General features: G+C 35.2%; 3 protein-coding genes across 9 annotated transcripts in view; 1 reads left to right on the plus strand and 2 right to left on the minus strand.

The window, feature by feature from the left end:
* The window catches only part of LOC150103996 (SRR1-like protein), a 17,879-nt gene extending 14,141 nt beyond the window's left edge, over window positions 1–3,738 (minus strand). The window contains exon 1 of one of the 3 annotated variants that reach the window (XM_090396663.1): window positions 3,520–3,738. The gene's annotated coding sequence lies outside the window, so the exon portion shown is untranslated. Of the gene's footprint in view, window positions 1–1,753; window positions 2,108–2,881; window positions 3,259–3,519 lie in introns of those variants that run through there. The other 2 variants (XM_090396664.1, XM_090396665.1) reach the window with 2 other exon arrangements.
* A 7,853-nt stretch (window positions 3,739–11,591) lies between these two features.
* On the plus strand, window positions 11,592–84,091 carry LOC150103997 (uncharacterized). Of its 4 annotated transcripts, none has more exons than XM_090396667.1 (5): window positions 11,592–12,157; window positions 12,319–12,421; window positions 26,769–26,877; window positions 38,189–38,338; window positions 83,732–84,091. In XM_090396667.1, exons 2-5 carry the CDS (start codon window positions 12,329–12,331, stop codon window positions 83,755–83,757), a joined length of 378 nt encoding a protein of 125 aa, XP_090252793.1. In that variant the 5' UTR covers window positions 11,592–12,157; window positions 12,319–12,328; the 3' UTR covers window positions 83,758–84,091. The 4 variants fall into 4 exon arrangements, with proteins under 4 accessions (XP_090252793.1, XP_090252794.1, XP_090252792.1 ...); XM_090396668.1 differs by having other exon boundaries at window positions 11,592–12,146; window positions 12,317–12,421; XM_090396666.1 differs by having other exon boundaries at window positions 11,593–12,147; window positions 12,322–12,421.
* A 30,109-nt stretch (window positions 84,092–114,200) lies between these two features.
* On the minus strand, window positions 114,201–234,470 carry Fbw5 (F-box and WD repeat domain containing 5). Of its 2 annotated transcripts, none has more exons than XM_090397235.1 (9): window positions 234,388–234,470; window positions 221,606–221,668; window positions 213,335–213,756; window positions 186,259–186,433; window positions 177,726–178,349; window positions 159,183–159,411; window positions 141,117–141,308; window positions 135,590–135,802; window positions 114,201–117,666 (listed from the first exon to the last, which is right to left on the minus strand). In XM_090397235.1, the coding sequence occupies exons 3-9, from the start codon at window positions 213,686–213,688 to the stop codon at window positions 117,432–117,434; spliced, it is 2,022 nt and encodes a 673-aa protein (XP_090253361.1). In that variant the 5' UTR covers window positions 213,689–213,756; window positions 221,606–221,668; window positions 234,388–234,470; the 3' UTR covers window positions 114,201–117,431. The 2 variants fall into 2 exon arrangements, with proteins under 2 accessions (XP_090253361.1, XP_090253360.1); XM_090397234.1 differs by having other exon boundaries at window positions 234,219–234,458.
* Window positions 234,471–243,793: the final 9,323 nt, after the last annotated feature.

The raw sequence follows: 243,793 nt of genomic DNA on the forward strand, positions 1-243,793 counted from the left end.
ACGGGCAACTCCAGGGAGTCATTAGACTACATGAGAAATGATTGAGAAGGATTGTGGACGAAAAACTTGGTGAAGAACAAGTTGGATTCAGGCCCAATAGAGGCTGTCAGGATCAGATTTTCACTTTACGACAAATAGTTGAGAAATCATGGGAATATAACAAAGATCTGTATTTAAGTTTTGTGGATCTGGAAAAGGCATAGGACAAGGCACAAAGAGAAAAGCTATTCAAAATGCTACAGTTGTATGGTGTCAATGGGGCATTATATCAAGCAATACTTAGTCTTTATTTGAGTTGTAAGTCAGCAGTTAGAATTGAAGGAAGTACAGGAAGATGGTTTAATGTTAAATCTGGTGTCAGACAGGGATGTACATTATCCCCTCTGTTATTCATTATCTATATGGATCACATTATGAAGGAAAGTGGCATTAAACTTGATATCAAAATTGGAAATGTTAATGTCAGTTCTTTGCTTTATGCAGAGGATGTTATACTTCTAAATAAATCTGTTACAAGTCTGCAAGATTTCCTGACTAAATTGAATAACTGTTGTAATAGATAAGGTATGAAGTTCAGCCACAAGAAGACAAAGGCAATGAAAATAGGCAGAAGCATTGATAATATCAACTGCATTGTGAATGGAGAACTTATAAAACAAGTGAAACATTTCAGCTACTTGGGCACGATTTTTAGTGAAGATGGTAAATTAAATATGGAAATAGAATCAACAAAGCTGGTATGGTAGGAAGTCAAGTGAATAAATTTTTATGGAATAAGAGAGAAATTAGTCAAAACACTAAATCAGCTGTATACAAGACAGTGTTCAAGCCAAATTTAACTTATGGATCTGAGAGTTAGAAATGAAACACTTGACCAAAGACTAGACTGCAGATATGAGAGTCCTGAGAAAGATTAGGAGGATTGAACAGATGGCATCAGAGGCAATATCATATTAAAAATGAGGATATTAAGAAAGAACTTGACAGGAAGTAGGAAAAGAAGAAAGCATATCAAAAGTTCCTAGCAAATAAGTCAGCTTGTGCTCTTAGAGAATACAGAGACAAATGCAAGAAAGCTAAACACTGTGTTTAGCTTTCTTACATAGCTAGGAATGTGTTAGCTGAGCTAATCTCAAGTGGTATGGTCACTTGAACAGAATGGGAGAGGAAAGATTAGCAAAACAAGTGTTCTCTATCAGGTTGGCAGGAAGAAAAAAAGAAAAAAAGACCCAGAGGAAGACCAAGATACAGGTAAATTGATATGGTAAAAATTGCCTTAGAAGATAGAAATATAAGATCTGGTAATGTTGGAGTCTACAGGTAACAGACTGACTTGGAGGAGAATTGTAGATAAAAAGTTAGTAATGATGTAAATTTTTCATGTAGTACTATCATATCCTGTATGCCTCTTGAGGGTACATGTCAGGAATTTGATGATGATTGGCTCTTATGTCTATATATATATATATAGACATAAGAACCAATTATAGTACTGAGTGCACCTGATTTGAAATGTTTAACTCAAGTATGATCCGCAAGATTTTCTTTATGACCTTGTTTAAAGATTTCTGGTAATCTACAAACTGTGTGTGTTTCTATGTTGAATTCACAATGTTTTTTACTGGAATTCTTAATGGAAAAGCTGGATGAATAAATGATTATACTTTTTGATTATTATTCTCACAGCTTGTCTTCTATATCCAATTTTAGTTTCAAAATTAATATTTGTGTGGATAACTTTTAACAAGCATACCTTATTCCACTACAGTTTTTACATGCTGGTCTGATAACAGCCTTATTCCAGCTTTCCAGTATTTTATAGAAAGTAATTAATACATTTCATGGATAGGGAGTAAAAATATCCCTCAAACTCTTTAAATATGCCATAATGGAACTGGAAGAGAAAAATTAATGGAAAGATTCTGACATTATTATTATGGGCAACTCCAAGGAGTCGACAGATGAATCGAGGGAGGCCCTAACATCATGTCAAGAACAACTATTCGACATTCACACAGTATCTATCATACCTCGCCTTTTACTCATTCACAGTCATGGCACCGACAACAGACTCGGGCAGCTTATTCCACTCATTCACCACTCTCCAAGTAAAAAACCTAGCTCTAACACCCTTGCTAACCACACTCTTGCCCAGCTTCCATGTATCTGTGTTTTACTGATGGTATAGTGTGATTGCAGAAGATATAGAAATAAAATTAAGGGAATTAGCTCAAGTCTCTCATCAGGTTGGGTTCAAGATAATTTTAAACAAAACAAAAGTAAGGGCTCATTTGCCTTTATAATTTAAAATAAAAAATAAATAAATAAATTATTACACTGTCAGATGGACAGATGGAGAAGTGAATTGAGTAGATTCATATCCTTATCTGGCAAATCATAAAAATTAATGATGAAGAAATAAAAAAAAAAAAAATATATATATATATATATATATATATGTTAAAGATACCAAGCTATTTTAAACCTGGTTTTACTCCATTTCCCAAGTAAGCAAACAGACAAACGAGTCAAGTATTCTACTTTTACCATGAGTTGCCTTGGTCTTGCACTTTGTGCAGGGTCAGCTAGACTTGCAGGCACAAACTTGACTTGTCTGTTTGCTTGCTTGGGAAATGGAGTAAAACCAGGTTTAAAATAGCTTGGTATCTTTAACATTTATTATACCCAAGGTAAAATACTTTCTACACACACACACACACACACACACACACATATATATATATATATATATATATATATATATAAAATATTAAAAAAATACAACTAAGTTGGATGACTTTTAAGGAAGATGAAAGATATCATGAAACGTAATGTTTCCACATTAGTTTGAAGATGAAAATTTTTGACCAGTGTGTCTCACCTGTAAATATATATGACAATGAATTCTGGTATTTAATTTTGGTATGATTCACAAATTGAAAGTTATCAAGCCAAAAATGAACAGAATATACTCAATGTGACACTGAGCCAAGTGTTTCCCATTTAGGGTTTGATGGCGTACAGGACATCAGTTACATTATGCATTCAAACTGGAGACTGGCTGGAAACCTGCAAACTATATCAACACAAAGTGACCTAAATTATTAAAAAGTGAAGATTATCGATGGCAGTAAGCAAAAGTCAAGACCAATAAGAGAATGCAAGATGAAATTGTTAGGACTACTGGAATAAGAAAAGCTGAATCAGCAGACCGGTCTCCTGCGTTAGGCTGATCTATTCTGCACCCAAATATTTCACTATAAAACTTTTGGAAGATAATTAATAATAATTAAAAAATAAATAAAGAGGGGAAGAGAGAACTTCCTGGTAATCAAGCAATCATATGTGAAAGCACAAAACCCGAAACGTATCTAATCTCGAATACAGCAAACCATTCACATTTGACTATCTGCTCATTTCCAATAAAACAAATATTTATTTTTATTTAATTTTTATGCGAATAACGAAAGGAAAAAAAAAAAAACTATAGTGACAAAACACATTTGCAACAATTCTTACATTTTAAGACAGTTATTAATCCTCGATGACTTATGTAGCGACATCTTGACTTCCAAATGCAATATTAACAATTGTACTTAATACGACAAGAGAAGAAAGAAAAAAAAGAAACGATTTTTTTAACATTTCTTTTCTTTTCATGTAGTTTTAAAATTTTAAACCAATTCAGTTTTTTTTTCTATATTAAAAAAAATATGAAATACAAATCACCACGAAAACTTGCTGAAATTGGCAGGTACTTCTAACTCATCAAAAGACGAATAAATAAATAAACACACATACAGGGTTGTGAATTCGATTCCAACCAAGTACAAAGATCATTCAAATGGTAGGTGAATTTCAGTGCCAGCAGTGAAACTATGAACCATTTCATGGTACTAAAGTATACAATAGGCTTACAGCCTTTCATAGTTGGAATTCACATTAAAAGAAAATAAAATAAAACCTTGTTTTCAGATATTATGGAGACAAACACAGGGGTTTGAACTTGACATGACACTATATACTTGCTTTAATCATTTTCCAAGTGTTTGCCTGTACAATATGTCAAGTTAAAAAGGAGCCAAAAAATTTTTTGTGTTGTATGGGGATTCTATAATTAAGGGTGTGAAGGATGGTAGAGTAATTAAAGCGTATTATCCAGGGTTAAAGATTAAGGATATAAATGAGGCTGTGAAATTGCAGAAAGATAGAGTGAGTGAGATTATTGCAGTTATAGGAACGAATGATCTAGGTAGCGAAAGATTTTCTGTGAGACAGGATTTTAAGGATTTAATGATAGCAATGAATGCAAAGAGCAAGAGTGGAAAGATCATCAGTGTGCTACTAAGATTTGATAGTGATGAATTAAACAGAAGAGCAATTATAGTAAATGGAATGATGTCAAGATTGTCTAAAAGCTTTTGCAGAGAAATGAAACTGAATATTCATTTTATGAATGTCTGGGATGAGTTTGATAAAAGGAAGGAGTATTTTAAGAGAGATGGGTTGCACTTAAATGGATTGGGCGTTTGGAATTTAGAACATTTATTGATAAAGGATAGAGTAGATGGTCAAAAACAGGGAAATGGGATTTGCTAGGGAGGCATGTGATAAAGTCAGCTGTAAATAGTACTAAGGTCATTAATCACTGTGAATTTGGGATTAATTGTTTGCAGAAAATTAACAGTATGCATGGTGAGCCAACTCACACACAGAGAAATTATGGGAGGAAGGGAGTATTGCAGCTTATGTATACCAATGCTCGAAGTATTCGGAATAAGTGCGAAGAATTTTTGTCATTACTTAGTACAACTTGGCCAAAAATTATAGGAATTAGTGAGACTTGGTTAACTGAGAATGATACAGTTATAAGGATTGAATATAAGGGGTACAGTACTTTCAGGCAGGACAGAGATGACAGAATGGGAGGAGGGGTTTTACTAATGACAGACGAAGCTTTAAAGCCAAAAAATGTAGAAGTGCCTCAAGGAGATGCTATGTGGAGGGCAGTTCATTCGAGGTTGTTTGGTGTGAGATTTAGATCAACAAGGCGAAATATGTAATCGGCTGTTCCTATAATCCAAGGGGTATAAAAGAGAATGGAGATAGTTTGTATTGGCAAATTAGCACGATGAGTGAAGGTCGAATAATTATTACGGGGGGGTTTAACTTTGGGGACATAGATTGGGAGAAGGAATGGTCACAAGGAACAAAGGAAATGGAGTTTATACAGTTGTTAAGAGATAACTACCTGAGACAGCAGGTAATGAAAGGGAAAATAGATTCTAGAGCGTTAGATAGGGTCACAACATCGGAGAACATATCAATAAGTAATTTAGTTACACTGTCTCCACTTGTGGGAAATGGTCATGTGATCTTGACCTGGAAGATTGTAAGATATGCTGAATATTCTGTTAAGAAGGGGTATATGTGGAATTACAAGGCTAGTGATTATGACAAGCTGAGAAGTCAGCTTTAAGCAGTGCTATGGCATAATAATTTGAAGGGGAGATATGTTAATGGTGCGTGGGAGATTGTCAAGGAGTATTTAAAGAAAGCTGTATCAGACTGTATTCCCAAAGTCAGAAGGACAAATCAAGTGGGAGTAAAATGGATGAATAATAGTATTAAGTAGGAGTTGCAGATAAAGAAAAGGTTGTGGAGGAAGTATAAAGAAAAATGTGATGAGCGTTCCCATGAGCAATACAAGGTACAGGCAAAGAGAGTAACCTGTAGGGTAAGAAACGTCAAAGCTAATTATGAGAGGAAGCTAGTTGATGAATCCAAAAGAAACCCTAAGGATTCGCTAAACGACAGTAAAAGGAAGAATGACCATGGAAAGATTACTTTAAAAAGTGTTGATGATAGGGAAATTACAGAAGCAAATGAAATAGTTGAGTTGCTTAGTGATCATTTTGTAAAAGTGTACCATCTAGGTTGTGATAGTGCAGTGTCAAATGCGTCATTAACTGATGATGAAGCCAAATGGTTGGAAGACCAGTGCAAAGACAGTGAACAGTACTATGGACAACACAAAATTAGAAAGGTCTACAAAGTTATAGGAAATGTCAATAAGAAGTGGCAAACAAGTTCAGTAGCAGTCAAAGATGAAGATGGTAAAGTATTGATGGACAAGACCGAAATCACACACATGGACAAGATATTGCAGCGAACTATATAAAAATCAACTAAATAATACTGCAACAGAAGTAATCAAAGAACTAAAAGCAATCTCTCCACCAGCAGAGATCTTTGAAAATGACATTTTGGAAGAGGAGGTGAATAAGGCTATAAAATATCTTAAGAACAACAAGAGTCCTGGAGATGACAACATAATAGGCGAGATGCTAAAATACGGGGAAGAATCAGTTGTAAACGAAATGCATAGGTAATGAAATATGGAGATCAGAGTATGCCCCCGAAGATTGGAAAAAATCGGTCTTGTTGTTTTTCATAAGAATGGCAGTGCTTTAGAATGCACCAATTACAGAACTACTGCATTAATGAGTCATCTTGGGAAAGTGCTGCTGAAAATACTAACAGAATGCCTGTAAAGTCATATGGAGGCACATCGTCCTGATGAACAAGTCGGATTTCGAAAAGATCGAAGTACAGTGCAACAAATATAAGACTAATAGCAGGGAAAGCTTGAAGAAAGGACAAAAAGATATACTGGCGTTTCGTGGACTTCCAAAAAGCGTTTGATAATATTGACTAAAATATAACATGGGCTGTCTTGGAATCCTATGATGTGGACAATAAATTCATCCGCCTGCTGAAAGATATAAACAGCCAAGCACAAGCAAAAATCAGGATACAAGGGGACCCAATATCACCAATCATCTTCATCACATGTCTGGGAAGAACACTAGATAAGATTAAAGAAGGTGGAGGCATTTCAATAAATGGCGTGAGAATAAACTACCTCTGCTTTGCAGATTACATCGTCCTGATTGAAGACGCAGCAAGACTGGAACGGACATTGCAAACACTATACACAAAGGGAAAAAGATATGGACTAAATGTCAACTTTGAAAAAACTAAAACAATGATATTTGTACAACAAAAATTACTCAACAGGGTTACCATAGACAGATTTCAACTGGAAAATGTGGAACACTTCGCATATCTTGAATGACACATGACGCATGACTTGGACCCTAAAAAGAGATAAAAATTAGAATAGCCAGAGCAACAACTATTTCAATAGCCATGGACAAAATATGGAAGATCCGAACTATAAATATGAACACTATACTGCTGTAGAATGAACAATGAGAAGAAATAAAAATGCTGCTGTTTGGGATGATTGAAGGAAAGAAAAAAAAAGGAAGACCAAACAGAGAATGGGGCAATAACATTGTCAAATGGTGCAGAAACTCTATACACAAATTGAGTCATTTTGCACAAAACAGAATGCAATGGAAGAATCATATCAAGATTGCATTAGACACCTATGGGCATTGGACCCATGGTTGTTGTTGATGATGATGAATTAAAGGGCACTTCATATTGTTCTAGAAATTTGGGTAGTAAACATCTAAGGACGAGAGTGAGGTAAACTGAGAGTGAAGTCCTTACTTTATCAAAAGGACAAGATTTTTGCATAGTTCTTAAAATGATACCTAACTACTTAGATTTCCTTTTTAACGTTAAATGGAACTGGTTCAGTCTATCTAGTGAGGATGCTAATAAACTTCAGCTCCAAGCTTTCACCTACAAACATCTGTTAAGCTGAAATGAAAGCTTTATAATCCTTAAAACGCAACATTCATTTCATTATTACTAAGTCTGACAAGGGAAATGCTATTGTTCTTATGGATTCCACCAAATGCTATTTTAATTTGGAATCGATCAACATACTAAGAATTGGATTAGAATCTCACTAACAGACAACTCAGGAAACTGAACTCTTTACTAAATGAAGTTGTAAGCCGCATGGAGACATCATAGAAAACTTAAAACTTACTTTGCTAGTTTACCTAAGACCTATGGTTTTCCGAAGATACCATAGGTCCTAGGTATCTTGGACCTATGGTAAATTCACCTACTTGCCAAAAAGCCCTATTTTTAGCACACTTAATGGAAGCTCAAACTGGCAGCTGCTGCTTATTTATAAAAAGATTATTCCAATTTTCTAGATAAAGTGAAAAATATTTCCTTATAACTCACTCATATAATGGTTAGCTTTGATATAGAATCTCTCTTCACAAATAATTTTACTATATCCTGTGAAAATACTTCTGAAAATAGATGTAGTGCATTCTCCACTTGAGGATACACATCTATTTTCAGAAGCATTTCCACAGGATATAGTGAAATTATTCTACATTTTTATGCACTTCAGATATTTTATTTGTCAGAATAAGTTTTAAAATCAAGATGAAGGAACCACAATGAGAAGTCCATTCTTTCTCAAACTTGCTAACTTTTATTTAGAACATTTAGAAGATATCCTTTCTTTTCTCATCCATACACCTTCAACCCTCATTTTGGGTTCGTTATATCCAAAATCCAATCAAATTAACTAATACCTTTTTATTCCCATATAGGGAGTAAGAGAGAAAAGGCTGTTTTAACCCCTCTCTAACTTTTAGAGACGGAGTGGCAGTTCAACCCCCACTGGTAGCCATTCATAGATAGCTGGCCCAAGCTATCACTAATATACACACAGCATCCGGTGAAGAGAAGCGGCTGACAAGTTCTGCCATCTCGTGGTCCCTAACCCTAACACTATCTTCACTGTCTGAAAAGTGTGGTGCTATTTTTCTTGAGTTTACGGTACGAAAAATCCGAGTTTTCGGGAGAAAAAACCACTTTCCTATGCCAGAGATCGATTAACTCGGGAACTGGTCAAAAATGTTTTTCTAGTCGGCGACTAGAATTAAACTTACGACGCTCTTTCTTCTATCGATCTAGTGCAGTGGACGGCACATTATCTAGTTTTTTATCTAATACAAACAATTTACATCCTCAAATTAAAGTTACTATGGAAATGGAAAAGACCACAAATTGTCCTTTTTTAGATATTCTGTTCCTTCGTTCACATCAGATGAATTAATTACTTCAGTTTATTGAAAGTCTTCTTTTACTGGACACTACATCAGCTCATCATCCACCACAGCAGACTGGAATTATTAAAACTTTATTGCAGTGTGCTCATACTATTTCTTCTACACCTCGACTATTACAGCAGGAACTCTTAAATATCAAACGATATTTTAAACACAATCGCTTCTCAGGAAGGACCATTCAAAAGCTGTTCAATCCCTATAATCCTACCTCAAAGAAAAGGTATGACGAGTTCCGATCCGATACATTTCTAGCATCTCAGAACCCATCTCCAGAATTCTTATGCAAACGCCACTTCTGCTGTGCAGCTCAGTAGAAGTGGTGTTTGCACTCTGGCGCGTGACCGCACGAAGACTGACTTTTAGTTGGAGTGTAGTTGCCGACTGAGTTACCATTTTCTAAGCCTTTTTTCGACTGGTTCCCGAGTTAGTCGATCTCTGACATGGGCAAGCGGGTTTTTTCTCCCGGACAGTCGGTTTTTCGTCCCATAAACTCAGGAAAATCGACCGTAGAACACCAACTATTTTCAGATATTAAAAATATTGTGTTAGGAACCACGAGATGACGGCGCTTCTTAGTCGCCTTCACTGCGTACCGATTATATGAAAGCTCTTATACCACTAAGGCTATTACTAATTGGGCCAGCTATCTCTAATTGGCTACCAGTGGAGATTGAACTGCCTACTCAGCCTCCAAGAGTTAGATAAGGCTAAAACGGCCTTGTCTGCTCCCTATACGGGAACAAAAAGGCATTACCTGATTTTTTTTATGAAATACAATTTAGTGGCTACTATTCTTCTTATCAACAAATTATTAGCATGTGTCCATATTCAAGTGATTGACAGTCTCCTCTAGCTCTTCCTGGTGTCTTCCAAGTTCCTCATGACTGTCATCGTTCATAATTTGGACAAACTGGATACTTTGTAATGAAGAGAATGCAAGAGCAAGAACACCAGTCTTTTATTAGCAACAGTACGTCTGAAAAATCTGGCTTGGCACAGTACAGAATAGATACAGATCACAACATCCGATGGTCTGAAATTCATCGTTGTCGGTATAAATTTGAACGCTTGTTTGAAGAAAGCACTGAGGCCTTACTTCATCGTCCGAATTTAAATTGGAACGACTGCATCTTTTTATCTAAGGCATGAGAAAGGCTTGTTTTAATAACATATCAATATATTTTTTAAATAGCTAACGAATACTTAATATTGCAATATTTTCTCATTTCTACCATTGCTTTTTATTTATGTATAAAATCAATCGGCTCTTACTTTTTCAAATCAATCCATTGTTCGCATTTTCCTTTGCAATTAACTATTGTTGCCACTGATGATGGCCTGCAATATTCAGACTGAAATACAGTACAGTATATGGCATTAAATAAATGCTATTATAGTTCGCCCTTTCTAGATCCCTTCTTGGCTTGGTGCCAAGAATAGTCGATTCATGCTGAAGGGGAGAAAGAAATGAAGGATGTACGAATTGGTCGCCAACATGCGAAATCACGTGCTTTCTTGTCTGTCGCTGTACTGGTACAAGCTTGATTTTTGTTGTTCTCTTTTTGCATTATTTTTTTATTTTTAATTTGTATGATGGATCCAGTACAGTCAACAAGTTCTATTGTTACACGTTTCAGTAGCTCTTGCAAAAGAATATTGAATAATGTGCTGACATTCTGCGAAAAAGAATCGTCAGAAGGCCGTCTTCTTGTTCCACTTAAGTCATAAAACGTGCAAGTGCAATTGCGGGCGTATCGGGGTCGACTGTTAAAAGAATTCGTAGGGAATCAAAAGGTGAAGGTAAGCCAAAATTTAAATCGCCTAAAAAAAAAGCGCCAGAGAAAGAAAACCATCGAAACCGTAGCTTTGAATGATTTTGATGTACACGTTATAAGAAGAACTATTCACGAATTTTACGTGGTCGAGAAAAGAGTGCCAACTATTCCGAAATTGATTCCTGTGCTTAAAGAAAAAATTAATTTTCTTTGGAAAAGAGAAACTTTAAGGAAAATACTTCATGAAATCGGATTTTGTTTTAAAAAAGTCCCAGAATAAAAGGAAACTTATCATGGAGCGAAGTGACATTGTTTTATGTAGAACGCAGTATTTGCACGTATTAACACTCTACGTACATTTTTCCAACTGTTATACAAGCAAAATAGTTACACTTTAAAAACAGCAATGTTCGTAAAAGAAAAGCTAAATTTTCCGACCTGTAATAATAAACAAACTCAGTTTGTTTATTATTACATCCCAGAAGACAGACTGATTATGCTATTATCGGAATGGATTCTCCTTTTTCTGACATGCGCAGAAGTGTCGAGGGACCTCAAATCGGTGGGCGAACTATACTTATTCCTTTTTTTTTTTTTTATGTTACTTTAACGAAACCTCTCAGGGCATAAGTATCTCTTAAACAACAGTTCCTATGAATTGTATTGCAGTTTTATATGATGTTTTAGATTAGCACTTCGTGGCAATAATAATAGGGTACTTGTAATTTATCCTTCTTATCACGCGCACCTTCTAGGTATCCAAGGAGTTATCGCACGAGGGTACACATTGCGACTAGTGACCCATGGTCTGCACTACTTAATCCCTCAACTGGATACTACGCCACTATTAACTCTTTACATACTACGCCACTATTAACTATTTACATACTACGCCATCTGCCGTCCATTAATTTCGTATATGTTAAACTTCTTTTTATTTGTTAGTTAGTCTACTAATGTTTGTTGCTTTTTTTTATATTATATCTTGTTTATTTATTTCAAAATAACGACGTTGCGCTCAGTTCGACTGCATTTGGTTTTACAGTTTGATTACTATTTTAGAGATTTATTTATTAGAGCTATTAACCCATTGAACTAACTGGTGCTACAAATGTACGGTATTTGATGCCGTCTACTCTATACTGTGTAGTTTACTTTCTTCTCAGCATTGCAGGATAGTTTTGCATTTATTTATTTTTAACCTCTGTTAAGTTGGTGCTAAAGAGAGGATTAAGTAGTTCTGTGTTATTTTCTGGAATGAAAAGAGAACAATTTTTTTAAAAAATTGAACAAAAAAGGTATAAAATTGTATGTTGAATGTACATTTCTTATTTCATCAAAATTAGAATTTTTGGATAACAAGCGTTAAACAAAACAGTACTATTATATTTCTTGTGAATTTTTTTTTATTTTTATGATTTGCTTTTTGTAATTTGGATAAAGCAGATCATATTCTACTCTTATTTCAGTAGCTAAGCGATGATGGCCGAAAGTCGGCTAGTAGTAGAAGATGGTGCAACTTCAACATCAACTATTACTTATCAAGAATCGGAGTCAGAAGGTGAAAACCAGGCGAGTACTGTAGTTCGAATCAAAGTTTTATAACTTTATTAGAAACGCTTTTGGTGTGAAATTTTATGCGAAGTAAGTATTTTGTATACACAAGGCAGTTTTATGCAGCCATACATGGAGTGATTAATGATGCGTCTTATTTTATAATGCATATAATCAAAGTTCTAATGATTAATTTCATTTTAAGTACTTATTACAAACCAGAATTCTCTGTCCACGTATCACACATTTTTGTCTTGTTTGTCACACAGAGCATGCCTGCATTTCATGTGGTAGTTGTCATCTGTCCCTTTTATGAAGAACTTATTATTCTTTTAGAAGGCAAATTGACATCTAAAGATGTACTTTGGGGATATTTTAAGAGATCTTCCAGGAAACCAGTCATCAATCAAACTCTGGAATCATTTTCTTCAGTGTTATTTTTAGATAATTATTGCCCCTCGCAGACAAGTATGATTGTTTTCCAAAAATGATGAGTGGAGAAGGCTGATTCACGATCTACTAACTTTCCCGAATGGTGATATGTTTCTAGGGGGCACTGATGTAGTTTGAGGATTCTGCCAATGTGATTTGCTAACCTTTTCTCATTCTCCTCTTCTCCAATTTGTGCCATGCCATAGTTTCAAAATGTTGCGATTGTATAGGCACATCTTTCTCTGTCTAGAGCCATAGCTTTCCACTCATTTATGTCAATGTTCATTTCTTCATATTTCACTTTTGGATTATCCTTGAAGCATTTCTCTTGTGTTTCTTCAATTTTGAGCAATGCTTCCAAAAGCTCTCTTTTGGAAGTTAAGTATCTAGCATGTGGATAACATAACCAGTTTAGCAAAGTTGGTGGTGGATAATTGTTACCTCAGTAATGCTCATGCAGTTAGTGTCAGTCACAACACTGTTAGTGGACCTGCCCTTCCACTCAGTCATTGAGTCATCCTGCAAAGCAAGCAAGTTGGCCAGAAAAGCACATATCATTACAGACATAATATACTGGTCCTATATTCTTTAAGCTGCCTGAGCCATATTTCTAAATAATAACTGAATCATTTGGATTCTCTGTGGTCCATGTTTTAAACCATACAGCAAAATTGTGATAAAAAGCTCCATAAATCAAGTTTGATTGTAGTAGATTTCCCAGTCATCAAAGACTTATTTTTTAAAACATCTAAAAGCTATACTAGGGTATCTCAGATGGCACTAAAATTTATCTTCATTGTTAACATTTGCTGAAAGATTACTACCAGGATAGAGGATTCATATTTTCTAGGGTTAACCCATCCACTCAAACAGGCATGTGTATTGAATTACCTAGAGCAGTTTTGTGAATCACTTGTGTGTTTTTGAAGTTTTCACTTAGGCCAGTTTGTTTATAGGCTTCTTTAAAAATGCTGTCTTCAAGTGGTTTTAGAGTGAAAGAAATTGTCATGGTTGTCAGTAGACACTGGGGTTCTGAAGTTACATTTTAGTTCTCTTGGTTTTTGATTGGAGTCTACCAAGTTTACAAAGTTTCCTCTATCCTACAAATTATTTCAACTACTAGAGAAAATATTCCATGATTGAGATGATGAATTATAAGAAGCATGGGTGCTAATATGCAACTTTGTTTCTCACCTGTTTTTTTACCATGAATGGATCTCCTGAATGGCTTTCTGTTCAGTCATCAGCATAGAGTTGAAGAATAGGTACTGATAATTGTAGTCTTCCGAATGGTCAGCTTGAGGTGTAAGGTTAGGAAATATTATGTAGGAATTTTACGTTGTGTTATCCAGTGATATGTAGGAATGTTGGAGGAAGGAGGGGGGGGGGAAGAGCTTAGTAGCTCAGAGAACTGATAAATATTGCTTCTGGAAATTTTCAATGTTATTCCTCTAAAATTGATATTAATATTTATAGCTATTTTGCCTATTTTCTTAAGGAGTATCCCTTGTATTATGTCTGATTTCTGTTATTTTCATTATTGTAATTGGTGTCATTAATGGTCACTGAAAAGTCTGGCAGCGAGTAAATTTGCTCTGTGAGGCTTTTCAGTGAGCATGTTGTTTTTAATCAGTCTGATTAGAATAGTGATGTAGATATTGATTTCTAAAATACTATTGAATGCTTATTTATAGATACTTTTATACACATAGAAAAAAAAAAAATTTTATTCAAAAATTTCTGATATATTCATCATCATCATTATGTGCATACTAGTTCGTGTCTCAGTCATATCATATTTGACAGAATTATGCTACTAAAGTTGAAAGGAACAAATGTAAAAGTTTGTGCACATTTAAAAAAAAAACGATAAAATAAATATATCAACAATTAATAGCAATTACTTCTTGTGGAGAATTGGCATACTGTCAAAGCAGTTAAGGTTCAGATGATTTTGTAGTGTTTCATGTTTCAGGGAAAAGATTATCAAATTAGAAACTGCTTGAATGAAGAATAAATGAAAACCTAGTGTCAACATCATGATAAGCAAAGCTGGTCTTATCAGATTCCAACAATGTATATAGTATATAGTCATGTTCATGGATTCTAATCAAAGTAGCAAATGATTATTATTTGACACCTCCAAGGAGTCCAGAGACTCATCGACGGAGTGTACCTGCTCTACAACCGTCTGCACCATTCATTCACTAATTATCCACCAACTGACCACAACTACCCCAACGCCATCTACCGGCACTAGTTTTCCCACAGACAATCACAAACATCCATGCCCACGGCAGGATTCGAACCTGCAGCCTTTTGGCTGGAGAGCGGATACGCTAACCACTCGGCCAGCCTGGCCGTCTTTCTGATAGAACAAGTGGTTGATAGATACATGAGCAATGAAGAGAGGAAGAGAGATGGTAATGTATCTGTTGTAGATGGTAAGAAATAAGTTTCTGAGCTGGTTTGATATCTTTGCAGTGTGGTCTCTCTCACTCAGAATTAAGTGGTACCTTGACATACGAACTTTTTGAGATATAAACTTTTTTCATATCCCATTTTGACCTCTAGATACGAACCGTGATGCTTTTCTTTTCAAATGAACTAAAGCCTGTTTTATATTATACTTTTTTTATGCATGTTTAGCTGAGTGCGTGCTGAACCGTCTGAAGTGTAACAATTGTTGTTAGTATGTCGTATTTATCTGAAGTACAACGAACGCTGCCCGTATTTGATTTTTTGTGTATCTGTTTTGGTATTTGTGTAAACAAACAATATGCTTCGTGAAGATTTTTTTTAGGTTTGTATTTATTATGTGTACTGTATGTATTTCTTTTTATAAGTGACGTATTTTATTGTAGCTTCACGTTTATTTTCTGAATAATCTACCAGATAAGCATAATTTCACTGATCAGCATATTATTTTCAACATAAGGCCAAAAAAACTAAGAAAGAAGAGAAGAAGAAAATCACAATAGAAATTAAGAAAGAGATTGTGTAAAAATACGAGGAAGGAGGCAGGCAAAGTGATCTGTGCAAGCAGTATGACTTGTCCAAATCCACCACTACAATTGTCAAGAAAGCATATTTTAATAAGGAACTGGATGTGGCCAAAGGAGTATCTGTCGTGTCATTTCGAAGAAATAAAGTTATGGAAGAAATGGAAACTTTATTACCCATCTGGATTAATGACATGCAACTGAAAGGAGATAGTGTATCTCAAAACATGATCTGTTTACAAGCTCAAACTATTTACAGAGATCTTTCGCAGAACTTGTCATCCACTAGCAGTAGCAAAGACATCGGCGAAGAGTTTAAAGCTAGCAAAGGATGGTTTGAGAAATTCAAGAATAGAACCGGTATCCATAGTGTTCTTAAACATGGAGAAGGTGCTAGTGCTGACAAAGAAGTTGCCAAAAGGTTTGTGAAGGAATTTCAGAAACTGGTTGAGTCAGAAGGTTACAGACCAGAACAAGTTTTCAACTGCGGTGAAACTGGGCTTTTCTGGAAGAAAATGCCTAAGAGAATGTTCATCACTAAGGAGGAAATAGCATTGCCAGGACGCATGCCAACGAAACAGACTAACTTTACTTTTTTGTACCAATGCCAGTGGTGACCTGAAGATGAAACCTCAGTTGGTTTACCATTCTGAAAATACTAGTCTTTAAAAAGCAGGAAGTTAACAACAAACTCAGTGTTATGTGGAGAGGTAACAGCAGAGCTTGGGTAACCAGACAATTCTTCTGTGAGTGGTTGACAGAGGTCTTTGCTCCCACAGTGAAACGGTATCTACAAGAAAAGGGTCTGCCTGAGAAAGTTCTTATAATAGACAATGCTCCAGCACATCCACCACAGTTGGAAGAAGATTTGGATGAAGAGTTTAATTTCATCAAAATTAAGTTCTTGCCTCCTAATACCACACCACTCCTACCACCAATGGATCAATATGTTATTTCCAACTTCAAAAAGCTTTATACCAATCTCTTTTTCAAAGGTGTTTCAAAGTTATCACCGACACAGAATTAACCCGCAGGGAATTCTGGAAGAATCACTTCAATATTCTTCATTGTTTGCATCTTATTAGTCAGGCATGGGAAGATGTTTCTGTGGGAATGCTAAAATCAGCCTGGAAAAAGTTATGGCCCGACTGTGTCCGAGGAACTGCATTGGAACCTGAAAGCGAAATTGACATTGTAGATACAGTTGTCTACTTGGGCAAAACCATGCATTTGGAAGTTGATGAAGCAGATGTAGAGGAGCACAATGTTGAGCTGACCACTGAAGAGCTACTGGAGTTAAGATGAGAGCAGGAAAAAGAAAGGGATGAGGAGGAAAAGCAAATGTCTTCAGAGGACGAAGAAGACAGCAACAAAAAGGAAGCAGTTCCAACAAGTGACTTAAAAAAAACCTTGCAGCACCGGGACGAATTGCAAGAATTTGTTAACAAGTGGCATTCAAATCAAGATGTTGTTTCTATAGCCACCAATATCTTCAATGACGATGTGATTAATTACTTTAGAAGGGTGTTAAGGAAATGACAGATTCAACCAATGTTGGATAGGTTTTTTAAACCTCCCTCATCTAACAGACAAAAAGAAGCAACTGATGACAACAAATCAAACTCCTGAACCCCAAAACCAGCCACAAGAAAATTGATTTTATTTTTACAGTTTAATGCAAAATGATTTTCATACTAATCATATAAAACCAAAGATTTCATAAATGAAAATTAATATATAATAATATACAAAATGCATATTTATAGTGTAAAAATAAAAATACTCCTCCATTTCTTTGCATTTTCTTCATTTAGTTGAGAATAGTTTTTTGAATCTGGGAACGGATTAATTGATTTCTCATAAGATATAACGGAAAATTGGGTTTAGAGATGCATACTTTTCGCGATACAAACCGCAGTCAGAACGAATTAAATTCGTAAGTCGAGTTACCACTGTATTTTATTTCCTGGAGAATAGAAACTCTTTGTACTCCAATATCAAGTTCACTATTGAATGTGAATCCCAGCTTCTATCTTTTTTGGATACCTTAATAATTTAAAATTCTAGAGGTCATGTTGAATATTTGGTTTATTGAAAACCAACCTTCACTGGCAGATACATTCACTCGTCCTCACACCGTCATTAATTGCAAAAGATAGGTATTATCAGAAGTCTTGCACATCATGTGATCAATCTGATGTCTAATGGATACAATGAAACTACCATTCAGAAAATTAATAGTTATCGACCAGACTACAATCTGATGTGAAGAGAGTTTCAGTACCCCTACCTTAAAGGAACCTTTGAACAAATAGCATGGATTCTTCACAAATTCAGTCTACACTTCCTTCAAGCCATCTTGGAAACTGTCTTCTTTCTTACCAGCTAGAAACAATACATTACAACTTCTCTCCTTACCAGATGTCTATAAAGTACTCATTTGTCATCTTTGCTACTTTGACTGCTCTGCTTTGATTAGAATCCAAGAACATCAAAACTATATTGCATTATTGGAATCTGTCCAGCCTTACTTCTCATACTGTTGACACTAGGCATAGACTTCTATGGATCCAAAGATTCTTCATTCCTGCAGATTCAAATTTGAATCTTTTCTTCAAAACATGCGAAATGCTATGAAATCATCTGAACCTTAACTGCTCTGACTGTATGCCAGTCTGCACAAACTTTTACATTTGTACCTTTTGAACTCTGTTAGTGTAATCTTCTCGGCTAGCTGTGACTGAGACATGAGCTAGTGAGCACAGGCTACATGCTCATTCTTGTGATGTTTTTGAATAGTTAATAGGTGTTTCTTCCTAATATCCATGTTATGTTGGATGAAATATATTGCTGTTTTTCTACATGTGTAAGTACCCATAAATATGAATAGCATATATGTTGTATTAAAACGATTGACTGATAAATGTTGAATTTCATTTCTGGTTTCTGAAGACGTTTTTCTACTTCAAGTATTGATATGTCCTATAAATTAAAGATACCAAACAAGTTTGCACCTGAACTATTTTCAGGACTGGGGCAACTCGTATACTAAGGATGTGAAGTCATTAGCTTCTTTATACAAGTTGCCCCAGTCCTGAAAATAGTTAAGGTGCAAACTTGTTTGCTTACACTTGGATAAAAGATTAAACCAAGTATATGAGTTCTTTGTTCATTCATTCATTCGTATGGTGATTCAATGGCAGCGAGCTGGGAGGTATGGCACCACTCAATCCCCCCCATTTTTATCTGGGCTGGGGACCAGCATAGATGACAATTCAGACCTATGGCTGGAGGGATTGTCTTAAGTATTCCTGACTGTATCTATGTGTGTTCACGGGGCCGGTTTGTCTGCTTGCGGGATGAAAAACCCCAGATAAACTGGGAGGAAAACCCTGCTGTCCACACCCAAGACTAGTTAACTTGGCCATGGCCGAGGAAGATCCTTAAGCTCCTCACGTCAACGGGAATCAAACCTAGGACGCTCCTTCCCCAAACATATGGTTGCAAAGCGCATAGCCACTAGACTAACCGTGCAGAGTAATTTCTTGGCATAGTATAACCAAGTGGAAAAACTTTTAACAATTGATATGTACTGCTGATTGCATTCCTCCTGAATAATTGCTACTAGTTTTCTCACTGCTTCTGTCAGTCTCATTTAAAATATTTTCAGACATCCAGAATATCCTCCTATGTCACTTTTGTCATCCATGATTCCTTTTCAAAACTCTTTGCTGTATATATAAGCTTTTTTTTGATAGCATCCAGAGCATTTTTTCCACTTTGATCCTATTATGTTCTACATATTGTAATATATGTCTTCCTGGAGCATTTTCATATCTTTTGTTTAGCTACTTTTTACAAAAATTTTTCTCTGTATTCTGAGGGTATCTACCAACTTACTTCCTAGGTACTGTTTTGATATGATTTCTTCTTTTACAGGACTGAGTTTTTAAACTTCTTGAGTTCACCATGAAGTTAGGATTTCTTTTTTTATTGTTATTGTTATTATTTTTTTTTATCCTTTTAACTTTTCACCACATGTCTTCAAGGTGTTAAATCAGTTGCTGTTTTCTTCATAGGCTAACTGGTAATTGAGACTAAGGTTTAGTTCTTTTAAACTTTATTTTTTTCTTGAATAATGTTATTTCATTCTATAGTTCACCTTGGAAAGCTGATTGGTTTTAGTTATTTTTAGAACTATTCTTCTTGTCATATTAATTTTTATCATCTGCATCCAATTCCTGATATGTGCCATCAAGGGGTGTACAGAATACAATAGTACTATGAAAAACTTATATCACCACTAACTTCCTGTCTACAATTTTCCTCGAAGTTAATCTATTACCTGTCAAGACATTATCAAATCTTATATTTCTATCTTCTAAGGCACTTTACTGTATGTATCGATCCACCTGTATCTTGGTTTTCTTCTGGGTCTTTTTCCTGCTAATCTTGTTTTTCTAATCTTTCCTCGCCCATTCTGTTTAAGTGACCATACCACGTGAGATTAGCTCTGCTAACAATGTCAAGTTCTTTCCTAATATTCTCAATTTTAATATGATATTGCCATTGATGCTATCTGTTTACACCCACAATCTTTCTGAGGACTCTCATATCTGTGGTCTCTAGTCTTTGGTCAAGTGTTTTATTTTTAATCCAGCTCCATAACTTAAAATTGGCTTGACCACAATGTTGTATATAGCTAATTTGGTGTTTTGACTAATTTCTCTCTTATTCTATATAAATTTATTTAATTGACTTCCTACCATACCAGCTTTGTTTATTCTGTTGTCTACTTCCATATTTAATTTACCATCTTCACTAAAAATCGTGCCTAAGTAGCTGAAACGTTTTTCTTGTTCTATAAGTTCTTCATTCAGAATGCAGTTGATATTTTCAATGCTTCTGCCTATTTTCATTGTCTTTGTCTTGTTATTGCTGACCTTCATACCAAATCTATTACAACAGTTATTCAATTTAGTCAGGGAATCTTGCTAATTTAATCAAGTATATATTCTCCATTTGAATCAGTAACAGTCTTCCAACATCGTGAAAGCTCAATGCCATTTCTATAGAATTCAGGAGATTTGGAGGCAAAGAAATCACAGAGGCTCAATTTCAGTGCCGCTAATGTATCATATTGTTTTTCATTAATGAAATGTTATAAACTTCAAATTAGTGGTAATCTAAAGGTGCAAGATCAGGAGAATACCGAGGATGTAGAAGCTTTTCCCATCTGAGTTCCTCAATCTTGGTACAGGTGATTCTTGCACTATGAGGGCATGCATTATCATGGTGAAAAACAACACCTTTTCGATTGACCAAAGAAAACTCCTCTTTTCTTTCAGTTTTTCATTCAATTAATCGAGTTGTTCACAGTATACCTCAGCTGTGATTGTTTGGTTTTGTGGCAAGAGTTCAAAGTGTATAATACCAGCCATATTATGTGATCGCTTATTTCTTAGCTTCTGTCTTCAGCAAGAGTGAGATATATTACTCATGTTCTGATTTCCCTTAAACTCCTTAAACTCATTCACTGTTAGGGTGCTCACAACTAATTCTGGCAATCTATTCCACTCATTCACCACTCTCCATGCAAAAAATCTGGTCTGCGCTCTTACACAACTTCCACAGATGACCCCCCCCCCAGTTCTCTTTGTCATATATTGAAAAATTTTTTTTGTATCAATTTTATAAAACTCATTTAATATCTTATAAATTTCCATCATGTCCCATCTTTTATGCTTATCTGCTGAACTTTGTAGCCCACATACCTTCAACCTATACTCATAGGAGCAGCATTTCAGACTTGTCACCAGCTTGGTCACTCATCTCTGAATTCTGACTATCACTTCCCACATCCTGATCACCAAGAAACCACACGCGCGCGCGCACACACACACGCACACACACATATATATGTATGTGTGTGTGTGTGTGTGTGTGTGTGTGTGTGTGTGTGTGTATATTCTGTTATGTTGGCATTTTACTAGTAAATGTCCAAGTGAATTCATAAATTTTCTTGGATGTATGCCATTACTAGCCTTGCTTGCCTGCTGGTATTCCATCTCATCATCTTTTTCATGGCAGGATTAATGATCTGAGTCATTTCAAGCATCTAGTAAGCAAGGTGTAGTTTCACATCAGGTTATGAAACATCAACCACTGAACAACTTGAATCTGGATCATATCAGCCAGCTAAAAACAATGTAGTACAGTTACCATTAGTTGTATATACCACAGAGGGTTTTTGTTCTGCTATCTATTTTCATATTTATTTTGCCATTTTCACGTAAATTTTCCAAAACTTCAGGTTCACTATTTAGAATATATTTCATTTCAAGTTTGTTATAGTAATTATTTAATTCGGTTAAAGGAGCTTGAAGAATTGAGATAGATTTATTTAAGCAGATAACATCATTTGCATCGAATGCCCAAGTTACACAGTATACATATTAAATGTAGCAAGTGCATGGTCAGAAAGTAAATTGTACTTCATGTTTTTATTTTTGTATTGGCAAACAAGTTTTCATGTGAGGTATTGCCTCATTACATCCCATAATGCACAGTACATCTTTCAGACATGTTTATTGCCATACATTATGGGAAGGTTCACATTTAACCACACTTGATAAGAAATTATCTGATTTTTATCCTTTTCCCAGGTATAAGCAAACTTCTATAAGTGTACAGGTGAGGTATTTTCACTGCTATGCTGCTCCATAATGTATCAACAGATATGAAGTCAGTTGTCTGCATACAAGTAACCTAGTCATGAAGATACTTCATGTGCACACTTTGTTTGCTTATGCTTGGGTAAAGGATTATTATTGTTATCAATGCTCCTAAAGGGAGTCCAAACTTTCAGTGAGAGAGGGTCCATTCAGACACCAAAGATGCACTTCCAGCATCTAACAATATCCTATTCCACACATTCATGAAATGAACCTGAACTGCACATACTTAACCACACCCCTAGCCAGCTTCCAGGAACGATCCCCCCCCCTTTCAAGTTTAATTCTACCATCTGTAATCTGCAAAATCTGACTTATATTTATATGCCTTAGATCCCCTCAGTGTTGTGTGTTTCTGTCATATCTCCTATCCTCCATCTGTTCCTCAGATATTGAAGACCACATTCCTTCAGTCTAACCTCATGAACAATTCAGTGGGCTAGTTTTCATGCAAGTTATTTGTTGTTGAATCTTTTCAGCTCTCTCTCTCCATTTTCTTAAAACCCAGGTGACCATGTTTGCACATAGTAATCAAGGAAGTTTATCTTCATGTGATCTTATCAAAGCCTTATGAAGTGGGAGAATAATTTCCTTATTCCTATAAGTTGTGTTTTCTTTAACAGTGCTGTTATCTGATGCAGTGAATTAACCACTTTAGCAGTGTGGCCCTAGACTTTAATTCACTGTCCACAAAGTCTAGCTTCATTGACTACTTCTAGCAAATTTTTATTAATATAATACTCTACCTGCAATGTCCTCTGTTCAAAATACATAACCTTGTGCTTAGCAAGATTGAATTGAGATTCATTATCATTTACCCATATAACCCCTGTTCAAATCAGCCTGCAGGAGTTCTTTATTGCCCATGTTCCTTATAATTTTCCCTAAGTTAGCATAATCTGCAAATAACTGAAAATCAACCAATCTTTCCAGTGCCTTGATGACCACACCAGAGATGCTGATCAGTCTGGAATTCACCGCATTCCCTGATATGACCCTCATATTTACTATACTTGCTTACTATAACACACTACTCAAAAGTCATTATCAAAACTCCACAGGTACAATTCTATACTTAAAAAATTTTACTGTGGCTAACTGTTCACTATAACAAACTTTTCATGTGATCCCTCAGAGTTTGCTGTAGTGAGTCAACAGTATAATGAAATTATTTTGCTCTCTTACATCTTTGGAATCTTGCATGTATTGAGACTCAAGTTTAACAACTAACTAGGTCAGGGGCATTGTCATCTCTTTTGCACATTCCTTCAGCATCTGTGCCAATATCTCATCCAATCCAACTGCTGTGTTCCAATTAAGCACTTGTAACTGTTTAAGATATCTAGTTCATCTGCCTTTTTGTTCTTTCATCCAGTTCCTTCTTGCCATATAGATGCTAATAGATTTGCCAGTTATATATATTTATATCTTACTAAAATGATAGCTATTTCTTGTATATATGACAATTTTATACTATCTATATTTACTAAGTTATTATTGCATGATCATTCTTCCATTTACCTGCTGCATAGCAATAAAATTTCTTCTGATTTAACTCTCATGCAATTAATTCTCTTAACTATGAGTATGCAGTCAGATATTGCTTCTTTTAGCCACCTAAAAGAAGCGATACCACCACTAACTTAGAGTTCGTGTACATGCAGACACATACCACCTCCCAAGTCAAGCTGCATGCCTCTCACCAGTTGGAGGCATGGTGATCATCGCATTTCTACATGAATTCACAGATACTATTACTGGATCCAGTGTTTATTGTATTCCAACTTCCTTCTGTTACATCTGGCTTTAGGTAGTTATCCCTGACTAACTATGAATTAATTTTCCTGGCAACAAGCATGCAAAATGAAGGAAAAATTAATAGTCGTACTTGTATCCATAAGATTTATCTTCATGTATTTCAGTTCTCTTCAGGTGATCCTGATCTGTATCAACACCCAGTTGGGTATTTTGTCCTGTTAACATTCTATCTCACACTAGACAGCCCCCATCCCATTTCCTGTTTTACTCACGACCATTGGAAATTTCTACTCTGAGTGGATTTAATTCCTCTGCAGTCAGTAGTACTCTCGAATGAACTGAATTCATTGCATTTTATTTCTGTAATAATGTCTTCCTCTTTTAGCCAGATCTCACTAATGGCTATAATTTTCAGCTTCACTGTACACTGAATGGAAAGAAGTCAACAGACATCATGGTATGAGGAACAAACAGCCATGGCTGCACCTTAATAAGATGTAGAAACTCCTTTTACTGTAGTGACTGCAGCAATCTTACAGGGCAAACTTTCCACAAGTGTATGATAGAAATCAATGGGAATTTTGGACAATTCTTCCTTAGGTAGGTGTGTAATTCGGTCCTGGACTGTTGTGGGGCAGATGTCCCTTGATCTAACCTACGATGTTGCAGCTCATCCCACAGATGTGCAATAGGGTGAGATGAGGGCTTTGTGAAGGCCAGTCAAGTGTGGTGACATTCATATCCACAAACCACACAGATAGTGCAGCAGCTTTATGTCACAGTACATTGTCTTGCTGAAAGAGATAATGGTCATTTCAGTAGAAACAGCATACAAGTAGCAAGCATTGCATTGTCCAGAATGCTCAGATACCTCTTGGAGTTCAGTGTGCATAGCACCACAAACAGAGGTCTGAAGCCAAACCAGGAAAAACAGGACCGTCACCTCTGAATTTCAGAGTTGGGGTTATTCACTCTGGTAAGAGACCTTCACTGGTCTCTTACCATCTGCCACACCCACACAGTCCATCTGCTTGGTAGACGGCATAGCATGATAATACAGTTTTCCAAGCCTTCACATCCCATTGTACATGCTCTTTGCACCACCAAATATGACTACATGCTGGTTTGGGTAATGTGAGGCTTGCATATTGTGGTCTTTCCATAGAAACCCATGTAATGAGTCTCTGCAATTCTAAGATTCTGCAAATTCCTGTTCCAGTCAATGTCCTGGAACTCTGCATTCAATGTGTTGGGCGACGAATGGTGGTTTTTACATATCATCCTTCGTAGTACCCTACGGTCATGTTTGGTGAGTGTGGTGGGTAGCACTTGCAGTTGACTCCCTGTGCTTCCATCTCAGTATCACTGATTGTTGACCTGGGATAGCCCAATAGGCCTGCAACATCATATCCTATCACAATGCCTCTTTCAAACTCCATCAGTTCCCTTCTTGCAGCCATTTCACCTGGACATAGCTGCAGTATTTTGGAAGCATCATATTCCTCTAATTTATACTAGATACAAACACGTGACTCGTTACATGGCACGATGTACCTTGCCCATGGGGTTGTCTGACTTCTTTTCAAGTAGTGTATCTGCTAAGAACTCTGAACATGATTAGTTCAGATAAGAAGCTAGAATTGAATCTCAAACCAAACTCTCTTCTTTGTTACCACAGTTTACACTTTCTTGACATACCAAGTCATCCATTTCCTGGATGTTTGCATTACTTTAATGCATGCATCTGTGTATAATACAACCACTCAGACATATCTTAGTAACTGACTATTCACATTCACTGAACAGTAATTTTTCCAAACACATTTCATGTTCAGTTCATTTTGCAGGTCCATACATCAGCATATTCCTTGTCATTTCTCCTACACAGTCTTCATTTGCAATTGCAGTTATCTTGCTTAGCTTGCTCCTGTCATACCATGGTAATAGATTTACAGTCTTGACTCTTGTGATTTCTTTCACCTCACTGAACTACTCTTTCACATCCTCTCCCATTCCATACCATATTTATCACCTTTCAGAATGAATTATCTGACCAATGCAATCATATTATTCACCTGTTCTTCTTCTTCCTGCAGCCGGCCTGGTTGGCCAAGTGGTTAGCGTATCTGCTCTCCAGCCAAAAGGTTGCAGGTTTGAATCCTGCTAAGGGCATAGATGTTTTATGATTGTCCTACTAAGGAATTACCATATGTACTGCTGTGACTTGTGTCTTGGCACAGTATGACCTTTGATGTCTTTGCACCATAAAAATCAAATTAAAAAAAAAAAAAATCCTCCCTGCATGTTATGAATCTTGGTTCTCAAAGGGGGGTATAAATGACAATTTTAATATTATATTTATGATGTCACTCCACTCCAAACTATATATCGAGTTTTCAAAGAATGAGAATTTTGTAAATTAGCATATTTGCATTACAGGTTGTGCCAACTATGCGATTGAAGCTGAAGAAACCCAAACCTAAAAAGAAAGTGGCATGGTCAGCAGATACTGTTGATAATGAACATATGAACAAAAAAAAGTCTAAATGTAAGTTATAGTAAGGAATTAATGTTTTATTTCATATCAATAGCAGAATATATTTGATTTGTGCTTGTTTTTTAGAGTTGTTTGTGTATTTTATATACAAGGTAAAATTTAATGGAATGAATACACAACAGAGAAATAGACATGTTTAATCATCCTAGTATTTTGTCTGTCACAGACATTATCCAAGATGCACCTGAAAATTGTAATAACCACGAAACAATAAGTGGAAGAAGCTTAAAGTCCTAAGAGAGATGTCTTCTATGAGTGTTTGTGGCTTTGGGTGGGAAGTCTTAGAATTAGTGTTTCTCAAATCTTGAGAAGTTTAACATGACCATGTTTATTTAGATAGGTTAGGTTTTTTTTTAATTCTGCTGCTGATTCTAAAAAATGTCTAAAAAAATTAGCTGTTGTGAAGGCATAGTAGTTTTGTTTCTATTGATTGTGTGCAAGATATCCAAAACATAGTCAGCTACACTTGACCTACTGGAGTTGTGGAAGTGGATGTATTTCTTATGTTTTCCAAGGTGGATGTTGGCAGATCTCCCAGTTTGTCCACAAGTTGCAAGAACAAAGAATCTTATGAACATCAGGAGCAGAGAGAGAGGGAAGGAATGGATCTCTAGAACAGTGGATGAGGCTTGAAAGCAGTGCAGAGATTAATTTCTTTAAAGTTTCTGGATATTTTTCTGGGGTGCCCTACATAATAGTGCTAGCATAAAGGAGAATAGTGCTAGTATAATCAGTATGTTGAGGATGTGAACAATGAAATATGTTCCTCCCATCATTTTGCAACCCTCTCAACATAACATACAGATTGCAATAATGCTATTCTTGGTATATTCAACACCTCAGAAAAATTAGCCAGAACTTTATTTAATCTCTGCACTGCTTTCAAACATCATATGAAGTGACTGTCCTTATCATCTTCCTTAAATTTCACTCCCTTGTCTCTGTTCTAGGTGTTTACAAAATTCCTTGTTCTTGGAAAACTTGTTATTTTATGGACACACCAGGAGACCTGCTGACATCCATTTACCTTGGAGAATGGAGACAGACATGCAGATGGAGTCAGCAGACATTCATCTGCATGGAAAGAAAGGTCACGGATGTCTGCTGACATCCATGACCTTTCTTCCCACCTACTCATCACATAAACAAACCATCTCAACCTTGCCTCCTGTACTTCGCTTCTATGTTTGTAATTTTCATTTCACCGTTCCTCTTACATAGTCATTTCTCAGACAATCCTTTCTGGTCACACTACACATCCACCTAAGCATTCTCATCTCTGCTACTTCTATCCTGCTGATGTTATTTTTCCTCAGGGCCACAGTTTCCATAGCATATGTCATAGCTGGTCTCACCACTGTCCTGTAGATTTTTCCACATAGCACTCCAGCCATCTCTCTCCAGTTCCTCCATCCAGCTTGTATCCTGCATCCCACTTCCTTCTCAGCCCCTCCATCCTCTTTCACTGTTGAACCTAAGTATCTGAAGTCATTAACCTTCCTGCTGACATTTCCTTCCAGCTCCAGATCTGTCTCTTGTCTGTCATCCCCTTTGCAACATATGTACTCTGTCTTACTTCTGCTCAACCTCATACCTCTCTCTTCCAATACTCTCTTCCATCTTTTCCATTTACCTGCTACTTCCTCTTGATTCTGCACAGTAATTAATAGTAAGCATTAATAATTTCATATTGAATCCAATTTTAATGGGCAAAGAGACTAAACATGAAGTACATAAAATTCAAGTTATGTAAAGTTTTCAGAATGCAATTCTTACATAAGTCAGGGACTGCCTGTATTTCATTTTTTTGAGCAAGTTTCCAAAAGACATTTTTAATTTAAATTTTTTGTTAAATTTTTTCCAGATTTATATATTTATATTAAATCAAAGTGCAGTTCACAGTTATGTTATCATACATATTTTCTTGAGAGAAAAAAAAGTTACAAAGCTTTTTTTTATATCATAACAGCAGCATACATCTACATTGTGTAATTTTTCTGGGGGTGGGGAAACTGTTTCCTACTTGCTGATCTTGAAACTTTCCTGTTGCGAAGTGTTTTGGTCCAAATTCATCATAGTAAGCAGACACTTGTACTCATCTACTTGTAGACAAACATATTCATCCTAATTCTCCCCCCCCTTCCAAAAAAAAAGGAGATAAAAGTCAGCCATAAGACTATCTTTCTGTTGTTCTTACGTTAATAATCTGACAAACAACATAGAAGGTAATCATCTAACTTTTTCACTTGGGAGTCAATTGATAAGTCATTGATGTGGATTCTACCATTTTTGTTTTGCAGCAGGTCTTCTAGCCATCTCCATGTTTGGACACAAGTCATGGTTTGGATAAACTTGTGTGGTTGCTTTTTACATTTTGATGACATTTAATCAGATCTGGCATAGAGGCCTATATACAAAGTTACCATCTTATGGTGTTCCTTTGCAGTAGATTGCCAGTTTCTTCTCAGGTCGAAAGTTTATTTTTTCACTTGGTTAGAGTATAATAAAATTAGTTTAATCCTTTATCCAAGTGTGAGCAAACAAAGTTTGCGCCTGAAGTATCTTCAGGACTAGGGTAAAGTGATACAACACCAGGGCAACTCGTTGCAAAGGTGGAGAAAGCTACCAACACTCCTAACTCAGTATCTCCTATAATGCAAAACACATCTCCTTGCGGATATGTCTAATGTTATGCATTAAAGGAAGGGCCACTACCCAGACTAGTTTCGACCTTTATTGAGGTCTCTTCAGTGGGAGCTAGGCCCTAGTGGAAATACCAGGCAGAAGCATTAGTAGGTCATCTCCACCTATAGGAGTTGCCAAATGGCAACTCCTATAGGTGTTTATCCAAGTGTGAGCAAACTTTGTTTGTTTATCCAAGTGTGAGCAAACTTTGTTTGCTCACACTTGGATAAAGGATTAAACTAATTTTATTATCTTCTCAGGTCATTCGCTACATATCATTTGGTTTGCTTCCTCTTTTGATTTCTTCATTGCCAGAATAAGTACTCCAGGGTTCTGTTTTTTCACTCATACTCTTCCTCCAGTAGTTGTCCTTGGTGGTTAGCATATAGCCACTCTCAAACTAACATGCTATGTGTTTGATGAAAACTACTGTAAGAATGGAGGTTTTGTGAATGTCTTGAACTGATGAATTTCATCATGAATTTCTTGAAGATGAATTTCATCACCCAGAGTGAGATTACCACTCTGTTTAATGGTAATCTGAAGTGGCTTGAAAACGTTCCTTGTTTGGTTCCTGGACAGTGTTTCGGATTATTATATAATGCTTAACTCACCCACAGTAATAAGCCTAATGTACTATAAGCTAACGGTCTTTTGTGGGTAGGATTCATATTAATATTGAAACTTATCCATAGTTTTACTCATGACAGTACACTATTCCCCTTCTTTTTGACCTTGCAGTGCTCAACTGTTTGTTGATCTTATGCATGACAGGTCAGAGAACCTATATCCCTGCCCTTACCTACTTGCTAGGAACTTTTGGTATTCTTTCTTCTTGTCCAGGACTGCTTCTTTAGCATCTTGTGTCTATCATGGGGTTCTTGGAAGTTTATTTTGCACTTGGTTAGACTATAATAAATTTAGTTTAATCCTTTATCCAAGTGTGAGCAAACAAAGTTTGCACCTGAAAATATCTTCAGACTGTAGCAAGGTGGTGCAACTTGGAGCAAAGGTGGACCATCACTCCTTGTCTCAGTATCTCCCACCATGCAAAGCACATGTCCTTGTGGTCATATAAAGCTATGCATTGAGAGAAGGGCCACTACCCAGACCGGTTTCAACCTTTATTGAGGTCTTGTCGGTGGGAGGCAGACCCAGAGGTAGTGACACTAAGGCAGAAGCAATAGAGAAGTTGCCAACCGGTGTACCACCTTATTATTAAATTACTCTGGATTTAGAGAAAGATGTTGGAAGTTTATTTTGCACTTGGTTAGATTATAATAAATTTAGTTTAATCCTTTATCCAAGTGTGAGCAAACAAAGTTTGCACCTGAAAATATCTTCAGGACTGTAGCAAGGTGGTGCAAATAGGTAAATATAGGTAAAATAGGTCTATATAGATAAATATGACCTCTCTATTGCTTCTGCCTTAGTGTCACCACCTCTGGGTCTGCCTCCCACTGACAAGACCTCAATAAAGGTCGAAACCGATCTGGGTAGTGGCCCTTCCCTCAATGCATAGCATTATACATATCCGCAAGGACATGTGCTTTGCATGGTGGGAGATACAGGATTGATGAGAGCTTGGTCCACCTTTGCTTCGAGTTGCCAACAGTTGCACCACCTTGCTATAGTCCTGAAGATATTTTCAGGCGCAAACTTTGTTTGCTCACACTTGGATAAAGGATTAAACTAAATTTATCATGGGGTTCTTATTTTTCTCTCCTTGCAGACAACTTCATCACATACCTCCCTAACTGAATCATTCAATGTTTTCTTCAGTTTGCCACTGAGACCCTAAGGTTTGGTTCTTGTTTTCGAACAGTTTCATTTTTTTCTTCAGTAATGTTTATATAGTTGAGTCTGCAGTTTACCTGTAAAAGCTGCTCAACTTTAATTATTTTTAAAACTCTCTTACATACTATTCTTTTCAGTGGGATATTCATTTTTATCCTAGTTAAAACTAAATGATGATCACTTCCAATTTCAAATCCTCTGTACACTCTTGTATCCTGGACCAGTATGTAGCTCTTGTAACCTGAACTTATAACTCTTGTAACTTGGAACCATCACAATGACACCATCTCCAGATAAAACCCTGGCACAGATATTTGTGAATGTTCTGCTAGCTGAAGAACAGGTATGCTATTCACATGGACAACTAGGCTTGCTGGCATACCTGTAAATAAGACACAGAGCTGAAACAGATAATCTGTGAGATAAAGCGAGATGATTTTTTTTGTGTACAAGCTGAAATATATGCACAGTATTCTAATAGTTGGAGGATTTGTATAGAGTTCATATCTGAATGGGTGAGAAGTACTATCCTAGAGGGGTAAAGAATGCCTAATTTGTTAGAAGCAGAGGAAGTTAATGATGTAATGTGCTTCTTTCCAGAAAGGCTAACGGTAATTGTTAATTTTTTTAATCCTGTCTGATTTGGCAGAATTTATTTTAGCCAAATCATTTTTTTTTTTTAATTTGGTTTTTAACAGAGAACAACTTTGTCTGGAATGCTGTTGTTAGTAAGAACAATCTTTGTTTACTTTTGTGCCAGTTAGGTGGACATACTTAGAGATGTGTAATTTCTGCTGTGAGAAGTTTTTGTTAAGATAATTGTTGTATTGGTGGGCAATTTAAGGAATGAAATTAATAGCTGTTAGGAAGTTGCCACATAACTGTTAAATGTGAAGAACAAAATGTGAATTCTGATCTAATTCCTTGCCTTCCTCTGGTGTCTTCCATATCTACTCGTGTGCTGAAAGAATGAGAATGGGCTGGAAATTAGCTGACCATTTGACAGGGTTAATATTATAAAATTCTTCTATTATTTATTTATTTATTTTTATTATTATTATTCTCTGTATGTATAAACATAGATACAAACACATATAATACAACATAATCAGATGTTATTGCATCAGTTGGGTAAAAAAAATTAACTGATGTTCAACTAGAGACAGCTTATTTGAGCCATTCAGATTTTAAGAGTTACTTAGTTACTTGAATATGCATCATCCTGAATTGTCAGTACATTCCATACACAATGATTTTGCCACTACAGTTGACTTAAAATTCCTTATGCTACATACATGCTGTACTTTACCCTTTAACAACATTCTGATTGATTGATCATATGATTACTTATGTTTACAAGCTATCAGTGGCACTACTCAAACTTGAAATAATTTCATGCTGATTTTTGAAAAGGAAAACATTGGGTCAGTACAATTAATGAACTTAGTAACTGAATGCCATTTCAGTCATTAAAGTTGATTTTTTTTCTCAGATATCCAGTATTTTAGTGTGTATATGAAATATGATTTTTGAATTAGAACTCATAAATAAAACTGACTGGTATATACTTCAGCTCAATAGTAGAATATAAGTATTTTTAACAAGTATACTTGATGATTTATATTCATCATCATCATCATACGTATCAAGGATTTAGGGCCTAGTATGGCCTGTTCTGGCCTTAGAAGTCATCGTTGAATCGTTTAAGAGGATGTCCTGGTTTTCTTTTTCCTAATGGCTTGTACTTTAAGGCTTGTTTTGGTAATCTTTCTGTTTTCATTCTTTGAACGTGTTCCATCCATCTATGTTTATATTTTTTAATTTTTTCAATTACTGGTTCTTGGTTTAATTCTTTCATAATATCTTCGTTTCTTTTGTGATCAAATAGGGTATACTTTGCAGTTTTTCTCATAAACTTCATTTCTGCTGTTGTTAATCTTTGTTTGTCTTTTTGTTTTATTGTCCAGATTTCGCTTCCATACATTAAGACCGGTAGGGCTAATGTATTGTATACTTCTAGCCTGGTTTGTTTTTGAACTAGGTTTGGTTTAAATATAGAGTTAATTACTCCTGTTATTTTTAAATATTTTGCAATTTTTATGTTTATATCTTTTTCATTTTCATAAGTGATCATACATCCTAGGTAGTTAAATGAATTCACCTGTTCTAAGATCTTGTTATCTAATACTATTTTAGTTCTTGCTGGATCTTGTCCTTTAAAAGCCATAGTTTTTGATTTTTCCATTGATATTATCATACCATAATCTTTGGATATCTCATTTAGATTTAAAATAGCTTTCTGTAAGTTATCTTCAGAATTTGTAATTATTATTTGGTCGTCTGCAAAGAGGAGAGTGTTTAAGTTAACTGTAGGTGAAAGTTTAATTCCTTGATGTAAATTTTTACTCCATTTTATTATTATTGCATTTAAGTAGATATTAAAAATAGTTAAGAGGGGACATCCCTGTCGGACCTCTTGGTTTATCTCTCTTGTATATGATAGCTCATGATTTAATCTTATTTGTATTTGATTATTTTCATATATACTTGTGACAGCTTTTAGGATATTATTTGGTATTTGTCTTTCTTTTAATATGTTAAATAATATGTTTCTTTTAACTTTGTCAAATGCTTTTTCAAAGTCAATAAATGCAATATGTGTTTCTAAATTATATTCTCTTCTTTTCTCTGTTATTAATTTTAGGCAGAAGGCTGGGTCTATACATGATCGTCCTTTTCTAAATCCATTTTGTACCTCTAGAATAAAGTTTTCGGAATATTTCATTAGTTTGTTATTTAAGATTCTGCTGTATATTTTGTAACATGAATTTAGTATACTGATACCTCTATAGTTTTTAGGGTTATCTCTATTACCTTTCTTAAAGATAGGAATCACAATTGCTTTTTTCCATTCTATTGGGGGGGATACCAGTTGAGTAAATTTTATTTAAAAATAATAAGAGTCTTCCTTTGAATCTTGTTCCTGCGTATTTATATAGTTCTGAACCCAGCTTATCTTCTCCAGGTGATTTTCCGTTTCTTGTTTCTTTCAGGCTGATTTCTAATTCTTCTTCAGTTATTTCCTTTTCATTTTCGTTAATTGTTTGCCAGTTGTCTTTTTTAAAATATTTGTCTGTCCACAGTTCTGTGTAGTAATTTAGAAATTCTTCTAATTTCAATTCAGTGTTTAATTTTATGTTTTCTTTGGTATCTGCATTTAGGTGTTTCAAAATCTTATATACATTGGGTCTTATTTTATATAAATCATGTTCTAAATTAGAAACAAATTTATTCCATGATTCTCTGTCTTTTTCTGACTTCTCTTTTAGCTATGGCTCTTATTCTTTGATATTCTATTTCATCTTCTAATCTTTTACTGCTTAACCATTTGTGATAGGCTTCTTTTTTCTTTTTGATTATTTCTTTGATTGTATCATCCCAGATCTTCAGTTTTTTTCTTTTATTGAATTTAACAAGGAAGTGGTCACTGCTTATTTCATATCCTCTGTGAACTCTAACATCTAGTGAAAATTTTGATGTCTTTTCATTTATGATGATTTATATTAATACATTAAATAGTACTTATTTAACTTATGTAATGAATTCAGTGAGCATTGTATTAATGGATGGTATTTAAATTTAAGCATATGATTTAAAAAAAAAAAGTAGCATGAGCACCATTTATATAGTCTAACAATATATAGAAAACAACTATTACCATTGGAAAAGATACATATTGTTTTGCAACATTTGAAAAATATTTATAATTTGAAGTGAACATCCAGTAAATATTTATATATATGTATATATTTCTATTATACATATATGTATTATATTTACACACACAAACAAAGGCATAACCTGGTCAAACACGTTGGTTCCAGACTGCCGTCATATAGTGAATCACTTCCTTTTTCTCCCCCACAAAAAAATTTAGTATTTTCAAGTTTGGTTTTTTCAGCATTTCAGCAATAAGATTGTGACATTTGCGGAAATTAGCTTGTGGCCTGTTATAGCACACAGACTAACTTTGCTAAATTTAATCAATTTAAGCTTATATAATGTTTATGCATCTTCTTTTCATCTGGAGCAACAACAACACTCTTCTTAGAATTTTATCTGCCATTATTAACAATAAAATAAAATAATAGTTATAAACCATTTTATAACTCGCAGCTAAACACCAAATCACAGAGAGAGATGCAGTGAGCAATGATGTCATAATCAAACTTTTAGTCCATGAAAATTGTGCATTGGTTGATTCACGGGAACATCATGTTGCTAAAAGCATCATACGAGCAAATGCAGTGTTGTATAAGTAAGCATAGATCATAATTGAAGAGCACGTATAAGTGGATCATTGTAAAGCAAGGTAGTACTGTATGTATGTATGTGTATTTTTTTTTTTTTATTGCTTTAATAAACTCTTCATATTAATTTCAGTCAATCCCTGCTGTCTCCATTTTAGTACACAAGTGACGTCATATAATACTATCAGGAATTAAGATAAGGTCGATAATTTTTGCATGTATGTGTACATGCTTGTTATATTTATTAATATTAATGCAGTATAAACTGACTGAAAAATACCTGTTGATAAAGTAGGATGGATTGCATAAATAAAAAAAGTAAATTGCTTTTACTTATACAGTCTGCTCAGATTAATTGGGACTGAAAAAATCACATTGACAAGTAATGGAGACCAGGTTTTTATGTTTTTTCTATAAATTTATGTAAATATTGCTATTATGATATTACATATGGTATTCTAATAAAGAATATATAAAGAAATGCTTTTGTGATTTTTCCTTTTTATAAGAAAATATGTATGTTAAGATAAATACAACTATAAATTATACTTTGCTTATAAAAAATGAAAAAAAATAAAAAAAATTTTAGATTCTTTTTTTGAAAACTGTTCAAAAAAAAAAAAAAAATATATATATATAAATTGATACATAAGCACATTCCACTACATAAAAAAAAAAAAACTTTGCAAAAGTTCAGTAGTGCTAAATGTCATGTTAAAATCCAAAAATATTTTTAGGTTCACTGATATTTTTTTTTTGGCTTTTATCTAAAAGAAAAGTTTTATGACTAAAATACATACAACAACTAAAAAAGGTCTGATCATCCATGATGTTGATTGGAATGTTTCAACCATGTCTTATTTAGAAGAAAATTTTTATTCCAGACTTCTAAAGGAATCAGTTGATCATCCATTTACATGGATTGCCGAAAAACCAAGAAATTAAATTAAGTGACATATGGAAATAGCTTGTTAATTCTTTTAACATTATAACCTTCAACGTGGCTAATAATCTTCATTTGTTAACAGTAGATATCTACTGCATACCATGTGACTTTATATTTATTTGTTAGCATGAATTTATTTTTCTTGTAATGGTTCTTCAGTATTTGGAAAACTTTGTATTTATTTATATATTTTTGATGTTTATCACTGTGATGAAGCCACCAGTTCTTTGTAGATGTGCAAAACTGGTAGGCGTAAGTTTCAAATCGTAATGACTAATTAAATTTCTTTGTCATTATTGTAATTTTGCTTTTGAAAACAGTAAATAGCACCATTTTTTGAGGGGAGACATCATAACTAGGTAAATAAACAGTTCACCACCTTAAAAAAATTGTTAAATTGTCGCTGTCATTTGCTTTTAAGAATAAAAATTGTTAAAATGTTCTGAAATCCCAAAACATGCATGTCTTGGGAACACTCAGTGAGTGCACTCTCTTTACTGAGAGTGTCATGGCAGTGATTTCTGTTCAAGAAATTTAGGTAAAGCTGGATATAACATTGCTTTACATTATGCTGGTTAGATAGATCTTGTATAGACACTACAGGATGGCTGTTATTTCTGTAGCAGAGCACGAGTTTTTAGTGCAATTGATGGGAAATATCTGGACTAGGAGAATTTTTTTTTCTATATCTAAATCCCACCCATGAAAGGCTCTTAGTCTGTAGTGTATATTAGCCTGTATTAGTACTATTTGTGGACTAAGAGTTAATAATCCAAACATTGTGCTTTAGAGACCAAGTAACTTCTTCAAACCAATTGAGGTCTCCAATAAGCAGAATGGTGGTGGTGTCACAACAGGCAAGATGTATTGACCATCTAAAGATATTTACAAAACATCCACAACCATGGTGGTATTAGAAACTAGCCTGAAGAGTGAATATGTTAACCACTTGGCTAATCAGGCTAGCATAAGATCAGAAATCTATAGTAAAACATCTAGACAAGAGTTGGAGGAGAAGACTAATGACAAGAGGTCAGCTTTAGGTGATAACATCTGTGTGTGTGAGAGAGAGGTGAAACATTGAAGGGTAGAAGTTCAATATTTCCTTTTCTGTTATCTCCCTTAGGCTTATATAGGGTTTTAAAATTGTTGCCGTCTATTAATCTTGTTAGATATTCTAGTTATGGTTATGGGAAGGGAAAAATCAATTTAATGGTCATTGAAGAAAAAAAAGCAAAAAAAAGCCGATAAGGTTTCATTTCAGCTTGCCATTGAAGAGTAGCAATTATAATAACCATTGTTAAGTTATAACTATATAGGCAAGTAATGTTTGTCTTTTGAAGATTAAAAGTTACTGAACTTAATGAGAGCTTTCGAGAAATGGCCTTTTGCATTAGTTGCCTTGGTTTGTATTGCTTAAGCTCTTGCACAGTAACCTCTATTTACCTTTTATTAATGCCTTTTGATTTGATCAATTTGATGGATTTCTCCATTTTTTAAATTTGACTTTTTTGATTCGACAATTTTTCTTTGTTTTAAGAAGTTAATACAATGAATTTTTTAGGTTGTTGTATATATGAAAAACCAAGAAATTTTGGAGAAAGTTCTTCAGACACAGATGATGAATGTGAAAACTGTAGGGGACATGTTGAAATAAAAAAACTTAAAAAACCAAAGGAAAGTTCTGATATACAGCATGAATCAAATTTTGAAAGTAAGTATAATTTTTTTAATTTATATAAATTTTTCAGTAACTGAAAGTAATAATGACAGTATTTTTTTTTTAACTGAAGAGATCTATCTTTACTGGAAAAATTCAACTTCTGTCATTACTTTCAGTTATTAAGACAATGAGAACATCAACCACATTTCAACAAATCCATATAAAATTAAAAATTTTTAAGTTTGTAAAATTTTTTGCTGGTGTATATACTTATAATTTCCTAATATTTAATAAATACCCTCAGTGGATATATATATATATATATATATATACACAGAGCAGTAATGTGATAGTGAACACAATTAAATGTTCATTATTACTGCTGCTTATCGACAGGTTTCTCTTTGAAATTGTGTTATTTGCCATTCCTTCCTTTCGTTCCAGTCTTAAGTGAATCCATCTGGATCTTAGTCTTCTGATCATTTTATGCTCCTGTTGATACAAATAGATGTTTTGCACATTTTGCTAATGCATTTCTTTTTGCTTATGTTAAGGAGATGTTTGTCTTATTGGCCAGATCATCTTAGCTTAACTCTGCTGACATGTTCTTGAATTCTAAATTGTTTTCTAATATTCCTTCAGAGAATTAAAAGAGACATCTAAGCATTTATATCTTCATTTTCAGTATACTCACTCTCCTTAATTTTTGCCATGACTCTTACTGTGATTTCTATGGTTAGTGTTGTTCCATTTTTAAATCCTTGTGTTAAAATTAGTTTGAGCATTGCCTTGTAATCTACTACTTTGATGCTTTAGTTTCTCTTGTTTCCTGTAGTGTTTTTCATCTGGTTTTCCCTGTCATACCAGCCATGATTATTTTTGTTATATATTTCCATATTTAATTTGCTATCATTAGCAATGTTTTACTTGTTCTCTAGGTTCACCATTGAGAATTCTGGGTTCAAATTCTCTAGGAGCAAAGACCCTTTATAATGGCTTTTCAACTGCAGATGATTTGCCGGCGTCATATGGAGATGGCAGTTTTTTTTTTTTTTTTTTTTTTTTTTTTTTTTTTTTTTTTCCTAGCTCCAGTTTTTCATTCTGCAAAACAGCATGCTGGTCTGAAAAACACATGCATTTAACATACACGGTACACTGGCCCAATTTGCCATTGAGAATACAGTTTCCTGCTATGTCTTGCCTGTAGTTTGTTTATTACTGATTTTTCATACTAAACTTATTACTGTTATCCAGGTTAATTAATTGGTGTATAGGAGATTTATTGCAGAGTATAACGTTGTACCCAAAATATTTAAAAAATGAGTTACATACAAAGGGGGAAGGCTGAAAAGTTCTGATGAACACCTAGAACAAAAATTATATTAAAGCACCTGGTATAACCCTTTAACCCCCGTGTTTCATCAAATTGTAATAATGAGTTCTTTTAGGATATATATAAGAAGATACGTCAATTTCTTCACGGTGATTATCACAATGAAGAAATTGACATATTTCTTCATTGTTTTCAGCACACCCTCATATATCTAATTTTATATTAGTTTAATGCCACTTCTTTCCATAATGTGATTCACATATATTAATAACAGGGGAGATTATGTATAACTTTGCCGCCTTACATGTGATTTTTCATTAAACTATCTTTTTGTACACCATTTAGTTCTAGTTGCTGCTTGTATCTTAAGACACACTATACACGTATGAGCCAAAATGTTATGACCACCTAGCCTGTTTCTGGCTAACCAGACTCACAGTTGGTGGGAAACAGGCAGTTACGGTGATATTCTGGTATAGAGATTGTTCTTGTAGACATCATTTACTTATCCCCATTGAACTCACCTTAACCACTAATTCTTACCTGGGATGTGTTTTGGCCTAGATATTGCTCTATATATCAACGATGTGGCACACTGGATCTGAACTCTTAGAGGAATGCATTCTGTGTTCTCTGGCCACTTAATTCTTCTCATTTGAATCCTATCGAACATTTGTGAGGTCATGTGGACTGCATCATCCATTGGTTGACACCACTGCCTTGTTCACTCACCCCCAGAATGTTATTCTGCCTATTTAAATAATTATAATACTGTAATTAATATATTAATTATTATTTATTAGTATAATTTTCACCTGAGTATCATAGGCATTTTCAGTACAAAACTTGATGGAACAGTCAGCTTTGTATTGAAGATGCCTGTGATACTCAGGTGAAAATGATACTGATAAATAATAATTTACACGAGTTAATTCTGGGTATTATAATTATTTAAATATGCCTACTTATTGAAACCTATCGAGACGTTATTCTGCCTAGTTGGTCCAGAATAACTCAGGACAACTTCTCTGGTCTAGTGAAGTGAATGCTAAGATGAGCAAGTAGTTATCTTGGCCAGAGGAAAGTCAACACTCAACTAGGTAGGTGGACGTGATGTTTTGGCTCATACATTACTCGGTATGATGTCCATTTCTCCTGTATGTGGTGTTTTGAATAATTTTTTTCTTGGCATCTTATAATATGACTTTTTGAGGTCTTCAAAACTTAGAGATCCATGTTATACACCTGTGAGTTTCGGCTGTTTATTTTAATGTTAAAATTTTGTCTGGATGTTTGCTCTGACCTCAGCTTGTTTATATTCAAGTTTCTTTGCAATAATCAAGAAGGGAGCTAGAGTCACTATTCTGATCCTCTTTCTAGTTTATTTACATACACTGCTTCAAAAGAAGTCAGTAGACACCATAGTATCATGAACCAACAGCCACGGTGCCCACCTTAATAAGATGTAGGGCCTCCTTTTGCTGCAGTGATTGCACCAATCCTACGGGACATACTTTCCACATGTATACGATAGCGATCAATGGAAATTTTGTCCAGGACCTCATTACATGCTGCCTGTGGGCATGTAATGAGGTCCTGGACTGTCATGGGGTGGACATCCCTTGACCTCACCTGACGTGTCAATTCATCCCATTCGGAGTCTCAGTTGGGTTGAGATCAGGACTCTGTGGAGGCCAGTGAACTGTGCTGACGTTCATGTCCACAATCCATGCAGTTAGAGCAGCAGCAGCCTTATGACACGGTTCATTGTCTTGCTGAAAGAGACAATGGTCAGGACTATAGAAATGCCACAAAGTAGGAAGCATTACATTGTCCAGAATATCCAAATAACTCTCGGAGTTCAATGTTCAAGCCAAAACAGGACTATACCATCACACCACCACCTCCGAATTTCATGGTTCATGTTAAACACTGGTAAGATATGTTCACCGGGCATCCACCACATCCACCATCTGCCTGGTATAGGGTGTAGCATGATAACACAGCTTTCCAAGCTTCCACATCCCACTGTACATGCTCTTTGCACTGCTGAAGATGATGCTGTATATTGCTTTGAATAATGTGGGGCTTGCATATTGGTAGCATGCCTACCATGGAAACCCATGTTGTGAGCCTTGGTTCTGAATGTTTTTGTGCAAATTCATGTTCCAGTCTATGCCTGGAATTCTGCATTCAATGTGTCAGCCAATGAATTGTAGTTTTTATGTATTATCCGTTTTAGTATCCTACGGTCAAGTTCAGTGAGTGTGGTGGGTTGTCCACTGCGAATAGCACTTGCATTTGACTTCCTGTGCTTTTGTCTCAGTATGGTATCACTGACTGTTGACCTGGGATGACCCAATTTGTCAATAGTTTGCAGAACAGATAAGCCTGCAACATGGCATCCTATCACAGCATCTCTTTCAAACCCCTTCTCATAGTCATTTCACCTGGACGCAGTTGCACTGGCTGACTTGGGAGCATCATATTCCTCCAATTTATACTGGCTACAAACACGTGACTCGTTACATGACACAATGCACCTTGTCCATGGGGGTGTCCATTGACCTCTTTCCAAGTAGTATAAATCTTATGCTAAAGAATTCTCATAAGGGAAATTCCTTTATAATTATCATATTATTGCCCTTTTATAGGTAGGTACCATGAGAGTACATAGGGGGCGTATATTCCAGGTGTGCTAGATGCATACTGCACTCCTGGAAAATTCATGAAATCATTTTTGAGTTACTTGAATTAAATTTATTTTTTGTTTACATCAGTTATTTACATGAAATGGTTATGAACTGTTATGAATATGAAGATATTCATAGTGTTACTGTAAATCGGGTAAGGCAAGCATTGTTGACAAAGCATCTGCCTGCATTTTTAATGGTTGAAGGTGAGTAGAGACTAAGCAGCACACTTTCTCACTCACTAGTGCATTTGCACTGACTAAAATTTGCATGGGAATTAAAGTATGTGGGCTCTCAACAGCACAGCTAGGTTAGTTCTAATCAGTAGATTACTTGCAGCTAAGAAGAGAAGTGTAGTAAATTATGACTTGTGGTTTCCTGTTAGATAACTGATATTTATATTTATTCTTCTCCCTCTCTCTCTCTCTAACTCAAAACACTGTTGAAGATATTTTGTGTACACTTTTTTAAATCATGGATTTGAGGTCAAGTTAAAAATTGTTAATGACAGTAAAAAAAAGTCTGTCTTTTCAAATTTACGTAATATTTATTTACATCTCGGAAGTAAAGGACTGAAGTAATGTATAAATATAATGTTTTTTCTATTAATAAAGTAAGTTTTTTAATATAAATTTAATGATTTTTTTAATAATGTTGCCTTACCATAGTACACTCACTGCAGTATCCATCATATGCCACTGAGTATATTCCAGTCATTTATTTAATTATACAAACTTACCACTAAAATTTTATACATCCATATTTGCACTGATAGAATTTTTTACAGACATTAAAAAGTGTGCTGCTCTCAACAATACAGGTAGCTTAGTTCTACTCAATAGATTACCTGCAGCCAAAAAGGGAAGTGCAGTTAATTATTCCTTGTGATTTATTCCTGTATAAATGTCTGTAAAAAAATTGTTGCAAATCTCCGAAAAATTTTCCAATATATTTATTCAAAAAAAAAAAAGTGTGCATAACAACTTTTTATACTTTCAGTTCTGAAGAATATCCAGGAGGAATATACTCAGGAGTATATTCCTCCTGGATATTTTTGTCACTGTTCTCATTTAATACTTTTTCAGAATAGTTAATCCAGACATTCTCCAGAATATCCCTGTCTTCATTTTTATATCACTTTTATTGTATCATTTTCATTGTATCTATTTTTTTTTTTTTTTTCAGTAATCTACAAAACATTTTGTCCTTGTTTTCCCATGATCTGTGCAAGTCAGATATATATACAGTTGACCCTTGAACTGCACGTGTCCAATTATACACAGTTTTTTTTTTGAATAAATATATTGGAAAATTTTTTGGAGATTTGCAACAATTTAAAAAAGCTTGCAGATTGCATAGCCTAGAAATAAAAAATTAACAAAAAGCTAGGCATGTCATGAATACATAAAATATATGTAGATACTGGTCTATTTTATCATTTACTACCATAAAATATGCACAAATTTGTTGTAGAAAGTTAAAATTTATCAAAACTTACACAAACACTTACAGACCATACATAGCACCATTCGTAGTTGAGAGAAATGTAAACAAAAATAAAGATGCAGTATTAAATCATAAGCGCATAAAATTAACTGATTAATTAACTAGCATAAAATAAAAATTTTATAATGATTCATTCATTAGTGTATAGGCTTGGCTACCACGAAGCAATCGTATTGATTGCTCTAGGCTGCCATAAAGCAATTGTGTAATGATTTCTTTATATCATTAAATAAATCGTTATACCTGTAAATAAATATGAATTTCTTTTTCACATTATCTTTTCATTTTTGTCTAGTGTTAGTAATGCATATAACATGTACAGTGTTTTGTATCATATAAGATTCATCTTGTAAACAAATATGTAAACTTACAATACAATTTATTGAAAAATACAGTACAATACTGTAAATGTATTTTCACTTCCTTATGATTTTCTTTAATAACATTTTCTTTTCTCTAGCTTACTTTATTGTAAGAACATAGTATATAATGCATATAACATACAAAATATGTGTTAATGTATTATTTTTGTTATTGGTAAGGCTTCTGGTCAATAATAGCTGTTAGTAAAGTTTTTGGGGAGTCAAAAGTTATACGTGGATTTTCGAACAATGTGTGTGTGTGGGGGAGGGTCTGTGCCCCTAACCCCCACATTATTTAAGGGTCAACTTTAAAATTGGCCATTTTAAAAGTTGTCTCATGAAATGTACAAAGCATAATAAAAAAGGATTTAAAATTAGCAAAACAACAAACCTAAAAATATTAATATACTGTGATAACAGAAAAGAAATTAAAGAGAACAAAAGTTTTACTATGTTATTTAGTGAAGTGGACCAACATGCTTTAATCGATAATAAATGGAAAAATAGAATACGAAAGTACAGTTTTGTAAATGATAAAACTATAACAGTTAAATTAAAAACAAATGGAAGCTACTTAAATATTATAGGAGTATGTAACCCTGAAGAAGAATAAATGTAATAAAAATGACTATATATTAATAGCAAGAGATCTTAATGCTAGATTTGGAGATAATCTAGTCCCAAATGTCTTAGGAAAATATGGAGACCTTTGAATGAAGAACAATGGTCAAGAACTATTGGATTCTGTATTTTCAATCATTTTAAAATAACATTCTTTTTTTTTTTTCAAAAAAATAATATAGATATACTTGAAATGGCAAGAGGAACAACATATTATTATTATAATACGGGCACTTCCATGGAGTCAGAAGACTCATTGTGGGAGACCCAATCTATGAAACATTTCACCTGAATTTATTCTTTAAAATTCTTTAAGCAACTAAAATGTTTCTAATCTGTCCAGCAGCCACCCTCTTATCCACTTCCGACCATTCACAAAGCCATGTTGATCCTCATACAGTGTCGTATTTTTATCTGCCCATTCTTGAATTCTCTTTTTTACCAATTTTAATCATTTGTACCAATCAAGACAATCATTTCCTTCAGCTTACCTTTTTGCATCCGGATGGCATGGATAATATCGTGAATTTTTGCACTGGGGAAACACGATTTTCTCATACTTCCGTTAAGTACTTCCCTGATCATTGAATCTCCATACATAATTTTCTCTTTAACTTGTTTCTTGTTTGTTTGGTCAGTCTTTATTATTCCTTTGGATCACCTGCTTTTTTTTTTTTTTTTTTTCAGCCCTGCTTAACTCTTGTCACTTCTGCAATTTTTCAGTTTCATGCTTTTTCCTATGAAGGATAACATTTAAGCACGCTATTTCTTTATTAGTATCCATTTTGTTCTCTATTTCCACAGCTGCACGTTCGACATTAATAACATCATTTTCCATCTTACTGTTGGTATTTGTTCTGTTTTCGTCACCTAACAGACACTTTTCAATACATACTCTCTCTCTCTCTCTCTTCCTTGTTTCAATTTCCTTCCACATATTCTTTAATTTTCTTGACGAATGAATTTCACACACACTGCACTGAATAAAATCTTAAATTCAAATTGAAAGATGTGGGTTTTGCTGCCATTGTTCATTGTGTGGGTGCCGTGCAGACAGTATCAATAAATATCACAATAAAAATGTTATAAAGATACTAAATACTCTAAAAACACAAAAATCTACACTAATACATTATAATACACAAATTTTCTAAAGAAAAAACACAATAAAACATTCTGGCCTGGATGGCTAAGTGGTTAGCGTATCTCCTCTCCAGCCAAAAGGTTTCGGGTTCGAATCCCGTCATTGGCTTGCATGTTTGTGATTGTCTGAAAATACTAGTGGTAGACAGAGTTGGTGTACTTGTGGTTCATTGTGGAGATAGAGAGTTGTAGAGTAGATGCCTCCCTCGATGAGTCTCTGGACTCCCTGGAGGTGTCAAGTAGTAATAAAAAAAAATCACTAATTTTACATGACCACTTACAATATAACCTCAAACCAAATCTATAATTCTATCTATCTATTGTTCCTTGCTAGAGATCTAAATAGCAGAGTAGGAAATGATTGTCAGGCATACAAAAATATTTTGGGAAAATTTGGAGAAAAGACCAAAGCTAATAATAATGGCAAGTCTATAATTCTAAATCTAAAAATCTACAAAAAACAAATATATAATTGATTATATCATTACTAAGCAGAAACTAGCTACATGCGTAAGGCATATTTTTACAGAGGAAATGAAATTTGTCATTACTTAGTAGTTACCAAAATAGAAATGCTAACAGAATGGAGAAAACAAAATGTTATATTCAGGCAGTGACAGTCAAGGAAAAGGAGGAGTAGCCATAGTATTCAATACTAAATATGAAGCTAATCTGCTTGAATGACACTCAAATCATGTAGAGTGATCCCACAGAAGATTCTTCTTAGAAGTGGAGGAATTTTTTTGAGGCTTTAGATAAAGCAATGAACACAATGAAAAAGGAAAAGTTGGTCCTTGGTGATTTAAATAGCAGAGTAGGAAATGATTGTCAGACCTACAAAAATATTTTGGGAAAATTTTGAGAAAAGAGGAAAGCTAATAATAATGTCAAATACCTGTTGGATTTCTGCTCAGGACATGGAATGGTTATTACCTTCCACATTGTGTTATTACTAACACAATGTTCCAACATAAAAATGTGCACAAATTCCTTTGGAGAGAAGAGGCAAGGAATAAGAAAAGTCTCATTGACTATGTTGTTGTTGATAGTGATGTTTTCTCCCTGGTGCAGGACACCAGAATGTGTAGAGGATTTGAAATTGAAAGTGATCACTATTTAGTCTTGAGCAGGATAAAATTGAATTTCATTATTGAAAAGAAGAACATATAAGAAAGTTTTAAAGCGAATAAAAGTTGATCAGCTCTCAGATATGAACTATAGACTAAAATACACAAACATTATTCAAGAAAAAATGAAAGAGTTTGAGAACAGGAACCAAACCTTGGAGATTCAGTGGCAAGCCCTGAAGAAGACACTGATTGATTCAACCAGAGAGGCATGTGGTGAGGTTGTCTGCAAGGATAGAAAAATCAGAACTCCATGATGGACACAGGAAGTTAAAGATTCAGTGAAGGAAAAGAAGAAAGCTTATTAAAAGTTCCTGGGAAAAAGTCAGCTTGTGGTCTTAGAGAATAAACTGACTAAACAAAAGTCATGGGAAGTCTTTGGTAAGAACATAGAAAATAAATATCGAAAAGGTTGCAAGATTTCTGGAGGGTTGTTGAAGAAGCTCAGAAATGGAGGAACGAGTGCTGTAAAACGAATTAGAAATGAAAGGTGACATGAAACTGGAGAAAAAGATATCCTTGATGTATGGAGTAATTACTTCGAAAAACTGCTGAATGAAACAATAAGTGACAGGACAGAAAAAGCTATCAAAAGCCTGAAATGTGGAAAGGCAGCTGTAGTAGATGATGTTCGACCAGAAATGCTCAAGAATGAAGGTATAAAAATCTTTCACTGGCTGCACTGCATAGTTCAGAGGGACGAATTCCAGATGATTGGAGTAGAGGTCTCATAGTAGCCATATATAAAAAAGGGAAATAAAACTGAATTATAGAGGTATTTCTCTACTGAGAAATACCTGTCAGGATTTATGCAAGTATATTTGAGAAATGGTGGAGAGGGATTGTGGAAAGGAAGCTTGGGGAAGAACAAGCTGGATTCAGACCAAATAGAGGCTGTTAGGATCAGATTTTCGATTTATGACAAATAGTTGAGAAATCATAGGAATATAACAAAGATCTGTATTTAAGTTTTGTAGATCTGGAAAAGGCATATGACAAGGTGCCAAGAGAGAGAAGCTACTCAAAAACCCTACTGTTGTATGGTGTCAATAGGGCATTATATCAAGCAATACTTAGTCTTTATTTGAGTTGTAAGTCAGCAGTTAGAATTGAAGGAAATACAGGAAGATGGTTTAATGTTTTAAATCTGGTGTCAGACAGGGATGTACATTATCCCCTCTGTTATTCATTATCTATATGGATCACATTATGAAGGAAAGTGGTATTAAACTTGATATTGAAATTGGAGATGTTAATGTCAGTTCTTTGCTTTATCCAGAGGATGTTATCCTTCTAAATAAATCTACTACAAGTCTGCAAGATTCCCTGACTAAATTGAATAACTGTTGTAATAGATATGGCATGAAAATAGGCAGAAGCATTAAAAATATCAATTGCATTGTGAATGGAGAACCTATAGAACAAATACAACATTTCAGCTACTTAGGCACGATTTTTAATGAAGATGCTAATTTAAATAGATAACAGAATTAACAAAACTGGTATGGTAGGAAGTCAACTGAATAAATTTATATGGAATAAGAGAGAAATTAGTCAAAACACTAAAGTAGCTGTATACAAAACAGTGTTCAAACCAGTTTTAACTTATGGATCTGAGAACTGGGTTGGAAATAAAACACTTGACCAAAGACTAGAGACCGCTGAGAAAGATTAGGGATTTGAGCAGATGGCATCAGGGACAATATCATTAAAAATGAGGATATTAGGAAAGAACTTGTCATTGTTAGCTAGGAATGTGTTAGCAGAGCTAATCTCAGGTGGTACACTTTAACAGAAGAATGGAAGAGGAAAGATTAGCAAAACAAGTGTTCTCTGCCAGTTTGGCAGGAGGAAGACCAAGATATAGATGGGGATTGATACAGTAAAAAGCACCTTAGAAGAGAAATATAAGATCTTATAATGTTAGAATCTTGACAGGTAATAGATTGATTTGGAGGCAAATTGTAGATAGGAAGTTAGTAATGATGTAAGTTTTTCATGTAGTACTATCATATCCTGTACACCTCTTGAGGGAACATGTCAGGAATTTGCTGATGATGATGATATTGATCAGATTATTAAAATATGGAAAACAGGAATAAAAGAATGTATCCAGTTAAACAGAAGAACTGTTATCAGTACAGTGCTGTATGCAGATGATCAGATTCTATTACAAGACAATGAAGATTATCTTTAAAAATCATTTTTTGAAATAAACAAAATAAGCCAATAATACAATTTAAAAAATTCACAAAAGTAAACAAAAGTCATGATATTTAATCATGTTAGATCAAAAATAGTCATTATCATCAATTTCCTGATATGCACTCTCAAGGGATGTTCAGATTATAATGACAGCACTACAGATTAAGTTTACATTATTATTAATCACCTATCAACAATTTTCCTCCAAATCAATTATTTGTGAGCACTCTAATATTGGCATATCTAACATTCTGTGTTTCTAAGCCTCTTCTGAATTAATCCACCTAGACCTTGGTCTTTCTCTGGATCTCTTTCTTGCCATCTTAGCATCAAACATCTGTTTTGCTTACCTTTCTTCACCTATTTTGTTTAAGTGGCCATAGAACCTTAGATTAGTTCTACTGCCACATTCTTGAAAGCTAACAATGTCAAGTTCCTTTCTAATATCTTCATTTTTAATATGATTCTCTCATTGATGCCATTGGTTCACTCCCATATTTTTTCTCAGAACCATCATATCTGTGGTCTTTGATCAAGTGCTTTATTTCTAACCCAACTCTCAGATCCATAACTTAAAACTGGTTTGAACACTGTCTTGTATACTGCTAGTTTGGTGTTTTGGCTAATTTCTGTCTTATTCCATATAAATTTATTCAGTTGGCTACCCACCATGCCAGCTTTGCTTATTCCAGATTTAACCTACCATCTTCACTTAAAACTGTGCTTAAATAGCTGAAATATTTTACTTGTTCTATAGGATCTCCATTCTGAATGCAGCTGAAGTCTTCTCTGCTCTTGCTTGTTTTCGTAATTCTGGTCTTTTTATACTTGATTTTCATACCAAATTTGTTACTCTATTATTCAGTTTAGTTAGTGAATCCTGGAGACTTGCACTAGATGCGTTTAAGAGTACAATGTCATTTGCATAAAGCAAAGAGCTAAGTTTGACATCTCCAATTCTAATATCAGGCCTGATGCCACTTTCTTTCATAGTGTGATTCATATAGATGATAAACATAAACACAAATAAGTTCCATTGTCCATGTCCCCATTTTGTGAAATAGTCATAGAAAATAAAATAACAGAACAGGTGACACAATTTAATTATTTAGGTTGCATAATAATATATCTTAAAGATATAGATGAAAAAATAGAGAAATTTCAGAAAATTTTTGGAACAATTAAAAGAACGTTGAACAAAAACAAGATGAGAAATTCAACTAAAATTTTATAAAGTAATGGCCACTCCCATTCTGTTATATTGTTCAGAAATGTGAACTGTAAAATACATGTGCAGAAATGAGATTTTTAAGAGCAATTAAAGGATGCACAAAATAGGACCATATAAAAAATGAAGACATCAGAAAAGAGCTAGATATTTATAATATAAATGAAAATATCAAAAATATAGGGAGAAATGAAAATTGCATCTATTAAGGTGGAAAGATATTGGATAATAAAGAGGTGGACCAAAGGGAAAGAGAGAGAAATAGAGGAAGACCAGTGAGGCTAGAAACATAAAAATGCCTAATTCTTGAAGAGAAGACAACGCACACATGTGCCTGCTCGCAGGACTGCCTATACTTACCTTTATTATATTATCCCGCTTTTTAACATTTTTCTAGATGAGTGGATTTGATTCATGTCTATAAAACCATCTAATGATTCAAAATTTTCTTCTAAGGCTTTACTAATGGTGCTTTCACAGTCTTAAGTCATCTGTCCACACTTTTCTGAATTTGAAATTGCTTGACATTCAAGAAGTTCATTGGTGTTGAATATTGTAACTGTTCTTCCTTTACTGTTGTTTTAATAAAACCATCTTGCATTCATTATCTAGAAGAATCTCACCTGTTTTAGTTTTTTGTCTTGGAAATACCAATTATGTCATCATCAAATTCCTGCCATGTATCCTCAAGGGGTGTACAGGATATGATAGTACTACATGAAAAATTTACATCATTACTAACTTCCTATCTATGATTTTCTTCCAAATCAGTCTATTACATGTCAAGACTCCAAAATTATCAGATCTTATATTTCTATCGTCTAAGACACTTTGCACTGTATCAATCCGTCTATAACTGGGTCTTCCTTTGGGGCGTTTTCCTGCCAACCTGGGAGAACATTTGTTTTTCTAATCTTTCCTCGCCCATTCTGTTTAAGTAACCATACCACCTGAAATTAGCTCTGCTAACGCATTCCTGGATGCTGACAATGTCAAGTTCTTTTCTAATATCCTCATTTTTAATATGATATTGCCATTGATGCCATTTGTTCATGCCTCTAATCTTTCTCAGAGGTCAAGTGTTTTACTTCTGACCCAGCTCTCAGATCCATAAGTTAAAACTGATTTGAACACTGTCTTGTATACAGCTAATTTAGTGTTCTGACTAATTTCTCTGTTATTCCATATGAATTTATTCAATTGACTTCCTACCATGCCAGCTTTGTTGATTCTGTTGTCTATTTCCATATTTAATTTACCATCTTCACTAAAAATCATGCCTAAGTAGCTGAAATGTTTTACTTGTTCCACAGGTTTTCCATTCACAACGCAGTTGACATTTTCAACGATTCTGCCTATTTTCGTTGTGTTTGTCTTTTTATTGCTGACCTTCATACCAAATCTATTACAAGAGTTATTCAATTTAGTTATGTCTATGTAGTATTTATACTTCCACCATTTTCACTTTTTTTTTTTTTTTTCATTTGAAGACAAACACCATTGGTATTGGCTTTCTTCAAATCTTTTGAGGCTATTCCAATAGTTGAGTTATCACTATTCATTCAAGTTCTTTGTCAAGTGTGTGTGGGAGGGGGGGGGGGGCTTATTAAACCAGGCAGTGTTCCTGCCAGCAGAGCATTTGATTATATTGAACTATCATGATGCATGTGTGGGTTAAGTCAGTACCAAAAAGTTTGGCTATGTCCCATATTGCTAGCCCATCATCATCATTCATCCATTCAGTACTCATATGAATATCTTCCAATGGGATAACCTTGTATTTTATTTCATGTCCAAACACAAGTGGTACGGTAGTAAGTGTGGTACAACATTATTTACAACAGATTAGGATACATTACAAATGAGAACAGCTTAAATTGGGTAGGTGAATTATATAAGAAATAAGTAAAATATGAAGAAACTGTACATAAGTTATATATAATAAATATGGTCAGATGTTCCTCCAGTATCTTGTGCAATCAACTGCTCTTTCTGTGCAGGATATAATGTCCTCTTTTGTACAAGCTGATTGAAGAAGGGGACAAGAAGGAAGATGTTCCATGGACTGGGTTGTCCCACACTCACAATTATCTGATCCAGTGAGGTAGCCCCATTTGATGAGGTTTTGTTTGCAGCATCCTGTTGTTCAAAGTCTGTTGAGGCTTTTCCAAGTATTCCAGTCCAAGTGGGCACCATTTGAAGATGTTCAGCTGTTGGAATACCAGTATTATTCTCAGGGTATAGTGCAAGCCATTGTTCAAGTCTTGTCTCTGGAGAGTTTTTAGGTGATTCAACAGATGTTAGGAAGCTATGTTGGGATCTTAGTCTTTGGAGCACTGTGGCCTGGCCAAATAGTGGATGTGGTTCATCATTCATTTGTCAGCTGAGAATGCAGATCTTCGAATTGAAGGGGGGTGCAATACCAGCCAAAGTATCCTGGTTTCAGGCATCCTGTAATTAAGCTAAGCGGCAGCTTTCATTCAATGAAAGATGCATGTTTATAGATCACCCATGCCTGTTTTTTTTCCAAGATGGGTTTGTGAATTAATTTATGTTACCCAGTGGATCCTAATGCCATTGAAGATTTTAAGATGCAGTCATAAAAACTCAGGTTTGAACAATGTTTTATGGTGACAGATGGAGAAGGCAAGCTGACATTAAAAGAATTCTTGAAAAGTCATAATGTAAGAGATTCTATAGGTAACACTGGAAAAACCATGAGAGAATGAGTGAGAAATTGTCGGTAACAGAATAGAAAAATTTGTAGCCCCAAACTTTGCCCAATCAATGAAGTGGATTTAAAGGAATTCAAACCTGCTGAATATCAAACAGAAACTGAACTTGAAGCTAATCTTAGTCTTAATGTGACATTGGAAGATGTGGAGGAGCTTGTCCAGTCCCATTTCAAAAATTCTTTGAAGAAGAAATCCTTAACATTGATGAAAGAGTTGCTTCAGAGCCTTTTTACATAATAACTCATAATGCAAAAGTCTGAAAGAAATTGATGAGCCACATGAACTGAAGTCATTATTGTTCTCTTTTGAGCTATATGCTTATATTGTTAATGAAATGTCAAAACTGAAATAGGAAATAATTGATTCTTGCTTTATATGACTCACTCTTTCCCACATTCAGAAGAATATCAAGAATCTGTCTTCTTCACATCAGACATTAATTTTTTTTTTTTTTTTTTGCTATTTGTCACACACACTGATGACCAACAAGAGAGCCAAAAAAAGTTCGATAGCTTTCTCCTTCCAAAAATAAGACTGACCTCCAAGCAACTACAAAAACTTACTGAAAAATTTCATCCAAGAAACTTTCTGCTATTGAACATTGCATATCATCTGTCTCACTGTAGAGGTGTGTTTCTGTTTATCAGTTTAATGAGCTGTGATTTCATAGATGTGGGTTCTGTTTTGTTTTATATAGAATGGCAAAGAAAAATTTTTTAATTAATTTTTTATTATGATTTTTGAAGGGTTTTTAATTAAATTATAGTGTGTGTGTGTGTGTGTGTGTGTGTGTGTATATATATATATATGTATATATATATATATATATATATATATTGTTTTATGAAAAAAATTGAATGACTAGAACCGAGATTTAATTAAAAAGGTTTTAATATAAACACACTACTAGTTTTGGCCTGTAACAGCCTTCTTCAGGTGACATTATAAAAGAAAAAACACTAAACATTGAGGGTTAAAAGACTATGAACAACATAGACATTCTTTATACATAATTAGCATTAAAACGTTGTAGTTGTATTTGAAGCTGTTCTTTCATTTGTTGCATTGTTGGGAGAGTGCGTGCTTGCTGCATCACGTGAACGCCAGTACATGATTACAGCTGAATGACTATCCGGGAGGTTGTAGCTTAAGTTGTTATTTAGATGAACAGGATTGAAGATGATTTCTCTCGATTCCACAATTTTTCTCTCTATTTCGTCACTGCAACGGAAGATGTTTGTAGATTTTTCCCAGCAGACTTTGTGACTTTGGTTATCATCATTAGGATTAGCCGAGAAGAGGATATGACTTGATAATGCACTTGCTCACTGTCTCTTGTAAGTAATGTCCCTCTCTCATGTGTTCTTCCATACGCATTTCGACAGATTTGTCTGTCTGCCCGAAATAAGGAATATCGCAGTCACATAATATTTTATATACGCCAGGGTATTTGAGTTGATGATGACAAGGTTTTGGGTGGCTAATTAAGGAACGGATCTTTGGAAGTGGAGTGAACAAGGTTCTGATATTGTATTTTTTTAGAACTTTTGCTAATTTATGTGAAACAGTACTTATGTAAGGAATAGATATATTGCTTTTGAATCTATTTGTTTCTTCTGAGTGATGTCTGGGAGGATTAAGAAGGAATTTGTTAATGATTTTCTTGGAATATCCATTAACTTCGAAAGAAGTTTTCAGATGGTTTATTTCTGTAAGCAGTTCATTTGGATCATCAAGAAGAGAACGGGCTCTATGTCCCAAGGTGGAAATTATTCCAAGCTTATGAGGAGGGAAATGATGGGATTGACTGTGCAGATATCTGTTGGTATGTGTGAGTTTTCTATATATCGATATTTTTAGTTTACCAGCAGAAGAGCGAGTCAGTTTGACATCAAGAAAAGGCAAGGAATTATCCGTTTCAAGCTCAGCAGTAAACGTAATACTTTGATGTCGGCTATTGAGATGTTCGAGGAAAACCATAAGGGATTCATGTCCATGGCTCCAAACAATGAAGACATCATCCACATAACGTTTCCAAACTTTAGGTGTTAAAATAAAGGAAGAGATAGCCTTGGTTTCAAAATCTTCTAAGTAAATATTTGCAAGAACACGAGATAAAGGATTACCCATAGCCAGTCCATGATTTTGTTTGTATATATTATCTTGAAATTTGAAGTAACTCACACATACCAACAGATATCTGCACAGTCAATCCCATCATTTCCCTCCTCATAAGCTTGGAATAATTTCCACCTTGGGACATAGAGCCCGTTCTCTTCTTGATGATCCAAATGAACTGCTTACAGAAATAAACCATCTGAAAACTTCTTTCGAAGTTAATGGATATTCCAAGAAAATCATTAACAAATTCCTTCTTAATCCTCCCAGACATCACTCAGAAGAAACAAATAGGTTCAAAAGCAATATATCTATTCCTTACATAAGTACTGTTTCACATAAATTAGCAAAAGTTCTAAAAAAATACAATATCAGAACCTTGTTCACTCCACTTCCAAAGATCCGTTCCTTAATTAGCCACCCAAAACCTTGTCATCATCAACTCAAATACCCTGGCGTATATAAAATATTATGTGACTGCGATATTCCTTATTTCGGGCAGACAGACAAATCTGTCGAAATGCGTATGGAAGAACACATGAGAGACATTACTTACAAGAGACAGTGAGCAAGTGCATTATCAAGTCATATCCTCTTCTCGGCTAATCCTAATGATGATAACCAAAGTCACAAAGTCTGCTGGGAAAAATCTACAAACATCTTCCATTGCAGTGACGAAATAGAGAGAAAAATTGTGGAATCGAGAGAAATCATCTTCAATCCTGTTCATCTAAATAACAACTTAAGCTACAACCTCCCGGATAGTCATTCAGCTGTAATCATGTACTGGCGTTCACGTGATGCAGCAAGCACGCACTCTCCCAACAATGCAACAAATGAAAGAACAGCTTCAAATACAACTACAACGTTTTAATGCTAATTATGTATAAAGACTGTCTATGTTGTTCATAGTCTTTTAACCCTCAATGTTTAGTGTTTTTTCTTTTATAATGTCACCTGAAGAAGGCTGTTACAGGCCGAAACTAGTAGTGTGTTTATATTAAAACCTTTTTAATTAAATCTCGGTTCTAGTCATTCAATTTTTTTCATAAAACTATGTATGTTAACTGAGTCAATGATCATTCTGTCATATATATATATATATATATATATATATATATATATATATATATATATATATATAAAAGTTTCAGTTTTATTGGAATTAGTGGGAACAAGGTTTCGCCTTGTTCCCAAGAATCATGGCAAGGAGACACTCCTTCTTATGCACCAGCCAAGAAAAAGAAAGAATAAAAGGGGAAAAAAAGAAAACACAATTTTCATTCTCTATAATATAAAATCCACACACACCAACAAATACTTAAACGTTAACTCTTGCTACCATCTTTAATATCCATATGACATAAACAAGCCAATCCATAGTGAGATCTGTTTAAACTAACAATGGTTCAAATTGAACAGAATAACATTTTAAACATTTTTGTCTCTATTAGAAATGTAGATATACAAATTTCTGATATAGTTTCAAAGATGCCTATAACAGATATAATTATTTTGTTTTCAATAAAATTAAGATGAACTAGTTTAATACTAATTAAACTAGTTCATCTTAATCAAATATTTTGCAATAATTATTTTATTTCATGTGCAGTACAGAAAGAGGAACAGGTAGACCTATATTTAAGTAAACAAAAGAATAATATACTTAACAATCTTCTCCTGATCCAGAGCAATTCTTACATACCAGAACAAGGCATTATCGTAACTTAGAATCCATTAAAAAAAAAAAAAAAAGAAAAAAGCTTATTCACATCTGTATGATCATTTGTTACTCACTTGAAAATATTTAGGCTTTCTTTCTTATTCAAATTGGGATAATTCATGAACTTTCTTTGAACAAATAATATATGTGACTGCTTCTGTATAGTAATAATAGCAGGTTTGGTATTCAGATTGTGCCTCTCCAGACTTTTGTGGTTTCTTCATTTTGATGTAGTCTTCTTTAGTTTTTGCACTAACTGGTCTGACCAAAATATGATAAAATGTATAAGCTTGATATACCTAGGATTGATAACAGAACCTGTTTGTTCTTATTTGAGAACAAGAAATTAGTAATCCATTTTCGAAATTATGGATTTTACAACCGTGCTATAACTAACACTTTTTATTATCCCGATGTTTCTATCTTCATATTAAGATCATCATCTGGAGCATACACAAATATACAAGACAAGCTGAGTTACGTTACAAACTGTAAGCTAGAGAAAGAATGATTTGATCACATGTTATTCTACTGGCATGACCTCTAGTGGAAAAAAAAATATATATAAATTACATCAAACTAGATTTAATTTAAGATAACATGAATAAACATTTTTTCTTATAGATAGTTTCTTTCAGTAACAATGATGTCCTATTTTTAGTATTATAATTATTATTTTTGATTTAGGATCCTGGATCCTAAATCACATATTCTGGAGAGGAAGGTTCTGTGAGTCGAATATATGCCTTCCATATGTATGGAAATTTTAGACCTTCATTATTGTTCAGATTGGGGTGGTTGATGATCTCACAGGCTTCCCTTAAATTTGTGTTCATACCACGTTTTGGTGTGATGTAGACTGGAAAGGCCAGCTTCACCATAATTATTATATTTAATGTGTCATTTTTGTTCATTTTGTCTGAAAGGAATTGTGCGTCCTGTTTCTCCTATATATGGTATGTTATAGGTGCAATGAATACAGTATACTCCAGGGTGGGCCAGCTGGGGGAGTGGGTCTTTGGATGAATTGAGTAAGCCTTTTTAATTTTGCAGGGGGTTTAAAGTGGCTTTGAGGTTGTATTTTTGTAGTATTCTGTTTATTTTGTCTGATTTTCCATTAATGTAGGGAATGGTTGTAGTTGTGTTGTAGTCTGGTTTGTCTTTGTTTTTTATTGAGGTCTTAGAGAGAATTTTGTTAATAGTGTTTGGCAGTACCCATTTTTTTTTGGGAAAGTATTGCTGATCACTTTAAATTTGTCTTTCAGTGCCTGTTCACTGGAGCAGATTTTCAGAGCCCTGTTTTTTTAGAGTATTGATGACACCTAGTTTTGTGTTGGGTGGTGGTAGGAGTTTGTGTATATATTGGCCAGTATGTGTCAGTTTTTGGTAAACCGTGAAGGAAAAATTGCCAGAAGGAAGACGTGTGACAAGTGTATCTAGAAACGGAAGTGTTCTGTTTTTCAATCTCAATTTTAAACTGTATGCATTTGTGTTGTTTGTTTAGGTAGATGAATTCTAAATAATCTAACAACATTTTTAACTCAATACATCACCAGTTTTTTATAATTTGTTTGAAGTAAAACGTTATCAATATTACCACAGATTTTATTTCACAGAGTAAGCATTGACTGAGCGAAAATTATATAAATATTCTCGATTATTTATTATATTTTTAGTGGAAATTGTTAGTTTAAGACAGACCGTGAATTCATACCGTCGACAGGGTGTAGCATAGAGGCAGCCTGCCTAAGGGCTCTCATTCAGCCGTATTATGGCATCATGATATTTTACAAAAATACAGCATTTAGTTTAGCAAATAAAAAAGGTGCCAGTTCCCATTGACAGTTAAATATGTGCTTATTATATTTTATTAATAAAAAAATTAGTCATACATACTAAAACTAAACATTTTAGAACCCACTTATTAGATACTTAAGGAAACAACCCATAAAGTATCATATGATGTGAATTTCATAAACTTTTATAGTCTATATATATATTAAATTATATTATGCATGAATTCTCCTACTCAAATTGCGAATCACTATCGCCCCCGACTTTCACATTTTACTCCCTGCAGTAAACAATACGCCCTTCACAACAGCAACTATACTGCAGAAACACAAAAAACAATTAGTTTTATCATGTCACTGAATAAGGTTCACAGACATTTGCAGGCTGTGTAATATATTTCTCAACAAATAGTGCAATTAGAGACAACTGGGAATATATAAACACTAACTAATAATCACATCTCCTCTGCTGTATAGATTGGAGCAAACCACATGTTGCAAGTGCAACATATGGTTTTGCTTGACACTACCCCATCATGAACGTGCTAAAACTAAGAAATATATAGTGAATGCATTTCAGATATTATGGAAATCGGTTTAAGAGAATCAGCATTTCAATTCAATTGTCAGCTTGTTTTGTTTGGGTCGCATGATCTTTTGTGAATACCGCACCAATTATGCACTTCTTAATAGTTGCTTTTTCTCTACTGGCCTACAATCGTGCACATCTTTCACTTCTCATTAGTAATTTGTCAAGGATTGTTCATTACGTATCTCAAGTCTTAAATTACTGGTAATTTTTGCTTGATATAATGGGAAAGAAGATGACTATTTGGATAGATAATTTTGATTGCACACAAGGAAACCGCTCTCCGGGACAGAAGTGATGGAGAATAGAAGCTTCTTGGTAAAGCATACCCATTTTCGGTTTTTTTTTTTCCTGAAAACTTTAGTTTCTGAAAATCCCTGCATATATCTTCCACCACGATTTCTAGCTTTAATTTAGGGAAAAAAGTGCAAGTTATAGTCGAGTAAATACAGTAATTTTTTTAGCTTTCAAATTCTTAAGTATGGATCATTGATGAAAGACTGGATTTATAAAACGCACAAAAGAGAGCAATATAGCAGATATAGAAATAGACAATTTCACTTGTCTCAATGATGATAAATAATATATATTAAGTAAAAATGTATAGTATATTTATAAATTTTGTTCTATAAAAATAAATCATTTTTTTTTTGTTTAAATGTACATTTAAATTCAAATAAAACAGACATTTACAATGAAATATATTTTTATTTATTATTATTTTGAAAAGGTACTTGGTATTAATGAAAATTAAAGAAGGGGTACACAGATATCTGAAGTTTCAGAAACACTGATCTATCCAAATATTTAGTCTGAAACATAGGTGTATAGTATGATGTTCGTTTTCTTAAATTCAGCTTCGAATTTGGATAGACAAAATAACGTCTATCCAAACATGCACTTCTTACATTTTTTTCAGCGTCATTTCAATTTTGAATGTGAAACATATTGAGTGTATTGCGTATTCTGTGTTTAAGTGACTTTGGACAATTTTTGACTTGTTTTTGTGAATTTGGGTTATTATTCACATAAAGTAAATATGTCTATTATATTTTTACTAAGTTTGAAAATCTGTTTCATTTTAGTTATCTTATTTTGAAAACAAAAGATTTTTACCTTATGTTGGGTAGACATCTAGAAAATAATTTTCAATAAGAGATTTATATATATATTTGTTCTTGTTCTGGTTGGAAGACATTGGGGTTGGGATCCTTTTACTAATTTCTTTAATAAATAATTTTAATATTCTAGAAATTTCTTAATTATTAAACAATTACCATTAATGTAAAAAATATTAAATATCACTGAGAAATCAATCAGTGCCTAATATCTCTACATGTTAATTTTCAAAAAAATACCTTTAATGTAAGCATATTTATTATTCAAAACATCTGAAAAATCAAATTATGTAGTAAAAAATCAGTTTTGGGCCATCCACCTTAAAAATAACAGGGGTTAAAAAATAAGTTTAAGGGAAAATTTCAGCAATTATTATTTATTTTGATGGACAACTTTTAATGCTATTCTTATTTTAAAGTCTAACCAAGTATGTTAACCCCTGTAGATGTCGGAAAAAAACCAAAGAAGTTATCTGGTGCACAAAACAGCAAAAGATAATTGCAACGAGTACAACTGGAACAAAAATTGACTGGATCGCTGAATAAATTTTTAACTTCAGGACCATATAAAAAATGAAGAACAAAGTTCTGACGAAGCAAGTTCCGTGTAGTTTTACTACAGAAAAAGAGAGGACACAAGATAACTATGAAGAAACAAATGTTACATGTGAAAATGAAACTGGACTGTCTACAGAAGTTGCAGCAGAAGAAATATTGGATTCCGATTCAGCGAAACACGAAACTTCAAATTTGACTTTAAATTTTAATGTTAATGATCCAGGTACTTGGCCATATCATATAACTACCAAACTTAGAGATTATTTAGTTGAGCATTGCCTGCATCAAGTAGTTAATAAAGAATTTCCCAAAGATGAATCTAGCTGCAAGTTTTCAGATTCATACTATTATCGAACTTTAGCAAATGGAGAAAAACTTTTACGAAGTTATTTAGTTTATTCAGAATCGCGAAATTCGGTTTTCTGTTATTATTGAAAAATATTTGGTAGTCAAAATTCCCAACTTACTAATGAATACGGTTGGCAATATTTGAATCATATACTAAAAATACACGAGACAAGTTCCGCGCACATTAAAAACTGTTCAAAATATAGTGAACTTTAAAATGTCCTTGATTAAGAAATGCATTATTGATTGCACACAACAAAGATTATATGATACTGAGAAAAAATATTGGCAAACTGTTATAGAATGGCTAATCTACATAATACAATATTTATCAAGACAGCGTATAGCTTTTAGAGGTTCTTCACAGAAACTTTTTAAAAATGATAATGGCAATTTTTTAAAGTTAGTAGAAACTCGCTAAATTTGATTCAATAATGGCAGAACACTTGCATCGCATCCAAATATCACAAAAAAGGAACATTGCTCATTATTTAGGTGATAAAATACAAAATGAAATCATCCGTATAATTTCTGAAGCTATAAAACAAAAAAGTTTAGAAATGGTTAAAGAGGCGAAATATTATCATTAATTCTTGACACTACTCCGGATATAAGCCACACAGAACAATTATCTATTGTTATTAGATTTGTTAATCAAAATAAAGATACAAATATAGCAGAAATTCATGAACATTTTTTGGGTTTTCAATCTGTAGAAGATACCACTGGGTAAGGACTATTTCAATTCATAAAAAATTATTTAAAATGAATGAATATTAACATTTCAGATTTACGCAGCCAAGCTTATGTTAACTGTTCAAATATGCGAGATAAACATTAATGGACTACAGAAAAAAAATCCTGAAAATAAATTCAAGTGCTTTTTTTTATTCCGTGTGCTGCTCATTCATTAAATTTGGTAGTTAATTACTAATTATAATGAAGAGCTAAAGGCTTCAATTCGGCAACATGAACATAATTAAGTTAAGGGATATTATGCCATATTGTTTCTTAGCCGAATATTCGGCTAAGAAACAGTATGGGATAATATCCCTTAACTTAAATATGTTCATGTTACCGAATTGAAGCCTTTGGCTCTTAATTATAATTAGTAATTTAATAGAACACCTCTTGGCAATTCTCATAGAAGGGATGTAAGTTCTGTTCGCTACAAACTTGGTATTAACTAGGTCTACCTACTCGCTGATGAGACCTCAAAAAAGGTCGAAACTGGTCTGGGTAGTGACCTTAAAAAAATTATTTGTGGTTAAGAATGTCTGGAGAGCATCTAATGGATTTATCAATTGAAAATAATATGGATTCATTAGACATTAAAGATATTATTAAAAATTTTGTGGCAGCTAAAGCAAGATGGATAAACATCTATAATAAATTTACATTTATCCTAATTGTTATATAGATAAAAGCATATCTCCAAATTATCTTTGTTATGTAATATTTCTTTTTATGTTAAAATAAAAGTAATTTTTGTTTATAATTATATATATATATTGGTAACCCTAATATACAGTATCCCCAAGTTAAAAAATTAATTACACACACACATTCTGTTGTAGTTATATATCAAGAAATAAACATTTTTGAAAATTTTTATTATTAAAAATTCCTTATTAATGAATTTCAGTGATTACAATGTTCTACTACTGTTAAATAACATTTATTTTTATGTATGCGTATAAACTGTTTTGTACTTTTAACACAAAATTTTTCACAAAAATTTTTCATGGAAGCTTATTTTATGGAGGCACTGAAAAAAGTCTTCCACAAGGGCACCTCCTACCCATGGCGCGGCACTGAGTGTTGCTGCTAATTTTTTGGCTAAGTGATGGGTCAGGCTATCTATCCCTTCAACTATAGGCCTTAGCGGTGTGTTTTATTTGTGAATTTTCGGTAGTCTGTAAATTCGTGGAGAACGAGTGTAGTGCAAAAATTTTTTGACCATATATTCGGGCCATGTGGTAATTGACTTAAGTAGTTTCTCTGTTTTATTTTTTATTCTATTGGTTGGGTTGCAATTAACTAATTGGTATGTGTTATTGTCTGAGACCAGCAGATTCATTTTTTCTACATAAGTGATTCGGTTTTAAAATAACGGTGGCACTTCCTTTATCTGCTCTAGTTATTAAGATGTTCGGATTTGACTTTAGTGATTTCATTGCTGTTACTTCGTGTTTGGTTAGGTTGCTTGTTATTGTCTTGTTATGATTTAAAATGTTGGCAGTTTCTAAACGTATTTTTCTGCTATATTATTTGCGATCAATCTTAGGCCTCTTTCAATATTACAAATAAATTCAAGTTTATCGATCTAGGTGCTACAGCATAATTTAAACCTTTGTTTAGTATCGAGATTTTGTCTTTGTTTAAAGCGTGGTTGGATAGGTTAACAATGTTAATGTTACCTGTAGGCGATTGGTGGCTCCTGTTGTTTCTTGCTTCTGGTTGGTTGTTATCGTTCACTATGGAGAAATTTGAATAGGGCGACTGGTTCTGTCGATCTTTTAGTCTTTGGAATTTGGAAATTAGGTTTTCATTCTTTGTTTGGAGGGTGTGGTTTGCTGTGTTTTCCGTAATCTTTTCCAGGATCATCCAGATATCTGCGTTTATGTTGCTTGAAAGTTCTGTTTTTTCCTTTTGTAGCAGCTAAGATCTTTCTGGTAGCTTGAATCTGTTCTCCTAGTAGTGCTTTTTCCATGCAGAGGTATATTCGTTGCGCTTTTGTTGAGGTGAATTTTCTCTTTAGCCTGATGCAATTCGGAATGATATTGCTGTCCCTACACCATTTTAAAAAAGCCCGATTGATCAAATTAGAAACATGAATCTTCAGCTTACCATATTGATTGCATCGCTTGTGGGTCAAATCTCCACGAATTATCATAATCCTTTCTTTTAGTGTTACATGGTGATCAGCATTCATTTTCAAAATTACAGATTTTACAACCGTGTTATAACTAACTCTTTTTATTATCCCGACATTTCGATCTTCATATCAAGATCATCTGGAGCATACACAAATATACAAGACAAGCTGAGTTACATTACGAACCATAAGCTAGAGAGCAATGATTTGATCACATGTTATTCTACTGGCATGACCTCTAGTGAAAAAAAAAAATTATAAATTATATCAAGCCAAATTTAATTTAAGATAACATGAGTAAACATTTTTTCTTATAGATAGTTTTCTTTCAGTAACAATGATGCCCTATTTTTAGTATTACAATTGTTATTTTTGATTTAGGATTTTGATTTTACACAGTTGTAAAATCCATAATTTCGAAAATGAATGCTGATCACCACTTAATACTGAAAGAAAGGAAGAAATTAGTAAGTTTGACTGGTTTTGAGGTGGCAACCTTGTGGAATGACTTGCAATTTCATCATCCCATTCTGATATATTTTTTTTTTTAATAACTCTGGAGTATAACTATATGCTGTGGAATTTTGTGTTTTAAAATGTGGGGCAAAGTAGATTTTGTTTAAAAAAATTTTTTTTTGACTACTGCACATTTCCATGCTCAGTGATTATGTCAATATGGATGTAATGGCCTGTGAAAGTGGATCTGCCACACTGAAAATAAATGGCATCATCTACTTTCAAGGCTAGCTAGTATATTGTGTTTTTAATTTTTTAAGATGAACTTAATACAGGATAGAAATTATTTATCTTTAGGAGTAATTCATCTAGTGTAGCTGAGTAGAACAAAACTCGATAATCAACAGTAGTAGCATGCACATAAATAATTATGAGCATGAAGATGAATTGGTTTTCTGGTGTTTAAGATAATAGTCATAAATTTTGATCGAGTATTTGGTAATCAAATACGATCCTATTAGGTGAAAATTCTTGAAATAGGAATTGAAAGATATTGGTAGATTGACTATGCGCTAGAAGTGATTATTATGCCACTACGCTTTAGTTTTATGTTAACATTTTTTCATAAAAAATGAGAAATAATCTTGATGAAAATGACAAGTATTTTTTATTTAAAAAAATGAAACTGTGAGCTCAGAATATGTGTGTATGTGTAAAAAAAAAAAACATAGTGTAGTGTAATTTTTTATGATAATTGTATCCATGAAAGGTTGCAAATCCTTGACATATTTCTTTCTCTGTGTGTGTGTTGGAGGAGTGGGGGGAATAAAGATTTAGAAATCTGGGGAGCAACGTTTTAAAGATTAGGCATGGAACTTTTTCATGTCACTAAGCTTCCATTAAGAATCATGTGGATAGTCTCACACCAGATGTTGAAAATCATCTCCTATCTAAGCAAAAATGAAAGAAATGTAAGACTGATGGTAAGTTTGAAAAACAAACGGAAATTTACTATTTGTAGTAAATATGGAAGCTTGCTCTCAAAATGAACCTTGCATAGCTCGGTGAATATTAGTGGTATCCTTTGGTTGGAAAGACATTGGTTTGAGTCCCATCTAGGATATGAGGACATTATCAGGCCTTTTCTGCTGAAGGTGAGTTAATCTCCCATGGAGCTGACAGCATTTTTCCTACTGAAGATTCAGGTTTTTCGTCTTGCAAATTGGCCAGAAGAACACATGCAATTTATAGACATAATAATGTGAAAATTAATTGTCCTATTATAACCATTTATTGGGTGTCAGAGAAGCAACATTATTTGGTCCTAATAAGGTACTATGCCTAACATACAAAAGGAAGATTAAAAAAAAAAAAAGATGACAGCCTGATTTTATTCATTTAGCTCAACCTTTGAAACAAGAACTTAAATTTGAAATTCTTTTTTGCCTGCCTTTCATATTCAAATATCGCCCAAATGATTATTACTTGTTTTTGGTCCTCTTACAAAATAGCATTTTTTGCATGAAGTCAGAGTTCATGCATGTGAAGAAACTTTTTTTTGTGGGCGGCTTTAAGAAGTGCTTGGAAAATCACAAATAGGACTGCATCTGAAAATTTATATATTTTACTTTTTTACATTTAATTTTTTTAAAAAAAGTTCCTTTGCTTTCAGATTTATCCTCATAGATATTCTCTTTATTATTCTCTCATAAACTGCTCCTTTTATCTTGCAGAGCCAGTTGAAAATCACCATTGATTGATCTATCCAGCTGATACATTCATTTTAAAAGTGAACTCTTTTCTTTGTAAATATTGTGCATATATTTCATGAGGTGACTGACTATATTACATGCTTATCCATACATATTATTATGTAAGGCATTCATCTCATGAAATATCTATTTAATAATCACATCTGTCCCAAGCTTTCCTGAAAATTTTCTCAATGTTTCCTGCATTGTTTAGATAGAAAAAACACTAACTAGAAGAAAAGAATGTGTGACTACTCAGTTATTCTAAATTTTCTCAGAATTAATGTCCTAGAATAATTTTGACTATTAATATATAATAGTGATGACTCAGAGAAATAGACTTGTTAACTGATATTCTAATTGTCAGTTTCTATGGCAGGGTCATTATTTCATTTATGATACTGGAAAGAATTTCTTGCAATGAGTAGTGGGTTGTGATATGGTTGTAAACGAAAATTTTCTTTTACATACAACTGTATGATATAAAAGTGTGATTTACATTGAAGTTTCTAATATGCTAAAAGGTCCTTGGAACATCTTGGATTTCAAATGTAAAATAATGAAACGTGCTATAATGATGATACAGTGTATGTTTAGTTATCAGTAAATTATATATTTTAGTTTGACAAATAGAACATTTCATTATTTCAATAATAGAAAAAAGTGGTACAAAACTTAGTTCCCTTTGTTCCAACCTAACTTATGAAAAAAATTCTACATATTTATAATATTTAATTGAATATTGCTTTTTCAGCCTTCAAAAGTATTAGCAAAAAAAAAAAAATATATATATATATATAAGGCATTAGTTTATTATTATTATTATATATATATTTGCCAAGCTGATTTTCTATCATCCTATTTTGGCAGTCTTTTATATATATATATAATATATATTTTAGAATACAGAATGAGAAAAATATACTGGTAAATTTTCACAGAAATGGAAAATGGCTGACAAAATAGATAACAGTGAAAAAAAAAAATCAATAATTGTTTTATTTTTGAAGTTTATCCTAAATGATAAACCTAAATGATTCACTGTTTGCCGTGATTCCCTGTTGTTTTCACCAGGGAATCAGGGCAAACAGTGAAAATCCAGCTACTGGAACAAATCCCAAAATTCACCCCAACTCAATATCACCAGAGTTCAAGATCAGTACTCTCAACATAAGAAGTCTGAATGGCAAAGAAATGGAGCTAGCTGAGGAATTGGATAAGTACTAGATTGATATAATAGGGGTGACTGAAACAAAAAAGGCAAAAACTGGTGAGAGCAATAAATACAAAATGTTATATTCAGGCAATGACAATCAAGGAAAAGGAGTAGCCATACTATTCAACACTAAATATGAGGATAATCTTCTTGAATGGCAGGCAATTTCAAGTAGAGTGATATGGGCAAATCTCAAAATGGGGAACTGGACAATGAGACGTATTTGTGCCTATGGTCCCACAGAAGGTTCTACTAAGGTAGAAATAGAGGAATTTTTTGAGGCTTTAAAGAAAGCAACTGACATAATGAAAAAGGAAAAGTTGGTTCTTGTTGGGGATCTAAATAGCAGAGTAGGAAATGATTGTCAGGCATACAAAAATATTTTGGGAAAATTTGGAGAAAAGAGCAAAGCTAATAATAATGGCAAATACCTGTTGGATTTCTGCTCAGAACATGGAATGGTTATTACTAACACAATGTTCCAACATAAAAATGTGCACAAATTCACATGGAGAGAAGAGGCTAGGAATAAGAAAAGTCTCATTGACTACGTTATTGATGATAGTGATGTTTTCTCCCTGGTGCAGGACACCAGAATGTATAGAGGATTTGAAATTGAAAGTGATCACTATTTAGTCTTGAGTAGAATAAAATTGAATTTCATTATTGAGAAGAACATATAAAAAAGTTTTAAAGCGAATAAAAGTTGATCAGCTCTCAGATATGAACTGTAGACTAAAATACACAAACATTATTAAAGAAAAAATGAAACAGTTTGAGAACAGGAACCAAACCTAGGAGATTCAGTGGCTAGCCCTGAAGAAAACACTGATTGATTCAGGCAGAGAAGCATGTGGTGAGGTTGTCTGCAAGGATAGAAAATTCAGAACTCCATGGTGGACACAGGAAGGTAGAGTGGCAGTGAAAGAAAAGAAGAAAGCATATCAAACGTTCCTGGCAAATAAGTCAACTTCCTCTTAGAGAATACAGAGACAAATGTAAGAAAGCTAAACACAATGTAAAACTAGCTAAACAAAAGTCATGGGAGGACATTGGTAAGAACATAAAAAATAAATATCAAGAATATGGCAAGATATTCTGAAGATTCTTCTAGAACCTCTAGAATATCTGTTGAAGAAACTGAGAAATGGAGGAAAGAATGCTGTAAAAGGAATTAGAGATGATAAAGGTGACATGAAAACAGGAGAAAAAGATATCCTTGAAGTATGGAGTAATTACTTCAAAAAATTGTTAAGTGAAACAAGTGATGACAGTACAGTGGTAAAAAAAAAAAAAAAAAAAAAAAAAAAAAAATTCATGCAGTCAGGAATACATATCCATACTTGAAATAGCCACCAAAAGCCTGAAATGTGGAAATCGGCATGAGTAGATGATATTCAACCAGAAATGCTCAAGTGGAGGTATAAAAGTGTGTGGCTGCACTGCATAGTTCAGAAGGCCTAGACAGAGGGACGAATTCCAGATGATTGGAGTAGAGCTCTCATAGTACCCATATAAAAAGAGAAATAAAACTGAATGTGAGAATTAGAGGTATTTCTATACTGAGTGTTCTAGGTAAGATATATGCAAGTATACTTGAGAAGGATTGTTGAAGAGAAGCTGGGTGAAGAACAAGCTGGATTCACACCAAATAGAGGCTGTCATGATCATATTTTCACTTTACGACAAATAGTTGAGAAATCATGGGAATATAACAAAGATCTGTATTTAAGTTTTGTAGATCTGGAATAGGCATATGACAAAGTTGCCAAGAGAGATGCTGTGCAAAGTGCTGCAGTTGTATGGTGTCAATGGAGCATTATATCAAGCGATATTTAGTCTTTATTTGAGTTGTAAGTCAGCAGTTAGAATTGAAGGAATTACAGGAAGATGGTTAAATGTTAAATCTGGTGTCAGACAAGGATGTACATTATCGCCCCTCCCCTCTGTTATTTATTATCTATATGGATTACATTATGAAGGAAAGTGGTATTAAACCTGATATCAAAATTGGAGATGTTAATCTTTTCTTTATGTGGACGATGATATACTTCTAAATAAATCTGCTACAAGTCTGCAAGATTCCCTAAAGTGAGTAACTGTTGTAGTAGATATGGTATGAAGGTCAGCATTAAAAAGACAAAGACAATGAAGATAGGCAAAAACATTGAAAATATCAACTGCATTGTGAATTGAGAACCTATAGCAAGTGAAACATTTCAGCTACTTAGGCTCGATTTTTAGTGAAGATGGTAAATTAAATATGGAAATAGACAACAGAATCAACAAAGCTGGTATGCTAAGAAGACAGTATTTAAGCTAATTTTAACTTATGGATCTGAGAGCTGTGTCAGAAGTAAAACACTTGACCAAAGACCAGAGACTGCAGATATGAGAGTCCTGAGACAGATTAGGGGCATGAACAGATGGCATCAATGGCAATATCATATTAAAAACGAGGTTATTAGGAAGGAACTTGACATTGTCAGCATCCAGGAATGTGCTAGCAGGGCTAATCTCAGGTGGTATGCTCACTTAAACAGAATGGGAGAGGAAAGATTAGCAAAACAAGTGTTCTCTGCCAGGTTGGCAGGAGAAAGACCAAGGTATAGATGGATTGATACAGTAGAAAGTGCCTTAGAAGATAGAAATATAAGATCTGATATTTCTTATATTTCTTGACAGGTAACAGACTGGTTTGGAGGAAGATTGTTGATAGGAAGTTAGTAATGATGTAATTTTCATTAGTACTATCATATCATATACACCCCCTTGAGTGTATATATCAGGAATTTGATGATGATTATTATTATTATTACAGTTTGTTCCCATGTCCAAATATGAAATGGTGAAGGTTTGCAATTTCTTTTTTCTGAAGCATCAATTAAACTTTGTCTTGAATTAATTTTTCAATGTAGTGCAGTTGCATTTTATAATACGAATTTGAAATAATGCCTCCGTAGCGCAATTGGAAGAACAATGGTACATTGCGCCCTTCGATTGGAATAGTCTTAAGTTCGATTCTCATCACAATGGGAGGAATCTTTGTTTAGATGATTTCAATCGAAGGTGAGTTAGCTGATCTCATATGGAGGTAGCATGGTTTTTTCTCCCTGAAACTCTGGTTTTTCATCCGGCATACAGACAAATCGGCCCTTCAGAACACATGCAATTTACAGACATATTAATTATAACAGATTAATAACAGTTGTGGTGGTGGTAGATGGTGTTGATTCGTGTAGAGGTTCATTGTAGCGGTTGAAACAGTTGTAGGTGTCCTCCCGCGATGAGTCTTCGGACTCTTTGGAGGTGTCAGGAAAATAATAATAATAATAATAAAAGATTAAAGTTCCATGAAGTTTCACTTTATGTTCAGAATTTGAAATAATGGAAATCCCCCAAAAATTCTAAAAATTTAGCAAGAGTTAGGCTTCTTTCTATTAATAAACACCAACTTGGCATATTCAATGCTGCTATTTATTATTAGATGTTTATATTGGATTGGCAATCAACTGCAGATGGTTGTTGATGTGTTCATGTGTGTAGAAAAGAAGGCAGTAGATAGAAGAACAGAGCATTGTGGAATTCCAGCATTAGTTGCAGATGTGTGTAGAAAAGAAGGCAGTAGATAGAAGAACAGAGCATTGTGGAATTCCAGCATTAGTTGCAGAAGTCAGAAGATAGATACAGTAGTCCCCCTTATCCACTGGTGTGCTTTCGTTTTAATTACCTACAATCAATTCTGGTCTGAAAATATTAAATGGAAAATTCCAGAAGTAAACAATTCATGAGTTATGTGCCATTCTGAATATAGTGATGAAATCTCGCACTGTCCCACTTGGGACGTGAATCATCCCTTTGTCCAGCATATCCATGCTATACTGCATACGCTACCTACCCATTAATAGCTGTCTCTGTTATCAGATCGACTGTTACAGTATCGTAATGCTTGTGTTCAAGTAACCCTTATTTTACTTAATAATGGTCCCAAAGCACAACGGTAGTGATGCTGGCAATTTGGATATGCTTCCTTTAAATGAAAAGGTGAAAATTTTTGAATTCATAAGGAAACAAAAAAAAATTGAGGTGCTAAGATTCCATTCACATAATTTTTATTACAGCATATTGTTATAGTTGTTCTATTTTATTATTATTAGTTATTGTTAATCTCTTACTGTGCATTAATTTAAAAATTAAACGATCATAGATATGTATGTATAGAAAAAAAAACAGTATGCATATATAGGGTTTGTTGTTATCTGCAATTTCAGGTATCCACTGGGGGGAAGTGGTCTTCAAATGTATCCCTCCATGGATAAGGGGAGAATTACTGTAGATAGATTATGAATGCTTCCCTAGCACAATGCATAATAAGCGAACTCCTGTATGATTGGAGCTTAATAAGACTTCGTGTTAATTGATCAAATACTTCTCAAGAGCAGCTGTTTGAGTCCCCAAAGTTTTCCTTGCCATTTGTCCAAAGGGTAGGTGATATGGGCAACATCATTTGTTGAAATAGCAGAATCCATACTAGTGGTTATTTGATTGAAAAGACTTCAGGGTGGTGTAGAGTTGATGTTAATGATTTGTACCTTTAAAAAGAACCAAAATGAAATTGAGAATTTGTCGGTAAAGATTTTTCACTCTTAGAAATAGATTGAATTTAAGCTAATTCACAGGCTCCAGGATAGATATTTGTGGAATAGAATAAAAAGGCAACAAATGTTAGCATAATCTGGACAAAAAGACAATTGTAAGTTCACTTCTAGAGGAACTTCTTGCTGACTAGAAGAACATTTTCTAGTTCTTCAACCACTTCCCAAGTTATTGATCTTTGGCACAGATAAATTGGGTTTTCCTTCCAGAAGCTGTTTTTTTTTTTTTTTATAACAAGCAGCTCAAAAAATTGATTGTACAACTCATACTATTTCAGACATACCTGTCAGAATTTAGGGACACAAGATGGCACTTGTTTACTGTTATCCTTACCCTGAAAGCTTGATTCACTAATAGCCTAGAGCTCAGTCAGTGATAGCTAAAAGGTGGAGATACTTTCTCCGGTCTTCAAAAATTAGCACTCAAGGAGTTCTGCCTCTCTTCCTTTGAATGTAATTCCGCCCCCCACAGGCAGCACAAGCTATTTGGAGCACGAATTTTCAGAATCATAGAAATGTCATTTGTAAGAGGAAAATGTTTGGTATATAGTTTTAACAAAAAATTTTTATCCCTTTCTGGTGAAAAATCAGGGAGATGGGAGATGATTTCATTGCCAGGTGTGAGACCACTACCCTACTTAGTGGAGGCTTGAAGTGGATTGAAAAAAGTTCCATGTTTGATCTTTATACAAAATATATATATATATATATATATATATATAAATAAAATCCTTAACCGACCCACAGTGGAAGCAAGCATGGACAAAAGTTACATTCAGTAGCTTTGTCAAGAGACTGATAACCACAACTTCCATTTGAACACAATACAAGTTTCTTGCTTTTAGTTCTTTCAGAATGAGTTGTGGGTTCGCTGATAATTTGCTTGCAGCAATTTCGAGTTGGCTATATACAGAAAAAAAGGAAGATGGAGATTTCATTGATAGGTGATTGTGATGCACCTGGTTCTTTGCTTGTATAATTCATTTCTTGAAGAGCTTAGAGAAGGAAGGAATAACATTTTAGAGTGGAAGGGAGAAGGAATGTTTCCATATCAATGAGAATTGCATCAGTCATATGTTCAGTGCAAATGTTTGGATCAGAAGAAAGACTGAATAAAGAAATGAAAGCATACAGGTAACAAAGATCATACCATCTGGTCTTTAAAGAATGCTAGGCATCAAAAAAGATGAAAGCAAGTGTTCTGTATAGGGAAAAGAAATCTACATACTAGATACTGCTCTTGGAAAAAGAAAGCCATATGGTGCATATATTAAAATATCTATGGAATAACTTCACTATAAGTAAGGCTTGATGCAAAAATCAGCATAGAAAGGAAATCAAAAACTTCAGAATGGTCGCATTATGAGAATGATAGAAATATCAGATGAATTTTATAGAGTGAGGCGGAGATGTACTTGGCCAAAATCAATAACATCTATGATACTAATATGTCTGTCAATTGGGCGCATTCTGATTGATCAGTTTGTCTTTTTTGCCTGATTAAAACCCAGAGTACTAGGGAGGAAAAACCATTCCACCCACAAGACTGGCTAACACCTCAGATACTGGAGAGGGAGAAAAGAATATGTCATAGATGGGATTCAAAGAGAGTCTTTGCTAAACCAATGGTTATAGAGTACTGCATTCAAGTTTGTATTCTCTATTTCAGAAAGGATATTAATATAGTGGGAAAATCAAGTGCAGAGTAGAATGACTACTTGGACTAGATAAATAATCACTCTTATGAAGAATGCATAATGACTGCAAATTTTAAAGCTGCTAAGAGATTCAGTTGCAATTCTGTACATTTCATTAAAACTATAAGTAATTCCAGGAATTGCATATTCACAGATATTGTTTTAAAGTAACGAAATGCTGTTATATGTTAGATTTAAGGAAAAAATTTCTGCTCACTAGGATACCAGTTAAATAAAAAACCTAGCTAGCATCTTTCATTCCATAAGTGGGAATACGTGAGGCTGTTTTAGCCATATCTATCTTTTTTTGAGACTGAAAAGTTCGATCTACACTGGTAGCCAAATCAGACAGCCAACCCGAGACTCACGAATTTTAAGTGGCATCCAGTGAAGAGATGGCAAACATGTACTGTCATCTTGTGTGCTATTTCTTTAACAATATGCTGTCCGAAATTTAAAACTTACAGAAAATATTGCAGTTGATACACAAATCCAAAGATATACAGGGAAATATTTGGAAGACATTAATTTTATTAGAGCTGCTTCAGTGGATTCAAGAATATTTTTGTGTTGCAAATTGTTTGACATGGACACAATACTGTAATTGTGAAAAACTTTTAAAATATAATTTTGTATTTTTTATTGCTAGTGGTGATACATGATTACTGAGAATTTTATTTACGTATTCAGCTTGTGTTCTGATAGTGATTTATTTGCATTGGATTTCACAGTATCTCCATAGTGCAGTCAGAATATTTATTCTTCATCTGGAAAGGCTAAAGATCAATTTTGTCTAACTTGTGAAGAAATTTTCTAAAGAATTCTATGTATGTAACAGTCCATTTCATAGGAAAATGGAAAAAGTTTTCTCCTGGAATTCTGGTTCTTCAACCAGCAAGAGTAATACATTAGACTCAGCCATAGTTGTTTCACCTATAATTCCAGCCACCTAGAATTTCATACTAAGATAATGGAAATCTGCTAACGCCTTTTTATTCTGTTATAGAGTAGTGGAGGATGTTTAAACCCTATCTAATTTTGGAGATAGTTATATTTCAGTCTCCATTGGTAGTCAGCCACTCACAGATAGTTGGCCCAAGACTATGATTATAAGTGCCATCCAGTGAAGAGATAGCAATCAAGTGTCCCATTGCATAGTCCATAACACAAGCTGTTATTATCTGAAGTAATGTGGGATTATACTGTCGGTTTTTTTTTTTTGAGTTTCTGGAAAAAATACCCGCTTGCTCGTACACAAATCGACTAATCAAATAAAGGTCTAGAAAAGCTCTACTCAGCGACTATAATGCAACTTCGGTCTTCTTTAGGGTGGCCTAGCTTCATCACTTCCATTGAGCTAAACAAGTCTTAAGTAAATAAAATTAAACATTAAACTGATGAATAATATACTTTAAAAAATTCATAAGTGCATATTTGTTTTTTTTTTGTTAGTGTTTCTCAAAAAAAAAATCAGCTAACGCCTTATTCCCGTATATATAGGGAGTAGGCGAGGGCGTTTTTAGCCCCATCTAACTTTTGGAGACTGAGTGGGCAATTCAATCTCCACTGGTACCCAATCAGAGCTAGCTGGCCCAAGGCTATCACTAATTATTCGGCACGCAGTGAAGAGTGACTGCACAACAAGTGCCGCCAACTCGTGGTCCCTAACACTCGTATTTAATGTTTGAAATAATGTGGGTTCTATAGTCGATTTTCTTGAGTTTCCAGGAGAAAAAACCCACTTGCCAGTGCAGAGATCGACTAACTCGGGAACCGATGGAAAAAAAGCTTAGAAAAATTTCCTCTAGTTGCTGACTAGACTCGAAATCAAGTCTTCTTTCGTGCGGCCAAGCGCCGTGGTGTGCAAACGCCACATCCACTGAGCTACACAGGCTCTGTTAGTGTTTCTTCAATGAATTAAATGCTCAGTTGAAATAAGATAGTGTTAGTTTCTGAGTTTTTATGAAGCTTCTCAAAAGTTGAGAAAGATGATCAAATAATCAAAGGATTGTGTATAATCAGAAAGATGCAATAAACAAGTTTGCAGATGCCTTTTTATTCCCTATTAGGAGTAGCCAATGGCCGTTTTAATCGTGTCTAACTTTGGGAGACCAAGGGAGCAATTCAGTCTTCATCAGTAGCGTGTCGGATAACAGACTGAAGACAATCACCAATTATAAATGGCATCTATTGAGGCTATGCAGACAAGTGCCACCATCTCTTGGTTCACAGTATATAATGTCTGATATGGGCCTTTTTAGCTCTGATTTTTGGAGATTGAAAAGACAGTTCAATCAATGCTGATAGGGAATCAGAGATAGCTAGCCAAAGGCTATCAGTAATTATTAACAGCATCCAATGAAGAGAAGACGAGTCGCTATCTCGTGGTCCCTAACACCGCATATTAATGTCTGAAATAGTGCGAGCTCTATTAGTAAATTTCCTTCAGTTTATGGGATGAAAAACCCGCGTTTAGGGAGTAAAAACTCGCTTGCCCATCCCAGATATCATCTGATTTTGGAACTGGTCAAAGAAAGGTTTATAGAAAGTTCCACTAGTTAGCAAGTATCACTTGTAATGTTCCTTTTTCGGTGACTTAGAGATATGGATGCCATACATTGAAGAGAAAGATAAAATGCTACTTTACACTTAAGTGGGAGGAAGAAGGTATTAAGAACAAAAAAATATTACATGACACTAATGACTCCACAGATTCATTGTGGGAGGGCACTTCTCTTGAAACCTCTAAACACTAATCTACACAATCTCACTACATCCATCTTCTCTGGATGCTAATGATATTTATCTTTCTAAATTGAATGTGCTTATGTCGATTTTCCTGTGTCGGATGAAAATGAAGGTTTTCCTGCAGAATTATATGGATTAATGAAAAATAGCAATAAAGAATAGATTTTAATAGATGGAGATTTAAATTTTGTCACTACCAGAAAATTAGGATTATGTGCAACATTATTTTAGGTATGTATTAAACAGAGGAAGCATAGAAAAATAAACTAGGATAGAACGACAGAAGAAATAGGTCTGACAGAGTTTAAAGAAGCATTAACGAAGAAGATGAAATATTCAGAGATATACTGGGTGATTATAAAATAACGTCAAGTGTTCAGAGCCTTCTAGCGAGTAATGTACTGGACGAAGTACACCAATATTCAGTGGAATATGGGGATTCGATTTAACGAAAAAAAAGAAGTACCAAAAGTCGCCAAGAGAGGAAATTTTGGCGCTGTTTACCCAGTAAAATGCATTAGTTTACATTATTGCGTTTCATGTGAGTGATCATGCAATAAAAGGAAAGCAAGCCTGTGAGATTTCTTATCATTCATAGATGAACTGCTTTTCGATGCCTCTTACCTTACGTGAGCGTGCTTTGTTAGTCAAACTATTATCAGTGGAACAATAATACGAGTGCTTGTCTTCGTGATTTTCGGTATATGAAAAATTTACGAAAAGGACCGATTAGCGTAATAAACTTACGAAAACTGATTTGGCGATTTGAAACTACTGGAACTCTAGCAGTGCAGGTAGGCAGGGGATGCAAACCAATCAATCACCAGCAACTGCTATTTTGGAACAGGAGATGACGAATGTGCAGGGTACCAGCAGTGCACGGGCAACATCTTGGCAAACGGATATCGCATACACAAAGGTGTGGAAAATCCTACATCAGATCTTGAAGTTTTACCCCATTAAAATCAGTCATGTTCAAGAATTGCGCCCTGGTGATCCAACCATACGAATCGACTTATCTTTGAGATTCTTAGCTTGCATGGAAGTGGATGATGCATAGCCATGGCAGATGTTATGGGGTGACGAAGCGCATTTTTATTTGAACGGCAATATTAACACATGCAACTGTCGCATTTGGGCTGCAACTAATCCGCACGTGCGTCTGCAGATGCCTATCCACTCGCCCAAAGTCACAGTGTGGTGCGGATTTACAGCATCTTTTATCATCGGTCCATACTTTTACGAGGAAAATCATCAAAATGGACCAGTGACCTGTTCTGTCAATGCTAACAGGTATGCCAATATGCTACAGAACCTTGTGGTTCCACAACTGCAGCAAAGAGGATGTCTCGATTCGACCATCTTCATGCAGGATTGTGCACCACCCACATCGGACTTCGGGTACAGCGTGTTTTGTGACAACATTTCTCTGACAGAAGAATAAGTAGTCATGCATTTTCCACGCCATGACCACCGAGATCGCCTGATCTCAATCTTTGTGACATTTGGCTGTGGGGATTTCTTAAAAGCATTGTATATCAAGGACATGTACCCGATATTCCAACTTTGAAAGATCGAATAACGTGAGACAAATCAATTCCAATATGTTGCAAGCCACTGTGGAAAATATCATGCACCATATGCAGTTCCTGGAACATCAGAATGGTGGTCATATTGAACCTCATTTGTAATTAACAATAGTCATGAAATTGATGTGTGCTGTCTCTCATTTTCCATGTAGTCATTCATTAGTCACACCTACTAAAATTAATTTGGCAACACCAAAATTTCCCTGCTGGCGACTTTTGGTACTTTTTTTTAATTAAATCGAATCCCCATGTTGCACTGCGTACGTCTACCGAATATTGGTGTGTTTCGTCCAATACATTACTCGCTAGAGGGCTCTGAACACTTGATGTTATTTTATAATCACCCGGTATTTGTTGAAGTAATCAGTTTCTGGTAGTTCAAGATTGAAATTGTGTGGTAGTTTAGAGAAATCTGAAATAAGCTGATTCCTGATGATAGAACCATGGGATTAATTGTTCTTATTCTGAGATATAAAGAAGGCTCAAGAAGGAATTATATACAGCAATAATATTGTGCCACCATGCAAAGCTTTATGAAAATATAATGGAAATGAGAATAAGGAATAAAATAGAAGTGTTAAGAACAGAACAGTTTAGAAAACGGATATCAAAACGGAATTCAGTATTTGTTGGAAGAGAAATGATAGACTGAGACTTTCGAATTTGGAAAAGCATGGCTTTTTCCAAATTCCTAATAAAAAACTTTTCTCATTGCGATTTGGAAAACATCTTTCATTGAGCCCAATGGAGAAAACAAAATTTCGAAAAGATGAGTATAGGAAAAGAAGTAGAAGCAGTTGTGATTGCATTCTATATGTAGCGTCGTTACCCATACCGCTCGGCCATCTGAAAAAAGCTGTTCTCAATTCCGATTAGAACATTATCTAACTTTCATCGATATTGAATAATCTGGTCTTTCTCCAAGAAACCTCGATTTATTGTCCCATAATCTCAAGAAAATCAACATAGACAAATATTTGTGTTTATGTCGGACACTGTTTAGAATTAATGATAGTCTTGGGCGAGCTACCTCGAATTGGCTATTGGTGAAGATTGTACTACTCCCTCAGTCTACAAAACTTAGGGCTTAAACTTCCCTTCCTACTTCTTGTAGGGAATCATAGGCATTAACGGATGTTAAATGTAAGATATGTGTGAAAACCAAGTTTGGTAATTCTTAACAGTTCAAGCAATAATGTACTGCGACAAGGAAGTCTTTTCTCCATTGCTTCATTGTGAGTAGTGTTCTAGATGCAGTTAGTAATCAGAAAGGAGAAACAGCTCTGCAAATAATATGATTATGCAGGCACATTCAAAGGAACTATGAAGGAAACAAAAAGTCAGGGTCAGATAGGTATGATTTCATATTGACATAATGAAAGCATGGTTTTAATAATTGGGAAATGATCTAGTTACTCAATGGCCATTTCTTGAAGAGGAATGAAAACAAATATTTGAGAAGTACCTTTTAATGAAGAAGGTTTAAATTAGGAGATATTGAGGAGGATTTCACTCTGTCAAAGCTATTTGGATATTTTTGTCCATTTTGCCTTGCACGTGAGAAATATGGATGCTGGCAAGAAAAAAAAAAGACTAAAGTACAATACAAGAACAAAACCCAGGAATAAGAATAGGATAAGCTAGGGACATTTTGTGACTAGAAAGTGTTGAAGATATGCTTGTAAAAATTCTTGCTTGAAGTGGTTTGGAGATATGAATATGAATTTAAAAATACCAAGAATACACGAAATGAATATTAATGGAAAATGGTTAAGAAAAACAATTCAAAAGATGGAAAGATCATATGAGAAGATTTAGAAGAGAAATTTGAGATGGGACTGTTGTGAAATAGATGGAGAACCTTAATCTGCCTAACCTTCCAATTACCATCGGAACATTTGTTGATGAAGAAAAGAACATGAGGCAGATAAGAAATTTCAAGAATTAAACTAACTAGAAATCTAACTCCGATGCACAGTTTCAGAAAACGATTGGACGTGACAGACTGTTCAATGTGTTCTTATTCATACCAGTGAAAATATTAAGAAGATGCTTGGTGGTTACTCTGAAATAATACCAAGTGATTTCTTAATCCTTTCCATGGTGTAAATAACAGAACATCTAAATGTCTACTACAATCTATCATAAAGTGTAGAATAGTAATATGAATCTTTTTTTACATTACAAATGTCAAATCATTGCTAAATTAATAATTAGCGTTTCACAAATAGAGAATGGATAACACTTATAGTGTAACAACGGGTATGTCTATTAACTCAGCAGTCAAGAATGATGCACACACACACACAGAATATTAAGGAAGGGGTGGAAGTAAAACAAAATAAGGCTGAACCACACTGAATGTATGGGAAGTTCGAAAGTGTAATTATATAGTCGTTCAGTTGCTGTCTATGTGGAGGTAGCAATTTATCTTCAGATAATCAGAATATTTATATTATTCTGATGGAATATGCAGTAATTTCTTTGTCAAGTTGTTTAGCGAGCATGAATGCTTTTTTTTGTAATGTAATATATATTTATCCCCAAAACGAGAAGTACAAGAACTTATAGCACATCAGTGCCAAGTGTGAGGTATAGATGAGGGTTGAGAAAAAATGAAACCTATTGACATTCTTATTGATGAGCTGTAGGTAGAAATTGTTGGGAGACACATAACGAGGAAGGAGCATCCAGAGGACAGAGGCAAATGGAATAAACGAGAAAGAGAAGGAGATTTGATGAATTTGCAGTTGTACTGTAAAGGGATGTTGGACAGCAGCTGCTCTTGTTTTATCAGCCCTAACAGCAAATAACCGCTTACAAATTTTTGAACAGTTGAAGTTTTCATGAAGAGCCTGTGTAGCTCAGTGGATGTGGCGTTTGTCCACCACGGCGCTTGGCCGCATGGAGGAAGACTTGGTTTTGAGTCTAGTCGGCGGCTATAGGAAATTTTTCTAAGCCTTTTTTCGACCGGTTCGCGAGTTAGTCTATCTCTGGCACGGGCAAGCGGGTTTTTCCTAACGGAAACTCGGGTTTTTCGTCCTGTAAACTCAAGAAAATCGACCGTAGAACCCACATTATTTCAGATATTAAATATATTGTTTAGGGTTAGGGACCATGAGATGGCGGCACATTTGAGCCGTCTCTCTTCACTGTGTATCGCTTAATTAGTGATAGCCTTGGGCCATCTATCTCTGATTGGTACCAGTGGAGATTGAACTGCCCACTCAGTCTCCAAAAGTTAGATAGGGCTAAATGGCCTCGCCTACTCCCCGTATACGGGAATAAAAAGGCGCGTTAGCTGGGTTTTTTTTTTTGAGAAGTTTACATGAAGCAATGTTCTGTATCATGCTACAGGATGTCACCTAATTCTCCCCAATGAACCATATTCAATTAATGTATTTAGTTTTCTAGTGTCATTTTCTTAACAGAGCATACAAGGCCTGTTCAAAAAAAGACCAAACGTTTGCTATAAAGACTTTATTGCTCATTTTACATTTTAAGCAATGTTCACTTCAAAGTAGCCCCTTTCTACAGGTGATACACCGTTCCCAATTTCTTCCATTGTTGGAATGCTTCCTGGAACGAACTTTCTGTGATGGCGTGCAGTTCTCTTATCACATTTTTCCGAATCTCCTCTATGGTTTGGAAACGACGTCCTTTCAAGCCGGTTTTAAGTTTGGGAAATGAAAAAGTGACTAAGTCTGGAGAATAGGGTAGATGTCTGATGTTTGCCACAACCAGCATCACCTTGATCTTTGACCGACTCATTCATGCTTTTTGGTCGAGGAGGCCCTTTTCCATCCACTGCGACGATTGCATTTTGGTTTCAACATCATAGCAATAAACCCAGGTCTCAATTTTTACCAAGTATGCAACAAAATTTCACACACGCGTTGTTCTTCAAGCTCTTTCATTGTCACTAATCCTACGAACAGCTTGTGCAGGTGCTCACTTCAGCGGATATAACTCGATGACTAATGCTCATAGCAGCATGGGGAAAATGGCAGTTTGTTGTCAAAACCTACCACTAGTTGCACTCAGTTTTTAAATAGCGCGCTGTCTGTGCCAGGTGGTGCGCTATTTAAAAACTTCGGTGTTTTTTGAACAAGCTTCGTATTCACTTGAGACATGCTTTGTGTTTGGTACAAAATTGTGAATTTGAATTTAATTCTTGTATTGTAGTAAACCAATTTTTAAGCACATAAGCATACGACGCTTATTAATGATGTGTATACAAATATTTCCATCTGAAACATAAAATATCAGAATAGCTTTCACAAGCAAGATATGAACAGCATGCCAGACATGGTATATTACAACTGAATTAAAAACATTAAAGGACTTTCCCATAGTAAAAAAATAGTAATTCAGAATTACGTTAGGGCAATGTAATATCGCTTTGACAATCTTTGAATAACCACTCGATTTTTAAATATATAATGCTTCTTTCAACAATGGTATGAGTGATATGTTTGAATTTTCTTAACATACGTCCTGCTTGTCCAAAGTATGAAAACGAGATAGTGGAAAAACGTTTATCATCTTTGTAAAGTAATGTAAATGTCAGTTTGATAGGAAAGAGTGATGTACGAGGCTGGATTTCTTTTGGATTGTTGATATTTGTTTTGAGTTGCCAGTAATGTAGGGAATAGGAATCTTCAGAGGTGGAATTCCTGGTGATAGGTATACATCTATCAATACATATATCGCTAGGAACTCCACTTCCATTATACCATAGATCATCTTAGTAACGAATCAATTTGATTCGAAATAGCGCCCGTGTAGCTCAGTGGATGTGGCATTTGAACACCACGACGTTTAACCGCACGAAAGAAGACTTCTTGGTTTCGAATCTAGCCGCCGACTAGAGGAAATTTTTCTGTCTTTTTTCCACCGGTTCCCGAGTTAGTCGATTACGGGACGAAAACTCGGGTTTTCCGTCCCGTAAAATCAAGAAAATCGACTGTAGAATTTCAGACATTAAATACATTGCGTTAGGGTTAGGAACCACGAGATGGCGGCACTTGTTGAGCCATCTCTCTTCGCTGCCTTCCTCTTAATTAGTGATAGCCTTGGGCCAGCTATATCTCATTGGGTACCAGTGGAGATTGAACTGCCCACTGAGTCTCCAAAAGTTAGACAGGGCTAAAATCGGCCTCGCCTACTGCTTATACGGGAATAAAAGGCGTTAGCTGATTTTTTTTATTATTACTTTTTATATACTGTCTATGACGTGAATTTTCTGTTGCAGGTGAGTTATCCGGTATTGCAAGATAGCGGTAAATCAGACAAACTGGACTGAGAAGACAGCATGCATTAATAGACAACAGACTATGGAGAGAACAGTTTACTGCACTTTCATCACCAAACTTAGATTTAAACTCCAAGTAGCCTCGTTGTAATAGGCCATTCTTCTTAATAGGTAAAAGAAATAGAAATTCGTACTGTAACAAACCTCTTGCCATTTATTTACAAACTAGATCTAGAAATAATGTAGGCATAATCTAGAAACTAGATAATGGAACTACCTACATAGTTTTACTTTTGAAATAAAGTATGAAAGCATTTATTACTTATGTAGATGCTTTCATTTTTCGAATCATATAAATTGTCAGAAATGTTTCATTAAAGTTATTTCGTTGAAATTAAATAAATTAATATATTTGTTGACAATGTCAGATTGTTTAATGTTTAATTTACCATAACAAACACTGTATTGAAAAGGAGGAGAAATCATGGATATGGAGGAAGGAAGGAAGGTGAAATTCCTAGGACACTAGTCGAAGCCGGATGCAGGGAAGCTTCAAGCCACTTCTTGAGATAGCCTGAAGTTCCATGTATGGTCTCTAGAACAAGATTTCTGATTATGTCTGCTAACGCTTTTATTTAAAAGAAATAAAACTGAAATCAGATATAAGCAGCATTTTTCGAGATGGCAGATTAAATCATTACTTTTTTTAAAATTTTTTAGTTGTAGATGCATGTAAAAAATCAGTTAATGCCTTTTATTCTGTTATAGGGAGTAGGCGAGGCCATTTCATCCCTATCTAACTTTTGAAGACTGAGTGGACAATTTTCAATCTTCACTGGTAGTCAATCAGAGATAGCTGGCCTAAGTCTATCACTTATTATAAGCGCATTCGATGAAGAGACAACCGACAAGTGTCACCATCTTGTGGTCCCTAATCCTAAAACAATATGTTAATCCAGGGGTGCACTTAGGATTTAATCTGGGGGGAGCGAGCACTCATGATTTAATCTTGGGGGAAAACGAGTTGAGTAGACAATTTACGAATACACACTACGCAGTCCATACGACCTATGACTGAGCAACTGCTCAGTCATCTCCAATACATGATAAGTAGTATAGAAATAGAAGACACAACATAAATAAAAAATATTAATTTTAATTAGGAAAAGATTTTTTAGTGTTTTCTAGCAGATTTTTTAGCAAATTTTCTAGTGTTTATTTCCTTTTTCTTTCGGAGGGGGGGGGGGCAGTGCCCCATGGCCTCCTCCCTGGGTGAGCCACTGTGTTAATCTGTAATAGTGTGGGTTCTAGTGTCGATTTTCTTGAGTTTATGGGATAAAAAACCTAAGTTTCCAGGAGGAAAAAATCTTCTCTGTGCCAGAGATCGATTAACTAGGGAACCGATCGAAGAATGGCTTTGACAGAACTCCTCTACTAGGCGTCTAGAACCTAGACCTTTCTTTGGGAGGCCTTGCACCAAGGAAGTAAATGCTACTTCCACTGAGTCTATTTTAGTAGACAAATAGGACATATATACATCATAATAAATAATATTTACAATATATTATTTATTATGATGTTTTTACCCTGAGGGGTATTATTATTTTCTACAATTATATATTGTGAAATTGTTTCTCGCAATTTTATAGTTCTACAAACCATTGTAGTTTATATGTAAGTTCATTTCTGCTTTCATTTGACCGATTTTTTTTTAAAAAGGTACTTTATTTATATTTTAGGCATTTATTACATTTGTGGCATATTTTGGTTTTAACATACTTATTTCTAATTACATATCAATATTTCATCTCATCTCATGTTCCTTTTTCCCTATTTTACCTTGCGGTGTCGAGAGTTATTAATCATCGGACCTCAAGTCGTTCACAGGATAAGGTGGTTAGCCCTATGCCCCAGTGTATCCTATGTCCATAGTGAGAGAGTTCTGAGAGCTGGTTTGCCTGCTTTGTGGGATGAAAAACTCCAGGATAAACTGAGGGAAAACCCTACTGTCCACGCCCAAGACCGGCTAATTTGGCTATGGCTGAGGAAGATCCTTCAGCCCCTCACGTCACCGACGGTAATCGAACCTAGGACACTCCTTCCCCAGGCATATGGTTGTGAAGCGCACAGCCACTAGGCTAACCGCGCGGACCATATGAATATTTATATAAGAATAACTATATTCTTGGTTACATTTATTTTTGTAGTTATCTCATTTTTTCACTATTATTAACAATATTATTAACAATATAAATTCTTAATCATTTTAGCACACTGTTGTTTAATTATATTCTAGGATTTCTTAAAGTACACTTCCAGAAACTATTAACTGATTTTGATTATTCTTTTAGAGAATACTCACACACACACACACACACACACACACACACACACACACACACACACACACACACACACACACACACACACACACACACACACACACACACACACACACACACAAAAGGTTGCTCCTGTTCAGCTACTAGATGGTTGACTTGTTTAGTTTGACGGGAAGCGAACTCCTAAAAACTTCCATTCTTCTGCATTGATCTATTTCAAAAGATAAAATTCCTCACTGCACTTGAAGATATTGATGGAACTTTGTGTCAGGATATTTTCACTCTGTTTTCTTTCATACATATAGTCCAGGGGTTTTCAGCGCATGGCCCACTGGCCATTTTGAAAAAATAACTACTTAACATTAAAACGCGATTAAATAAAAAAGTAATTTCAATGAAGCCCGCTGGCCACTAAGCTATACTGCCGTATTTAGAATAGTAAGATGAATTCCACATTCACAAGGAATGCTGTGCATTTGATACTTTACATAAAATCCTATAAAAATAAATATTAAATAGACATGCTTCTTGAGCCATCTACCAGCGCCAAGCAGTAATTAAGTACTAATACTAATGTCGCAGATAGATGGCTAAAGCAGTGGTTCATTCGTGCCCTGTCTAGTGCCTTCCAGATACCCCTCGAAGGTTCTCGATACTTCGTTATTTTCATGTATAAGCCGTGTAGGAGATTGATTAGTTCAATGTCATGGCATGTACAACTGCAAGGGCTAGAAGTTGATAGTGCATGGGAGGCGGTTAAGAAGTGTTTACATGAAGCAATGACTGACTGTATTCCTAGAGTCCGAATAATAAATCAAGTAGCGGTTAAATGGATGAATAGCACCATTAAGCTTGAGCTGCAAAAAAGAAACAACTATGGAGGGCATTTAAGGAGAAAGGTGACCTGCAGGCACATGGACGGTATAAAGCGCAGGCCAGAAGGGTAACGAGTGTGGTAAGAAAAGCAAAAAAGGATTACGAAAGCACATTAGCCATGCAGGCTAAAGAGAATCCTAAACAGTTTTTTCGATATGTTGCAAGTAAAAGAAAAAATGTATATGGCAGAATGGCTTTAAAGAATGCCGATGGTAGGGAAGTAACTGAATCAGTTGATATATTTGAATTACTGAGCGAGCACTTTGCAAGAATATATCTTCCAGGCGGTGGAAGATAAATTGCAGAAATGAATGAACCGATAGATTATATGGGAATTGTGGTGAATGAAGTGGAGGTGAGTAGTCTATTGCAAAACCTCATTGTCAATACATCTGTGGGATTGGATGGTATATCAGCTTGTGTCGTACGTGAAGCGGCTAAAGAATTGTCAGTACCCTTGACCATTTTGTTTAATTTGAGTCTCGGGACTAACCCAGAGTGGGGGGGGAAGAGGGGAAAATAGTTCCACTGCATAAAGGAGGTTCCAAGACTGCTGTTGTAAATTACCTACCGATTAGCATATCATGAATCGTTGTCAAGATCTTGGAGAAATTAGTCAAGAAAAGAATACAGGACTGGATAGATGAAAATGGGATACTATATGGGGACAACATGGTTTTGTAAAGGGAACATCATGCCTCAGTAACTTGCTTACATTTTATAACAAACTGGATAAGGGTAATGGGTTTACAGTGATTCTACTGGACCTTGCCAAGCCTTTGACAGGATACCACATGGAACTCTAATCAGTAAACTGGAGCAGATGGGGATGGATGTAGGGTTGGTCAGATGGACAGGAGGGTGGTTGATGGAGAGATACCAGAGAGTGGTTTATTCAGGAGTGGCGTCCAAAAGACGGCTTGTGACTAGTGGTGTGCTGCAGGGTTTTGTTCTTGGACCACTACTTTTCAATTTGTTCATTAACGATATAGGAAAGGATCTGAGAGGAAGTGTTCACTTGTTTGCTGATGATGCAAAGTTCGGTAGAGCAATTGTGAGTGCACAGGATGTCAAAATTTTGCAGGATGATTTGGATAGTTTGGAGGACTGGGCTAGGGAAAATGGATGTCAATTTAATGTGGCAAAGTGTTAAGGTTATGCATTTTGGAGTGAAAAGATTAGCAGCAGTATATCACATTGGTGGAACCATACTCCAGGAGATTGATGAGGCTAGGGATTTTGGAGTGTTGGTGAATAGGGAGTTGAAGTTTAGGGGAAACATTGCAAAAGTGGCCAAATCAGCTCATCAAATCACTTGGTTGCTGAAAAATACTTTAACAAGCAGTGACAAACAAATTATTGTTCCTCTATATCGAGCCTTGATAAGACCCCATCTAGACTACTGTGCCCAGATATGGGCGCTAGGGTTTCTTCTTGATGGGGAGGAGGTAGAGAGTATCCAGAGACGAGTGACCAAGATGATAGCAGGTCTGTGGAATGAACCTTATGAGAACAGGTTGAGGATTTGTGGGTTGCAAAAATTGGTTGATAGGCGGAGGAGGGGAGATATGATTGAGACATTCAAATTACTGAAGAGTTTCTATAAAATTAATTCGTAAGATATTTTTGAGAACAGGGCTGGTTGTGATAGGACTAGGGGACATCCATGGAAACTGGGCAAAAGTGTGGTTAGTAAAGGAGTTAGAGCTGGGTTCTTTACTTTTAGAGTGGTGAATGAGTGGAATAAGCTTCCAGAGTCTGTTGTGGGTGCCATGACCGTGAATGAGTTCAAGGGGAGGTATGATAGATACTGTGTGAATGTCGAATAGTTGTTCTTGACTTGATGTTAGGGCCTCCTTCGATGAGTCTATCGACTCCTTGGAGTTGCCCGAGATGATAATAAGCTCATGCAGGTTCGTCGTGTCAGCCATAGCCTATTGTGGTTTTATATTGCCAGACTTTTTTCATTAGTGTGAGACATATTCAGTGGATAACCGTTACACGGCCACTTTGGATCATGTTTGCCGTTCACTTTCCATCACTATGGCGTCTACGAGTAAAAATCGTAAATCAAGTAATTCTTGTCGGGTTTTTAATGAAACGTGGAACCAATTTGTACTTTTTTGTACCGATCGACGATAAACCAATGTGTTTATTTTGTCGTGAGTCGGTGTGAGTATCAAAAGAATACAATATAAAACGACACTATGAGACAAAGCATGCATCCAATTTCGATCATCTTCTAGGGTGGCTTCGTGTGGACAAAGTGAACCGTCTTGAAATTAAATTAAAATGCCATCAGGTACGTTTAAAAGGCAGAGGGAAGAGAGCAAAGTGTGCTTCAAAGTAAATTATGTAATAGCTGAAACAATTGCTAAAAAATCTAAAGCCTTCTTGGACGGCTAGTTTGTGAAAGAGTGTCTCATCATTGCTGGTGATATTCTTTGCCCAAATAATAAGGAAATGTTTAAAAAACCGAGTTTGTCTGGGGTAATTGTAGCATCGCGTGTCGAAGAACTTGCCAATGACATTGAAGGATCTTTAAAAAACGATCGTCCGAATTTACGTCACATTCAATTGCTTTAGATGAGAGCACAGATGTGAAAGATACAGCACAGCTGGCTATCTTTGTCCGTGGAACTGATCAATAATTCAATGTGACAGAAGAACTGCTAGCGCTCGTACTTATGAAGGGAACGATGAAAAGCCTGATATTTTTGAAGCCGCCAAGAAAACGCTACAGCGTTTCGACCTCAGCTTAACCAACCTCGAGGGTTTGGTAACTGATGGTGCCCCTGCCATGGTGGAAAGAACGAAAGGTTTGTTGCGCTGCTACGGAAAGAACCGGAACTAGAAGGAAACGATTTCGTCCATTACCACTGTTTAATCCATCAGGAGAATTTGTGCTCGAAAACTATTGGATTTGAGAATGTCATGAAAGTTATTGTGACTGTTGTCAACATTATTAGGGCAAGAGGATTGAATGATCGTCAATTCCAAGAGATTTTGACCCAAGAGTGCGAAGCGGATCATGGCGATGTAGTTTATTATAACGATGTGCGTTGGTTGAGCAGAGGGAAGGTTCTTAAAAGAGTCTTTGAACTTAAGGAGCGAAAAACAGCAGTTCATGCAAACCAAGTGGAATCCGATTCCGGAATTTAACGATCCGAAGTGGATGACATACTTTGCCTTTGTAACTGACATCTAGTTGCATATGAATGACTTAAATACGCGGCTACAATCCAAAGATAAACTGGTGCACACACTGTTTGATCATATCAAACCTTTTGTGGCCAAACTCAAACTTTGGGAGGCACAACTCGCAAAAAAAGACTTAATTCATTTTCAGCTTCTCGCTGAGTCCAACTGTTCGTCTCTTGATGAATACTCTACAAAATTAGTCGTGTTGCGAAGTGTTGCGAACTCTTCTTTGAGAGAAAAATTATTCAATGTGCCCTTGCTTACATTTTATAAAGACTACATTTCTGAGGACGCATTCCCTAATCTTCGCCGGCATGCTTTGAAGATGTGCGCTTTGTTAGGAAACACATAATTCAGTTCATGAGCAGTTCTCCAGAATGAAGCACGTGAAGTCCAAGACAAGAAGTCAGATTACGGAACAACATCTCGAGAATACTCTGCGCATACCGACTTCCAACATTGATGCCAACATCAACAAGCGGGTCAGGGAAAAACATTTCCAAGTTTCCCATTGACATTGTAAAAAATGAATGTTTTCTTCATTATATTATCTTTTATTTTCAAGTATTGATTGTATTTATTATCATGAACCCAACTCCTACCTACGCTCTTAAAGCTGAGTTTGTTTATTTTTATAGGATTTTATGTAACGCATCAAATACACAGCGTTCCTTGTGAATCTGGAAAGCATCTTACAATTCTAAATACCGAAGTGTAGCTTAGTGGCCCGCGGGCCTCACTTAAATTTTAATGCGGCCCGCACTGTCTGAAAGGTTGAAGACCCCTGATATAGTCACACCTGCATGACCAAACAGTATAGATAGTTATAGTAATTGACTCGTAAATGCCGGCGAGTGTATTCCCGTAAGCTCTCTAGTCAATTTCGTACGAAACTTTCATAGTTTCTAAATTCGGATTTGAAATAATTCTGGATTTAATATCCACTTGATTTATGTAATTTTGCATCGCCCAACTGAAGCCTTTTGGCTCTTTATTTTAGTAAATACTTTACGAACCGACCGAGAGTTTGCTTATGAAAAATACACCTCTCCGACACTTCGAGTTCCTTAGTTTAGCCAGACGTTGTTTTGATAAGTGAAACACATCTGAGGCCATCAGACAGCCCCAAAATTAGGGGATATCACATCTACAGAACTGATAGACCAAATTACAGAGGTGGTGGCACTGCAATCTTCATTAAAAACTATATCCAACACCAGGTTGGATATAGTTTATATAGTTTATATTATAGTTGGATTCTAACTAGTTCTTACTAGCTCGGCTAGCAGTCTTAAAATTTATGCAGCATACAACCCACCGCAAAAAACACTACTACACACGGATCTGAATGCCATACTAGATACTAGAGAGCCCATCATTATTGCTGGGGACTTAAACTCCAAACACCCGGCATGGAATTGAAGAACCACAAACAACAACGGACGCATCCTCGCCAACTACACAGGATTCAATTGCGCTGTCGTCGCAAGCGCCACTGAACCTACTCATCACAGCCCGAATGGCACTGTTGAAACCTTGGATATAGCCATCCTGTAATATGTTAAATTTCAATATAATTTAAGATTATTAAACGAGTTTTCATCAGATCTTGATCCAGTGCTATTACAGCTGGGAACGCAACACAATCTCTCTCCCCCCCCCTCACACTCATTCACATACTGGAAAAAATTAGCAAAAGCACTCCCAGAGTTCATTAGCTCTGTTTATCCTATAAGGTCAAAGAAAGAAATTTAAACAGCAGTCAAAAATTTTATTCAGCAAATTAATGCAGCCATAACGGCAGCTACCTTTTATACAACTCGCTCCACAACAAATCAGTTACTGGAGGATATTATGAACCTGATCAAAGATAAAAATAAATCTAAAAAAAGATTTCACAATGCTCGCGCGCCTCAAGACAAAATAATTCTTATGAGATTAAATAGAGCTGTGAGAGACGCACTCAAAGCCCACAGGGATCGGATATGGAAGGATAAGTTGGCTTCCTTCTAACCTGTGGATCACTCTATTTGGAGACTCTTGAGGAATCTCAGAAATAAAAACAACTCTCTTCCCCCCTCTACAATCGAACCTGGGCCTTATGCACAGGGAGGCAGAGAAGGCAGAAACTATTGCAAAAAATTTAGAAGGGTAGTGTCGACCTGCTTATGAAACGTCATGTGAGACGTACTAAAACTTCCTGATGCCGGTACTAATCAAATCGTCCCTACTTCACCAGCAGTAATCTACGAGATCATTAAGAATGTTAACAACAAAAAAGCTCCTGTTCCAGATGGCATCACCAATAAAGTTATTAAACTACTATCCCCAGAGCCATTGTACACCTTACTAACATAATCAACGCGATCATTAAATTTCGATATTTCCCTTCCCTGTGGAAAACTGCTTATATAACCCCCCATTCATAAACAAGGAAAAGACCCACATCTACCCCAAAATTATGGTCCAAATTAGCCTGATTTATTTCAAACCTGGGAAAGATTGCAAAAGGGTCATCCTCACCAGACTCCAATCTGTAGTAAATAAGCTGAATATCCTCCCAAATGAACAATTTGGGTTCCATCAACATTACAGCACCACTCAACAGATCCATAGACTGAATATATTACCACAGGCTACAATTGGCATCAACTTACCAGAGCTGTCTTTCTGGATGTGGCCAAGGCCTTCGATAGGGTGTGGCATTATGGTCTGCTCCACAATCTCATCCATAACATTCTGCTATAGATGGTACAGTTGATTCAATTATACCTCATCAACAGATTTAGGCAGTCAAGATAAACTACACTATATCTACCAATTGCCCCATTCTGGCTGATCATTACTGGTCCCAATTCTGTTCTCAATATTTATGACAGATATTCCAGACAATCCAGTGTCATCTATCTTGGCCCTCTGCACTAATGACACAACGATATTAACCAAATCTCTCACCTAGTCACCAAAAAACTCCAAGAAAACCTACAAATATTAGAAAAATGGTTCTTCAGTTGGAGATTACAAGTAAACCCCTTGAAAAGTATAGCCGTACTTTTCTCCAGAAGAACAGTATCTCCCACATGGGACATCTTCCTGTTTAACACCAAAATTCCTTGGAAAACAGAAGTCAGATACCTTGGTGCACTGCTGGACAAAAGACTAACCTTCAACCCTCATATCAGGGACTCGTGTGCGAAGGTATCAAAAGCCATCGCCCAGCACTATCCCCTAATAAACAGAAACAGCAAATTGCACACCAGAATCAAACTGCTTCTCTACTAACTAATTATTCCTCCTATAATCACATATGCTTCGCCAGCATGGAGCCATACCGCTGATACTAATATCCTCAAACTGCAGCGAGTGTAAAACAAGTGCCTTCGTATGACCCTTATATGTACTCTTTCCTTCAATCTCTTGCAGCAAAGTATTTCCTAAAAAACGTCTACACATCCCAATCCACTGGTACAACAAGCTGCTGACTATGATGAAACAGATCTGTACAAACACAAAAGATCTAAAGCCATCCTGATTTCAAGAAATAACCTATAATCCCCCTTGCCCTCTTAGGGTGAGCATAAACCTCATAAACGTTTTTCTTCACTGTATCCATTCAGACAGCGGGGAATATGAAAAGCATCTTGCTTCACCCTTGGAGTCAGTAAAGTTCAAGTTCCTTAGTACTGAACGAGAGATTTGCTCTCTTGAGGTTTCTGCCTTCTCTAAGGAAAACCAAACCAACCAGTTCGAAACAGCTGTCAGGCCAGTGAAACTTTATCAAAATGGACCAATAAAAGACGAATTTATGGATGCATGGATAAGCGGTCATGTTTTCTGTAAGGTCCTTGCTAGGGCGACTCGTAAATGCAGCGAGTGTATTGCCATAAGCTCTTTGGTCAAATATGAAAGTTTCGTACGAAACTTTCATAGTTTCTACATTCAGCTTTGAAATAATGCTGGATTTAATATCTACTTGATTTATATAATTTTGTATCGCCGAACTGAAGCCTTTTGGCTCTTTATTTTAGTAAATATAATAATTATGATTATGTATACCCTACTTAGCTTCATCTCATTTAGCCTAAACAGTATATGTGCATTGTTTCACAATACTCCAGATTTCTTCCGGTTTTTTACAATAAATCACGTGGTTAGGTGTTTCTGGTTCTTTACAAAAGTGAGAGATTGCAGGGCAATCCAATTGTATGGCTTTTGCCACAACCCACGTTTTGGTCGGCAAACGTGCATGGTGTAATTTTAAGAAATATATTTTGTAAAGTGGACTTATTGGAAGTCGGAATACATTGTTTATAATTGGGCTTAGAATGATCTCTCCTTTTCTTTGTTATTTGTACTGGGGTATAGGAAAGTGGATCTAGAAAACTGAATATATTGCTCATTCATTTAGTAACTTCTCTATGCTGTAATTTTCTTCGACAAACCGGTATCCCTCAGCCATTTCGGTGTTATTTGTTTAATCGAAGGAAGAGAGCTGATAACTCTATCAGGAAGTCATTTTTATAGAAAGGCAATTGCATATCCGTGGTATGACGTATGTGTGCTTTTACTGCAGTTATGGATCTGATTATCAATGTTTTCAAGTGGACTAAGCCTAGATCTCCAGCTTCTATTTCTTGGGGATATTACTGTTGCTTAGTCGGTATACACGACGCCCTTTGGTCGGAAAGACTTGGGTTCGATTCCCGTCCATTATGTGACGAACCTTTATCTGGCCTCTTTCGACTAAAAGTGTTAGTTGATCTCATACGCAGGTATAGGGTTTTTCACCCGGAAACTCGCGTTTTTCGTCTCTCAGAACAGGCAAACCAGCCTGTGCACATACGGTTCATATTGTGAACCCCATGTATGTTGCAAAGAGCCTATGTATTTTATCTACCCATTGTTCGTGGTATGGGATGTTGTGTATTTTGTGGCACAGTCAAGAGGCTAAGTACATATTACAAATCCTGGATTTGCCTCTCACAGAAAGATGCCGTCTTTGCATATTGCTTATTTTCATTGGAAAGAATTGTATAAAGCATAAACTACATAAGTATCCGGGCTCCAATTTGGATTCCTAATACTGGTAATTTTTTTTTTTCTCTCGACATTCATACCGGTATTTTTCCAGTTGCCAATTATCACACACTATGATTTTTTCAGCTTTCAGTTAATTTAAGAGCTGAGACCTTTCCAAAGGAATCGAATATTCTTATTGTTTCCTCCATGGATTTTTCACTTTCTAGTATAAGAGTTATATCATCAGCCTAAGCTAACAGTTTTGCTTTACTTTCTCCGTGAATATTAGTTCCTGTGTAACTCAGTGGAAGCGGTGTTTGCACTCCTCAGTGCTAAACCGCCCGAAGAAAGAGCGGCACGAGTTCGATTCTAGTCGCCGATTACAGGAACTTCCACGAGCAGCGGCACTTGTTTTGTTAGCCGTCTCTTAATTGCATGCTGCTTAATTAGCGAAAGCCTGGGGCAAACTATCTCTGATTGGCTACCAGCAGAGATTGAAACTGTATATACTGTATATATATATATATACTGTATATATATATATTTTTTTTTTACAAAAAAAGATTTAATTTTATCATCAACAATCCTATACAATTCTCTTATTTTGTATAAAAAATAATAAAAATCACCTTGTAGCACTTAGGAGGGCGAAGGACGCTAGACACTGTGTTTACCACAGCGTCATATTGCTCCATGCGCAAGCATATGCACGTCATAGTAAGATACGTGCTATTAACGTAATGCGGCACTGTCCGTCGCGCAGTTCCACTGTTGTTTATATGCAGTTTGCGCCAGTAGTAGAGTGTTCGTAATGCTTATCGGGTTTACTCCGTCTCTTTAAATATTTGGACATTACAATTAAAGGATTTAATTGTAATGTCCAAAAAAATTGTAAATCTCTGATTGGCTACCAGTTGAGATTGAAAGTGCCCACTCAGTCTCTAAAAGATACATAGGGCTAAAACAGCCTTGCTACTCCCTATATATATATATATATTTTAAAAAAGAATTGAATGACTAAAACCGAGATTTAAGTAAAAAGATTTTAATATTAAAACACGACACTAGTTTCGGCTTATAACAACCTTTATCAGGTGACATTATAAAAGAAAGAAAAAAAGAAAAAACACTAAAACACTGAATCTTAAATTAACTATGAACAACATAGAGAGGTCTCTATACACAATTGACATTAAACGTTGTGGTTGTATTTAAAGCTGTTCTTTCGTTTGTTGTATTGTTGGGAAAGTGCGTGCTAGTAGCATCTCGTGAACGCCAGTACATTATTACAGCTGAATAACTATCTGGGAGGTTGTAGCTCAAGTTATTATTTAGATGAACAGAATTGAAGATGATTTCGCTAGATTCCACGATTTTTCTCTCTAGTTCATCATTGCAACCGAAGATGTTAGTAGATTTTTCCAAACAGACTGTGTGACTTTGGCTTTCATCATTAAAATTAGCCGAGAAAAGGCTATGACTTCATAATGCACTGGCTCACTGTCTCTTGTAATGTCCGTCATGTGTTCTTCCATACGCAATTCGACAGATTTGTCTGTCTCCCCAAAATAAGGAATATCGCAATCACACAATATTTTATATACACCAGGGTATTTGAGTTGATGATGATTACAAGGTTTTGGGTGGCTTATTAAGAAACGGATTTTTGGAAGTGGAGAGTGAACAAAGTTCTGATATTGTATTTTTTTAGAACTTTTGCTAATTTATGTGAAACTGTACTTATGTAAGGAATAGATATATTGCATTTGAATCTATTTGTCTCTTCTGAGCGTTAGATTCAAATGCAATATATCTATTCCTTACATAAGTACAGTTTCACATAAATTAACAAAATTCTAAAAAAATACAATATCAGAACTTTGTTCACTCCACTTCCAAAAATCCGTTTTGTCACTTCTGTATTAAATTCATTTTCCTCAGTTAGATTTTCATTGAATTTCCATAATGGAAAGTTCCCGTTAAATTACTTTGGGTTTTTCTTTTTGAGAAAACCTCTATCATGTAGTGAACACTGAAGACAGTTGGAGTATGTTTAACACTTTTAACAATTATACCTCGATAGGTTGAAATTTAGCTTCTAACTACTCTAGATGCACTTTATGGAATGGATTAGATGAATTTCCTTTCTCATCGGATATAAAAATCGAAATCCAGCAGTAAATCCACAGTTTTTAAATATATTAGTCTGTTCCTTTTGTTCGGTTATTATACTTGCTATTTTTTTCTTGGGCTTAACGTTCTTTTTCCTGTAGGTTGTGTTGGTCCATAATACATACAGGTGGCCATAATTAAAGAGTTTTTTTTTTATTTAGTGTATGGCATAAAAAAAGACACATGACATCAGAATATATAAATACATATTTGTGCAGACAATAAAAATGAAACAAGTAATGCACAATACAAATACCAGGTAAAAAAAAGTCTAAAATTTTAAGTCTAGTTCGGATAGCCAATCAAGAGCTGAAGGATCTGCCTCAAAAAAGTCTCAGGTCACCAGAGTAGGCTCTTATGCTGCGGTTCTCCAAAATGTGCCGGATGGTTTGATTTATGGACCCACAGTCACATTGGGGTGTAGGTGATCTTCCCCATTTGTATTAGCTGTTTGCACAGATACTATGTCCAGTGCGTATCCTATTTAGGCTTTTACATAGGTGACGTGGAAGCTCAATTCCTTTCGGATTTTGGTTGGGAAGGATATACTTGTTTAAGTCTGGTGGCGATTTTTCTTTCCAAGTTTCTAGCCCTTTTGAATTAACATTGAAATTGCTATTGACTAGTTCTTCAGCCAGTATTAGTAGAGACCGTCGGGATTTAAGGCGATTCATGTTTATATATGGGAGGTCTTCATGTATCGGCAACAGGAGGTGGCTGTTTATTTTTTGTATTCTTTTACTAGAGCACTTTGTCTGCATAAGTCCGGTGGTGCAATACTGCTGAAAGTTGGAAGCCAGTAGAGGGGGGGGGTTGGATTTTACACAACCTGTTATTGTACTCATCGCTGCATTTATTTGTGTGTCGATTTTCTTGATATGAGGACTGTTTAGCCATACTGGTGAACAATATTCTGCCATTGAGTAGACTAAGGCCAACGTGGAGTATCACAGTGTAATAGCAGAAGAACCCCATGTAGAACCACCCAGTTTTTGTATGTTATTACGGGTTCTGATCTTTAAAGAGAGCTTCTCCAGATGTCTTTTGAAAGATAGTGTTCTGTCCAGGGTAACACCTAGATATTTAGGGAAATCTTGGTGCTGCAGCATTGTGTTGTTAAAGCTGACCTGAAGTTTCCTATTTGCCAATGTGATGTTTAGGCGAAAAGAGCTAACCTCGGTCTTATCGAGGTTTGGTGTTAGTCTCCATTTATGAAAGTATTCCCCAATGGTTCTAAGGTCATTTGTGAGAATATCTTCTGTTACTTCAATGCTCGTGTTGGATGGCGAGGGCTATGTCATCAGCATAAGCATTTTTTGACCTAGTTTTCGATAGATCAGATGTATATAAGTTGAATAAAATTGGTGCTAATACTGAGACCTGTGGGAGCCCATTGTTCAGCTTTCTCAGTTTGCTCATTTTGTTTCCCAGTACCACATGGAAGAACCTGTCAGAAAGCATGTTACCAATAAGTCTTATGATGGATTGGCATGGTATGACTTGTATCAGCGTCCCCTATTTCCATACCTTGTCATATGCAGCAGTAAGGTCAACAAACACAACAGAGGTTTTCAAACATCTCTGGAATCCTGCTTTGATATGGGTAGTAAGGCTTAGTACTTGGTCTGTACAATTATGTTGAGTCCTAAAGCCTGCTTGCTCAAAAGGGATAACTTCAGATATTTTTGACCAAATTCTCTTAAGGAGGAGTCTTTCGAGGAGCTTATAACAGCAACTAAGGAGCGCAATTGGGCGATAGCTCTCTACTTGATTTTGAAGCTTGTTGTGTTTTAATATGGCTATTATTATGGTTCTCTTAAAGGCTGTTGGAATTTCCGGTCCTTCAAATGTGAGAAAAGAATCTCGATAGCCATCGACGAACATTTTTTCTAGTTTACTAAGAATTCAGGGTGAACACCATCAAAGCCTGGTGCTTTGCCAGTTTTCACCTCCTTCAAGGCCTCAGTTATTTCGTCTATGGTAAATTCTCTTGAAAATTGGGAACTGCCATCTGCACTTTGTCGTAAGTTTTTGAGTGTTCGTTTAACTTCTCATGTGTGTTGATGATCTCGAGGGGCTGTAGACAGGCAATTTGATCTGGAGTCACCCAAGGATCTTTATGAGTGATTGGGTTACTTCCACCTAACTTCTTTAAAAGGCTCCATGCTTTTCTACTTGATTTTTTAAAGTCTAAGTCCTCTGTAGTTTTTATCCATTTTTCTCTGCGCTCCATTATCAAGCTTCTGGAGTAATTCGTCAGCTATGTCACAGTCACCAGATTCCAATTAGGCTTGGTATAGCTCTTCGCAGTCTTTATTCCAGCCAGGTATGTATTCCTTTCGGAAATCCCTTGGAATATACTTCTTCGCTGTTGATATGACTGCTCCAATAAATCTCTTGTAGTTTTTACTCACAGGAGATATCCATCTACTATTTTATTCAGTTCTTGCGAAAAATCCTGCCAGTTCGCTTTTCTAAAATTCCATCTTGGTCGTGGAATAGACTATATTATTGGTATTTGTATTCCTATTTCTATGAATACTGGGCGATGTTAGCAAATGGAAAACTTCAAGGACTTGTCTTGTTGTGTTTATCGGTAGATTTTGCAAATTTTGTGTAACAAAGCAGAAGTCTGAGTTGTATTCCCTCTTCCATGCTGCAGCCTTAAAGGTTCCGTTGTCCTTTGCATCAAATATTAAGCTAAGATTGTTTCACTCAGCCCAGTTTGTTAATGCTTCACCATTTTCATCATTATTATTGTAATTCCACATGGTGTGATGGCTGTTAAAATCTCCTATGTAAATAGTAGGATGTGGAAATGGAAATATGGGAATTACTTCAGGTGGCCATTCTACCAGGGGAGGCTTATAGATGTTAATCATTGTTAAATCTTCAATTTTGGCTATGATAGTGTGTATATTCTGATTAATATTTGCTGATATCAAGTGGGCATTCTCTATATTATTGCGTACATAAGTTACACAGCCATGAGCTTGGTGATGTGTAGCTTCTAGTACATCGTACTCTGCAATTTTTTCTCTAGATTTCAATTGTTGTTCATTAGATGTGTGCGTCTCTTGAATGGCAGCTATGTTTATATCATTTTCTCGAAGGATGTTTGAGAGATATTGACTTTTAGCAAAGTTTATTCCTTCAGTGTTGAGTTGGCAAATCCGGAAATTAGCACCAAGTTAAAGGTGTGCTAAAGAGGTGTTCAGAGCCCTGTAGCGAAAAGCGTATTGGACGAAATTCAACAGAACTTGGTGTAAGTACACACTCTGGAACATGGGATTTTATGTACAGAAGATTAAAAAATACTACAAATTATGACTTTAGGGGACATTTGGTGCTATATACATCTGGTCTGGGATTAATTAAACACTAGTAGTTAGAAGATATACAACAAATCAATTTTCGTGTTCCTATAACTTTCAGATGTTCTAAGACATTTTGTCTTAGAACATGTCAAAATGTAGAAAATGTCAAAATTAGAAAATGTCATTTTATAAATGACATTTTCTACAGAAGATCTGTTGCTGCAGATCTGCATTGATTTGCCTCACATGCTGCGTTATTCAGTCTTTCAAGGTGCTAAATTATTCTAGTTAAACTATTATCAATAAACTGTCCATCGTATACCACGCGTGTTAGATGGCTCCTCAACCAAAAGTCACAGGGATTGAGATCAAAAGAACGAGGTGGCCATGCTGTGGGAGATGCACGACTAATAATGTGAAGTGTTTTCGTAACATTCGCTGTACTGGCAATTTAGTGTGAGGTGGTGCTCCATCCTGCATGAATATGGAAGGGTCAAGGCATCTTCACTGCTGCAGTTGTGGAACAACATAGTTGTGCACCATCTCTCGATGCCCAACAGTAGAGATGGTACAAGTCACTGGTCTTATCGAGCGAAGTTCTTCGAAAAAGCACGACCGATAATAAACGATGCAGTGAAACCACATAACACATGAATTTCGGATAGTGCTTCAGATAAAAATTATTGCTACTATTATTTCGGGAGACTCCAGGGAGGCCCTAAACATCATGTCCACACAACTATATGACATTCTCACAGTATCATCATACCTTGCATTGAACTCACTTACTGTCATAGCACCCACAACAGACTCTGGCAGCTTATTCCACTCATTTACCACTCTAAAATTAAAGAACACAGCTCTAACACCCTTGCTAACCACACTCTTGCACAGCTTCCATAGGTGTCCCCTAGTTCTCCCACCACTAGTCCTGTTCCCCAAAATATCCTCTGAATTAATCCTATAGAAACCCTTTAGCAATTTGAATGTCTCAATCATATCTCCCCTTTCCCGCCTATCAACCAATTTCTGCAACCCACAAATCTTCAACCTGTTTTCAAAAAGTTCATTCCATAGACCTGCTATCATCTTGGTCACTCGCCTCTGGATCCTCTTCCCCCCCCTATCAAGAAGAAACCTAGGTGACCAAATCTGGGCATAGTAGTTGAGATGAGGTCTTATCAAGGCTCGTTACAGAGGTACAATAACTTGCTTGTCTCTGCTCGTCAAAGTATTTTTCAACAACCCAGTGAGTTGATGAGCTGATTTAGCGCTTATAATGTGCCCACTAAACTTCATCTCCCTATTCACCAACACTCCCAAGTCCCTGGCCTCATCACTCCACAAGATCTTCCTTGGCCATGCATCATCCACTTCCATTCGAGCTAAAAACGTCAGGGCTAACTGTAGCCAGGTTTCTGCATCATCACGAAGAAAGCTTGTGTATGAAAAAATTTGTAGGGGAAAAAACCCCAGCATTTGACGAAGGATTTTTCACAGTTGAGTATGGCATATTCAGCTGCCTTGAGTTTGCTTGAACACAGCTGGACACTTGTACGTTACTCATTCCATGTTCCACGACGGCAGTTGCGACTTCAACTTGTTGAGGAATAATCCGTTTGCGCCCGCGTCATGGTCTCACTGCTAAAGATCTATTTTCAAATCATAAAATATTTTTCTAAGATTTATTGTCTTTGGACCTTTCTTGGAATGCCGGAATTCTCGAAGCGCAGTGTTAGCGTTCCCACACTGTTGATAGTAAGTCTTGACTATCAATGCACGTTCCAGTAAGGTGAGATCCATAGAACTTCAATCTTATCAGAATGATGCGAATTCGTTTCGATCTTCCTTATATCCACCAACTCGTTAGTAGAAACAGTGAGATTATGCAAATATAACGGGATTATAACGCCAAATGTCTCCTAGCGGCAGAATCCTGTATACTATTTTCCATAAAAAAAACCTCCATTTTCCGGATACATATTACTAAATTTAGTTGAATTTGTCTACAGGGCTCTGAACATCTCTTTAATTATGGCCATCCTATACATCAGATTACATGCTATGTTTTCCAAAACTACAACTGTTAACACTTTATGCCTTATGGGCACCTCGTGAGAAAGCAACGGAATGTTCGGATTACATTTCATTAATCCAGCACTATTACCTTTATTTTCAGATTCGTAGATTAAGTAATAATGGGGAGTTATTTTTTTTCAAATTGTTCTATCCTAATACCAATTCTTCTCAAGTGAGGAATGGATATTGTGTCAGTAGCTCTGGTCAGTTCTACACATAAAAAGCTATACTATGGAAGGTTCCTCACAGTTGTCTTGCTTTGACTTGAGGCAGCCACAAAAAATCACTACTGTCAGTAAACTGCCACTAATGCACTATTGTTTTTCAGGCTAGTGAAAAGTTTGCAAGATATGCATCTCACACGAAAATTAAGTTTCCTCCCTGTTATCAATTTTTCTAGGAAAAAAAAAAAACTACGAGAATGTTCATAAGTTCCTTGTGGAATTCAAACTTGATCTTTCTAATCAAAAAGCAGAGTCATTTTGCTTCCATATGCACTAAAAAGGCACTAGCAATTACTTTATGCTTAGACATTATAAGTGTAATGTGCTAGTAAAAATGAATGACACCAATATGTAAACATTAAATTAAGGACTGTAATTATTTCCCAAAATGCAAGGAAAATAAGGGGCCATCATCAAATTCCTGAAAAGTAACCAGGACAGTACTACATAAAAAGTTACATCATTACTAACTTCTGATTGATAACTTTCCTCCAAATTAATGTTATCTGCCACGACCACGATGCTATTAGATCTTATATTTCTATCTTCTACAACACTTTCTGCTGTATTATCAATTGACTTAGCTTGGGGTCTTCCTCTGGGTCTCTTTCCTGCGATTAACTGGCAAAGAACACTTGTTTTGCTCACCTTTCCTATTAAAGCGAGCATACGACCTGACATTAGCTCTGCTAATATATTCCTGAATGTTAACAAGGTTAAATGTTCTCTCTCAATATATGGGCAACTCCGAGTCCTTAGACTCATCGAGGGAGGCCTTAAACATCACATCAAGAACTAATCAGCACTCACACAGTACCTATCGTACTTTGCCTTCATGTACAGCCATAGCACCCACAACAAACTCTGGCAGTTTATTCCACTCATTCACCACTCTCCAAGTAAAGAAAACCTAGTTCTAACACCCTTGCTAACTCCACTCTAGCTCAGTTTCCATGTATCCTCTAGTTCTCCCATCACCAGACCTGTTCTGAAAAATTTCATCTGAATTAATCTGGAATGTCTCAATCATATCACCCCTTTTCCGCCTGTCAACCAATTTCTGTAACCCACAGATCTTCAACCTGTTCTTGTAAGATTCATTCCATAGACCAGCTATCATCTTGGTCAATCGCCTCTGGATCCTCTCTTCCTCATCCCCATCAAGAAGAAATCCAGGGGGCCTGATCTGGGCACAGTAGTCAAGATGATGTCTTATTAAGGTTCAATAAAGAGGGACAACAACTTGCTTATCAGCTCTTGTCAAAGTATTCTTCAGTAACCAAGGGACCTGATTTAGCCACTTTTGCTATGTGCTCCCTAAACTTCAACTCCTTTTCCACTAACAAACCCAAATCTCGGGTTTCATCACATTCCTGGAGTACAGTTCTACCAATGATATATATTGCTGGTAATTTTTTCATACCAAAATGCATAACCTTACACTTTGCTCATTAAACTGAGACTGCCAATCTATCCAAATCATCCTGCAAAATTTTGACATCATGTGCATTTACTATTGCTCCACCCAACTTTGCACCAACGACAAATAAATGAACAGTTCCACTCAGATCCTTTCCCATATCATTAATAAATTAAATAGCAGTGGTCCAAGAACAGAACCCTGCGACACACCATTAATAACAGGACTTCTTTTGGACTCCACTCCTGAATGAACTACTACTCTCTATCTCTCCATCAACCACCCTCCTATCCATCTCACCAACCCTATATCCATCTCCATGTGCTGGAGTTTACTTTTAATTTACCTTTTAAATCATTCTTTCTGGCCACTACTGATTTCTTTCACTTTATGCTTCTGTGCTCTAATAGCCTCACTTACATTAATTTTAGCATCTGAAAAGCATGATTTTGTCAAACTATCATGTAATACACTTTTTACTACTGAATCACCATGACACTCGCTCTTTAATTTTTCTTTCGCTACAGATCATGCTCTCATTTATCTTATCACGCACTTGCTTCTTTTTGTTAGCTGATCCACACAGACATTTTTGTGATCTCTCCAGCTGCTGCTTCACCCAATGTATCATCCGCACAACCGAGCTATCTTTCTCATTGCACCTAACTCTTCACTTTTTTAAATGTCAAACCATTCTCTCGTTCTGCACTTTCACCATCAACTGTATTAATTTTAAACTCGCTCTCTATGCTATCTGGCGTGACATAATTTTCTATCACATTTTGGCTTTCATTCGCTACGTCAATCTCCCGACCTGAGACACACTTCAGATCCTCGCTTTCATGATTCTTTCTCACTATTATCGCTCTCAAACCATCCGCCGCTTTCAGCAAAGCATACATTCCACAGACCTTACACTGGACGAATTCCTTTTGGTTAAATTCTTCAAATAAATACAGTGATTTTGACGCCATTGCCTTTCTTCTCTTTGGTGCCATGTGCTATGCTACATATCTTATCAAAATACTAAATTAACTATTTGAAACGAACTTTTTAAACTAAACTAATCGACTCCACAATACATTCTAATTCTGGCACAATTTTTAAAATAATGCTATCTTTTAGAAAACTAGAGGCCTGTGTAGCTCAGTGGAAGTGGCGCTTGCGTCCTCTGCGCTTGTCCGCTTGAAGTTAGACCTAGGTTCTAGTCTAGTAGCTGACTGGAGGAACTTTTTCTAAGCCTATCTTCGACCGGTTCCCGAGTTAGTCGATCTCTGGCACAGGCAAGCGGATTTTTCCTCCCGGAAACTCAAGAAAATGGACCGTAGTACCCACATTATTTCAGACAGTGACATATCTTGTTAGGGTTAGGTACCAAGAGATGGCAGCACTTATTTGCCAGCCTCTTCATCGGTAGCTGCTATAATTAGCGATAGACATGGACCAGCTATCTCTGATTGGCTACCGGTGGAGATTGAACTGCCCACTCAGTCTCCAAAAGATAGGGTATAAAGGCCTCGCCTACTGCCTATTAGGGAATAAAAGGCGTTAGTTCATTTTTTTTTATTTTTTTAAATAACTTATCTTTCAGAGCTCTTCAAACGCAATACTACCATCAATGCACTGATATTTCATATTAATATCTTCATTTTAATGACACTGCCATTTGTGCCACCTATTCACTCTCCTAATCATTCTCAGAACTCTCATATCTGTAGTCTCTATTCTTTGATTAAGTATTTTGTAACTCAGCTCCATGAACACTGTCTTGTGTACTGCTAGTTGTTTTGACTAATTTCTCTTGTTCCATATATCTATCTATCACATCTCTCTGAGGACAAAACTTGACTTCCATCGACAACAGGAAAACATTCTACACTCGCTTTCTCTTTAATACCCTACAACAGAAAATGGCACAGAAATGAACCACTGGATGTATTTTCACTTCTGCCACTAGAGGTTTTTCTTTCTCTACAACCTTAAGAATGACAACAGCGCACATGCCAGTGAACCTAACAAACTTCTACAAAAATGCCCTTCGAAGATAGAAGCTAAACCTCCAACACAGTGGACAGCATCCGTTCCGGAAATCCATCTTCCATAACACAATGGTAAGAAACCCTATCACTCAGAAAGATTTTCTTTCCTCCATGGAGCTGTCAAGGCACAAGGATCTTGGGTGACATTCTTTCTCCGAACCTCACCTAGCCCTTTCCAAAATCGTTCGAAAACCTGGAACACAGGAATCAGGCTGAGCAGATATTCACTGTAAAATTCGCTTTTCAAGCTGCTAGGCCTGATAGCATATAGAGGAGGGCTCAGCCCTCCTGACTCAGATCAAATGCATGGGAGAAACTTACACCCTGAAAGATAAACAAAATCTAACACAACAGTCGAACCAAAATGCTTTATTGGAAAATCATGCATCATCCTGCCAAACACTATTTTACTGGGACCTACCATATCGCACAAGAGCCACCAAACCTGATGCATATATTCAATGGAGAATATGGTACAACGCACTACCCACTCCAACTATATTATTTTACGCAAATTTAATCCAGATGTCTCGGATAACTGCCTGTTCTGCTACCGGATCAGAAACAGTCTGGTATATCTACTTATAATGCCCAGTTAATATCGAATTAATCCGTTTGTCTCGGGAAAACGGCAGCTTTAACCTGCGATAGTCTTCATACAGGAGTATTTCAATCTCGTCCATGCAGTCAAATAATAATCGATTCTGCAACTACCACAGAAAGCGGTAATATATACAGCTTCTATCACAGACATCCAAGACCAGAAAGCACAACAGGTTCACAGAGAGAGGCAGCTGACCAACTCCTCGCAGCCTTGAAAGAAAAGTGAGAAAATACAATAGAATGTATTTTCTATTGTATATCCTACACGAGCACCACCACCGGTAGAACATCTTAAATCTTTTCCAAGACTGGAATCCACGGAATCAACTCCTGGCTGAGCAGGGCGACTGCATCATAGTCAACTTTCCAACATAGAAGTGACATCACCCCCCCCCCCTTCCACAGGAAGATTTTTTTGTGTTTAACATTGTGAATAATGATCATGTTACTCTCATGTAAATAATATTGCCCCACAGCAACTGTTATGTTCTTATACAGTATCATGTTAAAATAACTGTTAATGGCATGAAAATATGTAATTCACCTTACAACCGATATTCCTAAGTAACATACCTTAATAAAAATGGGCATGTAACCTCTCTGCCTGACTGTAGAGAACCAAAAACAGGTTAATCATGTACATAAGATTGTTAGATTTTTTTTATTTTAAACATATCTGGTACCCTGAACTGAATTGCCAACACTTCAACTGAAAGATAAGTGATATTGAGCTGTAATGTCGACTTTTATTGTATTTTCTATTGTATATACAAAATTGTATATACGAAAGGAAAACTTTTTTTCTATCTCTGTAATATATATACTTATATGTAGTCTTTTTGTTGCCTATTATGTTAGGGTGGACCACAAGATGGCAGCATTGTTCAGCCATCTCTTCACTGCGTGTTACTTAACTGGGCCAGCTAACTCTGATTGGCTAACCAGTGGAGATTGAACTGGCACTCAGTCTCCAAAAGTTAGATAAGGCTAAAAAGGCCTCCCCTACTCCCTATATGGGAATAAAAGGCGTTAGCTGATTTTTTATATATTTAATATATATTTATTCAGTTGACTTCCTACCACACCAGCTTTGATAATTCAGTGCTATTTCCATATTTAATTTGCATCCCCACTAAAATTCATGCCAAAATAGCTGAAATATTGTACTCATTCTGTAGGTTCTCCATTATTGATGTTTCCAATATTTTTGCATATTTCCCTTGTCATTTTCATTGCTGACTTTCATATCAAATTTATTACAAGTTATTCAATTTAGTCTGAGAATTTTGCAATTTATACTAGATTTATTCAGAAATGTACTATCATCTGCAGAAAGTCAAGAGCAAAGATTAACATCACCAATTTTGATAACTGATTTAATACAGCTTTCCTTCATAATGTAATCCATATTCATACTGTTTGGCAAGAAGTCAATGGACCACATCCATTGCAACGAGTCTCATGTTTGTGCTGGTATAAAATTGCAGCAATATGATGTTCCACAGTCAGTGCAATTGTTTCCAGGTGAAATGGCTGTGAGAAGGGAACTGATGGAGTTTGAAGGTGGCATTGTGACAGGATGCCATTTTGCAGGCCTATCAATTTGGCCATCCCAGGTCAAAAATCAGTGATACCATACTGAGATGGAAGTGCAGGAAGTCAACTGCAAGTTGTTACCCACAGTGGATTACCACCACATTCACCGCAAGTCACAATAGGGTGCTACGAGGGATATGTAAAAATGGCCTTTCCTGGGATGACATGTTGCATACAAATATTCAAGCATCGACTGGAACATGAATCTGCACAACATCCAGAACCGAGGCTCACAATATGGGTTAGGACTACAATATGCAAGTCCCAAAATGCAGTGTCTTGTGGTGCAGAGTGTGTACAGTGGGACGTGGAAGCTTGGAAAAGCTGTATCATGCCACATCCTCTACTGAGCAGATGGTAGGTGTGGTGGACACCCAGTAAAGGTCTCTTACCACTGTGTATCCCAAACTTTGAAATTCGGAGGTGGCGGTGTGACAGTATGTTCCAGTTTTGGTCCCAGACCTCTCCGGTGCCATGAACATTGAACTGCTTTCTACAGAGCCGACCAGAATCTCAGCAAGACAACACTTTGTCATAAGGGTGCTTGCAACTGCATGCTTTGTGAACATGGCATCCTTTCTTTCTAAGTTTACAGACTCCACCTCCAATGGATGCATGTGTGTATAAATACATACAAATGTTTCTATCAACAATAGTGTTATCAAAACCCTTATTAATAGCACCTCCGATCTATGTTCAACCAATGCTGAACTTATAGCCAAACTCTCCTTTATTTGCCAGTGGCTAAAATGCCAAAAAGATTAAAAATAATTGTTCCTCCCATCCCTCTCAACATGCTGACTATAGTAATGCTATCATTGTTCCTTATAACTGGCACCAAAATATAGAAATCTAAAAAAGTACAATTTCTGCACTGCATTCAAACCTTATCTGAAGCTGGCTGGCCACACTCATCTGCTCTCCAAAGGATCCTCTCCCTCTCTCTGTTCCAGATTTTATAGGGTACCTTGTTCTTGCAACTTTTCATATTATGATGAAACTGGGAGATCTGCTAGCATCTGCCTAGAAGAACTGGCAGATTGTTAGTCAGTGCTTGCTGACCATACCTTGAATATCCTGCACAGAATCAAATGGGGAAAAAACTCCTGTCTCACCACCAAAAAATACAAATTTGAATTTTTTTTTTAAGAATCAGCAGCAGATTTAAAAAACCAACCTAATCTTAATAAATATGGTTGTATTAAACTTCCCAAGATTTTGGAAACTAATTCTTGGGTCTCCCACTCAACAGCTAATTCTAGCCACAAGCACCCTTAGGGGATGTTCATAGGACATCAGGCTTTGTCTAATTTTTTTCCAGTTATTGTTTTGTGCATTTTTTTTATATTTTTGCAATTTTAATAGTTTCTCTGACAACATCACAATCGTTGAGATGAAATGTAGGATTGATTAAACATGTGTTTAGTTATTTATTTATTCCATTAAACCTTAAAATGATATCAAACCAGCACAGAAGTCTAAATAGTTGAAAATTTAATCTTCTCTAGGAAGCAATTATGAAAATATTTTCATAATTGCACTTACTGTCATAACAAAAGCATAACACCGAAGTGATCACTCATATTTTCAGAGTTTCAACAGAGTCATGCTTTCCTATACCGTCTAATAGTCCTAAATTTTGCATCTCCACTACAGTGATTTTTCAGTTGAGATAACTGAAATCAATCATGTCTAGAACACTTTTTTTGAACCAATGGCTTATGCCTTTAACTCTGCTCATCCTCTAAACCCAAATTATAAAACATCCATTGCCATTCTTATATTTGGGCATACCTCAGAAAAAATTTCACACATTAAGATATAACATACTGGCTTCCTATAGGTCATATCAAAAATTAATTACCCTTATATCTGCTCACTAAAAGATCTTCTCTATTATCCAGATCATCTTGGTGTATATAAGTATTCTCCACTCCCACAGAAAAACATTCTTTGGAAAAACTGATAGAATAGTCAATATCTGTCTGGATGAACATGAAAACTGTCAGTAAATGTATACTACAGACATTCTTAGAGGCAGATCATGCTATTGATAGAGCACTGGATCCAATGGAAGAAACCTTCTATTATATAGAAATAGATACAAAGTCAAGAGACTACTTCTAGATTCTGTCATAGCTCTACCAATAATTTTTGAATCTATAATATTTACTTCAGATTATGAAAAAACTGGAAAAACATCATCTTACTTGTTCGACTGAATGAGCAAGTTCTTATTACTGCTAGTTAGTGTGTCAAGGCAGAAATATCAGGAACATAACTAGAAAGGGAACTTAATTTAAGAGAACAGCTACAACCTACCACTTTACAATTATAAAACACATCCAAATGTGACAGTTTTTAAGTTGACACTTAATTGATACCCAAAAGAAATATAAAGTAGTCCCCCCACCCACAAACCATCAATGTTTGAAATCTACATATACTGAAATAATTCCCAATAAGCTAAAATATGATTATAATATAGCATGATGTGAATACAGTATTTATATTAATATTACCAAAATTATTTACATTTTATAGATGAAAAATCTAGTAAATGTTTAAGATAAAATTTACTAGTTTATCACCTTCAGCATTCCTTTTTTACATATGCTTACTTCATAAATTAACCTGTGAATAGTTAATAGTAGAAAGGTAAATAACTTTCGCAACCAATAAAAATTAAAGTACAAGACTTGTGGGTTAATAAATTTTCATAACTATTTTTATTCTTTAAAATATATTGAAATTAACAATCAAGCTACCTCTGAAAATAAGTATTCAAATCGCTTAAGAATAATTTTTAAAAAGCAAGATGTATGTAGACCTGCATAAAATGCGATTAATAATTAGTATACAATTGGGTATTACTCTCATTCTCTTCCTTTCACAAAAATATTTCATAGTGCAGTTAGTATTTCTAATATGATGAACAAATGATATACATAATGGAATTCTAATTAATAAATTGCAATAATGGGGATGGATATAAAGCTGGTGAAGTGGATAAGAGGGTGGTCGATGGAGAGATATTAGAGAGTAGTGTCTAGTAGAAGGCTTCTGACTAGTGGTGTGCTACATGGCTCTGTTCTTGGGCTGCTACTATTTAATTTTTACAATAATGACATAGAAAGGATCTGAGAGGAAATATTCAGTTGTTTGCTGTTGATGCAAAGTTGGGTAGAGCAGTAATTAATAAGATGTAAAAATTTTGCAGGATGATGACAGTCTAGGCAAAGGAGAATGGATGTCAGCTTAATGTGACAAAGTGTAAGATTACCAGCTGTGTACTACTGGTAATCTTACTACTGGATCCTGCGTACTACTGGATGAAAGATTACCAGCTGTGTACTACTACATTGATGGAAATATACTCCAAGAAATTGATGAAGTGAGGGATTTGGGGGTGTTAATATTTAGAAGGCATATTACAAAAGTGGCTAAAGCAGCTTATTGGATTACTTGGTTACTGAAGAATATCCTGAGGAGCAGAGCCAAGCAGGTTATTATACCTTTTTATAGAACCTTGGTAAGAAGCCATCTTGACTATCATGTGCAGATCTGGTCACCTGGGTTTCTTGGGAATGAGGTGGAGAGGATCCACAGGCGAGTGACAAAGATGGTAGCAGGTCTATAGAATAAATTTTATGAGGACAGGTTGAAGATTTGTGTATTACAGAAATTGGTCAACAGACAGAAAGGGAGTGATATGATTGAGATATACAATTTACTGAAAGGTTTAGATTAATACACAAGAAATTTTTCAGAACAGGTCTGGTGGTGGGAGAACTAGGAGCCACCCTTGGAAACTGAGTGAGAATGTAGTTAGCAGGGATGTCAGGACTAGATTCTTTGCTTAGAGTGGTAAATGAATGTAATGGGTTGCCAGTCTGTTGTGGATGCCACAACTGAATGACTTCACAGCTAAGTATGATAAAAACAGCACAAATGTGGGATAGTGCTTGGCATTATGTTTAAGGCCTTCCTCAATGAGTCTAAGGACTCCATAGAGTAGCCAATAATAATAATTTAAGAATATTTTTCACAGTATTAACTAATTTCAAATGAAGTTTCAGCATTTCAACTTGGTTAAATTTCAGAACTGCTTTGGCATGAGATCTAATCATACATAGCAAGGTCCCCCCCCCCCCCCCGAAACTCTGGTTTTTCATCCCGCATATAGACAAATCGGCTCTTCAGAACACACGCGATTTACAGACAAAAAATACTAGTTGTGGTGGTGGTGGGCAGTAGATGGTGCTGATGTACATGATTGGTAGTAGAGGTTCAGTGTAGTGGTGGAGATGGAGAATTGTACAATAGGTGTCCTCCTGTGACGAGTCTTCGGACTCCTTGGAGGTGTCACGAATAATAATAAGAAGAATACCTGTTTATATACTAAAGTTACAATAATACTTAAAGTCACCATAAATAACATAAATTAAAGATACCAAGAAATTATATACTTGGTTTAATCCTTTCATTAATAACAATTTCACTGATATCAGATATGTTAAGTCTCCTTACTGCTCCAATTCAATACACAAAACCAGAGGCAGGCAGGCAGGCACACGCGCACGTACACATGCACACACAAACCAGAAATACAATGCGTGATACTCATTTTAGATAAAAGTTAATTAAATATCATATTTTATTAAAGTTATTATAAGTCAGTTCTGTACATCATATAAAAAATTTCATCCTAATATTCTTATGATAAATTTGTTCTCATTTGAAGAAGAAATGAGGTTCATAGTTTAATGGCTACACTGTAGTCTGCATTTACAATGAAGTTGCAATTTCAGTAAAGAATAGCTTTCTGCTTAATGACTTCCATCCAAGGAACTGCATTCACAGAAACAAAGAAGCCATGTTTCAACAATTAAAATAAGATGGTGCTTCAGCTAGTGAATATGGTTTGAAAAATTTTCTACAACTATTCCACTCACATAAACTTATTTAAATTATGCAGAATTAAACCTACTCTATGTATTTATAAAATATACATAGTGATGTTAAATGCATTATTGAAAAAAATAATATACATCATCTTGTATTATTATTTTTTTTTAAAATATGGTGATTATACTTTATATATTTTTTTTATCTGCATGCAAGACAATTATATGTTCACATAATTCTTTAATTTTAATAATTAAAGAATTATAATTTAGTCAGTAGCATATATTATCAGGTCATAATAGCTTTCATCCTTAAATATTCTTTCCATTATACAACATTTATAGAGTTGCTTTATGAAAAGAATAAACTGCATTCAGGTTTATATTTGTACAATATTTATATTTAATCCTGAGATTTTATCACTGGATAATGTTGCTGCCACTATTTCTTTTATCACAGTATATGGTAAATCATTTCATTCAATTCTTTTATGATTTCACAGATTGGTGGTTAACATTCCTAATTAACAAAATATCATACCATTTAAGCAGAAGGGGAATGAAATAATGGGCTACTGTACAAAAATAAGACAGAAATTACATACAATGAAATCATAAATACAAATAAATATGTTATTCTGAATTAGTCTAGAAGAATAACATACTTACTAGAATAAAATTGAAATATTTCTTTATCACTTTTTTTTTTTTTCAAAACTACAAACTTCAAGAATATGTACCATGAATTAAATTTGGAGAAGTATACAGACAGTACAGTTTCTTAGTCATCTTCATTACTTTTAGAAGCAAAAAGTCAAGTAGGCATTACATTTAAAAACATGCCATACTTAAAGAGAAATCTTATGTTTAAAGCATTAAAAATGCACTTCACAAAATAAAAAGATATCACACAAATGTTCAAGATTACTCTATATAATTAAAGAAAAAATTATGATCAGCACCATAAATCACCAGGCACACACAAACCAAAGACTATATATTATTTCATTAATTGTGTACAGCTAGCACTAAAATTACAAACCCCCTAATTAGTCAAGTTATAAAAAATTATATATTAAAGGAAGTGAATTTAAAACCCAATAAATTATTTGTTCCCTCTATTGCATTTTCTTTTTAAAGCAACACACACACACACACAAAAAAAAAAAAAAAAAAAAAAAATATATATATATATATATATAGAGAGAGAGAGAGAGAGAGAGATCAGAGTAACGTATACAAAGAAAACATATTTTACATAAAAATAAACTTTTCAATAGCTAAAGCCCAGTGTATTCAATTTATCTATAAGCATAACTGTAAATCTGAATAAAGTTTTTTTTATATTACAAAAATATTTATGGAAGAAGACAGTTAGAGCAACTATTTCATCAATATTCTGATTTCATCAATAATCAAACTTACTTATAAAATCATTTACAAATTCAGATATCTTTTCGAAAGATAACAATTACATCACTAAACAAGAGAACAGAGGGCAAGTACAAGTATTACTTTACTTATTCTTTTCATAAAATTTCCATAACTAGCATGCATCTGCATTTACACAATTTATCTAAAATTTGCATCCTATTTACATAAATTAATATGTTTATAATAAAATACAGGTCTCTTAAATTGTAATTATACCTTATCAAACTGAGATTCACAGATTTTTAAGACCACCAAATTGATATTTTTTTCTCTCATAAAAATGAGCAGTAGAGGCAGTATAAATTCTGTCTACTGCATTTGAGACATTTTCAGTTTGAGTTTGTTAATCTCAGATCAGAAAAATCCTGAACAATTCACAAGATTTTCCTAAAGGATGATGGAGAGGAAGGATGAACTTTTTTGTAGTATTTTCTATGCAGCTGGCTCTCACTATAGAAAATGTGTAGTGACCACAAGAGTAGTGTTTGTTAATAGTTTTGCAACGGTGAATTTTGTTTAGCATAGCATAACATTGTACCTATGAGCTTTGATCAGTTTTTTTTGAGTTGGTTACAGTGAACAAGTTTGTTATAGCAGTGTTTTCTATAGTGAGTAGACTGCATCACTGTCACCTATGGACATATTCAGTATACAGACAATCTGTAAAAATCAATGTTCCATCTCCTTCTTAAGGGAAAGGAAGGGTAATATCTTAGAAATGTCCTCTGCCACAGGCATAAACACTAAACAATAATAAGAAATGCTATGACTACCTACTCTTATGGTGGCTTGTGGCATTTCAATGGTGTTCTTGTATTTTATCAGGTAAGCACGCTGCAGTTATTGTCAGTAGACTACCAAAAAATCTGGGAAGAAACTGCTGCAAAGAAATGATATTAATGCAATTTTGCAAAAATAATATATTATAGCATGACAAAACTGCAAACCATCTGATTAATGCAATGCAGATGTTTTATTTGTATGTAAGAATAAAAAAAGCAAGCTTTTCTTACTATTTTATTTATTTTTTATTAAATCTAGAAAAGTAAAATGTACAATTGCTTTTTCACAAATACTTATTAAATCAGTCCATTTGAGAGAGAGAGAGAGAAAAAAAAATTCTCGTTTCTGCAACAGATATGCATCAATTCTCTGCCTTTGTCAGCATGTTTTTAAAAGAACCACCAGAGTGACAAATCTTGTTAGTATGGGCAATGTCTGGATAACAAGCAAGGAAGAATTTCAATGTCTGCATCAGATGAATGAGATTGAGCACCATCAATGAAAATAACACAGACAGCAATCCTCTGTTTATGTTTATGGTAAATAGAAGATTTCAGTTTCTCTTTTGAACCTTTTCACCCAGTTTGTACATTTTCAGTATAATGTACTAATATTCTGAAAATGTCTGAAGGTTTGACCTTTCTGTATATAAAAATCTGATAACAGCACAACATTGCTCACTAACAGCACAATCAGAAAGTGGAGCTGACATGTTTGCTATCAAGTGTGATGATCTTGAGATCATTCTGCATAATTCTTATATCCTATCTTTGCTTTTTTTTAATCCTCCCTCCATATATATATATATGTGTGTGTGTGTGTGGGTTATACTGAATTTGCCTACTATATTGGTATTATATGTATATATATATATGCTGAATTTCTATATACATCTGAATAAGAAAAAAATTCACACACACATACTTTAATGAATTTATGGGAAAATTTAAAATACCAATAATGAAGAGTATAAGCAGTAAAATGATCACTCAACCAACAACGATTACAACACAGTGCCATATATAGCCCAAACAAGTGTTTTTAAAATGCAAAATACCCCTTAAAAAAAGGCAAATTATTACAAAAGTTATGACATACTTTAATTATTTGAAAAAATAAGAATTTCATACTGAAGAAAAATAATAAGCATTATTCATAAGACCTTTTAAAGCTCAGAAATGTACAGATGTTTCATATTAGATGAGATAGCTGTACCAAAGAATATAACAAATTAAGAAGTTTAAGTAATTATATACAGAATAAGAAACTTAGTTTGTTATAACCTCACATGGTAGATGAGATAGTGAATTTTATTTTTTTTTTTGTGTTCAAAAATATATATACATTACGACTGCTCATATTCATATTTATATATACAAATAAAATATATTCAGGGTGGAGCTATTCTGAAATAATAGTCTCTTTCCAGTTTTCACTTTGAAGTCTTATGTATCCTTCACCATTCAGTTTTGTAATGCAGTGTAATTCTTTTAAATATTATAAAGCATACATATCAGCTAAACATTGGCATTTCCAACTGCTACACACCCAGAACATCTGTGTCAGCTCTAATTTTCATTATTTTGTAGCAAAATAGTTGAAGCTATGTAAACTTATAACACATAAATTCCTGACTGAAATGCATATTAAATATCTTACAAAGTTTATGACTAAGGCTTTTCTTTTACTTACACCACACTATCCATAGCTATGTAATTATTCCTGTGAATGTCAATATTCAATTGTTCAACTTTATTTTGAGAGCGCCACACCTTCAGTGTGAAATCGTCACTTGCAGTTACTAGCATTTCTGGATCCTGTGGATTGAATGCAACAGAATTAACAACATCTGAATGTGGAAGTTTGGCCAAAAGATTGCCATAATGCCTATCCCAAAGATAACCATGTTTATCTTCTGCACCGCTATAAAAAAAGTATGAAACACTAAATAAATTTTCATGACTTGTATTTTCAAATTCTATTCAATTTATAAACAAAAAAACAAAAATAACCAAACTGAATAAGCCATTTAAAGTTTAAGTGCTTTTAAACACTTATATGACAGATGAAACAAAATAATACAGTATTTCAAATGTTATTTTATTGCTGTATGAAGATGTCGTGTTTTGCTTCTCTTATGTGGCTGCTTACGTGGGTGATCTGAAAAGTTCTTGGGCTAACAACAAAAAAAAAAAGAATTTATAATTTGAAAATTATTTTTATTTTTCAACTTAATCTCCCTTAAGACTAATACATTTATTCCAGCAATGCTCCAGCACCATTATCCCCTCCCTGTAGTGGTTCTCAGTAAGATATGCAAAATAAAATACTCCTCTTGATTTGAAGAAAAATGCTGACCAGCGAGGAAGATTTTTAGTTCTGGAAAGAGATAGAAGTCAGAGGGAGACAACTCTGGAAAAAGGGGGGGGAGGAATGTTCCAACAATTCATAGTGCAGATACCTTCATTTTCCTACTGCCAAAACAGCTTTGTGGGCAGGTGCATTGTCCTAATGAAAGACGATTTTTTCTTTCTGCAAACGGGTCTTTTCTCCCGAATTTTTTCATCTAGTTTGGTTAAAAGATCAGAATAATATTCCCCGGTTATTGTTTACCTTTTTCAATATAATTAATAAACAAAATGCCTTTAGCATCGCAAAACACTGATGCCATGACGTTTCCTACTGATGGAACAGTAGGAAAATGAAGAAGGAACAGACTTTGTCTTCTTTGACACTGAACAACCGGCTTCTATCCACCGTTTTGAATGTTGTTCGGATTCTGGTGAATCCATGTCTCATCCATAGTAATAAATCGATGCATAAAATCAGTTTTTATTCTTGTTAAAAAGCTAAAAGCATTGTTCACAGATTTTCATGTGAGTGCGTTTTTGATCAGCGTGGCACCCAAGTTGCACAAAGCTTTTTCATTTGCAATTCTTCATGCAAAATATACCCTACATGTTCTTTTGAAATGCCTATAGTCTCAGCAATTTCATGCACTTCGATTTGCCAGTCATATTGTGCACTGATCAATGATTTCTGGCGTTGTTACACTTTTTGGACATCCTTCAGGTGGATCATCTTCAAGGCTGGTACAGCCACGTTTAAACTCAGCAGCCCATTTCATAATTGTCGAAAACGAAAGAGAAGAGTGCCCATAAACTTTTATGAACTTTGTATGAATTTCTTTTGGCTTTAAACCTTCTTTAACAAAGAATCTTATAACTGCACGACACTCAATTTGATCCATTTCAAGGGATACAAACAACACTTTGGCTTCCGACAGCTTTATAAAACAAACTACTTGATAGAATGACTTGCAATTTCACATAGATACTTATGACAGATGTACCAACTTAGAAAAAAAAAACATCTTGCTGATAGTGCTGCCATTTATGGTCGAGGCCAAGAACTTTTCAGACTACCCAGATATAACATATGTGATTAAAGGCTCATATTAAATCTTATAATACTGTACAGAGGTTCCAGCCAAATGTAGTTAAAATGTTAGTCTACCTTATTACGTAAGTGATAGCAGCTGTTCGAATTTACACATGCTATTTAATAGTTTAATAAATCAAGATGATTAGCAAATGTTTAAATGAATATAAGAAAGGGAAGAAATATCTAGATAATATAATCATGGAAGGTTATTTTGTTGTTACATAGTAACAATGCACTGAGCTGAGTTTTAATAATGCCAAATGCTCTTCATACCTTCACTCAAAGACAAGCTAAGATGACTAGAATTTTCACAATGTCTGATTCTTCTTTGATGAGTAATAAATTTGGATATCGTATAGTGAAGAAGATATCCAAACTTATTACTTATCAAAGAAGGATGGATATCATATAGTGAAGAAGAGTGACTATGCTAAATTAATTACTGCATGATAATATGATTTATCCAAATTATGATAAATTTACTAAAGCGTGTCAAAAACAATAGGATCTTAAAGTTTACTAAATGTCTTTGACTGTATTTGTTTATTAGCAACACATGCCATTAAACTTGCCTATGAAGTCTGGTAGGTTATGTGGGAGAACATACACTATTGTTTTTGTTTTATAACCGCAAACAACAGTTTGGAGTTATATTGAGTTTTCATAAATGATAAATTAAAAAAGATTCATTAGAATATTGTATCCATCTACAGCAGTTACCATGATAAGTCATTTCCTTCCCTCCTTTACTATGAACCAAGTAATCAATGAAATGCACTTCAATAATACCTTAGCTTTTACTAAGGTATTACTTTTGCTACATAACTTTTCAGAATCTAAGTGAGATTTGATATTCTGGTGTGTTAATGATTTACACTTTTTCTTAATGTGGCGTTATGCTGTCTGGTCTAAATTTCAAAGATTATTATTATTGAGACAGTTGAAAGATTCACAGGACCCGCATTATCCACAGAGTGTTTACTGTACCTCTTCTTGAAGACAGTGACTCACAAAGCACTCAAACTCTGGAAACTAAATTCCATTCATTGACCACTCCCCATTTGAAACATCTAGTTCTCATACTCTTACTTGATTTTTTAAGGTTTTCCCCTTATTTTACCCCTCTATTTCCTCTGCATCAATGCTACAAAATCCTTTTAGTAGCTCAAATGTTTTTATCATATTCCATTTTTTCACCAATCGACTAACTTTTGCAACCTATAAATCTTTCAATTTACCATCGCAAGGTGCATTTCACAGACTACTCAACATTCTGGTCTCTCATGTCTGGATGTTTGACTACTACTGTATCCCTGAGAAACCCATGTGATCAGACTTGAGCACAGTAAACTAGATGTGGCCATATTAAGAGAAATTGACCTTATAAAGAGAAATGATGACTTCCTTATCTCTGCTTATTAGCGTGTTCTTTAATAATGCATCTTGGCCACTTTTGCGATATGCTCTCTGAACCTTCAAAACTCTAGCTTCATCATTTTCTAAAGTACATTTCCATCAATGTGATATACAGCTTGTAATTATTTTGCCAAAATGCATAACTTTACACTTTTCCAGATTAACATGGTACCCATTATCTTCTGCCCACTGTCAGTATATTTAAATAATTCTGCAGGCTCTCTACACTGCCTTGATGACCCATTACATACTACCTATTGGAAGTTTATTTTGCACTTGGTTAGACTATAATAAATTTAGTTTAATCCTTTATCCAAGTGTAAGCAAACAAAGTTTGCGCCTGAAAATATCTTCAGGACTGAGGTAAGGTGGTACATCCCCTGGCAACTCGTAACAAAGGTGGACCAAACTCTCATCACTCCTTGTCTCAGTATCTCCCATAATGCAAAGCACATCTCCTTGCAGACACGTATAATGCTATGCATTAAGGGAAGAGCCACTACCCAGATTGGTTTCGACCTTTATTGAGGTCTCATCAGTGAGAGCCAACCCAGAAGCAATGGAGAAGTCATATTTACCTATACGAGTTGTCAAAAGGTGTACCACCTTATTAAATTACTTTGGATGAGAAAAAGATGTTGGAAGTTTTTTTTCTCACTTGGTTAGACAATAATAAATTTAGTTTAATCCTTTATCCCAGTGTAAGCAAACAAAGTTTCCGCCTGAAGTATCTTCAGGACTGAGGCAACTCGTGGTAAAGGTGGACCAAGCTCTCATCACTCCTTGTCTTAGTATCTCCCATAATGCAAAGCACATCTCGTTACAGACATGTATAATGCTATGCATTAAGGGAAGGGCCACTACCCAGACCTGTTTCGACCTTTATTGAGGTCTCATCAGTGGGAGCCAGACCCACAGGTGATGTTGCATTATGGGAGATACTAAGACAAGGAGTGATGAGAGCTTGGTCCACCTTTACCACGAGTTGCCTCAGTCCTGAAGATACTTCAGGCGCAAACTTTTTGCTTAACTTGGATAAAGGATTAAACTAAATTTATTATAGTCTAACCAAGTGGGGAAAAATTTCTAACATGGCTAATTTCTTCTGAATTCTGCTCTTCCATATACCACTCTGGCATCTGTCCATCAGCCACCCTCACATCTATATTGCCATCTTCATATACTTCCCCATTTGTTCCAATTTACCTAAGAGAGTGCTGCCACGTGATATCCAATAAATGCCTTTGCAAAATCCAGCAGCATATGGTCATTCCCTTTACCTAATATTTAGCCATCATTCTTATAAAAAAAGAAGGTATGACCTATCCTTCACAAATTGATGCCCCCCGCCATAGAGTATTGTATCATTATCCATCTGTTCTTTACTTTTATTTTTGATCACTTTTCCCATACTTTTACCAATTCCTGAGATAATGATCAGTGTAATTTATTATAGCAGTCTTGGAGCCTCCTTTACGTAATGGAACTTTTGCACTGTATTTGCATTGAGATTCATTAACCTCTCTACTCACATCAGTTCCTATCACATCTGTCAAAGCAATATTTTCATTTGGACAATACTGCTGTGTGGTCTTTGCAGATTGGTCACTCAGTAACTCGACTATTTTGTCTGCTTGTCACCTTGCTACTATCAGTATCTGTTCAAGTTATCCATCCATAGTCATTCTCCTTTTACTTGCAACATAGCAAAAGAACTCTTTGGGGTTTTCCTTTGGCTTGCTTGGCTAATTTGTTTTAAATTCAGCTTCCTTACTATGCTAGTCACCTTTCTTGCCTGAGACTTATACTGCTTATGAGCTTGCATATCACCTTTTTCCTGATATATCTTCAATTTTTTTTTTTTTTTTTTGCAGTTCCTGCTTAATGATACTACTTTTCAATATGAACTTCTACTTAATTCGTCCTCCTGACCTAGGGGGGGTATATAGTCTGATATTTCCTTTCGATATTCCTTAAAAATCCCAAATGCACCGCTAACATCCCTCCCTTGCAGATTTAACATGACCCTGTCACATAATAAAATTATTATATTCATTTGTTCCCAAGAATAAAGAATAATTTTATTACTGCAAATATTTTAGCCAGAAAGTAACAGGCTATTATCAGTGTATAAGCATAATCACAATGTGAAGCATCCTGTTTAGGTTTAAGCAGTTATTTAAAGAGAATGCTGAAGCAGTTCTACACTATCCACTTAAATTAGAATGACTATCTATCCAATGCCAAGATATGAGGGAGTCTCCTCATAAATGGCAAGCAATAACACGCTTCCTTTCTCATCTGCCCCCCCCCCCCCACCTTTTTGATATATAATCCGGTGTCATTCAATCATTACATTTATCTACTTTGTTATTTTTTGTATTCAAAGTTAATTTTAATTTCATTTTTAGCTTTAATTGCAATCTCATTTTATTTTGTAACCATGCACTGAACAGTCCAGCACACTGCTCAGTCCTATAAACAGGATTAACGTTCTTTGTTCTAGCTTTGCTGTGAAATTAGGTACTGATGCACCATTTTTCCCTCAGATCTACAATCTTCCTTAATTTCTATTTTTGTCGGCTGAACTTCTTCAACTATCATTAATAATAGCCCTCCTCCTGCCTTATTTCCTCTATCTTCTCTGAAAATACAATATCCTTTATATTCTATCCCTGTAACTACAGGTTTTGCTGATGCCAATAATTTTTGGCAAAGCTGAGCTGACTGATGCCAAAAACTCCTCTCCTTTATTTCTGATACTTTAGGCCAGTGGTGGCGAACCTTTTTATGTCCGTGTGCCAAAAGTTTACAAATCAAGTTGCTGACGTGCCCAGCATGTCAGCAACTAATTAATACAAAATTAATTGCAGAATTTTATTGCAAAATTTTAAAATATAACATAAAATTTCATAAAAATGAACTCATAATTTAACATACACATTGTCGTATACAAATCAATATCAACCTATTATCAATTTATCAATATATCAATTTATTAATGAGATTTTTGCTGTTGTACATTAGATGCCAAATGCTTTATATCAAGTTCATATTTTGTCACTTTTAGTAATACACACAGGAACTAGATTCATCAGTCATTCTATTTCTTAAACTGTCTTTTATAAATTTCATTTCGAAAAATAATGACTCACAAGCATATGTAGAGGAGAAAATTGATAATATAGCCATTGCTAGTTTTTTTAAACAACAAAAAAGGTTTCAGGAATGGCATTCCAAGTTCTCAATATTTCCTCTTCTTTTTTAATTGTGCCCAATAATCGATCATTTTCCATTATTTCCAAGTCATTTCTCAAATTGACAAACTTTTGTTTCCATATAGAACTAGATTGAAAATCGATTAGTTGCAATTCTATATCTTCCAAATTCAGCCACTCAAAAATATCCAAATCGAGTTTATCTGTTGATGTTGTGTCCGGATGCAAAATAAATTTTGATGTCTCTGAAAATTGCCTGAATGGGGTAAATCTTGAAGAAAATTCATTGATTATCGACTAAATAACTGTAGAAAACTTTTTTGTCAATTTAACTTGATCTGTTTTTTTATGGGATTCTAGATCTGCAAAGAATTTTTTTGTATTTGGAAATTATCGGAAGGTACTGGAAATAACATCACGATTAAAAATTGGTAATTTAGCTTCAAATGCTTTGATTAAATCAAACATGACAATAATTGTCTTGTTAACACCTTGCAGTTTAATATTTAATTCATTTAAATGTAAACACAAATCAGTAAAAAAAATTAATTTCGAAAACCATTCAACGTTCATTAATTGATTGTATATTTCAATGATTTTCTCATTATGTAAAAAAAGTCTGACTTCATCTAAACACTCAACAAATCTTTGAAGAACTTTCCCACGACTTAACCATCGGATGTTGCTGTACATAAGTAAACCATTGTACACCGAGTTTACATCACTTAATAATTCTATAAATTTTCATTTATTTAAAGATATAAAATTTACCAATTTCGTTACAATGCTCACAATATCTTCCAGTGGCTTGAAACTAGCCTTTACACATAAAACCTGCTGATGTATAATACAATGAAAACCCAGAACTGAATGTCCAATAAGTTTAGTAAATAAATTGACGAACCCATTTTCCTCTCCAGTCATACTGCGAGCACCATCAGTAGTGTTACACCCTGATACCTTCACTATGTGGAATTTTCAGTTATTATGGTGTAACATGAGAAAATTAAATAAAACCCCTGTATAAGAGCTAATACATAAATTACTTAAAGAAAGAAAAATATTCTTGCATTCAAGTAAAATATATAACAAAAAGTGTTTGTTGAACTAAATAATAAAAGAAGGAATATATTACAGTTGTGATATAAAAAAAAAATTAGCTAAGTAAAACAGAAAAGATTAGTCATAAGGAATTGTATGTGAGAGGCTAGAGATTAAAATATTAAGTAAATCCTTAGAAAATTTTGGAAGGGGGATTAATTTAGAGACTAGCAAAAGAAAACAATAGACTATCGCTCAGGGTCAATTCCCTGATTGAGACATCATCACGTGCTCGCCGACCGCAGGATGTTTGGCAGAAAAATGCCACCCTAATTGGTCGGTGAAGTCGAATCCAGTAAGGGGTGGAGAAAAGAAATTAAAGAAGGTGCAGGTAGAGGTCAAGGTATAAAAGAGTTAGAAATCCCACCCATGAGGCTTTTTCCCAGATAGTTTTTTCACGAGCTCCTTCGTATAGGTTTTCACGTGGTTTTCCTGAGTGGCGGGGATGGAGTTATATCTCCATCCGACACAACAAGGGAACAAGTAGTGAGCAGGATTTCGATTCCGTATTTCCTATGGTAAGAAACGAGGAATGCCATTTAGCTAAAGGAAAGAAGGTATTATCTATGTGTTTCATCATCTAGTGACAACTACGAAAAAAGGAAACCTGTAAAGAAGTCGGTGTCCACGTGATGAGTTTCACAGCCATGGTATAGATGATTCTGAAGTGTGTTCTTAATTCAAGTACGAAAAGTAAAGATCGCATAAGCACAGTTTAATACCAAAAGAACTTAGGAGTGACCGATTATAAGAGAGATCATACCAGGATAGTACAATTGGAAAAAGGTAGAGGCCAATATACAAAACTCAAGAGAAAAAGGTACTGTAAAAATCTCGTGTTAACTGAAAATCGTCTGTAATTGTAATCATTATTCTATTACTGAACTGTTGAAGAGACTAAGGAAAATCATACTAGAACTTTAGTACGTGACTGATTATACTGAGAGTATGCTTGTTTAATATTAATTATATAGGTATTCATGTGTCCTGAGAATTATGAATGTGTATTGTAATGTATAGGAAAGTTTTAAATGTCCAAGTTGTGTGTTAGTACAGTGAAAGGATAATTTAATCTACATAGTTTTGGATAGTTAAATAGAGTGAAGTGATCACATATGTCCATGTGCTACAGCATATAGCGTATATTCAGACTAATATAGGGTTAACTAAGGTGTTAATTAGGTCTGGGATTATACATATTAGATTATATTATATTAGAAATTGAATTGTACCATGCTAATGAGTTTAATAAACCTTTGTTCATTGATAAAACAGTTGTCTGAAATTGCTGCCCAATATCACTTGAAAAACGTATGAACCTAATGACGCGGGAAATTAATGTGTTAAGTTACGAGATAGAGGGTCATGACTGTTTAATAGTTTCACCCTCAGATATATTTTTGTATTTTGATCCTTGTTTTTGAATTATATATCTTGAACTAAATGTCCTGAAAGGCACAGTATAATATAAATATCAGGGACACTACGGGGAGAAAAAGCTTAAATATTTGTATAGAAAAAAGTTGAATATAGATAAGCAGAATTTCACTAGATAAAATAATAATCTTTGTTTTTAATCTTTTTCTCATTGACTATGTTAATCGGGGTGCTTAAAGGTCAAAACTGTATAACTGAGAGGAGACCTCCACATAGCCTTTAAAGGAATGCGGAGAACCGACCAGGGCTTCTGACCTAATGTCCCATCCTCACCTTCTCGTGGTGCACCCTGTTGGGTATCTACTTTGATACTGAACGAACGAGGATGGGCTGGCAATTTGGGATTTAGCCGACCAAATTGTATTCTTATTGGTTAAACCAAAATAAAAAATGATGGTACAACATGACAAAATTTCATGCCGGCTGGGGCGTCGCCCGGTTAAACAAGGCCCCCGTTGTTTTCGCCAGGGAACCAGGGCGAACAGCGAAAAGTCAGCTACTGGAACAAATCTGAAAACAAACCCCAACTCAACATCACCAGAGTTAAAGATCGGTACTATCAACGTAAGAAGCCTGAATGGCAAAGAAATGGAGCTAGCTGAGGAATTAGATAAGTACCAGATCGACATAATAGGGGTGACTGAAACAAAAAAGACCAAAACTGGTGAGCTCTTTCTGAGCAATAAATACAAAATGTTATATTCAGGCAATGACAATCAAGGAAAAGAAGGAGTAGCCATAGTATTCAACACAAAATACGAGGCTAATCTTCTTGAATGGCAGTCAGTCTCAAGTAGAGTAATGTGGGCAAATATGAGAATGGGGAACTGGACAATGAGACTTATTTGTGCCTATGGTCCCACAGAAGGTTCTACTAAGGTAGAAGTGGAGGAATTTTTTGAGGCTTTAGAAAAAGCAACTGACACAATGAAAAATGAAAAGTTGGTCCTTGTTGGGGATCTAAATAGTAGAGTAGGAAATGATTGTGAGACATACAAAAATATTTTGGGAAAATTTGGAGAAAAGAGCAAGGCTAATAATAATGGCAAATATCTGTTGGATTTCTGCTCAGGACATGGACTGGTTATTACTAACACCATGTTCCAACATAAAAATGTGCACAAATTCACATGGAGAGAAGAGGCTAGGAATAAGAAAAGTCTCATTGACTATGTTATTGTTGATAGTGATGTTTTCTTCCTGGTGCAGGACACCAGAGTGTACAGAGGATTTGAAATTGGAAGTGATCACTATTTAGTCTTGAGCAGGATAAAATTGAATTTCATATTGAAAAGAATAACATGTAAGAAAGTTTTAAAGCGAATAAAAGTTGAGCAGCTCTCAGATGTAAACTGTAGACTAAAATACAGAAATATTATTGAAAAGAAAATGAAAGAGTTTGAGAACAGGAATCAAACCTTGGAGATTCAGTGGCAAACTCTGAAGGAAACATTGATTGATTCTGCCAGAGAGGCATGTGGTGAGGTTGTGTGCAAAGATAAAAAAATCAGAACTCCCTGCTGGACACAGGAAGTTAAAGAGGCAGTGAAGGAAAAGAAGAAAGCATATCAAAAGTTCCTGGCAAATAAGTCAGCTTTTACTCTTACAGAATACAGAGACAAATGTAAGAAAGCTAAACAGTGTGTAAAACTAGCTAAACAAAAGTCATGGGAGGACTTTGGCAAGAATATAGAAAATAAATATCAAGAAGGTGGCAAAATATTCTGGAGGTTGTTGAAGAAGCTTAGGAATGGAGGAAAGAGTGCTGTAAAAGGAATTAGAGATGATAAAGGTGAAATGAAAACAGGAGAAAAAGATATCCTTGAAGTATGGAGTAATTACTTTGAAAAACTGCTAAATGAAACAAGCAGTGATGACAGCACAGTGATAAAAAACACTGACCAGGCATGCAGTCAGGAATACATATCCATACTTGAAGTAGAAAAAGCCATCAAAGGCTTGAAATGTGGAAAGGCAGCAGGAGTAGATGATATTCGACCAGAAATGCTGAAGTATGGTGGTATAAGAGTCTTACAGTGGCTGCACTGCATAGTTCAGAAAGCCTGGACAGAGGGACGAATTCCGATTATTGGAGTAGAGCTCTCATAGTACCCATATATAAAAAGGGAAATAAAACTGAATGTGAGAATTACAGAGGTATTTCCCTACTGAGTGTTCCTGGCAAGATCTATGCAAGTATACTTGAGAAACGGTTGAGAAGAATTGTGGAAGAAAAGCTTGGTGAAGAACAAGCTGGATTCAGGCCAAATAGAGGCTGTCAGGATCAGATCTTCACTTTACGACAAATAGTCGAGAAAGCATGGGAATATAATAAAGATCTGTATTTAAGTTTTGTCGATTTGGAAAAGGCATATGACAAGGTGCCAAGAGAGAAGCTATTCAATACGCTGCAGTTATATGGTGTCAATGGGGCATTATATCAAGCAATACTTAGTCTTTATTTGAGTTGTGAGTCAGCAGTTAGAATTGAAGGAAGATGGCTTAATGTTAAATCTGGTGTGAGACAAGGATGTACATTATCCCCTCTGTTATTCATTATCTATATGGATCACATTATGAAGGAATATGTTATTAAACCTGATATCAAAATTGGAGATGTTAATGTCAGCTCTTTGCTTTATGCGGATGATGTTATACTTCTAAATAAATCCGCTACAAGTCTGCAAGATTCTCTGACTAAATTGAATAGCTGTTGTAATAGATATGGTATGAAGGTCAGCAATAAAAAGACAAAGACAATGAAAATAGGCAGAATCATTGAAAATGTCAACTGTGTTGTGAATGGAGAACCTGTGGAACAAGTAAAACATTTCAGCTACTTAGGCACAATTTTTACTGAAGATGGTAAACTAAATATAGAAATAGACAACAGAATCAGCAAAGCTGGTATCGTGGGAAGTCAATTGAATAAATTCATATGGAATAAGAAAGAAATTAGTTGGAACACTAAATTAGCTGTATACAAGACTGTGTTCAAACCAATTTTAACTTATGGATCTGAGAGCTGGGTCAGAAGTAAAACACTTGACCAAAGACTAGAGACCGCAGATATGAGAGTCCTGAGAAAGATTAGAGGCGTGAACAGATGGCATCAATGGCAATATCATATTAAAAATGAGGATATTAGGAAAGAACTTGACATTGTCAGCATCCAGGAATGTGTTAGCAGAGCTAATCTCAGATGGTATGGTCACTTAAATAGAATGGGAGAGGAAAGATTAGCAAAACAAGTGTTCTCTGCCAGGTTGGCAGGAAAACGACCCAGAGGAAGACCAAGATATAGGTGGATTGATACGGTACAAACTGCCTTAGACGATAGAAATATAAGATCTGATAATGTTGGAGTCTTGACAAGTAACAGACTGATTTGGAGGAAAATTGTAGATAGGAAGTTAGTAATGATGTAATTTTTTCATGTAGTACTGTCATATCCTGTACACCCCTTGAGGGTACATGGCAGGAATTTGATGATGATGATGAGAATAATAATCATAAACTGGGACACAACAGTAGTTACTGATACAATTTTGGAGGGTTCTATATCTCTTTCAGCAAGTGCATTTACAACTGCATTACAAATATCTATTCCATTTGTTGTTGTTGCTAATGATGTTAAACTTATCAATTCTTCTTTGATGTTATTCCCAACATAATAACAAATAAAAATTGCTAAACGAGCTGATCCAGTTATGTCAGTACTCTCATCAAGACAAAGAGAAATTAAACTAGAAGATTTTATATCTGTTTTTTTGCTGATGAGTTATATTTTTAGCCATTTCTATGATTCTATCTTTCACCATGTTTCTAGCCAAAGGCATATCTTTTATTCTTTGAATAATTTTTTCCTTGTTTTCAAAATCTTCAAAGAGAACTGGTGTGCATTTTAACCATGCTTCTTTTATATATTCCCCATCATTAAAAGGTTTCCCATGTTTGGCAATTACATTTGAGGCAAAAAAACTAGCAGCAGTTATATTTGAATGACTGCCGACTGGATATTCCTATTTTTAATTGCCTGAGCAATAAATTCTTTCTGTTCGTCCTTGCTTTTCTCAAGGAGCGATTTATGGTTTGTCTCATAATGCCATTTTACTGAAGATGTTCTGCACACAACTGTCGCGGAACATAAAACGCATATTGCTTTATTAATCATGCCATACTTATACGAATTACAAGTATACTCATAGTTCGTATATGAGCTTCACAAGCCAACTACGAGTATACTCATGTCGATTTACCGACCTCTTATGTCAAACACGAGCTAACCCTTAATATATTTACCTTAATTTGGACCCTTGGATTCTGAATAAAGCGGAGAGCATGTCTGGGGGCCTGGTAAAAGGGAAATAATTTCAACTAAAATATTGTATATTATATATGTGCCTCAGAAGCCAACTACGAATAAACTTGTATGTCGATTACCAACCTCCTATGCCAAGCGCGAGTTAATCCGTAGTATAACACGTAATTTGTAAATCAATTTAAAACTAATAAAATCAATAAAATTAAAAAAACAACTTATTCAAATTAAGAATGGTACATTTTAAAACAATTTTCCATGGACAATAGTGGTTTTTCCTGGCAAACAGGACAATAATAATGTGTTTCGCGTGTTTTCGTTTCGTGTACACATACAGCATGCTTTGTCGGGCGATTCTTTTTTTCTCTTGGTGGTAAAATTTCCAAATAATGAAAATCCCGATTCCTCTTGATATTCTCTGATGCTGTAAGCTCATCCATTCCAACAAAAACTGAGATAAATTGATCTCTAAATTTTAACGCAATCATTGCATTTCCAGTAATCATGTTATAAAATTTATGCGCATTTTGAATGTATACCCCAAAAATGCGCATTGCCAATTTCTTTGGCCATCTAATTGTCTTTCGGAAGGTGGAATAGTAAGAAAGCATTTGATCAGAAAGATCAGTGCCTGACATCCCCAAATTATAATCCCTAACGATGTTTGTTTTTAATTGAAATTTACCATTCCGATTTTGCGTTTCAACCATTTCAAATTTGTGCATATTTGAAATGGAAAGAACTTCCCTCTTATACTTCCATTTGCTGCCTACAACAGGACTTCTTCTTTGCCAGACAAATTCCCCTTTCTTTAGTTTCTTCTGAATAACATCTGGGGGATGGTTTTTCCTATTATTTATCAGCGTTCCACACACGTACGATTTTCTGTCGGTAAGTGATTCCATCAGAGCTACAGAATTATAAAAATTATTCATATGCAATACATAACCCCTGTCTAAATATTCTTCCATCAAGTGGAATACAATATCATATGCATGACCTATTTTCGCTAAAGAGGATTCTTATTTTCCTGTTAAATTTTTATTTTTTTTTATCACCAGTCCATTCGATTCGCATAGTTCATAGAATTTCATGCCATATTTATGGTTTTTGTTTTTTATGTATTGCCGAAACGCCAGCCTATTGCACCACAACACCAGCGACTCATCAATACGAGATTACACTTTGTTGGCATATGAAACAAAATTCTGTCTGATAAGCCGGTTACGAGATTAGTCGTAGTGACCTTGAAGATGCAAAAAGGGCTTGGCATGTGGGAACAAACTATGCCTGAGGAGCGTGGCAGCGAACGTGTTAACTTCCTGTGTCCACCCATGGAGTTCTGATTTTTCTATCCTTGCAGACAACCTCACCATGTTCCTCTCTGGCCGAATCAATCAATGTTTTCTTCAGGATTTGCCATTGAACCTCAAAGATTTGGTTCCTGTTCTCAAACTCTTTAATTTTTTCTTGAATAATGTTTGGGTATTTTAGTCTACAGTTCACATCTGAGAGCTGCTCAACTTTTATTTGCTTTAAAACTTTCTTACATGTTCTTCTTTTCAATATGTAATTCAGTTTTATCCTGCTCACAACTAAATAGTGATCACTTCCAATTTCAAATTCTCTGTACACTCTAGTATCTTGCATGAGTGGGAAAACATCACTGTCAACAATAACATAGTCAATGAGACTTACCTTATTCCTTGCCTCTTCTCTGCATGTGAATTTATGCACATTTTTGTGTTGGAACATTGTGTTAGTAATAACCAGTCCATGTCCTGAGCAGAAATTCAACAGATATTTGCCATTATTATTAGCTTTGCTCTTTTCTCCAAATTTTTACAAAATATTTTGTATGTCTGACAGTCATTTCCTACTCTGCTATTTATATCCCCAACAAGGACCACCTTTGAATAATGTATGTCTCAATCTGTGGGACCATAGATTGAGACTTATTCGTGACATAGGCACAAATAAGTCTCATCGTCCAGTTCCCCATTCTGATATTTGTCCACATCACTCTACTTGACATTGCCTGCCATTCAAGAAGATTAGCCTCGTATTTAGTGTTGAAAACTATAGCTACTCTTTTTCTTTGATTGCCATTGCCTGAATATAGCATTTTGTATTTATTACTCAGAAAGATCTCACTAGCTTTTGTCTTTTTTTGTTTCAGACCACTATTATGTCGATGTGGTACTTATCCAATTCCTCAGCTAGTTCCGTTTCTTTGCCATTCAGGCTTCTTATGTTGATAATAATACCGATCTTGAACTCTGGTGATGTTGAGTTCAGGTGTGTTTCAGGATTTGTTCCAGTAGCTGACTTTTCGCTGTTCACCCTTGTTCTCTAATGAAAACAGCAGGATCTTGTTTAACTGGGTGACGCTCCAGCCAGCATGAAATTCTGTCATATTGTACCATTATTTTATACTGTGGTTTAAGCCAATAAGAATACAATTTGGTCAGATAAATTCCAAATTGCCAGCCCATCCTCATTCGTTCAATATCCAGGTAGATACCTAACAGATTGCACCACAAGAAGGTGAGGACTGGACATTAGATCAGAAGTCCTGGTCGGTTCTCCACATTCCTTAAAAGGCTATGTGGAGGTCTCCTCCCAGTTATACAGCTTTGACCCTTATGCACCCCATGCTGAGACCATTGCTGTTTAATTTGTACATAACTGATATAGGAAATAACCTGAAAGGAAATATTCAGTTGTTTGCTGATGATGAAATTAGGTAGAGTAATAGTTAATAAAGATGATATGGAGAGGCTTGCAGGATGATTTAAATAGGCTGTCAGCATGGGGAAAAGTTAATGGGCACCAGTTTAATAATGAGAAATGCAAAAGTTATGCATTTTGGGATAAATACATTACAAGTCGTGTATCTTATTGATGGCACTGTATTCCAGGAAACAGATGAAGTTATATATCTAGGGGTGGTGGTAGATAGAGAGTTAAAGTTTAGAGAACATATTGATAAGATAGCCCATAAGATTACTTGGCTATTAAAAAATACAATAATACTTAGAGATAAGGAAATTGTCATTCCTCTTTATAAGGCTGTGATACACCCACATCTGGATTACTGTGCTCAAGTCTGGTCCTCCTGAGTTTCTTAGGTAAGGGGAAGCAGTGGAGAAGATTCAGAAGCGAGTGACCAAGATGGTGAGTGGCCTGTGGAATGTTCCCTATGAGGATAGATTGAAGGTGTGTGGATTGCAGAAGTTGGTTGATAGGGGAAAAAGAAGGGATGTGATAGAAACATTTAAGTTGCTTAAAAGGTTTTATAGGATAGATGCAGGGGAAATATTTTAGCACTTGGCTAGAGGGACCAGAACAAGGAGTCAATCCCTGGAAGTTGATTAAAGGCGTGGTTAGTAAGGGTGTGAGGACTAGATTTTTTGCCTGGAGAGTGGTGAATGAGTGGAATGGGTTGGCAGAGTCAGACTCCATGGAAATGCCTGAATAATAATAATAATAATGGAATGCAATAGACCTGACATCACAATTATCAAGCATCGACAGGTTTGGATTATCGATATTACAGCACCCAGTGATAACAAAAAAGAACTGGAAAAATTACTAAATACCGAGATCCGGCAATCGAAGTTGGCCGAGTGTGGCTTAAACATACCAAAGTCATCCCAATAGTTATTGGTGCACTTAGTGCAATTTCAAAGAAGCTATCCAACTATTTACAGCAATTAAATATCAACAAAGTGATCCCATATGATCTACAAAAAACAGCATCACTTGGAAGTCTATATTTTATGACACTACCTGACAGACTATTCTTAGATTCTTGGGTAGAATCTGAATTGCTCTGTATCACCAATCAAATTGTTGTTTAAATGATATCTTGTTTTGATTGTGTATTAATTATGTGAATAAAATAATAGTAATAATAATAATAGTGGGTTTACAATTGTTAAGTTAGATCAGTTATAAAACTAATGTCTCCCAGATTTTTGGTAAATTAATACAGTCCTACTTAATTGAGGTTTGGGTAATGTTTCATTGTTGCTCCTTATTCCAAACACAGTCCCTCTGACTTGCAATGACTTCTGTGTAACATTTCTGTGTTTAGACAGTCATTTTGTGTCCAAAATCCATTAATTCATCTCCCAAAAGCAATATTCCACAACATGAAATAGATTATTATAACCAAAACTGATAATTATAATGCTATTAGCTGACTGAATGAATAATCCAGCAAAATATTATGAGGACAATGAATTCGTCAGTTTATTTTTCTTATCTGTATGTAGTGCTGATAAAAAATATGAATAGGAATATGGTCTTTTAAACATCTATAGCACAGACAAATATAGTTATCTTCTCTTTATGGTGCAATTATTATTATTAACATCTGACCTCCATGAAGTCAAAGGACTTGCTGCAGAAGGTCCATATTCTCTCATGCAAAAAGATCATTGAATCCTAAACCCAATCACAGTTTCTGCACCCACCAACCTCTCAGGTAATGCATTCCACCATAATTTCATCATTTTACATATTTTTCTCTCATGGAACTTCACCACAACTTCAATCAAAAAAGTTCAGGATTGTTGTATTCTCATTTTTAAAAATATCTGTTGTAAATTAGTCACCACAACATGTATTTGGCTTGACGCACTAGATTTGTAATTCATCAAGTTTACCTTCCACAATTTCTGTTAACTTTTTTCAAGTATGCCTGAGAAAATGCTGAAACTTGATACTTGCATCCATCCTATCAATACTTAAACTTGATACTTGCATCCAAAAGGCCTAAAAACACTGATTAGGTTCATCAAAAAAAGTTAATTTTATATTTACACTTTCTTAAGTACTACAACAACAATAATAATAAAAAAATATAACTACATACGTAAGCAATACTGAAAACATAACCTACCTTGCAACATACTGATCACTAACATCTAAAAATATAAAGAAGCATTCATCATTTGGAGTGTATGCTTTGTGTGATCTGAGCATGGTCCCAACTTCCTTAAGAGATACCAGATCTATTACATGGATATCAATTTCTTGTGCTATAGGTGGTGGATCAAGAGGATGTTCAATCACGTAGTTCTGTGGCCATGGGCGACTATTCACATACAAATATCTGAAATATAATGATTTTTCTTTATTATCAATATTAGCAATTATTCAGAGCATTTTTATGGAGTCCTAGGACTCACCACAAGAGACCCAAATTACCACACAATGCCAATCATGCCTCACCTTGTTCCCTGATTATTCACTGACAAACCAATCAATTTCCCCTGGCAATCAATTCCACTTGGTCATAACTCTTCAAGTTAAAAATCTAGCTGAAAACACTCCTATTAAATTTTCAGAAACTTTTTTCTTTCCTTCTGCTATGCATTGAAAAAAAACTTTATACCTACCTTATAATTTTTTAATAGCTATGTTTCTATCATATTCCCTTTCTACCTATCAACCGTATTTTGCAACCCATAAAACCTTTAATCTATCCTCAATATAAGCAGTTCAAAGACCTGATACCATTCTGGCTATCCACCTCTGAATTCTCTACTTTCTCATCATCATTCATGAAAGCCCGTTATCTAAATCCAGGCACAAAATAGTCCAGATGTGTGCCATATCAAGGTGTTATATATATATATATATATACAGAGAAACAATACAATAACTTCCTTATCCCTACTTGTGTTTCTCTATATTCTCATGATCTCTTGTGCAGTTTTTTCCCTATTTCTACAGTACCCCTAGAATTTCAACTCTCTCAACTATTGTGGTTCTTAGATCCCTAGCCTTGTTAATTTCTTAGACTGCAATCCATAAATACAATACAACATGTAAGATCTTCATTCCAAAAGCATAATAATTCACTTTGAAAAAAAATGGCAAAATATTCTCTTTGTCCACAATGTTAATCTATTCATATTCTCCTAGATTAATTTACTGCCGTCCTCTCCAGCTTAACATTATCAGCAAAAACTCTAGATAGAGGTCTGTGGCATATCACTGGTCACCTACCTTCACCTAGGCAGATTTACATACTACTCTCTAATGCCTATCCATTAGCCACCCTCTTATACATGTCACTAGCTTTGTATCCATCCTCACTTACTCCAGTTTACAAAATAGCCTTCTGTGCAGTATCCTTCCAGCTCTGCAAAATCCAGCATTATCCTGATGTAATTTCCCCATCTAACTTATTTTATTAAGAAAAGTGAGTAATTCACTAAGGCAAGATTGCTTCTGCAGAAATTTATACTTTGCCCATAGGATATGTAATATTCATATTTGCCCATTCTTATAAATTAAATTCAAGCCTTAGTTGAACTTTTCCAATGCATTTTAGCCACCATTTCAGAGATACTATAATTTGCCACTCTGTCTTGGATCCTCCTTTATGTAATGAGCCTATACTGCCTTCTCTTCATTTCTTTTAAGATCCTTGTAATGCTTAAATTAAACACTACCACTATCGGGTGGTGTTTAATAAGAGAATGTGTAAATATTAAAATAATTGTGAAAGAAGAATGTTGTTTCAACAGACAACTATTCTTTCACACTCTCTTAATACATGCTCAGATATATTATCTAATCCCACTGCTATGCTGTGTACACAATGAGATTTTGCAACATCCTAAGCGCCTCCAGTTTATTTACTTCTATTCTCATAGCTACTCCCATCACATCAGTCATTGTTATTAACACCTGGATGATATATTGTGACAAAATGCTATCACCTTCATATTCATTATAATTATCTTTTCATAATCATTCTTCCTTTTACTTGCTGTGTATTGAAAATTTTTTCTGGGATTCCTTTTGGCCTTTGAAGGCAAAGGCCAAAAGGAATATCATTGTGTGAACTTTGCAGTTTACACAATGATATTTCTCATCCATTTAAATGATATGTGGTCTCTTTATAATTCTAAGAATGCAACCAGGTATTACTTTCTTGATGATTTTATGTGCAGCTATTGTCTTTCCTTTTTGCAGTTTATGCCATGGTACTTCTAAATTAAAAACTGTGGAAGACCACATGGCTGGCTGGCCACCTCCCTAAGACATTACATTTACTCTCCCAATTAAGGATAGAGTGGCCACTTAAGTTATGGATAAATCCTCTGATGGTATTGCTAATACTCTCAATTCCTAGATCTTACATCACACTGCTGTTTTAGGCAATTATTCCTCCGTCACTTCCATTTCCATTAACAGTGGTATACTGTTAATGGAAATATATGACAACCAAATGCTTAATAATATTGTATTGTGGAAATTTATTGTTTAGTCAAACAATTTTTGTATTTAGAAAGAAGCATTCTAGGAGATATCAAATTTTTGTATTTAGAAAGATGCATTCTAGGAGATATCAAATTTTTGACTAGATTGTGTAGACCACCCACATTATGCAATATTCATGAGAGGGAGATAAAATTCTGTTTATTCTTGCTATGAGAGGTTTATTAAATAGTTCCATCCTCTTAATTCAATGTGGTCTTGTAGTCAATTGCAGGGATGAGTGAAGAGATATCCCAGGCAGAGAAAGCCAACTCAAGGTGGTTAACTCAGATAAGGCTAACCACCTGGGTATCAGTCATCTTTGTGCCTTAGTTTCAATTGGTTGTTCATCTATATGAGATTGGTGAAAAAAAAAACAACATAAAAACTGATAGCTTTTGGTATATGATGATATAAAAGGGCCAAGGCCTTTTCTCTCTCTCTCATACTATCTGTCTTTTCTTTTTCCTATCACTATCAGGCTCTCTTGCACTCCTATACTAACTACTGTAGGTCTATGACAAGCATCCCTTTATTACCTTAAATAAAGATCGAAATCGGTCTGGGTAGTGACCTTTCCCATAATGCATAACATTATACATGTTCGTAAGGATATGTGCTTTGCATTATGGAATACTAAGGCAAGTGACGTGAAGTTACTACAATCTATCTGGGAAAACAGGCAACTTCTTTCACAATAACCATTTCTTTTTTAAGGTTACACAGTGGTCAGCATTCACTGTGAAGAATTTACGGAGACAAAAATACATGTTGGAGTAATTAATTATAATCGTGATTATAATCATATCCCCTCTTTTTCACATAACAGTCAACTTTTGCAACCAGAAGCCTTCAAATCTGTCATCATAAAAAGCATTCACAGACTACTCAATATCTTTTTTCACTTGCTTCTGGATCCTTTCTACCACTCCCCTGTCCCCAAAACAGTTGTCCAGATATGGTTTTTGACCTCCAGATACGGCCATATCAAGACCTTATAAATTGGAATGACACCTTTATCTCTGCTTCTTTATGTCCTTCAGTAACCAAGTAACCTAGTTACCTTGACCAACTTAGCAATATTTCCTCTGAACTTTAACTCTCTCTGCTACCATCCCCATTCCTAGCTTCAATTTCATGGAGTACAATTTCGTCAATGTGGTGCATAGCTTTTAATCTTTTTATCCCAAAATGCATGTTTACACTTTTCCACGTAAACCAGTATCCCTTCATCTTTTGTTCATACTGTCAGCTTATTTAAATCATCTCACAAGCTCTCTACATAGCACTGATTACCAAACCAGTTTTGCATTATCAGCAAAACTGAATATTTCCTTTCAAATCATTTCCTATATCGTTTATGGACAAATTAAACAGTACTTATCCTAGCATGGAGTATTTTGGCACACTTCTGGTCACTTTCTCCTGGATTCTACTTCTCCATATACTACAGTTTGGTATTAGTCCATTAATTAACTATCCTCATATTCTTATTGCCATTCCTAAATTACTGATCGGTCTAGAATTTGCTATGACAGTCTTGGAACTTCCTTTATGTCATGGAACCATTTGGCCCTTTTTCCACTGCCTTGGAACTTTACCATGGGTTGGAGAAGAGCAAAATAATTACTGTTAAACTTAACAGGCTAGTTGGAAACAATGCCAATCCTTATGCATTGTCATTCTCTACAAGCTGATATTCCATCAAATTCCATGGTCATATTTACATTGAGATTCTGTAATATCCCAAGTACTTCCAGTTCCAATAACTTTTTCCCCAAGAACCATGTGCAACCATGTGTGTGTAACCAAATCTGTTGCACACGAGTGCTGTGTGTAAACAAATGGTTATCGATTGTGAAAAATTTATGGAGAGACAAACACATGGAGTAATTACTTTATTTATAATTATGAAAATAATACTAGACGTTTCAACTTCTGTATTGAGGTCATCATCAGGAAATCATAATACATATGCACTGCACACAACAGAAGCTACACAACACTACACAAAAGTAAGGTAAATCTAAATGCTTTATTAATCATTTATCCTAGCCTGACCTCTGCGGAAGAAAAAAAACAAAAAACGCAAATATAAATTAACAAATTAAGTATAATAATATACAACTGGTAAAAGAAAAATAAATAAAATTAAAAAGTTTCATAGTGGAACTACATTAAACATTTCTACAGTCCTCTTATATTAATGTTTTCTCATGTTGGGGGTTCTGAACATGATGGTAGAACTCCAACACAAGAAAACCAAGAAATACCTGCTTCTGTTTGAAACCAATTCAAGCAACTAGTACTTACTTATCCTTTTTTTTTACGTTGTTTAGAAAACAAAACAAATTATCAAAGAAGAAGTCATAAGGCTTCATTTCGACAATATAACATAAACAGCAATATGGGAGATTAAAGATCCAACCTTATTTCAAAACTGAAATAGGTAGAAACTTTTCAAAAATTTGATCAAAGAGCTTAAGAGAATACAATATTTGGCATCAGACAAGATGCCATATGTTAAAGGAAATATACAGACACTGCTTAGGCATCTGTATATTTACCTTTTATTAATGCATTTGATAAAGGTTTCACTGGCCTGACAGCTGTTTCAAACTGGTTGATTCTCTTCAGAGACAGGCAGAAACCTTCCTTCAGTACCAAAGCAATCCTATGTCAGAGAGTTGTATTTTTTATAAATGAACTCTTGGTCAGTACACAACAGTAAATATAAAAGAAGGATACATAAGGCTTCATTTTGGTAATGTAAAATAAATAAATTTACAAAATAAGGTTGAATCTTTAATATGATGTGAAAGATTTGCATAATAGGCGACTCAGCTAATTAATGGAGCTGAGTCGCCACTTCTTGCTGCATGTTTATTATTATTATTTCATGGGCACTTCCACAGAGAATGAAGACTCATTGTGGGAGAGCCACACTATCCACACAATATCCATCATACTTCCCCTTGAATCCATTAACAAAGTACTCACAACTGACTCTGGCATCCCATTCCATTCATTCATTCACTCACCACGCTCCAAGTGCCAAATCTTTCACATCATGTTAATGTGTGTTAAATAGAAGTAAAAAATGTTCTATAAGCATGTATTAAACAGATTCAGCAACAATAACTATTATATCATACCTGTGGTCAGGTGATAATCCCATACCAATAATATGGCCATGTAAATCAATGATGTGATCAACATTATCAAAATAACGCATTATAGTCTGTTCATCCTGCCAGTTTGGTGATGCACTGGAAGCCTGTAGTCTCTCTTGACGTTCAGCAATACGCTGAGAAAGATTTGGTGTTACCGTTACTCTTTCTGCAAACCTGAAATCAAGCAAACATCAGTTTTAGAAACAGATTTTGAATGTATGTAAGTTATGAGAAAACACTTAATAATAATAGAAGACATTCAGTTATATTTAATGATCTAACAATCACAGTCAACTCTCACATCCACTAAAAAACCTCCAAGAGTTTGTTACAGTGATGAGAAATAACTTACCAAGTTTAATATATATAGAACATAAACTGAGTTCCATCTACATTAGCCAATAGCAGAGAAGGAAAAAAATTATCTTATTTCCAGGAAATCACCCAGATCACTACCTAAAAAAGCAGCAACATATTAACATTTGTAGTTACCAAGAACTTTGTAGAGCTGAGATAGACTGCAAAACACTAAGATGTCATACTGCTATTGTCCTAATTAAGTTGTTCATAGAATGAAAGTCCTCAGCAGTGCTACCCAAAGAAGTTCAGTGAACATGTTACACAAATCTTCATTCCTGTTAGTCCATACTCTTCACATTTGTGACAATCTTCTGGGTAGTTATCACCACTTTGCAACGTGTCCACTGAACTTTTTGTCAATTACTTCACAATTCTTTGCTTCATCTAGCATAATCCTATCAAGTAGAATACCTGCCAATTATCTCTGAAGGCCCAAATTTTAAATCATTATACATAGTAATATATATATTACTTCATTATTAAATAGGCTGGTAAGGTGGTAAACTGATATCCGTATTCATCTTATCACCTTTCCAGTCTATTTAATAATGAACTATTTCAAGCAACTGCATATCTTCTCCACATATATAAAAAAGTATCTACACTATCTTCAACATCAAGATTGAATAGAAATAGCTTCAATACTAAGCCTTACCAACCTTCTTCCTTCATACTGCTCTTTTATAAAAAATTCTTTGATATATCACTGAACATTTTGCTGAAACTTAAAATATCAACTTGTCATGGAACAACAACTTGCCAAATGCCACTGCAAAATCCAGAAACATCACAGTACGCATATCCCAGTCATAGTTGGTGTAGAGGAGGAAGGTAGTTGTGGTGGATGGATTGGTGGAGACAGAGAATTGTAGAGCAGGAGCCCTCCCTTGATGAGTCTTTGAACTCCCTGGAGGTGTTAAGTAATAATAATAATATTCTTCCTGTACTTTGATTTCGGAAGACATTCAATAATAAAGTGGTATGTTTTTTTTTTTTTTTTTTTTTTTTTAAAAAGCCGGCCTGGTTGGCCGAGTAGTTAGCGTATCTGCTGTCTAGCCAAAAGGCTGCGGGTTCGAATTCAGCCATGGGCATGGATTTTTACAGACAATCGCTAACTATGTTTGCGATTGTCTGTAAAAATACTAGTAGTGGTGATGGGCAGTAGATGGAGTTGGCATAGTTGCGGCTCATTGTAGTTGGTGGATTGAGTGGTGGAGACAGAGATTGTAGAGTAGGTGCCCTCCCTTAACGAGTCTTTCAACTCCCTGGAGATGCCACATAATAATAATATCAACACATTCATTTTTTCGCCAGTAAGCTGTTCAGTTTAAAACTACTATGCCATTACTGTTGCGAGGATTGATAATAATATCTAATTTTACACATTTCAAGTTAGTTATTATGGCATTAGTCAGATTGCTACTGAGTAGTTTTATATTATTTAGAATGTTTCCTACTGTATTTCATTGGCTACTGGTAAGGAGGAATTTTAGACCTCTTTCAATGGTAGTGTTATAACGTCATAGAAGTAAATTTTTACTTAATATGGTTTAACTCCTTTACTTGACTATCTCTTGAATAATTTGTCCTATCTCAGCAGCACCTATAATGTGTCTGTCTTTGTCTTACTATTATATACTTCAGCCCCTCAGATTATCACATGTACGAGTCTGATCTACAAAGAGATTGTCTCAAGGTTAAGCCAACTCCTTAGTAACAAAGCTTCTGAAGTTAATTTCTCTTAAGGTTCTGGGAAAATTTATTTGTTCCACTGCACCACCCAGAACCCTTAGATTGGAAAAACTTCTCAGTCAAGAAGTGAACCTTCAGATATGCATGTGGTTAATCTAATCTATTTCTATACTAAGTTAACAATTATCAATACCTTCTATAATCAACCATGTTTGCAGTTGTGGTCTTATCTCCCGCTTAGATCCGAATAATTTATGAGTGGTGCATCGGATTCTTAGACACAGGCAACCAAATTAATAAGAGCAAAAGGTTTATTTAACATAATGATCATCATACAGAATAAAGAACTTTCAATTATCACTGTACTACTAGATTACAAAGTAAAATTAATCAATATACATCACACAGTAATTAATACTACAAAAACATTATGTTCAAAGATTCAAAGCTCGCATTCTTAGATTACAAAACCAATAATGACCTTCAGGTGTTAATCAGGCTGTCTGGATTAGACATCTCTACAGCTCTTAAACATAGCTAGCAATCAACACAAGTACAATTATAGTACATAGCACATATTGCTCACCGACTACGATTAAAATATCACAGTTCTGTCTTAATTTTAGATAGAGTCTATTTTCTGGGAGTTGCCGTTGCTTCGAAAATCCACTATTCTTTCATCGTAAGGCTTGGAATCAGTGATCATGACCCGGCACCTCTGACTTCTGCCACTGAGAGAGAACAGAGACTCCAGACAAAAAGTCTCCTGGGGGGGGGGGGGGTTCTCAGCCCTTTTATATCAACCCCTACCAGGACTCCTTGTAACCCTAAATTTTCACCCGATATGTTATTCCTCTGCACTCGTGGGTCTTGCCTTTTCATAGCGTCTTCCCCAAAAACTTAGGTCGCCACGTGCCGTATGTGCACGTGACCGCTTGAGGCAACTTACTAATCCGGTGTCTTGCCCATGTACTCTGACCTTATAATCTCAGTTGGTTATATGCAATTTACACAGTAATTCTTTTATATCAATTCTAACAGAAAATATGTATATAACAAATTCACTGTCTAACATACAATTTAGTAGGTATTTTACACTGGAATATTTACAAGTTTTACACTAATTATGGTATCCAATATTTGTAAGGCTATACACAACTTATACTAAAATACAAGCATATCCTTTTAGGGTTTTAACTTGTCAAATTATGAATGAAACATTCCTTAGCAAATTTTATTCATTCACAATTTAACAGTAGATAATGACACCGTGTAGTTTGGACCTTTCTGAAGAGGTAAGAAACTGCCATGGTGAGGGTGTGACTACAGTTAATAAGAGCACATTTGGGACTCAGTGAAAAAATTTTTTGCTCATGCTTCAAGTCTTTTTTTTTTTTCGTTATTAGCTTATTCAAGATATATATCTATGTTTGACATCTATACTTGCTAAATTTTATAATAATGTTACAGTTGAGTTAAATAGGAGAATGGATATAGTATAGAAGGCTGTTACATAAAATAGAGGATATAGGATTGGATTATGAGCTATTAGTTTGGATTAAAGGATGGCTTAAATTAAACTTGCCAAGAAATTATAATCTTGTTTAATCCTTTATTCAAGTGTAAACAAGCAAAGTTCTGCAAGTGAAGTATCTTTATGACTAGATAACTTCTATATAGAGGCTGATGACTTCACATTGATTAAGTATCCCATAAAAGGATGGCTGATTGACCAATATCAAAGTGGCATATGGAGGATGTGAATCTGCAAGATTTAAGGTGATCGTGATGTACATCAGGGATCAGTCCTTTAATTCACTGTTATTCAATCTTTATGATAATTTTGAGAATGATATGACAGGAAACATACAGCTATTTACTGATGACACAAAAATAGGCAGGATAATCAGGAATGCAACTGACATGCAGATGAAAATGGCTATCAGTTCAATATTAGTGAAGTTATGCACTTATGTTGAGATATTCAATGGCATATAATATTGTTGGTCCGCGCGGTTAGCCTAGTGGCTTTGCGCTTCGCAACCATATGCCTGGGGAAGGAGTGTCCTAGGTTCGATTCCCGTCGGAGACGTGAGGAGCTAAAGGATGTTCCTCAGCCATAGCCAAGTTAGCCGGTCTTGGGTGCGGGCAGTAGGGTTTTTTCCCGCCAGTTTATCTGGTGTTTTTCATCCCGTAAGCAGGCAAACCGGCCCCGTGAAAACACAGGAATAAGCCAAGAATACCTTGAGGCATAGGAGTGACCATTCTATCCTCGTATTTCGGTTACGAAATCCAAGCATGCTTGGAAGGTTGTGGGCCTTAAAGGCCTGTTAAAGCCATTGGGATAGATAGATAGATAAATAATATTGTTGGGTTTATGCATAAACTGATCAAGTTAGAGATCTTGGAGTTTAGTAGATAAGTTGATGTTGGTTGGCAGCTTTCTGACCAGATGTATACTACATGTGAGGGTGGACGGTTTCTTGTCTTCTCACTATGCAACTAATGCCAAGGTTCCGCAAGGTTCTGATCTCTCAGGTTAGGTTAGGCAAAGCAAAGTCCAAATGCATTCCAAGGGTTAGAATGTTAAATAAGGTAGGTGTGAAATGGATGAATGAAGAGATTAAGCATGTGATACAGAGGAAAAAGGCATTATGGGGCAAACATAAGAGAAGTGGTAGTAATAATAAATTTCTTGAGGATTACAAAGAACAGGCAAGGAAGGCGACTTGGTTGGTAAGGTTACCAAAAGTGAAGTGCGTGAGCAGCAGTTAGCTAATGAAGCCAAAAAGAATCTTAGGAAGCTCATTCGATATGAAGCAAACAAAAAAAAGAAAAAAAAGAAAAACGATTATGGAAAAATGACATTGACTGAATAAAATGGTATAAGAACAACAGTTGCAGGATATAATTGAGATATTTAATGAACAATTCATAAAGGTCTTTCATTCTTGTGAATGTAACATCACGGAGAGTTTGAGAACGATAACGAGGAGATACTGACTAAGTGAGCAAAAGGTATACAGGGAATTCAGAAAACTTGATGTTAATAAGGCTGTGGGACTTGATAATATAATCACTATGTATTTTGAAGGAATGTGCCAGGGAGTTGACATGTTTAATATGAATCTTGCAATGGATCAAGTTCCATGAAAGGAAGGCAAGATTGCGCTGCTTCATAAGGGAAGTGACAGAACTCAAGCATCAAATTACAGGCCTATCTATGTGTCAGTTGTTGTGGATAAAGTGTTGGAGAGGCTAGTGAGAACCAAAATCGAGAATTGGACAGATAACTATGGTATTATCTTTGATGGACAGCATGGATTTGCTAAAGGGAGGTAATGTTTTAATAATCTACTTATTTATTACAATAAGGTGAAGGCTTCAGTGGACAAAGGAGATGGATACACAGTAGAATACTTAGATTTACCAAAGGCTTTTGATATACTACCGCATGATAAGTTGATAGTCACACTAGAGTGGATGCCGTTGGATATTAGACTAGTGCATTGGATCGGAGATTGGCAATCTGATAGGTATTAGCAAGCTGTGTATGGGGGTAGCAATATCCCAGAAGAGGAAAGTCACTAGTGGTGTGCCTCTGGGGTCTGTTTCAGAGCCTAAAACAGACCCCCTGAGATTTTGATGCTTAACCTGTATGTCAATGATATTGGGAAAGATTTAAATTGGGACATTCAGCTGTTTGCAAATGATGCCACGTTTGGATGAACTATGAGGAATAGAGGAATTTTGTGGCCTTACAAGAAGACTTGAATAGACTGAGAGAATGGGCACAGGAGGAGGGAATCAGTTCAATGTTGCAAAATGGAAGGTTTTAAAATTTGGGAAAAAAAGATGGGATGCAGAATTTATACTTGGCTAATCTCTTATATTATTGGAAGTGGAGGAAATAAGAGATCTTGGAGTATGGATAAGGATCTAAAATTTAGAGGATATATTGCCAATAGTGTGAGGATAACAATGAATTCTGGCAATGACGCTGACACTAATTTATAGAAGTAAGACAATTCTGGTTCTTCCATTGTACAGTATAAGATAAGGCTATGATTAGGCCACATAAGGACTACTGTGAATGGATTTGGCCATCTGGTTTTCAAAAGGATGAAGAGATGTTGGAGAGGGTCTAGAGGTAATTCACTAAAATAGTTTCTGATCTCTGGAATATCGAATATGAAGACAATGCAATTCATAAAGTCTACTGGATAGGAGGAAGAGGAGTGATCTGATAGAGATGTGCAAGTTGGTTAGGGATTGTTATAAGATCAACATTGAAGAGGTTTTTCATAAAATGTGGGAGATTGGGGGAAAACAAGAGATTATATCTGGAAGCTATATAAGGAAGGCGTGAGAAGCAGGATTTTTGCACGGGAGTTGTGAACGATTGGAATGCATTGGATGAGAACATGGTGTCCTGAGCTGTGTAAATCAGTGCTTCCCAAACTTATGGATGTCAAGGCCCCCTTTGGAAAAATTAAAAGATTTCACCCCCCTCCCCATCGGAAAAAAAATCCTAACACAGACATATATTATTTTAATATTTATTGTATTTATATTCAATACAAAATATGCACACCAAGCGTATTTCTTTCCGTGCATCGGCGCACCTGTCTACACTAGCAATGAAACATTAAATCGTGAAAAATCTGGCAGTTTTAAATGAGCGCAAGATTTTGCATTTGCAAGCTTTTCTGTGCTTCTTTTCAATACTCATTTAAAAAATTTATGGAATTTACAACCGTGTTAAAAAACCTTTTTATTATCCTCTTAAAGGGATAATAAAAAAATTTTTTTTAACACGGTTGTAAATTCCATAAATTTTTAAAATGAATGCTGATCACCGTGTAACTCTACAAGAAAGGATTCTTTTCAATACCTTTGAAATGAAACTTATATGAATAAGCAAATATTTATTAATATTCATTAAGCGCCGAAATATGCAAGGAGCAAAATTTGTGAACCAATGTGTAATTTACTTAGTCTTAAAACATTTTAAATTTGTTTTCATTATTTCACGGCCCTCCTCTACAAAACTAACGGCCCACAGTTTGGGAAGCGCAGGTGTAAATGACAAAAGGGACCTTCTAGATGAGTCAATGACTCCATGTGGTCGTAGGAGGATGATAATAATAATAATAATTACCAAGTTTCTAACTTGGTAATTATTATTATTATTATTATTATTTTGTAAAGTCCACTAGCTGTGGACTTTACAAAATCATTATGTGAGACCACCATAACATGTGTAGCCTAATCAGGGTCTTGATTAGGCCACATATGGACTACTCTGCACAGATTTGGTAACTTGGTATTCAAAAGGATGAAGACATGTTGGAAAGGGTCCAGAGGTGACTGGCAAATTAGTTTCTGATCTGTGGAATGTTGAATAAGAGGAAAGATTGAGAAGATGCAATTTGCAGAGTTTGGTGGATAGGAGAAGAAGGGGTGATATGATAGAGACATAAGTTGGTAAGGGGTTGTTATAGGATCAATGTTGAAGAGGTTTTTCATAAAATGGTGGGAGATCAAGGAAGAACAAGAAATCATCCCTTGAAGCTGTATAAGAAGGGTGTAAACAAGGGAGAGAGAAGCAGGTTTTTTTTTGCATGCAGAGTTATGAATGATTGGAATGCCTTGCCTGAGAGTGTGGTGTCTGCAGGGAATTTGAATGTGTTTAAGATGCAGTATGATGAGCTGTGTGTATGACAAAGTGACCTCCTAGATGAATCTTTGGCTCTATGGGATCTTAGGATAATAATAAACACACAAACATCGTCTCCTCACTTCCAAAAATGTAGGATTTCTGTTTAACTCAGGGCATTATTTCACCTCTGAAGAGCTGTGGACTTTATACAAATCACAAATCAGCTCAACTATTAAATACGGCTCTTGTATTTGAGAGTGATGTTCCCAAGAGTTTCCTTAAAATTGACTCAATACAGAGGAGGGCAACCAGATGTCTGGTTTCTACAATACATCTCTTTCATAAATATTTCCATGGTAAATGCTCATATGAATAACAATAATTCTTCCACTCTACTAAATCCATTGAAACACATGCAGAGGCCACCCAACATCCCATCACAATTTAACTGAAAACTCACAGAACAAGTTTTTTCCCTCCTCCATACCTGCTACTGTATTATGAAACAGATTATTAGCTTTGCTCTTTTCTCCAAATTTTCCCAAATATTTTGGAAAAATTTGGGAAAAATTTACAGAAAAGAGCAAAGCTAATAATAATGGCAAATACCTGTTGGACTTCTGCTCAGAATATGGACTGGCTATTACTAACACAATGTTTCAACATAAAAATGTGCATAAATTCACATGAGAGAAGAGGCAAGGAATAAGATAAGTCTCATTTACTATGTTATTGTTGACAGTGATGTTTTCCCACTTGTGCAAGACACTAGAGTGTACAGAGGATTTGAAATTGGAAGTGATCACTATTTAGTTGTGAGCAGGATAAAACTGAATTACATATTGAAAAGAAGAACACATAAGAAAGTTTTAAAGCAAATAAAAGTTGAGCAGCTCTCAGATGTGAACTGTAGACTAAAATACCCAAACATTATTCAAGAAAAAATTAAAGAGTTTGAGAACAGGAACCAAATCTTTGACGTTCAGTGGCAAATACTGAAGAAAACATTGATTGATTCAGCCAGAGGAACATGGTGAGGTTGTCTGCAAGGATAAAAAAATCAGAAGTCCATGGTGGACACAGGAAGTTAAAGAGGCAGTGAAGGAAAAGAGGAAAACATATCGAAAGTTCCTGACAAATTAGTCAGCTTGTGCTCTTAGAGAATACAGAGACAAATGTAAGAAAGCTAACACTGTGTAAAACTAGCTAATCAAAAGTCATGGGAAGTCTTTGGTAAGAACATAGAAAATAAATATCAAGAAGGTGGCAAGATATTCTGGAGGTTGTTAAAAAAAACTCAAAAATGGAGGAAAGAATGCTGTAAAAGAAATTAGAGATGAGAAAGGTGACATGAAAACCAGAGGAAAAAGATATCCTTGATGTATAGAGTAATTACTACAAAAAATCAATAATGAAATAATTAATGACAGTTATTTCATGGAGGTATAAAAGTCTTACAGTGGCTGCACTGCATAGTTCAAAAGGCCTGGACAGAGGGACGAATTTCGGATGATTGGGGTAGAGCTTTCATAGTACCAATATCTAAAAAGGAAAATAAAACTGAATGTGAGAATTTCTTCAGAGATATTTTTCTACTGAGTGTTCCTGGTAAGATTTATGCAAGTCATCATCAAATTCCTGCCAAGTACCCTCAAGGGGTGTACAGGATATGATAGTACTACATGAAAAATTATATCATTACTAATTTCCTATTTACAATTTTCCTCCAAATTAGTCTGTTACTTGTCAAGACTCCAACATTATCAGATCTTATATTTCTATCATCTAAGGAACTTTGTACAGTATCAATCCACCTAGATCTTGGTCTTCCTCTGGATCGTTTTCCTGCCAACCTGGCAGAGAACACTTGTTTTGCTAATCTTTCCTCGCCCATTCTGTTAACATGACCATACACCTTTAGATTAGCTCTGCTAACACATTCCTGGATGCTGACAATGTCAAGTTCTTTCCTAATATCCTCTTTTTTAATTCGATATCAGTTCACACCTCTAATCTTTCCCAGGACACTCATATCTGCAGTCTCTAGTCTTTGGTCAAGTGTTTTACTTCCCAGCTCTCAGATCCATAAGTTAAAATTGGTTTGAACACTGTCTTTTATACAGCTAATTTAGTGTTTCAACTAATTTCTCTTATTCCATATGAATTTATTCAATTGACTTCCTACCATACCAGCTTTGTTGATTCTATTGTCTATTTCCATATTTAATTTACCATCATCATCATCAAATTCCTGCCATGTACCCTCAAGGGGTGTATAGGATATGACAGTACTACATGAAAAATTTACATCATTACTAACTTTCTATCTACAATTTTCCTCCAAATCAGTCTGTTACTTGTCAAGACTCCAACATTATCAGATCTTATATTTCTATCGTCTAAGGCACTTTGTACCGTATCAATCCACCTATATTTTGGTCTTCCTCTGAGTCGTTTTCCTACCAACCTGGCAGAGAACACTTGTTTTGCTAATCTTTCCTCTCCCATTCTATTTAAGTGACCATACCACCTGAGATTAGCTCTGCTAATGCATTCCTGGATGCTGACAATGTCAAGTTCAAGTTCATTTAATTTACCATCTTCACTAAAAATCGTGCCTAAGTAGCTGAAATGTTTTACTTGTTCCACAAGTTCTTCGTTCACAACGCAGCTGACATTTTCAACGATTCACCCTATTTTCATTGTCTTTGTCTTTTTATTGCTGACCTTCATACCATGTCTATTACAACAGTTATTCAATTTAGTCAAGGAATCTTGCAGACTTGTAGAGGATTTATTTAGAAGTATAACATCGTCTGCATAAAGCAAAGAGCTGACATTAACATCTCCAATTTTGATATCATGTTTAATACCACTTTCCTTCATAATGTGATCCATATAGATAATGAATAACAGAGGGGATAATGTACATCCTTGTCTCACACCAGATTTAACATTAAACTATCTTCCTGTACTTCCTTCAATTCTAACTGCTGACTTACAACTCAAATAAAGACTTAAGTATTGCTTGATATAATGCCTCATTGACACCATATAACTGTAGGGTTTTTGAATAGCTTCTCTCTCTCTGTCTCGGCACCTTGTCATATGCTTTTTCCAGATCGACAAAACTTAAATATAGATCTCTGTTATATTCCCATGCTTTCTCAACTATCTGTCGTAAAGTGAAAATCTGATCAAGACAGCCTCTATTTGGTGTGAATCCAGCTTGTTCTTCACCAAGCTTTTCTTTCACAATTCTTCTCAACAGTTTCTCAAGTATGCTTGCATAAATCTTGCCAGGAACACTCAGTAGGGAAATATCTCTGTAATTCTCACATTCAGTTTTATTTCCCTTTTTTTATATATGGGTACTATGAGAGCTCTACTCCAATCATCAGGAATTCGTCTCTCTGTCCAGGCTTTCTGAACTATGCAGTGCAGTTATAAGACTTTTATACCACCATACTTCATTTCTGAACTATGCAGTGCAGTTATAAGACTTTTATACCACCATACTTCAGCATTTCTGGTTGAATATGATCTATTCCAACTGCCTTTCCACATTTCAAGCCTTTGATAGTTTTTTCTACTTCAAGTATGGATATGTATTCCTGACTGTATGCCTGTTGAGTGCTTTTTTTTACCACTGTGCTGTCATCACTGCTTGTTTCATTTAGCAGTTTTTCAAAGTAATTACTCCATACTTCAAGGATATGTTTTTCTCCTGTTTTCATGTCACCTTTATCATCTCTAACTCCTCTTACAGCACTCTTTCCTCCGTTTCTAAGCTTCTTCAACATCCTCCAGAATATCTTGCCACCTTCTTGATATTTATTTTCTATGTTCTTGCCAAAGTTCTCCTGTAAAAATATTTATGTAGCTATAAGAAGTCTAAATGTTTTTACATAAAGTTTACCAAGGTCAAGCCCAGTAAGAATTGTGACTTGTAAATAGATGTATGTTATGTGTAAATAATCGCAATGGGAATTTGTATATTGTTCTATGCCAAATAAGGGAATATTCTAGAAGGTGTAGTATTAAGGCAATACCTTGCCATTAGTAAACAGTATAATTTTAGAGCTTTGTAAAGACGTCAAACTTTGTGCGTGTTCTACATGGGAAGCTCAAGGTCAGTGCTAGGTGGACCGACAAAAGCTTCAAACGAATGTCCACTGCCAGAACGAATAGGGTTTAGGGAGTGTAGGAGAAAAACAAAGGAAGGGTCAGTCAAAGAAAAGGATTTAGGGAGTGTAGGAGAAAAACAAAGTCAGTCAAAGAAAAGAATTTAGGGAGTGTAGGAGAAAAACAAAGGGTAAGTCAAAGAAAAGGATCAAGGGACTTCGCTGAAATGTTCGGGGTTCACATATCTCCGCACAAGGATTTGGAAGTGACCGAATAAAAGGCGTGGGCGAAAAGATCGCATCATCGTATCAGAAATTTTCGTCAGTGATCCAGAGGTCGTGATTGGGAAGTTGCCAATGGTTGTCTGGCAGATGTAAGCCATCGAGGACGCGATGTCCGGAGAAATCATGCCAGTGATCTGAAAGAAAGATGACGAGGAGCCGATCCGCCAGGCAAAACTGATAGTTGATGACGAATTGACGAGTCTTTGCCGGGAGCTGTTGTCAGAGAGAAGAAATTGCTCCATTAATCCAACATGCATGTAAGCATTCCACAAGCCGATAATCTTCGCCCGAAGTGCGGTAGGACAGAGTATCCTAGAAACATCAGTAGACCTAACGGCAGTGTAAAGAGGGATTGAAAAACCTGACATGGAAGAAAAAGGGAAAAGAAGTCCAGCCAAGTACACAGTGGGTAGCAGCTATAAAGTGAGTTGACCTGTTTGTTAAATTTCCTTGGGCTTTTAAGAGAACACTTATTAATGGACTGTAAGTAGAGGCTGATCTAAATAGCCATATCTAACAGTTAAAGATTATAAAGTAATTAAGTATCAGGAATTTGTAGTTTGAATTAAGTCATAGTATAACTGTTTACTGAATTGGTGAAATTTGCCTATAGAATATTCCCAGCATAGAAAGGAAAGAGCAATTATGTGTAAAAGATATTGTTTATGTGTTCAATGAGTAAGAGTTAACATGTAAGTAATAAGTACCATTGCTCTGTATAAATGATTTATGTGATATTAAGAAAATTAGTTAAATATGTGATATGATTTGTGTGAGAAAATGCAGGAACTTAACTAGTCTATTTATGCAGATTTGAATTTTGATGTTTCTTTTTATTATTGAAAATGCAGTGTAAAATTTGTCTATGTGAATTAAAATTTTGTTGTTTAAATATTAATAGAGTGTTGCCTGATATTTTAGTTCTTTGATGCATTGTTCTAAAAAAACAACCGAGCTTGTGAGCGGGTAAGATAGATAATTAATACGAGAATGAGATATAGGATAGCCACGACTGTATATAAGAGTAAGGAATGATATCTACCGAAAATAATAATATTTAATGCCATAAAAGGATTTCCTGAGGCGCAGTCACTAATTCAAATAAATATCTAGAGATCCTTGGTATAATAAAAATAGGAATACTGGAGGTAAAAATAAGGAACAGGAGGATATAAGTTTAAAGTTAATAGAGTTGTATAAGGGAAAGAGACAAGTTAAAGATTTGGGAATTGACGATAAGATATATAATATAGAAGAGAGATATAAAGAAATAAGATAAAGTAAAATATAGAAAAACCCCAAGATATTACAATGGCGCAGTAACGACAGGATATTAAAGAAATAAAGATAAAAATTAAGGATAATAATGATAATATAGAAAAAAAAAAAAAAACACTCACAAATTTACACTCCCATGACTTTTGTTTAGCTAGTTTTACACAGTGATTAGCTTTCTTACATTTGTCTCTGTATTCTCTCAGAGCATAAGCTGACTTATTTGCCAGGAACTTTTGATATGCTTTCTTCTTTTCCTTCACTGCCTTTTTAACTTCCTGTGTCCACCATGGAGTTCCGATTTTTTTATCCTTGCAGACAACCTCACCAGATGCCTCTCTGGCTGAATCAATCAGTGTTTTCTTCAAGGAGATTCTCTATGGCTACTCCTTCTTTTCCTTGATTGTCATTGCCTGAATATAACATTTTGTATTTATTGCTCAGAAAGATCTCACCAGTTTTTGTCTTTTTTGTTTCAGTCACCCCTATTATGTCGATCTGGTACTTATCTAATTCCTCAGCTAGCTCCATTTCTTAGCCATTCAGGCTTCTTATGTTGCAATTCTTTATGAGTTATGTTATGATTTATGCAAGTATACTTGAGAAACGGTTGAGAAGAATTGTGGAAGAAAAGCTTGGTGAAGAACAAGGTGGATTCAGGCCAAATAGAGGCTGTCATGAACAGATTTTCACTTTTTGACATGTAGTTGAGAAATCATAGAAATATAACAAAGTTCTGTATTTAAGTTTTGCAGATCTGGAAAAGGCATATGACAAGGTACCTAGAGAGAAACTATTCAAAACGCTACAGTTGTATGGTGTCAATGGGGCATCATTACAAGAACTCCAACATCTGATAATGTTGGAGTTCTTGACAGATCACAGATTGATTCGAAAGAAAACTATTGATAGGAAGTTAGTAACGATAGAAATGCTTCATGTAGTACCATTATAATATCTTGTACACTCCTTGAGGATACACGTCAGGAATTTGATGATGATAAGCTGATCAACCATCCTCTCGTGCATGAGTTCAACTTAAAAAAAAAATAATAACGATAATAAAATTAAAAAAAATAAAAATATTAGTTGAAGTAGTCAATAGAGAAGATCATGATTGTGAGTGAACATTGAAAGGTATCTAGTTGGCTGGCAGATGAGCAATATGTATTACACAAAATATACCATATATATACAAGAGAGATCAGTTAAAAAAAAAAAAAATTCTTAAAGCAGTTTGGCATCTGGATCTGAATTGTTGAGTAAGAAATAAAGGAATTAATCAAAAAATGGAGACCACCAATATGAGCATTATGAAAAAAATCAGTACAGTTGAAGAGAGAGGTCATAGCTAAATCAAAGTTGGTATTGGTCATTTATGAACGGGGAGATGAGAGATTCACAAAACACGTATCTGATACCAAAAATTGAAGGAAAAATAGTTACAGATAATACAGAGAGAGAGAGAGAGTGATGTATTTAGGAGCTTCTGAGAATATAAAAGCCAGTCAAACCAGAAACATGATAAATAATTATTATCTGAGACCTCCAGGGAATTAAGGACTCATCGAGGGAGACTATATATATATATATATATATATATATATATATATAAATAAAAAAAATCACCCAAACCAGCTGTCATACCTTCCCTTAAATTCATTCACACTAGATGTACTCTCTATCCCCAAAGGGAAACTATTCCACTCACTCACTGCTATGTAAGAGAAAAGCCTAGCTCTTACCCCTTTCTTGACTGTGAATAAACTTAACTTCTATGGATGCCCCTATCTTCTCACCCCACCTTCTAATATAACAAAAAATTTCATCAACTGCTATCCTATAATCTCATTCTCCTTTACCTTGTGGTGTCGAGGATTTATTAATCATCGGACCTCAAATGGTTCACAGAATAAGGTGGTCAGCCCTACACACCGGTATATCCTATGTCCGTAGTGTTGAGTTCTCAAGGCTTTTTTGCCTGCTTTGCGGGATGAAAAATCCCAGGATAAACTGGGGGAAAAACCCTACTGCCCATGCCCAAGCTAATTTGGTAATGGCTGAGGAAGATCCTTAAGTTCCTCATGTCACCGACGGGAATCGAACCTAGGATACTCCTTTCCCAGGCATATGGTTGCGAAGCACACAGCTACTAGGCTAACTGTGTGGACGCTATCCTATAATACCCATTCAAATGTTTATAAGCTTCTATAATATCACCCCTCTTTCTCCTGTTAACCAGAGTATGTAATCCACATACTCACAATCTGTCCTCAAAATTTAAATTCCATAATCTGAATATAACCTTTGTAACTGTTCTATGCACCCTTTCTTTATCTCCCTTGAAATCCAGGAGATCAAATCTGCACACAATAATCCAGGTGTGGTCTTATCAAAGCCTTACATGTCAAGGTTCACTTCAACATTGCAATTATCCTCTCAGTTGTATTTGCAACTTTTGCTATGTGAACTTTAAATTCCTATCCACCAATATGCCAAGATCCCTTGCCTCCTCAGTTTCTCGTAGCATAACCCCCACTAATATAATATGCCACTGGAAATCTAATGACGCCAAAGTGCATAACTTTACACTTAGTAACATTAAACTGATAACCATTATCGTTTGCCCACATTTCCATCCTATTCAAATCATTTTGTAAGCGCTGAATATCAGTAGCATCCCTGACTGCCATTGCCATGCCTATCTTCACAATTGATTTGGAAGAAGATTGTTGACAGGAAACTAGTAACGGAATAGTAGTTGTGCTGGCTTTTTGTTGTATTTGGTACACCTCATGATGGTATACAGGGTGTTCGGGATAAATTTGACAGTTTCGTAAGGAAAAAGAAAATCTTCTTTGTATCTATTAAATTTAATGAATTGACAAAAAAACATTACAGGCAGAGTTAATTACAATACTATCAACAAGATTTACTCAAAATAACCACCATTAGCATCGATCACAGCTTCAATTCTGCTTCGGAACCTCGAACAAGCTGATGCTACAGTCTCCCTGGGAAGGGCCGCAAAAACTGTTTTAATTTTATCCATTAACTGGGCTTTTGTATTACTGGAAGTGCGATTGGTGTCTTTTTCAACTGCGCCCCATACAAAATAATCCATGGGGTTAAGGTCTGGGGAGTTTGGAGACCAAACATTTGGACTGGTGAAGTCGTAGAAATTTTCAGACAACCATTTTTGACTTTTCCCAGAGGTGTGGCAAGGGGCCGAATCCTGCTGCCATACATACGGCCTACCATTGGCTACCCTTGTTATCCAGGGCTTGACTACAGTTAGCAACTCCACGAACAAAGCCCGAATTCCAATGCCAGGGTTCTTCAACACCTGTTCCTGCAGATTTGCGAGGAATTCTGCTGTACGAACGCAATCAGATCGTCTGCTAGGGATCTTTCTTCTTGCTACATCCTCGTAGTCACCATTGCAAGTCTCTAGTTCATGCCTGATTGTTTTTACTGTATTCAGGGAGCATTGGGCAGCAGTCGTAATATCCTTATTTTGATGGCGGGCACGAATCATCATGATACAAGTTATTCTCTTCCATGATTCAGGTGGGTTCCAGCTATCCATCCTTTCTGACATCTTGTATATGAATGAAGAAGGGTCCAAACTTTTAAATGAAGAGAAGTGTGTGTTAATACATGTAACTTACGGAAAAATATAATTAATTATAAATATGTCAAATTTATCCCGAACACCCTGTATGTCAGAAGATATGAGGTCTGTTCAAAGAGTTCCAGAGACTATTATTATAAAGCAATTGGGCATGCTAGCATATTGTTTTGTAAACAGATACGTATAGACATATCATAACATGGCGAAATATGCATGAAGTCATTACATCACCTCAGGCAGCCACAGTGCTTTAATGAATTAACAATGTGTGTGTGTGTGTGTGTGTGTGTGTGTGTGTGTGTGTGTGTGTGTGTGTCAAGTTTTGCATTAAACTTTGCAAGAAAAAAAAAAGTCAAAAACTTATCAAATGTTTAAAACTGCTTTTGAGGAAAATGCTCTAAGCCACTCAATGAAGTAGTTCAAAAAAGGTTTAAAGATGGTTTAACTCTGATTGAAGATGACCTTTGCTCTGGACAACCATCAACATCCTTCACTCATGATATGTCAGCTGTGTTCATGAAAGGTCATCAACAGTTGGCAAATTACTGTGAAATGGGTATCTCAATTGGATTCTTCCACCAAATTCTGTTGAAAAATTTGGAAATAAGTAGGATTGCTGCATGGTTCAGCTCTTTAAACACACAAGTTTCTGGCTCAAAACAAAATCAGTCATCCCTCATTTACCCATTCAACAGATTTGGCTTGCTGCGACCTCTTTTTATTCCCTAAGCTAAAATCTGTATTTAAAGGATGAAGGTTTCAAGATATAAATGCAAAACAGAATGTGACAGATCAACTCAAAGCTATTCTCTAGAACAGTTCCAGAAATGATTTCCAAAAAACACTGTCAAGACTATATTGAGGAAGGAGGAAAATATTTCAAGAAGGATATGTTCCTATAGCTCATAAGCTTTTGTATATATTTTAAATATATTATGTCTGAAGATCTCGCATATAACATACCACAAAACTGAGAAGGGCAATAATTATATCTAATAAGCAATAATAATATATACTTAAAAGGCTTGATCTTCTTAAAACCTATTTGATGTGGAGTATATGTTAATGATCCAGTAGTAAAAATTAGGAACTTTTCTCTTGGATCAAGGATTTTCTCAGGACATCCATCTTCTTCAAGACTATCTGCTGCATCACTATCCTCCTCATCATTATTAGTTGGTGTTGCATGAGAATTCTTTTGAACATGGCGCTTTTTCTCTTTGTATATTTCTAGATTTCCTTCACCTTTAAAAAAAAAGGTTTAGTTTAAAACTAAATATGAATTCTGTTAAACATGAGTGCCATAAAAGTTAAAAGTTCAATTTACTCACTGGAAGGACATCTACATGCAGTTTGTTGGTTATGCTAATTAGCACTCCAACTCGTTTTAGCTTCATTAGGCATAGCAAAAAGCAGCCAAATAGTAGAAACTAGCTTTATTATCATCATTATTCTAATTATAGAAACTAGCATTATTATTATTAAACGAACATCTTCATGGAGTCCAAAGACTCACTGTATCCTCTCCTTAAAATTTTGAAAAAAAAAAAAAAACACATTCTCAGCGCATTCTACTCATTCACCACTCTGGCAAAAAAAATCTACTCCTCATGGCTTGGTTAACACTCACACAACTTTCAGAAGTGATTGCACATGTTCTGTTCTATAAGAAAAATTTTCCTCTAAATCTACCTTTAGTGAGATCACATCAGTAGGAGCCAGACCCAGAAAAGATACCAAGATTGAAGTAATTCAGAAGTCATATTTTCCATATACAAGTACTGAAAAGGTGTATTCACTTTATTATTAAACTCTGGATCAAAGACAGATGTTGAAAGTTTTTCTACTTGGTGCTTTGCATTATGGGATAGTAAAGTGATTGATGTGAAGTCATTAGCCTCTATACATAAGTAGCTCAGTCGAGAAGATACTTTACATGCAAACTTTGCTTACATTTGGATAAAACCAAGAATTTAATTTCTTGGCATCTTTAATGTATAGTCTAACCAAGTGGAAAAACTTTCAACATGTTTTAACAGATTTAGAACAGAACAGAGAATTATCACTACCAATTCTGAGTGAAAGAGTTGTTGTTGTTGTTGTCTTGTCCTTTGAAGAGTCTTAGATGTTTCCGTGCGCTCTTTGTACTGCTTTGGCTATGTCTGTGATTTTGTTTGTATAGAGCTGTTGTTCAGGATTAGGATCTATTTCTTGCAAGGCTGCTGTAATTGCTGGACAGGTAAAGATGTGAGTGGGTGTCAGTTCCGTATTGGGGCAGTTGTTGCAGTTTCTATATGTTCTCGTATCATCTGTATTGATCTTCATTCCTCTATAATGTCCTGTTCGTAGTCTTGCTATCGTAGTGGAGGTCCTTCTGTCAGCATTGATCTCGGGAATTTGATGTTGTATCACTGATTTCAATGGAATTAGTTTAGCTTTTGCTAGTGCATTGGCATCAGCAAGAGTTATCATATGAGTTTCTTGGTTGAGTTCTCTGGCCTCTTTTGCTAATTTATCAGCTGCTTCGTTGTGATCAATGCCTACATGAGCAGGAATCCATTGTAGAATGCAACTTTTACCTAAACACTTTAGATGATTTAAGAGTTTATGGATGTCTTGTGTGAGCTTGGTATTGCCATTTTTGATTATGTTAATAAGTGAGAAATGAATGATTACACAACCTAATTGTTCTTGTCAGTATTAAGTATTTTTAGAAAGATCTTAGGGACACCAACCTATATGTGAGAATAGTATTCATAGGTTGGATGAATCTGTGATTTGAAGGTTACTCTTCCTTTTGCCACGTTATGAGGTTGCTAGCTGGAATTCCAAGAAACAAATATTCTGCTAGAAATAACAGGATATTTATGTTATTTTTAAGTATATATATTACTGTTAAGACTATGAATGTGGAAAATGGATATGGAAAGTTTTAAATATATATATATATATATTTTTTTTTTGGGGGGGGGGGGAGGATGGATGATTTTACTGTGAGCCACAGTAAAACTAATTATGTTGTCCTTCATTGTTTGTGGGTAAGGAGGGTTAGATAAAGAACTAGGGCATACAATGGGAGGTGAAAAACTCAAGAAAATGCTGTCCACACACAGAGAATCCAGTCTTCTGTCCCTATGTAGTCGTGACAGTTTCTCCATGCATATTACCCTACTCACATTCCCTCTAAGCATGGTCTTGCAGAGTAAGTGACAGCAGGAATAGTTTTCCAACTGACAGTAACAAATCAGGCCTGATTTGTTACTGTCACTCACCTGCAAGACCATTCACTGCTGCCCTTGAATGAGGAGGTTGCAAGTCCCTACAGTGTATCTGACATTCCTATAAACAGGGCAGCTATCAACCATCTAGTTTACATTTATTCAAAAAAAAGAAAGATGCCATTATAGCAGCAATATGCACTGGATTTGGCAGGTTTATCTGGGGTCAATCGCCAGGACAAATCTGTCCTGGGATTGGTTTACTGCAGAATATTGTGTTTCACTATGGGATAAGAGGTCCATGAATGAACAGTGGATGGGGGAATAGAGAGAAGAAAAAAAACACTTACTGACCATTCAGAATGTTTGGGGCAGTTTCTAGCACACGATCTAAACATAAGAACAGCATTCTATGCTGGATGTATTTGAGATTTGTAGAGAGCTAGTAGATGGATAGGTGAAAAGTAACATCTTGAGTTAACAAAAGGATGTTAAGTTTCTTTAACCTTCCTACCGGCTAGGACGTCTATAGACGTCCAACTAAATCTGGATAAGATTCAGCCCACCTGTTTAAAGAACCTGGATAAGAAGTGCAATTTGACTGTCATGTCCATTAGAAGGTGTGATAAACCCTCACGCTGAAGAGAAAGGTTAATCGGATTATCTCCCGTTCGTAGCTGCCTCTCAGTTGCCTATAACAAGAAACGGACTTTCTTGTTCCATGCTGGTGAACTGGATTTTAGTTATATATGATAGACTAAAAATAGAGAAATAATTTATATTTTTGTTTTCTCTTTTTATTGTACAATACAGTTTTAATTTCTGGACAAAATGAAGGTCTTGCATAATTTCTTCACTTAACCAATTTAATTTTTTATTTTTTTGCGCTAATTTTTTTCTAATCGCTACTAGACAAAAGATTTTTCTTTGTTCTCGAAGAAATTAATTCACGATAATTATTTGGAATATTCTTTTAAAAAAAGAAAAGAAAACCGGCTGCCGACGTTCCAGGTTATATTAATTTTATTTTTGTACAAAACCATCGAAATCGAATAATACTTAACAGATTTCCTTTAGGACACGCTTGAGCAACTTTGCTTTATAGAGAATAACATGAAATTCTTTAATCATATTACTAAATTTTTTCTTCATGTTGTATAGTAATCTGTACTTTCACTTTCTTGGTTTCCTTGTATAATTGGTCATTACAAAATGAAATTAACAGTTATGATTTAAATTTATATTTTCTGCATAATTCAGATATTTTATTCTCCAATTTTTAAAGTAAGCGATACATTTGCTTATTTTTATCATTCAAAATATGTATATCAAATGCGAAATTTCATTTCCATATTTTTACAATAGAATTGAACTTTATTTCGCTTCTGATAGTTTAACCCCCCACCGTTGCATTACTATCACACACCCGAAAACTGTTATGAAACATAGGTACAGTTTTAATTTAATTCGTTATTTTTCTCTAGTAATTGTTCCACATAACTTTAATTTTTCGATACTGAGTGATTATTATAAATTAGCAAATTATAAATCAGACAATATACATATTTCCTGATTATTATAAATCAGGAAATTATGTGATATTCGGATATAGGTGAAATTAATATTTAAAATCACTGTCATCCTTCAAATGCAATATCAGAATAAAGAAAGTGAAAAACCCGAAGTTTCGAAATACATTTCGAAAGCCCGCTCTCGAAATGTATTGGTCTACAGACTGGATTCTGAACACGCCAATGTTTCGTGATGTTATGACTGAAAAACAATTCAGTCTCATCATGAAGTATTTGCATTTTCAGAATAACGAGGAATACGATCAGGCAACACATCCTTGCCCAGTCCTCAACAAAATTTATGATTTTCTGATGAAAATCCGTCAAAAATGTAGATCACTCTACATTCCTGAGAGAGACTTGAGTATCGATGAAAGCCTTATGCCATTCAAAGGTGAACTGAAATGTAAGCAGTTTATTCCCAAAAAGAAAGCGAAGTATGGAGTAAAATTTTTTATGCTTTGCGAATCGAAAAGTGGATATCTTTGGGATTTCAAACCTTATACGGGAAAGCAAACTGTAATCGAGCACGATAAATATTCGGATCTTCCCTTGTCGATGCGTGCAGTAATGCAGTTACTAGACTCTTTACTGGGGAAAGGTTACTGCATTATAATGGATAATTACTATATATGTGTCCTGAACTCGCTGATTTGCTTTTACAGCATCTTACAGATAGTTATGGTACTGTAAATGCAAAAAGGCGAGATGCCTCCAGATCTGGCTTCAGGAAAGCTATCGAAGGGGAAAATCCGAACTTATCAGCGAGGGAAAGTCTTTGCACTACGTTGGAAAGACAAAAAAGATGTTTTTCTGCTATCTTCCCTGCACAATCCATCAGCGGAATCTGTGGAGAAGCATGGTTTGAAGAAAGAAAAACCCATTGCTGTGTGTGCATACAACGACACTATGGGTTGATCGACAGGTGCGATCAGCAGCTATCATTCTACTCTGTAATGAGGAAACAGCATAAAAAATATTACAAAAAAGTGTTTGGACATGTTATTTGAATTTTGAAGTGTTTGGATTTTGTTATTTGGAACAGTTTCCTCCTGTACAAGAAAAAATGTTTGTCTACCATAACATATCTAGAATACAGAACAGAAATTGCGAAAGCATTGCTGCATGCACATGCACCTTCTTCAGCAAGCAGAGAAACAGAAAATCCTGCCAGACATCTGAGGTTGAACGCTGCTAACTCCAACCATTATCCCGAAAATCTACCACCAACGGCTAATAAAAAAAAAAACCTCCACGCAAATATTATGTATGTAATAAAAAAAATATCAGAAAGGAAACAAAAATCTGGTGCCCTGAGTGTAAAACTGCTTTGTGTGTTTACCCTTGCTTCAAGGTGTTCCACGCTGTTCAAGAATTTTAAATTCTGAACAGTATGAAATAAAAAATGTTTGTTTTCAAGGCCATCAAAACAGTCCTTTTCAGGACTACAAATATTGATGGAGGGATACCCGAATGCACTGCTTCTTTTTCATCTTGAAGGCTAATTTTTAAGTTCTTTTTATGACACAGAGAAACTGGAAGGAGTATTCCAGGTAAAGTATTTCATCAAAACAATAAAAAATAATGAAATAAAATCTACCCTATATATATATAAAATGATAAGTTTTTTTATATCATGTTTATAGAAACGTTTTGAAACTCAGGGGCTACCCTGAGTGTCGAGTCTTCAAAATTCGAGTCATCAGAATTCAGGGGCTGAACCCCCTTTCGAGTTATCACAATTGAAGGAGAACTGGTCTACCATACCGGAACACGGGGGGTTGGGCATAGCCCCCCTAGTTAATAAATGAAATATATAAATAATAACGGGAACATTTTCACCTTGCCAACACTCAACATTGATGTGATATGGGTTCCAAATTTCTTGTTTCGGAGATATATATATATATATTACAAAGTTTTGTAATAAAAATTTCTGCTACAATGAAGTTTGGCAAAATCAACAATATTATTACCACCTTATTTCTGTTTCTCGTGTGGGAGAAAAACGGTAAAATGTCACTCTTATAATTATATGAGATATTATAATGGCAAAAATAGTAAGAAAAAAGTCATTTGCAGTTTCTCTTCAAAACACAAAGAAAGAACATTGTAAATTCAGCCAGTGGAAAAGAAAATACTACATATTTTTCTCCTGTTATCTGATTTTTTTTCTTATAGTTCAAAGAAGAAATCACTGCATATAACATGAAGTCTGCAGGAGGGAAAAAAATCTGGAAATTGGTTACATTATAACGAATAGAGAAATCATGTCAGAAAAATTATTCACGTATGATTCTAATCTCAGCAGACATAACATTTTCTTCTAGATTAGATATCTAAAGTAACTGGACCTTTGCTACTATTTTACACTAAAATGAATGGGTATGTTCCCCAAGTGATTTACGTTTGTAACAGCTGTCTTGCGAACAATTTATGAAATAAATTATCTGAAATATCCGCAGATTGCTTAGGTCTATATCCCCCCCCCCAAAAAAAAGAAGATTATGAAATGCATATGCACCTTTTCTTTGAAAATAATTCAAATCCTCTTTTTCTAGATAATTGTATGATTTAATTTCTAATTTTTGATAATAAAAGTGAAACTGATCATTATAAATTAAGCAATTATTTTGGTATAAATAATGTATAAGCATGTAAACGAAATATCAGTATTTCTGTTAGAATATAGGTAATCAACAATCGAAAAGGAAACAAGACATTCTTGACATATTCTGCACTAACAGCCTGGGGCACTTTAGTGTTATCCCCTTTCTTCTCAATAGCACTGAGAGTAATAAGCCTTCAACTTTTACTCCAGCTAAGAGGATATTACCAAGTATTTAGAAGACGTAGATTATTTCAGAAATAGCTTCCAGCAGCAGAAGTAATATTTAGTTTTTTTTAAAAGAAAAGCAAACACAAATAATTCTACTGAACTTTTTTTTGTGTGGTGTGCATATAAACAATTTTGCATGGTGAAAATATAGCATATTATTTCTAAAATTTTACATAATTTCAGCGGGCAGTAGAACAGCTGGTTTTAGATTGCAAATAAATAGAACAGAATTAGAAGTTTCACAATACAATCTGATTGCCGTATATCTTTTGTCAAAATGGTAAAATAAAGTAATTGATTTTGAATGCTGTCTAGAAAAGCTTTCAAACCTGTGAGTTCTAGGAGAGGATAATGAGGGGGGAAAGCATTAGAAAATCTTCAAAATGAAAAAAAAAGGGGGGTAATGAGGGGGATAATGAGGGGGGAAAGCATTAGAAAATCTTCAAAATGAAAAAGGATTTTGAATCATTCCGTATATGATATTTTTCACATTATATTTTCAACATATCTACGAGGATGTGCACTAGATATTACCGTAATATGCATAATACAAATAAATAAATAAATGACGAAGGCGAAGAATCACTGCTAAAATATCATTGGATATAAATTTTTGATACCAAAAAGACACAATCGGAAACCGAGTAATGCAATGTAGCATTTTAACATTTTTTTTTTATTTTGTCTTTATGAATAACAAAAAATCGTTTCTAAAACTGAAATGTGATGATCCATATAATGCTATTTCGCTAGAAACGAAAGAAAAGGGACATATTTATTTCAATAAATATTGTTTAAAAATATAAATATTTGACATAATATTTTCAAAGCAAACATTTGAAAATTCTGAAATTCGAAAAAAATGATTCAATTATTATACGTAAAGTGAAAGATCAATCAGTGCAACTCTTCAGGTGCACTGATTTGTAGAATTACCAAGTATTTATAAGACGTAGATTATTTCAGAAATAGCTTCCAGCAGCAGAAGAAGTAATATTTAGAATTTTTTAAAAGAAAAACAAACACAAATAATACTACTGAACTTTCTTTTGTGTGGTATGCATATAAACAATTTTGCATGGTGAAAATATAGCATATTATTTCTAAAATTTCACATAATTTCAGGGGACAGTAGAACAGCTGGTTTTAGATTGCAAATAAATAGAACAGATTTAGAAGCTTCACGATACAATCTGATTGCCGTATATCTTTTGTCAAAATGGTAAAATTAAGTAATTGATTTTGAATGCTGTCTAGAAAAGCTTTCAAACCTGTATAGAAATTTAGAGTAGTTATGCAATTCAGTTCCAGGAGAGAATAAGGAGGGGGGGGGGAGAGCATTAGAAAATCTTCAAAATGAGCAAAAATGTTGAATCATTCCGTATATGATATTTTTCACATTATATTTTTAACATATCTACGAGGTTATGCACTAGATATTATCGTAATATGCATAATACAAATAAATAAATAAATGACGAAGGGGAAGAATCACTGCTAAAATATCATTGGATATAAATTTTTGATACCAAAAAGACACAATCGGAAACTGAGTAAGGCAATTTAGCATTTTAACATTTTCTTTTTATTTTGTCTTTATGAATAACAAAAAATCGTTTCTAAATCTGAAATGTGATGATCCATATAATGCTATTTCGCTAGAAACGAAAGAAAAAGGACATATTTATTTCAATAAATATTATTTAAAAATATAAATATTTGACATAATATTTTCAAAGCAAACATTTGAAAATTTTAAAATTCGAAAAAAAATTATTCAATTATTATACGTAAAGTGGAAGAATAATCAGTGCATCTCTTCTGGTGCACTGATTTGTAGAATAAAATACACCAAATTCACTATCACTAAATAGATTCATTGCAAAAGCTGATCAGTGGGCATTTCAGGATTGATTTTTTTTTCGCATATGTGAAATTGGTTTCAATTTTTGGGAAGAGACACAATAAATCATTTTAGAGGCAAGAAAGGTCAAATAACTTAGGACAGTAAATGAAATTCTAGGCAACACAATAGACGTAAAGACAGGGGGAGGGGACACAAAGGTCACTCAGCAACAGTTAATCCACTAATGCTATAGAATAGCCGTAACGAGATTAACGGCGGAGGAAGGCAATGGCATGATAAAAGGTGGAATGCCGACGAAGTTTTGATCCATGAAAAAAGCTAGGGAGGGTTGAATATTTCATCCACACCGGCCGGTTGGGAGGTTAAAGGCTCACGAAGCTAATGATGTTAATGACAAAACAAGGCCTTAGGTAGGTGAGTGCATGAAGAGATCTAATTCTGTTTGTCCAATGTAAGGAAACCTTCATCAAAGTGTAAGCCAACAAGGAATTCACAGAGATATCTTCACGACTAGGCTCCTTGTACATAGAGGTTGATTTCACATCAACTGCCTTGGTATTGCATAATGCAATGCAAAGCACACTTCCTTATATTTTAATAAGGTGATAATACACCTTTTTACTAGTTGTGGTTGGCTGAGTGGATAGCATACTCAACCAACAGGTCCCCGGTTTGAATCTCACCATGTGCATGGATGCTTGTGATCGTCTTTAAGTGGGAGATGTATTTTGTCATCTTGTGTGAGACCACTGCCCCGCTTACTGGAGGCCTGAGTGGCTTAAAAAAAGGTCCATGTTTGGTCTCTCAAGAGAAGAGTTTCTGAACTATATAGGAATTAATAAAAAAAAAATTACAATATATATAGGAGCCTGTGTAGCTTAGTAGATGCAGCATTTGCACACCATGGCACTTGACTGCACGAAGGAAGACTTCTTGGTTTCGAATCTAGTCAGCGACTAGAGGAAATTTTTCTGTCTTTTTTTGACTGGTTCCTGAATTAGTCAATCTCTGGCACGGGCAAGCGGTTTTTTCCTCCCAGAAACTGGGGTTTTTCATCCCGTAAACTCAAGAAAATCGACCGTAGAACCCACACTATTTCAGACATCAAATATATTGTGTTAGGATTAGGGACCACGAGATGGCAGCACTTGTTGAGCCGTCTCTCTTCACTGCATGCCACTTAATTAGTGATAGCCCTGGGCCAGCTATCTCTGATTGGGTAGCAGTGGAGATTGAACTGCCCACTCAGTCTCCAAAAGTTAGATAGGGCTAAAATGACCTCGCCTACTCCCTATACGTGAATAAAATTCGTTAGCTGATTTTTTTTTTTTTGATGATATACATACATATACAGGGTGTTCGGGATAAATTTGACATATTTATAATTAATTATATTTTTCCGAAAGTTACATGTATTAACACACACTTCTCTTCATTTAAAAGTTTGGACCCTTCTTCATTCATATACAAGATGTCAGAAAGGATGGATAGCTGGAACCCACCTGAATCATGGAAGAGAATAACTTGTATCATGATGATTCGTGCCCGCCTTCAAAATAAGGATATTACAACTGCTGCTCAATGCTCCCTGAATACAGTAAAAACAATCAGGCATGAACTAGAGACTTGCAATGGTGACTACGAGGATGTAGCAAGAAGAAAGATCCCTAGCAGATGATCTGATTGCGTTCGTACAGCAGAATTCCTCGCAAATCTGCAGGAATAGGTGTTGAAGAACCCTGGCATTGGAATTCGGGCTTTGTTCGTGGAGTTGCTAACTGTAGTCAAGCCCTGGATAACAAGGGTAGCCAATGGTAGGCCGTATGTATGGCAGCAGGATTCGGCCCCTTGCCACACCTCTGGGAAAAGTCAAAAATGGTTGTCTGAAAATTTCTACGACTTCACCAGTCCAAATGTTTGGCCTCCAAACTCCCCAGACCTTAACCCCATGGATTATTTTCTATGGGGCGCAGTTGAAAAAGACACCAATCGCACTTCCAGTAATACAAAAGCCCAGTTAATGGATAAAATTAAAACAGTTTTTGCGGCCCTTCCCAGGGAGACTGTAGCATCAGCTTGTTCGAGGTTCCGAAGCAGAATTGAAGCTGTGATCGATGCTAATGGTGGTTATTTTGAGTAAATCTTGTTGATAGTATTGTAATTAACTCTGCCTGTAATGTTTTTTTGTCAATTCATTAAATTTAATAGATACAAAGAAGATTTTCTTTTTCCTTACGAAACTGTCAAATTTATCCCGAACACCCTGTATATATATATAAATTAATAAAAATGGAAAATCCTTAGCCCACCCATGGTAAAAAATGTACTATAGGTTTACTAATAACTTTTAGGGTGGAAAAACCACATAAAATTATCTTGGTATTTTCCTGGGATCTGCTCACAGATGAGACCTCAAAGTTCGAAACTGGGTAGTCACCCTCACCTAACACACAGCATTATGCACATCTAAAGGAAGTGTGTGTGTTTTGCATTATGGGATACTAATAATTAGAGAGAAAGTTTGCTACCCAATTACCAAAACGTAGATAGTACACCACCAGATAGCAATTTATGAGCAATTCTCTATGATAGATCACTGAAAGCCTTAAAAATGTCAAGTCAACAGCATGGTTCTCCAAACCTTATCATGGTATGTGCCCAGAATTGGTGGGACATGGAAATCAGCTGTAGATATAGAGTGGGAATTCATAGCTGGTGGTCATTGTTGATAACCTTATTCATTATTAAAGAGAGGAAGACTGACGTGAGTGAAGCTAATGGGTTGGTAGTTTCATGGCAGATTATTTCTCCTTTTATAATGGGCTGAATGTAGGATTTCTTACAAGTATTGGGTTTGTTTCGAGGCAGAGTATAAAAAATGTGTAGGATGACAAATATAACACAGAACAGGTGAGTTCTGAAGCACAACTTTTGAGTACATTTAAGCAGAGACAAATCAGCTGGCTGAGTGGTTTCTAACCAACAGGCTGCAGGTTCAAATCCCACTAGGGTATGGATGTTTGTGACTCTTTAGGCAGGAGATAAATATCATCACCTGGTGCGAGACCATTGCCCCTTATTGAAGGTCTGAATGGTTTGGAAAAAAGTTCCATGTTTTGTCTCTAGAGAAGGATTTCTAGCCCAGGTAAAAAAAAAATTTAATTTATTTATTTAATTACATCAGTATTAATAAAAAATTTAATTTTATTAATACTGATGTACTATAAGTTCACAACCTTTCATGGGTGGGAGTCATATATTAACCACCTTACCGGCCATTAAAGATCAAATACGCATCCTCAAAAGCTTCGTATCCATCATAAATTTCAATGTAATATCAATGGTATTACAATTTCAATATGCACTTTGCATCCATGGTAATGTGGACGTATATATATATCCTGGCTGGTTTAAAGGAAAAAAAGGACCAAGATGCTTGGCACGCACTGAAATAATTTTCCTGTAAACTTGGATTAAATATGGTCATATCACAATGGGTTTAAGAACAGACAAAATAACAATATTATTATATATAAAATTTATATCAAAAAGAACATTTATATTACATCAGAAAGGTAACAGGTTACTGTAACCTGCAAATATTTTACAGTGAACTGACAACTTTGCACATACCCTTTATAACTACTAAAAAAGTATTTCATAAGATGAAATACTTTTCTAACTCATTTTTTAACTGATTTGAACATCAATTGTCTGAAAAAAGATGAAAGTTCAAATTCTATCTATAATGGTAAGAACTATTAGGTTTTTTTAAGTAGGACTAAATTAGTCATTAATTGTCAAGCAAAAGCCCTGCAAATTCTTTGGTTGATTGCATACATAAAACAGGCAATCAGCCAGCAAATACACAAATATGCCCTTTCTAGTATTTGTTGACAAGTGGCTAAATTAACAGTACTGCGACTGAAAATTCAGAAAACTCCCGAGAATGATAAAATACAAGGGTGGTCTGAAAAGTTCTCAGCCTCGACCATAGATGGCAATACTATCGGCACGATTTTTTTTTTCTAAGTTGGTACATCTGTCATAAGCATCCATGTCAAATTGCAAGTCATTGTATCAAGTATTGTGTTTTATACAGCTGTCTGAAAAAAAATGTCTGTATTCCTTGAAATGGATAAAATTGAGCATTGTGCAGTTATAAAATTCTTTGTAAAAGATGTTAATGCTAAAAGAAATTCATTTGAAGTTCATAAAAGTTTATGGGCACTCTTCTCCTTCATTTTCAACAATTAAGAAATGGGTTGCCGAGTTTAAACGTGGCCGTACCAGCCTTGAAGATGATCCACGTGAAGGACATCCAAAAACTGTAACATCAGAAATCATTGATCAAGTGCACGATATGGTATTGGATGACCAGTGAGTCAAAGTGTGTGAAATTGTTGAGACTGTAGGTATTTCAAATGAACGTGCAGAATATATTTTGCATAAATAATTGCATATGAAAAGGCTTTGTACAAAATGGGTGCCATGCTTGATCACAACAGATCAAAAATGCACTTGCATGAAAATTTCTGAACAGTGCTTGGAGCATTTTAACAAGAATAAAACTGATTTTGTGTGTCAATTTTTTTACTATGGATGAGACTTGGATTCACCATTACATGCCAGAATCCAAACAGCAGTCAAAACAATGGAAAGAAGCTGGCTGTTCAGTGCCAAAGACAAAGTTGGTTCCATCAGCAGGAAAGCTCATGGCATCAGTGTTTTGGGATGCTAAAGGCATTTTATTTATTATCTTGAAAAGGGTAAAACAATAAACAGGGAATATTATTCCAATCTTTTAACCAGACTAGATGAAAAAATTCGTGAGAAAACACCTGGTTTTCAGAAGAAAAATTCACATTTCATCAGGACAATGCACCTGCCCACAAAGGGGTTTTGGCAATGGGAAAATTAAGGGATCTGCACTATGAATTGACAAACCACCCTATTTCCCAGATTTGGCTCCCCCTGACTTCTATCTCTTCCCAAAACTAAAACTCTTCCTCGCTGGTCAGCATTTTTCTTCAAATCAAGAGGTGGTTGCAGCTGTAGAGGGGTATTTTGCAGATCTTACTGAGAACCACTACAGGAAGGGGATAATGGCGCTGGAATAAATGTATTAATCTTAAGGGAGATTATGTTGAAAAATAAAAATAATTTTGAAATTATAAATTTGTTTTTTCAATGTTAGGCCGAGAACTTTTTAGACCACCCTCGTATAAGCTAAATGTTTTGTCGGAGACATTAACAAGTTTCGACTGTATCCCCCCCCCCCCACCTCATAATTTAATTGCTAACTTTATGAGATCAACAAAGGCAACTATCGAAAGCATTGTCCTTTTCTTTCATCGCATCTAGAAGTTTGTTAATATTACTTTTGAAACATAATCGAAAACAATTTAAGTCAGTGACATAACACAAGATTAATGGAATGACACCAGATTAGGAATGAATATTTAACTGAATTTTCTTAATCCAATATTGCATCTATGAAAGCTAGATGTGCTCAGGGTTAGAAATTGTCGAAAATTTTTGAATCATCTATGCTCTAACAATGAATATCCAAGTTCAAGAGCAGAGAGTGTCAGACAGGTGCACCTACAATGTGATTAAGGTTTTAAGCAAATAACTGCCAGTTATACTTACAAAATTTTGGGTATCGCTTGGCTATATCCAAGTGGGATAAAACACTAAAACAACGTGAGTATTAGTATTATATCTCTACCTCCACGAATTTAGAAGACTCACCCTTCTAAATTCATGGAGGTAGAGATATATATATTAAACCTTACAGCAATATATATTACACCTTACCATGAAAGCATTCAGTAGCAGGTCAGCACTATACATTTTATTAATGAAGTCCACCTAATTCACCACTCACCATGCAAAATATCTCATTTTCATTTCCTTGTACTCACATTACTTATTTCCAGGGATGACCTCTCATTCTCCCACTAACTTTCACCATATGCAATAACTGTCTTATATCTATCTGATAAGCTCCTCTCACCAACTTTATGTCTCAATCATATCCCCACTTTTCTTCTCTTTGTATTCACCAAGCTTAGCAAAGCAAATTGCAGTTTTGAGACAGTCATTCACTTCTGATTCTTTCTAATGTTTCCTTATCACATGTGCAAATGTTGCATGACTAAGCCTTATACAGCAGAACTGTCACTTTATCCCTACTTGTCAGTGTTCTCATTATGGCAACAATTTTTTGCATAACCTTTAGAGTTTTGTAATGTATTGCTTGTCTCCAGACACAGACTGACATCCCCATTTATGTGCCAAAGTACCAAGCTATTCAAATCCTCATGTAACATCAGATCAGAGCTTCCTGAAATTATCCATTTGGATACTAAATTGAGAGGAGATGATCATTCCAAACTTTGAACTATATTATTAATATATACAAATTAAACAACACCAGTCCCAGGTGACAAAAAAGGGGTACCACAAGGTACACCATTTATCACAAGATATTGTATCCTCATAAACAGCTTATCTCATATTGAACAGTTATTCTTGTAAAAAGGCCAATAACTGATTGTTCATCCCATCCCATCCTACTCAATTTCAACAGTAGTCATAGCATTCTATTGAACACATTTGCAAAATTAAGAAAAATTACCATATACTTGTAATGGTATTATTATCTCCTCTATCAAATAGATCTGTCACTCTATAATAAAATGTAACTAGATTTGTATTCTATCTCAAACCAGCCTAATGACTTCACCTATCCTTTGTCATTTCAAAAAATTCTAGTTCCATCATATTCTGTTCTCATTATTACACTGCTCAAAACAATTAGGGGATATTTTAGTTTCTGTTGGATAATTATAAATTTCTGCAAATAATTATAACTATTGGGTACTTTATGCATGAATAAATATTTCTTACTTATGGATAGGGTGTAATTGATGAGATATTATTTAAATATTGATTATTTATTACAAATTTAACAAATTATATATTTTATCATGAAATAATTTTAACAAGAATAGCCAAAAACGCTTTTGTTAATTTTTAATAGGGTGTATGGTCTCCATTAACAGCAGTACATCTTGATTGCATGGACCGTATAAGATGATCAAACAGTTTTTGTGGGATATTTCCCCACTCTTCTGTGAGAGCAATTTTGAGCTAATGAAGCGATCGTGGTGGCACCAGTCGAGCAGAAACATGCCTACCTAAAGCATCCCAGACATGTTTGATTGGATTACAATCCGGTGAACAGGCAGCCAGTCCATTTGTTCAATACCTTCTTCCTCAAGCCACTCGTGCCAAATTTGCATGGCGTGGACGAGCATAGTGATCCATAAAAATGAATTCTTGGAAATTGCAGCAACATATGGATGAACTATAGGTTCCAAAATCTCATTGTGATACCTTTGGGCTGTTAAGGAACCCTTTCTGATAAAATAGAGATCAGTATGGCCACCTATACTTATTTAAGACCATATCAAACTCCCACCTTGATATTGGGATCTTTCACAAACAAACTATGGATTATTTCTTGTTCCACTTTCACGGCATATCAAGATACGTCGGTCATCTGGTTGCAGATTGAACCTGGATTTGACACTAAAAAGCACACGAGCCCAATCCTCATTTGTCCAATTGAGGTGTTTCTGTGCCCAAATTCTTCGGGCTCTTTTGTGATTTGAAGTAAGTGGAATGCAAATTCCACTTACTTCAAATTTTTATATGCTTCAAAAGTTTATATGCTTGAAGACCATTGGTCTTCGACCATATAAACCTATGGCATGAAGACAATTTCGAACATTTCCTGTCTCCAGAAAGTGATTCCAAAGTCGCGAAATTATGCTTTGAGATAAACAGCATGCTTGAGCGTCCAGCTTCTAATCAACCAATGGCTCTCCATGGATTCTGGGATATCATGTTGCTTTGCCATTTTTAACAAAATGATGGGTGGTAAGTGACACAAGTTTATAATTGAAGTGGTAATTATGCACTGTGGAAGTCACTGAAACAAGCCACGCTTTTATACTCTCCCCCCCCATGCTGATATGGCTAAGACACATTTTGACAAGTCTTAACATGATTTTGTATGCAATTGTGTGTTCTACACTGTTGTATATTAAGATTGTTTTAAAATAAATGTGTTACATTTGTAAATTATTTTTATAACTTTATAATTTACAAGAAAACCAAAATATCCTCTAATTGTTCTGAGCAGTATATATCATCTTCTCAACCATATCTCACAATGATTCGTGGACTTGACTAATTTTCAATGTCAAATTCTGTTAGTTTACTCCTAATAGTAACTGTACTGGTGTATAAGAATATCTTTCCTCCAATCCCCATTTCCTTCCCACAGTTCCTCACTATAATTCCACAAAACATATGATTCAGCTGCTTCCAAAGAAGCCATCCTTAAAGCCCACTCTCTCTCAAGCCATCATCATTTGCCTCACCCTGGTAGTTTATTCATAGCTTCATAATCTCATTTCTCTTTCCTTCTTTGAACACACACACTCTTTCAAATGCAATCTACCAGCTTCACACCGCCACTCAAAAAATGTTCAGCAAGCAGCTTTTTCTCATACCTTCAAAGACTCTCTTCATGCTCATACCTTTCATAAATCACTCTTCTCCTTGGATTTCTGCTATTAAAGGTTGGCAACATGCAATTCTCTCTCTCTCTCTCTTACTCTTTGACTTCACTATGTCTAAGAAAACAAAATCTGCACTACCTGATATTTCCTTACAAATCATTTGTTCCAAGGAAATCAGTCACTGTGCACTTCCTCTCCAGCATTAGTAATTCATCTTATTATCCCTCTTCTCAAATACATCTTCAACATGCAATCTATTTTTGATCATTCACCACTCATCCCCCCCCCCCCATACACCACCACTTTCGGACCATCACTTCTGCTAATATCATTCATGTAATCCTTACGCTTGCAACAGCCAGTCTCATCTCCATGTTCTCTATCTCCCTCTGCACCCACCTAATTTCCTTCCTCAATATCAATTTATTTCTAATATTCTCACTCACTTTAACATCTCTGATATCAACTTTGATAATACTCCTTTTTCATCTCATTATTGTTCCACTTTTTATTTTTTTTTCCATTTTAATCACTTTCTAACCAATACATAACCTTTGGGTGATCCTTCACATCACCATTAACACTTTTACCTAAAATATAAGCATTTGTTCTCTATATGTAATTTTGACTTACACATATGCACTCTCAATAGAGCCTCCACAGCTCAGTCGGTATAGACGAAGCCCTTTGGTAGGGAAAGACCTGGGTTCGATTTCTGTCCACGATGTGAAGAACCTTTATCTGGTTTCTTTTGATTAAATGTGAGCTAGCTGGTCTCATACGACGGTAGAGAGTTTTTACACCTGGACACTTAGGTTTTCATCCCTCAGAACAGGCAAACTGGCCCCGTGAACACAGATGGATTAGTCATAAAATATACTTAATCCTTCATAAGGAGGGCTCAACCCATCCTAAGGGGCAGGGGAGGAAAGAGGATAAACCCCATATGAAATAAGTAAATACTCTCAATAAAATTAAAAAAAAAAAAAAAAGAATGAGTTTAATTTGTGGTTCTAATCTAATGTCATTCCATAATGCTTTCTAATTACTTCTATTAGGAATAGTGTTTTTATGAAAGAAAGTAAGCAGAAAAGCACAATCACCATCAGAAAATAAGGAAGAAGTCAGGAGTGTACAGAGGCCATGTTTTTTTATGATGATTATTAGAAAATGTTATATTCTATCTGAAATTGTAAAAAAAATGTGTTAAGTGATAAAAAAACATTTAGATTTGATTTTTTTATTTTTGTACCTCTGACTAAAGAATAATATTAGCATGATGCATTTCTGTAATAACATTTCATATTTAATTTCAATATATATAGTTAGAACAGTAAACAGTTAAAAATTTTTTATTTAAATATATGGATTGAATTAGACAGTTGCAAACAGATACAAAAAAGAAAACCAAAAGATAATGTACTGATGATAAAAATTAAAAAATGCAAGAAAATTAAGAAACTGTACCAATTGAATTCCAGTCTTCATCCCAAGGTAATGGTGGATCTTCAAAATCAGATAAACTATCTTCAGAATCTTCTTTCTCTTCTTCTTCAGCACTTTCAGCTCTTCTGTACTCTTGGCTATAACGTATGGGACTATCCATAGTACATGCTTCTCTACTTTCTGCACTATAGTCAACTTTAATTTCTTGAGTTAGGGAACCTGATGCGAATTCAAAAGTACGACTTCTCGTGTCAGGCCAGGGATTGGAAGAAAGTGCATTATGAGAAACAGGATTTCCTTTGACAATAAGCTCTGCTGGATGACTGGAAGAATGTGTGCTTGCCACTGCACCAGTTTCTTCAGAAAGTGCCCCTTCATTATCGTTAGTCTCTGCAGTTAGGCAGTTTGCTACCATAACAGTGCGAATTGAGCTTGCATTTTTATTATAAAATTTGAAAAGTCGTTTAATGATTTGTTTTTTTTCTGATTCCGATTCTTGCCATGCTTTATTCAGCCAAATTGCACAACAAGATTCTAAATGTCCTAAAAAGTGAAGTCTGCCAGATAATAAGTATTCTTCAGTATACCAAGTTCCAAATATATCATAAGGCTTATTAAGAACTCTGCACTGTAGATTAAATCCCCCTAAAATAGAAATAAATACATATCAGATAAATATTTAGAGAACATTCATTCATCCACTCAAATAAAACAGAAGAAAGTCGTTTATGCATCGATTTTTGTTTCAATAAAATTGCAATATATAACTATATTAAATTAATGGCTGTCAGCTCATGTAATAACAAAAAAAGTGAAACTTTAGAGATAATTAAGATGTCAAAATAACTGAAAATGATAAAATAAAAGAAATAAATTCAATTGATTAGTTTGCTTAGTAGATTCTCTTTCTTTCTTCTTCATTTAGCTTCTTCAGTGAGAGGGTGCAGCACCATGTCCTTCCAGTTCTCTCTGTTGGTGGCTTTCCTTTTTGTTTCTGCATAGCCATGTAATCCTGTCCATGATCTTATATCTTCAAGCCATGTCCTTCGTTTTTTGCCTCTTGATCCTTTTCCCACAATTTTTCCTTCTAAAACTGTTAATATCCTCTGTCCTGCCGAACCTCTCAGTACATGTCCTGCCAATCTCATCTTTCTCTGGATCATTTCCTGTAATAAAGATCTCTGTGTTCTCATTCTCTGTAGGACAGCTGTATTTCTCACATGTTCTGTCCATGAGATTTTCAGAGCTCTCCTATACACCACATTTCAAAGGCCATTATCTGTTGCCTTACTCTCTTCTTGAATATCCAGGTCTCACTTCCATATGTGAAAATTGGCCACACTAATGTTCTTATCATTCTTTTCTTTGTCTCGATACTCACAGAACTTCTGAGCAGATCTTTATTTTTCCAGAATGCATCTGTAGCTATGGTTGTTCTTATTTTTATTTCTTTATCTTGCTTTCCATCTGCAGTAAAGTAGGTGCCTAAATATTTGTATTCTGTTGTATGTTCAATTTTCATATTGTTTATGAATATTTCTGGCTCGGATCTGCTTTCTTTTGAGATTTTCATAAATTTGGGTTTTTTTGCATTAATATCTAATCCAAATTCTTTACCTTCTTCAATTAGTAGCTGCAGTAATTTGATTAATTTGATTCTGTTTTCTGCTATTAGAATGGTATCATCAGTATATCTAAGATTGTTGTATTTTATACCATTGATACTAATTCCTGTTTTTTGTTTTTCAATCTTTTTCATCACTATCTCACTATAGATATTAAATAGATTTGGTGAAAGGATACAACCTTGTCTAACTCCTCTTTTTATTTTCACTTCAGAAGTCTGAGAGTTAAACAGTTGCATTTTCTGTTTGGTGCAAATCATTTTTATAATGGAGGCAGTTGAATGTAAGAATGAATATAATATGCCAGAGCAAATAAGGACAACAAATCTGAGTGGGATAGTTAATATAAGGCATCAAGGTAGGGTTGGGGCTAATGGGGGTCTTAAATTCATGTACACTAATACTAGGAGTATTAGGAACAAGAAGGAAGAGTTTTTGGCCATGGTTGGCACTTCCAGATCACAGGTTATAGGTATTAGTGAAACATGGCTGACTGTAGATGATATAACTAGTGGGATTGAATGTGATGGGTATAGTGTGTTCAGGAATGACAGAGAGAATAAAATGGGGGGAGGAGTATTGTTGATGATAGCTGATGAGCTCCAGCCAAGGAGAATAGAAGTTGAATTGCAGGATAGAGAAAAGAGCACATTTGAGGCCATTTGGTGTGAGATTGTGGCTAGCAGAACTAAATATACAATTGGGTGCTGCTATAGACCAGGTGATGGAAAAGATGGTGGTGACAGTATGCACAAGCAAATAGAAGAAATGGGTGGAAGGAGGGTGATTATTATGGGAGATTTCAACTATGGTCGCATTGATTGGAGTGAGGAAAGGACACACGAGAGGAAGGAACTGGATTTTATGCGGTTATTAAGGGATAACTATCTGCGACAGCATGTAATGGAAAATACTAGGGGTCAGAGAGTGCTTGACCTAGTAATTACATCTGAGGATTTGGCTGTAACAAATATGACCACATTGCCACCAATCGGTGAGAGTGATCATAGGGTCTTAACTTGGGAGGTGGCTAAAGGTGTAGAATTTTCAATTAAGACAGGGTACATGTGGAATTATCGGGCGGGAAAGTATGACAAGCTTAGGAGTTTGATTGGTTCAGTGCCATGGCATGTACAACTGCAAGGACTAGAAGTTGATAGTGCATGGGAGGTAGTTAAGAAGTGCTTGCATGAAGCAATGGCTGACTGTATACCTAGAGTCCGAATAATAAATCAAGTAGGGGTTAAATGGATGAATAACACCATTAAGCTTGAGTTGCAAAAAAAGAAACAACTATGGAGGGAATTTAAAGAGAAGGGTGACCGGCAGGCACATGAACGGTATAAAGCGCAGGCCAGAAGGGTGACGAGTGTGGTAAGAAAAGCAAAAAAGGATTACGAAAGAACATTGGCCATGTAGGCTAAAGAGAATCCTAAACAGTTTTTTAGATATGTAGCAAGTAAAAGGAAAAATGTACATGGCAGATTGATTTTAAAGAATGCCGATGGTAGGGAGGTAACTGAATCAGTTGAGATAGTTGAGTTACTGAGTGAGCACTTTGCAAAAGTATATCATCCAGGTGGTGACATTGCAGAAACGAATAACCCAGTAGATTATACGGGAATTGTGGTTAATGAAGTGGAGGTGAGTAGTCTATTGCATAACCTCAATGTCAATACATCTGTGGGATTGGATGGTATACCAGCTCGTGTTGTACGAGAAGCAGCTAAAGAATTGTCAGTACCCTTGACCATTTTGTTTAATTTGAGTCTCGGGTCTGGGTTAGTCCCGAGCGGGTGGAAAGAGGGGAAAACAGTTCCACTGCATAAAGGTGGTTCCAAGACTGCTGTTGTAAATTACGAACCGATTAGCATATCAGGAATCATTGTCAAGGTCTTAGAGAAAATAGTCAAGAGGAAAATACAAGATTGGATAGAAGAAAATGGGATACTGTATCGGGGACAGCATGGTTTTGTGAAGGGTAGGTCATGCCTCAGTAACTTGCTCACGTATTATAACACAGTGACGGCTGAACTGGATAAGGGTAATGGGTTTACGGTGATCCTACTGGACCTTGCCAAGGCCTTTGACAGGATTCCACATGGAATTCTAATCAGTAAATTGCAGCATATGGGAATGGACATAGGGTTGGTGAGATGGATAGGAGGGTGGTTGACGGAGAGATATCAGAGAGTGGTTTACTCGGGAGTAGAGTCCACAAGATGGCCTGTAACTAGTGGTGTGCCACAAGGATCTGTTCTTGGACCACTGCTGTTTAATTTGTTCATAAATGATATAGGAAATGATCTGAGAGGAACAGTTCATTTGTTTGCGGATGATGCGAAGTTGGGTAGGACAATAGTGAATGCAGATGACGTCAAAATTTTGCAGGATGATTTGGTTAGATTGGAGGTCTGGGCTAAGGAGAATGGATGTCAGTTTAATGTGGCAAAATGTAAGGTTATGCATTTTGGGGGGGAAAAGATTGGCGGCAGTTTACTGCATTGGTGGAACCCTGCTCCAGGAAATTGATGAGGCACGAGATTTAGGAGTGTTGGTAGATAAGGAATTGAAATTTAGGGGACACATTGCAAAAGTGACCAAAACAGCTCATCAAATCACTTGGTTGCTGAAGAATACGTTGACAAGCAGAGACAAGCAGGTTATTGTTCCTCTCTATCGAGCCTTGATAAGACCCCATCTAGACTACTGTGCTCAGATTTGGTCACCTAGGTTTCTTCTTGATGGGGAGGAGGTGGAGAGGATCCAGAGGCGAGTGACCAAGATGATAGCAGGTCTGTGGAATGAACCGTATGAGAACAGGTTGAGGATTTGTGGGTTGCAAAAATTGGTTGATAGGCGGAGGAGGGGAGATATGATTGAGACATTCAAATTACTGAAGGGTTTCTATAAAATTAATTCAGAAGATATTTTTGAGAACAGGGCTGGTTGTGGGAGGACTAGGAGACATCCATGGAAACTGGGCAAAAGTGTGGTTAGTAAAGGTGTTAGAGCTGGGTTCTTTACTTTTAGAGTAGTGAATGAGTGGAATGCGCTCCCTGAGTCTGTGGTGGATGCTGTGACAGTGAATGAGTTTAAGGCGAGGTATGATAGATACTGTATGAATGTCAAATAGTTGTAATGAATATGATTTGGGGCCTCCCTCGATGAGTCTAATGACTCCCTGGAGTTGCCAGTAATAATAGTAATAGTAATAATAGTAATAATCTTAAGTACATGATCTTCTATGTCTGATTTATCTAATATACTGAACATTTTATTAAGTTTTACCTGGCCTTCTGAAAGTCTATGAAGCATATGTAAATGTTCCTATTTCTTTTAAGTGATCTTCCTATTAGTATTTTTAGTTCCAGGATAGCATTAATGGTTCCCATACCTCTTCTGAAGCCTTTCTGTTGTTCACTCAATTCATTGCTTATGGCTCTTTCAATTTGTTTGTTAAAGATTCTCTTTACCTGAAGCATAAAAGGTAATACAAAGAGTATGCTGTCTTTCAATCACTGGCTAGTACTTTGGCATCATTCCATGTCTGCATAAATCTTATTCTGGGTCTTTTCTCTCTGCTGGCTTGAGGGAAACATAAGGTTTGAGAGTGCTGGATTTGGTCATAGTATCAGAGAACTTAATAATAACCAATCAAGCTACACTACCTCCACTTGGAGGAAGTGAGCACGTAGTCTTGACCTGGGAGATTGCTACACAGAATTTTCTGCTAAAAAGAGATATATGTGTGAAAATATGTATTTTCTCAAATGCCTTTGAGACCACATAATAAGTTGATAATCAAACTAGAGCAGATGGGGTTGGATATTAGATTAGTGCATTGGATCGGAAACTGGCTATCTGATAGGCATCAGCAAGTTGTGTATGGGGGAGCAATATCCCTGAAAAGGAAAGTCACCAGTGGTGTACCTAAGGGGTCTGTTTTAGGGCCATTACTGTTTAACTTGTATGTTAATGATATTGGTGAAGATTTGGATGGAGATATTCAATTGTTTGCAGATGATGCAAAGGTGGGAGTAACTATGAAGAATAGTGAAGATGTTTGTGGCCTTACAAGAAGACTTGAATATATTGAGTGATTGGACACAGGAATGGAGATGAGAGTTCAATGTTGCAAAATGTAAGGTTTTAAAATTTGGGAAACAAAGATGGGATGTAGAATTTATGCTTGGTGGGGATGTGTTGTCAGTGGCAGAAGAAATAAGAAATATAGGGGCGATAGTGGATAAGTATCTGAAATTTAGGGGACACATTGCCAAAATTGCAAAGACAACACAAAGACTTCTGGGTATGATGTGGAGGACACTAACTTGTAGAAGTAGGGAGATTCTTGTTCCATTGTATAAGGTTTTGATTAGTCCACACATGGATTACTGTGCCTAGATTTGGTCACCTGGTTTTCAAAAAGGACGAAGAGATGTTGGAAAGGGTCCAGAGGCGACTGACTAAGGTAGTTTCTGACCTCTGGAATATCAAATATGAAGAAAGATTGAGAAGATGCAATTTATAGAGTCTAGTGGATAGGAGGAAGAGGGGGAGATATGATAGAGACCTACAAGTCAGTAAGGGATTGTTATAGGATCAATGTTGGAGAGGTTCTACAGAAAACAGTAGGAGATCAGGGGAGAACCAGGTTTTCTGCACCCAGAATTGTGAATGATTGGAATGCCTTGCCTGAGAGTGTGGTGTCTGCAGAGAATTTGAATGGGTTTAAGGTGCAGTATGATGAGCTGTGTGTGTATGATAAAAGGACCTCCTAGATGAGTCTGACTCCATGGGGTCTTGGGGTAATAATAATAATAAAATGTGAAAATAGGTATTCTCTCAAATGCCTATGCAAAATCCAGCCAAATCATCATGTAGCCATTTCCTTTATCCAACTCAGTTGCTACTATTATAAAAGGTTAGTAAATTACTAAGACATGACCAACCCTTCACAAAGCCATGTTGCACCCTCGGAGTATCATATTCTTATCCATCAATTCTTAAATTCTCTTTTTGATCAGCTTTTCCAGTACTTTTACCACCACCACTCCTGGGATGCTGATTGGTCTATAATTTGTTACTACAGTTTTAGCTTCCCTTATTGCAAAAGAATTTTGTCTTCTTTCTACTGCCTTGGAACTCAGCCAGAGTTGAGATTTAAATTAAAGAGCCTAGCCAGAGGCATTGCCAGTTCCCTTGCTCCTCATAAAACATGAGTCGATATCACATCTAATCCTACGGCTGTATTTATGTTGAGATTCTGCAATATCCTAAGAAGCTAAGAATCCGTCAACTCTGTTCCTGCACCAGTCATGTCAAATGCCAGCAGCAACTCCACTATTTTGTCTGCTTCTGTCATGTCACCACCATCAGCACTTCTTAGTTATCCATCCATAGCTTCTTACTTGTCATTGAGAAAGAACTCTTTGGGATTTCTTTTGGCCTGCTTGGCTAGTTTCTTCTCATAATCTGATTTTGCCTTCTATACCATGCTGGTCCCCATTCTTATCTGACTTCATACTGTTCATGAGGACAAAAATGAACTGTTAATTCACATCTTCATTGAAGAATATAAGAAATCAATGTGTGCTCTCAATTGCAGCAAAATGAGAACTAGCAGATAATACATTTAATCCCTTCATAGAGAATTAAATGAAGAAAATTACAGTACTATATAAAAGCTGTTGCAAGTCAGTGACTATTTATGAATCAGTTTCAGTATTTTTGAAATGAAGCACTCTTTGAACTTCAAGCAGAGCGGTATTAAATTATCAAAAATTTGGATGATGTCCATTACAATTTGGAACTGTGCCCACAATTATTTTATTATTACTTCCTTGTGTTTTGGAACAAGTATACTGCTTGAAATCCAGCAAAATATCAGCAGCTTAATAACTTCCATTTATTTAGTTCTTGTGGAATTATGAATAAATGCCATTGTAAAAGTTACTGAGAAGTCACTTCAGGCTGTTCACCAGGGGTATGGATTAAGCTCAATGCTTGGCAATTGCGAAGAATTTTAATATGAACAATATATTCTAGATGTCTATTCAGAGTCAAAGGTAAATGACTGAATTATGTTGTAAAACAGTCAGAAAACTTTTACCAACTACTATAGCTTGAAAGATTACTGACGGAGCTCAAATTGAAAATGCTTCTCCTGTACAGATGGTAATCTTGCATTTTTTTTTTTTTTTTTTGTGGGAAGCTGACAATGTTCATTGGCATTAAGATATAATGAATATTACACATAATAAAGTCATACTTATATGTCAACCTTCACAAGCTAAAATAAAAAATCTTAAAGAAAAAGAACATTTGGCTCATTGGCCTAACACGTTACTGTACATCCACTGATACGAGACCCTTTGACGCTTCTGGGCATGTCAGAAGGCGGAGAATCCATCCCGATAATAGGGTAATCAATCCGTATTGTGGGATGTGTTGTTTATTATTGCACGGCGAAAAATTAACTTCTCTTTTATGAACATTGTATATTTTAAAGTGGTAACTATTTTGCTTGTATAACAGTTGGAAAATTTTATGTATAAAGCATGTGATTTTGAATGTTGTACATCACCTTGTTTCTTTCTCCCTTCAACATAAATTGACTCTTCTTGGTACATTTCCAACTGAGGTTCTCGTATCTGTAGTGTCAGATAGTAAAGATGCATTTTATTGGAAAGTCTACAAAGGAAATGAAAGACCATATAGTTTTTCTCATCTTTGCAAAGTGCCAGTTTCATCTATTATACTTTTTGGATAGTGAAACAGACTTTCATATATTCATATCCTGCTGATTACAGAAGAGCAGAAAGGATTTATACATAAAAGGTTACTAATATTTAAAGAGAGAGAGAGAAGTAGAATTAAAAACTGCAGCATTATATATAATATACATTAAACAGATATGAAATTACCTTGGAGGTTAAATACTGCAATTTCACCAGAAGCAGTATGGGCACCAAAGTGTACTCCTGAGACTAATAGTAGCGTATCTGATTCATTGAACTGGGAAAACTGTGTATAATTCCAACTGAAGGCCTTCATATCTGCACTATATTTTACTGTAGCAGGATATGTTGCATTCCAAACCTAAAATTAAAAGTTAATTACTTATATTTATATATCACATTGAGCATCAGAGAAAGGAAAATAGTTACATTTTAGAAAAAAAAAAAGAATATTTTCAAATAGATAATTTAAAGAAATAACAAAATACAGTTAAGAAAATTTAACTTGCTACTTTTATTAGTATAAAATAAGTTAAACTGAAAAATATTTGGAAGTTTTTTTTTTTTCCATTCTTTAAATTATATTAATATTACAGTAACCTCTGTGGAGTCAAACTCATCATGGAAAGCCCATTTGACTAGCAACTTGTATATCACACACTGAATCTAGAAATCATTTACACTACCTATTCAAAATCTACTCCTCACACCAATTTTCACCATAAGTATACACAACTTCCAGGGGTGGCCTCTCATTCTTCCCATCCACTGCTTTCATAATCCCTTCTGCATTTATCTAAGATGATAATAACTTAAAAAGAATAGAAAGTTTAGCAAAACAAGTATTCAAGAATGGCAAGAAAAATACCAAATATTGGTTTTCTCATTCTTTGTTTGAAAAATCCAAACCTAGATTGATTCATGAAGTAAGAGTGCATTATACTGGACAAGAAATTATATTCTTGTTTTACTCCTTTACCCAAGTGTTGGCAAACAACGTTTGCATGAGAAATATCTTCATGTGCAGACTGTTTGCTTACACTTGGGTAAAGGATTAGAAACAATGGAAAAAAAAATCTACAGTTTATGAGCATTTTAAAATGCCAAAATAACATCTGATAATACTGGAGCTATAACAAATTAATTTATTGATAGGAAGCCAGTAATAATAAAAACTTAGCTGTGTTAAACTATCATAGAATTGGGAACACCATGTGAGGAAGATAAATAGGAATATTTTTTATTTATTTATTTATTATTTTTTTTTTACAACAGGCTAAAACTACTGCTCTGAATAAGTGAATTACTATTATTATAAAAAACCTACAGGGAGTTAGGGACTTATGAAGGTAGGCAACATTTTACTCACACCATGTTATACCTTCTCTTGAATTCCTTCAAGCTATTTGCCCTCACAACCTCCAAAGGAAAGCCACAAATTTTTCTATGAGAAAAAAAATCTATCCTCACCCGATGACTGCATCCGTTTTCAGCTTCCATGGATGTCCTTTCATCCTCCAATTTCAGTCAAGTAACTTACTTTTCTTTAATCTTTGCAGTTTTTTTTTTTTTTTTTTATTTATATATATATATATATTTTTTTATTGTATTCAGATGCCAGGAGAAGCATTTTTTAAATGAGGCTTTTATTTTTATTATGAGGCAACTAAGATCACAAACACAGATATGTTTCTAGAACATGAGTCTTCTAGGCTGTTTGTTTCGTAAGGTAGGATGAGAAGAAAAGCAAGTTTTTGAGAGAGGAGAAAAACCCTTATTATTTTAGAAAGGATTCATTCATATTGAATTCTTTCCTAACCAAAACATGAATGTTGTCCCAAGAAATTGTTATTAAAATTATTAAAAATTCTCTAGTTTAACTTCGTGCCACCAGCATATACATATCACACTGCTTTTGTATACATACCACAGCATCACCATTAGTTGACAAGCAAAGCCTATCAACAATATGCAATAGCCGCTGCTATGATTCACCTGCTTCTAACTTATCACAGCCTTTGGCAAGTTAGTTGCTAATCAGCAGTCGAAGTGTTCATTTCTCTTGTTGCATATTTTGTATCTCGTCGTAACCCTATCATGTCCAGTAAAAGAAGTAATACAACCTGATGAAAATTCCAACATAAAAAAGGCAAGGAAAGCTTCAAGTTTAGATGCTAAAATGAAGGTCATTAAAGCATATGACAAAGGAAAGAAAGTCAGTGAAATAGCATGAGATGAAAAACTATCACATTCAACTGTTTCAACAATTATAAAAGATAAATCAAGAATAATGGAGGCAGCTAAAAGGGCAGTTAATATGAAATGTACAATTTTAATGAAAAAAAGAGAAGGGCCAATTCATGAAATGGAGAAGCTTTTAATGATATGGATAGATGATCAAATCAACAAGAATATTCTTCTCAGTTTGTTTACGATTCAAACAAAAGCACAAAGCCTATTTGACAATTTAAGGAAACAACAAGAAGATAAATACAGCAAGCATACATTTAACACTAGTAAAGGTCGGTTTTATCGATTCAAAAGCTGATTTAACTTACATAACATACGAATAATGGAAGGAGCTACTAGTTCCGATTTTGAAACTGCCGAAATTTTCAAGGAAAATCTGAAAGAGATGATAAAAGATGAAGGCTTTTTGCTAGAGCAGTTTTTAACATAGATGAAACTGGACTGTTCTGGAAAAGAATGCCAGAATGAACTTACATTCACAGAGAAGCTATATTGGTTTTAAAGGCATTTAAAGATAGGATTACGCTTCTTCTTGGAGGAAATGCTGCTGGTTTTAAATTAAAACCATTTCTTGTTTACTGTTCACAAAACCCTAGAGCTTTGAAAAACATTGACAAGAATAAGTTGCCAGTTTACTACAGGAGTAATCCTAAGGCTTGGATGACAATTGTTTTATTCGAAGACCGGTTCTTAAATTGTTTTATTCCAGAAGTATGTACCTACTGTCTTGAAAAAAACATTCCTTTTAAAATTCTATTGCTGCTTGACAATGCTCCTGGGAATCCTCTTCACATCGGCAATTTGAATGAATATATAAATGTGATGTATCTACTGCCCAATACAACAGCTGTAATTCAACCTATGGATCAAGGTTCGATTGCTACATTCAAGCCATATTATCTGAAAACGACATTTTCTCAAGCAATAACAGCAATGGACAATGATGCTATAACGTTACATGATTTTTGGAAAAATTATCGTATTAACTAATGTATCCTGAACATTGGAACTTCATGGAAGGAAGTATCAGAACAATGTATGTGAGGAATTTGGAAGAAGTTACTACTGCAGGAGATACTCGAAGAGTACAATGAGCATAATATGTTATAACAAATTGGTGAAGAAATTGTTGAAATTGCAAGAAAACTGGATCTAGAAATCAATATTACCAATATAGAAGAATTAGCAATCATGAAGAAGGTGAACTGACTGATCAAGACTTGATTTTCCAAAACGAAAGAGTTATACAAGAAGAAAGGAATAATGAGGAAGATGAAGAGAAATCGTTAAAAATATTTACTGTAAAACGATTAGCTGAAGTATTTTCTAAACTAAATCAAGGACTTCAGCTACTTGAAAATATGGATCAAGATACTGATTGCTTCATCAAAGTCAAAAAGCAAATTTGAGAAGCAGTCAGATGTTATCGTGAAATATATGAAGAAAAAACCCAACAGACAACATTAACTAATTTCCTGATTAAAAAAGCTACTCCCGATCACGAGAAATAACCATATCGTCCAAATGAGTGACAGTTACTCACCTGTTTAATTAAAGACACCGTCAATAAGTTTTTTGTTTATGTTAACTAATATTTAAAAGAATTTCAAATTAAAGTAAGTGCACCATTTTTGATATGTATTTTTTTCTTAAAATTTTCTTTCTTACTTTTGCATTTATATGTATATGTGCTAATAAATAATTTATAAATGTTTATGTAAGTTTATACATTTTTAACTGTTTTATAGAAACGTTAAACAGAAACCTAACTTATGAAAATATCATAATAGAAATCAAACAAATCAAGACAAGTCCTCGACTTACGTCAGAATAGACTTATGACAGACATGTCATAAGTCGAGGACTACCTGTATATCAAAAAATAAATAAAACACATAATATAATATAACAGATAATACTCCGGCTATAGCTGGAGATCTTAATGCCAGAATAGAAAGGCATTGGAGAATCAACAATAAAAAAAAAAAATAAATAAATAAAATGGAAAACAACTTATAATAAATATAAAAATTTACATTCATATTATATCATTATTATTATTTATACGGGCACTTCATGAAGTCAAAAGACTCATTGCGGGAGACCCACTTTATCCATTAACACAATATCTATCATACATCTCCTTAAACCTATTTACTGTTGGGGCGATCAACAACAACCTCTGGCAATCCACTCTACTCATTCACAACTCTTCAAGAAAAGAACCTAGTATGCACACCCTTACTGACCAAATTGTTAGACAGGTTCCAAGTGTGACCCTTGTTTTCTGCCTACTCCCCATGTATTGAAAAATTTCTTGTGTCAATTTTATAGTATCCCTTCATTAACTTATAAGTTTCTATAATATCTTCTCTCTTCTGCCTGTCAACTAAACTCTGCAACCTACACACTCTCAATCTATCCTCATAGCAAACATTCCACAGACCTGTCACCAACTTGGTCAATTGTCTCTGAATCTTCCCGATCCCCAAGAAACGCAGATGATCTGTGCACAGTAGTCAAAATGTGGCCGAATCATAGCTTTATAAAGAGGGATAACCTCCCTATCTTTACTTGCCAATGTGCTCTTCAGCATCCAAGTAATCCTCCGAGCTATTTTGCCAATTCTTGCAATATATCCTCCGAATTTCAAATCTCTATCCACTATCACCTTTAGATCCCTAGCCTCATCAATTTTCTGTAAACTAGGATCATCAATATGATATAAAGTGTGTATCATCTTTTCATCCTGAAGTGCATTAGCTTTTATTTAAATCATCTTATAAGATCCTCATCACATTTATTAACTATTGACCTCCCTAGTTTTGCACCATTGGCAAATAACTGAATGTCTCCCTTCAAATCTTCTGCCATATCATTAATATACTAAAGAGTAATGACTAGTGGAGTGCCCTGGGGCACTCCACTAGTCTTTCTGTCAAATGCCTTTGCAAAGTCCAGCAGTATCATGGTGCATCTATTTTCTTTATCCAATTCTGCTGTCACCTTATTATAAAATATGAATAAATTACTGAGGCAGGACACACACACTTGTATATACTTTATATACAAAATGTGTGTGCTCTTGTACACTATAAAGTATCATATACCTATCTACCCATTCCTGAATTTTACTTTTAATCAACTTTTCCAATACGTTAACCACCACCCCCCAAAGATACTAATTGGTCTGTAATTTGCTACTTCCGTCTTCGAGCCACTTTATGTAAAGGAACTATCTTACCCCTCTTTCCACTCCTTTGGAACATTGCCAGAGTTGAATCTTAGATTAAACAACTGCCAGTTCAGTTACACATTCTTGGAGCACACAAGAATATATACCATCCAGGTCCACTAATTGTATTCACACTGATATTTTTCAATATACTGAGTACCTCCAGCTCATCTACCTCAGTAACTACAAAAAGTCACCATTTGGATGATAAACCCTTACAAAGTGATCAATTAGTAACCGAATTATTTCTTCTGCTTCTGTCACTTTCTTACCATCAGCAATGAGTAAAGTTATCCTTCCATAATCATTGTTTCTCTTATTTGCTACGCAGCAAAAAAATTTTTGAATTTACTTTGGCCTGATTGGCTAATTTTCTCTCAAAATCTGATTTAGCCTTCCTTAACCATATCAGTTACTCTTCTTGCTTTTGCTTTATACTGTTCATGGGCATGGTGATCACCTTGTTTATATTCCTTCCACAATGCTTTCTTTTATTGCAGCTCCTGCTTTATATTGTTGGTCATCCACTTAACCCATACTCAGTTTATCCTCCTGACCCTGGATATGCACTCTGATACTGCCTTGGTCAAAAATCCTTGATCACTTCCCATGCACTAACGACATTCATTCATGTAGTTTCTTATGACATGGTACTGCTCCAAGTTGCCTCCCAAGTTTGTCATAATCACTAGCTTCGTAGTTCTGCATAAACTCTTTTGTGACTGAAATTTCCACATGTTGAGCAACCTCCCAGGACATGACTGCATGGCCACTTTTCCCAACTGGAAGTAGAGTCACTGCAGTTATAGATAGATCTTCTGATACTATTACCAGATCAACACTTTCAAACCATGGTCCCTTCCATCATGTGCTGTTTCAGATAATTCCGTATCCATTTTGTTATGTACTCTTCCAATCTACATCACTATAGTTGATAATTGCTTGGCCCGCACTTGTGCTAATCTGCTGATGCACGTCATCCACATTTTCTTCTGGCCCCACAAGTCTAGAGCAGCAACCAACAACGTATTTTGTTCTATTAGTCTCTGTTTCACACCGGACAGCCGCAAATGAACCATTTCTATCAGATCGAAAATCTTCCTTAATCTTTGACTTGTTGGTCGTTCCTTAATTTCTATTTTGTTGGTTGAAGTGCTTCATCTATCATTAATGATATTCATCCTCCTGCCCTATTTCTTCTATCTTCTCTGAAAATACAATATCCATTATATTCTATCCCTGTAACTACATCATTCTCTGACTGATGTAGTTACAGGGATAGAATGTAATACTCAACTTGGCCAAGTTGAGCTAACCAATGCTAAAAACTCCTCTCCTTTATTTCTAATGCTTTGGGCATTTGTGTATGCATTTCAACATCCTTTTGGGCCCTTAGTTACCCTTACATAATGTCATTACCTGACAATTCAGTTTCGAAACCTGGGAAACTGCACCCAGCTCTTCATAATCATTCTCGCACTTATCTATCTCAGGAGTGGCCAGACACATGCTTGATTGCTTCCCCCCTAATATCTCTAATTTCCCTGGTTTTGCACTCATTCCAAACTCTCACTGAACAACACTTTCTCCAAGCACCTAACTCCAAAACCATTTTAGTGCAGTACATCAGGCATATACAGGTCCTTACATCCATCAAATTCACTGCACACATCTATAAACTGCACAACATTCCTCCCGCACAATCTTCTCATTGACTTGTTGGCAATCATGGCCCTTCTTCTCAATTCTATCCTATCATACCGAGGCAGCAGACCAAGGGTGGATTAAACTGTCTTGGGGGGGGGGGCCTCTGGGTGGTAAAATTTACAGGGTCCCTACAAAAAAAAAAAGTGTTCATATATGTATATGCCGTAAATAGAACTATGGCTTCACTATAACAAAAAATTACACACACACACACACACACAATGTGATTTAATATTTTTATTTCAAAACATTGCAATAATTTGCCGATGTAATTTATTTGGCCAGACAAAGTTGTAGTAATAGTTTTCCAGTTTTGGAAGTTCTGAAGCTTGGGGCCCTTGGTGGCTGCCAGGTCTGATACCTGCTTGATCAACCTCGGCAGCAGACAGACTCACAATCTTTACTTTCTTACTCTTCAAAAATATATATAAAATATATAAAAATATCATAAAATATATTTTTTAAGTTTACAGAATGCATTTATTAAAAATAACGAACATTCTATAAACAAAAATATACATGGTGTGAAAGAGGACAAAAATCAGTAATAGATTACTTTATAGCAAATGAAAATGCAGCAAGCCTTTTCCTACATGGTTAAGTTAAGACAGGACTAGAAATAGATACAGATCATTATTTAGTTCAGAAAAAATTACGGTTTCTGCCAAATAGGTTAATACGATGAAAAAAAATAATAATAAAGAAAGAAAAAAACTAGAGAAACAAAATTAAATTACAAAGTAAGATTACTAAATGATCTAAGCATAAGAAATTTACACCAACAGAGGAATAACTAATTTGAAAAAATTCAAGAAAATGAAGACAGAAAGAATGGAATAATCTGAAAGAAATTATTACACTGGTAGCAAATGCTATTAAAATTAAATTTTTTTTTTTTTTTGTATGACTATGTGGTCTTGTCAGGATTCTATTGTCTCAGAATTGTATCCCACTGTATCGATTCAGAGAAGGGGGAAAGCAGGGGAAGAGAGGAAATTGAAGAATGCCGAGAGAGCATGGAAGCAAGAGATACAAGGATGAGAGAGAGAAGGATGAATGAATCTATTTGGAGTACGAGTATCATGTATAGGGATTTGATGATTTGGGATGTGCCGAATAGAATGCCAGAGGGGTGCCTGCCTGGCAGAATGATAGAAAGTGTGGTAATATGAATAGGGCTGAAAATGTAGAGAAGATGATAGCAATGGTTGGTACGAATGACCTGAGAGGTAGCACATGTAGTGTGAGATTTGAGGGTGATGTTAAGGATAGTGCAGCAAAAATGTGTCCAAGGAAAGATACTGAGTGTGTTGCCCCAGTATGATACAGAGTGGAGGAGAACACCAGTGTTAATGAATCTAATGATAGTATATGGTGTGAGACAAATGTTTATAAAACAAGATATTTAGTGGGAGTTATGGGCTAGGGAATACAGATGGCCACGAACAGGAAATGTTAAGGTACATTAGTTCACCAAGTGCAAAGCGAGTGATTATTAAGGGGGGAGGGGACTTCAACTATAGCAATATAAACTGACCAGAAGAGGCAATGTTCGTTATTAACAGAACTGAATTTTTGGATTTCTTGAGGAATGACTTTCTCGTGTTCCCCCCACCAGCATGTGACGGGGGTGGGGGGACACCAGGATCAAGAGCTCTGGATTTGGTCATAGCATCAGGATCTTATTGTGACTGAAATGTCATACTTGTCTCAGTTGGTAAGAGTGACCATGAAGTCCTGACTTGGACGATGAATAGGCATGTAATGGTATCAAGGCAGAAGAAATTTATGTGAAATTATAGGGCAGGTGACTATCATAGACTCAAATGCCAGCTTGCAGCAGTATGATGAATGAAAGAATTTGAATGAAGAGGAGGTCAGTACTGCATGGGAGATACTTAAGAAAAAATTGTTGACAGCATAAAATAAGTGAAATGAGATTCATGAGAATAAACCACAAAATACACATTAGACAAAAGATATTTTAAAAGTACTAAAAATAAAATTAATAGAAGAAAGACTAAACAAATATATATATATATATATATATATATATATATAGGGTGTTCGGGATAAATTTGACATATTTATAATTAATTATATTTTTCCGTAAGTTACATGTATTAACACACACTTCTCTTCATTTAAAAGTTTGGACCCTTCTTCATTCATATACAAGATGTCAGAAAGGATGGATAGCTGGAACCCACCTGAATCATGGAAGAGAATAACTTGTATCATGATGATTCGTGCCCGCCATCAAAATAAGGATATTACGACTGCTGCCCAATGCTCCCTGAATACAGTAAAAACAATCAGGCATGAACTAGAGACTTGCAATGGTGACTACGAGGATGTAGCAAGAAGAAAGATCCCTAGCAGACGATCTGATTGCGTTCGTACAGCAGAATTCCTCGCAAATCTGCAGGAACAGGTGTTGAAGAACCCTGGCATTGGAATTCGGGCTTTGTTCGTGGAGTTGCTAACTGTAGTCAAGCCCTGGATAACAAGGGTAGCCAATGGTAGGCCGTATGTATGGCAGCAGGATTCGGGCTCCTTGCCACACCTCTGGGAAAAGTCAAAAATGGTTGTCTGAAAATTTCTACGACTTCACCAGTCCAAATGTTTGGCCTCCAAACTCCCCAGACCTTAACCCCATGGATTATTTTGTATGGGGCGCAGTTGAAAAAGACACCAATCGCACTTCCAGTAATACAAAAGCCCAGTTAATGGATAAAATTAAAACAGTTTTTGTGGCCCTTCCCAGGGAGACTGTAGCATCAGCTTGTTCGAGGTTCCGAAGCAGAATTGAAGCTGTGATCGATGCTAATGGTGGTTATTTTGAGTAAATCTTGTTGATAGTATTGTAATTAACTCTGCCTGTAATGTTTTTTTGTCAATTCATTAAATTTAATAGATACAAAGAAGATTTTCTTTTTCCTTACGAAACTGTCAAATTTATCCCGAACACCCTGTATATATATATATATATATATATATATATATATATATATATATATTGGATAGAACATGTTAACAAAGTGGCCAACAACCGATATCCTAAACAACTGCTAGACTGTTTGCCTGTGTTAGATCTTTTCCTGGATTAGGAAAGGCAATGACAATTGCCTTATACTATGAATCTGGAACCCCTCTAGGAAAGAAAGAGATCCATGGAAGATGGTGAGAGATATTTTATCTCATAATGGATGTCACTAAGCCTCATTAAGAGAATGCATAAGTGCTCTTTTTCAGTTTCTCCTTAATGAATGGTGAAGTGTTCTTCAAATTTTTCTTCTGACCATAATCCACAATAAAAAATACATTTACAGAACAAAGAGTTCTTCATTAAGGATACAAAAATTGCATAAAAATTTATCATAAATAGCAAAACTAACAAGAGGAACCAATTATTAAAGTCAATCCAACATTGAGGATAAAACTGCTGAAAACTGGTATTAAAATGCTGTGGAGAATTTGCCATTGCGCAGACTACATAAGTATTCTATGGTGCTTTAAACGCAACGTTTCATCATACACGACACAGCCAAATGAAAAATCACTTATCTGTTCTGCTCTAAGCAACACAAGCTCAGCAAGTACCCCAAAATGAGTCCAAGATGAACTGTATAAACTGCAACAATCATAACAGTATACCAATTATGGAAAGCAACAATAAAGTTAGCAGAAATAAATACTCAATGCTCTATCAAGGCTGAAAATAACTTAACAGAATTCATGAACAGGAGAAATATAGGATTAACATTAATACAAGAACCTTACAATATCAATTATGCAGCTTTCCAACTAATTGTAAAATGTTTTCCAAAGGATCAGCACAATTCTTGTGGTCAACTCTGAAGTCAAGGCAACATTAATTTCTCACTACAGCAACGGGAACTATGTACTTATTGAAATTACATACTGTGGCATCAAAACTTTTGGGGCAAGTATGTATCTAGACTATCATAGTGATATAAAATATGACTTAGAAAAATTGGGCAACATTGTGAATTTTGTTATCAATCATGGTTTTGCAATGCCCATTCTTTTTATGGTTTAATGAGAACACAAACAATAGAGGTATAAATCTGGAAGAATTTTTAACATCAAATTCCTACATATACTACATAATACCCTATTAATTGAAAATGTCAGAGGAAGCAGCTTCATTGACCTGACAATAGCAAATGATATTTTATCCCAGATTTCTGAATAGAGATGAAAGAAGAAAGTTGTTCTGATCACTGCAAATTGTTTTATCATCAGCAACAAAAATTTAACCTGAATACACGAGTCAAATCATGGTAGTAAATTAAAGCATATCACTAAGAAAACCAACCTAGATGCATTCTGGGTATCAGAACAAGCCAGTATAGACTTACTTGTCTGAAAAATCCAGCAACCAAACACTCAGGATACCTAAGAAGCTAGAGATAGATAGCAGAAAATCAGTACCTTGGTGGAATGATGAACTAACAGTTTTTAAGAAAACGTGTTAATGCACTCTGACGATGAGCAGAGTAGATTACAGAATTATTACAGCCAAATACAGCTATTAATCCGAATTACAAAAATGCAAAAACAATTTGTTGAAAAACTTCTGTTCTGTTTTGACTGCATTGAATCCTTAGAACGGTGCACATAAATTAGCACAAAAATAAAGTAACATCCATATTATCAACTACTAATAAAAAAAAATAGAGGGCTCTTATACTAAAAACTCAGAAGAAACTGTAGCTACTATGATAAACAAGTTTATTCCTGATAATGAATCAAAAGATAAAGAAATCCACAAAACATACAGATAAAGAATCGGAACAGACAGACACAGATGAAATTATGTCTAATGAAATTGAATTAACATTAATTCAATGGATCCAAGAAAAACTCCTGGAGAGGACAGGATAACTAGCAACATACTCATAAGAATATTTCTCGAATTCCCCACATTTATAAGAACAGATTACGACGAATGCCTTAAAGGACGATTACCTCTATTAATGAAACATTAAAATTATACCCATAATCACACCAGGAAAAGAAGCATCTGATGAAATTTGTAAATAGAGGCTAATTAGTCTCAAAAATGCTGCTGGAACAAGAAAAGCTTCTGAGAAACAAATAGTGCACTTTGTCTATTCCAGAGACCCATTAAGCAACAATCAATATGCATTTCGACCTCTATCACTGTAGATGAAGGTTAAGAAGTTATGCTATTATGAGGGTTAAGAAGTTCATGCAAGACAATCTACAGCAAAAAAATGACTTGCTAATAATCTTACTTGCTGTGCAATGAGCCTTCAATACTGCATGGTGGCCACAATCACTCATAAGATATTTTACATGTTGAAAAAACCTATTCCACCTTACAAAAAAGTTATTTTACAGACAGAAAAGCAACCATGATACTGAAAAACCACAAATGTAATGAAAGAAATCACATGAAGATGCCCACAAGATTTTTACTGTGGATCAGGTTTCTGGAACATCTAAGTAGACTCATTATTAAGACTTTCTTTCACTAAAGAAAGAAAAAACTGAAATAAGTTGGCTTTTGCCAATGATGTGATGATTTTGGGACATAGCAGCTTACAGTTAGAAGTAATGGACAATAAAGAATTTTTTAAAATTTAGTGGGTGCATGAAAAGAATTATTTTCAATAACACCAAGTCTAAGTGCTCCACATCGAACATAAACAATCAAAACAACCTATAAGGTCATCCTATGAAGAGAAGTTCTAGAGGTAGCCAGAAAGTTAAAAATATCTAGGAGTAAAAATAGACAATAAATTTAACTTCAACAAGTACAACTTATATGTTGCTGAAAATTGCAAGGATAAACTTCAGATCAGGCTGACAAGTGCTGAAAACAACACACAGAGACACACACACTATAGTTTCATAGTTCTAGGAAAGTATGACTGAAATTTTATTCCATCTTTTTGAACTGAATACTGCTGGTCAGACTATCTATTGTTCAGCTACCTCAAGGACTAACCCCCCCCCAACTGCTGCCACTGGGAGGTATAAAGGACACAAGAAACAACCTTCTGAAGCCTAATTCAATGGAAGCATTACTTCTAAGAACAAGCAGGAAAACTAAGTACACTATCTTAAACTTTGTATCTTAGAAAGCATAGCAATTCAATAGGAAAGCTATAATACACAACTTTAAGTAATATTAAGATGGCGGCATGGGACAAATTAGAGTTCGAAAAAGCCCTAGATTTGCTGCGTAACATTGCCAACGTAAGTGGCAATCTAAGAAATGATTTAAAAAACCATTTCTAACTGCAGTGAGCGAACTAACGAAGGTATTTAATAAAATGAAAAATCCAACTAAAGTATCGATAGAACAACAGACTACAGCAATCCCTAGATTAGTGCATAATTTTTTTTCGATACCCAAATTCAATTAATGCACCTATATACATCTTAAAAATAAATGTTATAATTTTAAAAATTTTCGATCTATACATTTTTTATGGCTAACTATTGAAAAAATCACTTACCAGGATGAAACATTTTATAAAGTTATTTTTTAATGGCATACTACACTATTTCCATGCACACTATGTTGCAAATTTACTGCCAAAATTTATGTCATCTGCTTCACACAGCATTTTGCTGATCATATCACGTGCAATTGTTTTCCTTACTTATTTATTTTAAATTATTTCCTAACCTTTAATCATGAGTAAAAGAATTAGTGAGCAAAAAATAGAAGTGTGAAAATGATTCGAAAAGAAATCTCATTGGAAGAAAAACTTGAAATAATAAAGAAAAATGAACAAGGAGAGTCCAGAGCAAAGATAAGACAAGAACAACACAAAAATGGGGAATCAACTGCTGAATACAAAGAGCAAGGTAAGGCTGCTTCAAGTTCATCATGCATGCACTCTAAATCAAAGTATTATAATGATTGAATTAGAGAGACTTCTTTTTATATGGATCTAAGATTGTAACCAAAAACAGATCCCGCTAAACACTGGTCTTATTAAATCAAAGCACTGTCTCTTTATAACCTGGAAAGAAAGAACTATCAATGATGGAAAAGAAGAATTCCACGTTAATGCTGGATTTGAGCATTTCAAAAAGAGCAATAGCCTACATAATGTTCTAATCATAGGAGAAGCTACAAGTGCAGATAAGGAGATATCCAAAGATTTTGAAGAAAATTGTGTAAGAAGGAGACTATTGTGATCAAAATATTTAATGTCGATGAAATGCCTTTTTTTGGAAGCAAATGCTTTCCAAGACTTTTCTAGCCAAATCAGAGAAATCTCAGCCTGGTTATAAAGTCTCAAAGTCGAATGAAATTACTGCTAGCAATATGCGAGCAGTTTGGAAGTACATTCTTCCATATTGTGCAAATGATTTTAGAGGCTTTAGGCTTTTCAAATGAATCTAAGTTAATTAAATCTCATTCTGAGAAGTTGAGTGATTCCGACCTGCTAAATTTAGATACACAGCGGAAAGATCCTGAAGTATATGAAGAAAATTTAATCACTGACAAGCCCAAAGAGGTTTCACAGAAACAATCTGAAAATAGTTTTCGTACAATCGAAGTTTTTAAGCAGCAATGCTTAGAAACTGATCCTGGTGAAGAGAGAAACAGTAAAATTTGCAGAAGAGGCAATAGGGCCATACTGTCAGTTGTATGAAAAAAAGAAACGGAATACCTGCCAACTATGTTAGCTCAATTCTTTGTTAAGAAGCAGAATGATAAATTTATAATCTGAAAATGTTTTATTGTCTTTCAGCTTCATGGTTTTCCTTTAACTAGGCCCTGAGATATTATTATTATTATTATTTGACACCTCCAGGGAGTCCAAAGACTCATCGAGGGAGAGTGTGCCAACAGCATCGAACGATTGGTCCCCTTCCAACTACTAACCGTGCTCACACTTACTTAACTGAGCCATTATTAGCAGAGGCTCTTCTTTTATAAAAAAAATTAAAGGGTCAAAAAAGAAATCTGAGGAACAAATTATACACTTTCCCATAGGTTATTATATTCGATTAGTGTGTTTTCGATTAATGCGCCTGTTTTAAAGAATGCATTAGGCGCACTAATTGAGGGATTGCTGTAAACAAGCAGGGACAGGCTAACTTAACTCAGCTATACATCATCATCATCATCATCAAATTCTTGCCATGTACCCTCAAGGGGTGTACAGGATATGATAGTACTACATGAAAAAAACTACATCATTACTAACTTCCTATCTACAATTTTCCTCCAAGTCAGTCTGTTACTTATCAAGACTCCAACATTATCAGATCTTATATTTCTATCGTCTAAGGCACTTTGTAACGTATCGATCCACCTATATCTTGGTCTTCCTCTGGGTCGTTTTGCTGCCAACCTGGCAGAGAACACTTGTTTTGCTAACCTTTCTTCGCCCATTCTGTTTAAGTGACCATATCACCTGAGATTAGCCCTGCTGACGCATTCCTGGATGTGGACAATGTCAAATTCTTTCCTAATATCCTCGTTTTTAATATGATATTGCCATTGATGCTATCTGTTCATGCCTCTAATCTTTCTCAGGACTCTCATATCTGCAGTCTCTAGTCTTTGGTCAAGTGTTTTACTTCTGACCCAGCTCTCAGATCCATAAGTTAAAACTGGTTTGAACACTGTCTTGTATACAGGTAATTTAGTGTTCTGACTAATTTCTCTCTTATTCCATATGAATTTATTCATATTGACTTCCTACCATACCAGCTTTGCTGATTCTGTTGTCGATTTCTATATTTAATTTACCATCTTCAGTAAAAATCGTGCCTAAGTAGCTGAAATGTTTCACTTGTTCCACAGGTTCTCCATTCACAACACAGTTGACATTTTCAATGATTCTGCCTATTTTCATTGTCTTTGTCTTTTTATTGCTGACCTTCATACCATATCTATTACAACAGCTATTCAATTTAGTCAGAGAATCTTGCAGACTTGTAGCAGATTTATTTAGAAGTATAACATCATCTGCATAAAGCAAAGAGCTGACATTAACATCTCCAATTTTGATATCATATACCACTTTCCTTCATAATGTGATCCATATAGATAATGAATAACAGAAGGGATAATGTACATCCTTGTCTCACACCAGATTTAACATTAAATCATCTTCCTGTACTTCCTTCAATTCTAACTGCTGACTTACAACTCAAATAAAGACTAAGTACTGCTTGATATAATGCCCCATTGACACCATATAACTGTAGCGTATTGAATAGCTTCTCTCTTGGCACCTTGTCATATGCCTTTTCTAAATCGACAAAACTTAAATTCAGATCTCTGTTATATTCCCATGCTTTATCGACCATTTGTCGTATAGTGAAGATCTGATCCTGACAGCCTCTATTTGGCCTGAATCCAGTTTGTTCTTCACCAAGCTTTTCTTCCACAATTCTTCTCAACCGTTTCTCAAGTATACTTGCATAGATCTTGCCAGGAACACTCAGTAGGGAAATACCTCAGTAATTCTCGCATTCAGTTTTATTTCCCTTTTTATATATGGGTACTATGAGAGCTCTGCTCCAATCATTGGGAATTCGTCCCTCTGTCCAGGCTTCCTGAACTATGCAGTTCGGCCACTGTAAGACCCTTATACCACCATACTTAGCATTTCTGGTCGAATATCATGAACTCCTGCTGCCTTTCCACATTTCAAGCCTTTGATGGCTTTTTCTACTTCAAGTATGGATATGTATTCCTGACTGCATGCCTGGTAAGTGTTTTTTACCACTGTGCTCTCATCACTGTTTGTTTCATTTAGCAGTTTTTCAAAGTAATTACTCCATACTTCAAGGATATCTTTTTCTCCCGTTTTCATGTCACCTTTATCACCTCTAACTCCTTTTACAGCACTCTTTCCTCCATTCCTAAGCTTCTTCAACCACCTCCAGAATATTTTGCCGCCTCTTGATATTTATTTTCTATATTCTTGCCAAAGTCCTCCCATGACTTTTGTTTAGCTAGTTTTACACAGTGTTTAGCATTCTTGAATTGGTCTCTGTATTCTCTAAGAGCACAAGCTGACTTATTTGACAGGAACTTTTGATATGCTTTCTTCTTTTCCTTCACTGCCTCTTTAACTTCCTGTGTCCACCAGGGAGTTCTGATTTTTTTTTTATCCTTGCAGACAACCTCACCACATGCCTCTCTGGCAGAATCAATCAATGTTTTCTTCAGAGTTTTCCACTGAATCTCCAAGGTTTGATTCCTGTTCTCAAACTCTTTCATTTTTTCTTCAATAATCTTTAGTCTACAGTTCACATCTGAGAGCTGCTCAATTTTTATTCGCTTTAAAACTTTCTTACATGTTAATGTTTTCAATATGAAATTCAATTTATCCTGATTAAGGCTAAATAGTGATCACTTCCAATTTCAAATCCTCTGTACACTCTGGTGTCTTGCACGGGAGAAAACATCACTATCAACAATAACATAGTCAATGAGACTTTTCTTATTCCTTACCTCCTCTCTCCATGTGAATTTATGCACATTTTTATGTTGGAAAATGGTGTTAGTAATAACCAGTCCATGTCCTGAGCAGAAATCCAACAGATATTTGCCATTATTATTAGCTTTGCTCTTTTCTCCAAATTTTCCCAATATATTTTTGTATGTCTCACAATCATTTCCTACTCTGCTATTTAGATCCCCAAAAAGGATGAACTTTTCCTTTTTTCATTGTGTCAGTTGCTTTTTCTAAAGCCTCAAAAAATTCCTCCACTTCTACCTTAGTAGAACCTTCTGTGGGACCATAGGCACAAATAAGTCTCATTGTCCAGTTCCCCATTCTCATATTTGCCCACATTACTCTACTTGAGACTGATTGCCATTCAAGAAGATTAGCCTCGTATTTTGTGTTGAATACCATGGCTACTCTTTCTTTTCCTTGATTGTCATTGCCTGAATATAACATTTTGTATTTATTGCTCAGAAAGATCTCACCAGTTTTTGTCTTTTTTGTTTCAGTCACCCTTATTATGTCGATCTGGTACTTATCTAATTCCTAATCTCCATTTCTTTGCCATTCAGGCTTCTTACGTTGATAGTACCGATCTTTAACTCTGGTGTTGTTGAGTTGGGGTTTGTTTTCAGATTTGTTCCAGTAGCTGACTTTTCACTGTTCGCCCTGGTTCCCTGGCAAAAACAATGGGGGGCTTTGTTTAACCAGGCTACGCCCCAGCTGGCATGAAATTTTGTCATGTCGTACCATCATTTTTTATTTTGGTTTAACCAATAAGAATACAATTTGGTCGGCTAAATCCCAAATTGCCAGCCCATCGTCGTTCAATCAGTATCCAAGTAGATACCTAACAGAGTGCACCACGAGAAGGCGAGGATTGGACATTAGGTCAGAAGCCCTGGTCGGTTCTCCGCATTCCTTTAAAGGCTATGTGGAGGTTTCCTCTCAGTTATACAGGCTTTGACTCTTAAGCACCTTGCAAGTCATTAAAAACAATGCTAAAAACAAAGACGAATCCGAAAACAATCCTTGCTATAAATTAATAGTAAAACCGATAGCTCAACTAAACAGCGAAAAAACCAAAAATCATATAAAAGAAAAAATAGACCCAAGAAAAATAAAAATATGAATTGCAAAAATGAAAAGTATTAATAATGGAGGAGTGTTAATTGAGTCCAAAGAAAAGACCAATACAGACTTGCTACATAACGAAACATCTAAGGAATGCAAAGACACATTAGTAGCAAACCAGTAAGAAACCTCTTCCAAGGCTGATAATATATGATATTCCCAGTGAAATTGATATGAACAATGCAATAGACTCAATCTGCATGCAGAACAAAGAACTCTTCACTGGCAACACAAAGATGATACAGAAATTTAACATGACAAATAAAAAAAAATTAACAAAAGAAACCCGATTATAAAAGTCGATCGAACAACGAGGACCAAACTTCTGAAAACCAGTGTTAAAATGCTATGGAGAATTTGCCATTGTGCAGACTATTTAAGCTTTCTGAGGGGCTTTAACTGCAATAAATTTCACCATCATACACAAGACTACAAGGGGGGGGGGAACAAACCACCTGTCCATTCTGCTCTAAAGAACAGAAGTTCAGCGAGTGCCCACGAAATAAGTCCTAGATGAATTGCATAAATTGCCAAAATCACAAGAAGCATGCCAAAACCAAAAACAACTGCAAACACATGGCACTAAGCAAAGACTGCCCGACATACAACTACTACAGACAGCTCAAAATTCAAAACATAGGTTATGGAAAGCAATAATAAAGCTTGTAGAAACAGCACTAATTTCCTGGCATACTTTCAAATAAATCTACAACGCTAACAAGGCAGTCAAGAACTTAATAGAACTCATAAATAGAAAAAATATAGGACTGGCATTAATACAAGAACCCCTACAACATCGACAACAAAATATGCAGCTTCCCAAGTAATTACAAAATATTTTCCAAAGGATCTGAAAGAAAGAGCTGCAATACTCGTGGTGAAGTCGAGGCAATATTAATTTCGCAGGTTAGCAACGAGGACTCGGTACTTATTGAAATTACATACCATACAGAGGAATTAAAACTTTTGTTGCAAGTATCTATCTAAACATCACACTAACATAAAATACAACTTAGAAAAAAAATGGACAACATCGTGGATTTTACCATCAACTATGGCTTAATTATTGGAATAGATAGTAACGCTCATTCGGTAGTATGGTTTAACGAAAACACAAACAATAGAGGTAAAAATTTGGAAGAGTTCTTAGCATCAAATTCCCTGCATATACTAAACAATGACTGTAATACTCCATTTGAAAATAACAGAGGAAGCAGCTTCATTGATCTGACACTGGCAAACAACGCTATTTTACCCAGGGTTTCTGAATGGAAATGTGAAGAAGATGAAAGCTGTTTTGATCATCGCATATTAAGTTTCATCATCAGTAAAAAAAAAATATAAATGGAATAAACAACACACCCCATCACATTGTTGGATTGTACTTCTTTCTTTTTGATTCGCCATCTTGATTTAACTTTGTTCTTAAACAAGTAATAAGTTGCTAGTTGATTACTAATTTAAATATAGAGAAATTTATATTTTTAGACTGCGCCATTCTATATCTAGATGAGTCTAATGAAATTTAGTGAAACCAACCATCAACTATTTTTATATCAATATTATTTCTTACATAGACCGAGTTTATCTCTTATATTTAAAGCTCCCACTAGGTCCGATAATTTCAAGAGCGGTGCAGTAAAGGAGATTCAGGCAAACACAATTATAAAATCATCAAAACAAAATATTTAATTCTGGGTTATATATTATACATATAAACTCAATTCTGAGAACAAGGTAATATAAATGTCTTGGCTTAACTGGTCACAACATCTTACAGATTCAGTCTATGGGCATTCTGCTATCAGACTTATAGCTTTCACAATATTAAAATAACTTTTAATAGAGTTCAATATCACAAAATCTTTTAGTAACAAATTTTACTATTATCACACAGTTAGTTAAGTCTCAATACATTAATGGTGCCAACAACTGCTTCATGAGTATGCACTTTCATACTTCATACTCCGGCTAATTTCAGCAAAAAAATGTTATAGTTAATGTGGGGAATAAAAGGAGGAATTACACATATATCTCTGCACCGAAGTAACATAAAATTGGACAGTTCTTACCGGATAAATCCTTTGTTCATCAATTTCACTACGGGCACACTTTATAACTATATTTACTTAGTACACTATGGCAACACTATTTAGAATAAATCTTCTCAATGATAACTGAACTATTAATGGTCGCACTTCATGTGTATAGACGTACTTGGATAAAGGAAAATGCTCATTCCTTCTTTAACACTATTCGACCAATTCAGCTCTCTGTTAAAGTTCCATGAAACTCTTGGAACACGTGGTAATTCTTTAACTTCTAGAATTATACTCAGTTGCTTATTACTTTCCGGGTCCTTAAATATTTCAATTACAGCACCAAAGTTCTAGACACAGCAATCCTTTGCATTCACTTTGCTACCTCTCAGTATTCTCCTCGTCTGTCTGAGCTATACTCAATGCTTTCATGTCCCACCATGGTCGGTCCTAAAAAAGAGAAGAGCCTCGGTTTTCTCCGCTCTTAGCTTATATACCTCCCTTCTCCCCCACCCCCCCCAAATTGTTTCTCACGCTCTAGCTTATGTCAATTCTTTCTCTGCAGTTGAATATCATTTCTCGCGATCCAAGCACGCACTAGCTATTTCTAGCCCGTCTCCATAGTAACAAACAAAATAAAATAAAAACAGAAATATTGCATAACATTATACCTTTACATACTGGTAGTGATAAATAAAAAATTAAAATATTATAATTCACATAAGGCATATTAAACTTATATATACAATTCCTCATAATATTAAATTAGGAATAATCAAAATAAACAGAATAATATTTCAATACAAGGTTCTATCATTGCTAAAACATATTTTAGATTAATTAATAAAATTTAATAAATAAACTCAAGGCAATTACATGAATAATAATTTACAACCATGGGTTTAATATCAAATAATTTTTACAAGTATAGCCTTTGGTATGGTGGATTAAGTTGGATTCTGTAAGGAATATTAATCATTTAAATTTCTCCTTATTCAGAATCCAACAGCATTAACATCAAGTACTTCACAATAAAACCAGTCTAGACATATTTGCTAAAGTATTAAAAAGAGAATTTTCATGCCTAATCTCAGGACATCACTTTAATGGGATTAGCAAACAACAGCTCAGCTTAGAAAAGAACCTAGCCATCTGGGCATCAGAACAAGATGATACAGACTTCCTTGCTTATGTGCTTTCATCAGGTCGGTAAAAATCCAGTGACCAAACACTCTGAACAACCAAGAAGCTAAACATCGAAGGAAGAAAATCAGTACCTTGGTAAAACGCTGAATTAACAGTCCTAAGAAAATGTGTTAACACACTCAGACAACTATATCAAAGAACATACCATAACCAAGATTTAAGAGAGAGCAGAAGACAGAACTACTATATAAAGCCAAATACAGCTATCAGTCCAAAATTACAAACACAAAAACAGAATCATGGAAAAAATTCTGTACTGTTTCAACGGTATCGAATCCTTGGAATTGCATATATAAATTAGCAGAGAAAGAATAAGACAACACCAATATTATCATCCATCAAGAAAGCAAACGGCACCTACACTAAAAACTTAGCAGAAACTGCAGCTATTATGATCAACAAGTTTATTCCTGATGACAATGAATCAACAGATGAAGAAATCCACAAAACTTACAAAGAATGAAAACAGACATAGATACTCCTAATGCCGACTTATTTACAATTAATGAAATCGAGTCAGTATTAAGATCAATGGATCCAAGTAAAACTCCAAGAGAGGACAGAATAACCAGCAACATACTCCTAAGAGTGTTTGTTGATTCCCCCTTTTTAGGCATTCATTGTAAAAAACCAATGCCTAAAAAAGAGGGTGATTTCCTAAAAAGCTCTAAAATTATACCCATAATCAAACCAGGAAAAGAAACATCCAACAAAATTAGCAAATACAGACCAATCAGTCTCAAATGTTGCTGGTAAGGTGCTAGAAAAACTTCTGATAAACCAAATAATGCACTATGTCTACTCAAGAAATCTATTAAGCAGCAATCAATATGCATTTAGACCTCAATCCAGCACAGTAGATGTAATTATGGAGGTTAAAGAGTTCACAGAGGACATTCTACAGCAATAAAAAAAAAAAAGATGTACTACTGATTTCACTCGATGTACAAGGAGCTTTCGATGCTGTGTGGTGGCCAGTCATAATCAATCAATTAAGAGATTTAAAATGCCCGAAAAACTTACTCAATCTTTCAAAAAATAATTTTACAGACAGAAGAGCAACCATGACATTAAAAATTACAGCTGTAGCAAAAAAAGTCAAACAAGGCTGCTCGCAAGGCTCCTGCTGTGGACCAGGCTTCTGGAACATCCAGTACAACTCGCTATGAAGACTTCCTTTCACTACCAAAACAAAAGTTATAGCTTTTGCCAATGATGCGATGATAATGATTCGGGGACACAACAGCTTACAACTAGAAGTAATGGCCAACAAAGAACTCTTTAAAATTGCAGAATGGGCAAAGTCCAAAGACTCATCGAGGGAGAGTGTGCCAACAGCATCGAACGATGGATCCTTTCCAACTACTAATTGCACTCAAACTTGCTTAACTTTTTTCATGAGTCTTTGGACTTTGCCCATTCTGCAATTTTAAAGAGTTCTATAGTAGCAGAGGCTCTACCAATCGACCAACCTTTGCTGGCTAGCTTTTGAGGCAGTATGCTTTACTGCAGCTCTAACACTGATCTGCCTGAAAATACAAGAATTATCTCTAATATACGAAGTCACTTCATAAGATATAACAGAAATTCCAACATTGATCCAAATTACTATGAACATCCACTTCACTACAGTAAGTGGCCTCACCCAGCAAAAAAAAAAAAAAAAAAAAAAAAAAATATTAAGGAGAAAGAAAGCCCTGAAAGTGACGAATTCCATATATACACTGACGGAATCGGAACCGGAGGGAATGTCGGCTGTTCTTTCATTGCATATAACAGGCAGTTCATTATACAAGAACGCTGCTCTAGATTATATTTTCTCTGTTCCAACAACAAAACAGAACTTGCTATAGTTCATTCACTTACATATCTCCAGGAATTAGAAGTCAACACCTCTTATCAAAAGACAGCAACAATTTACAGTGACAGTAGAAGCACTATAGATGGCATAAAAAACAAGAACAACCATATAGCATTAATAGAACAGACAAGAAAACTGGTTTGGAATCTCACTCTATTGGGATGGAAAATCAAGTTCTGCTGGGTGAACACACATACTGGGGTAGCAGGAAATGAGAGAGTGGATCAGTTGGCTAAAGAAGCGACTAAAGAAACAAGTTACCAAAAGTACTTGAAATCTGCTATAAAAACACTTGCAGAAGAAAGAAGCCTAGACTTGTGGGAAGAAGAATGGAAAACATCAAAAACACATCAACAAAAGAATTCTTTCCTAGCATCAGAAGCGGACTCCGGCTGAAAAAACACACCATTTCTTCAAGTTTAACCACACTACTAACGAGACACGGAAAACCAAGACACTACTTACACAGATTCCATATCCTGGAATGAACATCATGTATTTGTAGTTCACACCTTCAACAGACTGTTGACCACATACTTTACAACTGTCAGCTACTGGACTCCATCCGCATGCCCTTAATGCAACACGTCATTACTTCTGGAGACAAGTGGCCAGTGTCAAAACAGAGACTTATCGAAAAGTATTACTCAGAACTAATTAAATTTACCAATAAGATCAACTACCAGTTGTTGTAAAGTAACATAAATTACTGATATTGTATGAATTATATAGTATAAATATATGTATATATAAAAATATAAATGGATATAAAAGGTCGGAATATGTACATATAGATGTAAAAATATAAATATTGATACAAAATTGGAAATGTAAATGTTAATCAGTACTTGGAAGCTACATGTAATATATGTATTGTATGCAATGGAGCATGTCAGAATAAACTGCCTCCTGGTAGGGTTACTATTAGGAGGAAAACACACACACACACACACACACACAAAGCTATACTACTGTTGATACTGTATGCTGCATCTGCTTGGAAAGATGCTAATATCTAAGAAAAAACCCAACAAAAGTCAAATTAGTTCAATACCTTATAACCATATGATTAATTAAACGAGACAGGACACTATCTTTTGAGGCAGCTTGTGTTATTGCTGGTTTAACACTGATCTGCCTGAAAATACAAGAGTTCCATCTTATATATATATATGAAGTCACTTCTAGAAGATATAATGGAAATGCTAACATTGATCCAATCTTCTATGAATTTTCACTTCAGAGTAAGTGGCCTCACCCAGCAAAGAAAACATTAAGGAGAAGGAACGTTCAGAAAGTGACAAATACTACACATACATGATGGAAGTAAAAACAGAAGGAAATATTGATTGTTCTTTCATAGTATATTATAGACAGTCCATTATACAAGAAAGCTGTTTTAGACTGCATATTGATTGTTCTTTCATAGTATATTATAGACAGTCCATTATACAAGAAAGCTGTTTTAGACTGCATCCAGTGTTCAAACCACCAAGCAGAACTACTCCACTCCCCAAGAAGCAGACCCAGAAGAGATACCAAGGCAGAAGTCATATATATTTCCCATATAAAAGTAGTGAAAAGTTGTAATACCTCATTCAAATACTCTGGATTAGAGATAGTTACTAAAAGCTTTTTCACTTGGTTACAAATTAAAATAAAGATGCCAAGAAATTACATTGTTCGATTCTTTATCCAAGTGTAAGCAAACAAAATTTGCATGTGTATCCTTCTGCATTACTTCAATTTGGTATATCTTCTGGGTCTAGCTCCATATTCTGGGGAGTAGAGTGGTTCTCCTTGGTGGCAGGTTTTTGACTAAGTGGAGAAACTGCTGAGTTTACTGTCCTGTAGTCAGGAGTAAGTTTAATAGTGACCCTTTAGGGTTGCCCAGTGAGTACAGTGATCCTGAAGATCATTTAGTTTTTGGAGAGAATTTTCAACCCGTTTATGCACAGTAGACATAACTTTATTTTGTCCAGTTTTGTCAATGCAAATGATGCGATTCAATTAAAAATTGAGATGACTCAATTTATCTAATCAGTCCTACAATTTCAATAAAATCTGTTCATTCAGACCTTAGGAAGTGAAATGAACGTAAAAATGATTAAAACCCAAATGTTGCTAAGTGGTTTCATACCTACTTTCCAACCATGGGCTTGAATTCCACCATAGACATTGATGTTTGCGATTGTTTTTAGTTGAGAGATGGATTTCATTGCCCAGTGTGAGACTAATGCAAGATTTATTATAGGCTTGAAGCAGCTTGAGAAAGTTCCATGTTTGGTCTCTAGAGAAGGATTTCTAGATTATGTAAAAAATATATTAAAAAAGTAAAGAAATCCTTAACTAACCCATCTACTATAGAGGTTAGCAATGTTTCATGGGTGGGAGTCATGTAAAAAGTTGCACTGTTAACTGCCTCTATGATGACATTCTGAGATGAGGTAGGAGAGGTAAACTGACATTTCAAAGTACTATGGATAGTGAGTGTTCTGAGTTACAACATTCTTGAACAATGTTCATTATATATGCAAAAATATTCTAGTTTTTTACCATGAAAAAAGGATGCAATATCAAAACTAAAACTTATGTGAAATTATTTGAATTAGAATAAACAATAAAATTTAAGATAACAGTGTAGAAATTAGTCAAGATTTGGAAGTATATTTACAGGCAAATAACATTATTTCATGAAAACAATCCATCTGAAAATGTATTAAGATAAAAACATGTGGTCTTCCTTGTGGAACTAGTCAATATGCACAATAAGAATACCAATATTTGTTTTACAGGCATACAATATTTCTATACAGTAAATTATTTCACTTCTCTGCTTCTCATTAATCAATCAGTTTTTTGTTTTCCCAATGATAATAAAATAATGTAATTATATAATAAAACTAAGCAAACATGGAAGAGGGGCATCCAAAACAAACTGAAAGAAAGAGAAGTAGGATGGAATGATGTCAAGGCATTAGCCAGAGACTGAAAAAAGTTACATGCTGTTTGTAGTACCTTTAACACCATAAGCTAGAAGAGGACTAGGTAAGCAAGCAATAAAACTAACAATGATAATAAAATATTTCTTATCTTCAATAAGAATCATTGAAGGCATATAAGAATGTTTTCACCAGAATTAATCTGGTTAAGTGTTTTCTGAGAACATTCAGATTTCCTTGTAATTAACAACTCTGTCCATTTTTGAAGCAGGATTTTGCATCTATATCTTAAGGTTAACATATACCAGGAAGATTCATAGGCAATAAAATTACTAATTAAGGAATTTTCCTTACTTGGTTACATATAAATATATCTATTTAACTATATTACATATTTAATTTACCTTGATATATCCATCTTTTGAGCTACTAGCAAAGGTCTCTCCATTGTGGGAAAAGCTTACATGTAATACTTGATGAGTGTGATCATTTAAAATTTCTGTTTCAATTGTGGGTGCATAAAATTTAAGCCTTTTGTACTCATTCCACCAAGATATTTTTCCAGGTGCAATTGGTATAGCTTGATCAATTTTGAAATCCTGGCAGAAAAGTTTTTTCCATAATAATTCATCTGATGCCACTCTATACCAGGCTTTGCAAACTCCTCTTGCTTTCACCAAATCAGAACCATCAAGAAGAGAAAATATTTGCAACAGTAGAGAGTCAGGTAATAACTGCCAAAGCTTTGGTGAATCCATTATGCAAAAGATTTACAAAGATATCAACATGAAAATCTTACTGCTGCAGAACTCCTATTCATTGTTAACTGCAAAGAGAAAAAACTGATTAAAAGCTTGAATATTTTTCAGCATAAAGTTGAAAATTTAAATGAAAAAAAAAAACAAAAAAAAAAAAAACACTATTATGGAATTTAAATATTAGCATGCATGCATACTTATTAATATCGAACTTTCTGATTTCTTCATTTCAAATTCAAAATGTAGATATGGATTTATGCATAGGTTATACATTTGATTCTAATACCACACAGAAAGTTTGTTATAGTAGACAGCTTACTACAGTGAATTTCACTGAGCATAGAATAGCATTTTACCTATAGAGCTTTGGTTAGGATATTTCAGTATTTTGTTGTTTGTGTCTACTATATAGAGAATCAAATGTTTTAGGAAAGCCAAACTAAAGATACTGGCTAAAATTATTCTCTATACTGTATAGAATAGAACTGTATAAAGAATAATTTTAACCAGCATTTTTAGTTTGGCTTTCCTAAAACACTTGGTTCTCTATATAGTAGACACAAACAACAAAATACTGAAATATCCTAATCAAAGATCCATAGGTAAAATGTTATTCTATGCTCAGTGAAATTAGAAAATAACTAGTACCTATCATTGGAGCTTGACAAAAACACTCATCCATGGCAAGTAGATTTTGTCAGCTGGTGATTAATTGCAGAGTGGACAAAATAAAATATTTTTTATTTAAAAAAAAAAAAAAAAAAGATTTCTAAACAAATTTTTGTAACTTTAAGAAAACACAGACAAATATGCATAATATAAAGAACCATTCTGGTAACAAAAATTAATGTAACAAATTATATTTCCCCCCAAAAAATCAATGTCGTTTTAACTGTTCTTCCTATTCTTATTTATTGACTTCTTCTTCCTGGAATGGTTTTCACAACAATCGAAATATTCTCCAAACAACAATATAGCACCATTAATCACCTATTGACTTAACGGGCATATTACTAAAAATAGGAAGGGGGGGGAGTTGAGTAATTTATTTATTTATTTTCATGGCGAGTAGGATGTTGCATAATTCATCGAGTCCTGCCCATCATGTTATACATATTCATAATATAATTCTGTTTTGGGGCAACTGCTGTTTAACCTGTATGTTAATGATATTGGGGAAGATATGAATGGGGATATACAATTGTTAGCAGATGATGCAAAGTCGGGTCGAACTATTAGGAATAGAGCAATTGTGGCCCCTACAAGAAGACCTGAATAGACTGAGTGAATGGACATGAGATGAGGATGCTGGTTCCATGTTGCAAAATGGAAGGTTTTAAAATTTGGAAAACAAAGATGGGATGTAGAATTTACTCTTGGTGGAGATATATTGTTGGAGGTGGAGGAAATAAGAGATAGTTAAGAGATCTTGGGGTGATGGTGGATAAGGATCTAAAATTTAGAGGATATATTGCCAAAAGTGTGAGAACAATAAATTCCAGCAATGATGTGGATGACACTGACTAGAAGAAGTAAGGAGATTCTGATTCCATTGTACAGTATAAGACTATGATTAGGTCACATAAGGACTACTATGAATGGATTTGGTCACCTGGTTTTCAAAAAGATGAAGAGATGTTGGAGAGGGTCCAGAGGTAATTCACCAAAATAGTTTCTGATCTCTGGAATATTGAATATGAAGAAAGAGTTGAGACAATGTAATTTGCAAAGTCTAACAGATAGGAGCAAGAAGGATGATCTGATAAAGATGTGCAACTTGGTTAGGGGTTGTTACAGGATTAATATTGAAGAAGTTTTTCATAAAATGGTGGGAGATTAAGGGAAAACAAGAGATCATCTCTGGAAGCTGTATAAGGAGGCTTATGGAGGATAGGAGAAGCAGGATTTTTTTGCATGGGGAGTCGTGAATGATTTGAATGCACTGCGTGAGAATGTGTTTAAGGCATGATATGATGAGTTGTGTATATGACAAAAGGGACCTCCTAGATGAGTCTCTGATGCAATGGGGTCTTAGGATAATAATAATAATTACCAAATTTCTAACTTTCAGAAAATCAGTATATGAGACCACCTAACACGAAGTCAAATGGGCTAAACTTCTATTCTTTATATCAAATAATACTGAATCAATTATTGGCTGAAATGCAGATATACGCTGGTGTCCAAAACCTAAAGACAAACACCACTTCTGAAGATTACAGTCACAAATTCAGAACGAATCAGCTTGTGGAAACTTGTATAACTGATGAATTCGAGTAGAAAGCAAGTATATGTTCAAAATTTTGAATCATGTGCAAAGAGGTGATGTGGTAGAACTCAACAGGATAAAAGTTGCACTAAGCAAATTGTATTTATAGGAAGCTCTTTTCATGAAGGAATAAAGTTACAGATTTTAACGTCTTGTAATGTATCAAAGACATAACCTAGATGATTTCCTGCAGGGAAGAATTATTGGAAAGCTTGAAGAAAGCCACAGATTTATTGATATTGCTTGAGAGTTTGGAATCTCACATAGCATTGTATTCAGGCTCTGAGCAGCATTTCAAATCAATGGAATGTATTCCAGGCACTTGCTAAGAGATCACCCTCACTCTACCATGGAGCATGAAGACACATTTTTGGTCATAACAGCAAAACATAATTGATGCACCACGGCGGCTCAGCTTGTAAGTTGGCTGCATTCAAGCACAAGTACATGGATATCCCAACAAACTGTTGCAAGATATCTATGATTAGTAGGCCTACATGACTGAAGGCCTATATTCTGCTTCCCTTTAACCACAGTTCATTGTAGAGCATGTTTTCAGTGGTGTTGTATCCATAAAAGTTGGACAAGACACCAATCGGTTAAAGTACTCCTTACAGATGAGTTGTTTTAGTCTTCTCTCCAATTCTAGACGACGCTTGTTCTGGCATGAAAGTGGTACTGCTTACCATCACAAGAATGTTCTTGAAAGGGATAGATACAGTAGACATGGTCATGGTGTGGGGAGGCATTATGTTTAAAGAAAGGACAAGTGCTGGAAAAAGGGACTATGACTGGTGAACAATACTGCGAAGAAGTTCTTCAATCACTTTGTTTCCTGGTGCTGTAGGTGAACCAGGCCCGGCGCGAGGCAGGGTTGGAAAGGGCGAATGTCGCAGGCGGAAAACTTAGATTTATGTTACAATTATACTGGAGGCAGAAAAAATTAAAATAAAAAAATTAAATTGGATATATCATATATTTAAAAAATATTAAATTTATATATACATATTTATAAATATAATATATTTTATTCTAATTATCTTCTTCTTATTGTGCTATCTTCTATCGAAGGTCAGCGACCATCTTGGCGAACAAACTGCACTCTTGTGCTAATCTGAGCAGTTGTGCACTGCTCTTTCCTGTCCACGTCTTGATGTTGTCAAACCATGATATTCTTTTTCTTCCTCTAGTTCCTTTGCCATCAATTCTTCCTACCAAAATAGTTTGTAGAAGTTTGTATTTGCATTTCTCATGATGTGGCCAAGATATGATTTTTTTTCGTTTCTTGATTATTTGTACAAGATGTTTAGCTTTGCCAATGGATTTTAAGACATCTTCATTGGTAATTTTTTCTGTCCATGATATCTTTAGCATTCTTCTGTATAGCCACATCTCAAAGGCTTCGATTTTCTTGATAGTTGTCGCCTTCAATGTCCATGTTTCAACTCCATAGAGCAGAATAGATCACACGTAGCATTTCAGCATTCGCATCTGACTTCCATGTTTAGGTCTTTATTGCAGAATAATGTTCTCATTTTCATGAAGGACTGCCGTGCAACTTCAATCCTTGTCTTTATATCTATTTCTGGATCCCACCGTTCATTAAGCCAGCAACCAAGATATTTATATCTTGACACTTGATCGGTATTTTTCCCATTGAGTGTCAGTTTCATTGATGAGGCTAGATGTTTGCTGATGATCATGTATTTTGTCTTGTTGATGTTTATATTTATTCCCATTCTTTGGCTTTCTATATATACTCTGTCAATGAGTTTTTGGAGATCCATAATGTTATCTGCAATTAGCACGGTGTCATCTGCATATCGTAGGTTGTTAACAATCTTTCCATTTATTGTGATTCCCTCTGGACATTCTTCCAAGGCTTTTTTAAAGCATTGGAAGAATTGAAAAGAATTGAATTGAAGCATTGAAATCTGCGTATATGCTGAACAGGAGTGGTGAGAGCACACATCCTTGTCTCACTCCTCTTTTGATGTTAATATCACTGGTGATAATGTTGTCTAATTGAACGGTAGCTGACTGATTCCAATAGAGATTTGTTATTAGTCTTATGTCTTGTTCGTCTAGCCTTATTTGTTGAAGGACTTCTATTAAGTTAGTATGTCTGACTTTGTCGAATGCTTTTTTCAAAATTCTAATTATATAAGCTCCAAATAATTATTTTTATTTCGATAATCCCTGGGACCAGTACCGTTGACAGGGTGTAGCATAGAGGCAGCCTGCCTCCCGGCGCTGCTTAAAAAGGGCGCTCATTCAGCGTATTACGGCAACAAGATATTTTACAAAAATACAGCGTTTAGTTACCAAATTAAAAAATCACATTTTCCAATTGACAGTTAAATATGTGCTTATTATATTTTATCAATAAAAAAATTATAGTCATACATAATAAAACTAAACATTTTAGAACTCACTTATTAGATACTTAAGGAAACAACCCATAAAGTATATGATGTGAATTTCATAAACTTTTATAGTCTATATATATATATATATATAAATATATATATATATATATTAAATTATATTATGCATGAATTCTCCTACTCAAATTGCGAGTCACTATCGCCCCGACTTTCACGCTGGAGCGATAACTTGCTCCCTGCAGTAAACAATACGCCCACCACAACAGCTACTATACTGCAGAAACATGAAAAACAATTAGTTTTATCATGTCACCGAATAAGGTTCACAGACATTTGCAGACTGTGTAATATATTTCTCAACAAATAGTGTAATTAGAGACAACTAGGAATATAAACACTAACTAATGAATCGCATCTCTCCCTCCAACAGAAACTGCTGTATAGACTCAAGCAAAACCACATGTTGCTGGTGCAATGTATGGTTTTGCTTGACACTACCCCATCATGAACATGTTAAAACTAAGAAGTACATAGTGAATGCATTTCAGATATTATGGAAATCGGTTTAAAAGAATCAGCATTTCAATTCAATTGTCAGCTTGTTTTGTTTGGGTCGCATGATCTTTTATTAATACCGCACCAATCATATGCACTTCTTAATAGTTGCTTTTTCTCTACTGGCCTACAATCGCACGCATCTTTCACTTCTCATTAGTAATTTGTCAAGAATTGTTCATTACATATTTCAAGTCTTAAATTACTAGTAATTTTTGCTTGATATAATGGGAAAGAAGATGACTCTATTTGGGTAGATAACTTTGATTGCACACAAGAAAACCGCTCTCCAGGACAGAAGAAGTGATGGAGAATAAAAGCTTCTTGGTAAGTCATACTCATTTTCAGTTTTTTTTCTGAAAACTTTAGTTTCCGAAAATCCCAGCATATATCTTGCACCACGATTTTTAGCTTTAATTTTGGGAAAAAAGTGCGAGTTATAGTCGAGTAAATACAGTAATTTTTTTAGTTTTCAAATTCTTAAGTATGGATCATTGGTTAAAGACAGGATTTATAAAACGCATAAAAGAGAGCAATATAGCAGATATAGAAATAGGCAATTTCACTTGTTTCATTGATGATAAATTATTTATATTAAGTAAAAATGTATAGTATCTTTATAAATTTTGTTCTATTAAAAATAAATCTTTTTTTTTTTTTTTGTTTAATGTACATCTAAATTCAAATAAAACAGATATTTACAATGAAATATATTTTTATTTATTATTATTATTATTATTTCGATAAGGTACTTGGTATTAATGAAAATTAAAGAAGGGGTACACAGATATCTGAAGTTTCAGAAACACTGATCTATCCAAATATTTAGTCTGAAACATAGGTGTACATTATGCTGTTCGCTTTCTTAAATTCTGCTTCAAATTTGAATAGACGAAACTGCATGATATGCACTTCTTACATTTTTTTTCAGCGTCATTTCAATTTTGAATGTGAAACATTTGAGTGTATTGTGTATTCTGTGTTTAAGTGACTTTGGACAATTATTGACTTTCTTTTTAATTGTGTACTTATTTTTAGATTTTTGATAGACAAATAAAATTTCAAAGATAATAGTTTATAAATTATAAAGATAGTAATCAGAGGCACATTTTGCTAAAATGCCAAAATCGCTCATTGGGCAGCATACTTTACGTCTTACATTGCCCTCAATAATTATAGTTTATCTTTAATAATCAAATTTTCAAATTATTGTATAAATTAATTATTTTTAATAAATAATTTAAGGAAATTACAACATAAACTAGGATATACATTAAAATAAATTTTAATATACTTTCAATATTTCAGCAACGTCACGTTGCCATTTTCATAGGAACTTAAGAACAAGACACGTGCACGCAGGCACAACAAACAGTAAATGAGGAAGAAGCAGGAAGCTATTCTTTCTCTTAAAGTCCTGATGGTGCCCCTTAGCGGGCAATGTTGGTCTTCTTGGACGATTAGGCTGAAGGTCTTCTGATGTAGGTTTCCCAAATTTGAGGCAGTCTCGTGCAGCCTTTTTCCTAATGTGTACACATCACTACGAATTCTTTTAACAATCCCAACTACAGTTGCAAGTGTAGAGCGCAGTTTATCTAAATTAAGATTTATTAAAAATTATTTGAGGTCCACAATGTCCCAAGAGAGAGAGATTAGATGGCTTAGCCACTTTATCTATTGAAAGTGACATAGCCGAGACATTAGATCTAGAAGTAGTAGTAAAGTCTTTTGCCAAAATTAAGGCTAGAAAGGTTTCTTTTTTTTAAATAATTAAAATTGTTAATTCTTAATTCAGACTTTTTCATATTTGTTTTGTCATATTTAATGTGACTGATGTAATATTTATAAATTGTGTTAAAATTATGTACTCATTATATAATAAACACAAAAATATTTTATTTATTTATTCAGTATATATATATATATATATATATATATATATATATATATATAATTTTTATATATACATATAAAATTTCAACGAAAGGGCGGAAAAAAAAATCTTGCCCACACTCAAAAACTTGCTCGTGCCGGCGCTGAGGTGAACAATTCATTTTTATGGATGAATATACCACATCATACGTGAGCAGTGGAGATACTTCTGGAGACCAAGGATATTAATCAAATCTAGTGGCCAGCATGCTCACCATATCTCAACCCCATAGAACACATTTGTGATGCAATAGGGAGATGCATTGATGCTTGAAATTCCCCCTCCAGAAAACAAACAAGGTTTTATTCTTGCTCTGAAGTGGACCAGTTTGGGGTGGGCATAGTTTCTGTAAGCTCAATACATTAATTACTTAACTCAGGAAATTTGTAACTTTCACCAAAAATGTACTGCATTTTAATTTGTAGGAAATTTATAACACATTTTTTGGATAATATAATTTATTGGTACGCTGGCAATAAATTTATGTCCACATCTGGCTATAATCATGAAAAGGTTTTTAAATTCAGGTAAAATGTAGCCCGTCCTTAGCTTTTGGACATCAGTGTAGATTCATGTGTAGATTATATAAGTAAAGCCAAACTTCATAATTATAAATTTTTTTAATTTCCCATTCACAAAAATTTGAAAACTGACATCAGTGATAAATGCACTCGATATGTTAATACAGTGCATTATCTTTAGAAATTAATATTTTACAAATTATGTTTAAAATAATTGTACTTTCAAGTCTAAGAAAGGCAAATATAACTTACCTTATTTTATATCTTACAGTTAATTGAGGCAGACAAACCATCATTCCTGGAAGTGTAGAGTGGCTGATAAAGGAAAATCAAAGACTGTCAACTGATATGAAGAATTATTGATTTTTGATATGCTGTGATACACTAATTTTTAATTTCACATATATATGTAATTAAACTGCATACTTATATATTATATGAGGTGCTATCAAAAACAAACCGGACTGTGTCAGATACTGGGGGACAGGCAGAGTTACAGTCTCATGCCACCAGGTGTCACTGATGTAGACATTGTTGAGTCAGCCTACCATGTGGTGTTGAGCTGTGCACAATGGAACTTGTGTAATGTGCATCATTCTTATCACATGTTTGTGCAATTCTGAGATTTCACCATGAATGCAAAATTAGAACAATGGGCAAAACTGAGGAAATCTGCCACAGAGACCCTTGAATTACTTTGTAAGGCATATGAAAATGAAGACATGAGCTGAACTTGGTTTTGAGTGGCACTCATGTTTTAAGAAGGGCAGAACCAACCTTGGAGGATGACAAGAAGCTGGACAACCATCCGTCAGCACAACCCATGAAAATGTGGAAAAAATTCAACAGATCATCCGTGCAGATTGACCCATCAACATTCAGGAAGTTGCAGACAGAGTTGGGATTTCATATGGAGCAACTTAAGCAATTGTCATGAAAGATTTGAACATGCATTATGTTGCTGCCAAGTTTGTTCCAGGTCTCTTGACTTCTGACCAGAAGGAGCACCATGTGAATGTTTGTAAAGATCTTTGTCAAAAAGCCATTAATGACCAAACCTTCATCTCAAGGGTCATCAAAAGGGACGAGCTATGATCTGGAGACAAAATATAAATTGTCAGAGTGGAAGAGTCTTCATTCCCAAAGACTGAAGATGGCAAGGCAAGTCAGGAGTGCAACAGAGCATGTTGATCATCTTTTTAGAAATTAAGGGGAATTGTGCACCAACAATTTGTCCCACCCGATCAGATGGTCAATGCAGAATTTTACTGCAACGTTTTAAGGCAGTTGAGAGAAGAAATTTGTTGCAAAAGACTAGAACTGTGGCAAAGCTGCAACTGGCTCCTCCAAAACCTCTGCTTTAAAAATGCAGAGGTTTTGGCCACTAACAGCATGGCAGTCATCCCACATCCTCCTTATCTGCCAAATTTAGCCACTTGTGACTTTTTTGTTTACAAAAATGAAATTGAAGCTGATTGAAGGAGATCCAAGATGAATTACAAGTGGTGCTTGATGCACTTCAACAAAAACACTTTCAGGAAGCATTTTGAGCATGGCAAAAGCAGTAGGATCCCTGGATGAAAGGGGACTACTTTGAGGGGGGGGGGGGTCGAGTCCAAATTTAAATCAGATAAGTTGTAAAGATTTTATTAGTCTAGTCTGGTTTCTTTTTGATAGCACCTCATAAATGTGCAATTAATTAATCCTTACATTCTGTACCTTATAACTTAAGTCAATAGTTTTATGACAATCATGAAAAGTATTAAACAAATGACATACTAATGGTGTGAGTGGACTAAGGATAGGGGTATGCTGGAAAATTAACAACCAGCTAACTAAACAACAGACAAACAAAACTCAGTTCTCTTTTTGTGAGAATTACAATACAATTCAAAGTAAAAAAATAAATAAATAAAACTAAAAATAAAAAACAAATGCTATTATCAGCAAACATCTGTTTAATTTTACCTGGGTCACTTCTTATAAATGCAAGATCTTTGACAGACATTTAGAATGGGAATGCTATTACCTTTCTTTCATGCTTGCACAGTGATCAGAATACATAACAAAAATTATGGATACAACTACCATGTTAGAGTAAAACTTTAGTTTAATATAAACTAAAATATACACTTGACGTTTCAACCTTCACATTAAGGTAATCTTCTGAAGTATATATAATAACAAAGAAACAAGCTGCACTACAATCTACATGGCATGCTAAAGTTACTTTAGTACTAATCAATTTTCATTTTTTATTGATGACCATCTACATGCCATCCATCCATACTAGTTGCAATTTATATAAAGAATTTTATTTATCAACTGTTAAAACTATTTGCCTGACCTCTGGTGCTAAAAAAAAAACAACTCACTACATCAAAGCTAGTCCTGTTATTATTATTATTATCTATTAAGTTACAAAGTTAAATTAAGCTGGAGAGTATAGTTCGCCCACCGTTTGTAGCTCCCTGCTTCGCGTCTTTCCAAGAATAGTCGATTCATGCTGAAGGGGAGAAAGAAATGAAGGACGTACGAATTGGTCGCCAACACGTGAAATCACGTGCTTTATAGGTAAAATTTTCCAACTGTTATACAAGCAACATAGTTAACTACAATAATCATAAAAGAGAAGTTAATTTTCCACCGGTAATAATAAACAACTCATCTCACAATATGGACTGATTACCCTATTATCAGAATGGATTCTCCTTTTTCTAAGATGCGCAGAAGTGTTGAAGGATCTCTAATTGGTGGGTGAACTATAACTTGTTCATACAGAAAATAATAGATAAATAAACAGAAAATAAAATTCTTTATATAAGTACACATATAAATTGCAAGCGGTATGGATAGTGGCCAATAAAAAATGAAAAGTACTTAGAGTCCTAAAGTCAGGGTTTGCTGGAAACTAAGTGGGCTGAATGTGTGCCATCCAAATTCTTGGGATTTTTAAGCCCCCATTATTATTAAGATTAGGGTGGTTAATCAAAATTTCACAGGCTTCTTTAAATTTCCTTTCATACCAAGTTTTATATGAAGCAAAGAACAAGTACTTTTCCAATCAATTTGATGTAGGATGTTAAGAGCGTGATCTGAGAGGCCTGCTTCACCAAAATTATTATATTTTAATGTGTTGTTTGTGTTTTTTTTTTTTGTTTGTTTAACTGATAGGGATTGTACGTCCAGCTTCTCCAATATAAGGTTAGTTACAGGTGTGCCAATTAGGGAAGAGGATCCCCTTAGAGGTGTTGAATATGTTTCTTAATTTTAAAGGTGGTTTAAAAGTGGCATTAAGATTATAATGATGTAGAATACTATTAATTTTTTCTGATAATGTATAGGAGTGTTATGGTTTTACTGTAATCTATATTACTTTTTGATGAAGTAGAATTTTATTAATAGTATTTTTGTAAATATCCATTATTTATAAATGTATTGCTAATAATTTTTAATTCTTATTTAAGAGTTTGTTCATTAGAGCAAATTGTTATAGCTCTGTTTTTGAGGGTGTTGATAACTCCAAATTTTTTTGAAGGGTGGCGATATGAGTTAGCATGTATATATCGGCCGGTGTGCGTAGGCTTACGGTAAACAGTGAAGGATAGAATGCCTGAGGGAAGACGTGTGACTATCCAGAAATGAGAGAGAGTTCTGATTTTCAATTTCAATAGTAAATTGTATACAGTCATGTTGTTTGTTCAGGTGGCTAAGGAATGTGTTTAACGTTTGGCAGCCGTGTGGCCAGATAACAAAAACATCGTCAATGTATCTAAGCCAAACTGTAGATTTTAGAGTAAAGGAATCAAGAGCACGTTGTTCAAAAGCTTCCATATAAAAATTAGCAATTGGGGGAATAGTGGTGAGCCCATGGCCATACCTTCTTTTTGTAGGTAAAATTTATTTTGCCACGTAAAGTAACCGGAACGTAGTACATGGACAAAGAGAGAGCCGTAATATCCGGTGGAAATTTGTCCTGTAGAAGAAGAATTGTGCCATTGATTGGGACATTTGTGAAAAGGGAAGAAACATCAAAACTGAATAATCAATCACCTTTGCCAAGTGTTATGTTTTTAATTTTGTTTATGAAGTGTTGTGTGTTCTTTATATAGGAGGGGGGGGGAATGACCTACCAACTCCTTAAGTGTTGATGCTAATTTCTTGGCTAGGTGATAATTAGGGCTGTCTATTCCCTCAACTATCAGCTGAAGTGGAACGTTATGTTTGTGTATCTTGGGAAAACTTTTTTTTTTTTTTTTAGCACCAGAGGTGTCAGGCAAATAGTTTTAAAGGTTGATCAGTAACTTTAGCATGGCATGTAGATTGCAGTACAGCTTGTTTCTTTTTATATATATATATATATACATACATATATACACACATATACATACATATTCTCTGGAGTATACATACATATATGTATACTCCAGAAAATGACCTTAATGTGAAGGTCGAAACGTCGAGTTATATTTTGGTTTATATTAAACTAAAGTTTTACTCTAACACCGTAGTTGTATCCATAATTTTCGTAATGTATGGAATGCTATTACCTTAAGAAGTAACACAGGCAAAATTAAATGGACATTTGTTGAAAAATATCTCTGTAAAACTGCTAGAAAAGATAATTCCTACATAGTGTCATGTAGGGAAGGGGCAAGGAAAAAAGTGCAAAGGATGCCAAAATAAGTACCTTCCCTCCTGAATTTTTCTGCATCACCAAATGCATACTTATCACCCAAATGCAGCTAGCCACTGTAGAATGAAATGCATGCTACTGCATAGTTTATAGCTACTATCAGTTTTAGCAACTGACTTCCATGATCTTAGCTCCAGCATACCACTGAAGAAGTTACATAACCTGAGTTTCTTCACTGGATGAAGAAACTCAAGTTTATGAGGAGGTACTAGAGCTGCTGCAGAAACCAAATAAGAATTCTGCAATAGGGACTGATGGGATATCAGATGTATGTTAAAGAGTTAAGCCATATTGGGATTTGAGTCTGCAAGACCTAAGGTGATCAATAGCATATCTCAGGGATTAGTAAGACTTTTGGAGTTTTGGTAGATAGGAAGTATAGAACCATATTTGGCAAGCGACAAATGTGCACTTTGGGTTCAGACCTTTTGAGTGTATCTATCTGGGTAAGGAAAAGAGAAAGACTGTCTAACCAGGCTAAGTAGACTAGATTTAAGTATAAAAAATGCCAGGATCATCTGGAACAAAGGGGTCAAGTTTGTTGCTTTGGTGAATACATTGTGGCCTAAGATTGTTGGTATCAGTGAAACCTGGCTATGAAAGTCAGATGTTGTAACTGGGTTTGAATGCACAGGACATAGTATTTTTGGAAATTATGGAAGAAATAAGAAAGAAGTGGGTGTACTACTAATGATATCAGATAACTTGAGTCTATTTAAGGCTGAAACTGATGAAAGCAGTAATGGTAATATCTCATGTAGCAGTGAATTTGGGGCTATCTGGTGTAAAGCAGAGGCTAACAGGATGCATGGTGGGGTGTTGTTAGACCCCATGTTCAGCTGATGGGGATGGTGAGATGCATAGCCAAATTGCACTGATAGGTACTAAACAAGTAATCATTATGGGCAATTTAAATTATACAAACACTAATTAGGAAGAAGACTTTCATGATAAGAATGAAGGAGAATTTATTGAATTGATAGAAGAAAACTTCCTCAAGCAGCATATGAAGGAAGAAACTCTAGGTCAAAGGATATTAAGAATTGTTCATAGCATCACAATGGGTGTCAGTTAAGAATGAGACTATTTTACCACCAGTTGGTGATAATGATCATACTGTACTTTTCTGGGAAGTAGATAACTATACAGATATTCCAATTACGACATGACATGTGGAATTACAAAGTTGGAAATTATGACCAATTGATAAGAATACTATATCTGGTCCCAAGGCATCAGTTACTGAATAGAAGAGATCAACAAAAACAAGAAATCACACTATATACAAAACAAGCCAAAATAAAAATCACTTCCACATCCATGAAAAAAAAAAAAAAGCATGTACCATTGCTTACAGACATCTAGACCAAACATTAAAATTATCTTCCTAGGTGACCTTCATGTCCACAATTTCAACTGGGCTTCCTTTTCCAATTCCATTAACCAGGCTGAACAAAATGAAGTATTTACTATAAGCAGCAATAATCTCATAACTTTCCACTCTCTCAAATATCCTTTTCTTAACCAGCAGATATATAGTAGCAGTCACCTTCAATCGCAGCAATTCAAACCATTAAATCATACTTGTGTGCAGGTGACTTCTTGCATAAAGGCCTTTACAAATTCCAAGCTGTTTAACAAAAGTTGTCTTGAAGAAAAAAAATTCAGCAACAAGAACTCCAGCTTTGCACTCAGCCAGTGACAAAACATACATTAAAGGAAAAACCATCTGCAATTCAAATCTGACTTTCTAAGGTGATAAGTGGTAAGTTTCTGCTTCTAATCCTTAGAAGCAGAAACTTACCACCTGTCCAAATGGAAGTCATACCTTCTGGTCTCTTGCAAAGGCTATCAGACATAACTTCTGCTCACCTGTTTCTTTCAGGGAAGAAGTCATGTGATTGGGTACCATCTGCATGTATTTTAATGCAGCAAGAACTTATCAAAATTAATGAGTTCATGTTACTTTACTACATATCTTTGTAACAGTGTATCATATCTACTATTAGCTATATGTTTAAAACATAGGTAAAATACTTAGAGGATACTTCCTTTGAAAGTATTTTTTTTTGCCATTTTTAAACCAAGTAATGATCCAAAATACAAGGTGGTTAAAACAATATTAAAAAAGGGTATCACATTAAACTTGTACTGAAAAACTACTCATTAAAAAGGAAAGAGAAAAACAGATGCACTATTATGTAGCTCCTTTGTAAATAGAGATGTCAAATTTTCTGGTTTGGTATCTACCAAGCATACAGAGTCCATAAATAGACAATTGTGTCTATTTATGGGTTCTTCGTGCATTTGGATTATCTGCAGAAAAAATTGCGTGTACACTTCTTCCAGAAATGTACTCTCCACCTCAATCCTGATTTAAGAATGGGACATTCTTAATTCCTTGCTCCACATTTATCATGCACTTGTGCATTCAAAGCTTGATTATGAGTCCAGGGATCACAGTTCTGCAAGGGAGAGCACATTCCAGCAGATGGACCTAATCCATCATCAGGGTATCCACTTAGCTACCAATGCTTTTCACACATTACTCGTTTAAAGCTTTTATGTTGAATCAAATAAACCTCCTTTATCACTATAGATGAAAAAATTTCTCTTAATTATGTCCTAAAAAAAAGTCACTTCCAGATCATCCTACGCAGACTAATCTCGTCTCTACATCGGGAGGTCCCATATTGCACACACATACAAGAGGCTATGGAAGCTATTGACATGAGTTTCCATTCATTGTTAAAAATCATGAAAACAACTACCGTGTTATAGTAAAACTTCAATTTAATATAAACCAAAATAAGCACTTGCGCTTTGACCTTCATATTAAGATCATCATCTGGAGTATACACATATATACAAAGAAACAAACAAAGGAGGAAAGGATATTGGCATGAGTGTTGACATTACCTGCATCAAACAAAACAGCATTCCTCCATAGCAGGCTTGCACTCCATCTGCAGCCTTTCACTTGGTTCAAGGTCAAAGATCTCTGTTGGCTGTGTTTCCTAACATTATTATTATGTGACACCTCCAGGGAGTCCAAAGACTCATTGAGGGAGAGTGTGCGAACAGCATCGAATGATTGAACCCCTTCCAGCTACTAATGTGCTCAAACTTGCTTAACTTTTTTCGTGAGCCATTAGCAGCAGAGGCTCTACCAATCGACCAACCTTTGCTGGCAAACTCGACTGCAGTAACTATACAACAGAGTTGCATGCCATTCAGCTTGCACCTGAGCATATCAAAGAAAACTCCTACTAAAAGTTGTATAAATTATACAGACTGATTTCTTTACAGGCTATCTCCTCTCTGATATATAATCCACATCTAGTGCTTGGGGAGGTGTTTCAAGTCTTGCACAAAATAAAGACCCTTAATTTTGATGTTCGGTGGTGTTGGATTCCCAACCACATTGGAAGTAAGGGAAATAACATCACAAATGCAGCTGCTATATCAACTCATGCTTCCTTGACATACTGATCAATGGTCCCTTATATTGACTACACACAGGTTATAAAATCAAAGTTAATTGCCAAATGGCAATATTCCTGGCAGGAAGCACTGATGAACAAATTGCATGAGATTAAGCCTGAAATTAAGCACTGGCAGTCTAGTCAACATAGGAACAGAAGAGAGGAATTTGTTCTAGCTAGGCTCTGCACAGTTCATAGCCATCTCTGCATAGTTCATAGTCATCTCACACATTCTTTACTAAGGGCCGATGACTCACCCTTGTGTGGGAAATGCAACACTTATCTTACCATTAGTCATATTCTAGTGGAATGAGAGCACTTCACATGAGAGAGAAATGACATTTTGATTTATCTCACCAAGTTTTATGCTCTTAGCCTGATGTATCAGACTCTGATATACTGAAAGAATTTTTTAGATTTTTACAAAACATTAATTTATTCAAAGACGTTTGATTATAGATTTGTTTATGTGCAGATACTGCACTGATTGACCTTTGCTATCCTTGCACCATAAAATCTGAAATCAATCAATCCAACTCAGCTATCAATAATATTTAATTGCAAGTAATTATTATAGCAAGCTCTACACTTCAGAACAATTTGATCCAATAAAATTTCTATAGTGTGTCATATTCTTACATATTAATTCCTAAATTCTACCTTTAACTAACTTCTCCAATACCTCAACCACCACTTCTGAAATACTGATCAATCTATAATTTTCTACCTTTCATTTGGGGCATAATTGATCTTCCTCTCATTTCAGACATTGCAATTCTCTTCCACTTTCTTTGTAAACACCTGAGCCATATCACATCAACTCCCATGGTTATAATGTCTGAGTGGTACTGGTTATAGACTATGAAATGAATAATGTTTATTTACGATGTCAGGAGTATCAGAATTTCACAATGTACAGTGAAATTTCATAATATTCAAAATTTCAGTTATTGCATTATCTCCACCAGTGACGTGATCTCGCAAAGTGACTACTCAACAATTTAATTATTTCTTCTGCAGTCACCCACCCACCATCTGTATTCATTGATATGCTGACAGCTATGTCAACCACCATAAGGTGTCATCAATATTACACAAAATTTTACAGTCTATTATTTGTAATACATTATCTCTAGTAAATAGTCCATAACTGACTATGTACTAGAGATAAAGATGTTATATATGGGGTATGGCTTCCAACACAAACAAATGTGGTTTCAAAGAGCCCATTTTGCAATATCTAACATTAGGGAAGTCAGGGAAACACAGTAAGAAGAGTGGATTCTGAAAGTGGTGATGAGTCCACATATATGAATTGAATGATCAGGGTAGGAATACATGGGAGGGTTGAGTCTTGGAGACTATATGGGACAGAGGATCAATAGACAGGAGCAGGTGAGAAAAAGTTACAGATGGAGGACAGCATGAGTGGGACTGGTTATAGACCAAGAAATGAATTCTTATGCTTATTTATGAATGTCAGGTGTGTCAGAAACAAGGGAGAGGAAATTGTTGCATTGATTGAGTTTATGTGCTTGAAAATGGTTGGAATAAGTGAAACATGGTTGGATGAGAATGATATCTTGATGAGAATAGAAATGAATGGACATGATGTTTTTCATGAAGATAGGAAAGGCAAAAAGGAAGGAAGAGTACTGCTGATAAGAGCAGGGGAATTATGTCTGTGCAAGGTTGAGATAAAAGGAGAAAAAAAAAGTGGCAGTAGTTTTGAAGCAGTATGGTGTGAAGTAGAGGTTGACAGAATGAGATATTCGGTGGAGTGTTGCTGCAGGCCAGGGAATGCAGAAGGTGGAGACAAAGAAATGTATAGGCAACCTGGCTTAGTAAGCAAGCAAAGGGTGATCATTATGGGCAATTTTTACTACAGCAATAATGACTGAAGGAGACAGCATTAGGGAACAAAGAGAATGAATTTCTTGAGATCTTAATGGACAACAAATTAACAGTATGCAATGGAGGGCACACGATGGTTAGATCTGGTTATATCATCAGAGGATGTGATTGTGAGTGAAGTGTCCAATCCCCACCCCCCAGCTGGGGAAAGTGACCATGAAGTGATCACCTGTGAGCTGCAGCCAGTCACATGAGAACTTCTATAAAGAAGGGATATATGTGGAACTACAAGGCTGGTGATTATGGAAAGCTTAGGAGACCACTGGGAGCAATAGTGTGGAAAAAGGAGTTGAGTATGAAGGACATAAATGTCGCGCGAGCACTGATCAAGAGCTTTTTAACAGCAGCAATGTGCGAGTGTATTCCAAAAGGTGAAAAGGCAAAACAAGGTAGGAATAAAATGGATCAATGAAGAGATTAAGCATGAAAAAGAAGATTCATCTTGTATTGTCTCCACTGAGGCAATACAAGATGAAGGTTGGTAATGAACAGTTGCATGAAGAGTGCAAAGAGTAGGCCAGGAAAGTAGCTCACTTGGTAAAGGAGGCAAAAGTGCACTGCGATTAGCCAATCGTCTTTCGTTGAAAGAGACCAGATAAAGGTTCTTCACATCATGGACAGGAATCAAACCCAGGTCTTTCCAATCAAAGGCTTCGACTGAGCTATGGAGGCTCAATTCTTGTGATGGCATTGAAGATACTGGGTAAGTCTATTAAGAGCAAAAGTGAGAAACCTGTGAAGACTAATCTTTTTGTTTTGGGAAATTATAATGCAGAAGGTATAATAACTAGATTGGTGAAATATTGGAAGTAATAACTAAATCTAAGTTAAACTGGCATCATCAGGAGGAAAATACACTAGTACAGAAAAGTGCACAGAGGAATTACATGATATTTAAAACGAGAAATACAGGAAGGCCTATAGTTCTAAACTGCATTACTGTTGAGCTTGAACAAATGTTCTTTTGTTAGGCTGACTGTGGATGAGAGCTGCCCCCTTTCCCAGATGAAAGGCAGTTTAATGCAATCTCACATCTCCAGAGCTCAAGGACTCATCAAGGGAGAGATATACTCTACTACACACACACAAACTCAGTCACTACATCTACAAATATATATTTGCTTCTCAACTACAAATTTGAAATTATGCTTCTATTCAGCAAACAGAAATTGTGAACAGTCTTGTGCCAAAACATCTTTTGTTGTAGAAATGACAAAGTAATTTTTTTTTTATCAATTATAAATTCATAGTTGATGAAAATACCTTTGATTTTAAACAGTGATGTGAAAAACCTTCTTAACACAAATACAGTGAAATGACATTACTTAATCTTTAAGAAATGCATTCTAGAGAGTTAAGTATTAAATGAGCACATGAAAGTCTTAGTTTTACAAATATGATGGGTGTAAGAGAATTAGTAGTTAGGTTTCTCCCATCTCAAAGTGATTTAATTTCTAAGAACTACTTGAGACCACTTCATCACATACTGTTTCATAGTTAGAAATGTATTATCTCACATCTGTCTAGATTGCCAAGCTAAACAGAAATTTACCATTGTCTGTTTTTTTTTTTTTTGTAAACTTTTCAGATAAAGTATTTCATTATTAGCATTTAATATAGTAATACACACACACTAGTCACATTATCTTTCACTGGGCAAAAGGGATTGCAGTATTAAGTGGCAAAAAAAAAATTAAAATGAATATTTATTTTCAATAAAACTAGGCCCATCTGCATGAACAGTTAATAAATTAATGAAATAAAAAAATAAAAAAAAGTTTATGGGATAGGACTCACTATCTCATTCTGCATAACATCTCTTTAATGTGTTATGTTTTTCAAATATATGAAATATTCTATAGCTCACCTGTTGTGTATCAGCATGTGCAAGCAAAAGTTTATAAACTTCAAGAATTGTAGACTAAGAAAGGTAATTTATGTAATTCTACCACAAAGACTGTTTCACCCCCCCCACTTCTCTTCCTGTATATAACTTTCTTTGGTTTCTTATATAGAAGTGATCATCGACCCCTGTTCTGAAGAAAACTCACCTAGATTCACTCAGTCACCATTGTGTTATCACATTTATTCAGTATCCACCATAATCAAGAATGATGTTTTTGTCAATACTTCAATGTTTCCGGAGATGTAGCCCTTTCTTATTGAAATGCCCACCCCTTTTATTAGAATGGGTAATTTTTTAATACACTTATTAAAAAATCATAGCTGTTGAAATATTTCTGTAGAAACAAAAACATTTCATTACGATATTTTATCGTCAGCTAAAATTTCTATATTTCACATGAGGTTGATTTCCTGGAGAAAATGTTTTATTACCAAAGACTTTCAATACATTGAAGTTTTAATGTTACCGAACACTTTCAAACTATCATTTTCAATCTCTTCAAGATGAAAATCATCAAAGATGTATATTCGACATAAATTATATAGATCTATCAGTGAGAGAGAGAGAAAAAAAAAAGAAAAGAAAAGACGGGAGTGGCCAATTTATACGTACATCGTAATATTGAAAACGATAAAGGTGGAACAAGTTGAAAATTTCTCATGGATAAAATCAACAATCAGGGTTGTCAGTTCTGAATATTAACGAAATGCCAGTTTGATTTATTTTACGGAAGCTAGCCTGTACAATTAAACTGCACCTATCGTTTCTAATGAGCATTATCTTCGAAGGAATACTGACTCATATATAGTATTTATGCATTTTTTTTTTTTTTTTTTTTCAGCTGGCTGTCAGAAACTTACTCACCAAAGCAGTAAACTGTTACGTTTTCTTTGACATTCCTTAACCTCCATATCACTCCTATGCAAAACCTAAAGTACGAATTTTTAAGCGACATTCTTCGCTGATACAGAAAGCCGTATAAAAATTTTATGCACACACTGTATATGTTAAGCGCTTCAAAAAATTGCTGTACCTTATGTTTGAACAGTCAAATCTCGTTACCTAACCATACTTGTTTACAAACTCGAAAACTGCCATAAACAAACACAAGTAAGGAGACTTATGAAAAAAAAAAAAAAAGTACGGCCCTCTACCCGGCATATCAAAAAACACAAAAGGCTGTAACGTTTGCAGATAAAATTCATAGCTATATAGTAAAACAATATTTAATCAGAAAACGCTACCGCCCAATTTCTTTGTAAAGGTTTCTTCATTATCAGTTGATTTTCCAATATCAATTGAAAATAGCAAAACAACTGATATAAATTTCACAATTTTTCTTCCTCTCTCTCTTTATTTTAACCTTAAAGGTTATCAAAAATTATCAAATAACATTTGATAATTTTTGATAATTTGATAAAGAAAAACAGAGATTTTGATTTTTAGTTCAGCATCACAGAATAACCTTCAAAAATCAACAGTAGATGCCTTCCGTTGAAAAACACACTTTTCCTCCTTTGGAAACAGAAACGATCTTTAGGTAAGTACAGTTTTAGGAGTTAAGTTAGGGATAGGCTGACCATATTTTCTTGAGAGAAAAACGGGACATCGAGATGGCAAAAACGGGACGGAGTTATGTAATATTCTGTATGTATGAAAAAGTAAGATGGTAAAAAAAAAAAATTATTACATAAACATATTGAGCTTACCATTATGCTTCGATGACAAAAATTTCCATACAAAAATTTAGGTATACATAGAGGGGAGGGAGCTGCATTTCAACACGATCGTATCGTGAATATTTCTCTGATGAAGTGATCTTATGCAGCAAATTTCCAGGGGCGAATGCTGGTCTGGAAATTCACGCTTGCTCTTGTTATCATTCAGAAAGTGAGAGGTGTGATTGAAGTCTGATTAGCGGAATAATGAATTACTGACCATTTAAAACTATATATTTAGAAATCTATGTACATTTAATCATATAAATACAACATTTGTTTTACAAATGATATTCTATCTTTTTCAATTTAGCTACTTGAATACAAATTCTACCCTACGGTTCTTCTTTATGAACTGGTCAACAACATCGTTATAAAAAGTTGGTTGTAACTTAATTTTCCCAAGCAACACATGCACACTTGTAAAGGCTTGCTGAAGCTCATTGGCTAGAGCTACTTTGACTGCGTATGGCCTGTGTTTAAGACGACGTGAAGGGAGCGGAAATGGCTATGAAATCACAGTGCTGCAGCGAGGACCTGGAAGCTCCCACAACAGAGCAAGCCAAGGTAGCTTTGACTAGACGAGCAAGCATCGGCCTTCGATACACAACGCAAAGCTCAATTATTGCCGCGCAAGCTTAAGACATCTTCTGTCTACAACAATAAAAGCCTAAATGGAATGCTTATAAATGCATGCATTTATTAACAAATAAATATTACTTCTTTGTCGAGTAATGAGCTTGCGCAGCAAGCATGGAGAATTCGCCCTTCCAAATTTCGGTCTTTCAACACCTTATCATAAAACTTGCCAAACTCCACAACACAATTTTGTCTTACAAATAACATAGCCCTTATTGTCTCAGCACTTATTCCTTTGACCTTAGAAATCCTTAGATTTCTCCTTTGACCACATACTGTTCATAACAGAAAATATTCTCTCAACAGGTGCTGTACTTCCTGGAAGACAAAGAATAAACTCTACAATATTACAAAAGTCTTGAAAGTCCAGGCGTTTTTCGCTCATTTCAGAAAAAATCAATACGCATCTATCAGATAAAGCAATGTTTTCTTTGTTCCATGTATCCAACTGCCCCTCACAGTTATAAATTTTATGAGGGTCCACTGATCTACAAACGATTATAGGTTATGAATAATTGACCGATATTAAAGTATATTTATAGTTTTTATTAAAAACGGGACAAAATTGACGTTTTTATTAAAACGACGGGACGGCCGAAAAATATGAAAAAAAAAAAAAAACGGTACTGTCCCGTTCAAAAGGGTACGTATGGTCAGCCTAGTTAGGGATAGTGACACTGGAATTCTTAATCCAATTCCAGAAGAATGCTGTCAATGTCTTTTTGAAGTATGTTCAAGTCAAGATATTTGCATGTACACAGCGAGAAAGAATTTGAAGGATTTATTTCTCTAATGTAGTTTATTAGTCCTTATAGGAACCTGGAATGTCAGAACCTTGTATGAAGCAGGTAAGCTAACAAATGCTATCCAAGAAATCAAAGGACTTAAAATTGGAATTTTAGGAATGAGTGAAGTTAGGTGGCCAGGATCAGGCAAAACTCAAGTCAATGACATGACAATGTATCACTCTGGAAGTTGTGAAAACAACCATCAAAACGGAGTTGGAATATAATAAACAATGAGATCAATAAGTCACTGTTGAGCTTTATCCCTTACTCAAATAGGATGATGTTATTAAAACTGAAAGGACAACCACTAGATGTTAATCTTATACAAGTCTATGCCCCTACTGCTGAAAAGAGTGATACAGAGATTGAAGAATTTTATGATCAATTAAAAGAACTAATGAAAAATACAAAAAAGCATGATATTAACATAGTCATGGGTGATTTCAATGCTAAAGTTGGGAAAGGTAGAAGTAGAGATGTAGTTGGCGAACATGGACTGGGCACAAGAAATGAGAGAGGTGACCGTCTTTTTCAATTCTGCCAGGAAGAGGAGCTAATAATCACAAACACATGGTTTAAGCTACCACCTCGAAGATTGTATACTTGGCGATCACCACAGGATAATAATGGGAATATAGTCAGAAACCAAATTGATTACTTACTAATTAATCAACGATTTCGAAGTTCTATAAAGAGAACAAAAACCTATCCTAGTGCAGATGTTGCTTCTGATCATAATCTACTGGTGGCATAGTTACAACTTAGACTGAAAGCTATGCTAAAGAAACATCAACAAAAAAGGTTTGATTTGGGAAAATTAAAAAACACAGAGATAAGAAGCAAATTGAGTCAAGATCTGAATCAAGAGCTAGCACTTATCAAGAATGATGACATCATTAGGGTTGATGAATCATGGGACAAATTGAAATCTGTCTTCATAGAGAAATGTACCAATACCTTATGTCCTAATAGAGCAGTAAAAAAGAAAGATTGGATGACTGATGAAATTCTTTCTCTCATGGATCAACGCAGATCACATAAAAATCATAATCCAACAAAATATACAGAGGTCCAGAAAATTATTAAACACAAGATCAAAGAAGCAAAAGAAATCCGGATGAATGAAAAATGTAAAGAAATAGAAATTCTACAGGAAAAACATGACAATTTTAATCTACACAAAAAGATGAAAGAGACCTCAGGTATATATAAGAAAAAACAATTCTGTATCCTTCGAAACAAAAAGGGAGAAATTATATCCAAAAAGGATGACAAAATACAAGAATGGGTGAAATATATAGAAGAAATTTTTACTGATGACAGACAGAACCCAGAAAATACTTATGAACATATGGAAGGTCCATGCATTCTAAAATCAGAGGTAGAATGTGCATTGAACTCAGCTAAAAATGGTAAAGCCCTAGGACCAGATAGAATACCGGCAGAAATAGTAAAGTTATTAGAAAGTGACAACATTAACATTTTAGTAAAGCTATTTAATAAGATCTACGATACAGGCATAATCCCTCAAGATGGGTTACAGTCGACCTTCATCATGCTACCTAAAAAAGTAAATGCGAAAACTTGTAATGACTATAGAATGATCAGCCTAATCAGTCACGTTCTCCAAATGTTTCTGAAAATAATTCAAAAAAGAATATATAGAAAATGTGAAGACACCATCAGTGATACCCAATTCGGCTTTAGAAACGGCTTGGGAACAAGAGAGGCCCTTTTCTGTTCTCAGATCTTATTTCAAAAATGTATTGACCAAAACAAGATAATATTCATTTGCTTCATCGACTTCGAGAAAGCATTTGACAAAGTCCAAATGCGAAAATGATTGTACTATTAAAAAGAATTGGATTAGATGGTAAAGACATCAGAATCATTGAAAACTTACATTGGAACCAAAAGGCATCTGTTCAAGTTGATGACATTATTACAGACTCCATTAACATCAAACGAGGAGTAAGGCAAGGATGTGTGCTGTCACCTCTTCGTTTTAACATCTACTCAGAAGCCATATTTCAAAAAGTCTTGGAAGGAAGGGATTAGTGTAAATGGTGAAATCATCAGTAACATCCGATATGCCGATGATACAGCTCTTCTGGCTGAAAATATTCAGGATCTTCAAAATCTTTTGGAGCTAATAAATGCAGAGAGTGAAAAAATGGGATTAAAAATAAATATCACCAAAACTAAATTCATGGTCATAAGTAAGAAACCAATTCTTAATTTAGCACTTTCTTTAAATAGGAAACAAATAGAAAGAGTGACAAAGTTTAAATATCTCGGATGCTGGTTAAATGAAGATTGCAATCCAGAAACGGAAATAAAAGTTAGAATTGAAATGGCAAGAAAAAATTTTCTCTTGATGAAATCAACACTGTGTAACCGCGGATTAAACTTAGAGCTTAGAGTACGCATGGTTAAATGCTATGTATGGTCTGTACTGCTGTACGGTACAGACACTTGGACCTTGAAGACAACATCAATAAAAAGACTTGAAGCCTTTGAGATGTGGTTATACAGACGAATGTTAAAAATCCCATGGACAGCAAAAACGTCCAATCAGGAAGTACTGAAACAAATGGGGAAATCACGTGAACTTTTAGATACCATAAAAAGAAGGAAAACTGCATATCTTGGTCACCTACTTCGTAATGAAAAATATAAGATACTTCAATTGATTATAAAAGGGAAGATAAATGGAAGAAGAGGACAAGGAAGACGAAGAAAATCTTGGCTGGTAAACATCAGACAGTGGACTGGTATGAACTCTGAGAGACTGCTCAGAATAGCTGAGAATCGCTCAAAATTTGCCAAAGTGGTCGCCGACCTCCGATAGGAGATGGCACTCAAAGAAGTCCTTATAAAATCGAGGCATATCAAAAATACACGATGTGATTCTGCTATATCTCATATTGCAGAAATGCGCACAATAAATCAATCAATCAATTTTTTATTAAAACATTTTTTAAAAAAAATTAAGAAATAAAAAAATAATTTAAAGAATCGTCTAATTCTTTTTATTCTCCAAAGGGAGTAGGCACAGCAGTTTTAACCTTTTTTTTTTTTTTGAAGAACAACGGGATGTTGCACACCCTCCGATCAGAAAAGACATGAGTTTGATTCTTGTAGTGACGATTCTTTTTTCCCAGTAGAAATTTAATAGAAGGGATAAGGCACGCGAACTTGCCTATCGCTTTTGTTGTGTTTTTGCTTTTTTATGATCCTTTTAGCTTTTTGTGTGCTCCTATATTTATTTAAGATGTCTTGCATGGATGGCGATGTCAAAATGTTAATCATAGAACGAAAGCAGTGTGTGTGTGTGTGTGTGTGTGTGTGTGTGTGTGTGTGTGTGTGTGTGTGTGTGTGTGTGTGTGTGTGTGTGTGTGTGTGTGTGTGTGTGTGTGTGGAGTGACGTTTCCTAGCTTTCGATTTTTTGTACATTCGTAAACTCATTATACTGTGTTAGGGTTAGGGAGCATCAGATGCTGGCATTTGCCTACCATCTCTTCAACTAATGCTCTGATAGTTGCAGGCTATTTTAGCCAATCCAGATGTATGGTTCACCAGTGTGGAGTCACACAGCAGATTCAAACGTTAGCAAACTACAGATAATTCTAAACAAAAGTATAGAATCTGAGAGGTGAGCAGGGCCTTCGTCAGATTAGATCGCGCTCTAAGGCAAACAATTAAATATCGTCCCTGATGTATTATAAGACAAAAGTATAAGAAACCTCCAATTGCTGTTTTGTTTTTATTACAAGAAAAACATTAACGAAAACCGATTACATAATAATATTAATTAAATGTTTGCCCTATCGGGATATCGCACAATAAAATTGTTAATACGCTCTTCTAAATTTAAATTATAAGCCATGTCCGCTTCTATCGATATAGATATAGTTGCTAGACCAACCAATCTTTCTTGGTCATTGCTGTTTGCAAATAATTTTTAACCAGTTTAAGCTTGGAAAAACTTCTTTCCGCACTTGCTACGCTAACAGGAATTGTTAGCGTAGCAACGGTGCCTGCCGCAATATGGCCGAAAGAGCGCCCTTATTAAGCCGCGCCATGAGGCAGGCTGCCTCTATGCTACACCCTGTCGACGGTACTGGAGGTGAGTATTAGTGAAGCCTAGAACCTGATATTTCGAGATCTAAATTTTCTTATGTGAAAACGCTGCAAAATTCTTTGCAAATGCTGCCAGTGCCACCCTAACCCATTAATTCGCCAATCACTAGACAACAGTGAGCATGATTCTATAAAACAAACGTCCCAAAACAATACTGAGCAGGTAAGCCTTTCAAACCGACTGTCAAAAGCCCAAAATTGGCCAACTAAAAAGGCTGAACAATGTCCCAAATTCGTTACATTCTACCTCAAAGACTAAAACAAATAACTATATCAGTACAAATGTCCCCCCCCCCCCTAAAAAATACGTTTTTTTTAAAAGTAGGTAAAGTGTTTTTTTTTAAATAAAAAAAAGCTTGCTAGTATTCAATTTCCAAGCCAAGCAGCCAACACGATGCTCAATCCAGCAACTTCTTTGTAAATCCCACAAAGGGATGAATGATGACTGGCCCAATCAATCTACCATGCCAGAACAGTTAAAAAAAAAAATCAGCTAACGCCTTTTTATTCCCGTATATACGGGAGTAGGCGAGGCCATTTAGCCCTATCTAACTTTTGGAGACTGAGTGGGCAGTTCAATCTCCACTGGAACCCAATCAGAGACAGATGGCCCAAGGCTATCACTAATTAAGCGGTATGCAGTGAAGAGAGACGGCTCAAATGTGCCGCCATCTCGTGGTCTCTAACCCTAACAATATATTTAATGTCTGAAATAATGTGGGTTCTACGGTCGATTTTCTTGAGATTACAGGACGAAAAACCCGAGTTTCCGGGAGGAAAAACCTGCTTGCCCGTGCCAGAGATCGACTAACTCGGGAACCGGTCGAAAAAAGGCTTAGAAAAATTTCCTCTAGTCGCCGACTAGACTCGAAACCAAGACTTCCTTCGTGCGGCCTAGCGCGGTGGTGTGCAAACGCCACATCCACTGAGCTACACAGGCTCTTTTCAACCTGTAGACACCTGAAAAGGGGTTTTCAAGTACATAAATCATAGATACAACAGTTTACAGTATTAATTTTGTCTCTTAGAATTCAAAAACTGATATGGAGAGTCATCATCTAAACTACAGAACTGTAACAATTTCAAAATATCTTCAAGTAAAAAGCATATTTTATATTAAAAAAATGGTAATTAATTTGCATGGGAGGAATTAATTTCGAAGTCGTAATAATAAATGAAGGTGATGTAGAGATCCCACAGAAAAATATCATTCAAATTGACATCGTAGAAATAGAACAATCGTCTCCATTTAAATATTATAAAATACAAGTCTATGCATTTTGGAGTGAAAGGATGTGTATTATTCATACGAATGAAATAGACTGCAAGAAACATAATTGGTCAGAGAACTGGAAATAATGCTAGACAAGGAGTTGATATACAAGGCTGTATTGTAAAATTTGGGCAAAATAGTACAAACGAACGCATGCTTATTTATTATCATCATATTTTATATTACCCTCAAGGAGTGTGGACACAGTTGTCCAATGAGTTTACGACATAATTAAGCATGGTATTACTAGCTTATTATTAACATTTTCTTTCAAATTAATTTCTTGTTGTTATTTGTCTATGCTCTTATATTGCCAATTCTTACATTTTGGAGTTCTAAAAACTATTGAATGCACCACTCCATCTATATCTTGAACGTCATCGGGTCTTTTTTCTACAATTCTGGTACCAAGCACCTGTTCTATTAAGCTGTCTTCTCTCAATTTCTTTAACAGATAATAGCACTGTAAATAATTCCTACTCACACAATCTTAAATTTAACAGAGTCGCATTCCATGCTACGTTTTAATTTTTAACATAAATTCTATTATTCATGCTATTTGTCTTTGGTTTTATTTATCATTCTAGTCTTTGGTTGAATGTTTTATTTTCAGATGTAGAAAGGCTTTGTCTTGATTACGAAGTAAATGAAAATTACCAAAAAATTATACTCTTGTTTAATGCTTTATCCAAATGCAAGCAGACAACGTTTGCATGTGATATATCTTCACGAGTAGGCTATTTGTATATAGAGGCTGATGGCATCACATGAATATCCACAATGCAAAGCACACTTTATTTCGGAAGCAAACAAAGTTTGTGCATGAGGTATATTCACAACTAGCCTCCTTATACATCTAGGGTGATGCCTTCACATCAATTGCATTAGTATATCCATAATGCAAAGCACACTTCCATCGTGAAGTGCATAATGCTAAGCATTAAAGGAGAGTCACTACCCAAACCCGTTTCGATCTTTATTGAGGATTTCGTGGGTTCAATATCCTCTGTGAATAGTCCACTCTAGCCCAATGGTCTCGTAGCTTCTCTCGAAACACTGCGCTGAACCTCATTCACGCGCTAGTCCGTGGCCACGCTAAGCTTAAACTCTACATAGTAGTAGGGGAAAAGCCCACTACACGCCAAGGAACGGATCTGTACGGCAGGCAAACAAGTCCGGAGTGTATTATGGCCTACTGCTCCACTAGAGAACAGCCCTGCTAATTTCAGAGCTGCTTACAGACGAACATAAAAATCTCATCACTGGGAGCTAAACCAAGGAAAATATCAAGGTTTCTTCTATCTGAGATCACGCCTACGCTTTTCACTGCCTTAAACAAGATATCTGCAGGGACAGTTGATGAGCACAAGGTTCACTCTTTGTGGGTAGTGAGGTTTGTGTCAGATCCAGTAAAGGAGGACTGCTTTATGACGTTTATGTGATACAGAGTCATGTTCATTATAATAAACTGTGAGTCATATTAATTGATTAGGATGGGTAATTGTGAAAATTACTTGAAAGTACTACGATGAAGGAATGTGAGAATATCGGGAATGTTAGACTCTCGATGAAGGTTTGAGTTCCAGATGAACCAGAGAGCATCAAATGACACGCGTAAGCATTTCTTCAGGGCAGTTTGGAGCTTCTTGATGTTGTAGGGTGATGTGGGACTCCAGGATGGTGATCCACAGGGCCGACGCTACCATTTAGGAAAACTACGCAACCGCATAGGGCGCAAGCCATGAAGGGGTGCAAAACTTCAAGCTATGCTTTATTTATAATATCATAAATTTAGTTTAATAATTTATTCAAGTGTAAGCAAACAAAGTTTGCACCTAAAAATATCTTCAGGACTGACGTAAGGTGGCGCAACACCAG

Source organism: Typopeltis vanoorti, chromosome 8, assembly GCF_054136105.1.
Source record: "Typopeltis vanoorti isolate ZY-2024b chromosome 8, IOZ_Tvanoo_1.0, whole genome shotgun sequence".
In the NCBI taxonomy this organism is placed as follows: domain Eukaryota; kingdom Metazoa; phylum Arthropoda; class Arachnida; order Uropygi; family Thelyphonidae; genus Typopeltis; species Typopeltis vanoorti.

What these genes read in the sequence shown, in the direction of transcription:
- LOC150103997 (XM_090396667.1), top strand. Translation starts at nt 12,329, where the DNA reads ATGATGGCCGAAAGTCGGCTAGTAGTAGAAGATGGTGCAACTTCAACA. An exon ending in AGTCAGAAGGTGAAAACCAG is followed by an intron (nt 12,422 to 26,768) that starts GCGAGTACTGTA and finishes TTTGCATTACAG; the next exon opens with GTTGTGCCAACTATGCGATT. An exon ending in GAACAAAAAAAAGTCTAAAT is followed by an intron (nt 26,878 to 38,188) that starts GTAAGTTATAGT and finishes TGAATTTTTTAG; the next exon opens with GTTGTTGTATATATGAAAAA.
- Fbw5 (XM_090397235.1), bottom strand. Translation starts at nt 213,688, where the DNA reads ATGGATTCACCAAAGCTTTGGCAGTTATTACCTGACTCTCTACTGTTG. An exon ending in TGCAGTATTTAACCTCCAAG is followed by an intron (nt 178,350 to 186,258) that starts GTAATTTCATAT and finishes TTTCTATTTTAG; the next exon opens with GGGGATTTAATCTACAGTGC. An exon ending in AGTGATCAGTATGTTGCAAG is followed by an intron (nt 117,667 to 135,589) that starts GTAGGTTATGTT and finishes CTTTTTTTATAG; the next exon opens with CGGTGCAGAAGATAAACATG.